Raw genomic sequence first — 207363 nt, 5'->3', positions numbered from 1 at the left:
TATATATAACTATAGAGCTCCACATGTGCCTGCAGTTGTTGGAGGAAGGACAACTGGGGGCTGGCTTTGACCAACATTTCCATTGAAGGGTTATAGTCCCTGACATGAATACCTTGGTTTACCCCTAGTAGTAAGGCACAGTGACTAACACAACACTAGAGCTCCATTCCAAATGACAGGAGAAAAATACATGTCCTACTGAATGTCATAATCCCAAAAGAGGTCAAAATAGTTAACAAACATGTAGGATCAAACATTGTGTCCTCATTTGGAAAGGACGTCCAAATGTAACCACCGTACATCAATTCAAAAACATATATACTTGAAAGACATACTGAACATTACAAACCCCAATTAAGAGAAAGAAATGCTACTGCTGTTTTAGTATCATGGATACAATCCTCAGAAAGTTGCCGGTGGTTGGTGAATTATGTCATTTATAATGATTGTACCAACCATGGGTAGCTCCTGTATGTTCCCTCCATCTTTACTGCATTGGAATTGATTAGCAATGATATTTGGGAAGGGAATAGGGTATATTTTGTGCTGTAGACGTGTGGGGGTGCATCCCTAAATGGATGCCGTTGGGGTGGTTCACTACAGCATCTGATATCCACAAGTGGGTTTACTGGTCTCCTTCAGTGACCAGTTTATTTGGTCCAGAAAAAGAAAAAAGAACTTGGATCACTGCTAAGATAAAAAAAAATGTTTTACCAGAGTCAACACCGCCCGAGGGTTGCATCTCTCCCCCACACACAAGTCTATAGCACAAAATTTCCCCTACGAATGTTATGGCTAATCAATTCCAATGCAGTAAGGATGGAGGACATAGAGGTGGTACCTGTTTTTGGTACCATCGTCAAATTACATAATTCACCAACCACCAGAACGTTTCTGATTGTTTCCGTGATTCTGATGTTAACCTCTTAAATGTAAAATACCCATTATTTGGGGGCCCTATTTCATTTTTCAATTCAGTCTGGTATGAGAACAGTAGCCCCTATTTGCAAAGGCAGGGTGTCTGCGGAAAGCGGAGTATCTTTGCTGTTGATCTGTGCCTTTAGAAGCTTTGGTGAGTTACTGCCATATGTGGACATAAGGGCAGGCCGAGCCGATGACCTCATTTCGAGATGTCTGCTACCTACATTCTGGTTAGCGTTGTGAAGCATAAACGAAATAAACATGGAATACGTTGATTCACACCGTAAACCAGGATACCACAGATCATGAGGATGTCTTATTTGTCTGCCTGTGACCTACAGTTATTGATCACCACCCCTGTTGATTTTACACAACGTTTTCACCAAACAGCAGACATCTTACAAGGTAAACTTCGATTTGGTCTGTGTTTGAGCTATAGCTAAATGGGGGTATGACATTAATCTCTAGGTTGGTAGGAACAAATCTAGCCTATTGCCAAATGTATCTGATGACATGACAACATCGAGTCACTATCTTTGTGCATGAAAAATATTATGAAAACACATTGGATATCCCCTGTATGTCCCCTGACACCCCGCAGATGTTTGAGAGAGGTTGGTGTTGTAGAAATTTAGTTTTTATAGTGAACATTAACTTTTGGGCACATCCAGTGTGCAAAAACAGTGCAATTACCACATTTGGACACTTTGGAGAGGTTGAAAGGACACTTGAATAACACCACCACAATGTTTGCATGAGGTTGATATGGTAGAAATTGTGTTTTATACTGAACAATTCGCATTAAGGGATTCCAAATATGTAAGAACACTGGAATTATCTAATTTACAGACAAATGCCACTTTGGAGAGGTTTAGGGACACTTGGAAACGTTCTGTGACCACACCTGGCACATCTGCCCATTTCTAGTTGTTAGGTCTATCAATCCCATTTTTTTTCTGATATTGTTCACATGTGGAAGCCATCATGTGTTTCCAGCTCTTGGCATCAATAATTCCCTTATAGCTTGTCAATGAAAGATTACTTTCAAAAATAAAATAGAAATTATTTTGTGTGTGCTTGATCTTGTGTATTCTGAACTATGTAACTCCTATCTTCTGATCATCTCCCAGATGTCATCTTTCCAAATATACCAAGTTTTGCATGTCAGAATTATGTAATTACACATGAATAGTAGTTACCTTTGAGTATGTCTATTTAGGCGAAAATCTAAATTTTGCCGTTACATCTAAGAGGATAAAAACAGCAGCACAATTTGATGTCTGCTGGCCAGTCCAGTTGTCAGCCAACCAGAAGTGATGAAGAAGAGGAAAAGGGTGAGGTGTGAGGTTATTGGTACATGCAGGTACTGTGCCCTAAAGAGGAGCCCAAATTATACAGAGGATGGAGTAGGTTAGCCTGATCCTCGATCTGTTTCACCAATGCCAACTCTAAATGATCATTAGCTGACCAGCTGAGTTGGCAAGACAGCATAAACAGATCTGGAACCAGGCTATGGGTGGGGGTAATGAGTTGAGAAAGATTTGTTGCATATTGTGCTGTAGTAACTGGCCAGTGCGTTAACCATGTGTCAGCTGGTTTAACCATCGCCCTCATCCTCCTTGTCCTTCTCTTCCTCGCTCGGTAAGTCCGGCAGTCGGAAACACTCCTCAAAGAAGTTGACCAGTGATTGGCTCAGGTGTTGCCGAGTGCCATCGCTATGCAGGAAGTGTCCCTCGTCTGGGTAGATCTACAGTACAGAAACAGAAAATAATGTAGGTGTAACAATATTTGACACCCTGCTCATTACGCCTTCATTGCAATGTCCTAAACGTGTCGTAAAGCTAAACTGTCAAGCTTACCTGTAAAGAGTAATTTGCCTTCTCGTTGATCAAATGATTGATGAATTTTGCAGAGTGCTGGAAATGGACTTTCTCTGTAGGAAGGTAGAGCAGGTAACAGGATGTGTAAGATGTTTATATTCAGTCACAGTACTTCAACAACATTCAGGCTCAATCAGTTAAAATGACTTTGACAGTAACTTAGCCGATGCCCAAATAGGAGTTGGAAAGGCAACAAAAACAGGTCTGGGACCAGGCTAACGTATTGATAGTGTTTAAAGTAATGACTGTACCATCAGCAGTTGGATGGATAATCATGTACTTCCTGTCCATGAGACGACCTGCCCGGTGTGCTAAACTTGCCATCTGAAGGAAAGAGAATGCCACCATGAAATACATAGCATCTTACACATTGACTGACTAGTGTAAATACAGTGTGTGAACTGTTGTCTTTACCGAGTATATTCGAGAGTCTGTCTTTGGTGATCCAAGGTACCTCTCTGAAAATGCTGAAGCTGGAGAATAAAGAAATAACACACATAATATCATGTTATAAGGCACTGTGCATAGAACAATTTATAGTTTGTTGGGATAAATTATTCGTGCAGTAAGAAATTGTGTTGCTAAAGAAAATCATCACGTTATACCGTATAACTCAAAATCTGTGATGGGCGAGACGGCGGCTCCACATTTAAGCAGGGAGTCATCAGAACTTAAAAGCATTGTGGCCAAATATCCTCCGTAAACCTATGGATAGATATGTTACAGTATCAAGTTTACTGAACCGACAGTACAGAAATACATTGATGACATATCAAGGCTAGAGACTCCAGATACACCACTCCAAAGGTAGTTTCTTCCCAATTTAAATTCAAACTGAATACACACTCAAACCTTCAATGGACAAAGGAGGACTGAGTGCCAAACTGAAACCTATTGAATTGTTTATGTTGTCCTCTCTGTGTTGTTGCTGGACCGTAGTGTAGTAATAGTGCGTCTCAAATGGCACACTATTCCTTTTACAGTGCATTACTTCTGGTTAAAAGTAGTCCACTACAATAGAGTGCCATTTGGCATGTACCCCCCTAGATATGAGAGGGTGAGCTTCTGCTCTACTTTCCAGATGGAGCGAAAGCCCTCGTCCACTCTGAATATATATGCCATTTAGTAGACGCTTTTATGCAAATTGAACCCACCACCCTGGCGTTACAAGCACCATGCTCTACCAACTGAGCTACTCTTTCTTCAGCTCAAATACAGTACAAGAATTGACAAGAAGGGAAGTAAAGGGAACCCAATTACGTTTTTTTCACGTAGTTTGAATAAGTAGCTAGCTTGCTTTCTTCAAGCATTGATTGTCCTTACCTTTCCATATACTCCAATTCGACTTTTGTCGATGTACATTTCTTTGGATATCAGTCTGGAATAAAGAAGAAAAAAACAATCAATGCTTTGGTTGGAAGGTCAAAAATAGGTATTACATTTCCAACAACCCAGTAACGAACGTCCTGAAACAAAAACATCATAATATTTTTTTCCCACTATAATTAAACTGTACCTGCATATATACTGAACAAAAAATATAAATGCAACATGCAACAATTTAATATGTTTTACTAAGTTACAGCCCACCCACTTGGGAGCCAGGCCCAGCCAATCAGATTGAGTTTTTCCCTACAAAAGTGCTTGATTACAGACAGAAATACTATTTTATTACAGACAGAAATAACCCCCCTCCCCTCAGACAATTCCGCAGGTGAAGAAGCCAGATGTGGAGATCCTGGGCTGGCGTGGTTCCATGTGGTCTGCGGTTGTGAGGCCAGTTGGACGTACTGCCAAATTCTCAAAAATGACATTGGAGGCTTATGGTAGAGAAATTAACATTAAATTATCTGGCAACAACTCTGGTGGACATTCCTTATGTCAGCATACCAATTGCACTCTCCCTCAACTTGAGACATCTGTGGTATTGTGTTGTGTGACAAAACGGCACATTTTAGAGTGGCCTTTTATTGTCCCCAGCACAAGGTGCATTTGTGTAATGATCATGCTATTTAATGAGCATCTTGATATGCCACACCTGTCAGGTGGCTGGATTATTGGCAAAGGAGAAATGCTCACTGACAGGGATGTAAACAAATTTGTGCACAGAATTTGAGAGAATAGATATTTCTGTGATCTTTTATTTCAGGTCATGAAACATGGGACCAACACTTTACATGTTGCGTTTACATTTTTGTTCAGTATAAATACTGTAAGACGTAACATGATATTAGCATATTATCATAAAGTAGGACCATTGACTTGAACTCTCAAGGAAGATTCTACTGTGTCCAGGTGTCTGTCTCTCACCTGAGGGCCTCCATCTGGTCCCTCTCCTCGATCATACCCAGTTTCCTCCTGATGTGGTGGAGGAGCTTGGTGCCCTGGAACCCGGACCCGTGGCCATCGAAGCGGATCACAATGGTGCTGTAACTGCTCACCAGCACCGTGGCCCAGTCCACATGGAACTGCTCTGTCACCATCTGTCCGCCAGGTGTTCCGTCCCTGAGGGAAACAGATGACAGGCTGAACCAATGACCCCATTATAGCTCTCTGTGACAGGGTCCAAAGTCATTAGTCCAATGTCAAAACGGAATGTGCTATAATTCTAATATAATCCCTACTGGGGTTGGTGTGATTCATAGATATTATGTTTATATCTAGAAAAACATGTGTGTGTGGGTAGTTATTGCCATACTTACACTAGTAGCAGTAGGGGGTAGTGAGCTGTGTCTATGAAACCAGCTGGCTTCAGGATCTGCATTGTCAGAGCTGCAAGAAACAAGACTGTGTATTTGAATGTGTTATGGATCCCCATTAGCTGTTGCCAAGGCAGCAGCTACTCTTCCTGGGGTCCAGCAAAATGAAGGCAGTTATACAATTTAAAAAACATTACAATACATTCACAGACTGTGTGCCCTCAGGCCCCTACTCCACCACAACCACATACTGTATATACAGTACAAAATCCATGTGTACGTTATCGTGTGTGTGTGTGCATGTGTCTGTGCCTATGTTTGTGTTGATTCACAGTCCCCACTGTTCCATAGGTTTTTTTTTATCTGTTTTTTAAATCTAATTTTACTGCTTGCATGAGTTACTTGATATGGAATAGATTTCCATGTAACCATGGCTCTATGTAGTACTGTGCGCCTTCCATAGTCTGTTCTGGGCTTGGGGACTGTGAAGAGACCTCTGGTGGCATGCCTTGTGGGGTATGCATCGGTGTCCGAGCTGTGTGCCAGTAGTTCAAACAGACACCTCGGTTCATTCAACATGTCAATCTCTCCTCCACTTTTAGCCAGGAGAGATTGACATGCATATTATTAATATTAGCTCCCTGTATACATCCAAGGGCCAGCCGTGCTGCCCTGTTCTGAACCAATTGCAATTTTCCAAAGTCCTTTTTTGTGGCACCTGACCACACGACTGAACAGTAGTCCAGGTGCGACAAAACTAGAGCCTGTAGGACCTGCCTTGTTGATAGTGCTGTCAAGAAGGTAGAGCAGCGCCTTATCATGTACAGTCTTCTCCCCGTCTTAGCTACTGTTGTATCAATATGTTTTGACCATGACAGTTTACAATCCAGGGTAACTCCAAGCAGTTTAGTCACCTCAACTTGCTCAATTTCCACATGATTTATTACAAGATTTAGTAGATGTTTAGGGTTTTTAGTGAATGATTTGTGCATGTTGTTCTTCTTAAAGGCCCAGTGCAGTCAAAAATGTGATTATCCTGTGTTTTATACAGTACCAGTCAAAATTTTGGACACACCTACTCATTCAAGGGTTTTTCTTTGTTTTTACTATTTTCTACATTGTTGAATAGTAGTGAAGACATCACAACTATGGATGAACACATATGGAATCATGTAGTAACCAAAAAACTGTTAAACATATCAAAATATATATGTGACTCATTTCAGGAAACTAGGCGTATGTCGCGGGTCACTACTTCACAGGAGATGAGTGGGCTGGACATGCTGAGTAAATAGTTCAGATTGGTCTGCCATATAGAAGGCTTCTGTCTATTTGAGCTGGTCAGTCTGTGTTGGTAATCCTGTCGAACGCGGCTTTTTAAAAATGTATTGTGTAGTGGAGCTGCATAAGTGTTGATAGCTAAAGAGATGGAGAAAACACCTGTCTCCTTAAAACTAAGAGCAACCATGGCATGGCATCCGTGACATGGAGACGTATCCATCATGCATGATGATGTAAGATAGTCTAGCTAGCAAAATTTTCAAATATTACACGTTTCTAATTTTGACAGAAAGAGGTTTGGTTTCAAGCTAATGTATACTGTTAGCTAGCTAGCTGAGGTTAGCTGGCTGGCTGGCTCGCTAGCTAACGTTACGTGTATGATGTTATTATTTGTATCAGAACCATTTGCTTAGCTAGTTAGAGCCTAATGTTAGCTTGCTAACATTGAACCTGGTTGGTTAGGTCACAGCAAATTCATGCAGGGTAGTAACGACAGGATTTGGCACTATGTTCATTGTTGTTTAACTAGCTAACGTTAGCTGGCTGGCTCGCTAGCAAACGTTACGTGATGTGTATGATCTTACTCATTGTTTACCTAGCTAGGTTCATGGTTTACCTACCTAGCTAGCTAGCTACATGTCTTAACAACAGACTCCACTATGCAAGTAACCATTTCGGGTGCATTCGTAAATTCAGTCTGAGTATGCCAGAGCGCAGAATAACTGATGAATTTACGAAGGCACAACACCCGTTGAATATGGCCGGTGTCAGTAAACGTCAGCAGGCTGTATTCATGTTATCCAGAAGGTAAACAAATAATCGGCCAGAGCGTCAAGTGTGCGCTCTGAATGCTCCAAGAGCAAAACGAGATGGGTGGGGATAAACTTAAGAGGGTGTGAACGATGCTAAATGGGTGTAGATAAAGAAAAGCTCTTCACTAGGTACCAAAACATTCAAAGGCCATTTTCTCAAAAGTGAGTTTATTACTTTCCCATTGTTCCTCAAAAATGTAGTGTATGATATACCATTTTGTAGCTCTGAGTCTTTACTTTTATCCAATGTAAAAAACACAATTTCTAATTTTGCTACATAAGAGCGATTTGAGCCGGTCGGTCACATATTATATTTGAGATTCTTCAAAGTAGCCACCATTTGCCTTGACGACAGCTTTGCACACTCTTGGCATTCTTTCAACCAGCTTCATGAGGTAGTCACCTGGAATGCATTTCAATTAACAATGGTGCCCTGTCAAAAGTTAATTTGTGTAATTGATTTCCTTCTTAATGCATTTGAGCCAATCAGTTGTGTTGTGACAAGGTATGGGTGGTATACAGAAGATAGCCCTATTTGGTAAAAGACCAAGTCCATATTAGGGCAAGAACAGCTCAAATAAGCAAATAGAAGTCCATCGACAGTCCATCATTACTTTAAGACATGAAGGTAAGTCAATATGGACAATTTCAAGAACAAATATTTTTTGTCACATGTGCCGAATACAACAGGTGTAGTAGACCTTACAGTGCAATGCTTACTTACAAGCCCTTAACCAACAATACAGTTTTAAGAAAAAAAAGTGTTAAAGTATTTACTAAAATAAACTGAAGTAAAAAATTAAATAAATAAATATGAAAAATAACAAATAATTAAGGAGCAACAATAAAATAACAGTAGCGAGGCTATATACAGGGTGCACCTCTACAGAGTCAATGTGCGAGGGTACCGGTTAGTCAATCTAATTGAGGTAATATGTACATAGGTAGAGATAAAATGACTATGCAGAGTAGCAGCAGCGTAAAAATAGGGGGTGGGGTGGGGACAATGCAAATAGCCCGGGAGCCATTTAATTAGCTGTTCAGGAGTCTTATGGCTTGGGGGTAGAAGCTGTTAAAAAGCCTTTTGGAACTAGACTTGGTGCTCCAGTACTGCTTGCCCAGAGTTACCTCTGCTGCAGAGGATAAGTTCATTAGAGTTACCAGCCTCAGAAATCGGCAATTAACTGCACCTCAGATTGCAGCCCAAATAAATAAGTAATAGACACATCTCAACATCAACTGTTCAGAGGAGAATGTGTGAGTCAGGCCTTCATAGTCGAATTGCTGCAAAGAAACCACTACTAAAGGACACCAATAAGAGAAGAGAATTTCTTGGGCCAAGAAACATGAGCAATGAACATTTAGACAGGTGGAAATCTGTCCTTTGATCTGATGAGTCCAAATTGGAGATTTTTGGTTCCAACCGCCGTGTCTTTGTGAGAAGCAGAGTAGGTGAACGGATGATCTCCGCATGTGTGGTTCCCACCGTGAAGCATGGAGGAGGAAGTGTGATAGTGTGGCGATGCTTTGCTGGTGACACTGTCAGTGATTTATTTAGAATTCAGCATGGCTACCACAGCATTCTGCAGCGATACGCAATCCCATTTTTCAACAGGACAATGACTCAACACACCTCCAGGCTGTGTAAGGGCTATTTGACCAAGAAGGAGAGTGATGGAGTGCTGCATCAGATGACCTGGCCTCCACAATCACCTGACCTCAAACCAATTGAGATGGTTTGGGATCAGTTGGACCACAGAGTGAAGGAAAAGCAGCCAACAAGTGCTCAGCATATGCGGGAACTCCTTCAAGACTGTTGGGAAAAGCATTCCAGATGACTACCTCATGAAGCTGGTTGAGAGAATGCCAAGAGTGTGCAAAGCTGTCATCAAGGCAAAAGGTGGCTACTTTGAAGAATCTAAAATATAATATATATTTTGATTTGTTTAATACTTTGGTTACTACATGAGTCCATATGTGTTATTTCATAGTTTTGATGTCTACGCTATTAATCTACAATGTAGAAAATAGTAAAAAAAATAAAGAAAAACCCTTGAATGAGTAGGTGTGTCTAAACTTTTGACTGGTAGTGTATATATTTCCACACTATGAGGTTGCGCGACAGGTGATATTCTGCCCAAACTCTGTATGCCATGGGCTCTCCAAATCTGTTCCTGTTCCTTAATTATTATTTTTTTTGACCATTTTAATTTAAAACAATCACAACTGTTACCCAGAAATGATTTAATATTACATTATCGTATCAAATCATAACCAATGCCATTGTAACAGCATTTATGAAGACAATAACCCATATAATGTCATCTGAAGCTGAAGCAGGCATTGGCTGGTAGTTTCCTATGAATAGGTGCACCATGGAGGGATACCTACTGTAATCGTCTATGGTGATGGTCTCGTACTCCACTTTGGGCATCTGCATGCTGTGGTACGTGTTATTCACTCCCTCGTTAGTCTCCAGGTCCAGGACCTCTGCAGTGACATGGAAGAAACAGTCTTATTGTTCACTTACAGTACTGTCTGAATGGCAGCTTCATGAAGCATCTAACACATTTCCCATTGAATGATGTGTGATATAAAAGACACTAGGCTGAATAAAAGGCCGCTCAGCTTCAGTGTTCTTTATGGTACAGGCCAGGGTCAGGCCTCATGACACTCACTCTGTTTGTCTTTGGTACTGTAGATGGCAGCACTGGGTACATCAGGGCCTGGATAGGGATACATGTGGAGAGGGAGAGAGAGAAAGGGGTGGAGGTTGTCAGTTATTATAGGATGAAGCATTTTAAGGTTCAGATGAATGGCCTCAAATGGAGAAGCAAACAAAACACTCAAACCCTTTTTTTCTGTAGCATTTCACTTCAAATCAGAGCTCATTCAAAAATGCCTCTTGTTTATTCCACGAAGGTACCTTTTGTGTCCATTTGCTATTTTAAGAAGAAATTGTGCCAGAATATTGTATTTAAAAGAATGTTAAATTAAATGTCCTTTAATAAAGACCCCATGGAGAATTTTTTTTAAATCAGATTTTTTTAATATGATTAAACTTGCTAAACTGCCAAAATGCAGCGCCTGTGCACCCTCTGTTACTTCTAAGAAGACTTTATCCCACTTAACCTCAATATTTCTCCAAGATGTCACCATCATTGTCATTTAAAGTAATTTCTGAAGATTCATATTAATTTAATGTGATTAGTGATTATTTTAATTATGTTCCTCATTTTAAGGTCAACCCTGTTCCATGAACTGAACTCTCGTTTAAATATGTTTTTTAAAAGAAACATTAAACATCTAATAGTCAAATCATAGTGTAAAAGCCGGTTAACTGGTTCTACTCTTTTTGGCCATTTTCTGGTGTTTTGTGGCGGAATACTGAGTGGGTTGAGCACAGATAGACAGGCTACAAATGTTTGAACAATTAATTTTTTTATGAAGCTTTAATTGCCACTCCCTGTTGCACATAACAAGCTTCCAATCCCCCTGTCTCAAGGGGATTTATGGCTGATTTAAGATGAAATCGTCAACCCTGATACAGTCAACCCGGATACTTTATTTTGCACTTAGGCACTTACTATTGTAATTTTTATTTAACCTGTTGAGATGGGAAAACTTGTTTTTATGAAGTTGAACATGTGCTCTTTATAACAGAATCTAAATTTCTCAAAAGGCACCGAATTGGTGGAATGAGCACTCTGTTTCTCTTACCATCTTTAGTAATGCACGTCTAGAAATAACACCTCTCAGCCAGCCATGTGTCATTACTGAGAAGCCACTGTCTGTCTGTAGCACCTTGGGGAGCAGTTGAATGAATACCCGGCTGTTATTATTACTCCAGACAGTCAGACCAGGGCTGGTCTCCTCTCACAAGAGCTAATTAATGAAAAATGGGTTGCTCTTTTTCCTCTCTGGAGCGGGCCCTCTAAACAAATCAGCTGTCATGACAACCGCACTGGTAGGAGAAATAAGGATGATGAACGTTCTCAGAGGAAATGAGAACACAGACTTAAACAAGGCCATGGGCCCTACTCTCATTCTATAGATAGACCCTGTCTGACACACAGGAATCAGGGCAGGAAATAGGGCTCTATGCCAACTACTGTAGTTTGATACACAGCAGGAACACTTTAGGATGCAGGCTGGCGATTCACATTTGGCAAGGGGCTTGAGTTGTCTGACTGGCAAATAGAAACACTGGTTAGTGCCGACTGCTGTCACAGTCAATACAACCTTTTGCCACAGCATTGACTAATTCAATTTAATATTTTGACTGAGCATGTTTAGTGTCAATGTAGATTTTTAAATCTACATTTGACACTAAACACCCACTAAAACCCTGTCAGCATAGTGAAAGACTTCAATGTATTTGTATATCACAAAAATATACTGATTCAGTTAAGTGCAACATATGCTGCTTAGTGTTCAGGATTCAAGGTCAGGAGCACTCACCTTTACAGTTGAGCAGGAAGTACTGCATGTTGTGGCTGAAGGAGCCGTCCACATAGCCACACTTGAACTCACACGACAGACAGCAGCGATTAAATGGGCCATTGGTGTCCGCACTGACATAGGATAGATACAGTAAACCAAGCTATTAGCATTATACGCTATTAGATTTTTTTTTAAAGACACCTAAATAGTGATCTCACACAGAATAACCATTAGAGAGCTAAATCCCAAAATGTAATTATACCTGTAGAGGTGTCGTCGTTTTGGATCATCCTCTGTGCTCAAAAAGTATCTGTAAAACATTGTCATGAAGATCAGTTTGGAGTTTAATGACCATTACCTGAACAAGACAAGGTAAGTCAAATATCCATGGTAACATTTGATCAACTATAAGCAATAGGAAATGATATGTTCATTTGGAAATCATAATGGTACTATTTGGTCATGTTGCTGTAATGTATGGGTCGGAGAGGCTTACATGAGCTGCCTGTCTTGGCTGTAGGCCAGTATCTGAGTGACGTCCCAGTCTCCTGATGTCAGGGACTGCAGAGTGTCTGTGCTGGTGTTTGGCTGGAATGGAACAATACATCACATTGCATGACAACTACAACTCTGGATAGAAGAGTTGGTTATATATAACAGCTCATACAGCTCATACAGACCAGGCTGGGCATACAGAGGTCGGGATTCAATCCAAGGTACATTATCGGGCAGCGCATTTTTTATTTTATTTATTTTTTATTTCACCTTTATTTAACCAGGTAGGCTAGTTGAGAACAAGTTCTCATTTGCAACTGCGACCTGGCCAAGATAAAGCATAGCAGTGTGAACAGACAACAACACAGTTACACATGGAGTAAACAATAAACAAGTCAATAACATGGTAGAAAAAAAGAGAATCTATATACAATGTGTGCAAAAGGCATGAGGAGGTAGGCAATAAATCGCATTGAACTTGACTTGCGCTGCGTTTACCATGAGTGCGTTCTCCGCAGACGTCGGGGGAAATGCTTTTAAAAGGTGCATTGTGGGCTGTCCAGTGCGCTGCTCTGTAATCCGGCTACAGTTTAAGAGAAGAGAACAAACTGAGGTGTTTTACCTGGGAGGTGGACATGGAGATATGGAAGAACTTTCCCCTTCCACCCTGAGGAATAGCTCTAGTGAAGAAGAACTTGTATCCGTCATGGGAGAAGAGTGGCTCTTCGTTCTGCAACAGGAAGAGAAAGAAGTAGGTGGGTGTGAGTGAGTGAGTGAGTATATTGAGACAGCTAAACTGTTAAACTGCACTTCTGTCCTTCCTACCCCCTCCTCCTGTAATGTATGTATTTCACTGGATAATTTTTTTTTATGTGTGTTGTGATACATGTTATGCTTTTAGTATTCTTATCACTTACCTGTCTGTGTAGCCAGCCCTCACTTTCATCCTCATGTTTCTGGAACAATAACATGGCGGTTACAAAATGAATACTGCATGCATGTCCACAGTGCTTTTTCTCAAGTTACATACTACAGTATTTTATTTGAATGGTGAGGACAGAAAGTAAAGACAACTTGGATTGTGACAGAGGAGGCAAGAAAGAAGTAGGGCTAATGTAAGAGAGGGTGGCGGTGTGTGTCTGTGTGTGTGTGTGCATGCGCATGTTTCACCTTGGTGCAGACTCCTGTGGTGGCCTCACACAGTGTCAGTATGGAGTTGTTCTGAGCTCTGTTCAGCCAGTTGACTGCCAGCTTGGTGCTGGTGGCCCACTTTACCATTGTGATGTAATATTCTCTTCTAAAAGAAAGAATGGAATGTGTTACAACATACTTACAACTGTTTTCTGCAGGATTACCTGAACGGTGACAAGTTTGCATCTCTGCTATCCCCTACAGGGTAGTAAATATGACCTTTAACCTTGTGTCACAGTGTCAGTCAGTCAGTGAGACCCTCACCCTATCCTGGGGTCGTCTGGCTTCTTCATCTCCACCGTGTGAAGGGGTCCGTTCAGACTCACCACAGACAGGTGTACTACAGGGTTGTCCTCCCCGGCCTGCAGGGGCAGAGACAGTTTATGCCAGAGATCATATCATTCTGTGGGTTATACAGTATCTATATTGACAACTTCTGTCTGCGTGAAGTTGACTGTCAGATCCATACAACTCTATAAGAGTTTATCCCTTTTCTGGATGTTCTGCACAACAACACTACGTACTCATTCAATACCCCTAACCCAGAAAGGTCAAGGCGGTGTAGAGCAGAAAGGACCGAGAATATTGAAGAGACTGTATCTAGGACCTACTGTACCTTAGGGTAGTGATACTCCAGCCCTGTTGGATACAGGGCGCCAGTGAAGATGGGTACCTCCATCTTGCGCACCAGGGTGTCGTTGATGGTGGCATAGGCCAGTCTGAGACCGTCTGGAGACCACCAATGGGCTATGTGGGTCTGCAGTATTTCCTCTGTAACAGCATACACGCCCATAAACAATTAACTACTGTATCACAAACAATGTCCATTTATCATTCAAGACAATCTGCCCTCTGTAATTATTGGGACAGTGAAGCATTTTCTCTTCTTTTGACTCTTTGAAATTAAACAATGACTATGAGGTTAAAGTGCAGACTGTCAGCTTTCATTTGAGGGTATTTTCATCCATAAAGGAAAGGGTGTTACCTAGTCAATTGTACAACTGAATGCCTTCAACTGAAATGTGCCTTCCAATAGAAATTAATGGTAAATAATGTATCATTTTGGCGTCACTTTTATTGTAAGTAATATGTTTCTAAACACTTCTACATGAATGTGGATGCTACCATGATCACAGATAATCCAGAATGACTCGTGGATTATACGTAATTATGGTAGCATCCGCATTCATCTGGAAGTGTTAAAAACATATAATATTCTTATTTACAATAAAAGTGACTCCAAAATGACACAATACATTATTTACCATTTATTTCTATTGGGCACAAAATAATCTGAAACACAACCAAAACAAACAGCAAATGCATCCAAGAAATGTGTAGAGTCGCAAGCTTGATATAGTCATTGTGTGCTATGAATATGGAACGAAATACTTAACGTTTTATTACTTGAATACACATAAGTGAATTTGTCACAATACTTTTGGTGCCCTAAAATGGGGGGACTATCCACGAAAAGTGTTGTAATTTCTAAACAGTTCACCCGATATGGATGAAAATACCCGAAGATGAAAGCTGAGTCTGCACTTTAACCTCACAGTGTTTAATTTCAAATCCAAACTTTTGGAGTATAGAGCCAAAAGATCAAAAAATGCTTCACTGTCCCAATAATTACGGAGGGCGCTGTATATGTAGTCAATGCTGTTCATCGACAACAGCTCTGAATTCAATATCATAGTGTCCTCTAAGCTCACCACAAAGCTCAGGGCTCTGGGACTGAACTCCTCCCTAAATAGCTGGGTCCTGGACTTCCTGACGGGTCGCTCCCAGGGGGTGAATGTAGGCAACATTATCTCATCCACACTGATCCTCAACACATGGGCCCCACAAGGGAGCGTTCTCAGTCCCCTCCTGTACTCCCATAGTCACTTTACCCCTACCTACATGTACAAATTACCTCGACTAACCTGTACCCCCTTACATTGACTCGGTACCGGTAACCCCTGTATTTAACCTCGTTATTGTTATTTTATCGTTACTTGAAACATTTTTTTTTTTTAACTTTAGGTCATTTACTAAATATTTTCTTAACTCTATTTCTTGAACAGTAAGTAATCAAAAGCGGGTTCGTAATTTTGACGAATTACTGCATTTTTACCGTAGAAAGTGGCCTAATCCAACCACATGTCAACAAAGTTATTTCCCCCTGGCCTGTCAGTGTATTCACGTGTGAAGATGGTGACAGAAGACCGTGTGAAACAATTTCAAGGGCTGAAAGAATCAAGGTGAGTGGCGTTTTACTCAAACTCAAAAAAATAATTAAATGGTAAATGGCCTGACTGAACTATCTTCATTAATCCATCATCTTTGGTAGAAAGTCAAGTTGTCACCAAGAACATTCCGCAATTTCCTGTTTCATTTAATACTCAAAGAGAGAGAGCGAGAGATGTATTCTGCTTAAAATCGTTCTAAAACGGAGCACATTACTTTTACTGCTTTATATGACATTAACGTGAAAAACAAACATTGCAAAATGTTTCGCAGAATTTCAGAACAAATGACGCAAAATCAAGAATTCTTGGCCGCAGAAATCACAAAAAATATTTGTCAAAATCCTGGAGGGACTGGTTAATAGTATAGCTAATAGTATGTTGTTTACTGATACACTGTACTGTACATGTCATCCTATCCCGAAGTAACTTCATTAGCTGTGTGTGCTGATAAAGGATATCTAATACATAACACTGTGCAAACAGATGCTAATGCATTAGATGTGCTGTGGCTTATATCTGATTTCTGGCACCCATTTACTGTACTGGAGGAGAGAGGTCCATTACTCATAGCTAAGTAGGACGTGTTGGAGTGTTCCAGACCGATACAGACAGATAGAACATCAGATTATGTTGTGGGTCAACATATGTCTTTATCATTCATCAGGTGTGAAGAGCGAATGAATGGACAAAGTAAAATATAATCCACCAATGCCCACCAGGTGGCAACATAGACCTCCCAGGAAGGCTTCCTATTAGAAAAATAGTACAAACAGGCAGCAACCATTCCCTGAGACAAACACAATAATGACTCAACTCCAAAGACCTTGGCTGTGGGTTCTCTGATTCAGTTGACAGAAAATGAGGATGGTCTACGAAGGATGATGAAGACCAGCATACAGAGATTGTGAGTGGGAGAGTGGTGATTGATGGGTATATTGGACATTGAACAACCATGTTGAGTCATCGATCCCCTCTCTATGAATGAGATACGGATTATGAAATAACTCATTGACTGCATTCAAGAACAGTGGTCAACACAATCTTCAGTACAGTATGACAGCAGACATCCAACAATTTCTATTGCTGCATAGAAGACTGCTGTATAAAAGACCATATGTATGATGGATCATACCAGGGTATGAATAGCAGGGTTGGGGTCAATTCTGAATTGCGTTGAGACTTGCTCTTTAATTCCAATAAAATTATTTCATTTGATTTGAATTTGAATTGGTCACACCCCATCGGAAGCATAATTTGAATATGGAATACGCAGTATGGGGGGGAACAGCGGCATTGTCCCCCCCGCTGTTGTTAGTTGTTATTGTTTTTGTTGCCGAGCTAAGGAGTAGCATGGTAAAAAAAGTTAATTACATTTTTTATAATTTTTTTAAATGGAATATCCGAAACATAAAATATACTTGCAGTGAAGCCGATCAACAACTACATCAGACCAGTCATCCAACAGACTCTCATTCAGAGTGACACACAGAAGTATCCAGGGTCAATGCCCTGCTCAAGGGCACGTTGACAGATCTCCCACCAGGCCAAAAGAACGTGAACCCGAACCCTCCAAGATCCCCCCACAGTTCCCCAATAGCTGTCCCTCAACCATTCGAGACCCCTCCCACAGTCGTCCCCCCAGAAGGGGGGCACCAACAACCAAGATAATTAACTAAAGAGAAAAAAGAGACAGAAGAAAACAGCAAACAACAATGCACATTTTTTTTAAAGACTAAAAAATGAAAACAAAGGACATCAAGGACTACTAAAATCATAACAGCAATGCCAACTGTATATGTTTGTGTGCATGTCTGGCACTATTACATGTACAGTTGAAGTCGGAAGTTAACATAGGTTGGAGTCATTAAAACTCGTTTTTCAACTACTCCACAAATTTCTTGTTAACAAACTATAGTTTTGGCAAGTCGGTTAGGACATCTACTTTGTGCGTGACACAAGTAATTTTTCCAACAATTGTTAACAGACAGATTATTTCACTTATTATTCACTGTATCACAATTCCAGTGGGTCAGAAGTTTACATACACTAAGTTGACTGTGCCTTTAAACAGCTTAGAAAATTCCATATAATGATACAGTCTCTTACTACATTCATTTATCTCCCTTGGAAATTGGTCATTGAGACCGAATTTGGTCCCTTTAAGCTCCCTTCCCCTGCTTTTGATCAGCTCCTTTTGTTGTTAGTGTTCAAATTTTGCGATGATCGGTCGGGGACCGAGTGTTCGTTGTTTGCAGCAACTTCTTTGTTGTTGTAATATTGCAAATGGACATGGCTGTTTCACCATTAAGGATTCCAAAGGATAATTGAATTCAATGAAATTCTATGATATTCAAATGGCTTATTTAATCTACGCATCACCATATAAATGTTTATTTTGACATGTATGGCTACCAATACCATGTAGCATAAGTTTGAAACATTTCATTTTTAAAACAGATTATCCTAAAACAATTTTAAATAATTACAGTGGTATTGAAATAGTCTAAGATCATGTTGTGGGTTGTCTATAATAATTATTAAATACATTTCCCAGATTGCATTAGATCAAACAGTACCGTATGGAAGGGAACAATCTAACATGTCATTACAAAGAAAAATTATGTTGGGCGTCTTTGGTTTATATTCATGCTAATGTTTGAAATGGTATATGTATTATTTGCATTACGTGGCATATCCTTAACATAAAATACTTGTCAAATGAATGAGATTGTCATGCTTCATGTCTCATTTGAATTGGTTTGAATTATATTCTACTTCCTTCAATTCAAATTTAATTCAAATGTTGTTTCCGGTGGGGTGTGGCCAATTCAAATTCAATAAAAATGTATGGTTTGAATGCAATTTCCTTTCAAAATTCTGAATTGACCCCAACCCTGACTTATTCATCAGGGTTGGGGTCAATTCAGAATCAATTCAGAATTTTGAAAGGAAATTGCATTCAAACCATACATTTTTATTGAATTTGAATTGGCCATATCTGAAAGATCTGTGCTCTGTGTGCTAACCCAATGAAGGTCTTCAAAGAGAATCAATGGGAGGAAATACTGCTGGAACTAAACTGTCAGGGCTTTGGTGAAGGAGTTCCGAGATCAGTGAGGAAAGTCACTTATATCAGTCTCAGTGTAGTCATGGGGACAGCAAGAGGACCATGACCCACAGCCCTCAGGGAGACACACAGACGGATGGACAGACTATCCTAACCCTAGCTCCAGCCACAACCCTAACCCTAGCTCCAGCCACAACCCTAACCCTAGCTCCAGCCACAACCCTAACCCTAGCTCCAGCCACAATGCTAACCCTAACTCCAGCCACAACCCTAACCATACAGTAGTTCAAGCCACAACCCTAACCCTAGCTCCAGCCACAATGCTAACCCTAACTCCAGCCACAACCCTAACCATACAGTAGTTCAAGCCACAACCCTAACCCTAGCTCCAGCCACAATGCTAACCCTAACTCCAGCCACAACCCTAACCATACAATAGTTCAAGCCACAACCCTAACCCTAGCTCCAGCCACAATGCTAACCCTAACTCCAGCCACAACCCTAACCATACAGTAGTTCAAGCCACAACCCTAACCCTAGCTCCAGCCACAATGCTAACCCTAACTCCAGCCACAACCCTAACCATACAGTAGTTCAAGCCACAACCCTAACCCTAGCTCCAGCCACAATGCTAACCCTAACTCCAGCCACAACCCTAACCATACAGTAGTTCAAGCCACAACCCTAACCCTAGCTCCCAGAGATGCAGTAACACCTGAGGCATCTCTCTGTGGTGGTTATTTCACACAACATGACTGAAGTGCTTATGTACTGCATGTAAAAATACAGCAATATGCATAACGGGCGTGATTCAGACTTAGGAAATGCACACCTTTCCTACGCACTTTTCAGTAGTTGGTATTCAAACTTAACTTATGCAGGTGCGTAATGAGCTTTGCAGGCGTGGTTCCCTTGCGCATGCTGAATAAATTGAATTCAACCGCTGGAACCCTCCCATTTGCTGGCCAACATATTTTGTCCTGGAGTTTTCATTCAATAGGTTTTACAGTACATTTATCTAAAGCAATCCCTTTACATTTATCTAAAGCCAACCTATCTAAAGCCAATTTGGTGTACCTTTAGATACAATTTTTCTCGACAGACTCACTAGAATATATGGAGAAAACGGTTCAGAATACTAGGGATCGATGAAAGAAAGGCATGTAGGTCTAAATACACACATATTCCTCTCCTTTTCAGTACCAATTGGTAGATAAAAAATATTATTGCATATTATTTAGGGTTAAGAAAGTATTTATGAATATATATTTTTAAACAGTTTTGGAGTGCCTTTACACACTAAACATATTGGTGAATCAAAAATACAGTGGTTTGATTCATCCTGAAAGTTGCCATATTCAATTGTTCCATCCATGAAATATTGGAAGGTGAGAAAAGTGTACAATAGGGGTTGAACATAAGTCCTATAAATCTCCCCTAATCAACCTCACTAATCATGGAACTGTGATGACAATGTACAGTCCAGCCGTTGTGAACCGTGCGGCAGGCTCCAGGTTTAAACTGCTACGTATGGTCTGTGCTCCATAAGGATTCAAATAGTCCCAAATTATTGCACAACTTGTAATACGTTAGCCTAATATGATCCACTATTGCTTGCGAACCTCAGGAACAACCACACAAACATGACAGAGGAAAGAAAGTTAAACTAACAATGTTTTAATATATTTTTTATGTTACTAGGTAAGTTGACTGAGAACACATTCTCATTTACAGCAACAACCTGGGGAATAGTTCTGGAGGGGGGATGAATGAGCCAATTGGAAGCTGGGGATGATTAGGTGGCCAGATTGGGAATTTAGCCAGGACACAACTACTCTTAAGATGAGTGCCATGGGATCTTTATTGACCACTGAGACTCAGGACACCCGTTTAACGTCCGATCCAAAAGACAACGGGGTTGCCTCCAACACCACTTCCAGCAGTATCTTTTCTCCCATCCAGGGACCAACCAGAGCCAACCCTGCTTAGCTTCAGAGGCATGCCAGCAGTGGGATGCAGGGTGGTATTCTGCTGGCTAATGGAATGATGCAAAATGTAAGGAAACTAACACTAAAGTGACAGTTATAAATGTATGTGGGTATTACTGATGGTGGCTCCCGATAGTGGCTAATATTTAACATGATACAAACTGTAAAATAAAAATGTGAAAATCCCGGGCATATAATTAAAACATTCTAAAGCCTATACATCAACTCGCCAGGTTCGGCCCTACAGAAGCCTATAAAGTCTCCAAATTTCATCTACGCAAATTATGAGGGCACACAATAAATATTCTGAATAACTGCACAGCTATTTATAGCCTACTTCACTGTAGGGGGCCGCAATACATGTCATGTTGATATGATTTTCAGTTTGCTTCCATGTCTGGTTAACATTAGTCAGAATACAAATAGAGCGAAAAGTGCATAAAAAGGGAATTACGTCCATTTACGCACTTAACTCGGGTCGGAATTCTCCATCAAAGGAAGTGTTGCTCGAATCCACTGCACACGTCGCCAGATCATCACCACTCAATAACACCCTTCCTATTGCATTACATAACCCCATAGACATTCAGACAACTTCTCGTTTCCTGTCACTACAGTGATAAATCAGCGCTGGGGGTGTTGTGAAGAGATCCACATCCTGCGCTGTCTAGTGCTGTTGGCTTTGTGTGGCACTCTCTGCTCTGCATGACAATCCTATCCTGTCTCACTACTATATCACCCTCACACCAAGCATTCTGCTCTGATAAGATAGGGAGATGGGCACACACACACACACACACACACACACACACACACACACACACACACACACCAGTCTGATGATGCTGCTCTGAGATCAGGTGCTGCAGTTCAGGAGTCATTCCATAAACCTCGTGCAGACAAATATTATGCAACTATGTGGCTGTCTATTCACACTATAAATAAAATGTATATCTAATATCGCTCTTAGGCCTACACAATGGATTATAGCATTAGGTAAGCTTAACTGTGGGTTTACAATCTAGGAATCTAATCAAATATGAAAGCCAATATGTTTTATGAGAGCTTAGTCAGTAACCACTAATTAGACAGTTGATGGCTAATCCTGCTTGATACTGTATACCAGTCTTGTGAAAGGTTTCCAGCTGCACACTATCAAAAACAGCTACTGTAGGCCTACATAGTGCCAGAGTGGCCGATGGGGATATGAGTGTGTTATAATGGGTTTATACTCCTCTCAAAAAATGGATTTGGTATCCAGAATGCCCTGTGGTTGAACTACAGCGACCACTAGAGAGCGAAGAGGTACCACTGTCACCTTGAGCCTAAGGCTGCTATTATAAAACTCAGTCAAAACACTATAAAAAATATCAATCCCATGTAGTAATCCAGTGATTTAAGGGGTGACATCAAAAGTAAAACCATCATCCAACAAAACAAAACAAAATGTAAATAAATAAATGGAGAAATGAATACCGTATTGAGCAGAACATTTTCCAAATGACCACATTACAAATGACCACATTACAAACGGCAGTACAGTAGTAGCGTAGATTGCAACCAGTTGCAGAGTGAGATTGCAGCGATGCAGACATGAATGAATGAACATTGCCTAAACACAGAGACAAGCATGGAGAGCTCTGGGGACAGGGAGTGTCACGTTCCTGACCTATTGTTCCTTTTTCTTTTATTTATTTAGTTGGTCAGGGCGTGAGGTGGGGTGGGTTGTCTTTGTGTGTTTTTGTATTGTCTAGGGTGTTGTATGGTTTAGGGGGTTAAGTAGAGTAGATGGTTTAGTGTTCAGTGTAGGTGTCTAGGAAAGTCTATGGTTGCCTGAGTTGGTTCTCAATTAGAGACAGCTGGTTATTGTTGTCTCTGATTGGGAGCCATATTTAAGGCAGCCATAGGCTTTAGCTGTTGTGGGTAATTGTCTATGTGTAGTGTTTGTGTCAGCACTATTTATATGTAAAGCTTCACGGTCGTCAGTTTGTTATTTTGTTAGTTTGTGTATAGTTGTTCGTTTCTTGTTTTTTCTCTCTTCTTTAAATAAAGAAGATGTATTTTGCACACGCTGCGCCTTGGTCCTCTCTCTCACCCAAAGACGATCGTGACAGAATTACCCACCAATCTAGGACCAAGCGGCGTGTCAAGCGGCAACAGGACCCACCTACACAGGATTCATGGACATGGGAGGAGATACTGGATGGTAAGGGACCTTGGGCACAACCAGGAGAATATCGCCTCCCTCGTGAAGAGCTGGAGGCAGCTAAAGCCGAGAGGAGGCGATATGAGGAGGCAGCACGGAAGCAAGGCTGGAAGCCCGTGAGTACAACCCAAAAATTTCTTTGGGGGGGCCTTAAAGGGAGTGTGGCGAAGTCAGGTAGGAGACCTGCGCCTACTCCCTGTACTTACCGTGGAGAGCGAGAGTACGGGCAGACACCGTGTTACGCAGTAGAGCGCATGGTGTCTCCTGTACGCGTGCATAGCCCGGTTCGGTACATTCCAGCTCCACGTATCGGCCGGGCTAGATTGAGCGTTGAGCCGGATGTCATGAAGCCGGCCCAACGCATCTGGCCACCAGTGCGTCTCCTCGGGCCGGCTTACATGGCACCAGCCTTACGCATGGTGTCCCCGGTTCGCCTACATAGCCCGGTGCGGGTTATTCCACCTCCCCGCACTGGTCGGGCGACGGGGAGCATACAACCAGGTAAGGTTGGACAGGCTCAGTGCTCAAGGGAGCCAGTACGCCTGCACGGTCCGGTATTTCCGGCGCCACCTCCCCGCTCCAGCCCAGTACCACCAGTGCCTACACCACGCACCAGGCTTCCTGTGCGTCTTCAGAGCCCTGTGCCTCCTCCACGCACTAGCTCTATGGTGCGTGTCTCCAGCCCTTTACCACCAGTGCCTACACCACGCACCAAGCCTCCTGTGTGTCCCCAGAGTCCTGTGCGTCCTGTTGCTGCTCCCCGCACTAGCCCTGAGATGCGTGTCCTCAGCCCGGTACCACCAGTTCCGGCACCACGCACCAGGCCTACAGTGCGTCTCAGCCGGCCAGAGTCTGCCGTCTGCCCAACGGCGCCTGAACTGCCCGTCTGCCCAACGGCGCCTGAACTGCCCGTCTGCCCAACGCCGTCTGAACTGTCCGTCTGCCAAGCGCCGCATGAACTGCCCGTCTGTACTGAGTATTCAAAGCCGCCCGTCTGTACTGAGCCTGCAAAGCCGCCCGTCTGCCATGAGCCTTCAGAGCCGTCCGCCAGACAGGAGCCGCTAGAGCCTTCCGCCAGACAGGAGCCGCTAGAGCCTTCCGCCAGACAGGAGCAGCCAGAGCCTTCCGCCAGACAGGAGCAGCCAAAGCCTTCCGCCAGACAGGATCAGCCAGAGCCTTCCGCCAGACAGGATCAGCCAGAGCCTTCCGCCAGACAGGATCAGCCAGAGCCTTCCGCCAGACCGGATCAGCCAGAGCCTTCCGCCAGACCGGATCAGCCAGAGCCTTCCGCCAGACAGGATCAGCCAGAGCCTTCCGCCAGACAGGATCAGCCAGAGCCTTCCGCCAGACAGGATCAGCCAGATCCGTCAGCCAGCCATGAGCAGCCAGATCCGTCAGCCAGCCATGAGCAGCCAGATCCGTCAGCCAGCCATGAGCAGCCAGATCCGTCAGCCAGACATGAGCAGCCAGATCCGTCAGCCAGACATGAGCAGCCAGATCCGTCAGCCAGACATGAGCAGCCAGATCCGTCAGCCAGACATGAGCAGCCAGATCCGTCAGCCAGCCATGAGCAGCCAGATCCGTCAGCCAGCCATGAGCAGCCAGATCCGTCAGCCAGCCATGAGCAGCCAGATCCGTCAGCCAGCCATGAGCAGCCAGATCCGTCAGCCAGCCATGAGCAGCCAGATCCGTCAGCCAGCCATAAGCCGTCCAGCCAGGATCCGCCAGAGCCGTCATCCAGCCAGGATCCGCCAGAGCCGTCATCCAGCCAGGATCCGCCAGAGCCAGCCAGCCAGGATCCGCCAGCCAGCCAGGATCCGCCAGAGCCAGCCAGCCAGGATCCGTCCCTCAGTCCGGAGCTGCCGTCCCTCAGTCCGGAGCTGCCGTCCCTCAGTCCGGAGCTGCCGTCCCTCAGTCCGGAGCTGCCGTCCCTCAGTCCGGAGCTGCCGTCCCTCAGTCCGGAGCTGCCCCTTATCCTGGTGCTGCCCCTTATCCTGGTGCTGCCCCTTATCCTGGTGCTGCCCCTTATCCTGGTGCTGCCCCTTATCCTGGTGCTGCCCCTTATCCTGGTGCTGCCCCTTAGTCCGGTGCTGCCCCTTAGTCCGGTGCTGCCCCTTAGTCCGGTGCTGCCCCTTAGTCCGGTGCTGCCCCTTAGTCCAGTGGGGTTAATGTGGAGGGTGGTCATTTGGAGGAGGCTACGAAAGCGGGTAGTGACTATGGTGGGGTGGGGACCACGACCAGTGCCAGAGCCGCCACCGTGGACAGACGCCCACCCAGACCCTCCCCTAGACTTTATGCTGGTGCGCCCGGAGTTCGCACCTTAAGGGGGGGGTTATGTCACGTTCCTGACCTATTGTTCCTTTTTCTTTTATTTATTTAGTTGGTCAGGGCGTGAGTTGGGGTGGGTTGTCTTTGTGTGTTTTTGTATTGTCTAGGGTGTTGTATGGTTTAGGGGGTTAAGTAGAGTAGATGGTTTAGTGTTCAGTGTAGGTGTCTAGGAAAGTCTATGGTTGCCTGAGTTGGTTCTCAATTAGAGACAGCTGGTTATTGTTGTCTCTGATTGGGAGCCATATTTAAGGCAGCCATAGGCTTTAGCTGTTGTGGGTAATTGTCTATGTGTAGTGTTTGTGTCAGCACTATTTATATGTATAGCTTCACGGTCGTCAGTTTGTTATTTTGTTAGTTTGTGTATAGTTGTTCGTTTCTTGTTTTTTCTCTCTTCTTTAAATAAAGAAGATGTATTTTGCACACGCTGCGCCTTGGTCCTCTCTCTCACCCAAAGACGATCGTGACAGGGAGACACAGAGTGAAATACAACCAGATGTTTCTCTTTATGGAATTACTTACAAACACTAGCCATAGATAGCCTTTGTCTCTGAGGAGAGGGGAAAACTAATCTTAAAAAACTACAATAAAACGGTCTATTTTTTGTTATGATTATATTGGCTTGCTTATTCTTTTAAAACATTGTACAGAATAGGTGGAGTTTCTTTGTGAGTCCATGCCTTATGTTTTGATACTGCTGCAATCCTGGGGTGTAACTAACAAGCGTTCTCTGTCCTGCTGGTATTTGTAGTTCTGTTAGAATAGCTCAGCTGTATGCAGTAGTGAGGGTGTATTGTAGTTCACCTACCCTCATACAGCCAGTCACTCAGGCCGTTGAAGATGACTCGCTCCTTCCCTGTGGACACCAGGCGAATGGTTCTGCTCTCCACTGTCGCTCTGTAGTAGATGTTGTTCTCAAAGATAAAGATCTGGGGAAAGAAAGGACATGATGCTGGGTATGGTACCTCCAAAATAACAGTTTTGTGCATTTCAGTGATTTTGCTTTTGCCTCTTGACGTGTTTCAAATGCAGTCTTCTCAGCTTGACACTGTGGCTGCCTTGTAATTACTAGATTGTACCTTTCCACACAATAACAACCACTTCGACTGACACTCCTCCTGGGTAATCTTCATCACAGTGTGACATTCACTCAGTCCTAAAAAGAACATTCATCCTCCAGCCTGTAGACATATCCACTTACACACACCATGCACAAAAGAGTCCCATAAGAGTCTAAGCCCTGTCTAAGCTGTGGGAGGGAGGGGCCATTCTACTAAGCTACAATATATGCAATTGTTTATAGAAGGTCATACCAAGGATCATTTCGCCATTTGATTTGGAATTTTAAGACCCCTTGAAGTATCAAAAGATACATATAAAAAACTATTTGATGACATTTTGGGTGGGGTGGGGGGGTGGGGGGGCTTACTGCTATTAGCCCATACAAACGCATTGAACAACAGATGGTCTTAAAAAGAAATCTTAAGGACATGTTCTGAAGTGTCTGTCCTATATCTAAGAGATAGAAGAAAGACAGGGAAACATTTTTGTAATAATTTTTTACATGTATTTAACGTCTTCTTTTTGGTACTAACAGTCTCCATATATACTGTACCGCCATTAAAAAAAATCAACTGATACAGGTGGACGTTGTGATGCCTGTGGGCTTCCTAGGGCAAAACAACCGACATGTATTGTACGGGAGAGTCTCATCTTTCCATAGAAGGGTAATAATAATAATTGTCTGTAGGCCAAACTGATTTTGTGAGAAGACTGATTTTCGGAATGTCTCATGGTCTGACAAACACTGTCTCTGTCACCTTTCACCGCAGATGCAGAAGTGTGACTTAGGCGGATGTGGTGGATTGAGACGCATCCAGTCACACAAGGGAATATAACGTTGCGGATCAAGTTTGGAATGATCATTTCATGTGTACAACATCTAAAGACCGTTTCTAAAAGGACTTGTTTGTGAGTTTATGGAGCCTTTGTTCATGTTTTTTCAGGGCCCCCGTAACAACGAGGATGAAGAAGGATGCACAACGAGGATGAGGAAGGATGCACAACGAGGATGAGGAAGGATGCACAACGAGGATGAGGAAGGATGCACAACGAGGATGAGGAAGGATACACAACGAGGATGAGGAAGGATGCACAACGAGGATGAGGAAGGATACACAACGAGGATGAGGAAGGATGCACAACGAGGATGAGGAAGGATGCACAACGAGGATGAGGAAGGATGCACAACGAGGATGAGGAAGGATGCACAACGAGGATGCTGTTTGGGGTAAGTTTCTTCCCAAAAAATGTAATCACAAAAAAGGTGTCTGTAACATGCCATCCATCAAAAATTGAGATTTGGTTGTAAAAAATAAAACTTCTCCTTTAAGAAGAGACTACTGCACAACGAGGATGAGGAAGGATGCACAACGAGGATGAGGAAGGATGCACAACGAGGATGCTGTTTGGGGTAAGTTTCTTCCCAAAAAATGTAATCACAAAAAAGGTGTCTAACATGTCATCCATCAAAAATTGAGATTTGGTTGTAAAAAATAAAACTTCTCCTTTAAGAAGAGACTACTGCTGGGTGGATGAGCGTGTGGCACCACCACCAATCCACCGTCAATCCACTCTCCTCTCCTGCAGCTTTACTATGCGTTGGTGGGAGAGGGAAACAATGTGTCTTTGAAGAACACAGTTCAGACTCAGACAGACTCTCCTCTATTTTTTTCCTTTGTCTTAAGTCACAGAGAGAGGAATGATTATTATCTTTCATATTCTTGGTATTTGTTTAAAATTCAACGGTTGATGTGGACGGGGAATTAAAAAGGGACATATTCAAGCTTGAAGGTGGAATGTATCTCTTGACTTATGACCCATTCAATCAGTCACCATTCATTATATCAATGAGGGATAAGATGAAAAGAAAAAGATTGGGAACAAAGGTAGAAACAAAAATAAAAAAAATATGAAAGTAGAGAATATAAAAAAAGATTTCAAAAGGTAAAGAGAGATGAAAGTAGAACCATCAAAAGAAACCTGCCTTCCTGTGTGTACAGTACGTGTGTGTGTTTGTTTGTTTGTGTGTGGACCCAGCTAGTTGTTTGCTCTGTCATGATAGAGTAATTGCCCATGGCTTAATGATCACAGTAGGGTGCTTCTCTGTCTCCTGGTTCCACAAATCACACACATGATGCTCCAGTACACACACACACACACACACACGCACACACACACACACACATGTTTTGATGTAATTCTGTATAATGGATGGTTCTGACCATTCTGACAGTTTTTATTATGCAAAATCATTACGTCACAAACGGGAGAAGAATAACTGGTGGGTCAATAACTGGTGGGTCAATAACTGGTGGGTCAATAACTGGTGGGTCAATAACTGGTGGGTGACTTCTGTGTCTCTTTGCTATTTTAAGTAGTAATTGTGCACCAATATTGACTTTTAAAAGCCTGTTATACTAAAGGAAGTGCCCTTGAATAAAGACCCCATGGAGAATTCAATAAATCAGATTCTTTTGTATGAATAAAGACTTGCTAAAGTGCTAAAATTCAGCATTTTGACATGTTCCCATGTGCACCCTCTGTGACTTCTAGGAAGATTTTAACCCACTTTGCCCCAATATTTCTCCAGGTTTTCCCCATCACTGTAAAGCCCTAGGTATTGTGTTTCTTTGACAGTCATTTCTGAAGATTAGACTTATTTCATGTGATTTGTGATTAATTTATGTCTGTCCCTCATTTTAAGGTCAACCCTGATACTTGAACCGAACCCTCGTTTTGATATGATGAAACAAATCCTTTTAAAATGTGTTTTTCAAATGAAACATTGATCATCTAATTGTCAAATCATAGAGTAAAAGCAGGTGAGCTGGTTATCATTTTTGGGGAAATGTTCTGGTGTTTTGTGGTCGAGCATAACACGTAAATCCTGTTATCACAGAAAGAAAGGCCACAAATGTTTTAAATAACAATTTACCAAAAATTGTGAAGCTTGCATTTACAGTAATTCCAATCTCTGTTGCACAAAACAAACTTCCATTCTCCCTGTCACACATGGGGATTTATGGCAGATTTAAGATTAAATTGTTACAGTCAACCCTGTTATGGTCAATCCTGTTATGGTCAATCCTGTAATGGTCAACCCTGTTACTTTATTTGGCACCTACACTAATAGGCACTTACTTACTGTATTACATTTTTTGGAATAACTTATTTTTTATGAAGTTGAAAATTGTGCTCTTTATGACAGAATGTTAAAATTAGGTGAAATTAAAATGTGGGACCAAGATACACTTTTCAAAAGGCACTGAATTGGTGGAATGGCCCTGGTATCATTGGCTCAAGCTGAGAGAAAAAACATCCGCTCAGACAGTTCACAGCTCTAGCTCTTCAATAAACCAAACACGCAGCTACTGTAGACATCAAAACAAAAAGAAACCAATCAGGTCATCTATAACCTTATGCAAATGTGACTGCTTTCTCCCTTGGCAGGCAAGATCTCATATTTTACTAGCTTGAAATGTTTATATTGTTCCCTTTTAAATTTGTCGGTAGACTAATTTAGGCAAATTATATGATAAGAGCTCTCAGGTAACAACCAACAGAGTTGCAGTAAAAGGTAAGTCAGTGGAGAAACACAAGGGAATACAGCCCGTTACTGTTGTTTTGTAAGTAGTCCTCCAATCTAAAGTACTCTTGTGAGGGGAATGAGAACCTGCAGTGTACTAACCAGGGAAAACAACAAGGAGATACACTTCTAGGTTTTTCGAAAAATATCTCCTTCGACTCAATAACAACAATGACTGTTTCTTGCTTTAACCATAGCGACGATTCTGACATCATCATCTCCAAAGTGGTGCTGTGTAGAAAGGGAACGCATAAAGGGGCGTATCACGGTGTCTGTCAACTCTCCCTTTGGCAGGTCTTAAAAAAGTTGGAATAACATTTGTTTCAAGTTCAAGGCTGGAGCATATCGGTAATGGAGGTATACGGGAGTGCATGTGTGTCTTTTTCAGTGAGACAGTGAGGGTGTAGACAGGTGAGTAGACAGGTGTGTGGGGTCTCTTACCAACTGTTGGCCCTTGGGTCCCCATCCAGCATACTGCAGGAGGGCGTTCCGTACCTCAGGAGGATTCAGACTCAACGTTTCCCTGTGGAGATACAACACATACTCTGTCACGGTCTGCGTGTCTTTGTTTGTTTCAGGGCGCGTGTCTCAGACTGTGCACAAAAATACATGGAATCTTCCAGTGAGCTATCTAGGTTGCTTCTGTAATGGTACTATCGATCATTCAGAGACACATTTAGCAAATGTTTGCTTAACTTTAAGACTGAGTACAAATATGGAACAAAAAGCAGACCAGACAGAGCTGGTACATAACAAGTGGCCTTTACCTTGGCTGATGTTAGGGATGGTGTTTTAAATGTATCCACCAGATGGCAGCACAAGAGCACAGATTTGACGTTGCTGATGCTAAGCACTTGTTAATGCCGCGTTCATGTGCTAGTCGAAACTAGGAAACTCTGACATTTCCGACTTGCTAACAGGTTGTAATTACACACATGCCGCGTTCAACCAGTAAGCAAGTCGGAAATTTCAAAGTTTGGTGAACGCAGCAGTAGAAGAAGCAGAGACAGAATAGGAAGCGAGACACCACACTTTTTTTTATGTTTCAATGAAAGTCAATGAACTAAGTAGGCCAGACCCAGCTGCTATTGCATTGGTGTCTATAGGAGACACAGCCAGTTAAGTAGACCGGAACAGACACATTGTTTTCAATGGTAAATGGCCTGATTGAACTATCTTCATTTATCCATCATCTTTGGTAGAAAGTCAAGCTGTCATCGAGAACATTCAGCAACTTCCTGTTTCATTTAATACTCAGACAAAAATAAGATGTGAGTCAGTCAGTCAGAGAAAGAGACAGTCAGTCAGTCAGAGAAAGAGACAGTCAGTCAGTCAGTCAGAGAAAGAGACAGTCAGTCAGTCAGAGAAAGAGTCAGTCAGTCAGAGAAAGAGTCAGTCAGTGAAAGAGTCAGTCAGTCAGTCAGAGAAAGAGTCAGTCAGTCAGTCAGAGAAAGAGTCAGTCAGAGAAAGAGACAGTCAGTCAGTCAGAGAAAGAGACAGTCAGTCAGAGAAAAAGACAGTCAGACAGAGAAAGAGACAGACAGACAGACAGAAAGAGACAGACAGACAGACAGACAGAGGGAAACAAACAGACAGAGACAGACAGATAGTAAGACAGAGAGAGACAGAGACAGGGAGACAGACGGAGAGTGAGAGCGAGAGAGGGAGAAAGACAGAGAGTGAGAGAGAGAGTGATAGACAGAGAGAGACAGACATATACAGACAGACAGAGAGACATACATATACAGACAGACAGAGGGACAGACCTAGACAGATAGAGAGACAGACATATACAGAAAGACAGAGAGACAGACATATACAGAAAGACAGAGAGACAGACATATACAGAAAGACAGAGAGAAAGACATATACAGACAGAGAGACATACATATACAGACAGAGAGACATACATATACAGACAGAGAGACATACATATACAGACAGACAGACAGACAGACAGACAGACAGACAGACAGACAGACAGACAGACAGACAGACAGACAGACAGACAGACAGACAGACAGACAGACAGACAGACAGACAGACAGACAGACAGACAGACAGACAGACAGACAGACAGACACATACAGACAGACAGACATATGGACATACATATACAGACAGACAGACATATACGGACAGACAGAGAGATATACATACACAGACAGAGAGATATACATACACAGACAGAGCGACAGACATATACAGACAGACAGAGAGACATACATACACAAACAGAGAGACAGACATTGACCGACAGAGACAGACATTGACCGACAGAGACAGACATTGACCGACAGAGACAGACATTGACCGACAGAGACAGACATTGACCGACAGACAGACAGACAGACAGACAGACAGACAGACAGACAGACAGACAGACAGACAGACAGACAGACAGACAGACAGACAGACAGACAGACAGACAGACAGACAGACAGACAGACAGACAGACAGACAGACAGACAGACAGACAGACAGAGTGCAGACTTACGGGGTGATGAGACTACAGATGATGTAGAATGCCATGTAGGAGTGCTGGTAGACCTGCAGAGACAAACACAGCTTCAGCTTCCAACCTCAGAAGACAGAAACACACAATAAACTCCACATCTGAAACAGAGACAAAAGGAAAAGGTGAAGTGTGGTCCTTTCTACTCACTGGGGCCACATTGTAGGCCAACAACACATGTTCCAGGTCTGGAGATATTTGGTACTTGGTGGCTTTATACATTTCCTGGATAAGAGAGAAGTGAGGACGTTTTGAGTCATGTTTATTACAAATGAGCGTCATACTGTACATACTGTTTTTAAATACCATATCTGTCACGCCCTGACCGTAGAGAGCTTTTTATGTCTCTATGTTGGTTTGGTCAGGGTGTGATTTGGGTGGGCATTCTATGTTCATTTTCTATGTTTTGTATTTCTTTGTGTTTGGCCGGGTGTGGTTCTCAATCAGAGGCAGCTGTCTATCGTTGTCTCTGATTGAGAATCATACTTAGGCAGCTTTTTCCCACCTGTGTTTTGTGGGTAGTTGTTTTCTGTTTAGTGTTTTGCACCTGACAGGACGGTTTCGGTTATTCACTTTGTTATTTTTGTTTAGTGTTCAGTTTAAATAAAAAGTCATGAACACTTACCACGCTGCGCTTTGGTCCGATTCCTCTTCATCTGACGACGACACCTGTTACAGAACTACCCACCACCAAAGGACCAAGCAGCGTGGTAAGGAGGAGTAGCGTGGCCAGGGGTATGAGACAACCTGGGAGGAGGTAGAGAGGTGGTCGGTCGACCCAGGGAGAGTGCCAGAGCCTGCTTGGGATTCTATGGAGCAGTGCGAAGAGGGATACCGGAGGATGGAGTCGGCGAGACGAACACGGCTGGCAAGAAAGCCCGAGAGGCAGCCCCCCAATTCTTTTGGGGGGGGGGGACACGGGGAGGGTGGCAGAGTCAGGTTGGAGACCTGAGCCAACTCCCCGTGCTTACCGTGGCGGGCGTCGTACTGGTCAGGCACCGTGTTATGCGGTGGAGTTCACGGTGTCTCCAGTACGCGTTCTTAGCCCGGTGCGCTACATCCCAGCTCCCCACATCTGCCGAGCTAGGGTGAGCATCCAGCCAGGACGGAGTGTGCCAGCCCTGCTCTCCAGACCTCCAGGACGTCTCTACGGCCCAGGATATCCTGCGCCGGCTCTGCGCACCGTGTCTCCAGTGCGTCTGCACAGCCCAGTGCGTCCTGCGCCCCGCACGTGCCGGGCCAAAGTCACCATCCAGCCAGGATGGGTTGTGCAGGCTCCTAGCTCGAGACCCCCAGTGCACCTCCACGGCCCAGTGTATCCGGTGCCTCTGCCTAGGACAGGGCCTCCTGTATGTCTCTCCAGCCTGGTGAGTCCTGTGCCTGCGCCTAGAACTAACTCTTCTGTATGTCTCCCCAGCCTGGTGAGCCCTGTGGCAGCTCAAGGTACCAGACTGCCCATACGTCTCCTCCCTCCAGTGATGATCCATGGCAGAAGCCTCCAATCATGATCCATGGCACGAAGCCTCCAGTGATGATCCAGGGCAAGAAACATCCAGTGATGATCCATGGCACGAAGCCTCCAGTGATGATCCATGGCAAGAAGCCTCCAGTGATGGCCTTACTGCTATTCCAGTTTCAACTGTTCTGCCTGCGGTTATGGAACCCCTACCTGTCCCAGACCTGTTGTTTTCAACTTTTAATGATCGGCTATGAAAAGCCAACTGACATTTATTCCTGATTATTATTTGACCATGCTTGTCACTTATGAACATTTTGAACATCTTGGCCATGTTCTGTTATAATCTCCACCCGGCACAGCCAGAAGAGGACTGGCCACCCCTCATAGCCTGGTTCCGCTCTAGGTTTCTTCCTAGGTTTTGGCCTTTCTAGGGAGTTTTTCCTAGCCACCGTGCTTCTACACCTGCATTGCTTGCTGTTTGGGGTTTTAGGCTGGGTTTCTGTACAGCACTTCGAGATATTAGCTGATGTACGAAGGGCTATATAAAATAAACTTGATTTGATGATCCATGGCAAGAAGCCTCCAGTGATGATCTATGGCACGAAGCCTCCAGTGATGATCCACGGCAAGAAGCCTCCAGTGATGATCCATGGCAAGAAGCCTCCAGTGATGATCCACGGCAAGAAGCCTCCAGTGATGATCCGTGGCACGAAGCCTTCAGTGGTGAGACATGGCACGAAGCCTCCAACGAAGGCCTCCAGCGACGGTCTCCAGTCCGGAGCCTCCAGCGACGGTCTCCAGTCCGGAGCCTCCAGCAACGACGGTCTCCAGTCCGGAGCCTCCAGCAACTTTGGGGGGGGGGGGGGGGGGGGGGGGGGGTACTGTCACGCCCTGACCTTAGATCTTTTTATGTCTCTATTTTGGTTTGGTCAGGGTGTGATTTGGGTGGGCATTCTATGTTCATTTTTCTATGTTTTGTATTTCTTTGTTTTGGCCGGGTGTGGTTCTCAATCAGGGACAGCTGTCTATCGTTGTCTCTGATTGGGAACCATACTTAGGTAGCCTTTTCCCACCTGTGTTTTGTGGGTAGTTATTTTCTGTTTTTTGTTTCTGCACCTGACAGGACTGTTCGTTGTCGTTTTGCTCTTTGTTATTTTGTTCAAGTGTTTTTTGAGAATAAATCATGAGCACTTACCACGCTGCGCTTTGGTCCACTTCTTCATGCAACGATGACCGTTACAATATCACCTTCTCATACAGTTTTGGGAATAAATATAACCTAATACTCACAAACTTCCTGTTCTCCACCAAAACGACCCTCTCCTGTGTTTCAACGTTGAGTTTGACCACATCCCCTTCCTGTGTTCGATACAGCAGTACATTGTCTGGAAATAATAAACAGCACAGAAGAGAGAGAATTACATATTGGAATATGCAGCTGGCTGTTTCAAACAGTACAAATAGTGATGGATCAGGGATTCTAACCTCCTGCCTCTGAGGAGCCAGCCTTCCACACTGGACTGGGGGTAGATTGTTTTCAGGAGGCACAGAGGGCTCTGAGGAGCCAGCCTTCCACACTGGACTGGGGGTAGATTGTTTTCAGGAGGCACAGAGGGCCAATTGGAGCTGGCCCTGCTGGCAATCGTGTTACCTCTGCAGCATAATATACAGTAGTTGTAGGGTGTGATGGTGGTAGACCATTTTCCCACTATTGTTACGACCCAAACCGTATTGTGCTGGCTCAGAAATGTTTTCCTATGGTGGAGGCATAACTACGCCAGCACAGTAGACCTTGGCTCCGCTTTGCTGAGTACTATGAAAAGGATAGTGTTGTCCTCTAGACCCGAGCCACTTCCTCAGTGACACTGTGTCCTGTTCGGATAAACCCCCCTCCCAAGAGAAGAGAAGACGAGAGAAAAGGCCTCCGTGCTGCTATCTCCAATGTTTTTACCCTTCAAATAAAGGATGATTGAATAGCCATCTCATCTTCCTTGCTTACTATTCGCCACAACAATAACACAATGGTGCTGATGCTAGTGATACTGGCAGGATTTCATATGGCTGGACATAATGGCTTTTTTTTATGGTGGTGGTGTGTTTTTCCAATAAATAAACTCTTTCCGTATTCTGTTCTGAAAATGTTTTTCTGCTCCAAAGTCCAAATATTTGTTCAGTCATGACAGTTCATCTCTCAAAACACAATAATGGATGCATTAGGTATAATGGAAAGTGTACAGTATGAGTATCCTGCCAGTCCACACTCCAGAAGGCCTGACAAGTCAGCTGACTTCTTTAAAGTAGTGCATAACAACTTTAACAAAAGCGATTCATTAAATTGCTGTAATTAATCAATCAATTAAAAGTAATGAGAGCAGAGAACATTCCAATGTGGTGTTCGACAAAGGACAAGCTTTGAGGTGTGCGTGTGTGTGTGTGTGCGTGCGTGTGGACTTGTTTAACCAGAAGTCCCCACAAGAATATAAAAATAAAAAAAATTGACCATCTGGGAACATTTTGTTAGTCGCCACAAGGTCAACTGCTATTTCTAGGGGGTTTAGGGTTAAGGTTAGAATGAGTGTTAGGGTTATAATTAGGTTTAGGGTTAGGAGCTACGGTTAGTTTAAGGGTTAGGGTTAGGGTAAGGGTAAGGGTTAGGATTAGGGTCAGGGTTAGGGTAAGGGTCAGGGTCAGGGTTAGGGTAAGGGTAAGGGTTAGGGTCAGGGTCAGGGTTAGGGTAAGGGTCAGGGTCAGGGTTAGGGTAAGGGTAAGGGTAAGGGTTAGGGTAAGGTTTAGGGTCAGAGTAAGGGTCAGGGTAAGGGTCAGGGTTAGGGTCAGGGTTAGGGTAAGGGTTAGGGTCAGGGTCAGGGTCAGGGTTAGGGTAAGGGTCAGGGTTAGGGTAAGGTTTAGGAAAAATAAGATTTTGAATGGGACTGAACTATGTCCCCTCACAAGGTTAGTTGTACAATACTGTGTGTGTGCTTCTGCTGGTGAGGTTAATTATCATGATCCATCTGCTGAGGGAAATGCCCTCATTTCCCTACATATTATTTGGCTGTCTGCAAGGGAAAACACTGGACATCAGCATGTTGCCAACGTCATAACGGGGTGACTGGGCCAAAATATTCTGCCATGATTTAAATTATTAATTCAGTTTCACTGTAAAGTCCATGGAGAACAAGAGCACCTCCTCCCAGCTGCCCACTGCACTGAGGCTAGGTAACACGGTCACCACCGATAAATCCATGATAATCGAAAATTTCAATAAGCATTTCTCTACGGCTGTCCATGCTTTCCTCCTTGCTACCCCAATCCCGGCCAACTGCTCCGCACCCCCCGCAGCTACTTGCCCAAGCCTCCCCAGCTTCTCCTTCACCCAAATCCAGATAGCAGATGTTCTGAAAGAGCTGCAAAACCTGGACCCGTACAATCAGCTGGGCTAGACAATCTGGACCCTCTCTTTCTAAAATTATCCATTGTTGCAACCCCTATTTACCAGTCTGTTCAACCTCTCTTTTGTATCGTCCGAGATCCCCAAAGATTGGAAAGCTGCCGCGGTCATCCCCCTCTTCAAAGGGGGTGACACTCTAGACCCAAACTGTTACAGACCTATATCCATCCTGCCCTGCCTTTCTAAAGTCTTCAAAAGCCAAATTAATAAACAGATCACTGACCATTTTGAATCCCACCTTACCTTCTCCGCTGTGCAATCCGGTTTCCAAGCTGGTCACGGGTGCACCTCAGCCACGCTCAAGGTACTAAACGATATCATAACCGCCATCGATAAAAGACAGTACTGTGCAGCCGTCGTCATCGACCTGGCCAGGGCTTTCGACTTTGTCAATCACCGTATTCTTATCGGCAGACTCAATAGCCTTGGTTTCTCAAATGAGTGCCTCGCCTGGTTCACCAACTATTTCACAGACAGAGTTCAGTATGTCAAATCGGAGGGCCTGTTGTCCGGACCTCTGGCAGTCTCTATTGGGGTCCCACAGGGTTCAATTCTCGGGCCGATTCTTTTCTCTGTATATATCAACGATGTCGCTCTTGCTGCGGGTGATTCCCTGATCCACCTCTACGCAGACGACACCATTCTGTATACATCTGGCCCTTCTTTGGACATTGTGTTAACTAACCTCCAAACGAGCTTCAACGCCGTACAACACTCCTTCCATGGCCTCCAACTGCTCTTAAACGCTAGTAAAACCAAATGCAGGCTTTTCAACCATTCGCTGCCCGCACCCGCCCGCCTGACTAGCATCACTACTCTGGACGGTTCTGACTTAGAATATGTGGACAACTACAAATACCTAGGTGACTGGCTAGACTGTAAACTCTCCTTCCAGACTCACATTAAACATCTCCAATCCAAAATCAAATCTAGAATCGGCTTTCTATTTCGCAACAAACAACATCACTCACACCGCCAAACTTACCCTAGTAAAGCTGACTATCCTACCGATCATCGAATTTTGGCGATGTCATCTCAGTTGCTAACCTTAATTTGCTACCTGACAACTTTACTGTTTTTACTTTTTAATTACCATTTATATTTTTTGTTTTTCCCTCACTCAACTTTTTTTTCATTCAACTTTTTCACTCCGGACGCTTTATCTGGACATGGTTCGTCAGGACTTCCACCAGCCGAAACTAAGTAGTAACATTAACATGATGCCTTCTAATTGCAGTCGCTGTACTCATAATATACAGGAGAACGATTGCCTTACGGCGAAGATAGCTGTGCTGCAACCCAGCTTCAGACGTAATCATTAGGCAAGGGTAATTTCAGTGTAGGAAAGGATGAAACAGCGTCTGTGCCACCAGTAAGTACAGATAGTAGTATAAATCCCCTCGCACGGTCCCCGCAGCCGGACAACTTTCTCATGGCTTCTGGAGGGAAATGCTGTAGGAATGCTCAACCGGTGTCGCTCATTCAGCCGACAGAAACTTTCAACCGGTTCTCCCCATTAAGCAGCGAGTCGTAGTCAGAGGCCGAGCCTTCTCTGGTCTCTACTCCTCCCGTTACGGGGTCTGAGACGCCGAAGCCTCCCACCATTAGCTCTGATAAATTGAAAACCTTAGTCATTGGCGACTCCATTACCCTCAGTATTAGACTTAAAACGAAGCATCCAGCGATCATATACTGTTTACCAGGGGGCAGTGCTACCAACGTTAAGGCTTATCTGAAGATAGCGCTGGCTAAAGATAAAACTGGCGAGTGTAGAGAGTATAGGGATATTGTTATCCACATCGGCACCAGCTGCATACTGGACTCTATTACAACTAAACTACTGAAAGAGCTGCTTCCTGTGCTTGGCCCTCCTATGTTGAACATAATAAACGTCTCTCTATCCACCGGATGTGTACCAAACTCACTAAAAGTGGCAGTAATAAAGCCTCTCTTGAAAAAGCCAAACTGTGACCCAGAAAATATAAGAAACTATCGGCCTGTATCGAATCTCCCATTCCTCTCAAAGAAAATTTGAAAAAGCTGTTGCGCAGCAACTCACTGCCTTCCTGAAGACAAACAATGTATACGAAATGCTTCAGTCTGGTTTTAGACCCCATCATAGCACTGAGACTGCACTTGTGAAGGTGGTAAATGACCTTTTAATGGCATCAGACCGAGGCTTTGCATCTGTCCTCGTGCTCCTAGACCTTAGTGCTGCTTTTGATACCATCGATCAACACATTCTTCTGGAGAGATTGGAAACACAAATTGGTCTACACGGACAAGTTGGGGCCTGGTTTAGATTTTATCTGTCGGAAAGATATCAGTTTGACTCTGTGGATAGTTTGTCCTCTGACAAATCAACTGTACATTTCGGTGTTCCTCAAGGTTCCGTTTTAGGACCACTATTGTTTTCACTATATATTTTACCTCTTGGGGATGTCATTCGAAAGCATAATGTTAACTTTCACTGCTATGCGGATGACACACAGCTGTACATTTCAATGAAACATGGTGAAGCCCCAAAATTGCCCTCGCTGGAAGCCTGTGTTTCAGACATAAGGAAGTGGATAGCTGCAAACTTTCTACTTTTAAACTCGGACAAAACATAGATGCTTGTTCTAGGTCCCAAGAAACAAAGAGATCTTCTGTTGAATCTGACAATTAATCTTGATGGTTGTACAGTCGTCTCAAATAAAACTGTGAAGGACCTCGGCGTTACTCTGGACCCTGATCTCTCTTTTGACAAACATATCAAGACTGTTTCAATGACAGCATTTTTCCACCTACGTAACATTGTCAAAAATCTGACATTTTCTGTCCAAAAATGATGCAGAAAAATGTATCCATGCTTGTGTTACTTGGGTTACTGGGTCAGACTACTGCAATGCTCTACTTTCCGGCTACCCGGATAAAGCACAAAATAAACTTCAGTTAGTGCTAAATACGGCTGCTAGAATCCTGACTAGAACCAACAAATTTGATCATATTACTCCAGTGCTAGCCTCCGTACACTGGCTTCCTGTTAAGGCAAGGGCTAATTTCAAGGTTTTACTGCTAACCTACAAAACATTACATGGGCTTGCTCCTACCTATCTTTCCGATTTGGTCCTGCCGTACATACCTACACGTACGCTACGGTCACAAGCCGAAGGCCTCCTAATTGTCCCTAGAATTTCTAAGCAAACAGCTGGAGGCAGGGCTTTCTCCTATAGAGCTCCATTTTTATGGAATGGTCTGCCTACCCATGTGAGAGATGCAGACTCGGTCTCAACCTTTAAGTCTTTATTGAAGATTCATCTCTTCAGTAGGTCCTATGATTGAGTGTAGTCTGGCCCAAGAGTGTGAAGGTGAACGGAAAGGCACTGGAGCAACAAACCGCCCTTGCTGTCTCTGCCTGGTCGGTTCCCCTCTCTCCACTGGGATTCTCTGACTCAAACCCTATTACGGGGGCTGAGTCACTGGCTTACTGGTGCTCTTCCATGCCGTACCTAGGAGGGGTGCGCCACTTGAGTGAGTCACTGACGGGGTCTTCCTACCTGAGTTGAAGCCCCCCTTGGGTTGTGCCGTGGCGGAGATCTTTGTGGGCTATACTCGGCCTTGTCTCAGGATGGTAAGTTGGTGGTTGAAGATATCCCTCTAGTGATGTGGGGGCTGTGCTTTGGCAAAGTGGGTGGAGTTATATCCTGCCTGTTTGGCCCTGTCCGGGGGTATCATCGGATGGGGCCACAGTGTCTCCTGACCCCTCCTGTCTCAGCCTCCAGTATTTATGCTGCAATAGTTTATGTGTCGGGGAGCTAGGGTTAGTCTGTTATATCTGGAGTATTTCTCCTGTCTTATCTGGTGTCCTGTGTGAATTTAAGTATGCTCTTTCTAATTATCTCTTTCTTTCTTTCTCTCTTTCTCTCCGAGGACCTGAGCCCTAGGACTACCTGGCATGATGACTCCTTGCTGTCCCCAGTCCACCTGGCCGTGCTGCTGCTCCAGTTTCAACTGTTCTGCCTGCGGCTATGGAACCCTGACCGGTTCACCGGACGTGCTACCTGTCCCAGACCTGCTGTTTTCAACTCTCTAGAGACAGCAGGAGCGGTAGAGGTGCTGACCTGTTGCACCCTCAACAACTACTGGGATTATTATTATTTGACCCTGCTGGTCACTTATGAACATTTGAACATCTTGGCCATGTTCTGTTTTAATCTCCACCCGGCACAGCCAGAAGAGGACTGGCCACCCCTCATAGCCTGGTTCCTCTCTAAGTTTCTACCTAGGTTTTTGCCTTTCTAGGGAGTTTTTCCGAGCCACCGTGCTTCTACAACTGCATTGCTTGCTGTTTGGGGTTTTAGGCTGGGTTTCTGTACAGCACTTTGAGATATCAGCTGATCTAAGAAGGGCTATATAAATACATTTGATTTGATTTGATCTACAAAATAGCTTCCAATACTCTACTCAGCAAATTGGATGCAGTCTATCACAGTGCCATTCGTTTTGTTACCAAAGCCCCTTATATCACCCAGCACTGCGACCTGTATGCTCTATTCGGCTGGCCCTCGCTACATATTCGTCGCCAGACCCACTGGCTCCAGGTCATCTATAAATCTATGCTAGGTAAAGCTCTGCCTTATCTCAGCTCACTGGTCACAATATCAACACACACCCGTAGCACGCGCTCCAGCAGGTATATCTCACTGGTCATCCCCAAAGCAAACACCTACTTTGGCCTCTTTTCCTTCCAGTTCTCTGCTGCCAGTGACTGGAACGAATTGCAAAAATCGCTGAAGCTGGAGACTTATATTTCCCTCACTAACTTTAAACATCAGCTATCTGAGCAGCTAACCGATCGCTGCAGCTGTACATAGTCCATCTGTAAATAGCCCACCCAATCTAACTACCTCATCCCCATATTGTTTTTATTTACTTTTGCACACCAGTGTCTCTACTTGCACATCATCATCTGCTCATCTATCACTCCAGTGTTAATCTGCTAAATTGTAATTACTTCGCTACTATGGCTTGTTTATTGCCTTACCTCCTCACGCAATTTGCACACACTGTATATAGACTCTCTTTTTTTCTATTGTGTTATTGACTGTACGCTTGTTTATTCCATGTGTAACTCTGTGTTGTTGTTTGTGTCGCACTGCTTTGCTTTATCTTGACCAGGTCACAGTTGTAAATGAGAACTTGTTCTCAACTAGCTTACCTGGTTAAATAAAGGTGAAATAAAAAATAAATTAAAAATTAAAAAATTAAATTATCTTCCGAGATATCCAGATTGAGTAATTATGTTGATATATGTTGCTGTGAAAATGTTCATTTCCAGTGAAGAAGACACGCTATGTTACTGCTGTGTAAGTAGCTAAGTTGTTTATATATCAGTTTGTAAAAGTATGTCGAAAAAAACTGGTTCTTCTTTTGTGCTTTCTGGAGACAATGAAAAAACTAAAATAATTTGAATCTCTAACACTAGAGGGCGATCAGTAGCTTTATTCAATTTTCGTGTGTTTTGCACTTTAACTGGTCAAAGGTAAAACGGCCATATCAGACCAGCCCTACATCTGTTTAATTTGGGCCATACCTGTCCTGTACGTGCTCTGCATACATTATAGCCACAGTACTGTATGGTGCATGACGGCATAAACTGGAAACTTATTATGAAGGATTTACCACAAAATGACATACAGAATCAATGTCTATGGGATTTACTCACCGTGGAGAGACCATGGTGGAGACAGGCACATTCCACAGTTCCATTGGAGTAATTACATGGCTCTGTCTCTCTGTATAACCCTTAATTAAATGTGCTTTCTGAAAGCAAAGTACAACTTTACAAACTTTTCATCCTTATTATTTTCTTTCCACTATTTCTTTCCATTATTTTCTTTCCACTCAAAACCGTAAAAACACTAAAAACATATAGGCAGTGTACTAGAATAAACTTTTTGATACTACTAATGCTTTTCACACTATAACCATATTTGCATAAATCACAATGCATTTCAAAGGCCATAGACCTGAATGGGAAAACTTTGCCACATAACTAGTCTTCAACCGTTTAAGCTGGATACTCCATTGAAACTTTAAAACATGCAGACTGGTCTGGAATGGTGTACTTGTATAGAGCTTTTTTATATCATTTATACTTTTTGAACTATAACCATTTTAAATGTACATAAAAGCTCCATAGGTTTGAATGGGAAGTATTTGAATTCACCACTTATCTTGAACCATTAAAGCTACCAACACCAAAATTACTTTAAAATGCGCAGACTGGCACTGGTACACTATTGTTGCTTGAATTCTTTTTGTTAACCTACATATACTTTTCACACTAACACCATATTTGCATAAATCCAACTGTATTTCAGGTGCCATAGACTTGAACGGAACAAATTCCGGTCGCTACAAGTCTTCAATCGTTTTAGCTACAAAATGGCCTTCAAACTTCCAAACGTGCAGACTGGTTGGTGGGTGTTGAGCAATGTTCGTTCAAATTTATTCGTCAGTAAGCAAATTTCAGGTCTGCTGATCGCAAACTTGAACATTGTGAAAATTCTGTGAAACTTCTGTTTACACTGAGGCTGTACCTGCTTTAAGTTACAGTTTTGAAAGTGGCCAAGTAGGCTACTGTGGCTATTTGATCATAATGTAGGCCTTCCAGACTGGCCTATCATAAAAAACAATGGAGAAAATTCCTCCCACAACATGTTAACATGGAAATAGCTGTTCTATCATTCAGCCTACAGTAGCAGCAAATGTGTGGCCTACATTCCATGAGACTTTTGAAAAAAAACACGCAGGGCTTGATATTAACCTGTTTATCCACTTGTTAATCAGACAAGGAGGTGACTGAAAATGTGTTGTTTGATGCAAGAAACCACTTTACAAAATAAAATGCATTATTGTTCCCATACTATTATTACAGAAAATAAGATAAATTATGCTACCCTCTGCTTACGGTCTACTTAGTTTATTCAAGACCGTCTCAAAATACAACACTGCCTTTTTAAGACAGAAAAAAGCTATTTTCAACTCACTAACTAGCAAAGAACATGATCAAATGTGCTTAGGTGGCTACATGCAGCTTTCGATTTGATCTCAAAACAAGTGGTTCTACTCACAACCACTCATACTGTAAACACAGTCCAGTTCAAAGTGAATGGCACAGATCCATATATGGTAATGGCTATTTGCATGTAGGCTTACTGCAGCTCTGATTGGTTATGGCGCACCAGTCTGTTTAGACATCGGGCCTGAGTCATGCCTGTCAATGCAATAGAATCCTACTCCAATGCACTCTGCCTACAAGAAAATCCCTTGCACAGTTAGCTTTGCCTACTAAGTCTTGCATAATTGTTTTGTTTCGATATGTTGCATTGAAAGTGGCATTGACTCGATCACAATTCCCACAGTTGAGAGAAACGTTGATAGTGTTAACTAAAGGGGAAAACTCTAGAAAGTTGAGTGAAGTTCAATCTCGTGCTTCTCTGCATGGGCTGATATTTCTTCTTCGTGGCAGTCCGAGGGGAGCTGGGCAACCGCGCACAAACGCAGGTTAGAGGGTACATTGGTTCTGAGTGAGGTTCAGTTTCTTGTGGCGGATGAGAGGGCAGGGTGTAACTATAGCAACTCACCGCTGAGCCATGTAGCATCGGGGTCATGCACATGAAGGTCTCCTCCGAAGATGTCCTCGATGGTGACTTTCTTTTTGTTGGCAAGGCTATCATCTGCAACTACCAGTGGAATATATCAAGAAAACAAAACAATGGAAGAAGACATAATTAATAAGTTACAGCAATATGATAATGTTAAGGTTCAATTCTCATTCACATGACTTACCTGTAACTAAAAAAGGGATCTGGCCATCTTTGTTATCTGGTTGCTGTCAGTCAGTCAGTACTCTGACATAGTAATACGTTTACAGTCTTCCTTTGTGACTGGAGCAGCCTTCAGCTGCAAGGAAGTGCATTTTCCATTTCCAAAAAACGTTTATATTTTACTTCTCCTGCAACAAGTTGCCTGAGGGGTCATAAAAACAGACCAGGAAACGTCTGGCAGAGTCTGACTATTACGTGCATTTTCTGTCTCTGGAGATTGTAGGACTTCCAGCAGCAGTTCCCAACTCACAGACACAGCAATTACGGAGAGGTTACAAAGGAGAAATAGACACTTGGCCCAGGGTAACTCTCTATTGATCCACCAGCATCGATTCACTGCAGCCTGGACAGTTTTTCAAGCAGCCATAACTCCCTCTACCCCCAGCTACACAATCCCTTCTGCAGTTGACAGCAAAACTGCAGACCAGACAAGGTAGACAACAGAGGTAAAAGGTTGAGTTATATAGAGATGGTGGTGTGTGTGTGTGTGTGCCTTTCAACCCCATAGGCCCACGGTCTGGGAGCTATACCGTCAGTGCCTTTGCAAGTCTATACATTTACACATTCTCTTCATCTTTGGTAAATGACCATGGAGAGGGATTCATTCCCAACATGTGGAAAATAGCAGCTCTGATGCACTGCCAATTATACAAATGACTAGAGCTATTACTGCATAATAATTTCCATTAAACGACACTGAATGGCGTTATACATTAAATCCCCATTACCTTGCGAGAGGATGACCTCACCTCGTCTCTCTGAAAAACCAATATGCAATCTCCAAGCTGACACATTACCATCACCTTCTCTACTCCTGGCTGTCTATGAAGGAATGGGCTTATGAAATGACCCACTGGGCTGTCTGCTAGTAAGGCCAATTGTAATCCCTCTCAATCTAAGTAGAAGTTTTCATTTGGCGGCCTGACTCCGGTATGAGTATGTCTTGATTTAAAGGGGCAATCTGAAGTTGCTACATCTATTTTGGGACTTATAAATTCATGATATGTACCCGTTGATTCCTGAAGAATAGAACTGATAAATGTCTCGTGAGCTTAGTTCAACTGTCGTACCCCACCAGAACCCAAAATATAAGCTTGTTTAATTACAATGTTTTTAAACTAAGTAAATGTAAACAAACACTGCATAGCCTGAAAACATGGTCAAAACTATCATGTTGATATCATGGATGGTCAGTCCTTGCATAGCTCTGTCTATGAATTTGAGAGTGGATACATTTCTCCAGACCCATCCTGCAGCTTTTTAGCGAAACAGTGTCTGGGAGACGGAATTGTACAACATTTGTTTGGGAAGTGATGCTGTGTTCCGCATTTGATAGTGTGGTGTAATCTAGCTGATTGTAATGGGTGTTTCTAAGTGTGTTTCTATTATAATATAGCTGAATGTGTTTGTGTTATTACAGATTTAAAATCTTAATTTGATCACCCTGTTGCAGGAAAACGTTCCTGTAATGCAGAAAATGATTAACTTGCACTGTATTTTAGGTTTAAAAAGACTTCTGAAGTTTGTCATTTCCACTTTGAAATATCAGACTTTTATTATGAAAAATGTGTCAGCCCCTACAAAATGTCCATTATTTATAATCCACATAATAATTCACATTTCCCGTTGCTGCAGTATTATTTTCCTACTGTAGCAAACTAGCTCAAATTAAGATCCTACATCTGTAGGAATATGGTGTGGTGTTTGGAGTGTTCAGTAGCTGAGTATAAAAGTGTATGCAGCTTTATGTGTTACGTACTTGGGGTGAGCACGATGACAGAGGTGACGATCAGAGACAAGATGATGCAGATGACCAGCAGGGCGATGACTATCCCCTTCCAGTTCCTCTGTGGAGGGGCACTGCCCACCAGCTCCTGCAACACAAACACACACACATTAAAGTTAATAGGGGTCAATTGGGAGAAAAGGAGGGGAGGCTTGTGTTACTACTGCAGTACTCCTGTGATAGGCTCTCAGCCACACAGCTGTTGAAAGAAACTAGTGGGAATCTAAGTGACAGAATAAACTCTGAAGGTGGAAATGACAGGAAAAAACAAGAATATGCTGAAGACAGTTCCTTATGTTAGCATGTACTGCATTGGGAGATCCAGAGAACCTGAGCACATCCCCAAAGTAGGCTTCTGCGACACCTTTACCTTAATACGCCTTTCCTCTCCTACAGGCAAAGCCAAACAGATGCTAGATGGTCTATATATGAAACCCTATTACTCTAAACACGTACAGTCAAATCCAAGTGACATACAAAACCTAACTATACCCCTATGGTGGTGCAGTGGCTGTATCGGTTAACCAATAAGACTGCCAATCGAATGTAGGCTGAGGCAGATCATTCATTCATTCACACCATCTCATTTGCTCATATAAAAAGCCCAGCATGATATTACACATCCTATTCATTGATAGTTGTGGTAAAGCAAAATGGAGATTGGTTCATGAGACAAGTGTGAGTGTCCTATAGGTGAGTCAGACTATCTGTTGGATTGCTACTATATCTATTGGTATCCAAGGCTGATTCTAGCCTAGTTCCAGTTCTGAAATAGCTTTTACCAATTCCTCTGACTATCAAGGCATGACAACAGAGTTGGCTAAAGCACAGATATCACAGAGATCTGGAAATAGGCTAGACGTATTGATGCAGAGAGCCAGTACTCTTGAACCCTGTACAGCGTCTCATCGTTAAGGTCTGTGTCGCTCTGCTCTCCACTGCGCTCTGAGCAGTGGCTGGAGCATAGCGTGTCACTGTGGGCAGATAGAGATCAGGCTTAATTAGGAACATTGCAATCAACAGATCTGGATCAATATGGATCAGTGTTGCTCTGCATCTTTCTGTATGAGGCCATGGTGGTGGTAGTGACTCATGCATGTGTGTGTGTGTGTGTGTGTGTGTGTGTGTGTGTGTGTGTGTGTGTGTGTGTGTGTGTGTGTGTGTGTGTGTGTGTGTGTGTGTGTGTGTGTGTGTTAGGGTTGTCACGGTAGAAGCATCGAGAGACTACGATACCAGATTTACCTTGGCAGAAAAAAAGAACACGAAGCAGACCAAACACTATGGATCGTAAAATATTGTGTGCTATAGCTTGCAAAATATACAAATGTGATTCTGAGTGACACCATAAGGAAGTTTCTTCCAACATTAGGACTGTTTTCATCAAGAAATAAAAAGGCAATTCTGCCATTTGTCAACGTCATATTCAGCATCTCCACCAAACCAGTGTCTACATAAACTGAGCGAAAAAAGAAACGTCCCTTTTTCAGGACGTAAAAACCCAAATAACTCCACAGATCTTCATTGTAAAGGGTTTAACCTTTCACGAGTATCAACCCCGTATCCGGGATCACCCCCCACCCCCCCCACACTGATTAGCATCGCTAGCATAGCTTCACAAGTAAATAGTAGCATCTAAATATCATTAAATCACAAGTCCAAGACACCAGATGAAAGATACAGATCTTGTGAATAAACCCATCATTTCTGTTTTTTAAAATGTTTTACAGGGAAGACACAATATGTAAATCTATTAGCTAACCACGTTAGCAAAATACACCATCTTTCTTTGTCCACCATTTTCTCTCTCCACCACTAGCTATCACCAATTCGGCTAAACTAAGATATTGATAGCAACAAACCAAGAAAAAAACTCATCAGATGACAGTCTGATAACATATTTATGGTATAGGATAGGTGTTGTTAGAAAAAAGTGCATATTTCAGGTAGAAATCACAGTTTACAATTGCACCGACCATCACAAATCGACTAGAATTACTAGATAGAGCAACGTGTATGACCAATTTACTCATCATAAAACATTTCATAAAAATAGACAAAGCATAGCAATGGAAAGACACAGTTCTTGTGATTTCAGACCATATTTCAGATTTTCTAAGCGTTTTTCAGCGAAAACACAATAAATCGATAAGTTAGCATACCACATGTACAAACGTTAGTAGAGCATGAATTCAAGGCAAAGGGAGCTATAACGTTATCATCGCCAAAATATATTAATTTTTTCACTAACCTTCTCAGAATTCTTCCGATGACACTCCTGTAACATCATTTTACAACATACATATACAGTTTGTTCGAAAAGGTGCATATTTAGCCATACAAAACCGTGGTTACACAATAAAAATACTAGGAAATCAAGCCTCAATATGTCTGACGTCATCTATCAGAGTGATCTAGTTTAATTGAAAGCTAATCATATACTTGACTAAAAAATACAGGGTTGACAGGAATCGAAAGACAAATTAGTTCTTAATGCAACCGCTGACTTACATTTTTAAAATTATCCTTACTTTTCAATACAGGGTTCGCCAAGTGACGCGATAACAAACAAAATGGCGAAATATGCGTTTAAAATATTTCGACAGAACAACGATTTATCATATTAAATATTGCTTACTTTGAGCTGTTCTTCCATCAGATTCTTGGGCAATGTATTCTTTCTTGGGTTTAATCTTCTTTTGGTCGAAAGATGTCCTTTGTCCGTCTAAATGCCCGCTAACGTTCGACCGGGACCCCGAAATGTGCCCGGTGCTTCACATAGAAATGCATCAAAATCGCACTAAACGGATATAAATTGCTATAAAACGGTTTAAATTAACTACCTTATGATGTTTCTAAGTCCTATATCGAATTAAATTACAGACGGATACATTTTACGTTGATAACCGAGCCTTTGAAAATGGCATCCGGAGGTGTCTTCCTGCGTAAAGGCGAGCGTCGAAAGGGGGGCTACCCTCACTCCTTGGTCCTTTATAACCTCTGAGAGCTACGCAGAAGGCCCATTCCACTTCTCATTGGTTACTGACATCCAGGGGAAGGCGGGTGCAGTTCGTGTCGTTCCATAGGATATACACAGACTTTTAAAACTGATCTGAAATCAGAGCTTCGCTCTCAGACCTTTCACTGTCTGTCATGGATTTCGCTGTAGAAAGAGTTCTGGGTCACCCACAGACATCATTCCAACTTTGTATGAAACTAGAAAGTGTTTTCTATCCAATAGAATTAATAATATGCATATTGTACGAGCAAGAATTGAGTACTAGGCAGTTTAATTTGGAGACGACAAAATGCTAATTCGGAACAGCACCCCCTGTAGTCGCAAGAAGTTTTTAAACACTGTTTCATATGCTTGTTCAATGAACCATAAACAATTAATGAACCTGCACCTGTGGAACGGTCGTTAAGACACTAACAGCTTACAGATGGTAGGCAATTAAGGTCACAGTTATGAAAACTTAGAACACTAAAGAGGCCTTTCTACTGACTCTGAAAAACACCAAAAGAAACATACCCAGGATCCCTGCTCATCTGCATGAACGTGCCTTAGGCATGCTGCAAGGAGGCATGAGGACTGCAGATGTGGCCAGGGCAATAAATTGCAATGTCCGTACTGTGAGACGCCTAAGACAGCGCTACAGGGAGACAGGATGGACAGCTGATCGTCCTCGCAGTAGCAGACCACGTATAACAACACCTGCACAGGATCAGTACATCCGAACATCACACCTGTGGGACAGGTACAGGATGGCAACAACAACTGCCCGAGTTACACCAGGAACGCACAATCCCTCCATCAGTGCTCAGACTGTCCGCAATAGGCTGAGAGAGGCTGCACTGAGGGCTTGTAGGCCTGTTGTAAGGCAGGTCCTCACCAGACATCACCGGCAACAAAGTCGCCTATGGGCACAAACCCACCGTCGCTGGACCAGACAGGACTGGCAAAAAGTGCTCTTCACTGAGGAGTCGCGGTTTTGTCTCACCAGGGGTGATGGTCAGATTCGCGTTTATTTTCGAAAGAATGAGCATTACACCGAGGCCTGTACTCTGGAGCAGGATCGATTTGGAGGTGGAGGGTCCGTCATTGTCTGGGACGGTGTGTCACAGCATCATTGGACTGAGCTTGTTGTCATTGCAGGCAATCTCAACACTGTGCGTTACAGGGAAGACATCCTCCTCCCTCATGTGGTACCCTTCCTGCAGGCTCATCCTGACATGACCCTCCAGCATGACAATGCCACCAGCCATACTGCTAGTTCTGTGCGTGAGAGGACGTTTCTTTTTTTGCTGAGTTTATGTGAGAACAGCACGTTTCTATGATCTGTGGTTAAAAATGATAAGAAGCAAGGTCCTAAAAAAATGCTTCTCTGTGACATCACAGGGTAGGATTAAAACTGTGATCAGTGTTGGGGAGTAGTGAACTACATGTAGTTCATCTAGTGATTTAATTACATTTTGCAGTAGCTTGGTGGTAGTTGAACTACATTCACATCTTGGTAGTGTTTTCAGTAGTTAGCTACACTACATGGTAAATAAAAGTAATTAACTACTGGAACTACACACTACTTTCTTTGCAAAAATAAAATCAAATATGGATGAAGTAGGCAAGAATTTCCTTTCTTTTTCGGCATCAGACTTGCCTAATTCTCACTTGAAACACTTTTTGTGTGCCTAATTCTTACTTTCTGTGGGCTAAATCACTTCTGTCAACATCTGACTACAGACTGATCTGTTCTTGCAATTTGTCATCTATGACATTTCAGATTAAGATATGATATTTTTTAATGAAGTACACATGTAGTGAAAAATTGTTCTAAGTAACTTTAGGTAAGTAAACAATATTTTTCTTCAGGGTAGCTTTATTGTATCTTAACTTCTTCCAGTGTGAAGTAATTGATAGCTTGGTAAACTATTTTCAGAGTAGCTTCCCCCAACACTGACATTGATTTTCAAACTCTGCAACAAGTTTCTCGCCCTATGGAGGGTATTTTCTTGCTCCCCCGCGTCACTGTGAATGTCATACAATTTGAAAATCACAGTTAAAACATTTTTTTGAACTTTTAATGATGTCATCGGGTAGAACTTTTTAACTTAATATTTCTTTTCTACAAAACGTAGAAATGCGCTATCTCACATATGTTGAAAATGGTATTGTGCTGGAGATAATGAAAATGAGGTTGAAAAGTGGTGGAGTTGCCCTTTAAATCTGCTCCATGTTTTGTTTCCATGCCACGATACTTCTGCGTATCGCGATACTGGTATTGTGGCAACCCTAGTGTGTATGTGTGTTTGCATGTGTGCAACAGCAGCAGTTTCTTATATTATTGTTGCTGCGGAGGCATCTCCCACATATTAAACTGATAGTGAGATAAGGCTGGAGACTGAAATAGAGGAAATTAATCTGCCTGTGTTATCACCTCCTAATGGAAATGCTCCAACTGTGGATTCATCAGGAAATCACTGTCTGCTGCCCTCTGACCTCCGCAAGGAATAAACAAATGAATAGTATGGTCTGCAGATCAAATGTACAGATCAAGGCCCATAGATATCTACAGTACACTGCAAAGGTTCAGGTGAGAATTTATTACAACCAGTCAATCGTCCATTTTGAACACTCAAAGACTTTTGAACACTTTGAAGACAACCTTTGAGAGCCTGGCATCAAGGTTACAGGTGAAGCCAGGTGGACACTACACCACTTTCAAAATCCTAACATCGCTGAGCCTCTCACATTAAACGACTGTCTTTACTGTAGTTTTTTGTCTTGCCAACGTGTGGTGCGCTGTCGCGCACACTAAACGACGTGACACACACTACAAAATTCTTTACTTGGTCGCAAAAACAATTATGTGATTAGATTGTTAACGCAGCTAGAATAAGCTGTGACTCACAGCAGCCTCAAACGTTTTCAGTCAGACATTCACACCTGTCATACAGAGTTCAAATAACATTTTGAATTGAAAAACATTGCTTGGGAACTTCTGAGCTGTAATGATTTGACACTTGCAAATTTGTATACAAATGCATACTAGTACTAGTCATCGCTCCTTCTCGAGAGTCTACACATTCTGGGTGAAGCGAAACAACATCATCATCATTTCACTGTCTTCTTCTCTGGTGAGCTCTCATTGGTTTTTGCTGATCACCGTTCTCAAAACGTGACGTTGCACACTACGAGAGCATTGCATATTTCGTGCCGATCAAATCAAACATGTTTGAAAATATCGGGAAGTCTGGGACTGCTCAAATACGGGATCGGTAGCCCTCAGAGTGCGTCTCTGACTCGCTCACATTAAACAAGCGTCGGTGACGGCCGCTTGCCCCGAGTAGGCAATGACATGGGGATTTTGTGTTCAATATCAAAAACTTGTCTGGGACAAGTTTTTATGTGTAGTGTACACCAGGCTTTAGAGGTGACTGGTAGCCTAGCGTTAAGAGCGTTGGGCCAGTTACTGAAAGGTTGCTAGTTCGAGTCCCTGAGCCAACTTAGTGAACAATCTGTCGATGTGCCCTTGAGCAAGGCACTTAACCATAATTTTTCCTGTAAATCGCTCAGGATAAAAGCATCTGCTAAATGACTCAAATTTAAAATGGTATGGCTCAGTGATAATAGAACCTACAGCAGAAGTAACATCCCACTGGGCACACACTGGTTGAATCAACATTGTATCCACGTCATTTCAATGAAATTACATTAACCAACGTTAAATTGACCTCTGTGGCCGAAGGGATATCCAATTACATTCTATTCTAACCGAGGAGCTGGGAAAGTCTTTGCTCAGCAGAACCATACTAGCCATCTTGATGCCAGTGTGAATATTCAATCTCTCCAGTCTGTAGGCCTTTTCGCCCTTTTGCCTCCTCTCTAGTCTCCTGCTCCCTTCTCCTCCTCTCCAGTCTACTCCTTCACTTTACCTCATCAATATGCTCACAGCAGGGCTGTTCAACATGAGTCCAAGGCGGGCCAGTATGAGCCCTGGAGAAGTAAACAAAATTGGGAATATTTCAGAAACATCCTACACCTTACTTCCTGATGGAAATATGCAGGTGTCTTTATACATGCTGCCAACACTAAATCCCCTTTTAACAAGACAGACTCTTTATCTTCTATATATTTTTCTTCTATTTGTTTGTCTGTATTTCTCAGTTCTTGTAGCAACCTGTGTGTCAGCCAACAGGTCCTCAGTTCACCGTTTCACCAACACCTGCCAGCTGCTGTTGTCATCTGAAACACCTACCTGGTTACTGCTAGCTACTGTCATTACCATCCATATCTCATCCTCTAGCAACAATAGAACAAACACTGCTGTGACAATATGTGAATTTAGGCACACTGCCTCCACACAAAACGTACCAGGTTGTTTGTGTATGTAGCCTGCAGACACATAGTGTCATGTTTTGTCTTTTGATTATCATGTCTTGTCCCTGTGCTTCCCTTCCATTTGTCTCCCTCTGCTGGTCTTAGTAGGTTCTTTCCCTCTCTCTTCCCCTCCCTCTCTTCCTCTCTCGCTCTCTCTCTATCGTTCCGTTCCTGCTCCCAGCTGTTCCTCATTCTCCTAACTACCTCATTTAATCTTTCACACCTGTCCCCTATTTTGCCCTCTGATTAGAGTTCCTATTTCTCCCTCTGTTTTCCGCTTCTGTCCTTGTCGGATCTTTGTTTGATGTTTGCTGTTCCGTGTCCTGGTTCCGCCCTGTCGTGTTTTTGCCTTCATCAGATGCTGCGTGTGAGCAGGTGTCATCTAAGATATATCCAGGAGTACCGTTTTGTTTTAGTTTGGAATAAAGACTCTGTTTTTGTTAAGTCGCTTTTGGGTCCTCATTCATCTGCATAACAGAAAGATCCGACCAGTATGGACCCAGCGACTACGGATTCTCGCAACACTGCCATCGAGATCCAGGGAGCAATGCTCGGCAGACACGAGCAGGAATTGTCTGCTGCTCGTCATGCCGTTGAGACCCTGGCCGCTCAGGTTTCCAACCTCTCAGGACAGTTTCAGAGTCTTCGTCTCGTGCCACCTGTTACTTCCTGGTCTTCCGAGTCTTCGGAACCTAGGGTTAATAACCCACCATGTTACTCTGGGCAACCCACTGAGTGCCGCTCCTTTCTGACCCAGTGTGATATTGTGTTTTCTCTCCAGCCCAACACATACTCACGAGAGAGCTCGGATCGCCTACGTCATATCACTCCTTACTGGTCGGGCTCGGGAGTGGGGCACAGCTATCTGGGAGGCAAGGGCTGAGTGTACTAACGATTATCAGAGCTTTAAAGAGGAGATGATACGGGTTTTTGATCGTTCAGTTTTTGGGAAGGAGGCTTCCAGGGTCCTGGCTTCCCTATGTCAAGGTGATCGATCCATAACGGATTACTCTATAGAGTTTCGCACTCTTGCTGCATCCAGTGACTGGAACGAGCCGGCGTTGCTCGCTCGTTTTCTGGAGGGACTTCACGCTGAGGTTAAGGATGAGATTCTCTCCCGGGAGGTTCCTTCCAGCGTGGACTCTTTGATTGCACTCGCCATCCGCATAGAACGACGGGTAGATCTTCGTCACCGAGCTCGTGGAAGAGAGCTCGCGTTAACGGTGTTTCCCCTCTCCGCATCTCAACCATCTTCTCCCATCAGCTCAGAGACTGAGCCCATGCAGCTGGGAGGTATTCGCATCTCGACTAAGGAGAGGGAACGGAGAATCACCAACCGCCTTTGTCTCTATTGCGGTTCTGCTGGACATTTTGTCATGTCATGTCCAGTAAAAGGCCAGAGCTCATCAGTAAGCGGAGGGCTACTGGTGAGCGCTACTACTCAGGTCTCTCCATCAAGATCCTGTACTACCTTGTCGGTCCATCTACGCTGGACCGGTTCGGCTGCTTCCTGCAGTGCCTTGATAGACTCTGGGGCTGAGGGTTGTTTTATGGACGAAGCATGGGCTCGGAAACATGACATTCCTCTCAGACAGTTAGGGAAGCCCACGCCCATGTTCGCCTTAGATGGTAGTCTTCTCCCCAGTATCAGATGTGAGACACTACCTTTAACCCTCACAGTATCTGGTAACCACAGTGAGACCATTTCCTTTTTGATTTTTCGTTCACCTTTTACACCTGTTGTTTTGGGTCATCCCTGGCTAGTATGTCATAATCCTTCTATTAATTGGTCTAGTAATTCTATCCTATCCTGGAACGTTTCTTGTCATGTGAAGTGTTTAATGTCTGCTATCCCTCCTGTGTCTTCTGTCCCCTCTACTCAGGAGGAACCTGGTGACTTGACAGGAGTGCCGGAGGAATATCATGATCTGCGCACGGTCTTCAGTCGGTCCAGAGCCAGCTCCCTTCCTCCTCACCGGTCGTATGATTGTTGTATTGATCTCCTTCCGGGGACCACTCCCCCTCGGGGTAGACTTTACTCTCTGTCGGCTCCCGAACGTAAGGCTCTCGAGGATTATCTGTCTGTTTCTCTCAACGCCGGTACCGTGGTGCCTTCTTCCTCTCCCGCCGGAGCGGGGTTTTTCTTTGTTAAGAAGAAGGACGGTACTCTGCGCCCCTGTGTGGATTATCGAGGGCTGAATGACATAACGGTTAAGAATCGTTATCCGCTTCCCCTTATGTCGTCAGCCTTCGAGATGCTGCAGGGAGCCAGGTTCTTTACTAAGTTGGACCTTCGTAACGCTTACCATCTCGTACGCATCAGAGAGGGGGACGAGTGGAAAACGGCGTTTAACACTCCGTTAGGGCATTTTGAATACCGGGTTCTGCCGTTCGGTCTCTCTAATGCTCCAGCGGTCTTTCAGGCATTAGTCAATGATGTACTGAGAGACATGCTGAACATCTTTGTTTTCGTTTACCTTGACGATATCCTGATTTTTTTCACCGTCACTCGAGATTCATGTTCAGCACGTTCGACGTGTACTCCAGCGCCTTTTAGAGAATTGTCTCTACGTGAAGGCTGAGAAGTGCGCCTTTCATGTCTCCTCTGTCACTTTTCTTGGTTCTGTTATTTCCGCTGAAGGCATTCAGATGGATCCCGCTAAGGTCCAGGCTGTCAGCGATTGGCCCGTCCCTAAGTCACGTGTCGAGTTGCAGCGCTTTCTCGGTTTCGCTAATTTCTATCGGCGTTTCATTCGTAATTTCGGTCAAGTGGCTGCCCCTCTCACAGCTCTGACTTCTGTCAAGACTTGCTTTAAGTGGTCCGGTTCCGCCCAGGGAGCTTTTGATCTCCTCAAGAAGCGTTTTACATCCGCTCCTATCCTTGTTACTCCTGACGTCACTAAACAATTTATTGTCGAGGTTGACGCTTCAGAGGTGGGCGTGGGAGCCATTCTGTCCCAGCGCTTCCAGTCTGACGATAAGGTTCATCCTTGCGCTTACTTTTCTCATCGCCTGTCGCCATCGGAACGCAACTATGATGTGGGTAACCGCGAACTGCTCGCTATCCGCTTAGCCATAGGCGAATGGCGACAGTGGTTGGAGGGGGCGACCGTTCCTTTTGTCGTTTGGACTGACCATAAGAACCTTGAGTACATCCGTTCTGCCAAACGACTTAATGCACGTCAAGCTCGTTGGGCGTTGTTTTTCGCTCGTTTCGAGTTCGTGATTTCCTATCGCCCGGGGAATAAGAACACCAAGCCTGATGCCTTATCCCGTCTCTTTAGTTCTTCTGTGGTTTCTACCGACCCCGAGGGGATTCTCCCTGAAGGGCGTGTTGTCGGGTTGACTGTCTGGGGAATTGAGAGACAGGTAAAGCAAGCGCTCACTCACACTGCGTCGCCGCGCGCTTGTCCTAGTAACCTTCTGTTTGTTCCTGTCCCTACTCGTCTGGCTGTTCTTCAGTGGGCTCATTCTGCCAAGTTAGCTGGCCACCCCGGTGTTCGGGGTACGCTTGCTTCTATTCGCCAGCGGTTTTGGTGGCCTACTCAGGAGCGGGACACGCGCCGTTTCGTGGCTGCTTGTTCGGACTGCGCGCAGACTAAGTCAGGTAACTCTCCTCCTGCCGGTCGTCTCAGACCGCTTCCCATTCCTTCTCGACCATGGTCTCACATCGCCTTAGACTTTATTACCGGTCTGCCTTCGTCTGCGGGGAAGACTGTGATTCTTACGGTTATCGATAGGTTCTCTAAGGCGGCACATTTCATTTCCCTCGCTAAGCTTCCTTCCGCTAAGGAGACGGCACAAATCATCATTGAGAATGTGTTCAGAATTCATGGCCTCCCGTTAGACGCCGTTTCAGACAGAGGTCCGCAATTCACGTCACAGTTTTGGAGGGAGTTCTGTCGTTTGATCGGTGCTTCCGTCAGTCTCTCTTCCGGGTTTCATCCCCAGTCTAACGGTCAAGCAGAAAGGGCCAATCAGTCGATTGGTCGCATTTTACGCAGCCTTTCGTTTCGAAACCCTGCGTCTTGGGCAGAACAGCTCCCCTGGGCTGAGTACGCTCACAACTCGCTTCCTTCGTCTGCTACAGGGCTATCTCCGTTTCAGAGTAGTCTTGGTTACCAGCCTCCTCTGTTCTCGTCCCAGCTCGCCGAGTCCAGCGTTCCCTCCGCTCAGGCTTTTGTCCAACGTTGTGAGCGCACTTGGAGGAGGGTCAGGTCTGCACTTTGCCGTTACAGGGCGCAGACTGTGAGAGCCGCCAATAAACGTAGGATTAAGAGTCCTAGGTATTGTCGCGGTCAGAGAGTGTGGCTTTCCACTCGTAACCTTCCCCTTACGACAGCTTCTCGCAAGTTGACTCCGCGGTTCATTGGTCCGTTCCGTGTCTCTCAGGTCGTCAATCCTGTCGCTGTGCGACTGCTTCTTCCGCGACATCTTCGTCGCGTCCACCCTGTCTTCCATGTCTCTTGTGTCAAGCCTTTTCTTCGCGCTCCCGTTCGTCTTCCCTCCCCCCCTCCCGTCCTTGTCGAGGGCGCACCTATTTACAAGGTACGGAAGATCATGGACATGCGTTCTCGGGGACGTGGTCACCAGTACTTAGTGGATTGGGAGGGTTACGGTCCTGAGGAGAGGAGTTGGGTTCCATCTCGGGACGTGCTGGACCGTTCGTTGATTAATGATTTCCTCCGTTGCCGCCAGGGTTCCTCCTCGAGTGCGCCAGGAGGCGCTCGGTGAGTGGGGGGGTACTGTCATGTTTTGTCTTTTGATTATCATGTCTTGTCCCTGTGCTTCCCTTCCATTTGTCTCCCTCTGCTGGTCTTAGTAGGTTCTTTCCCTCTCTCTTCCCCTCCCTCTCTTCCTCTCTCGCTCTCTCTCTATCGTTCCGTTCCTGCTCCCAGCTGTTCCTCATTCTCCTAACTACCTCATTTAATCTTTCACACCTGTCCCCTATTTTGCCCTCTGATTAGAGTTCCTATTTCTCCCTCTGTTTTCCGCTTCTGTCCTTGTCGGATCTTTGTTTGATGTTTGCTGTTCCGTGTCCTGGTTCCGCCCTGTCGTGTTTTTGCCTTCATCAGATGCTGCGTGTGAGCAGGTGTCATCTAAGATATATCCAGGAGTACCGTTTTGTTTTAGTTTGGAATAAAGACTCTGTTTTTGTTAAGTCGCTTTTGGGTCCTCATTCATCTGCATAACACATAGTACCTGTCCTGAATACAAATTATGTGTTGCGTGTTCATACTCCTTTAATGCACTGAAAGAGTCGAACTAATGGCAAAAAAAACACTTTGCCATGTATAAAACATGTAGTCGAATCTGCATAAATTCATTAAATGAGGTTGTACAATATTCTTATGGTGTTCTTCAGCAACTCAACAAAGGGACGAATTTGAGCTAACAAATACTAACTCTACTGAAGTTAATAAAAACGATGTAGGCCTACCAAAACCTCCATTGGCACCAATAACCATCTCACTACAGGAAAACAGACAGACAGAGGCTCCTACAGATGTTCTTTCTGTCCTATCTGCCAACAAGCCATATGCTCCAGCTCTACATTACAAAAACTGTACAAACTCAAACTTTGGCTTTCACCCCAAGAGGTAGACTCACCAAAAGACGGGGTTGAGCCCACAAAGAGTCAAGAATACTTCCTTTGAATGCAAGAGAAAGTGCAGAACTCTTGAGTGAGCTTATTTGGGCATGGCATGGGAATTCTCATGCATTAGGCAGTACTCATGTATTAGCCAGCACGCTTTGGGTTTGACAACAATAAGAGGCTCCATCAATAAATGAGGACCAGAGCCATTTTCACCCCTGCTGTTTTTAGCAGACATACACCACACCAAAACAAAGCGCGCCAGCGTAGTCCATCACTCTCTCTCTGTTTCTCTCTCTCTCAATCAAAAAGAGTGGAAAATCACAAGAGGGAAAACAACAGATCTTCTTTCCATCACTTTGCCATCTTCATTCTATTTTCAGGTGTGTGTGCTAAAGTATAAGATTGTGTATCCACCTCACTCTGATCTCCATCTCTTGCCTAATTCAGACAGAATTGACGGTATGTTTCAGGTTCATATTGTCACGCGTACAAGAACAGTGTAATGCCTTTCTTGCAAGCGCTTTACCAACAATGCAGTAATCAATATCCGTAGCACTATAAGATAAAATAAAGTAGAGCAAAAACACACGAGAAATAGAAAAAAGAAGAACAAGAGAAAGTAAGCTAGCAACAGTTGAAGTCGAAATTTTACATACATTTAGGTTGGAGTCATTAAAACTTGTTTTTCAAACACTCCACAAATTTCTTGTTAACAAACTATAGTTTTGGCCAGTCGGTTAGGACATCTACTTTGTGCATGACACAAGTCATTTTCCCAACAATTGTTTACAGACAGATTATTTCACTTATAATTCACTGTATCACAATTCCAGTGGGTCAGAAGTTTACATACACTAAGTTGACTGTGCCTTTAAACAGCTTGGAAAATTCCAGAAAATGATGTCATGGCTTTAGAAGCTTCTGATAGTCTAATTGACATAATTTGAGTCAATTGGAGGTGTACCTGTGGATGTATTTCAAGGCCTACCTTCAAACTCAGAGCCTCTTTGCTTGACATCATGGGAAAATCAAAAGAAATCAGCCAAGACCTCGGAAAAAATGTGTAGACCTCCACATGTCTGGTTCATCCGTGGGTGCAATTTCCAAACGCCTGAAGGTACCACGTTCATATGTACAAACAATAGTACGCAAGTATAAACACCATGGGACCACGCAGCCGTCATACTGCTCAGGAAGGAAACACGTTCTGTCTCCTAGAGATGAACTTACTTTCGTGCGAAAAGTGCAAATCAATCCCAGAACAACAGCAAAGGACCTTGTGAAGATGCTGGAGGAAACAGGTACAAAAGTATCTATATCCACAGAAAAACAAGTCCTATATCGACATAACCTGAAAGGCCACTTAGCAAAGAAGAAGCCAATGCTCCAAAACCGGCATAAAAAAGCCAGACTACGGTTTGTAACTGCACATGGGGACAAAGATCGTACTTTTTGGAGAAATGTCCTCTGGTCTGATGAAACAAAAATAGAACTATTTGGCCATAATGACCATCGTTATGTTCGGAGGAAAAAGGGGGAGGCCTGCAAGCCGAAGAACATCATCCCAACCGTAGTCTGGGCACAGGGGTGGCAACATCATGTTGTGGGGGAGCTTTTCTTCAGGAGGGACTGGTGCACTTCACAAAATTGATGGCATCATGAGAAAGGAAAATTGTGTGGATATATTGAAGCAACATCTCAAGACATCAGTCAGGAAGTTAATTTGCTTGGTCACAAATGAGTCTTCCAAATGGACAATGACTCCAAGCATACTTCCAAAGTTGTGGACAACAAAGTCAAGGTATTGGAGTGGCCATCACAAAGCCCTGACCTCAATCCTATAGAAAATGTGTGGGCATAACTGAAAAAGCGTGTGCGAGCAAAGAGGCCTATAAACCTGACTCAGTTACACCAGCTCTGTCAGGAGGAATGGGCCAAAATTCAACCAACTTATTGTGGGAAGCTTGTGGAAGACCACCCAAAACGTTTGACCCAAGTTAAACAATTTAATGGCAAAGCTACCAAATACTAATTGAGTGTATGTAAACTTCTGACCCACTGGGAATGTGATGAAAGAAATAAAAGCTTAAATAAATTATTGTCTCTGCTATTATTCTGATATTTCACATTCTTAAAAGTGGTGATCCTAAATGACCTAAGACATGACATTTCTACTAGGATTAATTGTCAGGAATTGTGAAAAACTGAGTTTAAATGTATTTGGCTAAGGTGTATGTAAACTTCCGACTTCAACTGTATATACAGGGGCAGTTCCAGGGTCAGTGCCAATACCATATTTACAATGTGCAGGGATACTGGAGTGGTAGAGGTAGACATGTATAGGGGTAAGGTGACTAGGCATCAGGATATATGATAAATGGAGCAGCAGCAGCATATATGATGATTGTATGTGAGTGTGTGCGCGTGTGCGTGTGTGTATGTATGATGATTGTATGTGAGTGTGTGTGTGTATGTAGAGTCAGTATGAATGTGTGTGCGTTTTGTGTATGTGAGCCAATTTAAGTGTGTGTGTGTGTGTGTGGGAATGTGTGCGTGTGTGTGTAGAGTCCTGTGACTGTGCATTTAAGTAAAATAAAAGGGTCAGATGCAAATAGTCCATGCAGCCATTTCGTTAGCTATTTAGCAGTCTTAAAGCTTAGGAATAGAAACTGTTCAGGAGCCTGTTGGTGTCAGACTTGTTACTCCGGTACCACTTGCCATGCAAAAGCAGAGAGAACAGTCTATGGCTTGGATGGCTGGGGTATTTAACAATGTTTCGGGCCTTCCTTTCACACCGCCTGATATAGAGGTCCTGGATGGCAAGGAAACTCGGCCCCAGTGATATACTGAGATGTCCGCACCATCATATGTAGCGCCATGTGATCGAGGGTGGTGCAGTTGCCATTTCAAGCAGTGATGCAGCCAGTCAATATGCTCTCAATGGTGGAGCTGTATAACTTTTTCCTCCCTGTAGACTGTCTCATCGTCATGGGTGATCAGACCTACCACCGTCGTGTCGTCAGCAAACTTGATAATGGTGTTGTAGTCGTGCATGGCCACGCAGTTGTGGGTGAACAGGGAGTACAGGAGGGGACTAAGCACACACCCCTGTGGGCCCCCGTGTTGAGGGTAAACATGGCGGAGGTGATGTTGCCTACCCTCACCACCTGGGGTCGGCCGGTCAGGAAGTCCAGGATCCAGTTGCAGAGGGAGGTGTTCAGTCCCAGGGTCCCTAACTTGGTGACAAGCTTGGAGGGGACTGTGGTGTTGAACGCTGAGCTGTAGTCAATGAACAGCATTCTCACATAGGTATTTCTCTTATCTAGATGGGTGAGGGCAGTGCGGAGCGCAATTAAGATTGCGTTGTCTATGGATCTGTTGGGGCGGTATGCAAATTGGAGTGGGTCTAGGGTGTCTGGGATGATGGAATTGATGTGTGCCTTAAACAGCCTTTCAAAGCACTTCATGGTTTCAGATGTTAGTGCTACAGGGCGGTAGTCATTGTGGCATGAAGCCTTAGAGTTCTTGGGAACAGGAATGATGGTGGTCAGCTTGAGACGTGGGGATACTGACTGGGACAAGGAGAGGTTGAAAATGACCATGAATATGCCTGTCAACTGTTCTGCGTATGCTCTGAGAACATGCCCTGGAATACAGTCCGGTCCTGCCGCCTTGCAAGTGTTGACCTGATTAAAAATCTTACTCATGTGAGGGAAATGTTATGTTTATGTATTAAATAAATGCTACACAGTATCAAATCAATGCTACTTTCTAATAACTAATTAGAAAGGTTCATGCAGGTGACTGACTGATCGTGTATGGAGAAATCCTCATTATCATTGTTCCTCAACTTGGCAGTAAGCCCAGAATATTGCTATGGGAACAACCGAGGTATCTCAGTTTCAAGGTCTCAACTTGGAGAGAGAGAGAACCTCGTGAGATATTGGTCAGTCATGTGCGAGCCACCGGTAGTGATTAATTAATTATGCTAAATCATGCAAATATAACTTGTCTGTGTATAGCCGTATATAAGACAACTGCTGGGACTGCCCAGGCTTGATTGACAGGTGTACTATGGCGCATTGAGTTGGTTGGAACCTCTCCAGCGCTGACAAATAAAGGATGAGTTATTTAAGATTGACTTTGAGTGTCCCTTTGTAAGAATTTCCACGACACACATCGGCCTCGGAGAGCATGAACCCCTCTGTGTCCTCTTGCATGGCTTAGTGTTGTTTTCATCTAAGTGTGCATAAAATGCATTGAGTTTGTCTGGTAGAGAGGCACCTTCCTTTGTAATCTGTAATGGACTGTAGCCCCTGCCACATGCGGCAGGCGTCGAAGCCTTTGTATTTTCAAAAGAGTAGAATAGCATATATTGAGTTGAATTGTGTTACTTGTCTGTGCAGTTTATAGGCTACATGGCTATGCCATGCACATGAAATCAATAATTTGTTATTTTGACACGTACATTCCCCTGCCCTGATCACAGTCAACACATAGTTAGAATATAATGGAATATTAAAGAATAAAATATTAATCATATTTTTCCAACACAACTTGAGTGTCGTGAGAAGACGTTGAACCGCTGTCATATAGCAAAAAAGTAGTGCTTGAATGTGCTTTAGAAACCTTAGAATCTGCTCTTTCCGATCATGTAAATAACTTAGAAATCTGACCTGGATGAACCTCTGTAGGATGATTTGAAAAAAATCGCTTTTCTTAATCCACGTTTCATAATTCTTTCCTCCACTCTCTCCGCTTTGTTCGATAGCATGTACATTGATAGCTTGCTAGCGAACTTCCTCGCCAACTGAAGTTTTAATAGTAGCAGCAGACAGTTATCTAAACAGGACTAATCATAGTAAAATATGCTCAACATAAACATCCAAGAAGATACTGCAGCCTATAGCTTATGCAACTGCAGGAGAACAGGACTAGTGGTTTGCATAGTTGCGCACGGGCTCATCTGGAAAAGAGAGGTTATGTGTAGCTGAAGAAGCTCATTCATATTAACCCATCATTTGTTGGCTAAATATTAGGCCTAATACTGCAGTAAATGAATCATCCCCAGCCAATGTGATCACACCATCACATGCTTTCTCTCCTTTTGATCTTCCCACCAGTTATTGTGGTTGAAGACAGACTACTAGCAGTTTGAAGTTGAAGTTAGAAACGTATGCATATTAACCCATTATTTATTAGCTAAATATAAGGGCCTTTAAATATTTACCTGTTGAAGTAAGAAAAAAAATGAAATGGCAGATCTGTGTGTGTTCCCCCAGGCTAAATGCTAAAGCATTTCAGTGACAATAGACAAGAACAGCTCAAGAACAGGACTACATACACTTAAATGAAGATAATAAATGCATTTATTTAAAGCTTTGTGATTGACAAAGACAATTTTGATGTTGGACAACAATAGAATGTTCATGATTTAATGCGTGCCAAAGCCGGTAAGATGAAAGGCGAAGTTTAATACTGAGGCGTTAGCGGGACTTTTAAACATAATACCGCATTTATGACTATCTCGGTTCGCGAATAAAAGCACAGGTGTTGTTACCGGAAATACCTTTCAGATATAAAGGCGGTAAAAAGTTGATGGCATGGTAAAATTGACGGCTGTGTATGAATGGGATATTTCGCTCTCCATCTCGATGTCTCCATATCTCTCTCGCTGTCTCCTTGCTTTCTCCGCTCTCTTTGCTGAAGTGTGAAATGGATCTTTCCTCATCTCTGAGCACCCGGTTTCCACAGTAACCAAGAGAGTCCTGGGCTGTTTTAAAAACGTAAAAGACACACCCTCTTCCACGGCCATCGTTGCCATCGGTCCAAACAATTAGCCAAGCAAGGGAAGTTGGCAACGTAAGCCCCTCAGCCCTTGTTTGTGATTGAGTGTGCAAGTGTACAATTCTGTTCACTCCAGGGCCTGAAACATCCCATAATTCAATTTGCGATGATTGTCCATCCGCCAAGAAAAGTCAGCCAAAACTTAGAACCAATATCAATAAGGAAAAGTCAACATACAAGTGTAAGTAAAAACGAATGTAAATAAGTTAGAAATTGTTCTGCTAACGCACATGATGGCACAAATACATATCATAAAAGTAATTATGTTTTTCTTTGGTTAGCTTTTGGAAAGGTTAGCTAGCGCATGCAACTTCCCCTGACATCACACTTATACATTGTCATTTTTGATTTACCTGATATTGTCGGATGGCTAGTATTCAATGTCTGCGGATGCGTTGTCTTCTTGCCAAGATATGAAATGCAATCATAATTGACTGTAGCGTTTATAAAGCACACACAACAGCTACTGGTGGTTCCATGATGACTGAAAACACAACCGTGGGACGAATTAGTGACGAATTTCCGGGCAAGGACGGTCCATTTAAAATGAATTCATTCTTCCCTTGCCCTGCAAGTGTCAACTCATCATACGTCATCAGAAGTGTTCACTTAATTTGAGGGCTGAGGGGAGAGGGTTTTTCTTTTACGTGTTTGGAATGCAGCCCTGGAAGTCTGAAGAGCAGAAAAAGAGTGGGGGTGCCATTACTGACAGGTGGATAGGGAGCAGATACATATGGGGTTCATGAAAATGATTGGAGAGTGGAGAGTCAAGGGTCTGAAATACAGGAATACACACTTGAACAAGTGACGAGAAATACAGTACACACTTGAACAGGTGAACAGAAATACAGGAGTGCACACTTGAACAAGTGACCATGCAGTCCAAGACAGATTCGCCTGGTATCATTCAAATGTCACATAGCCATAGCCTGATAGGGGTCAAGAGGGGTCAAGCCCTGCCTTGTGAGTGGCTGGGCACTGACTGACTGGGGTTAACTTCTCCCCTGAAACACCATCATCAAGAAATCATGGGCATTAACTAGTGAGATTAAGAATGCATGCCAGCCCAGCAGGGCATATAGTAGGGATTGAACTAGGGCACCTGTCTGAGACTAGTGTGCCACCGCCCGCCGCTCTATTCGGAAACTTGGACCCTTCTGTCCTCCTGCAGTCAATCGAGGTCTGAATAGGACCAAGTCTATTGTCCGAGGATAATGGGCACCAACTGCTCTTTGAATCAGATACCTGCTGTGGACATTATGATAAAGGGGTCAACTGTGATGGGAGGGTATAACATTTATGTTGAAAGATGGGTAGGCCTACAAATCAACGTGTACCCACTCCATTCAATATAGAGTACTGTACTCTGCCATGGCATAACACATTTGATAGCTTAAGAAAAGTACCGGCACACATCGTGTACACTTCAGAAGAGAAAATGTCCTAAAGTTCACTGAAGGGGGTTCACTGAAGTGACTCATACCATTGTATTTCACTGTGTTGAAATACAATGGTAAAATACTTAGGACAAAAACAAGTGCTTTGTGTTGTCCTCCTTTAGACTCCAGCCAAAACCTATTCAATTATTTATACCTCAGCCTTTTATTCCTTTCTTTGATTTTTCTTTTGGAATTCATTATTTAATATCTATCTTCACCTAGAGACTGTTCTGTTCTGCTACAGTGATTGCTGTGGTAACCTCCTCCTACATTGGAATGGGAAATTAGTGAGATTCAGAAAAATTCTTTGTCACACCCTGATTGGTTTCACCTGTCTTTGTGCTTGTCTCCACCCCCCTCCAGGTGTCGCCCATCTTTCCCATTATCCCCTGAGCATTTATACCTGTTGTAAAAATATGTCGAAGATAAATACACATTGCAGAGGACGAGAGGACTAGAATTAACGATCAATGGAAATAGTGTTTTTTCTGTAATAGGGAATTATTTATCAATGGGTCAGAGACATGGGAGGAATTTGTCTATACAGTGAGCCTGAAATAGGACACTTGTTATTTGGCCATTGGCCCAGTTGAACAGCAAGGACTTCTAATTGGTCAACCACAGGCTAGGCCTGGGTTATAAAACTACACTCTGTCCCTTTGTTCTGTGGAGAGAACCACAGGAGAGAATCTACGAGGACAGGGGAGAATGACCGTCTACCTCACCGTATGATTTGTCCTCTTCAAATAAACCTATTTCGTCCCCCTGATTTGCTTTGGGGTCTGTGTTATTAAAGAAAAACATCAACTGCTAACACGATGTTCTTTGTTTGTCTGTTGCCAGTTAGTCTTGTCTTGTCAGCTCTTACCAGGGTGCTTTCCCGTTTTCCTGTGTTTGTTTGTTTCCTAGTTTTCCCGGTTCTGACCATTCTGCCTGTCCTGATCCCAAGCCTGCCTGCCGTCCTGTACCTGCTTGACTCTGATGTGATTACGAACCTCTGCCTGTCCTCGATCTGCCCTTTGCCCCGTGCTATAATACATTATTGAGAACTGTACTATCCGCCTTCTGTGTCTGCATCTGGGTCATATCCTGAGACGTGATATTCTTGTAGACTGTATGAATCCATCACTGACAACGCTGCACAGAAAAGTAATCAGAACACAACATAAAATATTACAGCGCAACTTTGGTTTTAGAAGTGGGGAGGACATAAACTGGCGGGGGATCTGGGGGTCCTCCCACAGAATTTTCTGGGCATCTACAACTAATTTCCTGCATTTCTACACAATTTATTGAATTTGGCTGCTGACATGATTATGGATCATCCTGAATGAATCGTTAATAATGATTAGTGAGAAATTATAGACGTACAAATATCATACTCCCCCAAAAATGCTAACCACCCCTGTTACTGTAATGGCAATCCACCATTTCTTTTGGGCTCAAAATAATCTGAAACACAACCAAAGCAAAATGCAAATGCACCCAACAAACTTGTAGAGTCACACGCTTGATGTAGTCATTGCGTGCTATGAATGTGGGACCAAATACTTCACTTTGTACTACTTTAATACACATACAAGTGAACTTGTCCGAATACTTTTGTTCCCCTAAAATGGGGGGACTATGTACAAAAAGTGTTTTCATTTCTAAACGGTTCACCCGTTATGGATGAAAATACCCATCGAATGAAAGCTGACAGTCTGCAGTTGAACTTCATAGTCATTGTTTGATTCCAAATAAAAAAAGAAAATAATGCTTCACTGTCCCAATAATTACAGAGGGCACATATCATAGGCCTAATAGTACTCTTTTTACTTGCACATAATATAGCTGGATTGCCCCGTCCTGCCCCTAGGGGTCCACCGCAGGGGCGCAGGGCAATTTTATTAAGAAAGGCATTGATGTTTACGGTTAGGTACATTATTGCAACGATTGTGCTTTTTCGTGAATGCGCTTTTGTTAAATCACCACCCATTTGGCAAAGTTGAAGTAGGCTGTGATTCGATGATAAATTAACAGGCACCACATTGATTATATGCAACGCAGGACAAGCTAGTTAACCTAGTAATATCATCAACCATGTGTAGTTAACTAGTGATTATGTGAAGATTGATTGTTTTTTTATAAGGTAAGTTTAATGCTAGCTAGCAACTTACCTTGGCACCTTGCAGCCACAAGGTCCTTTTGATGCTGCACTCACCTAACGGGTGGTCAGCCTGCCACACAGTCTCCTCGTGGATTGCAATGTAATCGGCCATAATCGGCGTCCAAAAAGGCTGATTACCGATTGTTATGAAAACTTGAAATTGGCCCTAATTAATCGGCCATGCCAATTAATCAGTCGACCTCCACTGTGCACCATGACAGTGAAGTCTGTAAAGCTGTTTATGTCAGTTACACTACTAGCTCAGCACTGGGAATAAATATATGTTTTCAGTTAAGTCAAACAGCAGTTACCTTGCCAGCTACATCAGTCAAATATACAGTAGCTCGTTTTTTATCTGCTTGCTTTTACAACTCGAAGGAAAAGTACAACACACACAGACAACAGTTGTCTCTGTTCGCACGCTCTGTGGAGTCCATCCGCACGGTCCTAAATCCAGCCGACTGAAACCACCAAACAGCCTACCCGACCGCTCTGAGGCGTCCGCATGGTCCTAAAGCACACTTATGCCGCTTTAAGTATCACAGTGCAATGATAAAACTGCGGGGGACAAAAATGCAATTTCAGAATGTGGGGGGGGGGGGGGGGGGGTTAGGTCCCCCGTCCCCAGTGAAAAATAATATGAATAAGTCCTTTGCTTCCTGTGTATGTGTGTGTGTGGTGTGGTGTGGTGTGGTGTGGTGTGGTGTGGTGTGGTGTGGTGTGGTGTGGTGTGGTGTGGTGTGGTGTGGGGTGGTGTGGTGTGGTGTGGTGTGGTGTGGTGTGGTGTGGTGTGTGTGTGAGAGAGAGAGAGAGAGAGAGAGAGAGAGAGAGAGAGAGAGAGAGAGAGAGAGAGAGAGAGAGAGAGAGAGAGAGAGAGAGAGAGAGAGAGAGAGAGAGAGAGCGCGTGCGTGCGTGTGTGCCTGCACTTCCTCTTCAGTTACAGACAGTAAAGTTCTATTTGATCTTGAGAAAAAAGGAACAGTGTGTGTACCGTCTATAAGACTGACTGCAGGAGGTCTTTCAGCTTGTGTTACTGACAGAAAAGTGAACCCGCACCCTCACTGCAGCAAACTGTATGTCTATATCTCCACAGATGTACCATCAAGGGCCATGCACTGACTGCAAACACAAACATCTAGATACCTCTCATTTTTGACTTCTCAACAACAGAAAAGCACTTCCCAAACACACAGAAACATAGCTTTAATCCTGAGTCATTTCGGAAAGGCATTATTTTCAAAGGAATGCAAGCAGCAGAACCTGTCAAGGCGACAAGACGAAAGATAATTGGTTTATGCATTTTCAACTGTTTGAATGAATTTCCAATTGAAACTTGATCCCAGAGAAAGCACCTGACGAAAAACAAATCTCTTAATATGTTTGCTCAGAGGTGACTATGTAATACGCAGGTGGTCTGTTTGGGCATAATTGAAAGTTGATTGATTTCCAGGATGACCTTTCTAAAGCTAATTGCTCAGTTTGGGGCACAACAAACATAGATGGAGAGGAATCTAGTATGCTCTCTATGGAATGTATAATAACTAGATATGCCTGGTTTATGAGTATGAGATATGCCTTACGGATATGACTGAGACTGCCATGGTGGCCAGAGTGCATCAATACAGCATGACTCATATTCAAAGATCAATAAATAAGTGCTCTGGGTAATTCATCTGTGCAAACGTAGGAAGCAACACACTTCTCAATGAGCGTGGGGGGGATGAAGACATTATAAGGCATCACCTTGAACTAATTGAGAGGAGGTAACAATGAACAAGGTTGGAGACACTTATTATAGTCTTATAAAAGTACAGCTTTAGAAAGAGAAATCTTACAGTTTAAAAGTGAGGCGGCAGATTGCATCAGAATGGCGTCTCGACTTGGATTAAAAGGTATTTTCATCATCTAAACCAAATAGTCATATCATATGTAATAATTTACACATAGGGAATTGTAAAGAACAAAGAGATGACTATGACATTGGGAATTTTGTTAGGATCTTGGCTATGCATCAATGTGTTGTCTGGTCCTTTTGGAGCAGACCTACATTTGTGTGGGACCAAACATGGAAAAATATTCTATGCACATTTCAATGTGAGTGTAAATCGAAGGTGAATAATGATCTTTGAGAAAAGAGAGACTAGTCTTCAAAGAGTTTACTGAAAACCTTAAGGGTAGGCAGCGTTACATTGTCTTCAGGGGTAACTTTGCCTCAGTAATTACATTCACTATTCTTTTTCAAACGAAAGCCCCTGTGAAACCTGTATCAGACAAGACTACATTCTTCCCAACATCAAAACAGACTGACTGATAGATGGCATGAAGTTGATACTCAAAAGCTTAGGAGTGTATGAGACAGAACCTTGAGGGTTCAATTAGTGAACAGTAAAGCTGAGTGGTTCTGCGGCCGTTTTTATATCAATATCAAATCATTTCTGGGTAACAATGAAGTACCTTACTGTGATTATTTTAAATTAAAATGGTCAAAATGAAACAAAAATAGCTTCTTAGCAAAGATCAATTTCTCAAGAAAGATTTGTGCTAGGACTGTCTGGGAGTGGTCTGAGTGGGGAGGGGAAATGAGCTGTTATTGGTAGAAAGGTTTGGAACTCTCCTTATTGGTCTATTAACTAATTTACCGCATTGTGGTCACCGTGGAAGGCCAAAACTCCATCCCACCAAAACATGCTGACATTTCAGGCTCTTTCAAACAGCTCTTACACTAAAAGAGCATTATCATAATTGTAACAATTTCACAGTATTATTCTAACCTTATAATGTGAAAATATATATAAAACAATGGAAATTCACATTTTTGACTGCATTGGGCCTTTAAGGGTAATATAATCAGGCACTAAAAGGACACCCTATTATAATCATATTTTGTCCATGTGAGTGAATGTATTGCATCCATTCCCAAATACTGAGGAATTAAATCTATTCTTACAGGACAACATAGTGTATATTATATATTGAGAAGGTTATCCTTGACCAGCCACCTGTACAGACCAACAGACAAGCAAACAAGCAGAGCAACTGAAGGCACCGAGACAGGCAGCTTTCCCATTTTGGCTAGAGGGAGAAGTTAACCAGCGTCACCATAGAAACAAGGCTAAAAGTCTGGCATAGACCAGGACGATGTCCATTAATAAGAATGAATTCTGCGGCACAACACAACAATTACCAATGTTTCCATCCAAAAACAAGAGAGGGTGTTGTTTGAATTCCAGGGTAATGTAACCACCCTGCCAAGACGAAGTAGCACAGTTTCAGAGGAGAGTAAGTGGGAGGTATAAAGACGTTCTATGCAATATGTTCTATGCCTCTAGTGTATAAGATGAGAAAAGCAAATGTGTGTGTGGCCAAAAGAAAGGGCTTAGACAAGTTGACCTTACTTCTTGGTGTCCAGAATTGCTCATTCTCTGATATGATTTCAGAAACCAAATGCGCCTAGCACCAGTGTTATCTAGCTAGGTACTATTTAGTATTCATGGGAATATTGCCGGTTAGCTGTGAAGCACCGATAGCTGATAAGAGTGCAGGCTAGCCAGTGGACCATGAAGCATTGAGATGTGTCTCTCGTCTAACACCCTTACCTCAGCCACTGCCTCCAAGAATCTGCTCTTATTCAGTTTACTTTTAAATTATTCAAACTTACAGTACTGTCCATAGCCAACAAAGAGTTTTTAGAAGTTGTGAGAGATACCAAAAAAAGCAGCAATGTTATTTATATAGCTGAGCAAAGATACAGGCTGTACAAAAGGCTATGAAGAAGGCCAGTGTCTGTCCTTGTTGATATGTAAGTACATCTTTTCATATCTTTCACATGTTTATGTCTGAAGACGCACTCTGTGACGATAATGTCATCTTTCATGTTTATTCTAATTAGTAGTTTATACTGTGAGCTAGCTCCCGTTTTCAGTGTCATACAATTTCGGACATTTAGCCTTGTATTTGCATCAGATTATGTCCCCTCGTACTTTGTTTATATGCCCTGTAATTATATAGATGTATGCTATATTGTTTATGCGGTTATTACATTGGATTTCGCTGTTTAGAAGTATTCAAGTTCATTGTACAGTTGAAGCCCTGTACTGAAGATTGCGGTGCTATGCTTTGCAGTATACTGTAAGTGCAGCGGCACCCCTTTGATCTCTAATTAGTGTAGTCACGTTGTATGGTGCTGTATTGTCTTTTATAAAACGGGTTGTTTGCATTCTGGATGCTGATAGGAACGTTCCATCTGTACTGTATTGGCTATCACAGACACACCTATGCCTACTAACAGTTCCATCTGTACTGTATTGGCTATCACAGACACACCTATGCCTACTAACAGTTCCATCTGTACTGTATTGGCTATCACAGACACACCTATGCCTACTAACAGTTCCATCTGAAAATGATCATTCTTCAACCATTCTCCATAAGAATATCATGTTTATGTTGCTGTCCGAATCATCTCTTGTATTTATCTAAACTTGCACATTATTTCCCCTTGCTTCTAGCCTAGCATTTAGTTTGGTACTGTCTGCCTGTCCGATATTTCAATTTAGAATTTTGTACCATGCATAAAGTGAATGGCGCCCCGACGAGACAACTTTTTCTTAGCCAGTCAAAACAACGCATCAACGTCACTATCATGGAATATCCAAGTAAATGCCAATAGAAAAAAAGGTCAAACCCGCGAAAATGCAGCTAGTGTCCTGTCATTCCAGGGTCAATGTTTGACGTGACTGAGTTAGCTGAAGTTGGTTGGCTAGCTAGCTAAGAACGTTATCCAGCCTGGAAGAATGAAATTGTATGAATTGACGTAACAAAATAAAATTTGAATGAATTACATATTTTCATTGTTATTTGAATATGTTGGTAACAGTTTTATAGAAGCAATAAGGCACGCGAGGCAGTGTTGTATCATGAATACAGTCACCGGTATATGGGTTGACGGAACAACGCCATTTACTCGTGACTGTATTCATGATACAACACTGCCTCGCGTGCCTTATTGCTTAAGTATAGCATTAAGCCATTATAGCCATGTTATTATTACATGCATATTGCTTCTAGTATAGTGAATTAGATATTGTATTATGTATATATCTGTCATTCACGATTGTATTTTTCTTTGTCTCTTTACTTGCAGACCACGCACACACTCTTAGTTATCACAAGCTGTCAATCAAAGCCTTAAAGTGCCCTGGCACATGTACTACATACAATGTGCTGTGATGTTCCGTGCCTGTACTGTGAATCTTCAGAGTCATTAAACCACCTCGACCGCAATCCTCTGTCTTGTCTGTTCTCTTACCAGCACACGGGAGCTGTCCACCAAAGTCCTCAGTTACACAGACGAATGGAGAAACATTAGTGATTACATTATTCTATGATATTCAGAAGTCCAACCATTCTTCAGTTCTCAATTGCATTCTCAATTGAGTATTCCAATTGAGAATGCAAACAGCCAATACCATGCCAGCCTGGAGAATTCATTAGAACAGGAGAAGTTTGACCTTTCTCCTGGGTCTTGATTACTGGAATGTTCAGCAAGTGTTGGGTACAACCTCTGAAGAGATAGATACATCCAGAGACTCCCCACACTGACTCACCTTTGAATGATCCAGCAAAAATCGAAAGACTATTAGCAAGACGATCCTTTGACTTCCAATTTTGCATACCGGCAGCCACAGGGAAACCAAGTGAATTGTGTTAAACAATTCAGATATTTATCTTCCAACAACATCTGAGAAACAGAAACTCACCAGAATATTGAGAAGTGAATACAACACTATCTATAGAGGATATTGGAAATTAAAGAACTGTAGATGAATCTCCAGACAGACAGACACTTCATCCTTTCATCCCTTCATCAATCAAACAGTCATATTGAAATGTGATTATGTTCATGTGATGTTCTGTTGAACTACTCAGTACACAAACACAATTTCATGTTAATCCCACCCAGGAACAAATTATCAGTGCAGACACTACAGAAATATCCATTCAAAACTATACAGAGGTCTGGGCTAAAATCAGAATCACTGCAGTTGTTAAGGTCACACACACACACGCACGTGGCAAGCGCACACACATGCACAAACACACAGAATTATTGCCATTGGTCCTGAAGCACTGTTACTCTGGTATCATGTTGTCTAAAAGCAACACATCGATGATGGTTCTTTATTAGCCTTGACAAGTCCAAGTATATAATATACAGAATTCTCACTCATACATTTCTCTGTATTGACTACTCATACATTTCTCTGTATTGACTACTCATACATTTCTCTGTATTGACTACTCATACATTTCTCTGTATTGACTACTCGTATATTTCTCTGTACTGACTACTCACATATTTCTCTGTATTGACTACTCATATATTTCTCTGTATTGACTACTCGTATATTTCTCTGTATTGACTACTCATACATTTCTCTGTATTGACTACTCGTATATTTCTCTGTACTGACTACTCATACATTTCTCTGTATTAACTACTCATATATTTCTCTGTATTGACTACTCGTATATTTCTCTGTACTGACTACTCATACATTTCTCTGTATTGACTACTCATACATTTCTCTGTATTGACTACTCGTATATTTCTCTGTACTGACTACTCATATATTTCTCTGTATTGACTACTCATATATTTCTCTGTATTGACTACTCATACATTTCTCTGTATTGACTACTCATATATTTCTCTGTATTGACTACTCATCTATTTCCATTTCCTCATATTTTTCTACATTAAAATACGAACGAATATTAAAACAGAAGTTTAGCTTGACTATGATTTACACCAACTTCCAACAAAACCCTTAAAGTTAGGCATGTATGGTCTACAATGTTCCATCCGTGCTAATACGTGAACATAGACATCAGTGAGCAGCAATATATTAACATCAGGTTGGGTAGGATTGTGTTTCTTTATTGTCATTTTTTAAAACATAAATTATGAAAGCTTCAAAAACGATACCCATAGGATTTTATAAAACTCAATACGCAGCGGCAGCCTACTGTGAGAAAAAACAGAGTAAAGCTTTAAAATATTCTGATGTCTGCATGAGAAATCTATTAGGCTATAAACTGTCAGTGAGCAGCGAAAAGGATCGGACCCAAGCCCTCACTGCCAGAGCAAACATCTGTAGCCTATCCTGACCGTGTCTTGAATAAACGGTGCAGTTTCTTTTCTTAAAACGTATTTGAAATAGTATATTAGCAAATTAGTCTATGATTTATGAATAACCCATACGCTAGAATAAAAGCCATACCTGCTCTTCTTGCTTTTGAGTCACTTTCACCGGCGCATTTGGCTCCTTGGGAGAAGTCATGATAACTAACTACAGCAGTGAGATCACAGCTGTCAAGCCCAAACAGACAGGTGCAGAGTGCTGCGAACCGTGCCGCGCTTTCAATTTCAATGGAGAGAGAGAGAGAGAGAGAGAGAGAGAGAGAGAGAGAGAGAGAGAGAGAGAGAGAGAGAGAGAGCTCAAAAACACACCAATTCTCAGAGATGTGACACAGATGACACCCTTTCTTGTCTTTACAGCAATGCAGGAGAAAATTAGTAGAATTCAGTAAACCAATCATCACTGCACCTGACTGCAAACAATAGAATAGCTTCAGTGAGGAGAGATTGACATTTGGTGAGCGGTCGAGCAATTCAGCTTTGCCTCCTTCCTCTTGTGTATCATTATCATCATCATCAGCATCACACCTGTTCTCTGATCACTTCTGGACCAGTGATGCTGCTACTGAATGTGACTGATGAAACTTAGAGGGTAAATAAAACATGTATTTCCAATATCCCCCTGCAGTAATTATATGGGAGATTGATGATGAGGGTAAAAGCGAAATGGTTAGAAGAAAAAAATAAAGATTTCTTAGGTCTTGTTTTGCTGATCTTTTGTCTTACTTTATATGAATAATTCAATATTTTTAATTGAACTTAAGAGTCATCTACACTGTGCAACTAAGGTGTTCTCTGAATGATGCAACTATGCAAATAGGGTTGGAAAGGAAAGCGAAAATTACAAACACAAAAAATACAGGATTCATAAACACCATCATTGCACTTCCTTAAAATCTTTCTAATTTTGTCTCTCTCTTACAATCTTTAATTTATTTTCTGTAACACAATTAAGCCCAACTAATGAGACAATCCTTAATTTTTTATCACATTGACATTGTTAATTAATGTTGGCTCTGTTCCTTATCCACTCCTCCTCTCCTCCACTCCTCCTCTCCTCCTCTCCTCCTCTCCTCCCTCCTAACTCTTCGCAAGTCTTAGGCTAATGAATGTTGAACCACGTTTTGCCCTCTATACTGTCCTGTGGTCCCTGTGCTGCCATTGTGTGCAGGGCCAGTGTCTGTTGCTTCGTGTTGTTTTCCCCATAGTACTCATGGAAGCACACAGTTCTGTCATTCAACCACAGAGACTAATTTTAGAAGTCTGCCAGCCCAGCCCTCACCTCCTCCCCAATGAGCTGTGAGGACTGAGGAGCCTTCCGCTCTGAGACCTAATGTGTCACAACCTATTCAGCTCACTTTGAGCAGCCAGCACCCCAGCCCTATCGCCAGCACTGAATCACGGGTCTGCATTGTTGGTGAAGTTGGTTAAAGTTTTAAGAATGAGAATATGAGGCCTGAAATGACCTTGGTTATTAGCCTTTTATTATTATGCTTTGCAGGTTGTTCTTTATCCATTTAAAGTGGTTCCAGTTGTTCATGCAATCATTTAGATCCACAGATTATGAGCCACTGGTGCTACAGAATTGAGTGAGAATTTCAAGAAGTTTAAAAGATTGGACTTTTCCTAACTTTATAAACTACTAATCATGTAGTCCGGTGGTCTGGTAAATAATATTGTGTACTGATTTAATTGATAAACAGCTAATCTATTTGCAGGTTGAGGGAACACATATCCTCACCTCTTGAGAGAGATACCGAAGGTAAGGAGAGCTGAAACCTGAACTACAAAGCGATAACAACAAACATTTATACAGGTCATTTAGTCTAATTAATATGGCCTCCAGTGGGGTTACTGCTGCATTCTGATTAGCCTAGATTAATGTTTGTGATGCTGACCATTGACAAAAGGCATTTTTGATAATGATTCAGTGATCTGGTGGTCCCTCTGTTGATGCCCCCATTCAGAGGTCAGAGAGTAATCGACAGTGACCGGTCTAACAAATGGGGCTTAGTTTTGGGAAACGTTATTACTTCTCCTCGTTATTTATGAGCTATGCAGACAACAGCAATGGGTCTTGAATGGATTACACCTCTCAAACCAATCTATAAACATGTGTTTACTCTTCAAGACCTTAGAGAACAAGCTGAATCATCGTAATGATGTTTGTACTAATTACTAAGCAGAGTAGGCACCTCCTCCCGTCTCCTAAAGATAAATATGGTCTTATAAAGCATACATGGAAATCTAATTTAACGAGTATCATTTATTTATATATATTCCATTTATCAGATTTACATATGGGTGGCACCGGAAATCTAACCCTGGTGATGCAAACTGTCAATCAAAGCCTTAAAGTGCCCTAGCCAATGTACTACATACAATGTGCTGTGCTGTGCTGTTCTGTGCCTGTACTGTGAATCTTCAGAGTCATGAAACCACCTCGACCATAATCCTCTGTCTTGTCATCTGTGCCCTTACCAGCACTAGGGAGCGAACACAGAGTAAAACCTAACATAAAGAATATACGGTCCAACTGAGCTATACAGGACCTCATTTATGAAGCACTCACAATAAATACACATAATTAATATCACCATTCTACAGAGCATTCTTCAAATCAAATCAAACTTTATTTGTCACATGCGCCAAATACAACAAGTGTAGACTTTACCATGAAAAGCTTACTTACAAGCCCTTAACCAACAGTGCAGTTCTTCCACAGTAAGTTGAGTCTGAATACAAAGTGTGTGGCGACGCAGCCCCTTGAGAAACACTGTTGTATAGTAGTACTCCCACATGCAGTATAAATAGTTTCTGTTCCTTCCCATCAGACACTCTGTTTGTACTAGGCTGCCTGCATCTCACTCACTCTGTGGAACGTCTCTGAAAACTCCATAGAGATATCTCTAAAGGGAGATCCCGGTAGTACATCCTGCATGCCTACTTATTTCTATTAAACTGATGCTCTTCTCACGGTCATGGAAAGCATACTCCCTGTTAATGTAGATTCAGAGCCAATCTCAGCAGAGTGACTGCCCTCTTGCACCAGTCAAATGTGGGGAAATGGTAAACTCGCCCCTCTAGAGAGTAGAGTAAGCCTGACTCAGTGATGGGAGCTTGAAATAGAAACAAACCAATATTAGTGAGGAACTTGTGTAGGCTGTGTGTGTGTGTGTAGGTGATAACTCCATGTATAAACATATTTCCTAGTTCCATAAACATAGTTCGCTCCTAATATTGATTCAAGGAGATGTCATATTTTCAAAATATTGTTGTATTGTGTTTTTTATTTTATTTTACCTTTATTTAACTAGTCAAGTCAGTTAAGAACAAATTCTTATTTACAATGGCCTCCCGGGGAACAGTGAGTTAACTGCCTCGTTCAGGAGCAGAACAACAGATTTTTACCTTGTCACCTCAGGGATTCGATCCTGACCTAAAGCTCTAACCACTAGGCTACCTACTGCCCCATATTAACGTATTCCCTTTTCCAAACTTGCACTGCCTGAATCAAATCAGTCTTTTTGCAAAGAGAAAACATCAATATGCCTCATAAAATTTGGCTATTGGAATCATAACTAAATAATATTTCATCAGGGAGTGTGTGTTTGTTCAAAACGTATTTTTAATTTTAATTTAATTTTATTTAAAAAAAATTGATCCCCTTTTCTCCCCAATTTTTGTGGTATCCAATCGCTAGTAATTACTATCTTGTCTCATCGCTACAACTCCCGTACGGGCTCGGGAGAGACGAAGGTCGAAAGCCATGCGTCCTCCGAAGCACAACCCAACCAAGCCGCACTGCTTCTTTAACACAGCGCGCCTCCAACCCGGAAGCCAGCCGCACCAATGTGTCGGAGGAAACACCGTGTACCTGGCCCCCTTGGTTAGCGCGCACTGCGCCCGGCCCGCCACAGGAGTCGCTGGAGCGCGATTAGACAAGGATATCCCTACCGGCCAAACCCTCCCTAACCCGGACGACGCTAGGCCAATTGTGCGTCGCCCCACGGACCTCCCGGTCGCGGCCGGCTGCGCAAAACGTATTTTAATAACCACATAATAAACCTTTATTTATGGACAATATTGTCATGGAAACTAAGTACACATGTGTAGTGAAAAAGGTAACCTTGAGCTACTCCGGAACTAGTCTAGTCAATATCTGCGTTTTCATAAAGCATACGGTAAAAGCAGAACGATAGGATTGTTAACCCTGGCAGCACAGCCAGCCAGGTGAGACAACGGTGAGAACTGGGAAACTTCAGATAACGCTGAAATGTGTGGATATTTTAACTGACGGGGCCATACTTCAGTGACACCAAAGGTAAGATGGACAGGAGAGGTATCTCAACATTTCAGCCCCACCATGAACAATCAGTGATGGACAGCAGTTTTCAGAACCAAAAAATTGTAAACTGTGGACAGCTCCCATTGACAGATTTCAGCACCACATGAGATGGACAGCTTAATTGACAGATTTCAGCACCACATGAGATGGACAGCAAGCGCACCGCTTCACTGGCAGCAGTGGAAGATTTCAGCAGATAAGTGCAAGGTATGCTGTGGAACTTGCTCCTTCTATAGCTCCTCAAATCAATCAAACATAGCTTGTCATAACCAAACAGCTATACTCATAATCTGTTTGACATCTGTAGCATACACTATGCAGCATACACTATTTCAAACAGGTTGTTGCTTAACAAATGTACAAAATGGTAAATAGATAAAAATGAATAAATCTCATAATTAGGGAAGAATTCAGAATACTGCAGTGACACAATGCAAGGTGTGTATAAGACTTAAAACTTCTCTCTCTTCACCCTGTTTTCTGTTACTTACATTAATACATGCCCTCTAGTCATTCACTGAGGCACCGAAACACTGCTAAAAGATAAAGCAAATGGATCCTGAATATTCAGTTTCCCAATCATTACCTACAATTTATTTGGAACCACATTGCTTTACGGACAGAGGGATGTGGTTGCATTTGGACCATAAACACTGTGCATTAAAAACAAAACACTGCTGATACAGTGGAGTGGGCTAGACAACAACAGACAGGCCGAGCCAAACGACAGCAGAGCCTCAGACACAGTGACGGGTGGAGGGATTGATTATCACAGCCTAGGTAGGTGCCTGGCAACATCTATCTTCATCCTCCAGCAGCCAGGGGGGAGCAACAACAGAACAGACATTCACATTTAATTGGAGAAATCTAACAATGATGGGTCAGGGGAGGCCAGGGGAGACTTTTCTAGCCGTTTGAAAATGAAAATACCATTAGGCATCTAAGCATGCATACACAATGGCTGTCTGGAGCTACATTTTGGTTGATTTATTCCTATTATGTTTCCTCTTCGTCCAAGAACACAATTATAGCAGTGGTCCTAACACTAGAACCTTCATATTGTGTTGACCAGCATGTCAGTCCATGATCAGTCAATCCACAGTGCTACCCCAGCATGTCAGTCCATGATCAGTCAATCCACAGTGCTGCCCCAGCATGTCAGTCCATGATCAGTCAATCCACAGTGCTGCCCCAGCATGTCAGCCCATGATCAGTCAATCCACAGTGCTGCCCCATCATGTATGCTAGCTCCGTCCTGTGATCACCAAGGGAAGCCACACACTTGCATGTTGGTCAGCAGCCATTAACAAACGTATGATCATTTAATGATCCAATCTACATAGTGGAGATACATTACCACTTATTCATGACACAGGCAGTTCAGCTATTGATGCAGAAACTGAGACATACTACGGTAATATCCCATAAAGAGCAGGATTACATTAAGAGTCCCTGGTTGAAAGTGTTTCCACTTCACATTTACAATAGACATGCATTCACCTCATGCATGACCTGCATTCAAATGATATGATCTGACTAAAGTGGGCGATCTAAACATGTAAGGATGGGAATTGGATGGTCATTACTGATTAGTAATGTGTCTGGAAGTTCCTGTCGGTCACGTGAACTAATGGAGATGGTGGTTACTTCTAGAGAATAAAGCCACGTAGCTCCTGTACGGTGCCTCTGGTCTTAACTTTCCTAGAGTTGATAGGGATAAAACTGTCTAGACTGATGTTACATAAAGAGCCATGTCACCGTGGTAACTGATGACCAGCTGTACAGGGTCATTAAAGAGACAGACAGAGCAGGGAGTGTGCGGGGGAGAGGAGATAAAGGCCATGCCAGCGGTGTGATAGCTGGTCATTATCATCATCTGCGCTCCTCACTCCACTGACATCACAGTCCAAAGGGTATCTGTACCCCCGCACACTGACCTGTACCCCCCGCACACTGACCTGTACCCCCGCACATTGACTCGGTACCGGTACCCCCTGTATATAGCCTCGTTATTATTACTTTATTGTGTTACTTTTTATTTTATATTTTTTACTTTAGTTTATTTAGTAAATATTTTCTTAACTCTATTTCTTGAACTGCATTGTTGGTTAAGGGCTTGTAAGTAAGCATTTCACGGTCAGTTCTACACCTGTTGTATTCGGTGGATGTGACAAATAACATATACAGTGGGGCAAAAAAGTATTTAATCAGCCACCAATTGTGCAAGTTCTCCCACTTAAAAAGATGAGAGAGGCCTTTTCATCATAGGTACACTTCAACTATGACAGACAAAATGAAGAGAAAAAATCCAGAAAATCACATTGTAGGATTTTTAATGAATTATGGTGGAAAATAAGTATTTGGTCAATAACAAAAGTTTATCTCAATACTTTGTCATTGCCAACAAAGGGTATATAACAGAGGTCAAACGTTTTCTGTAAGTCTTCACAAGGTTTTCACACACTGTTGCTGGTATTTTGGCCCATTCCTCCATGCAGATCTCCTCTAGAGCAGTGATGTTTTGGGGCTGTTGCTGGGCAACACGGACTTTCAACTCCCTCCAAAGATTTTCTATGGGGTTGAGATCTGGAGACTGGCTAGGCCACTCCAGGACCTTGAAATGCTTCTTACGAAGCCACTCCTTCGTTGCCCGGGCGGTGTGTTTGGGATCATTGTCATGCTGAAAGACCCAGCCACGTTTCATCTTCAATGCCCTTGCTGATGGAAGGAGGTTTTCACTCAAAATCTCACGATACATGGCCCCATTCATTCTTTCCTTTACACGGATCAGTCGTCCTGGTCCCTTTGCAGAAAAACAGCCCCAAAGCATCATGTTTCCACCCCCATGCTTCACAGTAGGTATGGTGTTCTTTGGATGCAACTCAGCATTCAATGTCCTCCAAACACGACGAGTTGAGTTTTTACCAAAACGTTCTATTTTGGTTTCATCTGACCATATGACATTCTCCCAAACTTCTTCTGGATCATCCAAATGCTCTCTATCAAACTTCAGACGGGCCTGGACATGTACTGGCTTAAGCAGGGGGACACGTCTGGCACTGCAGGATTTGAGTCCCTGGCGGCGTAGTGTGTTACTGATGGTAGGCTTTGTTACTTTGGTCCCAGCTCTCTGTAGGTCATTCACTAGGTCCCCCCGTGTGGTTCTGGGATTTTTGATCACCGTTCTTGTGATCATTTTGACCCCACGGGGTGAGATCTTGCGTGGAGCCCCAGATCGAGGGAGATTATCAGTGGTCTTGTATGTCTTCCATTTCCTAATAATTGCTCCCACAGTTGATTTCTTCAAACCAAGCTGCTTACCTATTGCAGATTCAGTCTTCCCAGCCTGGTACAGGTCTACAATTTTGTTTCTGGTGTCCTTTGACAGCTCTTTGGTCTTGGCCATAGTGGAGTTTGGAGTGTGACTGTTTGAGGTTGTGGAAAGGTGTCTTTTATACTGATAACAAGTTCAAACAGGTGCCGAGTGGAGTGGAGGACAGAGGAGCCTCTTAAAGAAGAAGTTACAGGTCTGTGAGAGCCAGAAATCTTGCTTGTTTGTAGGTGACCAAATACTTATTTTCCACCATAATTTGCAAATAAATTCATTAAAAATCCTACAATGTGATTTTCTGGAATTTGTTTTCTCATTTTGTCTGTCATAGTTGAAGTGTACCTATGATGAAATTTACAGGCCTCTCTCATCTTTTTAAGTGGGAGAACTTGCACAATTGGTGGCTGACTAAATACTTTTTTGCCCCACTGTATATATATATTTTTTTTAATAAACACTCCAAACAGCCTACCCGACTGCTCTGAGGCGTCTGCATGGTCCTAAAGCACACCATTGACTCGTTTTGTATCATATTCCAATGATAAAACTGTGGGGGACAAAAATGCAATATCAGAATGTGGGGCGGACATGTCCCGTCCCCGTCCCCAGTGAAAGTTGCGCCCCTGCATTCAGTAGTAACATTACCTCTTCTCTACAGACCTAACGAAAACACCCCCAAACACACACACAAACATGACGCAAATAATGTTTCACAGAACAAAGACAATCCCACTTGTGAACATCAATGAGACACACAGCATCGTGGCAAAGCCACATCTCTCAGGAGCTTGGACATATACATATGAAATGTTCAGTCATATCACAATATCAAAGCAACAGAGATGACAAAACCCTGGGATGTTGCACTGGAAATACCAACAGATCAGTATCAGCACAGAGCTATATTAACATGAGGTGATCAAAATTACAGAGGATACAGTCTCCATACATGAGTCCTCACCGCACCTTGTTGGCCTGAGTTTGGCCAGCCTATTTTGGCCAATCGCCTGCTGACTTTCATATCTGCACAGGACTGGTAGTGTATGTCGAGGAGCAGCCAATAGTTTTACAGTTTGGTCAGGTACAGTCGAATCACAAATGAGGCAATATGAGGTCCATGCACTCTGGCAAAATATGGAGCAGCTCTTAGCACCAAGAGACCTTCATTGGAATAGTAATACAATATTAATCAGGCGAAAGCAGTAGACTAAGCAGTGTAAATGTATTAGGATATGCATGAGAGGATTTCCAATGGTTGAAAAAAACTAAATGGTATTACAAAGGATGAGAAGGTCTAATTCACTTGGAGTCATAATAAACATAAAGCTTTACTACCTACTTTGAGCTGGGGTGTCATCATTACTCTCTAATCATTACTCCAAATATTCTGGTTTGCAACAAAAACCAGAGTTGTTATTGGACAGATTCAGGTAGGTCCCTCTCTGTTTGCTGAATCTGTCCAATTGAAACACTAGGAATGTTTTGCAACTGTTTGGAGTAATGATTATACCCCTGCTGACTATGCATGTTAAGGTATTATTGAAGAGAAGCACATTACAGAAACGTGATTGTTAACCACAACTTATACCCATGGACAAGGTCCATTATGATACACTGTACATTACTACCCACTTAATGGATCCTTCGCTGTAAGTGTCCTTTGGGGAATTTCAAAACTGTAAAACTATATTTGTGAGAAGGCTGGGGGCTCTGAAATGTCCCCACTCTGTCTCTTCTAGCTTATATGGCAGGGCATTTTTCAAATAAAAACAAGTTTTTCTAATGGTAAACATCAGGTAAGAATTGTTCTTAGTACTGTTTTTCTTTTCAAGCAAAGAATATTATTTGGACAACATAACGACTCCTTTTATGCTAGCTTCTCTATACAATACCTTTGTGCCCACCTAGCTTTGAATTTCAGGAATAAGGCCATCTGTGTTGCTACAACAGTAAATACCCAGCCCCTATTATCTCGGCTGGGGAAGCATTGTTTTTAATTACTGTGTTTTTGGAATGTAATTAACTTGTTTCTGGAATGTGCAGCAGAATTGTTTACATTCCATTTATTTTATGTGCAATAAAATATAGAGAAGTGTACCAAAGCTCATTTGTTGGAGAACCATATCTCTTCAAAGTGAGAATGAACAAACACCTGAAAGGTTTGACTGAGGGAAGAGGATAGATCACGCTGACAAATGTCTCAACTATCTGAGACAGTTAATAGCAAGTCATAACACCCATACTTCAACCAATATACTAACAATCTTGGTAATACATCAAGCTAACACAAAATCAGGCCAACATTATGTTCCCAAATCCAACCAAATCCATCTACAAAGCCCTAAATATCAGAGAAATAAAAATCTAGGAACATCAAAGTTGTCAAAGCTATAAATTCACACCAAGAACAAATGTACAAGTAGAGGCCAAACTCACCTTCCACACTCTTTCCACTCTGGATAACTTGCGAGTTTTCATTCCAAGTGTTAGGAAGGGCTGTTAGCATGAGCCAGAGACTGAGCAGAGTGATATGGACTGGCTGAGTGAAGCTGAGTCAAGATCTGTCCATAGTGGAGACACACCTTAGCCCATCATGGTGAGAGCCTTCATACACTCAGCGATTCAGCATAAAATCCCCAAGCCTCACATTAAAAAACTGAGTGTGTGTGTGTGTGTGTGTGTGTGTGTGTGTGTGTGTGTGTGTGTGTGTGTGTGTGTGTGTGTGTGTGTGTGTGTGTGTGCGTGTGTGTGTGTGTGTGTGTGTGTGTGTGTGCATAAGCGTGTGTGTGTGTGCTAGAGAGTATGTTTGTATTCAGTCCAGCTTAGCTCAGCAAGACACCGAGACACAGCCCTCATTTCTCAAGTGTAGACAAGCGTCATCGTAAGGACCCCCTGTTGAGCTAGCCAACAGCGGCTAGAATGTGACACCCGTCCTATCAAACTAAAGCAGGTCAGGTCAGTATACAGAGGGACTCTACAGTATAAGATAGAACTAGCTGTCTGACGGCTATGAATGGCCTCACACACACACACACACACACACACACACACACACACACACACACACACACACACACACACACACACACACACACACACACACACACACACACACACACACACACACACACACACACACACACACACACACACACACACACAATGCTGAAACACAACACTATGGGAGTCTATGGGACATAGCCAGCCAGCCAGCCCAGCAGCCATGCAGGCTCTCAGCTCAGCATCATCTCTTTCACAACAATCAGCACTAAGTCACTTACCAGGGCCATTATCTCACTCTCCCCATTCAGCCAAGATCAGCATAACACTCCACACCACACCACACAGCAACAGCCCAACCACTTTACAGCTGCTCTATACCCTCTGTGGGCTGGGATGTTTATCCTTTCTGCTTACGTGTCTCTCTCCTTCTCATCTACCAGGGGGAATTCACCAGAACTCCGGGGTCGGCCGTCTCGCACTCACCGTTTATGAATGCAATTAAATAATGGTCCGTACTGAGCTAGGTTTAGCTAGGCTCAGTGGTGGCTGTTTGTGTCTGAATGGGTTTAATAGAAATGCATTGGTACTGTATTGTCAGAATAGTTGTACATCCTGTACAAGGTAGAATAGGACGACTAGTCTTTCTCAATCACCACGGGTTACCAACACAACACTGTGATTGCTATCAGTGCGAATAAAAATGTAACTTTCCCATTGTAAGAGTCTGACATGTTCTGATATGTTACTTTATTCTTTATGAGTGTATTTAGCATTTAGTGAAGTAAGGATTCATCCAGACATGATATAACTGTTCACTTCAAATTAGAGTAGTGAAACGGCTCTACTCAATAAAGAGTTGTTTCACACTGAGACTCGACAGTCCTCTGGTCCAAGCACCGCTCCACTACCCACACACTAACTTGCCAGTTGTTCACAACCAATGTTCCCTCTAATTTTTTGGGGCACTTAGCAAATTTCAGGTCTGCTGAGCGCAAACTGAAACATTGTTAAAATTCTGTGCAACTTCCAGGGAATGTTTACTGTGAACACTAAGGCTGTACCTGCTTTAAGTTATAGTTTCAGACAGTGGGCAAGTGGGCTACTGTGGCTATTTGATCATAATGTAGGACTACCAGAGTGGCCTACCATCAAAAACAATGGAGGAAATGCATTGCATAACATTATAACATGGAAATAGCTGTTCTATCATTCAGCCTACAGTAGCAGCCAATGTGTGGTGTTCAATGTACGCCTACATTAAATGCGACTTTTGAAAAAAACATACCATGCTTGACATTAACCTGTTTATCCACTTGTCCTTCAAACAAGGAGGTGACTGAACATTGTGTTGTTTGATGCAAGAATCCACTTTACAAAATACATTCATTATTTCCATACCATTACTACAGAGAATCAAAGTATGCTACCAAATCAAATCAAAAAAGAATTGTCACATACACATGGTTAGCAGATGTTAAACAATGTCACATTTATATGTTTACATACCCTACATTACTCATCTCATATGTATATACTGTACTCTATACCATCCACTGCATCTTGCCATCTTGATGTAATGTATCACTAGCCACTTTAAACAATGCCACTTTATGTTTATGTACCCTACATTACTCATATCATATGTATATACTGTACTCTATACCATCCACTGCATCTTGCCATCTTTATGTAATACATGTATCACTAGCCACTTTAAACAATGCCACTTTTATATGTTTACATACCCTACATTACTCATCTCATATGTATATACTGTACTCTATACCATCCACTGCATCTTGCCTATGCCGTTCTATACCATCACTCATTCATATATTTTTTTATGTACATATTCTTATTCATTCCTTTACACTTGTGTGTATAAGGTAGTTGTTGTGAAATTGTTAGGTTAGATTACTCGTTGGATATTACTGCATTGTCGGAACTAGAAGCACAAGCATTTCGCTACACTCACATTAAAGTGGCTAGTGATACATTACATCAAGATGGCAAGATGCAGTAGATGGTATAGAGTACAGTATATACATATGAGATGAGTAATGTAGGGTATGTAAACATTATATGAAGTGGCATTGTTTAAAGTGGCTAGTGATACATTTATTACATAGTACATTTTTCCATTATTAAAGTGGCTGGAGTTGAGTCAGTATGTTGGCAGCAGCCACTCAATGTTAGTGATGGCTATTTAACAGTCTGATGGCCTTGAGATAGAAGCTGTTTTTCAGTCTCTCGGTCCCTGCTTTGATGCACCTGTACTGACCTCGCCTTCTGGATGATAGCGGGGTGAACAGGCAGTGGCTCGGGTGGTTGTTGTCCTTGATTATCTTTTTGGCCTTCCTGTGACATCGGGTGGTGTAGGTGTCCTGGAGGGCAGGTAGTTTGCCCCCGGTGATGCGTTGTGCAGACCTCACTACCCTCTGGAGAGCCTTACGGTTATGGGCAGAGCAGTTGCCGTACCAAGCGGTGATACAGCCCAACAGGATGCTCTCGATTGTGCATCTGTAAAAGTTTGTGAGTGTTTTTGGTGACAAGCCGAATTTCTTCAGCCTCCTGAGGTTGAAAAAGCGCTGCTGCGCCTTCTTCACAACGCTGTCTGTGTGGGTGGATCATTTCCGTTTGTCCGTGATGTCTACGCCGAGGAACTTAAAACGTTCTACCCTCTCCACTACTGTCCCGTTAATGTGGATAGGGGGGTGTTCCCTCTGCTGTTTCCTGAAGTCCACGATCATCTCCTTTGTTTTGATGACGTTGAGTGTGAGGTTATTTTCCTGACACCACACTCTGAGGGCCCTCACCTCCTCCCTGTAGGCCATCTCGTCGTTGTTGGTAATCAAGCCTACCACTGTAGTGTCGTCTGCAAACTTGATGATTGAGTTGGAGGCGTGCATGGCCACGCAGTCGTGGGTGAACAGGGAGTACAGGAGAGGGCTGAGAACGCACCCTTGTGGGGCCCCAGTGTTGAGGATCAGCGGGATGGAGATGTTGTTACCTACCCTCACCACCTGGGGGCGGCCCGTCAGGAAGTCCAGGACCCAGTTACACAGGGCGGGGTCGAGACCCAGGGTCTCGAGCTTGATGACGAGTTTGGAGGATACTATGGTGTTAAATGCTGAGCTGTAGTCGATGAACAGCATTCCCACATAGGTATTCCTCTTGTCCAGATGGGTTAGGGCAGTGTGCAGTGTGATTGCGATTGTGTCGTCTGTGGACCTGTTGGGCGGTAGGCAAATTGGAGTGGGTCTAGGGTGTCAGGTAGGGTGGAGGGGATATGGGCCTTGACTAGTCTCTCAAAGCACTTCATGATGACGGAAGTGAGTGCTACGGGGCGGTAGTCATTTAGCTCAGTTACCTTAGCTTTCTTGGGAACAGGAACAATGGTGGCCCTCTTGAAGCATGTGGGGACACCAGACTGGGATAAGGATTGATTGAATATGTCCGTAAACACACCAGCCAGCTGGTCTGCGCATGCTCTGAGGACGCAGCTGGGGATGCCGTCTGGGCCTGCAGCCTTGCGAGGGTTGACACGTTTAAATGTTTTGCTCACGTCGGCTGCAGTGAAGGAGAGCCCGCAGGTTTTGGTAGCGGGCCGTGCCAGTGGCACTGTAGTGTCCTCAAAGCGAGCAAAGAAGTTGTTTCGTCTGTCTGGGAGCAAGACATCCTGGTCCGCGACGGGGTTGGTTTTCCTTTTATAGTCCGTGATTGACTGTAGACCCTGCAACATACCTCTCGTGTCTGAGCAGTTGAATTGCGACTCCACTTTGTCTCTATACTGACGCTTAGCTTGTTTGATTGCCTTGCGGAGGGAATAGCTACACTGTTTGTATTCGGTCATGTTTCCGGTCAACTTGACCTGATTAAAAGCAGTGGTTCGCGCTTTCAGTTTTGCGTGAATGCTGCCATCAATCCACGGCTTCTGGTTTGGGAATGTTTTAATAGACGCTGTGGGTACAACATCGCCGATGCACTTGCTAATAAACCCGCTCACCGAATCAGCGTATACATCAATGTTGTTGTTCGCCGCAATGCGGAACATATCCCAGTCTACGTGATCGAAGCGATCTTGAAGCGTGGAATCCGATTGGTCGGCCCAGTGTTGAACAGACCTGAACGCGGGAGCTTCCTGTTTTAGTTTCTGTCTATAGACAGGGAGCAACAAAATGGAGTCGTGGTCAGCTTTTCCGAAAGGAGGGCGGGGGAGGGCCTTATATGCGTTGCGGAAGAAAGAATAACAATGATCTAGGGTTTTGCCAACCCTGGTTGCACAATTGATATGCTGATAGAATTTAGGGAGCCTTGTTTTCAGATTAGCCTTGTTAAAATCCCCAGCTACAATAAATGCAGCCTCAGGATATGTGGTTTCCAGTTTACATAGAGTCAAATGAAGATCGTTCAGGGCCATCGATGTGTCTGCTTGGGGGGGATATATATGCGGCTGTGATTATAATCGAAGAGAATTCTCTAGGTAGATAATGCGGTCGGCATTTGATTGTGAGGAATTCTAAGTCAGGTGAACAGAAGGACTTGAGTTCCTGTATGTTGTTATGATCACACCACGTCTCGTTAATCATAAGGCATACACCTCCGCCCTTCTTCTTACCAGAAAGATGCTTGTTTCTGTCGGCGCGATGCGTGAGGAAACCAGCTGGCTGTACCGACTCCGATTGTTGTCAAGAGACTGGACATTGGCGAGTAGTATGCTCGGGAGCGGTGCGCGATGTGGCCGTCTACGGAGCCTGACCAGAAGACCGCTCCGTCTGCCCCTTCTACGGCGTCGTTGTTTTGGGTCGCCGGCTGGGTCGCCGATCCATTGTCCTGGGTGGTGGGCAAAACAGAGGATCCGCTTCGGGAAAGTCGTATTCCTGGTCGTAATGTTGGTGAGTTGGTGTTGCTCTTATATCCAATAGTTCCTCCCGACTGTATGTAATAAAACCTAAGATTACCTGGGGTAACAATGTAAGAAATAACACATAAAAAAACAACATACTGCATAGTTTCGTAGGAACGCGAAGCGAGGCGGCCATCTCTGTCAGCGCCTCTGCCTATTGGCTACTTAGCTTACTCAAGCCTGCCTCAAAATGCAACACCAACACTTTAAGACATAAAAAAAAGCTCTTTACCGGACTCGCGTTTCAAAGATGCCTAGAAATGTAGACGTTTTGTGCTATTGATGGACGCAATTAGCTATAACTGGGCTAATAACTTACTAAATAGCCAAGAATATGAACAAATGTGCACACGTGAATACATGCAGCTTGTGCTTTGATCTCAAAACAAGGGATATAGTCCCGACCATTCATATTGTAAATACAGTCCAGTTCAAAGTGAATGGCACAAATCAATATATGGCAATGGACTATTTGCATATAGGCCTACTGCAGCTCTGATTGGTTATGGTGCACAGGTCTGTGGAGTCCGGGCCTGAGTTGTGCCTGTCAATGCAATAGAATCCTACCCTGATGCGCTCTGACTACAACAAAATGTCTTGCATAGTTTGTTTTGTTTCGGTATGCTGTATTGAAAGTGGCTAATATTGCATTGATTTGATCACAATTCCCACAGTAAAGGGAAACATTGATAGTGTTAATGGGGAAAAGTCTAGAAAGTTGAGTGGAGTTTAATCTCGTGCGTCTCTCCGCTGCCTGATATTTCTTCTGGAGCTGCACACCTGTGCACCCGAGCAAATCAAATCAAAGTGTATTTGTCACGTGCGCCAAATACAACAGGTGTAGACCTTACAGTGAAATGCTTACTTACAGAGAGTAACCAATAGTGCAAAAAAGGTATTAGATGAACAATAGGTAAGTAAAGAAATAAAAACAACAGTAAAAAGACAGTGAAAAAACAGTAGCGAGGCTATATACAGTAGTGAGGCTATAAAAGTAGCGAGGCTACATACAGACACTGGTTAGTCAGGCTGATTGAGGTAGTATGTACATGTAGATATGTTAAAGTGACTATGCATATATGATGAACAGAGAGTAGCAGTAGCGTAAAAAGGGGTTGGCGGGTGGTGGGTGGCGGGTGGCGGGACACAATGCAGATAGCCCGGTTAGCCAATGTGCGGGAGCACTGGTTGGTCGGCCCAATTAAGGTAGTATGTACATATGTACATGAAAATATAGTTAAAGTGACTATGCATATACTATAAACAGAGAGTAGCAGCAGCGTAAAAGAGGGGTGGGGGGGGGGAACACAATGCAAATAGTCCGGGTAGCCATTTGATTACCTGTTCAGGAGTCTTATTATTTGGCTTGAGTGTAAAAACTGTTGAGAAGCCTTTTGGTTCTAGACTTGGCACTCTGGTACCACTTGCCATGCGGTAGTAGAGAGAACAGTCTATGACTGGGGTGGATGGGGTCATTGACCATTTTTATGGCCTTCCTCTGACACCGCCTGGTATAGAGGTCCTGGATGGCAGGCAGCTTAGCACCAGTGATGTACTGGGCCGTACACACTACCCTCTGTAGTGCCTTGTATTCGGAGGCCGAGCAATTGCCGTACCAGGCAGTGATTCAACCAGTCAGGATGCTCTCGATGTTGCAGCTGTAGAACTTTTTGAGGATCTCAGGACCCATGCCAAATCTTTATAGTTTCCTGAGGGGTAATAGGCTTTGTCGTGCCCTCTTCACGACTGTCTTGGTGTGTTTGGACCATTCTAGTTTGTTGTTGATGTGGACACCAAGGAACTTGAAGCTCTCAACCTGCTCCACTACAGCCCTGTCGATGAGAATGGGGGCGTGCTCGGTCCTCCTTTTCCTGTAGTCCACAATCATCTCCTTAGTCTTGGTTACGTTGAGGGATAGGTTGTTATTCTGGCACCACCCGACCAGGTCTCTGACCTCCTCCCTATAGGCTGTCTCGTCGTTGTCGGTGATCAGGCCTACCACTGTTGTGTCGTCTGCAAACTTAATGATGGTGTTGGAGTCGTGCCTTGGTTACAAGCCAGTTCGACACATCATTGGAACCAAACAGGTAAAAAAAAATGTAATCTGGTCCCATGCTATCAACACAGACTTATTTTGTATGGAAATTGACCATAATGCCATTCAGTATGAGTGCAAGCTTGGGAGATTCAGATGGACACATCCGGCAATAGGGTTACTGCATTCCCATGATTTGACAACCAATCTGGAGCGCAGGATGAAAATCAATCATTTCAGATCTGTTTCCTGTCTCAGTGGGCCTCACTCTGCGGATTCCAGAATGGGAAATCACAGTTCTTAGTTCCGAGTTCCATCTCTCCCCACCAACTCTCCCCTAACACGAGGCATTCATTATCTACTCTATATCTCTCTCACCCCTTTCAATGTGCAGGGAAAAGCAATCTGCTCTGCTGTCCTACGAGTTGTGGGGTCTATGACTACATGAAGCTCTGCTGCTGCCTGGGAGGGGGAACAGGGGCTGAAGAGAAAACAGAGCAACCACAAGGAGTTGAAGTCGGAAGTTTACATACACTTAGGTTGGAGTCATTAAAACTCGTTTTTCAACCACTCCACACATTTCTTGTTAACAAACTATAGTTTTGTCAAGTTGGTTAGGATATCTACTTTGTGCATGACACAAGTCATTTTTCCAACAATTGTTTACAGAGATTATTTCACTTACAATTCACTGTATCACAATTCCAGTGGGTCAGAAGTTTACATACACTAAGTTGACTGTGCCTTTAAACAGCTTGGAAAATTCCAGAAAATGATGTCATGGCTTTAGAAGCTTCTGATAGGCTAATTGACATAATTTAAGTCAATTGGAGGTGTACCTGTGGATGTACTTCAAGGCCTACCTTCAAACTCAGTGTCTCTTTGCTTGACATCATGGCAAAATCAAAAGAAATCAGCCAAGACATCAGAATAAAAATTGTAGATCTCCACAAGTCTGGTTCATCCTTGGGAGCAATTTCCAAATGCCTGAAGGTACCACGTTCATCTGTACAAACAATAGTACGCAAGTATAAACACCATGCAGCCATCATACCGCTCAGGAAGGAGACACGTTCTGTCTCCTAGAGATGAACGTATTTTGGTGCGAAAAGTGCAAATCAATCCCAGAACAACAGCAAAGGACCTTGTGAAGATGCTGGAGGAAACAAGTACAAAAGTATCTATATCCACAGTAAAACGAGTCCTATATCGACATAACCTAAAAGGCTGCTCAGCAAGGAAGAAGCCACTGCTCCAAAACCACCATAAAAAAGCCAGACTACGGTTTGCAACTGCACATGGGGACAAAGATCATACATTTTGGAGGAATATCCTCTGGTCTGATGAAACAAAAATAGAATTGTTTGGCCATAATGACCATCTTTATGTTTGGAGGAAAAAGGGGGACGCTTGCAAGCCGAAGAACACCATCCCAACCCTGAAGCACGGAGGTGGCAGCATCATGTTGTGGAGGTGCTTTGCTGCAGGAGGGACTGATGCACTTCACAAACTAGATGGCATCATGAGGCAGGAAAATTACGTGTATATATTGAAGCAACATCTCAAGACATCAGTCAGGAAGTTAAAGCTTGGTCGCAAATGGGTCTTCCAAATGAACAATGATCCCAAGCATACTTCCAAAGTTGTGGCAAAATGGCTTAAGGACAACAAAGTCAAGGTATTGGAGTGGCCATCACAAAGCCCTGACCTCAATCCTATAGAAAATTAGTGGGCAGAACTGAAAAAGCGTGTGCGAGCAAGGAGGCCTACAAACCTGACTCGGTTACACGAGCTCTGTCAGGAGGAATGTGCCTAAATTCACCCAATTTATTGTGGGAAGCTTGTGGAAGGCTACCTGAAACATTTGACCAAAGTTAAACAATTTAAAGGCAATGCTACCAAAAACGAATTGAGTGTATGTAAACTTCTGACCCACTGGGAATGTGATAAAATAAATTAAAGCTGAAATAAATCATTCTCTCTACTATTATTCTGACATTTCACATTCTTAAAATAAAGTGGTGATCCTAACTGACCTAAGACAGGGACTTTTTACTAGGATTAAATGTCAGTAATTGTGAAAAACAGAGTTTAAATGTACTTGGCTAAGGTGTATGTAAACTTCTGACTTTAACTGTACATGTAGGCTACATGCAGCTAAATGGCCCACATACAAAAGAGCCCTGACAAAACATGCTTATGTATGGTTACGCATAGAAAGAGCTCACTCTCCAGCACCATGAGTGAGAGAGACAGAAAAAGGAGAAAGAATCATTGAGCCACCTGTTTCAACCCTTCTGGAGAAAAACAAATTTTATTTGTCACATACACATGGTTAGCAGATGTTAATGCGAGTGTAGCGAAATGCTTGTGCTTCTAGTTCCGACAATGCAGTAATAACCAACAAGTAATCTAACCTAACAATTCCACAACTACTACCTTATACACACAAGTGTAAAGGGATAAAGAATATGTACATAAAGATATATGAATGAGTGATGGTACAGAACGGCATAGGCAAGATGCAGTAGATGGTATAGAGTACAGTATATACATATGAGATGAGTAATGTAGGGTATGTAAACATAAAGTGGCATAGTTTAAAGTGGCTAGTGACACATGTATTACATAAAGATGGCAAGATGCAGTAGATGATATAGAGTACAGTATATACATATACATATGAGATGAGTAATGTAGGGTATGTAAACATTATATTAAGTGGCATTGTTTAAAGTGGCTAGTGGTACATTTTTACATAATTTCCATCAATTCCCATCATTAAAGTGGCTGGAGTTGAGTCAGTATGTTGGCAGCAGCCACTAAATGTTAGTGGTGGCTGTTTAACAGTCTGATGGCCTTGAGATAGAAGCTGTTTTTCAGTCTCTCGGTCCCTGCTTTGATGCACCTGTACTGACCTCGCCTTCTGGATGATAGCGGGGTGAACAGGCAGTGGCTTGGGTGGTTGTTGTCCTTGATGATCTTTATGGCCTTCCTGTGACATCGGGTGGTGTAGGTGTCCTGGAGGGCAGGTAGTTTGCCCCCGGTGATGCGTTGTGCAGACCTCACTACCCTCTGGAGAGCCTTACGGTTGTGGGCGGAGCAGTTGCCGTACCAGGCGGTGATACAGCCCGACAGGATGCTCTCGATTGTGCATCTGTAGAAGTTTGTGAGTGCTTTTGGTGACAAGCCGAATTTCTTCAGCCTCCTGAGGTTGAAGAGGCGCTGCTGCGCCTTCTTCACAACGCTGTCTGTGTGGGTGGACCAATTCAGTTTGTCCGTGATGTGTACACCGAGGAACTTAAAACTTTCCACCTTCTCCACTACTGTCCCGTCGATGTGGATAGGGGGGTGCTCCCTCTGCTGTTTCCTGAAGTCCACAATCATCTCCTTTGTTTTGTTGACGTTGAGTGTGAGGTTATTTTCCTGACACCACACTCCGAGGGCCCTCACCTCCTCCCTGTAGGCCGTCTTGTCGTTGTTGGTAATCAAGCCTACCACTGTAGTGTCGTCCGCAAACTTGATGATTGAGTTGGAGGCGTGCATGGCCACGCAGTCGTGGGTGAACAGGGAGTACAGGAGAGGGCTCAGAACGCACCCTTGTGGGGCCCCAGTGTTGAGGATCAGCGGGGTGGAGATGTTGTTACCTACCCTCACCACCTGGGGGGCGGCCCGTCAGGAAGTCCAGGACCCAGTTGCACAGGGCGGGGTCGAGACCCAGGGTCTCGAGCTTGATGATGAGTTTGGAGTGTACTATGGTGTTAAATGCTGAGCTGTAGTCGATGAACAGCATTCTCACATAGGTATTCCTCTTGTCCAGATGGGTTAGGGCAGTGTGCAGTGTGGTTGCGATTGCGTCGTCTGTGGACCTATTGGGTCGGTAAGCAAATTGGAGTGGGTCTAGGGTGTCCGGTAGGGTGGAGGTGATATGGTCCTTGACTAGTCTCTCAAAGCACTTCATGATGACGGAAGTGACTGCTACGGGGCGGTAGTCGTTTAGCTCAGTTACCTTAGCTTTCTTGGGAACAGGAACAATGGTGGCCCTCTTGAAGCATGTGGGAACAGCAGACTGGGATAAGGATTGATTGAATATGTCCGTAAACACACCAGCCAGCTGGTCTGCGCATGCTCTGAGGACGCGGCTGGGAATGCCGTCTGGGCCTGCAGCCTTGCGAGGGTTAACACGTTTAAATGTTTTACTCACCTCGGCTGCAGTGAAGGAGAGCCCGCAGGTTTTGGTAGCGGGCCGTGTCAGTGGCACTGTATTGTCCTCAAAGCGAGCAAAAAAGTTATTTAGCCTGTCTGGGAGCAAGACATCCTGGTCCGCGACGGGGCTGGTTTTCTTTTTGTAATCCGTGATTGACTGTAGACCCTGCCACATACCTCTTGTGTCTGAGCTGTTGAATTGCGACTCTACTTTGTCTCTATACTGGGACTTAGCTTGTTTGATTGCCTTGCGGAGAGAATAGCTACACTGTTTGTATTCGGTCATGTTTCCAGTCACCTTGCCCTGGTTAAAAGCAGTGGTTCGTGCTTTCAGTTTCACGCGAATGCTGCCGTCAATCCACGGTTTCTGGTTTGGGAATGTTTTAATCGTTGCTGTGGGTACGACATCGTCAATACACTTTCTAATGAACTCGCTCACCGAATCAGCGTATTCGTCAATATTGTTGTTGGACGCAATGCGGAACATATTCCAATCCACGTGATCGAAGCAGTCTTGAAGTGTGGAATCAGATTGGTCGGACCAGCGTTGAACAGACCTGAGCGAGGGAGCTTGTTGTTTTAGTTTCTGTTTGTAGGCTGGAAGCAACAAAATGGAGTCGTGGTCAGCTTTTCCGAAAGGAGGGCGGGGGAGGGCCTTATATGCGTCGCGGAAGTTAGTATAACAATGATCCAAGGTTTTACCAGCCCTGGTAGCACAATCGATATGCTGATAGAATTTAGGGAGTTTTGTTTTCAGATTAGCCTTGTTAAAATCCCCAGCTACGATGAATGCAGCCTCAGGGTGTGTGGTTTCCAGTTTACATAGAGTCAGATAAAGTTCGTTCAGGGCCATCGATGTGTCTGCTTGGGGGGGAATATATACGGCTGTGATTATAATCGAAGAGAATTCCCTTGGTAGATAATGCAGTCGACATTTGATTGTGAGGAATTCTAGATCAGGTGAACAGAATGACTTGAGTTCCTGTATGTTGTTATGATCACACCACGTCTCGTTAATCATAAGGCATACACCCCCGCCCCTCTTCTTACCAGAAAGATGTTTGTTTCTGTCGGCGCGATGCGTGAAGAAACCAGCTGGCTGCACCGACTCCGTTAGCGTCTCTTGAGTGAGCCATGTTTCCGTGAAGCAGAGAACGTTACAATCTCTGATGTCTCTCTGGAATGTTACCCTTGCTCGGATTTCATCAACCTTATTGTCAAGAGACTGGACATTGGCGAGTAGTATGCTAGAGAGTGGAGCGCGATGTGCCCGTCTCCGAAGCCTGACCAGGAGACCGCTACGTTTGCCCCTTTTACGGCGTCGCATAGGGTCGCCGGCTGGGATCAGATCCATTGTATTGGGTGGAAGGCAAAACACTGGATCCGTTTCGGGAAAGTCATATTCCTGGTTGTAACGATGGTGAGTTGACGTTGCTCTTATATTCAGTAGTTCCTCCCGACTGTATGTAATGAAACCTAAGATTACCTGGGGTACCAATGTAAGGAATAACACATAAAAAAACAAAATACTGCATATTTTCCAAGGAACGCGAAGCGAGGCGGCCATCTCGGTCTATCCATGCGTTCTGAGTTTTACCAACAGATGGAGACAGAGTCAAATCTGTCTTATTTTGTTCAGGTATGCAGCACAACCATTTCCCCCTTATATGGCAGTATTGATGCTACAGTAGTTCCAGTTTGTCCTCCCTGTAAGGCTTTAATGCAGACACAAAACTGTGGGGATGCAACCTGAAAGTCTACTTCATGACCCAGCAAGGTACAGAGGAGACAGAGAAGAGCAGTAGTTGTGTTTGTACATATATATATATAGAGAGAGAGAGAGAGAGAGAGAGAGAGAGAGAGAGAGAGAGAGAGAGAGAGAGAGAGAGAGAGAGAGAGAGAGAGAGAGAGAGAGAGAGAGAGAGAGAGAGAGAGAGAGAGAGAGAGAGAGAGAGAGAGAGAGAGAGAGAGAGAGAGAGAGAGAGAGAACTTCATTTCGCCCAGTAGACTCAGAAATATTAGTATTTTATCCGACAGTGAGTAACATGCAGTGCCACTGTTTCTAAACACAGTTACTTACGAGAGAAACAAAGTGAAATGCAGTTAAATGAGTAAATCTGGCCTGAGAATGTGTGTAGTGTGTTGGATTATATGCCATTGTATTTTAAATACAGTGCACAAAATATAATCAGGAACTGTATTTCCTACATGAGCATTGAAAATGAGATTTTGATTAGATTTATTAGGATCAATGGCGAAAGCTACTCTTAATGGGGTCCGACAAATAACAAAAACGATATTACAGACAAAAGAATTTACAATTCACATACACTACCTGTCACACCCTGATCTGTTTCACCTGTCCTCGTTATTGTCTCCACCCCCTCCAGGTGTCGCTTGTTTTCCCCAGTGTATTTATCCCTGTGTTTCCTGTCTCTCTGTGCCAGTTCATCTTGTTTTCCCCAGTGTATTTATCGCTGTGTTTCCTGTCTCTCTGTGCCAGTTCGTCTTGTATGTTCCAAGTCAACCAGCGGTGTTCCCGTTCTCCTGCTTTTTGCAATTCTCCTTTTTCTAGTCCTCCCAGTTTTGACCCTTGTCTGTTTCTGGACTTTGTACCTGCCTGCCAGACCATTCTGCCTGCCTTGACCACGAGCCTGTCTGCCGCTCTGTACCTCCTGGACTCTGATCTGGTTTTGACCTTTTGCCTGTCCACAACCATTCTCTTGCCTACTCCTTTTGGATGAATAAACATTGTAAGACTCCAACCATCTGCCTCCTTTGTCTGCATCTGGGTCTGGAATGGGCTCTGGAACAGATGCCTCACAAGTCCTCAACTGGCAGCTTCATTAAATAGAAACCGCAAAACACCAGTCTCAACGTCAACAGTGAAGAGGCAACTCCGGGATGCTGGCCTTCTAGGCAGAGTTCCTCTGTCCAGTGTCTGTGTTCTTTTGTCCATCTTAATCTTTTCTTTTTACTGGCCAGTCTGAGATATGGCTTTTTTGCAACGCTGCCTAGAAGGCCAGCATCCTGGAGTCGCCTCTTCACTGTTGACGTTGAAACTGGTGTTTTGCAGGTACTATTTAATGAACCTGCCAGTTGAGGACTTGTGAGGTGTCTGTTTCTCAAACTAAACACTAATTTACTTGTCCTCTTGCTCAGTTGTGTACCGGGGCCTCTCACTCCTCTTTCTATTCTGGTTAGGGCCAGTTTGTGCTGTTCTGTGAAGGGGGTAGAACACAGCGTTGAACGAGATCTTCAGTTTCTTGGCAATTTCTCGCATGGAATAGCCTTCATTTCATTAATTTCTCAGAACAGGAATAGCCTGACTTTCTAGCCAGTTTTGAGCCTGTAATCAAACCCACAAATACTGATGCTCCAGACACTCCAACTAGTCTAAAGAAAGACAGTTTTTTTGCTTCTTTAATCAGTTTTCAGCTGTGCTAACATAATTGCAAAATGGTTTTCTAATGATCAATTAGCCTTTTAAAATTATAAACTTGGATTAGCTAACACAACGTGCTATTGGAACACAGGAGTGATGGTTGCTGATAATGGGCCTCTGTACACCGATGTATATATTCCATTAAAAAATCTGCCGTTTCCAGCTACAATAAACATTTACAACATTAACAAAATCTACACTGTATTTCTGATACATTTTTTTGTTATTTTAATGGACAAAAAATTTGCTTTTCTTTCAAAAACAAGGACATTTCTAAGTGACCCCAAACTTTTGAACGGTAGTGTACACTTAAAAAAATGGTTTAATCGATGCAGTAGGTGACCTGTTGCTTCTATGTGGCAGTATTCCTTTAGCATCTCTGCCCTCTGTGTGTGTAGTCCCAGAGCTGTGGCACTATCATGGCAGGGTCGATAAGAGAACTTGCCAGTGTGACACAAGAGATTACTGCTGCCTGCCTGGTCTCATCCCAGATAAAAAACAGGCTTACTCCCAAATAGCACCCTTTTGACTAGGACCCATAGGGATCTGGTCAAAAGTAGTGTACTATATAGGGAATAGGGTGCCATTAGGAACAAATCCGCTGGCTGGACTCTGGATTCTAATACTGCTTGCTGAGACTGACTACTACTGTTTAACTAACTAGCTCTCCTGTCTGTCTCCCTAAGTGTGTCTCAAATGTCACCCGACTCCCTACATAGTGCATTACTTTCGACCAGATCCCCAGGGGCCCAAGCCAAAATTACTACAGAGGGAATAAAGTGCCCCTTTGAGACCCATATATATTGGAAGGGAGAAGCAGTAAGTAATATTCTGGCCCCTGCTGTATAAAAAGTGTACCTCCCACATTTAAATAATTTGCGGTACATTGAACTTGGCAGTTGGCAAATTTGTGTCTGATCTTTATTTATACACGTAAAATAACTGTGAATATGTCTCAGAGAACTCATTAGAGAACAAATAGATTCTAGAATGTCACCATTTCCTCCCTACTGGTCCTCTAATTAAATGTTAAATAATTCTCTCTCTCTCTCTCTCTCTCTCTCTCTCTCTCACACACACACACACACACACACACACACACACACACACACACACACACACACACACACACACACACACACAATCATCATATATGCTGCTGCTGCTCCATTTATCATACAGTCGTATGAAAAAGTTTGGGCACCCCTGACAATTTCCATGATTTCCATTTATAAATAATTGGGTGTTTGGATCAGCAATTTCATTTTGATCTATCAAATAACTGATGGACACAGTAATATTTCAGTAGTGAAATTAGGTTTATTGGATTAACAGAAAATGTGCAATATGCATCAAAACAAAATTAGACAGGTGCATAAATTTGGGCACCCCAATAGAAAAAATCACATCAATATTTGTTAGAGCCTCCTTTTGCTAAAATAACAGCCTCTAGATGCTTCCCATAGCCTCTAATGAGTGTCTGGATTCTGGATGAAGGTATTTCGGAACATTCCTCCTTACAAAACATCTCCAGTTCAGTTAGGTTTGATGGTTGCCGAGCATGGACAGCCCGCTTCAAATCATCCCACAGATTCTCAATGATATTCAGGTCTGGGGACTGGGATGGCCATTCCAGAACATTGTACTTGTTCCTCTGCATAAATGCCCGGGTAGATTTTGAGCAGTGTTTTGGGTCGTTGTCTTGTTGAAACATCCAGCGCCAGCGTAACTTCAACTTTGTGACTGATTCTTCAACATTATTCCCAAGAATCTGCTGATATTGAGTGGAATCCATGCGACCCTCAACTTTAACAAGATTCCCAGTACCGGCACTGGCCACACAGCCCCACAGCATGATGGAACCCCCACCAAATTTTACTGTGGGTAGCAAGTGTTTTTCTTGGAACGCTGTGTTCTTTTGCCGCCATGCATAACGTCCCTTGTTATGACCAAATAACTCAATCTTTGTTTCATCAGTCCACAGCACCTTATTCCAAAATGAAGCTGGCTTGTCTAAATGTGCGTTTGCATACCTCAAGCGACTCTGTTTGTGGCGTGTGCAGAAAAAGCTTCTTCTGCATCACTCTCCCAAACAGCTTCTCCTTGTGCAAAGTGCGCTGAATTGTTGAACGATGCACAGTGACACCATCTGCAGCAAGATGATGTTGTAGGTCTTTGGAGGTGGTCTGTGGGCTGTTTTTGACCGTTCTCACCATCCTTCGCCTTTGCCTCTCCGATATTTTACTTGGCCTGCCACTTCTGGCCTTAACAAGAACTGTGCCTGTGGTCTTCCATTTCCTCACTATGTTCCTCACAGTGGACACTGACAGCTTAAATCTCTGCGATAGGTTTTTGTAGCCTTCCTCTAAACCATAATGTTGAACAATCTTTGTTTTCAGGTCATTTGAGAGTTGTTTTGAGGCCCCGATGTTGCCACTCTTCAGAGGAGAGTCAAAGAGAACAACAACTTGCAATTGGCCACCTTAAATACCTTTTCTCATGATTGGATGCACTTGTCTATGAAGTTCAAGGCTTAATGAGCTCACGAAACCAATTGTGTGTTCCAATTAATCAGTGCTAAGTAGTTACAGGTATTCAAATCAACAGAATGACAAGGGTGCCCACATTTTTGCATATCCTATTTTTCACATCTGATTTAATTTCATACAACTTAATATTGCTACACTAAACATCTTTGTCTGGACAATACCCCAGTACTCAGCTTTTATTAGAAAATGAATGGCATGCCACTGTGATCATTTTCTGTGACGACAGAGTAAATTATTATGCAGCCTCAGAGGGGTGCCCAAACTTTTTCATACGACTGTATATCCTGATGCCTAGTCACCTTACCCCTATACATGTCTACCTCTACCACTCCAGTATCCCTGCACATTGTAAATATGGTATTGGAACTGACCCTGGAACTGCCCCTGTATATACAGTTGAAGTCGGAAGTTTACATACACCTTAGCCAAATACATTTAAACTCAGTTTTTCACAATTCCTGAAATTTAATCCTAGTAAAAAGTCCCTGTCTTAGGTCAGTAAGGGAAGTCCCCCCCCAATTGTACAAAATAACATGGCAACTTATTGGCACCGAGCGGACCATATACACGATGGGATTGTGTGGGATTTCATATTACATCCGGCGCTGTTTCGTCCAAAGTTGATGACAAATGCCATATTGTAAATGAGCTGTGTAACACCCCAAAAATCCTATAGTGGGCGAGTGTGTTCCATCTTAATTTTTCATAGGCTTACTGTAACGCAAGTCAAGACCCAAGAGTCATATTTTGAAATTTTGAAATATTGAAAGTTTTGGCAAAAACTTATCACCCCCTTAAAAAAGTGCTTTCTGGACCGTTTTTCGAAATTCTTTCGATTTTTATGTCAATTACACATGTGTAAGAACTGTATGAAAATACTTTTGTCAAATTTTATTAACATAATTTTTTTTACATTTTTATTTGGACTTAAGGAATATGTTTTGTGCATTTGGAATGTGATTTCTTAGGAAGTCAAAAGTCAAAAGTCAAAAATGTCAAAAATTTGGAAAAAACGTATCACCCCCTTTAAAAAAGTGCTTTCTGGACCGTTTTTCGAAATTCTTTCGATTTTTATGTCAATTACACATGTGTAAGAACTGTATGAAAATACTTTTGTCAAATTTTATTAACATAATTTTTTGGACATTTTTATTTGGACTTAAGGAATATGTTTTGTGCATTTGGAATGTGATTTCATAGGAAGTCAAAAGTCAAAAGTCAAAAATGTCAAATATTTGGAAAAAATGTATCACCCCCTTTAAAAAAGTGCTTTCTGAACCGTTTTTTGAAATTCTTTCGATTTTTATGTCAATTACACATGTATAAGAACTGTATGAAAATACTTTAGTCACATTTTACTGTCATCATTTTTTATAAATGTTTACTTGTACTTAAGGAATATGTTTTATGCATTTGGAATGTGATTTCATAGGAAGTCAAAAGTCAAAAGTCAAAAGTTACAAGTCAAAAATGTTAAAAATGTGGAAAAAACGTATATTCCATTTAAAAAAGTGCTTTCTGGACCGTTTTTTGAAATTCTTTCGATTTTTACGTCAATTACACATATATAAGAACTGTATGAAAATACTTTAGTCACATTTTACTATCATAATTTTTTATAAATGTTTACTTGTACTTAAGGAATATGTTTTGTGCATTTGCAATCTGATTTAATACGAAGTCAAAAATGTGAATAAATTAGAAAAAACGTATCACCCCCCAAACCTCCATAAATCACTCAGGCCAGCACCCATTGATTTTTGGCCGTAGAATAGTGCTCCCAGAGCGGGTATGGAGGTCTGGATGCCCCTAAACGCAATTTCAACCATCTTGAAACATGGCACCTGGTAACCCCAAAAAAATACCAGGTGCACGAACAGTTTGGACTTGTGTGTGTGTGTGTGAGCTTTTCTTTGACATCTGTTTAGAGAAATGACTGATTTACACTTCATGAGGGTTGCCTAATCACACACTTAAAGTTTTGGAAAGATCTGACTTTTTTAACCCTTTGAAACAGCACCTATGACCCCATTTTAAGGCACTTCCGGTTGGCACAGGAAGCTATAAGTAAACACCTATCCTGATCGGGGTATGCTTTTACAGAATCCTGAGTTTTAAGTCTATACGTTAAGAACTGACTGATTTACACAGGGTTGAATGCACTATATATCACAAACTGCTGGTTGGGTAAAACACTTTTAGGGTGATTTTATCACTTCCGGTTGCTCCAGGAAGCTTAGAATCAACACAGGTAGACCTCATAGTGGCTTGATGGATTGTCATTGAAGACAGGTTCATAAGACATTCATAACCCACATAGGGTTTATTTAAAGAATGCACGTTACATTTGCATATGATTCAACAGTGAAAAACACCACATCATATTGCAAACATAACACACTGTTGAATCATATTGCAAACACACACTGTTATATTTGCAATATGATGTGTTGAATCATATTGCAAACATAACACACACTGTTACGTTTGCAATATGATGTGTTGGATCATATTGCAAACATAACACACACTGTTACATTTGCAATATGATGTGTTGAATCATATTGCAAACATAACACACACTGTTATGTTTGCAATATGATGTGTTGAATCATATTGCAAACATAACACACACTGTTACATTTGCAATATGATGTGTTGAATCATATTGCAAATCTAACGTGCATTTGCAATATGATGTGATGTTGAATCATATTGCAAATGTAACGTACATTCTCTTAAATACTTTAGAAATGCAAAAGTCAACGGTCTGATGACCTCAGGATGGCCGGGCAGTGATAGTGGTTCCTCTCCATCGCTCGTTGTGTTAAATTTCATCATGTCGCTTTTTGTGATGGTACCCCCCCGTTGAAACATATTGCAAATGTACAAAAGTCAAGTAGCAAGTCGGTGTCCATCAGTCAATTAGATATATTCAGACACCAAACTGATACCATCTGACACCAAACTCACTTTTACCAACTCCTTTAGAAGCCAACTATCACATATTTCAGAGCAGGCCCAAAATTCACAGCGCCTTCCATTTAAACCATAATAAAACAAATAATACGTAGTTATGTTCTAGCTGCGGGTCCAATATTCACATTATGTTTAGCCCTATGTGAGGCGACCTGGAATCCCAAGTTTCGGCTCGATAGGTCATTCGGTGCCCGAGCAAAACCCTAATTGGTAATGAAAATCCACTTTTTTCCATGCCTTGCTACGGGGTGCTTGAATGAGCAATCAAACAGGCTCGTTGGGGTCTGTCTCTATGGACCGAGCCGGTTTCAATGCACCTAGTCTTGAGACTCTGGGACTTTTCTAAATGTCGTCCGTTTCGTTGAGCTGAAAATGAATTGAAAACATAGCAAATACACGAGGCTGTTTATCGGTCTGAGAACCTTCTAGAGCCACATAACTCACCGTGCACAATCAACCTGAGGTCTAGAACAGGTTTGTAAATTTTCAGAACTCTAGGTCTGACGGTTCTTTAAAAGTTGGAACAAAAGTAACTACCACAGGCACTGTCTGCCTCTTAGCCCCTCAGTGTGTCCCTCCATCATTTCTGTTTGGGTGTGTAAATTTTTCTTTGAAATCTGATGGGACTAATGACTGATTTACAGTTCAGGAGGGTAGCCTAATCACAATTATGAAGTTTTGGAAAGATTTGACATTTTTAACCCTTCAAAACAGCCCATTTGACACCAATTATGGCACTTCCGGTTGGCACAGGAAGCTGAAAGTAAAGACATATACTCACTGGAGTATGCTGTTACAGAATCCTGAGTTTTAAGTCTATATGTTAAAAATTGACTGATTTACATAGGGCTGAATGCACTATTTCTCTCAAATTGCAGGGTGCTTATTGCAAACACTTTTAGGGTGATTTTAACCACTTCCGGTTGCTCCAGGAAGCTTAGAATCGACACAGGTAGACCTCATGGTGGCCTAATGGACTGTCATCAAAGACAGGTTCATAAGACATTCATAACCCACATAGGCTTCAGGTTGAATTTAGGGGAGCAGTCAATGTATTCCTATGGGGCGAAATGTCATTGTAAACTGTTTGATGTAAACACCTTCTTTTAACTGTGAAGGGTTAATGCCACAAGGTCAAAGTTAGGCTTGCACAGATCGGGAGGACCTTAAGAACATTCCTGAGGTGAAATTGTGTTTCTAACCTTAACGGTTCTCTCTCTGTCTCCCAAAAGCAAATAAAATTGACATTGAGGTCAAAAGGTCATTTGTGTCCGTTCTCTTGTAACGGTCGCTGCTCTCAGACCGAGTGAGCTACGGTCAAGCGGGGCATCTCGTTGAACTCGGCACGGCCTAGGGATAATGGGAATGCCATTGCCGGCTTTGTGTGTCTTTAAGCACCGTACTTTTTCACTCCATCATTGCTTTGTGTGTGTGTTTTTGTGTGAGAGAGAGCTTTCCTTTGACATCTGCTTAGAGAAATGACTGATTTACAGTTCATGAGGCTTGTCTAATCACACAAATGAAGTTTTGAAAAGTTCTGACCTTTTTAACCCTTCGAAACAGCACCATGACACCATTTTAAGGCACTTCCGGTTGGCACAGGAAGCTATAGGTAAACACATATCTTGACTGGGGTATGCTGTTACAGAATCCTGAGTTTTAAGTCTATACGTTAAGAATTGACTGATCTACATAGGGTTGAATGCAGTGATTTTCAAAATTGCAAGTCATGTATATCTGGACACTTTTTAGGGTGATTTTAACCACTTCCGGTTGCTCCAGGTAGCTTAAAATCAACACAGGTAGACCTCATAGTAGCCTGATGGATTGTTATCAAAGACAGGTTCATAAGACATTCATAACCCACATAGGCTTCAGGTTGAATTTAGAGGAGCAGTCAATGTATTCCTATGGGGCGAAATGTCATTGTAAAATGTTTGATGTAAACGCCTTCTTTTAACTGTGAAGGGTTAATGCCACAAGGTCAAGGTTAGGCTTGCACAGATCGGGAGGACCTTAGGATTGTTCCTGAGGTGAGATTGTGCTTCTAACCTTAACGGTTCTCTCTCTGTCTCCCAAAAGCAAATGAAATTGACATTGAGGTCAAAAGGTCATTCGTGTCCGTTCTCTTGTAACGGTCGCTGCGCTCAGACCGAGCGAGCTACGGTCAAGCGGGGCATCCCGTTGAACTCGGCACGGCCTGGAGAATATGGCAATGTCATTTTAGTGGTGATTTCAGAATGCTATTTTGGTGCATTCATGGAAGGCGCTGTGAATTTTGGGCCTGCTCTGAAATATGTGATAGTTGGCTTCTAAAGGAGTTGTAAAAAGTGAGTTTGGAGTCAGATGGTATCAGTTTGGTGTCTGAAAATATCCAATTGACTGATGGACACTTGCTAGTTGACTTTTGTTGACACTTGCTAGTTGACTTGCTAGTCGACTTTTGTACATTTGCAATATGTTTCAACGGGGAGGTACCATGAGGAAAAAGCGACATGATGAAATTTCACGCAACGAGCGTTGGAGAGGAACCACTATCACTGCCCGGCCATCCTGAGGTCATCAGGACGTTGACTTTTGTATTTCTAAAGTATTTAAAGAATGCACGTTACATTTGCAATATGATTCAACATCACATCATATTGCAAATCTAACGTGCATTTGCAATATGATGTGATGTTGAATCATATTGCAAATGTAACGTACATTCTCTTAAATACTTTAGAAATGCAAAAGTCAACGGTCTGATGACCTCAGGATGGCCGGGCAGTGATAGTGGTTCCTCTCCATCGCTCGTTTCGTGAAATTTCATCATGTCGCTTTTTCCTCATGGTACCTCCCCGTTGAAACATATTGCAAATGTACAAAAGTCAACGAGCAAGTCAGTGTCCATCAGTCAAATAGATATTTTCAGACACCAAACTGATACCATCTGACTCCAAACTCACTTTTTCCAACTCCTTTAGAAGCCAACTATAACATATTTCAGAGCAGGCCCAAAATTCACAGCGCCTTCTATTTAAACCATAATAAAACAAATAATACGTAGTTATGTTCTAGCTGCGGGTCCAGTTCACACATTATGTTTAGCCCTATGTGAAGCGACCTCGAATCCCAAGTTTCGGCTCGATAGGTCATTCGGTGCCCGAGCAAAACCCTAATTGGTGCTGAAATGCCACTTTTTTCATTGCCTTGCTACGGGGTCCTTGAATGAGCAATCAAACAGGCTCGTTGGGGTCTGTCTCTATGGGCCGAGCCGGTTTCAACGCACCTAGTCTTGAGACTCTGGGACTTTTCTAAATGTCGTCCGTTTCGTTGAGGTCAAAATGAATTGAAAACATGGCAAATACACGAGGCTTTTTATCGATCCGAGAACCTTCTAGAGCCATATAATTCACCGTGCACAATCGACCTGAGGTCTAGAACAGGTTTGTAAATTTTCAGAACTCTAGGTCTGACGGTTCTTTAAAAGTTGGAACAAAAGTAACTACTGCAGGCACTGTCTGCCTCTTAGCCCCTCAGTGTGTCCCTCCATCATTTCTGTGTCGGTGTGTATTTTTTTTTTTTGAAATCTGATGGGATGAAGGACTGATTTACAGTTCATGAGGGTTGTCTATTCACATATATGAAGTTTTGGAAAGATTTGACATTTTTAACCCTTCGAAACAGCCCATTTGACACCAGTTATGGCACTTCCGGTTGTCACAGGAAGCTATAAATAAACACATATCATCACTGGAGTAGGCTGTTACAGAATCCTGAGTTTTAAGTCTGTATGTTAAAAATTGACTGATTTACATAGGGCTGAATGCACTATTTCTCTCAAACTGCAGGTTGGCTATGGCAAACACTTTTAGGGTGATTTAACCACTTCCGGTTGCTCCAGGAAGCTTAGAATCGACACAGGTAGACCTCATGGTGGCCTGATGGACTGACATCAAAGACAGGTTCATAAGACATTCATAACCCACATAGGCTTCAGGTTGAATTGAGAGGTGCAGTCAATGTATTCCTATGGGGCGACATGTCATTGTAAATTGTTAGATGTAAACACCAGCTTTTAACTGGTAAGGGTTAATGCCACAAGGTCAAGGTTAGGCTTGCACAGATCGGGAGGACCTTAAGAACATTCCTGAGGTGAAATTGTGCTTCTAACCTTAACGGTTCTCTCTCTGTCTCCCAAAAGCAAATCAAATTGACATTGAGGTCAAAAGGTCATTCGTGTCCGTTCTCTTGTAACGGTCGCTGCGCTCAGACCGAGTGAGCTACGGTCAAGCGGGGCATCTCGTTGAACTCGGCACGGCCTGGAGATAATAGTCATGCCATTGCAGGCTTTGTGTGTCTTTAAGCACCGTACTTTTTCACTCCATCCTTCCTTTTTGTGTGTGTGTGTTTGTGTGAGAGAGCTTTTCTTTGACATCTGTTGGGAAAAATGACTGATTACAGTTCATGAGGGTTGTCTAATCACACAAGTGAAGTTTTGAAAAGATCTGACCTTTATTACCCTTCAAACCTGACCCTATGCACCATTTTAAGGTACTTCCAGTTGACATAGGAAGCTGAAAGTGAACACATACCCTCCTTGGGATAGGCTCTTATATAATATTGAGCTTTAAGTCTTTATGTTAAGAACTGACTTATTTAAAGAGGGTTAAATGAGTGTGTGTTATTTCATAAAATCATATAAAATCACAGGATTCTCGCAGAGCTTCGAGACCCACTTTAAAAATGTTCGTGTGAACAAACTGCAACTGGATCTGTGAATTTTTTGAAAAAAAAATTCCTCTTCGTGAACATCACCAAATGGACAATGTACGATTTCTCTTAAATTACGATAGATAAACGGCTGGTTCTTTTTTTCCTGACACCGTATGCTTATGTACTTTGACATGAAGCGGTCAAATTAGCACCCTACTTGCGTTTTAACCCTTTAATCCCAGAAAAATGGCCATAACTCAAAAAGCGCAGAGGCCTCGACGCCATCTTGTTCGGGGCCAACTTCCCTTTACTCCAAACCTACGCTCGCCGAGTTTCGTCTTCGAAATATTTTCCGTTTAGGAGAAAAGGCCGCGCTCGTTTGCCCCGTGTTCGTGCGCCTGCAATATGATTTATTTGCCCCCTTGTGGGAATTTTCGAGAATGCGGAGTCCAAGTCAAAAATTTGTTATTTTTATAAAACGGTGACCGAACGTCCGAGACGTTTTTTGGGGTGACTTCCTGAAAGAGCTCTCCGCCGCCCTCGGCCCGACGCCGTCCGCGATTTTCTGCGACGAAGTCGGACGTCTAGTAAGGGACCGTACATTCGCAATGGGAGAATCTTCACCGATCATATGGCTCCCGTCTCACACTTCCCTTAAGGTATGTTAGGATCACCACTTTATTTTAAAAATGTGAAATATCAGAATAATAGTAGAGAGAATAATTTATTTCAGCATTTATTTCTTTCATCACATTCCCAGTGGGTCAGAAGTTTACATACACTCAATTAGTATTTGGTAGCATTGCCTTTAAATTGTTTAACTTGGGTCAAACGTTGTGGGTAGCCTTCCACAAGCTTCCCACAATAAGTTGGGTGAGACTTGTGGTCAATGTCATCCATCAGTTTTCTTAATACAGCTGTCAGTCTGTGAGTGTTTGGGCTCTGTGACTTTATAAAGCCTGTTCTGCTTTCCCCTACTGTGATATGCCATTGTGAATCTCGTTTTGGCTCTGGCAGGCTGTGTCAGGCTGGTCTGTCTCTCCCCCGCGGCAGTAGAAATGAGCAGCACACGAGCAGGCATTTTGGGTCTCATGAATATAAGCACATTATTTATAGGTGATTGATTGATGTTGTCAGTCTTTGCCTTACCCCTAACTGCATTGTTAGCCATGACTACCTCCTCCTTTTTGCATATCTATTGGCTTACGTGCTCCCATGCATATTGATCTCATGCCTCCTTCCTTACCCGTCTTGCCGGTCTGTCTAGCTGCCTTTCTCCAAGATATTGGCTGGAACATGAGAGCCTCTAGTGGCCAAGTCTATGTATTGCATGGAATGGAGAGGCAACCTTATTACCTGCCATGCCTTTGTATCGCTCATCCTGAAGAAATGATTTCATTAGGTTTAAGCATTTCACACCTTACCACTTTCAAAGTAAGAAAATAAAAACATCTATGGACAAAGCTTTGCATAGTACTGTACTGAAAAGTTTGAATCTGAAATGTTATTGAGAGTTTAACACATAAACGTTAGAACAAGAGGCACAGTAAACATTGGGAAAGACTTTGCATTGGTGCAAAGCAAACAATGTTTAGTACAAAACATCAGGCCCCTGTAGTTTCTTCCTGCATAGTTTCAGGCCCCTATGGTTTCATTCTTCTGACATCTTGATCATCAGCTAGCAAAACCTTTACAAATAATACTTACACTATACTACTCTAAAAGGGACACATCTTCCAGACAACTGAACTGTCAGCCATGTTGTCTAAACTTCCTGAAACTCTTCCTGAGATTTGAGTTCAAGAGGACAAGAAATGGGAACAGGCAGGAGAAGTAAATAAAGAGAGTTATATTTATCCAGAAACCTGCACTGTCTGACCGAGAGAGAGAGAGAGAGAGAATGAGAGCGAGAGAGAGAAAAAGAAAGGAGAAAAAGAGAGAAAGTTCTAAAGCGACAGAGGTTTAATAACACTGATGAAGTCTACAGCTCGGTGGAGTAAGTTTGCGCCTGTGGGAGATGCGGATGCCTGGGTGAATGTGTGCTTCAGGGGAAGTTACTGCACTGCCACAGGAAAGAGAAAAGAGGCAGAAAAGACCAGGGCTGACAAAATAACATATTCTATCAAACACTATGAATATTTCATCATATAACTATCTGACTGTAACTTCAGCTAACAGTCATCTGTGTTTGAGTCAATGAGAATATGAGGAGAGGAGAATAAGGTCATGCTAAGGACATGTTGTGTAGAAAGGCCTGCTAAATGTGCAATACAACAACAACAAAAAATTTATTGGTCACATATACATGGTTAGCAGATGTTAATGCGAGTGTAGCGAAATGCTTGTGCTTCTAGTTCCGACCGCGCAGTAATATCTAACAAGTAATCTAACAATTTCACAACAACTACCTAATACACACAAGTGTAAAGGAATGAATGAGCACATACCGAGGGGATCGACAGCATACAGTAAATATAAAGATTACTGAATATACCAGTGCAAACAGGCAATCCACCAAAAGAGAAAAGGTCTCAACACTCATCAACGACTATCAGTTACCAGCATGCTTTCCTCAAAAGGCAATTATTGGCCATGTTCTTATGCAAACACTGTGTAACAGCAGTCTGGTGAAGACCAGTCTGCTTAGTAGAGTGAGGACAGACGCATCCCAGCTAGCACATAACCCTCTGAGAACCATATGTTTCTTAGAGCTTGGTGAGATCGTGGTTGTCCTAAGGTTATTTAGCAAACAACCTTCCCACAACTTTCTGGGAATGGTGCAGGACAGTTGCTTGGCTTTGGAACATTCTTAGCACATTTATGGAACTTGACAAAAATACAATATTTATTTTCTTGGTATTTCATTACTTTAACAGAACGTTTCCTAAAAGTTCAAACATGGTTACATTTAATTCAAATGTTGGTAATGTTCTATGAAAGTTGTGCAACTGGTTTGACATTGGGAATGTCCTCAAAAACGTAATGAAACGTTAAGAAACAACATCCTTCTGTGGGAGTTTCAGTACTTCAGCATAACGTTTCGGTAACACTTTTTTTGACACCTAGCGGCATAACAAGTTATGAAACAGTCATAACCATGTCATAATGTCATATCCTGCCATAATATGGTAATAACACTGGCATTGACACATATTTAGACCTGGTGTGACATAGGCAAACTATTCCATTACACCCTAGCCTACTTGTAAACGTTGTGCTTATGTTATATAACATTTTCTAAAATGTACCATATTAAATTATCATTGACAGTGTCATAAAGTGTATTTTCTTAGTGCAAGTAAAGTGACATAGGATGGTCATAATGCTTCATGACAGTGCCATAGTGTATTTTCTACAAATACAATGGAAAACAAAAACGTCCATTTGTTTTTTCCAATGCCTAGAAGTTTCCTTTCGTTTAAAAGTTTGTTTCTGCAGCCTCCCTCAAGATCTTCACCTCCATCCCTGGATGCAGCAGATGCATTACTTCCTCTGAAAAATATAAGTATAGAACAGAAATAAGAATAAAGTATGCTACAATGCAGTGACACCGCTAAAGAAAGATGAAAATTAAAACTTCATACCAAATATATTATGGCAAACACTTTCACACATTCTCAAGTACATTAAAATCCAAATTTCTCAATGTTTTTATAACATAGCTAAAGCTAGCTCAACTATTTATGTAGCTACCTAGCTATCTGGTAGTTACCATCTAGTTAGTGTTTGTTTAGTTAACTTTAGCTAGAACGCGCCAATAGGATCTCCTTGCTTGTTCTGCACACTATGATTCATTTGCTCCCATTGGAAACGACAGACTGTGGTCTATCTTGGGTTAGATATACAAATCTTTACTAAATAATGCTTTTCACTCGATCAAAACACTTAAATTATCAAAATAACGAGAAAACTCATCACAGCTTAGATAAACATATTATCTCTAGATTTCAAAAACGAAAGAAAGATTGTAAATGTTACAAACCTGAAAACATAATGAATATTGGGCTTCTCTTCCTGCTTCTCTTCTTCCAACGTATGACGCACGTGCCTGCAGCTAACAGTTTGAATGTCTCCCCCTAGTGGTAGCGCTAAGTATACATGTATATAATGTTGTGAACAAACATACTTTGATTCCAGAATATGGACATTTATAGAATCTATCACAGGACATTTTTGAACCCCCACAATGAAATCGGGGAGGGAACTGTGGATCTGTCTCCGTACGTTAGTTTGTACGTTATTCACATGAGATATCTCTGACAACACTAGCCCGATTATAACGAAACTTGGGTGAATGATGTGTCTTGCCATAGATATTCCGGCATTTATAAAATTACACTGATTGGCCAGATATCGATATCTTTGAAAGGTTAAGCCCCTCACCCCGTTTAACCTAAAATCATGAAATTCGGTACATAGGTCCCTCTCCTCACAAGGAACAAATTTGCTTCAGGGACCCATAAGGTCCACAATGATGCATTTTATGTGATTTTGAATTTTGTGAAATACACTTACAGTGTGTCAGGGCATGTTCTAATGGCCTCAACTAACGGTTTGATGGCGAGGGCAAAGAGGTGGGGGCTAATAGGGCAACCTTTGTCTGTTCCCCCTATAGAGAGGGAAACAGGGGGAAGTAATCCCATTGGTAGCAATCCTAGCTTTAGGAGATTTGTAGAGTAATCTTATCAAGTTTACAAACACGGTGCCTAAACTGAACTTTTCCATAACGCGAAAGAGATATGGCCATTTGACCCTATCAAAGGCCTTTTTGGCATCGAGAGAGACTGCGACACTAGGTATTTTGTTTTTGTTAGCAAGGTGAATTATATCAAAAAACCTTCTGAGATTATTGGAGGACAATCTATTAATTATGAAGCAGTCTGATCTGGGTTGACCAGCAGGGGGAGGCATGCCTCCAGTCTCTAAGAAAGCATCTTGGTGACAAGTTTAGAATTTGTATTAAGGAGAGAGATTGGTCTATAGGAGGCGCACTTTGGCGGGTTTTTAACCTTTCTTGTGAATTACTGTAATCACAGTTTGAGAGAAAGACTCTGGAAAGCAGTTGTTCTCCCTGCTTTTTAAGTACCTCCATAAGATAGGGTACCAACTGCTCCTCAGGGCTGTTTTCTCAATTTCCGCCTGAATGACGTGCCCAAAGTAAACTGCCTGTTGCTCAGGCCCTGAATCCAGGATATGCATATAATTGGTACCATTGGAAAGAAAATACTTTGAAGTTTGTAGAAATGTTAAAATAATGTAGGAGAATTTAACACAATAGATATGGTAGGTGAAAATCCAAAGAAAAACCAACCAGAATTTTTTGGGAGAGAGAGACCATCCTCTTAGAAAGGCAAGTAAAAGGTCATATTGAAAATTAGCTCCCTGGATGCAATTCCTATGGCTTCCACAGGGAGTCAGCAGTATATGTTCAAGGTGTCAGGCTTGTAACTTCAGAAACGAATAAGAAATATCTGTTTTAGTACAGGGACACAGTCTTGGAAATTCGTGTTTGCGCACGCCATGAAGACAGGACGCACCTGCTAAAATCCTATTGAACATACGTAAGAAATATTATTACGTAAGAAATATTATTTCCGTAAGAAATATTATAGTTTGATTACATTTTAGGGTATCTGAGGAGTAAATAGAAACATATTTTGACTTGTTGAAACAAAGTTTAGGGGTAGATTTTCGGATTCCTTTCTCTGCACGTTGAACGAGTGGATTACTCAAATCGATGGCTCCAACTAAACTGACTTTTTGGGATATAAAGAAAGATTTTATCTAACAAAACGACACTACATGTTATAGCTGGGACCCTTTGGATGACAAATCACAGGAAGATTTTAAAAAGTACGTGAATATTTAATCGTTATTTGTGAATGTTTGAAACATGTGCCAGTGGAAAAATATTTTGATGTGGGGCATGGCATGTTTTCGCTGTAATAGCTACTGTAAATCGGACAGTGCAGTTAGATTAACAAGAATTTAAGCTTTCAGCCGATATAAGACACTTATATGTACAAACATTTTTTAAATCAATATTATTTATGATTATTTATTTGAATTGCACTAGTGGGACCCCTAGCCCTAAGAAGTTTTAAATTCATTATAGAACTCTGGGGGGAAGCCATCCTCCTTATTAGAAGGTAAAGATTTAATGGCTTCCAACAATTCAGGAACTGAATTGAATTGCTCTCTGTCTTCCTCTGACAGGCATGGGAGGTTGAGAGAGGAGAGAAAAGAGTCGATCTCTGATAGATCAACTCTTGATTCAGAAGTATAGAGGTCCTCGTAGTATTTCTTAAAAGTATCATTAATTTCAGTAGGGTTGAAAGATATCTCATTAGTAAGAGTTTCTATAGCATTAATTGTCCTCTTACTTTCCTCTGCTTTCAGTTGCCATGCCAATACTTTGTGTGCTTTCCCTCCAAGTTCGTAGTAATGCTATTTTGATTTAGTAATGGCCCTCTTAGCTTCATACGTGTTCAGAGTATTATAATTGCGTTTTATATTTACCATATGCCTGTATAGGTCTTTAGTCTGGCTTTTTGGTAGGTTTTCTCTGGCTCAAAGGTTTCAGATTCAAGGACATTCAGTTCAGCACTGTGTTTTTTCTTCAACCCTTAAGTATAGGCAATGATTTGTCCCCTCAGATAGGCTGTCAATGTTTTCCAAAGAATGAAACTGTCAAGAGCAGAGTTTTTTTTTGTCAAAGTAAAAATATTGATCTGCTCTTTGATGAATGCAAAAATTCAGGTTGCTTCAGAAATGCAGAATTTAGTCTCCATCTTTATGCTCCATTTACCTTGGTAGGAATGGAGATTGACAATAACAGAGGAGAATGGTCAGTAGGCAATTCTGGGGAGATAATTGGAATCTAATTAAGCAATAAGGCCCGAGGGGGTGTGGTAGATGGCCAATATACGACGGATAAGGGCTGTTCTTATGCATGATGCATTGCGGAGTGCCTGGACACAGCCCTTAGCCATCGTATATTGGTCATATATCACAAATCCCCAAGGTGCCTTATTGCTATTATAAACTGTTAACCTGTCTCGCCCCCCCCGTTCCGCTAGCGGAACTCCTCCCACATTCCACTGAAAAGCCAGAGCGCGAAATTCAAAAAAAACTTTTTTTTTTAATTTAACTTTCACACATTAACAAGTCCAATACAGCTAATGAAAGATACACATCTTGTGAATCCAGCCAACATGTCCGATTTTTTAAATGTTTTACAGGGAAAACACAATATATATTTATGTTAGCTCACCAACAAATAGAAAAAAGCACAGACATTTTTCACAGCACAGGTAGCATGCACAAAATCAACCAAACTAACCTAGAACAAACCAAAGAAACCAAGAAACAACTTAATCAGATGACAGTCTTATAACATGTTATACATTAAATCTATGTTTTGTTCGAAAAATGTGCATATTTCAGGTATAAATCATAGTTTACATTGCGGCTACAATCAGAAATTGCACCGAAAGCAGCCAGAATAATTACAGACACCAATGTGACATACCGAAATACTCATCATAAAACATTTCTGAAAAATACATGGTGTATAGCAAATGAAAGACAAAGATCTTGTGAATACAGCCAATATTTCCGATTTTTTAAGTGTTTTTCAGCGAAAACACAATATAGCATTATATTTGCTTACTACAATAGCCTACCACACTACCGCATTCATTCATCAAGGCACGTTAGCGATAGCAATAGGCACGTTAGCGTTAGCGAATAAACCAGCAAAAGATATTAAATTTCACTAACCTTCATAAACCTTCCTCAGATGACAGTCCTATAACATCAGGTTATACATACACTTATGTTTTGTTCGAAAATGTGCATATTTAGAGCTGAAATCCGTGGTTATACAACGTAGCATAACGTAGCATAACGTGCTAACGTAGCATATTTTTCCCAGAATGTGCGGATATTTCTATTAGACTCTCACCTATTCTGACCAAATAGCTATTCATAAACATTACAAAAAAATACATGTTGTATAGGAAACGATAGATCCATTAGTTCTTAATGCAATCGCAGTGTTAGAATTCTAAAAATATCTTCATTACGACATAAGACTTAGTTATGGTAAGGGAATAACCAAAACCTGAGCGCAAAGCTACTAGTACACAGTTCGACAGATATATGAAATAGCATCACAAAATGGTTCCTACCTTTGCTGATCTTCTATCAGAATGTTGTACAATGGGTCCTTTGTCCAGAACGTCGTTGTTTTGGATTCAGAACGTTCTTTTTCCCTCTTGAATTAGCAAGCACACTGGCCATGCGGCGCTAAGCTCTCCAACGTCAACAAAGTCAAACATCGCAACACGCCTAATGTCCCGAATAAATTTCAATAGTCTAATGAAACTATATTGAAAAAACATACTTTAGGATGATATTGTAACATGTATCAAATAAATTCAAAGCCGGAGATCGTATTCGCCCATAACGACAGGTTTCCAGTAGGCAATAACAGGTCCCTTCACGCGCCTTGCAGACAACAGAAAATGGGGGACACGTTGTTCCAAGATGGTTAATTCAACGTCAGACAGAGATAATCAACTCCTTTTTCCTCTCACTTCCTCTTGACATCCGGGTGAAGGTGTATGACGTGCACGTATAGTCATACGTATCACGCCCATTTATAGGCAGTCACTTGAACAGAACATAGATTTCAGACTTTCCACTTCCTGGTCACAAAGTGTGCTGCCAAATCAGTTCTGTTTTACCCACAGACAAAATTCAAACGGTTTTAGAAACTAGAGAGTGTTTTCTATCCAATAGTAATAATAATATGCATATTGTACGAGCAAGAATTGAGTACGAGGCCGTTTAAATTGGGCACGTTTTTCCCAAAAAGTGAAAACAGCACCCCCTGTCCTCAACAGGTTTTAATCAAAGTAATTAGAGCAGTAAAAATATGTGTTTTGTCATACCCGTGGTATACGGTCTGATATACCATTCAGGGCTCGAAACAGTTTATAACACTCTATGAAACAGTTGGGTTGATAGGAAAAAGTTATCTATGCGTGTGTGAGTGTTGTGTGGGTGTGAATAAAAAGAGTAGTCCCTATCCTGTGGGTGCATCTGTCTCCACACGTCTAGTAAATTGAGATCCTTCATGAATAACATGGTGAGCTTGACGGCTTTGGTAAGAGGGTAGGGTTTATCAGAGGACCTATCAAGAACTGTATCTAAACAAACATTTAAATCTCCTCCCACCAGTAGCCATCCTGGTGGTGCTTGAGCTACTGAAGGAAGACATTCTGAATAAACATATGGTCATCGAGGTTAGGAGCTTAAATATTCAATAGGCTCCAAGACTCCGAATGCATGCCCCTGCAACAAAACAAACCTGCCTGAGGGATCAGATATGGTGTTGCTGATACAAAATGGGATGTGTCTACTTATCAAAATTTCAGTTCCTTTTGCTTTAGAGATGAAAGAGGACACAAACACTTGTCCTGCCCATTCCCTCTTTAATGTCTTGTGTTCACTGACAGTAAGATGTGTTTCTTGCAAGAATGTCAGCCAAAATTTCTTAAGGTATGTATAGACTCTTTTCCTCTTAACCGGCCTGTTGAGACATTTTACGTTGAATGTGACATATTTTTGTGGGTTGGGCATTTTGTGGGCATGAGTTGAGTTTCAAATATATAACTGAATGGTAATCACTCATATGTAAATAATCAGGTAACGTTTCAACTTAAGCTTGAAATGACCTATGTGTCTTTTAGGAAGGAAATGGCATTTAATAACATAGAAAAAAAACATAAACCCCTCCCAACCTGATTGTCGGACTAAAACCACAATCCCATCAATCAAACATGAGAACACTTGTAGAGATACGTTGTTGCTCGCTTTCCATCTTACTCTTACTAGTTAAACTTTGGCATAAACTAAAACCAAAGACTACAAGCTCTCTACGTAGAAAACAAATGCTGTGAATAGACATTTATAGCTGAAAGATTTACTCTCAACAACAAGGGCTGCTTGAGTCTCTTTTCAGGAGAAGAGGAGAAACATAAATGAGGGAAAACGCAATGGGCCTAGGCCTGCAAACTTGCTTCGCCCAGTGGATATTGTCAAAACCTAAATATATACTCCTGTAAATATAATAGAACTCACCACGTGAAAAATAACTTTTTGTTGAAAATGTCTCAATCACCTGTACCGGCCGAATCGCGGGGTAAACAGATCCAAATTCCAAATTCAGCAGTTCAGTCACAGGACAGCACAAACCAAAAAAATGCAATAAGCTGCATCAAATCCCATGGATAGACCTTTGTGAATCAAATGCTCAGTTCTTTGAGAAAAGTGAACACTTCTCCGGGTGTGTCGAAGAGATGGCTTTGGCCATTGTACTGAACTTTCATCCGCGCAGGGTGAATGAGGTAGCCAGGTGATGTTCTCTTTGGGGCTTTGGTGGCTGGTTTGAACTGCTTGCGACGTCTGGCGAGATCTGCGCTCATATCCGGGATAAGGCTGACCCTCTTGCCATCGATGGTGATATCCCATTTAGCTCTTGCAAGTCACAGTATCTTCTCCCTGTCCTGGAAACAGAGGAACCTGATCAGGGCGGCCCGTGGGGGCTCATCTGGTGTGGGTTTTGGTGATAAGGTTCTGTGGGTGCATTCGATTTCCAGCTGCTTGGTGAAGTTGATTATGCCCAGGTCATCAGTGATCCACTTAGTGAAAAAACAGACGTGATCTCGGCCCTTTCGCTGTCCTCCTTCAATCCTACCACACGGATATTGCTACATTTAAAAAAAAATATTTAACCTTTATTTAACCAGGTGGGCTAGTTGAGAACAAGTTCTCATTTACAACTGTGACCTGGCCAAGATAAAGCAAAGCAGTTTGACACATACAACAACACAGAGTTACACATGGAATAAACAAACACACAATCAATAATACAGTAGAAAAAGTCTATATAATGTGTGTGCAAATGAGGTAAGATAAGGGAGGTAAGGCAATAAATAGGCCATGGTGGCAAAGTAATTACAATATAGCAATTAAACACTGGAGTGATAGATGTGCAAAAGATGAATGTGCAAGTAGAGATACTGGGGTACATCTGCTCTGGTTCCGGTCTACCTTGTTTTTGAGATAGGCATTGTCCTTCTGCAGCTGTTTGTTCACCTGCTCATGTCGGGTGACGGTATCTTCAACGGTGCTAATGCATGTCTCAGTCGTTCTCAAAAGAAGATCATTCAGGGAGGATTTCAGGCCGTCAATGGAAGAATGAAGTTCAGCTGATTTTCTTATTGCTTTGTGTAATGTGCATTGTCATGCTGAAACAGGAAAGGGCCTTCCCCAAACTGTTGCCACATAGTTGGAAGCATAGAATTGTCTAGAATGTCATTGTATGCTGTAGCGTTAAGATTTCCCTTCACTGGAACTAAGGGGCCTAGTTCTCTGCTGATGTTGCTTCCAGAGGCAGTTTGGAACTCGGTAGTGCGTGTTGGAAACGAGGACAGACGATTTTTACCCTCTACGCTCTTCAGCATTCGGCAGTCCCGTTATGTGAGCTTGTGTGGCCTACCACTTCATGGCTGAGCCGTTGTTGCTCCTAGACATTTTCACGTCCCAATAACAGCAGTTACAGTTGACCGGGGCAGCTCTAGCAGAGCAGAAATTTGACGAGCTGACTTGTTGGAAAATTGGCTTTCTATGACGGTGCCACATTTTGCATTTATTAGAGATCCCCATTATCTGTTGCCAAGGCAGCAGCTACTCTTCTTGGGGTCCAAACACATTAATGCACTAACATTACATATAAACAAAAGATAAAACAGTACATAATATTGTAAAACCCTGATCTGTTTCACCTGTTCCTGTGATTGTCTCCACCCCCTCCAGGTGTCGCTTATTTACCACAGTGTATGTATCCCTGTGTTTCCTGTCTCTCTGTGCCAGTTCGTCTTGTATGTTTAGTCAAGTCAACCAGCGTGTTTTTCCCGTACTCCTTTTTGCAATTCTCCTTTTTCTAGTCGTCCCGGTTGTGACCCTTGCCTGTTTCTGGACTCTGTACCCGCCTGCCAGACCATTCTGCCTGCCTTGGCCACGAGCCTGTCTGCCACTCTGTACCTCCTGGACTCTGATCTGGTTTTGACCTTTTTGCCTGTCCACGACCATTCTCTTGCCTACCACTTTGGATTATTAAATATTGTAAGACTCCAACCTTCTGCCTCCTATGTCTGCATCTGGGTCTTGCCTTGTGCCTTGATACATAACATTATTACACTACTACTCAGTTAAAAGACACAGCTCTTCAGTAAGGCCATTCTACTGCCAATGTTTGTCTGTTGAGATTGCATGGATTTGTGCTCAATTTTATACACCTGTCAGCAACGGGTGTGGCTGAAATAGCCAAATCCACAAATTTGAAGGGATGTCCACAAACTTTTGGATAAAAAGTGTAGACTGGATAAACAGTACCAGTCAAGTTTAGACACACCTACTCATTCTAGAGTTTTCTTTATTTATACTATTTTCTACGATGTAGAATAATAGTGACGGCATCAAAACTATTCAATAACACATATGGAATCATGTAATAACCAAAAAAGTGTTAAACAAGTCAAAATATACTTTATATTTGAGATTATTCAAAGTAGCCACCCTTTCCCTTGATGACAGCTTTTCACACTCTTGGCATTCTCTCAACCAGCTTCATGAAGTAGTCACCTGGAATTCATTTCAATTAACAGGTGTGGCTTCTTAAAAGTTCATTTGTGGAATTTCTTTCCTTCTTAATGCATCTGGGCCAATCAGTTGTGTTGTGACAAGGTAGGGGTGGTATACAGGAGATTGCCCTATTTGGTTAAAGACAGTCCATCATTACTTTAAGACATGAAGGTCAGTCAATACGGACAATTTCAAGAACTTTTAAAGTTTCTTCAAGTGCAGTCGCAAAAACCATCAAACACAATGATGAAACTGGCTCTCATGAGGACCGCTGTTACGAATCCCTTTGGCCCGACAGTCTAGGGGGGAATGGTAATGGGACCCGTAACACAACTCGTGCAAATTATAGTAGTGAAAACGTAACAGTGAGAACAAATAACACAGACAACTTAATTACCGTCAAACACTAAATGTTTATTTATAAACACACGGTAAGTGGGGGGGGGGGAAGCAGGAAAAGGGGCTGAGCGGGACACAAGGAATGAAAGAATAATAATTCAAAAACACCCCTAAGCTAGACTAGCCTACTTCACAAACAGCTAACTAACTAACCAAAAATAAAGGGGGTGGTCCGCCCAGTTCTAACTAGTGTCTTTAACAAGGTTTAACTACGGGTAGTGTAGCCCAAGGGCGACTTGTCTGGTTACCCCCTTTTCCCACCATTAAACAAACACTCAAACACCATAACCAAAACAATACTCACAGGTGGGGACAAAGTGACATGTAGCTGCAAAACACACAAGCAATCTACAGACAGAAGGCATGTTACAACGAGATTGAGCTCCTGAGAAAACAACTGACAGGGGTTTTAAACCAAGGGAAAGGGACTGTGATTGGGTAAGGGAAAAGGAGCAGGTGTCTTCCGATTAGCGACTGATTGATGACTGATTGGGGAATGATATTTGTCACCTGTGAGTAGGGGAGAAGGAGAGAAAAGAAATACACACAGGATACACACAGAACACTTGTATCCGTAACAACCGCCACAGGAAAGGAAGACCCAGAGTTACCTCTGCTGCAGAGGATAAGTTCATTAGAGTTAATTGCACCTCAGATTGCAGCCCAAATAAATGCTTCACAGAGTTCAAGTAACAGACACATCTCAACATTCAGAGGAGACTGCGTGAATCAGGCCTTCATAGTCGAATTGCTGCAAAGAAACCACCACTAAAGGACACCAATAAGAAGGACTGATTGGGCCAAGAAACACGAGCAATAGACATCAGACCGGTGGAAATCTGTCCTTTGGTCTGATGAGTCCAAATTTGGGATTTTTGGTTACAACCGCCGTGTCTGTGTGAGACGCAAAGTAGATAAACAGATGATCTCCACATGAGTGGTTCCCACCGTGAAGCATGGAGGAGGACGTGTGTGGGGGTGCTTTGCTGGTGACACTGTCTGAGATTTATTTTGACTTTAAGGCACAAGTAACCAGCATGACTACCACAGCATTCTGTAGCAATACCCCATTCCATCTGGTTTGCGCTTAGTGGGACTATAATTTGTTTTTCAACAGGACAATAACCCAAACACACTTCCAGGATGTGTAAGGGTTATTTGACCAAGGAGAGTGATGGAGTGCTGCATCAGATGACCTGGCCTCCACAATCACCCAATCTCAACCCAAATGAGATGGTTTGGAATGAGTTGGACCGCAGAGTGAAGGAAAAGCAGCCAACAAGTGCTCAGCATATGTGGGACCTCCTTCAAGACTGTTGGAAAAGCATTCCACATGAAGCTGGTTGAGAGATTGCCAAGAGCGTGCAAAGTTGTCATCAAGGCAAACGGTGGCTACTTTGAAGAATCACAAATGTGAAATATATTTTGATTTTTTAAAATTATTTTGTGGTTACTACATGAGTCCATATGTGCTATTTCATAGTTTTGATGGCTTCACTATTATTCTACAATGTAGAAAATAGTTTTTAAAAAAGTGTGTCCAAACTTTTGAAGTTGGACATTTACATACACTTAGGTTGGAGTCATTAAAACTTGTTTTTCAACCACTCCACACATTTCTTGTTAACAAACTATAGTTTTGGCAAGTCGGATAGGATATCTACTTTGTGCATGACACAAGTCATTTTCCAACAATTGTTTACAGACAGATTATTTTACTTATAATTCACTGTATCACAATTCCAGTGGGTCAGACGTTTACATACACTAAGTTGACTGTGCCTTTAAACAGCTTGGAAAATTCCAGAAAATGATGTCATGGCTTTAGAAGCTTCTGATAGGCTAATTGACATAATTTGAGTCAATTGGAGGTGTACCTGTGGATGTACAAATCAATCCCAGAACAACAGCAAAGGACCTTGTGAAGATGCTGGAGGAAACAGGTACAAAAGTATCTATATCCACAGTAAAACGAGTCCTATATCGACATAACCTGAAAGGCCGCTCTGCAAGGAAGAAGCCACTGCTCCAAAACCGCCATAAAAAAGCCAGACTACATTTTGCAACTGCACATGGGGACAAATATTGTACTTTTTGGAGAAATGTCCTCTGGTCTGATGAAACAAAAATAGAACTGTTTGGCCATAATGACCATCGTTATGTTTGGAGGAAAAAGGGGGAAGCTTGCAAGCCGAAGAACACCATCCCAACCGTGAAGCACAGGGGTGGCAGCATCATGTTGTGGGGTGCTTTGCTGCAGGAGGGACTGGTGCACTTCACAAAATAGATGGCATCATGAGAAAGGAAAATTATGTGGATATATTGAAGCAACATCTCAAGACATCCATCAGGAAGTTAAAGCTTGGTCGCAAATGGGTCTTCCAAATGGACAATGACCCCAAGCATACTTCCAAAGTTGTGGCAAAATGGCTTAAGGACAACAAAGTCAAGGTATTGGAGTGGCCATCACAAAGCCCTGACCTCAATCCTATAGAAAATTTGTGGGCAGAACTGAAAAAGCGTGTGCGAGCAAGGAGGCCTACAAACCTAACTCAGTTACACCAGCTCTGTCAGGAGGAATGGGCCAAAATTCACCCAACTTATTGTTGGAAGCTTGTGGAAGGTTACCTGAAACGTTTGACCCAAGTTAAACAATTTAAAGGCAATGCTACCAAATACTAATTGAGTATATGTACACTTCTGACCCACTGGGAATGTGATCAAATAAATAAAAGCTGAAATAAATCATTCTCTCTACTATTATTCTGACATTTCACATTCTTAAAATAAAGTGGTGATCATAACTGACCTAAAACAGGGAATTTTTACTCGGATTAAATGTCAGGAATTGTGAAAAACTGAGTTTAAATGTATTCGGCTAAGGTGTATGTAAACTTCCGACTTCAACTGTATATGGGATAAACACCGACATTCCGTACATTACCTTGGAAATAATGGACGATGTAGCAGGACCTTTAAAGAGTTCATTTTTCTAACGTAATGTACAGAACGGAGGCATTTATACCACTTTTGCCACAGTTGCCAGAGAAAACAATACTAAAGCACACATTTACCAGTAGAAATAAAGTGATATTTTAATTTTTAAAAGCAAATTCATACTTTCTCATAATTTGTTTGTTAGAGACACAACCCAGTCGCTCATTCGATTAGTTCAATATTTGGTGGTGACCCAGTCGTTCGTTCTTTATGTTCCCTTGCCATGCTCGCTGGTAACGTTCTTATCCCTCGCTTGCTAGCTAACCAGCTACAGTAGCGACGGCTAACACAGTCACAACCTCTGCAGCCAGAATAACAGCAAAGTAGCTGCTTTCCATTGACATTAATTTAGTAACATCCATAACAATGAGCTGATAATGCCTGATTTTGCGTGGCATAGCTAGAAAAGTTAGCCTTCTCATCAGGACAGTCCACACTGGTCATTACGAGATCGCATTTCATATCAAACACTAGCCTAGAAGCTAGCTAAATAGTTTGTTGCTAGCAAAGCTGCCAATATGACAACCGAATTCAAAAATAACAGTTGCTGAAAACAGCTGGTCAAACTAGATACATGTGGGAGGATTTGACAGCATAGCACCACTTGCCTCATGACTGCAACAGTAGGGACCAGAGAAATTCATGTTCATCACTCACCACGTTGGGTCATGAAATGCTCCAAAATAAACATGTCACTGCAAAAACAAATAAATGTTAGCATTTACAATATATCCTATTTTGGTTTGTGTGGTTGTTGGTTTAGCTTTCTGTAACTTTGTACGGTCTGCATGTGCAGGCCAGTGGAGGCTCCTCAGAGGAGGAAGAGGATAAGCTACACCTAGCTAGTGCTGCAGTGCATAAAAGGTGGTGAGTAGTTGACTCAAAGAGAAAGACAATAGTTGAACAGTTTTGGAACAAATTAATTTATTCCAAAATTATAGAGAAGACAGAGAGAGAGAGAGAGAGAGAGAGAGAGAGAGAGAGAGAGAGAGAGAGAGAGAGAGCTAGCATCAAATGCAGCTAGCTAGTCAAGACTACTCAAACACCTGGCTCAAACAGAGAAGAAGGGGAAGGACAAAGGCGGAGGTAGCGGTCCGCTACAAAGGTAGCGGTCCTGCTGCTGGGTTGTTGCCCTCCGACGGCCTCCTCCACGTCTCCTGATGTACTGGCCTGTCTCCTGGTAGCGCCTCCATGCTCTGGACACTACGCTGACAGACACAGCAAACCTTCTTGCCACAGCTCGCATTGATGTGCCATCCTGGATGAGCTGCACTACCTGAGCCACTTGTGTGGGTTGTAGACTCTGTCTCATGCTACCACTAGAGTGAAAGCACCGTCAGCATTCAAAAGTGACCAAAACATCAGCCAGGAAGCATAGGAACTGAGAAGTGGTCTGTGGTCACCACCTGCAGAACCACTCCTTTATTGGGGGTGTCTTGCTAATTGCCTATAATTTCCACCTGTTTGCACAACAGCATGTGACATTTATTGTCAATCAGTGTTGCTTCCTAAGTGGACAGTTTGATTTCACAGAAGTGTGATTGACTTGGAGTTACATTGTGTTGTTTAAGTGTTCCCTTTATTTTTTTTAGCAGTGTATATATAATATATAATATAATTAAGATTGGAGTGACATTATATACACATATATTGAGCATTATTTTTGTAGCTAGAATTTGATATAACAGTTTGAATTGAAAAGAACGTATTGATGCGTCTATTGTTGTATTGTATATCAGTTCATAAACCCGATGTCATGGTATTGGGACGTCAAAAATATGTTCCCAACTATCTTGAATTTTATGTGGCATAGTTATCAAACCTCACGACCTAAGTGAAACTGATACATTTTACGATTTATACTAGTCATTTTAAGCCATGCATGGTTTTGGATTGGAGGCAGACAACCCAATTCATTCCTTTCTATTTTGAGCAATTGTCTCTTCCATTTTTTGGCAGAGCTGTGATGAGTTGGTTATACTTTTATATTGAGCATACATCTCCATACACCTTTGTTAATTGCTTGTGTGACATCATTTTACAGTCCTTATTTACAATGTCTTTCATAAACATGATACCTTCCTTATACATTTTCTCCAAGAAAATGGGTCTTTCCCCTATCAGTACATTGCCATATCAGTACTAAGCAATATTATTTACTGTAATATTTTTTCTGCCTCTTTTGGAGTATGAAATTGGAATTGTAACCAACTGTATCGCTTCATTTAAAAAGGAGGATACTTTAAACAGGGATCCATTGTCAATCCACCGGAAATGATTGGTTTTAATCTGTATAATGGCAAAAAGACCCCTTTTGAACATTGGATATGTCTCTCTTAGTTGCCTGCTGGAAAACCAGTTTGGATTTAGATATAATTTTGGTATAACGGAGGCTTTAAGAGAGAGGCCTTAATATTTAATAGCAACCCTCCAAACTCATGTTTATTATATAAATATGCTCATATAACTTTATCTGGTTTGCCATTCCAAATAAATGGAGGGGAAAAAATCTTGCATGACTTGAAATAGGATTCTCCTGGAGTCGGTTTGGATGACCCATTTGCGACCAAGCTTTAACTTCCTGACTGATGTCTTGAGATGTTGCTTCAATATATACACCTAATTTTCCTTCCTCATCATGCCATCTATTTTGTGAAGTGCACCAGTCCCTCCTGCAGCAAAGCACCCCCACAACATTATGCTGCCACCCCAGTGCTTCACGGTTGGGATGGTGTTCTTCGGCTTGCAAGCTTCCCCCTTTTTCCTCCAAACATAACAATGGTCATTATGGCCAAACAGTTCTATTTTTGCTTCATCAGACAAGAGAACATTTCTCCAAAAAGTACGATCTTTGTCCCCATGTGCAGTTGCAAACCATAGTCTGGCTTTTTTATGGCGGTTTTGGAGCAGTGGCTTCTTCCTTGCTGAGTGGCCTTTCAGGTTATGTCGATATAGGACTTGTTTTACTGTGGATATAGATACTTTTGTACCTGTTTCCTCCAGCATCTTCACAAGGTCCTTTGCTGTTGTTCTGGGATTGATTTGCACTTGTCGCACCAAAGTACGTTCGTCTCTAGGAGACAGAACGCGTCTCCTTCCTGAGCGGTATGATGGCTGTGTGGTCCCATGGTGTTTATACTTGTCTACTATTGTTTGTACAGATGAACGTGATACCTTCAGGCATTTGGAAATTGCTCCCAAGGATGAACCAGACTTGTGGAGGTCTACCATTTTTATTCTGATGTCTTGTCTGATTTCTTTTGATTTTCCCATGATGTCAAGCAAAGAGGCTCTGAGTTTGAAGGTAGGCCTTGAAATACATCCACAGGTACACCTCCAATTGACTCAAATTATGTCAATTAGCCTATCAGAAACTTCTAAAGCCATGACATCATTTTCTGGAATTTTCCAAGCTGTTTAAAGGCACAGTCAACTTAGTGTATGTAAACTTCTGACCCACTGGAATGTTGATACAGTGAATTATAAGTAAAATAATCTGTCTGTAAACAATTGTTGGAAAAATTACTTGTGTCATGCACAAAGTAGATATCTTAACCGACTTGCCAAAACTATAGTTTGTTAACAAGATATTTGTGGAGTGGTTGAAAAACGAGTTTTAATGAATCCAACCTAAGTGTATGTAAACGTCCGACTTCAACTGTACAAGACAAAACCAGGTTAGCAGCCATAAGCATTTTTAATCCAGTCGCCTCGGTTGTACGATATATGAATATTTAATTTTTATCCACATACATGAATTAATTCCCACAATTGGGCACTTCCTACGAAGGATTGTTACTACTCTCGCATTATTCAGCCTGACCTGATCTTAATGACTGCTTGTTTGATTTGAAATGGGGCCTGTTTGAATAGACTAAAATGAACAGCTTTGTATCCGTAAAAAACAAAACATGGTATTCTACCTCCATCCTGGTGCCGCAGTGGATTAATTCCATGGATAGAAAACACAAGATCATAGCTTCAAATCTCACTGCTGCCATGACACAATAAAAAATAAATGTGTTTACATGATTAATGCCTAACGAAATTAATGTCCATATGTCCTATCTGTGCTTGGAGCTCAAAAAAGTTACCCCAAAATAAGCTAGCAGTGTTATTAAAAATCGTATTGTGAAAGTTTTAATGAAGCTATGAAAAAAAACTCAAAATTACCTAGAATTTCTGTTCTCAGAGCGTTAATAAAACCTCCCAGGAAAACTTTCAAGGAACCAGAGTAAAACATTTTAAAACCTCTCTCTCTCCCCGCAACCTAAAAAAGAAACATTCCCAGAACAGGCAAAATGTTCACTTCTATTCTTAGAACGTTTGAAAAAGGTTCAGATTTACCAGTCAGGAAACGTATAGCTTCATTCCCATAACCAAAGTGAAACCAAAAACATACGTTCCCACAACTTTCAAGGAGCCAAATGTGATAGCTGAGAGGTAGGCAGCGCTAGCTTTGTCCCGATAATGAAACATATTTCGGACAATGACATAGGTGTTGGCAAGACAGCACAGACAGATCTGGGATAAGGCAGCGCAACTGTGCTACAGTAGGGCCATGTATGTAGAGGGGCGTGGCAGCGTGGCGGGGGATGATAGATGGCACGGTGCGACAGACAGACCTCGGAGGGGCGGCGGCACGGCAGAGCAGAGGGGATGCAAGGCCTGTTGAGAGGCCCCTGGGGGCCAGTGACAGAAAGGGCATCCACATTAACAGACAGAGCACTTAGGAGAGGTGAAAAGGATCATATTCACATGCTGCCTCCAGATAATACATAATAGGCCCAGTTTTGGGCTTTCATCTAAACCTGTTTGTTTAGGAGAAGCAATCCAACTGCCATTGTAGGCAGGTGCATCATGTCAGTCGCCATGGTTGGCGCGAGTGGCATGTCGTTGGTAAGGGCATCATATGTATGCTGTGTCATCTCCAGATGGCAATCGAATGGCACCCTGGAAGCAAGAGTGAGTGAGGAGAGATTATGCCTCACCCTCTTCATCTTTGAAACCATGGCAACACAGAGCAGGAGGTCCTAGCTGAGGAGGCTGTGGTGTGGTGAGGAGAAGATGGCCTCGGTGGCCGCATAGACATAAAATGATATTAGCATAAAAGAGAATTAGTTATTCTATTTCTATGGGTGGCAGGCTGCTAAGTACACTCTCTGTTCTTTACAACAGGGAGAATGGGCATGGCCTGGATGGATGGATATACCAGAGACATACTGTATAGATGGCTCTGGGCTACACAAACCATCCACTATCTGACTCATTGTCTGCTATCAGACTAGCATCTACATGTAAGTGGCAGAGCGTCCCGAACAGCAGTAAAGCATGTGGAAAGCCTAATGATGCAGCCATATCCCGGGGCATAATAGCAGGATATTGTTAATTGCATTGCCACGGCTATTAATATGGACTATGGGAGGAAAGAGAATATTTGCTATCACTGTTCTTTTTTCCTCCATTTGACTGCTCTTAGTAAGCTCTGTGTCAGCTCTCCTTGACCCAGACACAAGCCACTCCGAGAAAAGCATTATTTGACAAATGCCATCCTTTTAAGAGAATCTCACTCCTATTTGTTTTTTCTTCCAAACTTTGTCCCCCCCAACACTGGAGTGATGCCTGGGATTTAGGCCAAGCTTTACTCAGGGCTAACTGCACAAATCTAGAGTGTGTGCTTATAGTAGCTACTATCCAGACCAAAATTGTCTGGACAGGCAGGAGTGGGTCCAGAGCAGAACAGACTAACAGGAGTTTATTCTATTCTCGGACTAACAGACAGATGGAGCTAGATGAGGCTGCCCGTGTCTACCAACCAGAGTAACAGTACCCATCTAAATGAAACATCTCCCACTTCAATCATGCCCTTTGAACTCCCATGCCAAATCAGTACCACACAAAGTGAGTACATGATAACAGAATAATGTACCTACTAGGAAAGGGGCTTCATGTTTGATCAGATTTCACTGGCTATTATTTTGATCAAATAAAATAATGTGTATGATATTGTTTGAAATTGAATCTTTATGAGTCATTCTTATGTAATGTTTTGGGAAAAACAGCAGAGTTGAGATGAGCTTTGTTTTGGGATAAATAACTTGCAATATTTATCTGAAATGTTGTGCACTGAGAAATAAGCAAAAAAACAACACTCATATGAGAGAGAGAGAGAGAGAGAGAGAGAGAGAGAGAGAGAGAGAGAGAGAGAGAGAGAGAGAGAGAGAGAGAGAGAGAGAGAGAGAGAGAGAGAGAGAGAGAGAGAGAGAGAGAGAGAGAGAGAGAGAGAGAGAGAGAGAGAGAGAGAGAGAGAGAGAGAGAGAGAGAGAGAATCGTCAGGGAGAATAACCTAACATGTTAGTCCCTGGAGACAATCTTTGTAGCCAACTACCCATGCTGTTTCACACCTAATCTTACCCAGCAGGCTCCCCAGAGGGAGAGTATGATACTTCTGTCTTTCTTCTCTGTTTCAGGACACACTTGAGTGGTTATCGTCATCGTCCAAGGGAGAGACGAACTCTTTTGATAATTGGTTGAAAATAAAACTGCTGTGCTATATAAAAACCCGGTTTTACATTTCAACATTATGTTCAGCTTTCAATTTAAATTTGAAGAGTACAAGGTGATAAACTTCCTAAGGCTGTTGCTGAATAGCAAAGCGGATCAGGTCACACTTTCAGGAAATTATTCCTTGAGTCTATTGTGATGAATTGCCCATTATAATTTAGCAGGGATGTAAATGTTTCAGTACACAATAGTAATTACAGACCTAATTGCCACATGTAATTTGTGAGCTTTAATGAATTCTGTAGAAAAGCGGCAGAAATGTGTCTCATTGAATGTTAGCTTTATTGTCAGTAAAAAAAGTGTATAAACATTCACACAGCAATTCACATAGCACACCACCCCCCAGTGCCCCACAGCAATGAAAAGCCAAGCTACTGATGTCCTAGCTAGCCTATAAAGGTAATTAAATTCAATGAAAATACAAGGAACTCAAATGTAAGTAAACATGTATGAATCAATCTCCCACTCAGTCATTAGATACCAAGTTCTCCTGCACAGTGTACACTCGTGTGTCACCTTTCTTTGTCAGGGGATGGAGGGACTTAACAATAGGATGTGCTTGAGTTCTCCTCTGTTGGCTGGCTGGGCACCCCGGGAAAGTCAATATGGCTACTGCTCACAAAGGGAGCCTGCTCCACAGGTCACTATCCTTTAAATGTCGCCCTATTTTAGGCTGCAGCAACCATGCGATGATTAATGACAGTCATTTTATTGTATTCCAGCCCCGACTGCCATTAGCAGTAGAGGGTAATGAGAAAGAGAAAGAAGTCTGGCTGATATCCCCTCAGGTGACTCTATAATACCATAGTACTGTGCCACATAATCCTGTTAACATATATAGGCTACATGGTGAGCATGCGATAACTAGCTGGCAAGTGTCTTCATTGACATTTTTAACCTCTCCCTGATCCAGTCTGTAATATCTACATGTTTCAAGCAAACCACCATATTCCCTGTGCCCAAGATTGCCAAGGTAACCTGTCTAAATAATTGCCACCCTGTAGCACTCACATCTGTAGCCGTGAAATCCTTTGAAAAGGCTAGTCATGGCTCACATCAACTCCAGCACCCCAGACCCCCGAGACTCACTCCAGTTCGCAAACCACCCCAACAGATCCACAGATGATGCAATCTCTATCACACTCCACAGTGCCCTTTCCCACCTGGACAAAAGTAACACCTACATTAGAATGCTGTTCATTGACTACAGCTTAGCGTTCAACATCATACTGTCCTCCAAGCTCATCACTAAGCTAAGGACCCTGGTACTGAACATCTCTCTCTGCAACAACGTGCATGATTCCAACACCATCATTAAGTTTGTCAACGATACGACAGTGGTAGGCCTGATCACCGACAACGATGAGACAGCCTACTGGGAGGCGGTCCGAGACCTGGCAGTGCGGTGCCAGGACAACAACCTCTCCCTCAATGTGGGCAAGGCAAAGGGGCTTATTGTGGACTACAGGAATCGGAGTGCCGAACAAGCCCCCATTAACATCGACAGGGCTGTAGTGGAGCAGGTCGAGCTTCAAGTTCCTCAGTGTCCACATCACTAAGGACCTATCATGGTCCAAACACACCAACATAGTCGAGAAGAGGGCACGACAATGCCTCTTCCCCCAGGAGGCTGGAAATATTTGGCATGGGCCCTCACATCCTCAAAAAGGTCTACAGCTGCACCATTGAGAGCATCTTCACCGCCTGTTATGGCAACTGCTTGGATTCCGACCGCAAGGCGCTACAGAGGGTAGTGTGTACGGCCCAGTATATCACTGGGGCTGAACTCACCTGCCATCCAGGACCTGAGAGGCTGTATCAGAGGAAGGCCAAAAAATTGTCAGAGACCACCCAATGCATAGACTATTCTCTCTGCTTCCGCACGGCAAGCGATACTGGAGCGCCAAGTCTGGGACCAAAAGGCTTCTGAACAGCTTCTACCCCCAAGTCATAAGACTGCTGAACAGTTAATAAAATGGCCACCCGGACTATTTACATTGACCCCTTTACTATTTATTAATAATAATAAAAAATTGCACTCTCACACACACACAACACACACACACATGCATATTAATTCCCACTGAGTTCAAGAAAACAAAATGTCACCCCAGAAACTGTGAAACTCCTCAACTCATGAGGCAAATGGTAATTTCATGCTCCACTACTGCTTGAGGGATTTCAGGACTGAAGGTGTGCTGAAGGTGATACAGGAAACATAGCCATCTGTTTTTGAAAGTATTGGAAATAACCCTAGAGAATAAAAAACGAATATACACCACCGTGTTAAATCATGAAATTGAAAGATACTAATATTGTAATGAGATATACAATACATGTGGCCATTGTGGTAGGAAATTGGGGAACATGACACACTATGACAGTGTCGTTGTGCTGTGTGGTGTAGTGCTTTGTTGAGCGCGACAGAACAGTATCAGTGACAGAGAAAGTGTCTGTCGATCCTCCCTTTATCGCCTGATTGTCATCACATCCTCACATTGACAGGCTCTATATAGCCTTGTTGCTGTCGCTATCTCTACCGAGAGAAAATATATGCGAGATTAACACTCAAAAGTCATCAATGTAAGGGAATTTCGTTTTTTTTTAAACCTAAATCCAATGACATGGTGACATTTCTTGTTGTTTTCACGTTGCATTTATGTTAGTTGACAACTCAACTAAATGTCAATCAAAACTAGACGCGTCTGTGCCGAGTGTTTTTTAAACAGCAATACAGAACATGAAGTGTTCAAAAACGACCGTGACGATGAAGAACTAAATATTTGTATTTATAATAGGAGGCCAGTTCTTCAAGGGATCCCGGGCCGCCTAAAGTGACTCTTCCAGCTAAATTGCTGCAGAGTCGGTGAAGCTCTAGCCAGTATTATGAAAGGAATTTAGGCTTTGGCCCAATGACAACAACAGTTTATTATCAATACAAATATTTAGTTAATCATCGTCACGGTCGTTTTTGAACACATTATCAAATACAATTTTATTTGTCACATCCGCCGAATACAACCTTACCGTGAAATGCTTACTTGCAAGCCCTTACCAACAATGCAGTTCAAGAAACAGAGTTATGAACATATTTACTAAATAAACGAAAGTAAAAATAAAATAAAATAAAAAGTAACACAATAACATAACAATAACAGGCTATATACAAGGGATACCGGTACCGAGTCAATGTGCGGGGGTACAGGTTATTCGAGGTAATTTGTACATGTTGGTAGGGGTAAAGTGACTATGCATAGATAATAAACAGCGAGTATCTCAGTGTTGCCTAAGATATAGACTTTACTTAAGCAATAATACATGAGAGGCCATGTGTTAAGACATTTTTATCATGGCTGTGATGTGGTTATATCCACGAGGCGATGCCGTTGTATAATGTTCACTGTCATTCCACAACTCGACACATTTTGAGCTTAGGGATTCGAGCAACACTGGTTTCAAAAGGACAAACTAAAACAAACCGTATGAGGGGGCGACAGGTAGCCTAGTGGTTAGATCGTTGGCCAATAACCGAAAGGTTGCTGGATCGAATCCCTGAGCTGACAAGGTAAAAATCTGTCATTCTACCCCTGAACAAGGCAGTTAACCCGCTGTTCCCCGGTAGTCCGTCATTGTAAACAAGAATGTGTTCCCAACTGACTTGCCTAGTTAAATACAACATTTTTAAAAATGAGCATAGGTGTACTAATGCCTTAACAAAAGCAGGGAATACCTCCATGTCCAATATCAGCACCATGGACAGGGCCATAGAAAGTAACAACCGCGTGAGCATCGCCGCAAAAATGCCACTGAAGACTAATTATGATTCAAATGTAAAACCAGACTACATCAGGCGTATACCTATGCCTAATTATCTTCAACATGGGCTACAGAACACACTCATCTGTTGGACCTCCACATTTAAACATTAAAGTCCTCGCAAAACGAGAACCCGTGAAAGCTTGCCGACTTCGATGAGATAATTAGATTGCAAAAGAGGGACAAATCCCTGGCGTTATTACACCGGGTTTTAATTTGCATCTAACCTACAAATCAAAAGTTGAATTTGAATTAATTTCAAGCTGTCAACCAACAGACCAGGGAGCTGTGAAGGTGTATTCAAATGCCGTCACATACAACTTTAACCAGTTACAGTGGGCAAGTATCACAACACAGAGAGCGACGGCCTATTCAGACACTACACAAGGCCAACCATCCAGATACAATAAGTATCTTCAAAAGAAACCACGCCTCGACTGAGGGAGCATCTGACGCTCTGAAATCTGCATTCATAGCCTGCTGATCTGAAAATCACGGTGGTAGCACACCCTGTTTCAGTTGCAAAACCATTTAGGCAAGAGTGGACCAAGAACATAATCGCAGCAGCATGATAGTGTACACTCAAATAATGGGGCGAAAAATATAAAGCAGACAGGGGCTATGCAATCAGTTGAAGTTGTCAACAATTAATCAGGTGGTGCTTTCAATTATGAAATCAATACACCAATAGTTTAAAGTAGAGGTTTAGAACAAGGTCTTACATGCTCGTCCTCGCTCGCATTTTTCTTTCGGTAGGGAACATGGGCTCTGCCGTCGGCGACGGGCTGATAGGTCTTCCCTGTGTTGTTCTCCTCATCCGCGACCTGTCCGCCGAGTAGGTGGCTGGCCTCAGGTGGGTGCGGGAAAGAGTTATTCGTATTAATCTTACCGGTGAATCTCTGATACAGCGAAGCCATAAGTCCAGTCCAGAACAAAACCACTACAGCATGTCAAAGCAAGAGACAGCTCTCGTCTTTGGGGACTTGCTAGTATGTGTAGGCTACTGCTTCTTTTCTGTGCGCTTCGGAGAGCCGATGGCGGGTGGCCAATATCTCCCTCTGGAATAAAGCAGAGATTGTTCAAAGACAACAGGTGAATAATCCCGATAAAATAACGTGTTAAAACTGAAAACCTTTTCCTGTTTTAATTAGAAAACAGATAGGCCTATAGGCTAAACAGCGAGTCCTCTGATCGATTAGCTGTTGGCTTTGTCCTAAAGGAGCGGTGAGCAAGGCTACATTAGGTGTCAATAGTTGGTGTCTGTATTCAGAGCACGTTGGTTCCCCTCTTCGGTTTGTTGATGCGTCCTCACAGCGACATAGCAGCCCGTCCCTATGGGTATCCTATCTGATTTTAAATACAGACTCAGAAATTGTACCCAATCAAAATAACTAAATAGGCTGATAGCCTCAACAGCTCTTTGGTGGTTAGACAGACCTGGTGTGTTTGTGTGAAGTGTGTGAAGCCTATGTGTGAAGGACGTAACCCGTGGCGCGTCCGTGGACGCGTTCTGCATGAGAAGTGAGGTAAGGCTGTGCACAACCTATCTCAAGAACACACTGCAGACTATAGCCTACTGCATATAATACACATTCATGGAGGGGTAGAGCAGATTTAATTTAATCCAATATTGCATTAAAGTTTTTTTTAAATTGTCCGGTCTCAAAAAAGTGCAAAAAACAAGCAGTAATGTAATTATTCTGGTCGTTATTCTGGTCGTTCCAGACCCTGTTAGTCCAGGACGGAGTTCGAGTGCCTCTCTGCGGCTCAACGAGAAAAGACACTTGCATTCAGAAGAATGATGACGACTTTTTTTTATGACAGTTATAGTTTACCGACACCCCTTACTACATTCAGTCTTTTCTTCAAGTCGTCTGAGCTTCTTTTCCATATCTGTATCTAGAAGACCTTGGCAGCCAACCTCTAACACAAATTCAACACATTCCTCTTGAATCGAGATACAAAAAGCAATTTGCGGGATTTCAGCTCCATGCATGGACAGCACCATAAACCACGTTTCCATCGACAGTATTTCTGCGAGTAAAGCCGTACAGTAGGATAGATATATATTGTATATAGACACTATATATACAAAAGTATGTGGACACCCCTTCAAATTAGTGGATTTGGCTATTCCAGCCACACCCTTTGCTGACAGGTGTATAAAATCATCTGTCCTCGGTTTCAACACTCACTACCGAGTTCCAAACTGCCTCTGGAAGCAACCTCAGCACAGGAACCTAGCGAACACCTTTGGGATGAATTGGAACGCCGACTGCGAGCCAGGCCTAATCGCCAATATCAGTGTCCGACCTCACAAATGCTCTTGTGTCTGAATGGAAGGAAGTCCCTGCAGCAACGTTCTAACATCTAGTGGAAAGTCTTCCCAGAAGAGTTGGAGAGGCTGTTATAGCAGCAAAGGGGGGGACCAACTCCATATTAATACCAATGATTTTGGAATGAGATGTTCGACGAGCAGGTGTCCACATACTTTTGGTCATGTAGTGTACATATCAGAGAAGGCTGGTGGGAGGAGCTAAAGGGGTACGGGCCCATTGTAATCGCTTAAGTGGAATGGAGCCAAACATGTGGTTTCCATATGTTTGATGTGTTCTATTCCATTCCAGCCATTACAATGAGACATCCTCCTATAGCTCCTCCCACCAGCCACTGATATATACATAAAACCATGACAGCTGTGAAGGAAACAGGATGTTTCAGTACAATTTTATAAATGCCAGCAGATCATTTGTTTGTTTGACATGGTGGGATCTTTCTGTGTTGGTAACATTAATTATGCGATAAATGGTGGTGGAAACAAATATTGGTATCACCTAATAACCATCATATCAAAGTAAACTTGGAGTCATGGCAACTCTGCTTCTAGCTCCTGAGCAACTTTGTAGTATTTTGTTTTTTTTTGTGTTATTTCTTACATTATTATCCCAGAATTTTTGGGGGTGTTTTTACATACAGCCGGAAATAACTTTTGGATATCAGAGCAGTGGTTACTCACCAGCATTATGACCAGGAATACGACTTTCAACATTTAAGTCTTTATTGAAGACTCATCTCTTCAGTAGGTCCTATGATTGAGTGTAATCTGGCCCAGGAGTGTGAAGGTGAACGGAAAGGCACTGGAGCAACGAACCGCCCTTGCTGTCTCTGCCTGGCCGGTTCTCCTCTCTCCACTGGAATTCTCTGCCTCTAACCCTATTACAGGGGCTGAGTCACTGGCTTACTGGTGCTCTTCCATGACGTCCCTAGGAGGGGTGCGTCACTTGAGTGGGTTGAGTCACTGACGTGGTCTTCCTGTCTGGGTTGGAGCCCCCCCCTTGGGTTGTGCCGTGGCGGAGATCTTTGTGGGCTATACTCGGCCTTGTCTCAAAATGGTAAGTTGGTGGTTGAAGATATCCCTCTAGTGGTGTGAGGGCTGTGCTTTGGCAAAGTGGGTAGTGCTATATCCTGCCTGTTTGGCCCTGCCCGGGGGTATCATCGGATGGGGCCACAGTGTCTCCTGACCCCTCCTGTCTCAGCCTCCAGTATTTATGCTGCAGTAGTTTATGTGTCGGGGGGCTAGGGTCAGTCTGTTATATCTGGAGTATTTCTCCTGTCTTATCCGGTGTCCTGTGTGAATTGAAGTATGCTCTCTCTAATTCTCTCTTTCTTTCTTTCTCTCTCTCGGGGGACCTGAGGGTTTTTCCTGGCCACCATGCTTCTCCACCTGCATTGCTTGCTGTTTGGGGTTTTAGGCTGGGTTTCTGTACAGCACTTTGATACATCAGCTGATGTAAGAAGGGCTATATGAATAAATTTTATTTGATTTTACTTTGTTTGTATTCCCCCCCCCCCCCCCGGCGGAGAAGAGGTATTCGGAGTGGACTTCTAGGAGGCGCGCACACCATCCACCGCTTCCGAGTATATTACTTGCCAATGTTCAGTCTCTGGATAATAAAGTAGATGAGCTTAGGGTGAGGATCTCCTTTCAGAGAGACCGAAGGGATTGTAACATACTCTGTTTCACGGGAAAATGTCTCTCTTGGGATACACTGTTCCCATCCAGACAGCCATCTGGTTCTCAGTACATTGCGCAGACAGGAATAAAGAACTCTTCGGGAATAAGAAAGGCGGGGGTATATGTTTCATGATTAACTACTCATCGTGTGAGTGTGATAACATACAGAAACTTAAGTCCTTTTGTTCACCTAACCTTGAATACCTCACAATCAAATGCCGACCAAGAGAATTCTCTTCGGTTATAATCACAGCCGTGTATATTCCCCACAAGCCAATACCACGACGGCCCACAATGAACTACACTGGACTTTATGCAAACTGGAAACCACATATCCTGACGTCGCATTTATTGCAGCTGGGGATTTGAACAAAGCAAATTTGATGAAAAGGCTACCGAAGTTCTACCAACACATTGACTGTAGTACTCACGCTGATTAAACATGGGACCACTGCTCCTCAACTTTCGAAATGTCAAAAGGCCCTCCGCCCTCCCTTCGGCAAATCTGATAATGACTCCATTTTGCTCCTCCCTTCCTTTAGGCAGAAACTCAAACAGGAAGTACCCGTGCTAAGGTCAATTCAACGCTGGTCTGACCAATTGGAATCCATGCTTCAATATTGTTTTGATCACGCAGACTGGGATATGTTTCTGTAACAAACAGTGTAGTTATTCCCTCCGTAAGGCAATAAAACGTCCAAAACGGCAGTGCAGAAACAAAGTGGAGTCTCAATTCAGCGGCTCAGACCCAAGACGTATGTGGCAGTGTCTACAGACAATCACGGTTTACAAAGGGAAAACCAGCCACATCGCAGACACCAACATCTTAGTTCCGGACAAGCTAAACGCCTTCTTCACCCGCTTTAAGGATAACACAGTGCCACCATCACGGCCCGCTACCAAGGACTGTGGGCTCTCCTCCTCTGTGGCCAACATGAGTAAGACGTTTAAGCATGTTAACCCTCGCAAGACTGCCTGCCCAGACGGCATCCCTAGCCGCATCCTGAGAGCATGCACAGACTAGCTGGCTGGAGTGTTTACGGCCTGATTACCAACAATGATGAGACAGCCTACAGGGAGGAGGTGAGGGCCCTGGGAGAGTAGTGCCAGGAAAATAACCTCTCACTCGACGTCAGCAAAACAAAGGAGCTGATCGTGGACTTCAAGAAACAGCAGAGGAAGCACGGCCCTATCCACATCGACAGGACCGCAATGGAGAAGGTGAAAAGCTTCTCAGGTGGAAAGTTCCTCGGTTTACACATCACTGACGATCTGAAATGGTCCACCCACACAGACAGTGTGGTGAAGAAGACGCAACAGTGCCTCTTCAACCTCAGGAGGCTTAAGAAATTTGGCTTGGCCCCTAAAGCCCTCACAAACTTTTACAGATGCACAATTGAGAGCATCCTGTCGAGCAGTATCACTGCCTGGTACGGCCCAATGCATCACCGGGGGCAAACTACCTGCCCTCCAGGACACCTGTAGCACCCGATATCACAGGAAGGACTACAAGATCATTAAGGACATCAACCACCCGAGCCACGGCCTGTTCACCCCACTATCATCCAGAAGGCGAGGTCAGTACAGCTGCATCAAAGCTGTGACAGAGAGACTGAAAAATAGCTTCCATCTCAAGGCCATCAGACTGTTAAATAGCCACCACTAGCCGGGCCTCCACCGGGTTACGCTACCCTGCCCTTAGAGGCTGCTGCACGATATATATAGACTTTGAATCACTGGCCACTTTAATAATAGAACACTAGTCTCTTTAATAATATTTAAATAATGTTTACATACTGCTTTTCTCATCTCATATGTATATGCTGTATTCTATTCTACTGTATTTTAGTCAATGCCACTCCAACATTGCTCAATCTAATTTTTATATATTTCTAAATTCCATTCTTTTACTTTTATATTTATGTTTATTGTTGTGAAATGTTTTTAAATACTACTACACTGTTAGATACTACTGTACTGTTGGAGCTAGGAACACAAGCATTTCGCTACACCCGCAATAACATCTGCTAAATATGTGTACTGTATGTGACCAATATAATTTGATTTCATTTGATTTTGATGATGCTTTCAAATAAATATCGAGGGTCTTAATCTGGTGACATGATAATCGATTCTAGGCTGCCATTTGACATTTTAAAATAATAGTATGTCCATAATAATCTCATGTATGCAGATAGCGCTGTTGGCTAGAGCGCACGTGCCAATACTAGAGTGGGCAGGCACACTTGCTATATAACGCAACATTTTTGTGAGAAAACAATAATTAGTTGAGTTGAAAATGACTTGTATTTTTTATTTGGTACATGGGAATTTAACCACAAAAGGTATTTTTATGTGCAGTATGTCATCATGGACAGCCTTTTATCCACAACAAGTCAATTGGATGGAAACACATCCTGGTGGGAAAATGTGCATATTGTTTTTTTTCTTCAGATTTTAGAATATTCGCATGAAAATCTGTCGCCAATTAGATTGAAACCTAACTACCGACAGTGCCATAAACCAGATTTCCATCCAACCTTTTTATGTTAATAAAGTACATGTTGGATAAAAATGTCACAACATGCCTGATGGAAACTGCATATTTGTTAGTAAACTTTCCAAATGTAGACAAAACAAAATATGCTAGACAGGGTGGGGTCTTTTTGTGTTTTTGTCAAATTAATTATGTGCGAAATGACGGTGGAAACACCTTTATGAGCAAATATTGATATACAGTGCCTTCGGAAAGTATTCAGAACCCTTGACTTTTAATTAATTTTGTTAATTTACAGCCTTATTCTAAAATGGATTAAATTGATTTTCCCCCTCATCAATCTACACACAATACCCCATAATAACAAAGCAAAAATAGGTTTTTAGAAAGGTTTGCAAATTTCTTACGAATAAAAAACGGAACTATCACATTTACATAAGTATTCAGACCCTTTCCTCAGTACTTTGTTGAAGCACCTTTGGCAGCAATTACAGCATTGAGTCTTATTGGGTATGACGCTACAAGCTTGACACACCTGTATCTGGGGAGTTTCTCCCATTCTTCTCTGCAGATCCTCTCAAGCTCTATCAGGTTGGATGAGGAGCGTTGCTGCACAGCTATTTTCAGGTCTCTCCAGAGATGTTCGATCGGGTTCAAATTCGGGCTCTGACTGGGCTACTCAAGGACATTCAGATACTTAAAAACTACATATATATATTTTTTACCCCTTTTCGTGATATCCAATTGGTAGTTACAGTCTTGTCCCATCGCTGCAACACCCGTGTGTACTCGGGAGAGGCAAAGGTCGAGAGCCATGTGTCCCCCGAAACACGCCAAGCCGCACTCCTTTTTGACACATTGCTCGCTTAACCATAAAGCCAGCCACAGGAAACACCGTACAGCTGACGACCGAAGCCAGCGTGCATGTGCCCGGCCACCACAAGGAGTCACTAGAACACGATGGGACAAGGACATCCCAGCCGGCCAAAGCCTCCCCTAACCCGGACAATGCTGGGCCAATTGTGTGCCTTCTCACGGGTCTCCCAGTCACGGCCTGGGAGCGAACCCGGATCTATAGTGACGCCTCTAACACTGATCAGTGCCTTAGACCGCTGCGCCACTCGGGAGGCCCGACATTCAGAGACTTGTCCCGAAGCCACTCCTGCGTTGTCTTGGCTATGTGCTTAGGGTCGTTGTCCTGTTGGAAGGTGAACCTTCTCCCCAGTCTGAGGTCCTGAGCACTCTGGAGCAGGTTTTCATCAAGGATCTCTCTGTACTTTGCTCCATTCATTTTTGCCTCGATCCTGAATAGTCTCCCAGTCCCTGCCGCTGAAAAACATCACCACAGCACGTTGCCACCGCCACCATGCTTCACCGTAGGGATGGTGCCAGGTTTCTTCCAGACTTGACGCTTATCATTTAGGCCAAAGAGTTAAATCTTGGTTTCATCAGACCAGAGAATCTTGTTTCTCATGGTCTGAGAGTCTTTAGGTGCCGTTTGGCAAACTCCAATTTCGAGTCTCATAGCAAAGGTTCTGAATACTTATGTAAATAAGGTATTTCTGTTTGGAATTTTTAATACATTTGCAAAAATTTCAAAAAAACAGTTTTCATTTTGTCCTTATGGGGTATTGTGTGTAGATTGCTGTGAATTTTCAAAATTGTATCAAATTTTAGAATAAGGCTGTAACGTAAAAAAATCTGGAAAAAGTCTGAATACTTTCCCAAGGCAATGTAATAACCATAATATGGAAGTACACTTGGAGTCACAGGATGATCTGTTGGCTGGTCCTCGCACTATGACTCAAGAAAGCATGCAGTTTATTAGGCTACAGATTAAATAAATTATGATGAACTTCACAGGATGGTGAAAGTGCAAGGTGATGAGCTTGATGTAAATATCTAAGGTCTTATGATCGATGCTTCACTGCCATTTGACACAGAAAAATAATCTTGCTCTTTTGTCCATAATAATCTCATCATGTAGTAGGCTATATCTGCACTGTATCAGGAGCTGTTGGCTAGAGCGCATATGCCTAGACCAGAGTGGGCACAATCTCTATATAACGCAAAAATCTTTTGTGACAAAACCATCAGAAGAATTGAAAATGCAATGGAAACCTATTTAAATTGTATTTTTTATTCTGTATATGGAAATTTAACCACAAAAGTGATTTTTATGTGCACTACGTCATCATGCACAGCATTTTATCTCAAAAAGTCAATTTGATGGATCTGGTGGGAAAATGCACATATTGTTTTTCTGCAGATTTTAGAATATTTACTTAAATCTGTGCCAATTGGATGGAAACCTAGCTATAGACACCAACTGCGAAAGTGTTCTGTGAGCTTACATTGCATCAATGGCTTTGAGTAATTATTGTGACTCAAAAGCACAGCTAGACCAGATAATCTTCACCATCATATACCTTTCCTCACCTGCCCCAATGGCCTTTTAGTAGTCAGCAGTGTAACCTGAGAAGATGGAGATTGAAATAATACTCAGGCATGTCTGTGCTGTTAAATGTGTGAAGTATTTGCATGTATGTGACAGTGGTCAGTTGGGACAGGCACTTGTGGAAAGTTGAGAGCCTCCACAGTCACTGTCTGAGTGTCACAGATTCAATTCCCAAATGAGAGTACCCTGGCTGTGACAGCTCAGACCTCCAAACTGATGTTATGGTGGATTTCTGAGAAATGGGTCATCTGCTGAACACACAAGTAACTTCAAAACTTCAAAGCAGCACCACTATGATGCTAAATAGACCATGCCGCCGACGCCATCAAGAGTTACTGTCCTTTGACAATAGGCTACAACAGAAATCAATTGCAGTGGATTAAAAACTATCCTACTGATTATTTTTGCATCTTGTTTGCGCAGAGAGACGAGTAATCACATGCTCCATCCTTATTACAAATTGTAGTTTAAAAATATTGTAGATTCCAACTGAACAATGAGGGGGTTACAATAAATGTTCCTTTTTCATTGAGTCATTTTCATATCATTCCCCACAGAGCTGCTGTAGGATCAGTGATTCATGGATTTCATAAAAATGCATCCCTCCCCCTTTACTACAAATGTATCTATATTAAATTGATTTCAATGCTTCAAAGAGTTTCCATTTCAAAATCAAGGGCCTAGAACATAAAGGTAATTGGATGGCAAGGGTCATTTTCAACCATAAATGTTTATAAATGTCATAGATAAAAATAAAATAAAAATACTTTGCTTGGTAAAAAATCAAAATGTGGCTACAATATTACTTACATTTTGATAGTCAAGGTTTCTACTCTCTAAAACTCACACACTAACAATGGGTTGAATTGAGATGGACCTTACTTTCAGTTGTTTTCACAGTGACAGATTGAACATACTGGTACTTGGAATTTAGCTCTTGAAACACACATCTCCTTTTCCAGGTCTTGTTTTGCCTGCCTGTCTTCATTTGTTACTCTCTTGTTCATAATGCTTTTACTAGGCCTGGTCATGTATACCCCGGGGCGATATGTCAAGTGAGCAGAACCTGTTTTCCAACCTTTCTGATGGATGTTCTGTAATCTCCCTCACCTTGTGTCAGGCCTTGTTCTGAACTGCCTGCCTGGCTGCTTCGGGCTTCCCAGAGGACTCATTGCCAGAGGGCTCAGCTCCTACCTCAGCTTCTACCTTACTCAGCTCTGGGGCCCCATTGTCATCTGTTCACATATAGCCATACTGACTGAATGTAGAGTTTTACCATCAGGGCCCCAGGAGGAACTCTGTTACTGGAGCTTGGGGGGCTCAGTCCCTAGATCATTTGACACACATACCTGAATTGACTGAGGGTTTACCATCTTCCTCTCTGATAAACATCGATGGATGGGTGTCAGGTCAGGGGGAAAGAAAACGAGTCAAATGAAATGGACAGGATGTCAGGAAACATATTTTCCCTTACAACTACATTAGTTACTGTAGGGTGCTCCTCATTTTACAAGATTATCTTGTGTTAGTAATAGACATTCTTCAGTTTACAACCTCTGCAGCTTGTTCCTTCCATAGCCCATTACCCATTCTTCAGTTTACAGCCTTACGGGCTGCAGTAAAAAATGACATACACATTAATTGGCAGGCAGAGTAAACGGATCAATCAATGCTGAGTCGATAGTAATATCTAATTTCTTCCCTCCGGTGGAGGATGTTGAAAGCCTTTACTCTTCTACACGCATGTAATAAGATGGCTTTAGTTAATGTCATGCTAATCAAAATGTGGGGCCATTTGCCCTGGCATTGGCAAGGGCACTAATAATTTCCCCTGATGCTGAGGAAGTCAATGAGTTTACTTATCACACACCCGGGGTCGTGATGGGACTACACTATCTCAGATAGGGTGAGGCGTGACTTCATGAAACAATACCTTCCCCCAAGACTTCTCCTAGCCTAGCAGCTATTACTGTTTGATTCATTCAAATCTCTATAAAGCCATATCCTAAATGACCATAGGTAATGCTATTGGATTGTAACAATGCCACACAACACAGTCTTACTTTCATTTCAAAATGTTTTTTTTCTTTCACGAAAATATACATTCCACTTGATTTTTACTACAGACAAAAAGAAACTACAACATCTTAGAACAGCAAAGACTTGCAAGTTGCAACAGGTTTGTAATGCATTTCCTCTTTTCCATCAACATTACAGCTATAAAGATGATTTAGTCGATTAGAGACCAGAACTGTCACTTGTTTGAAGGTTGGCAACATAATTATGTCTTCCTCACTGTGTATCAAAATACAATTATACCTCACTGAAGCTAAACTTAATAGGATTCTGGAAGTGGAATCCGTTCCTTATCATTCAATTATACTTCAACTCCCCATTACAACACTTGGCTCATTTCAGCCTGATGTAACGTTGGTGAATGCAATGACAATGTGTTGCAAGTTAAAGCACTTTATAATTGCTGTGGCATGTTGTATCAAGGCAAACTGCCCCACAGATCACAGATGCTGGTTCAGTTAGTTGAACTTGCAATGCTAATTCCATTCTTATTCATGTATTTAAAACCAACTGAAACCTAATACATGCAGTACATTTCAAGTGAGACTAATACATGCAGTACATTTCAAGTGAGACTAATACATGCAGTACATTTCAAGTGAGACTAATACATGCAGTACATTTCAAGTGAGACTAATACATGCAGTACATTTCAAGTGAGACTAATACATGCAGTACATTTCAAGTGAGACTAATACATGCAGTACTTTTCAAGTGAGACTAATCCATGTAGTATATTGCAAGTGAGACTGTCCACACCTGTGGATGTTTCTACAGTTCATGTCCATGCTAGCTTGTCAGTAAACATTAACCTGTTTTAAGTTCATACAGGATGTGCAAATCAATATTCATGCAGAAATGCATAGGCTATTGCTCTCTGAAAGGTTTGACACCAGTCCTGAAATATCTGCCATATAAACTTTACTTTTGCATGCCAAATAACTGTTAATATCCAGTACATTCCAGGAGAAGGGAAGCCACACTGACTCGCAGTCGAAATTGAAATGGCTGAGGAAATAGAGTTTTAATGCAGGATGATGTGGAGCGTACCACACACACTGAAATGCCTGCAGCTACTAGGTTTGACTGCACCAGATGATGATGATGAGGAAGATGATAAAAGACCACATGTAAACTTGTTAGACAGTTTGCTGCTACCAAACGAGAATAAGTACACAATGGTCACACCCTAACTCCAAGAAGTCCTACCACATGATAGAAAATAGCAAAGGTACTCTGAGAATTGAGGAACAAATTGAAGTGTACTCTTGTAACAGAGAATACAAGCGCACCCATGTCATATGCCGAGCTTCTCTCCTGTGAGTGACAGTCAGCACAGCACATCCCGTTCTGCACCTCACACTTCAGCTGTGGTTGTGCATTTGTTTACTGCTTGGTTTTGGTAGCGTGTATCTGCTTGCGGTACAGTCAGCCACACAAACCCCCTGTATAATTTACACCTCCATATGTCTCTGTATGTTCTGACAAAGCCTGAGAGGCTGGGAAGCAGCATGGATCAGCTCAACGTCACATACACAAATTTGTCAGACTCTCTGGTGTTAACTTTGCCATGGAGTGTGGTGGTTATGAACTGGTGTTGGTTAAGGAGTCATGCATGTCATTGTGTAATAGAAATTAGTTTATGGGGAAATGAAATAGGGATAGATTGGATGCTTCTCGCCATGTAATGTATTTAATGCTGTAACCCAGGGGTATTCAACCAAGGGTCTGCAGCCCGCTAGAGGATGTCAATCTCATTTCTCAACTCCTAATATTGAGCCAATAACACTCATTGGAGCCAATGACACTCACTGGAGTATCTGAATTAGGCTTTTAAAAAGCACCCGCGAATAGGTTGCCAGTGCGGCAAGTGCCACTGGCTGCTGGTAAGTTTTCTTGACTTGGACATTCATTTCTGTCAACACATGGCTAACCTTTAACCAGCTAAACAGCTGCTCTTAGCAAACATGTGTTTGGAATTACCTTTGTAGCTAATAGGCTATGTTAGAGTTTACACTTCCTCTTCCAATTATAACGTAGGAAGGTCAAAATAATGAAAAACTATCAACCAAATCTATTCAACTAAAAATGTTGATTATTTCTCCTTGCCATTATCATTCACCTGATAAGACAACACGTGTGGAGAAAAAAGTTTTTCCTAACGTATGATGTGGGTCCCTGGGTTGCCGGTTTGCCTGGGAGGGGGTCAAAAAGTTTGAAGACCCCTGGTGCAACCCAAAAGATACAACCTATATATAATCCATGGAAGAACATCCTAGATTATATTCCTATGGAAATGCCTATAACATTTAGTTACAGTACTATAAATGATTCTGCAACATGGGGGAAAAGTCAGATCAGGTGTTATTGGTCTAAGACACAAAAAAAGAAAATAAAAAATAAAAAAATACACATACACTGTTTAGGTGTACTGAAATGTGTTGTTTTACAGGGTCAGCCATAGTAGTACAGTTCCCCTGGACCAAATTGGGGTTAAGTGCCTTGCTCAAGGGCACATCGTCATGTTTCACCATGTCAAATAGGATATGTTGGTGATGTTCAACCTTATCCTCTGTTGAATACATACAGTGTCTTCAGAAAGTATTCACACACTTTGACTTTTTCCACATTTTGTCGTGTTACAAAGTTGGATTAAAATTCATTTAATTGTCATTTGTTGTCAACGATGTACAAAAAATAAACTGTAATGTCAAAGTAGAAGAAATAATGGGAAAAAAACACTAATATATCTTGATTAGATAAGTATTCAACCCCCTCAGTCAATACATGTTAGAATCGCATTTGGCAGTGATTACAGATGTGAGTCATTCTGAGTCGGTCTCTAAGAGTTTTGCACACCTGGATTGTACAATATTTGCATAAGTATTCAAGCTCTGTCAAGTTGGTTGTTGATCATTACTAGACAGCCATTTTCAAGTCTTGCCATAGATTTTCAATCCGATTTAAGTAAAAACTGTAACTAGGCCACTCAGTAACATTCAATGTTGTCTTGGTAAGCAACTCTAGTGTATATTTGGCCTTGCGTTTTAGGTTATTGCTGAAAGGTGAATTTTGTCTCCCAGTGTCTGCTGGAAAGCAGACTGAACCATGTTTTCCTCTAGGATTTGGCCTGTGCTTCTCTCTATTATGTTTATTTTTATCCTCAAAAACCCCCTAGTCATTGCCGATGACAAGGATGCGCATAACATTTGCCCCAAACATAACACTTTGTATTCAGGACAAAAAGTTAATTTCTTTGCAACAGTTGCAGTACTTTAGTGCCTTATTGCAAAGCTTGTCTTGGAATATTTATTGCTCGACTGAGGGACCTTAGATATAATTGTATGTGTGGAGTACAGAGATGGGGTAGTCATTTAGTCCATGCAACTTACATTATGTGACTTGTTAAGCACATTTTTACTCCTGAACATATTTAGGCTTGCTATAATACAAGGGTTGAATACTTATTGACTCAAGACATTTCAGCTATTCATTTTTAATTAATTTGTAAACATTTCTAAAAACATAATTCCACTTTGACATTATGGCATTATGGCATGTGTTGATGGGCTCCCGAGTGGCGCAGCGGTCTAAGGCACTGCATCTTAGCGCAAGAGGTGTCACTACAGTCCCTGAATCACATCCGGCCGTGATTGGGAATCGCATCGGCGGCGCACAATTGGCCCAATGTCGTCCGGGTTTGGCCGGGGTAGGCTGTCATTGTAAATAAAAATGTGTTCTTAACTGACTTGCCCAGTTAAGTAAAGGTATAATAAAAAAATCATTCAGTAACAAAAAATCTCAATTTAATCCACTTTAAATTCAGACTGTAACACAACAAAATGTGGAAAAAGTCAAGGGGTGTGAATACTTTCTGAAGGCACTATAGATTTCTGAAATCTGTGTGTCTAATCATAGTGCAGAATTCAATCAATTCATCCAGAGAGTTATCCCACAACTAATGTTTAACTGTATACACCAAGATAGATTTGACACATGCTCTACTGTAACTCTACTGTAGCTATCTAGTAAAAAATCCAAGAGCCCTCACATTTTCAAAAATACTGTATCTATTCTATTCACGTATGAGTCAAGATGTTGCTCTTTTGTTCCTTTCCTTAGTGCATGATTCACATACCAATGCTTAGCTCAGTCCACGCAACTTTTTATAATGTGAAACCAAAACATCACTGAGATTGTACTTGCTCTTATAAAGGCAAACAGAAATTATACATGAAATGAAACAGCAGTACATGTCCACCAAGAGCACCAGAAAGAGAGTCGTAAATACCCTCTGTCCCTTGCTGTCCTGTTGCTCTTATAGAAATGTGGCAGTCAGTCATTTCAGTCCCTGATAAGACAGACAGACATGTCCCAGACAGCACCACAGCATGCATACTAACAAGGCCATACTTACCTTTCTGGAGGAGCTAGTGGTGTCTATCTTCAGCTGGCCAGTGGCTATGAGAACAGACATGGTGACTGTGGAGCGTTGTGTCTTTCACTCTCACACAAAGTCTCACTCACACAGACACACACGACGTCTGGCTTCACAGTCCCAGTCGCACCTTCTCCTCTGAAGTTGGGGAGAAGGCAGGGGTGTTTTAGAAGTCCACTTCAGGAGGGGAGAGTGAGACCTGGGGTACTGCAGCCTGGCTAGAAAGACTCTCCCCTTGCAGGGGGAATCAGTCACACACACCTACTCTCACATACACTCCATCGTCTCTTCTACAAGGAGGGGTGGCTGGAATTCCTCCGCACAGACTGCTGCTCCAAACGCTTCTCATCTCTCTCCTCCTCTCTCTCCTCCTCTCTCACTTACTCACAGTCTCACCCACACACTCAAACGCTCCATCACTCCAGTCTGTCCCCTTATAAGCCACCCCTTACTCTAAGGACTTTCCCAGAAAAGTGGGGGAGGGGTTCAAAGAAATTTCGGAAATGGACACACATGTTCACAAGTTGATATGCATTACGCTGATTACCCATCAGTAAGACAAGTGCCTGCCATGCATTTGTGTGCATGAATGGGTATGTGGCTTTAGCAGTGTGAGAATGTGTGAGCCCTGTGTGGACATGCATGCACGCACATACTCTACGTGCAACAAGTTGCATGAGTGTGTACCAGTGGCGGTCAGTGCCAATTTTTTTTTTCATGACCATGGCCTTATTTCTTTACAGCATATTGGATGACTCTCATTCATATTCTATTCACCCAGTTCAATGTAACATTGATAGATTTAGGCTACTACATGATACTCACATCTTTCCTGTACCCATCATGAGGTTTCTACAGCCTAGCCTATGATGAAAGTTTACAACATAGGTGCACACAGGTCGAGAGACAAATTTGAGGTGTAATAACCCCTTGCACAGTCTTGCCTGCATCTAGCTGATATAGGGTGCAATCATTAGTCCAACAGTTGCAAACGAGAGTTTCTATTGGACAAATTCAGGTATGTTTATCCCCGTTTTGTTCCGTTTATGTCACGACTTCCAACGAAGGTGGCTCCTCTTCCTGTTCGGGCGGCGCTCGGCGGTCGTCGTCACCGGTTGTCACTCCCTGACTTTAGTTATATTTGTTTTCTTTATTATTTGGTTAGGTCAGGGTGTGACAAGGGTGGTTTGTTTAGTTTTTGTATTATCTATGGGGTTTTTGTATTGTCTAGGGGTATGTAGGTTTATGGTGGCCTGAATGGGTTCCCAATCAGAGACAGCTGTTTATCATTGTCTCTGATTGGGGAGCTTATTTAGGTTGCCATTTTCCATGTTGGTTTTGTGGGTAGTTGTCCATGTTTAGTTCACTGGATGCACTACGTTGGCGTCACGTGTCGTTTGGATATTTATTTGATTTGTTGGCGACATCGTTAAATAAAGAAGTATGTATGCTCAAAACGCTGCGCCTTGGTCCACTCCTTTAAACGGCCGTGACACCGGTCTACTAGCTGCCACCGAATCCCTTTTTCTGTTTTCTGTTGGTTATGTCTTTATTGGTTTCACCTGTTTCTTGTTTGGGGGTTATTGCAGGGCTATTTAAGCCTTTTATGCCCGCCTGCTTTTGTGCGGACTTGTTCTCTGTTTTGTCGTGGATGGTTATTGTTCGTGTATTTTGCCGGACTATTTGGTGTCCTGTTTTGGGTCGGTCTTTTTCGCCTGTTTATTTTGGCGTGACCATTTTCAACCGAATAAATACGGTTTTCCCCGAAACATCTGCTCTCTGCTCCTGATTCTACACCCACCACTCCTAGCTACGTGACAGTTTGCTTCCGTTTCAGAAACGTTTTTCAACAGAATCAGGGGAATGAATACACCAGAGTTCACTCTCATAACCGCAACGTTGTATTCCTTCTCTTCCCTTCGCTTGTGGACATCAATGCACAACACATCAGCTGTATGTGACCAGGCGAAAAAACCTTTCCAAGCCAAACCGCCACAAACAGCCTACATCGTTGTCACCATATTTCTCTCTTGCTTCTCTTTTATTTTGGAAGAAATGAATTTGTTCAAAACTGTTCAGCTATTGTCTTTCTTTCTCTTTGAGTTAACTACTCACCACATTTTATACACTGCAGTGCTAGCTAGCTGTAGTTTATGCTTTCAGTACTAGATTTATTATCTGATCCTTTGATTGTGTGGACAACATGTCAGTTCATGCTGCAAGGCTGGAGGACGTCCTCCGGAAGTTGTTATAATTACTGTGTAAGTCTATGGAAGGGGGTGAGAACCATGAGCCTCCTAGGTTTTGTATTGAAGTCAATGTACCTAGAGGAGGACGGAAGCTAGCTGTCCTCCGGCTGCACCATGGTGCTACTCTACAGAGTGTTGTTGAGGCTACTGTAGACCTTCTTTGCAAAATGGTGTTTTAATCAGTAATTTGGTGCCTTGTGATTATATTTAGTATTATTTTATAAAAAAATAGAACTTTTAAATGTTAAAACATTACAATTTTTATGAACTTCACTGAGGAGGATGGTCCCCACCTTCCTCCTCTGAAGAGTCTCCACTGGTGTGAACATTACCAAGAAATTGATCAAGTCAATCAACTCCCTGGTTAGGTTGTGATTAAGCACACGCAAAGTTTATGCTGCCTGACTTCTACATCATAGAATATGGCACCCCTGCTCTCCACTTCCCTGCCCTCCTCCCATCCTAAGAGGACAGAAGCGTGGCGTGATAAAACATTGCTAGTTTATGTATGAATCATATCATCCATGCAGTCAGAACTTGACTGAATCACTGCTAACAATGTTTTCTGCGCATTGCTGCACTTATATTGCATATAAGATCAAGTTGCTGAGTTGTTAACAGTCAGGGCACGTGAACATCAAATGTCTACAATGGGTGTGTGTTGTCATCGCAGCCAGCTTTCCAGTTACATGTGTGTCTTTAGACTTACGTCTTATGGAGTTTGGGTCCTAATCCAAACACACAACAACATTCATTCAAACCGTCATTTTAAAAAACTGACCAAATAGTCAGTCGAATTAAAAATGAAAAGTGAGAGAAGCTCAAGTTCTGATTTCATGGATGGGGTTTTTATTTTGTCCCTGGAAAGGCAGTAACTTGTTTGGGTTTTCACAGCCTCTCATAAATACTGATACATACTGTAATGTCAGCTAAAGTTCTTTTCCACTGTGATACATGATGTGTTTAAAGAGGCCGTTCTCCGCCAAAGAGAAGAAGGTTATCGCTCCTGTCCTGCCTATCAGGGCCAAACCGCCTGCTTTTCATTTACACACTGACAAGCTCCTACTGACAAGCTCCTGAGGACAAAATTATTGATAAGACAGTGAGGTGGTCAAAGGCTGATAATGAGAAGATGTGTGAGGCAATTCTCACAAAACTAAAGACAAGGATAGAATAATAGGAACTCAAGACAAGGATAGAAGAAAAATAACTCAAGACAAGGATAGAAGAAAAATAACTCAAGACAAGGATAGAAGAATCAGAACTCAAGACAAGGATAGAAGAATAAGAACTCAAGACAAGGATAGAAGAATCTTGCCATAGATTTTCAAGCTGATTTAAGTCAAAACTGTAACTAGGCCACCCAGGAACATTCCATGTCTTCTTGGTAAGCAATTCCAGTGTAGATTTGGCCTTGTGTTCTGGCTTATTGTCCTGCTGAAAGTTGAACTTGTATTCCAGTGTCTGTTGGAAAGCAGACAACCAGGTTTTCCTCTAGGATTTTGCCCGTGCTTAGCTCTATTCCATTTATTTTTATCCCCCCCAAAACTCCATAGTCCTTGCCAATGACAAGCATACCCATAACATGACGCAGCCACCACCATGCTTGAAAATATTAAGAATGGTACTCAGTGATTTGTTGTGTTGAATTTGCCCCAAACATAGCGCTTTGTATTCAGGATATAAAGTTCATTTCTTTGGCACATTTTTTTCAGTTTTATTTTAGCGCCTTATTGCAAACAGGATGCATGTTTTGGAGTATTTTTTATTCTGTACAGGCTTCCTTCTTTTCACTCTGTCATTTAGGTTAGTATTGCGCAGTAACTACAATGTTGTTGATCCATCCTCAGTTCTCACAGTCATTAAACTCTTTAACATAAGATGGCACTGACAGACATGGAAGGTCTGCTGTGTTATTTCTTACATTATTATCCGAGTATGTTTTTTTGTGTTATTACATACAGCCGGAAATAACTTTTGGATATCAGAACGACGGTAACTCACCAGCATTACGACCAGAAATACAACTTTCCTCTGTGTTATTTCTTACATTATTATCCCAGTATGTTTTTTTGTGTTATTACATACAGCCGGAAATAACTTTTGGATATCAGAACGACGGTAACTCACCAGCATTACGACCAGAAATACAACTTTCCCAAATTGGATCCTTTGTTCGTACCCCCCCAGGGCAATTGAACTTATCCCAGACCCTGCTCCAAGACACCGGAGAAGAGGTAGTCGGAATGGACTTCTAGTCCGACTCAGGAGGCGTTGTCACGTTCGTCATAGTGAGGAGACCAAGGTGCAGCGTGATGTGAATACATACTTCTTTTAATAAAGAAATAACACTGAACAAACTAAACAAAATAACAAAACGAACGTGAACGCTATATACAACGAGTGCAGACATGCAACTTCACATAGACAATAACCCACAAAACCAAAATGGAAAATGGCAACCTAAATAGGATCCAATCAGAGACAAGGATAAACATTGGTTCCTGATTGGGAACCAATTCAGGCCGCCATAGACCTACATTTACCTAGACAATACCAAAACCCCACAGATATACAAAAACCCCTAGACAAGACAAAAACACCCATACCACCTCGTCACACCCTGACCTAACCAAAATAATAAAGAAAACATAGATAACTAAGGTCAGGGCGTGACAGTACCCCCCCCCCCCCCCAAAAGGTGCGGACGGCCGCAAACCTAACCCTATATGGGAGGGTCTGGGTGGGCATCCGGTGGCGGCTCCGGTATTGGACGCCGCCCCCCTTCTTTACACTGATTCCGCTCTTGTAGCACAGACCCGTGGATCATCGTCGGAGGCTCTGGACTGAGGATCCTCGCCGCGTGGATTAACGCCGGATGTTCTGGACTGGGGACCGTTGCTGGAGACCCCGGACTGGGGACCTTCACTGGAGGCCCCGGACTGTGGATCGTCGCTGGAGGCCCCGGACTGTGGATCGTCGCTGGAGGCCCCGGACTGTGGATCGTCGCTGGAGGCCCCGGACTGTGGATCGTCGCTGGAGGCCCCGGACTGTGGATCGTCGCTGGAAGCTCCGGACTGTGGATCGTCGCTGGAGGCTCCGAACTGGGGATCGTCGCTGGAGGCTCCGGAATGGGGATCGTCGCTGGAGGCTCCGGACTGGGGATCGTCGCTGGAGGCTCCGGACTGAATGGCGATGCTGGAGGCTCCGGACTGAAGGGCGACGCTGGAGGCTCCGGACTGAAGGGCGTCGCTGGAGGCTCCGGACTGAAGGGCGACGCTGAAGGCTCCGTACTGGAGGGCGTCGCTGGAGGCCTCGGACTGGAGAACGTCTCTGGAGGCTCCGGACTGAAGGGCGTCGCTGGAGGCTCCGGACTGAAGGGCGACGCTGGAGGCTCCGGACTGAAGGGCGACGCTGGAGGCTCCGGACTGAAGGGCGTCGCTGGAGGCTCCGGACTGAAGGGCGACGCTGAAGGCTCCGTACTGGAGGGCGTCGCTGGAGGCTCCGGACTGGAGAACGTCTCTGGAGGCTTCGGACTGGAGGGCGTCGCTGGAGGCTCCGGACTGGAGAACGTCTCTGGAGGCTCCGGACTGGAGGGCGTCGCTGGAGGCTCCGGACTGGAGAACGTCTCTGGAGGCTTCGGACTGGAGGGTGTCGCTGGAGGCTCCGGACTGGAGAACATCTCTGGAGGCTCCGGACTGGAGGGCGTCGCTGGAGGCTCCGGTCTGGAGGGCGTCGCTTGAGGCTCCGTACTGGAGGGCGTCGCTGGAGGCTCCAGACTGGTGAATGTCTCTGGAGGCTCCGGGACTGGAGGGCGTTGCTGGAGGCTCCGGACTGACGGCCTTTGTTGGAGGCTTCGTGCCATGACTTCTCACTGGAGGCTTCGTGCCATGGATCATCATCACTGGAGGCTTCTTGCCATGGAAGCACCCATACCACCCTCGTCACACCCTGACGAGGGAATCATGTCTCTCTCGGAATCATGTCTCTCTCCGGATATACTGTCCCCATCCATACAGCCAGCTGGTTTTTCCACACATTGTGTGAAAAGGAGTAAAGAACTCTCCGGGAAAAAGAAAGGCAGAGGTGTATGTTTCATGATTAACTACTCGTGGTGTGATTGTGGGAACATACACTACCGGTAAAACGTTTTAGAACACCTACTCATTCAAGGGTTTTTCTTTATTTTTACTATTTTCTACATTGTAGAATAATAATGAAGACATCAAAACTATGAAATAACACAAAAGATAGCCCTATTTGGTAAAAAACCAACCAAGGCAAGAACAGCTCAAATAAGCAAAGAAAAACGACAGTCCATCATTACTTTAAGACATGAAGGTCAGTCAATATGGAAAATGTTAAGAACTTTGAACATTTCTTCAAGTGCAGTCGCAAAAACAAGCGCTATGATTAAACTGGCTCTCATCGAGGACCGCCACAGGAATGGAAGACCCAGAGTTACCTCTGCTGAGCATTAGGATTAAGGCCTGGCACCACAGGTTAAAATAAACATTTTGCATCTACTTATCAATTTTGATATATTTTTTTAATTTTGATCGACTAATATGAGTATTTTCAAAAAGTTAAAATATAAATTTCTAAGAGTTGACATACATAATCTTAGTCAATCGAAAATATGCTTAGAGTTTGGAAACAACTTCCTTTTTGATGATTGGTTTTGAGATCTGTACAAAGCGTTGTGAAAATGTACCACAATTGCACCAAAGCCATTAAAATTCAACTGTAAATCTGGCTGTTTCTGTGAGGGAGTGAGGACACCTTGTGGTCACACGGAGTATGTGTCCAAAATGACACCCTATTCTCTATGTAGTTCACTACTTTTGATCAGGGTCCGTAGGACTCTCAAACTCTCAAACATCCCTATTACAACAGTTCTTAGCCACGTAGTTCCGCTTGTCTCACCATTTCCCCCGCATAGCGAACACGTAAACAATTCAAACAAAAACAACAACATAGACTGACAGGTTAATTGTCAGTTACAGCCAGGGATGGGGCTTCTGGGGAGTTCAGCATGGTAAAAGTAATGACCATTATCAGAGCAGTACAAACTCCAGGACATCCTATTAACTCAATCCTACTGTCCCACCCCTCACTCCTCCTACTCATGCCTTTGTACGCTACACCAGTGACAGTGTTACCACTATGCCACTCTACCTCCTGGTAAAAGCGAGACCTAGATAAGCTTTCTCTGCAGGGAACTTGGGGATGATAGTCAAATCTGTCTTGATGGTCTTCATAATGCTCCTCCTCTGCCACCCATGTCACCTTCCTGTTCCCCTCAGACATTAATAGGTTTGGGTTTGTGGTGTTTGGGTCCAGGGTGAGCTGACAGGCATCTGTGAAAATGTTTAATACTCATATTGTCATATATAATAGTGCAGTCAAGTTTGAAAGTAGACTCTTTCAAACTTTCAGACTCTTTCTAACTCTTACGTAATGATTACATCATAACACATGCCTGATTTTACAAGTGGCCAGTCGAGGCATCTGTGTTGTATGTCACTTCATGGGTTTTAGTTCTGAACATGCAACTGATTATGATTAAAGGGACTTACATATTTTCGGCCCTGATTTCAGCCTGCACTCTCCACCATGATCTGCAGGCATGTTTTCAGAAAGCAAGATCCCCCATTATAGTCAATGGGAGTATGGTGATCTATCAATATTCGTGGATATAAAAAATCATTATGAAGACAATCATGGTACCAATAGGTGCTTCTATTTCACCAGATGTATGTCCTTGAACCGATTACTTTAAAATCACACACAGACGATAAGGATAATTTAGTTGCTAATGGAAGCCTGTATTACCCTGGTCGGACTTTAACTTAAGATACTCAGTGAGAGGGGGCAGCACTGAGCTAGCCTGCAACGTAACTTCCTAGATTAGCTCAAACTGCACATGCAATGTCTTAAAAACTCCTCCATATAGCAATATGGTGACACGCTAAAACCCTTCTTGATCTTCAAATGCGCCACTGAGACTTCACATAGGAAACAATGGGGTGATGTCATTGATGGCTTTGTTAATGTTTTTTAGCTCAGCTCAGCTATCCACATTGAGACCGTGTCTGTGCCTCGATCTAGGTTGGGCAAAACTAAACATGGCGGTGTTCGCTTTAGCAATCTCACTGGAATAAAGACCTCCTCCATTCCTGCCATTATTGAAAGAGATTGTGATATCTCACATCTCAAAATAGGGCTACTTAATGTTAGATCCCTCACTTCCAAGGCAGTTACAGTCAATGAACTAATCACTGATCATAATCTTGATGTGATTGGCCTGACTGAAACATGGCTTAAACCTGATTAATTTACTTTGTTAAATGAGGCCTCACCTCCTGGTTACACTAGTGACCATATCCCCCGCGCATCCCGCAAAAGCGGAGGTGTTGCTAACATTTACGATAGCAAATTTCAATTTACAAAAAAAAACGACGTTTTCGTCTTTTGAGCTTCTAGTCATGAAATCTATGCAGCCTACTCAATCACTTTTTATAGCTACTGTTTACAGGCCTCCTGGGCCATGTACAGCGTTCCTCACTGAGTTCCCTGAATTCCTATCGGACCTTGTACTCATGGCAGATAATATTCAAATTTTTGTTGACTTTAATATTCACATGGAAAAGTCCACAGACCCACTCCAAAAGGCTTTCAGAGCCATCATCGACTCCGTGGGTTTTGTCCAACATGTCTCCGGACCTACTCACTGCCACAGTCATACTCTGGACCTAGTTTTGTCCAATGGAATAAATGTTGTGGATCTTAATGTTTTCCTCATAATCCTGGAATATCAGACCACCATTTTATTACGTTTGCAATCGCAACACATAATCTGCTCAGACCCCAATGAAGGATTATCTAAAGCCATGCTATAAATTCTTAGACAACCCAAAGATTCCTTGATGCCCTTCCAGACTCCTTCCACCTACCCAAGGACGAGTACAAAAATCAGTTGACCACCAAACTGAGGAACTCAATTTAACCTTGCGCAATACCCTAGATGTAGTCTCACCCCTAAAAACAAAAAACATTTTTCATAAGAAACTAGCTCCCTGGTATACAGAAAATACCCGAGCTCTGAAGCAAGCTTCCAGAAAATTGGAACGGAAATGGCACTACACCATACTGGAAGTCTTCCGACTAGCATGGAAAGACAGTACCGTGCAGTATCGAAGAGCCCTCACTGCTGCTCGATCATCCTATTTTTCCAACTTAATTGAGGAAAATAAGAACAAGTCAAAATTTATTTTTGATACTGTCGCAAAGCTAACTCAAAGCAGCATTCCCCTAGAGAGGATGGCTTTCACTTCAGCAGTGATAAATTCATTAACTTCTTTGAGGAAAAGATCATGATCATTAGAAAGCAAATTACAGATTCCTCTTTAAATCTGCATATTCCTCCAAAGCTCAGTTGTCCTGAGCTTCTGTACAACTCTGCCAGGACCTAGGATCAAGGGAGACACTCAAGTTTTTAAAAAAACCTCTTAGTGCACGGATCCCATTAACGGAATCAAAATCGACAACATCCGGTGAAACTGGAGCGTGCCAAATTCAAATTACAAAATTGTAATATTAAAACATTCATGAACATATAAGGGTCCTACATCATTTAAAAGCTTAACTTCTTGTTAATCCAACCGTGTTGTCAGATTTCAAAAAGGCTTTACGGCGAAAGCATACCATGTGATTATCTAAGGACAGCGCCCCGCATACAAAAGCATTAAAAACATTTTCCAAAAGCATTAAAAACAAATCAGCAGAAGCATCACAAAAGTCAGAAATAGCGATAAAATAAATCACTTACCTTTGAAGATCTTCCTCTGTTTGCAATCCCAAGGGTCCCAGCTACACAACAAATGATAAAGTCCTTCTTTATATCCCAAAATAGTCAGTTTAGTTGCCTCGTTTGATTCAGTAATCCACCCGTTCCACTAGTTCAACATGCATACAAAGGAATCCCAAAAGTTACCAATAAACAAGTCAAACAATGTTTCTAATCAATCCTCAGGTATCCTAATATGTAAATAAACAATTACATTTAAGACGGAATCTAGTATGTTCAATACCGGAGATAAATAGCGAGATGCGCGCCCTCATCCACGTGCGCCACAAGACTACAGTCAAAATGAGAGCCACCTTGAAAAACTACCACTACTAATTCATTTTTCAAAAAACAAGCCTGAAACCCTTTCTAAAGACTGTTGACATCTAGTGGAAGCCATAGGAACTGCAATCTGGGAGCTATTTATTTGTATATCCCATAGACAAGTGTTGAAATGGACAGCGACCTCAAAAAAATAAATTCTGGATGGATTTCCTCGGGTTTTCACCTGCAATATCAGTTCTGTTATACTCACAGACATTATTTTAACAGTTTTAGAAACTTCCGAGTGTTTTCTATCCAATGCTACCAATTATATGCATATCCATATCCTTCTGGGCCTGAGTAAAAGGCCTTTGGGCACGTCATTTATCCGAACTTCCGAACACTCCCCCCTCTTGACACATTGGTGAAAATAATCATGGCCTCTAAACCTTCAAGCTGCATACTGGACCCTATTCCAACTCAACTACTGAAAGAGCTGCTTCCTGTGCTTGGCTCTCCTATGTTGAACATAATAAACAGTTCCCTATCCACCAGATGTGTACCAAACTCACTAAAAGTGGCAGTAATAAAGCCTCTCTTGAAAAAGCCAAACCTTGACCCAGAAAATATAAAAAACTATCAGCCTATATTGAATCTCCCATTCCTCTCACGCTTCAGTCTGGTTTTAGACCCCATCATAGCACTGAGACTGCACTTGTGAAGGTGGTAAATGACCTTTTAATGGCATCAGACCAAGGCTCTGCATCTGTCCTCGTGCTCCTAGACCTTAGTGCTGCTTTTGATACCATCGATCAACACATTCTTTTGGAGAGATTGGAAACCCAAATTGGTCTACACGGACAAATTCTGGCCTGGTTTAGATCTTATCTGTCGGAAAGATATCAGTTTGTCTCTGTGGATGGTTTGTCCTCTGACAAATCAACTGTACATTTCGGTGTTCCTCAAGGCTCCGTTTTAGGACCACTATTGTTTTCACTATATATTTTACCTCTTGGTGATGTCATTCGGAAACATAATGTTAACTTTCACTGCTATGCGAACGACACACAGTTGTACATTTCGATGAAACATGGTGAAGCCCCAAAATTGCCCTACCTGGAAGCCTGTGTTTCAGTCATAAGGAAGTGGATGGTGGCAAATGTTTTACTTTTAAACTCGGACAAAACAGAGATGCTAGTTCTAGGTCCCAAGAAACAAAGAGATATTCTGTTGAATTAACAATTAATTTTGATGGTTGTACAGTCGTCTCAAATAAAACTGTGAAGGACCTCGGCGTTACTCTGGACCCTGATCTCTCTTTTGATGAACATATCAAGACTGTTTCAAGGACAGCTTTTTCCCATCTACGTAACATTGTCAAAATCTGAAACTTTCTGTCCAAAAATGATGCAGAAAAATGTATCTATGCTTTTTTCACTTCTAGGTTAGACTACAGCAATGCTTTCCAGCTACCCGGATAAAGCACTAAATAAACTTCAGTTAGTGCTAAAAACGGCTGCTAGAATCTTGACAAGAACCAAAAAATTTGAACATATTACACCAGTGCTAGCCTCTCTACCCTGGCTTCCTGTTAAGGCAAGGGCTGATTTCAAGGTTTTATTGCTAACCTACAAAGCACTACATGGGCTTGCTCTTTACCTATCTTTCCGATTTGGTCCTGCCGTACATACCTACACGTACGCTACGGTCACAAGAAGCAGGCCTCCTTATTGTCCCTAGAATTTCTAAGCAAACAGCTGGAGGCAGGGCTTTCTCCCATAGTGCTCCATTTTTATGGAATGGTCTGCCTATCCATGTGAGAGATTTCAATCTTTAAGTCTTTATTGAAGACTCATCTCTTCAGTAGGTCCTATGATTGAGTGTAGTCTGGCCCAGGAGTGTGAAGGTAAACAGAAAGGCACTGGAGCAACGAACCGCCCTTGCTGTCTCTGCCTGGCCGGTTCCCCTCTCTCCACTGGGAGTCTCTGCCTCTAACCTTATTATGGGGGCTGAGTCACTGGCTTGCTGGTGCTCTTCCATGCCATCCCTTGGAGGGGTGCGTCACTTAAGTGGGTTGAGTCATTGACGTGATGTTCCTGTCTGGGTTGGCAACCCCCTTGGGTTGTGCCGTAGGGGAGATCTTCATGGGCTATACTCTGCCTTGTCTCAGGATGGTAAGTTGGTGGTTGGAGATATCCAGTGGGGACTGTGCTTTGGCAAACTGGGTGGGGTTATATCCTGCCTGTTTGGCCCTGTCCGGGGGTATCGTCGAACAGGGCCACAGTGTCTCCCGACCCCTCCTATCTCAGCCTCCAGTACTTATGCTGCAATAGTTTGTGTCGGGGGGCTAGGGTCAGTCTGTTATATCTGGAGTATTTATCCTGTCTTATCCAGTGTCCTGTGTGAATTTAAGTATGACCTCTCTAATTCTCTCTCTTTTTCTCTCTCTTTCATTCTTTCTTTCTCTCTTGGAGGACCTGAGCCCTAGGACCATGCCTCAGGACTACCTGGCCTGATGACTCCTTGCTGTCCCCAGTCCACCTGGTCGTGCTGCTGCTCCAGTTTCAACTCTTCTGCCTGCGGCTATGCAACCCTGACCTGTTCACCGGACGTGCTACCTGTCCCAGACCTGCTGTTTTCAACTCCCTAGAGACAGCAGGAGCTTTGGAGATACTCTGAATGATCGGCTATGAAAAGCCAACTGACATTTACTACCTCAGTGATTATTATCATTTGACCCTGCTGGGCATCTATGAACATTTGAACATCTTGGCCATGTTCTGTTATAATCTCCACCCGGCACAGCCAGAAGAGGACTGGCCACCCCTCATAGCCTGGTTCCTCTTTAGGTTTCTTCCTAGGTTCTGGCCTTTCTAGGGAGTTTTTCCTAGCCACCGCGCTTCTACACCTGCATTGCTTGCTGTTTGGGGTTTTAGGCTGGGTTTCTGTACAGCACTGATGTAAGAAGGGCTTTATAAATAAATTAGATTTTACAGCCTATGATTTACATCTATATGACATCTGTATTCTTATTACTTACGTTACCTTCTTCCGTTTATATTTGGGATTCATCATAGCAGCTGAAAGCAGTCCCTCTGCAGAGTCTCCTGGGTGACTGCAACAAAGCTCATCGAAATTGCTAAAAGGTCAAAATTACAGTTCTGATAAAGGTAACAGCTGCACAATGGCGTACGATACTCAACTCTTCTTGAATTAAAAAAACACATCAAATATTTACTTTAATATTGCACATAAACGATCGTATAATAAGAGACAGAAAATCAATGGAATCCAGACATTGTGGTGGGAATTCAGGTATTCAATGGAATGTCAAACATCACAGAATGTCAAATATATTCTTAGAAATTATGCCGACCTTTTTAAACCACGTATGTGTAACGATTCTCGTCTGGTGAAGGAGAAGAGGACCAAAATGCAGCGTGGTAAGTGTTCGTCATAATTTAATTCAAACTGAACAGTTGTCAGAGCCGTGTGTATAGGTGGCAGGGAAGTCAGGCGCAGGAGAGTTAAACTGAGTGTAAATGGAGACTTTTAATAAATATCCACTTAACAATGCTCCAAACACGAAAATGTACATACATAAAATAAACATGGGTACGAGGACCCGTCGCGCACCTATACACCAATAAACAACAGTTGACATAAAACAATCCCTGACAAAGACATGAGGGGAAACAGAGGGTTAAATACACAAGATGTAATGGATAATGGATGGGATTGAAAACAGGTGTGTGGGAAGACAAGACAAAAGCAATGGAAAATGAAAAATGGATCGATGATGGCTAGAAGACCGGTGACGTCGACCGCCGAACACCGCCCGAACAAGGAGAGGCAACGACTTCGGCAGAAGTCGTGACAGTACCCCCCCCCCCCCCTGACGCGCGGCTCCAGCAGCGCGTCGACACCGGCCTCGGGGACGACCCGGAGGGCGAGGTGCAGGGCGATCCGGATGGAGGCGGTGGAATTCTTTTAACATGGAAGGATCTAAAACGTCCTCCACCGGAACCCAGCATCTCTCCTCCGGCCCGTACCCCTCCCAGTCCACGAGGTACTGAAGGCCCCTCGCCCGACGTCTCGAATCCAAAATGGATCGAACAGAGTACGCCTGGACCCCCTCGATGTCAAGAGGAGGCGGAGGAACTTCACGCACTTCAGCCTCCTGGAGCGGGCCAGCCACCACCGGCCTGAGGAGAGACACATGGAACGAGGGGTTAATACGGTAATTAGTGGGCAGTTGTAACCTATAACATACCTCGTTCACTCTCCTCAGGACTTTAAACGGCCCCACAAACCGCGGACCCAGCTTCCGGCAGAGCAGGCGGAGGGGCAGGTTTCGGGTCGAGAGCCAGACCCTGTCCCCTGGTGCGAACACCGGGGCCTCACTGCGGCGACGGTCTGCGCCAATTTTCTGGCGCCTTATGGCGCGCTGAAGGTGGACGTGGGCTGCCTCCCAGGTTTCCTCAGCGCGCCGAAACCAATTGTCCACCGCAGGAGCCTCGGTCTGGCTCTGATGCCAAGGAGCCAGAACCGGCTGATACCCTAATACACATTGAAAAGGAGTGAGGTTAGTGGAGGAGTGACGTAGCGAGTTCTGGGCCATCTCTGCCCAGGGCACGAACTTCGCCCACTCCCCCGGCCGGTCCTGGCAATAGGACCGCAAAAACCTGCCCACATCCTGGTTAACTCTCTCCACCTGCCCATTACTCTCGGGGTGAAAACCTGAGGTAAGACTAACCGAGATCCCCAGACGTTCCATGAACGCCTTCCAGACCCTTGATGTGAACTGGGGACCCCGATCAGACACTATATCCTCAGGCACCCCATAGTGCCGGAAAACGTGTGTAAACAGGGCCTCTGCAGTTTGTAAGGCCGTTGGGAGACCGGGCAACGGGAGGAGACGACAGGACTTCGAAAACCGATCCACAACGACCAGGATCGTGGTGTAACCCTGTGAAGGTGGAAGATCAGTCAAAAAATCCACCGACAGGTGCGACCACGGCCGTTGAGGAACAGGTAAAGGTTGAAGCTTACCTCTGGGCAGGTGTCTAGGAGCCTTGCACTGGGCGCACACCGAGCAGGAGGAAACATAAATCCTCACGTCCTTGGCTAAAGTGGGCCACCAGTACCTCCCATCAAGACAGCGCATCGTCCGACCTATCCCAGGATGACCAGAGGAGGGTGACGTGTGAGCCCAATAGATCAATCGGTCGCGGACAGCAGACGGAACGTACAGACGACCAGCTGGACACTCAGGAGGAGAGGGCTCTGCACGTGACGCACGCTCAATGTCCGCGTCCAGCTCCCACACTACTGGCGCCACCAAACACGAAGCTGGGAGTATGGGAGTGGGATCCATGGACCGCTCCTCTGTGTCATACAGCCGAGACAATGCGTCTGCCTTGACGTTCTGGGAGCCTGGTCTGTAAGTAAGGGTAAACACAAAACGAGTGAAAAACATGGCCCACCTTGCCTGGCGAGGATTCAGTCTCTTCGCCTGCCGGATGTACTCCAGATTGCGGTGGTCAGTCCAGATGAGAAAAGGGTGTTTAGCCCCCTCAAGCCAATGCCTCCACGCCTTCAAGGCTTGTACAACAGCTCCCGGTCCCCCACATCATAGTTTCGCTCCGCCGAGCTGAGCTTCTTCGAAAAGAAAGCACAGGGGCGAAGCTTCAGTGGCACACCCGAACGCTGAGAGAGCACTGCTCCTATCCCAGCTTCGGATGCGTCCACCTCCACTATGAATGGCAAAGAGGGATCCGGATGAGCCAACACAGGCACCGAGGTAAACAGAGTCTTCAGGTGTCCAAAAGCCCTGTTCGCCTCAGCCGACCACTGCAAGCGCACCGGGCCCCCCTTTAGCAGTGAGGTAATGGGAGCAGCCACCTGACCAAAACCCCGGATAAATCTCCGGTAGTAATTGGCAAACCCTAAAAAACGCTGCACCTCCTTTACCGTGGTTGGAGTCGGCCAATTACGCACGGCTGTAATGCGGTCGCTCTCCATTTCCACTCCTGAAGTGGAAATCCGATGCCCTAGGAAGGAGATGGATTGTTGGAAGAACAAGCATTTCTCAGCCTTGACATATAGATCATGCTCCAACAGGCGACCAAGCACCCTGCGCACCAGGGACACATGCTCGGCGCGTGTAGCGGAGTATATCAGAATATCATCGATATACACCACTACACCCTGCCCATGCAGGTCCCTGAAGATCTCATCTACAAATGATTGGAAGACTGATGGAGCATTCATCAACCCATATGGCATGACAAGGTACTCATAATGACCTGAGGTGGTGCTAAATGCTGTCTTCCACTCATCACCCTTCCGAATACGCACCAGATTGTACGCACTTCTGAGATCCAATTTTGTGAAGAAGCTTGCCCCGTTCATTAACTCAATAACTGTATTTATCAGAGGTAACGGGTAACTATATTTCACCGTGATTTTATTGAGACATCGATAATCAATGCACGGGCGTAAACCGCCATCCTTCTTCTTTACAAAAAAGAAACTCGAAGAGGCTGGTGAAATGGATGGCTGAATGAACCCCTGACGCAGGGATTCAGAGATATATGTATCCATAGCCACCGTCTCCGCTTGCGACAGGGGATACACGTGACTCCTGGGATATGCAGCGTCTACCAGGAGATCTATCGCACAATCCCCCCGTCGATGGGGTGGTAATTGAGTCGCCTTCTTTTTACAGAAGGCGAGAGCCAAATCGGCATATTCAGGGGGAATGCGCACGGTGGAGACCTGGTCTGGACTTTCCACCGTAGTAGCACCAACGGAAACCCCTAAACACCTACCTGAGCACTCTCGCGACCACCCTGTGAGAGCCCTCTGTGGCCAAGAAACAGTGGGGTTATGACAAGTTAACCAGGGTAGGCCTAGCACCACAGAATACGCAGGAGAATCAATAAGGAAAAGACTAATCTTCTCCTTGTGACCCTCCTGCGTTATCATACACAAAGGTGCGGTGACCTCCCTGATAAACCCTGAACCTAATGGTCGACTATCTAAGGCATGAATAGGGAAAGGCATATCCACAGAAACAATAGGGATCCCTAAACTATGAGCTAAATCTTTATTAATGAAATTCCCAGCTGCGCCTGAATCTACTAGCGCCTTATACTGGGAATGCAGGGAAAAATCCGGAAAAGTGACAGAGACAAACATTAGTGCGACAGAGGGCTCTGGATGAGAATGGTGCCTACTCACCTGGGGTGATGCCAGAGTGCCCTGCCTGCCTTCTCTATTCCCAGAGGAACCAACCCGGCACCGACCAGCAGTGTGATCTCTGCGACCATAGATGGTGCTCGAGCGGGAACCCCCTCCGGTCTCCCTGCGCACCATCCCTCCCAATTCCATAGGTTCGGGAGAGAGGGTGCGGGAGGATGGAACAACCAGACCCCGATCTAGACGTCCACGAGTAGCCAGCATGTTGTCCAGCCTGATGGACATGTCCACCAGCTGATCGAAGTTGAGGGTGGTGTCTCTACAGGCCAGCTCCCGACGGACGTCCTCGCGTAGACTACAACGGTAATGGTCGATCAGGGCCCTGTCGCTCCATCCAGCGCCGGCAGCCAAGGTCCTAAACTCCAAGGCGAACTCCTGTGCACTCCTCGTCTCCTGCCTCAGATGATAGAGGAGCTCACCCGCCGCTCTGCCTTCGGATGGGTGGTCGAATACCTTCTGGAAATGGCAGATGAACTCCTCAAAATGGTCCAACGCCGCATACTCCTCTCTACGCACAGCGCTGGCCCACTCCAGGGCTTTCCCGGTGAGGCATGAGATGAGGGCGTAACTCTTCTCACGGTCAATTGGTACTGGAGAGACCGTGGCCAGATATAAGTTCAGTTTTAGGAGAAAGCCCTGGCAGCTGGCAGTATCTCCATTGTATCCCGTGGGTAGGGATAAATGGATTTTGTTATCTTCAGGAGGAGGAAAAGCGTTCGACGGAAATACCGGTTGTGGTGGTAGAGGCGCTGGAAAAACTCCCTGTCTCTCCAAGCGATCCATATTCTGGACAATGCGATCCATGGCAGCGCTCACACTGTCAATCTCCTCCGCTTGTTCCATGACGCGTTCCTCTAGCTCCATGAACGAAGTGTCTCCTCCTGCTGACTTCATAGCAAGGGTCAGGGATTCTGTCAGAGCCGTGTGTATAGGTGGCAGGGAAGTCAGGCGCAGGAGAGTTAAACTGAGTGTAAATGGAGACTTTTAATAAATGTCCACTTAACAATGCTCCAAACACGAAAATGTACATACATAAAATAAACATGGGTACGAGGACCCGTCGCGCACCTATACACCAATAAACAACAGTTGACATAAAACAATCCCTGACAAAGACATGAGGGGAAACAGAGGGTTAAATACACAAGAGGTAATGGATGGGATTGAAAACAGGTGTGTGGGAAGACAAGACAAAAGCAATGGAAAATGAAAAATGGATCGATGATGGCTAGAAGACCGGTGACGTCGACCGCCGAACACCGCCCGAACAAGGAGAGGCAACGACTTCGGCAGAAGTCGTGACAACAGTACACAAAAATAACAACGAGGAGAAAACAAAACAGTTCTGCAAGGTGAACAGACACTAAAACAGAAGATAAACACCCACAACCAAAATGGGGAAAACAGGCTACCTAAGTATGATTCTCAATCAGAGACAATGATCGACAGCTGCCTCTGATTGAGAACCATACCAGGCCAAACACAGAAATACAATAACATAGAAAAAAGAACATAGACTACCCACCCCAACTCACGCCCTGACCAACCTAACACAAATACATAAAAAAGGAACTAAGGTCAGAACGTGACAGTATGGCTCTTTTATATGTTTTATTATTATATTGGTTGAATGATAACATTTGGAAATAACAAGTAATCGTCATATACACTACCGTTCAAAAGTTTGGGGTCATGAGAAATGTCCTTGTTTTTGAAAGAAAAGCTATTTTGTTGTCCATTAAAATAACATCAAATTGATCAGAAATGCAGTGTAGACATTGTTAATGTTGTAAATGACTATTGTAGCTGGAAACGGCAGATTTTCTATGGATTATCTACATATGCGTACAGAGGCCCATTATCAGCAACCATCACTCCTGTGTTCCAATGGCACGTTGTGTTAGCTAATCCAAGTTTATCATTTTAAAAGGCTAATTGATCATTAGAAACCCCTTTCGCAATTATGTTAGCACAGCTGAAAACTGTTGTTTTGATTAAAGAAGCAATAAAACTGGCCTTCTTTAGACTAGTTGAGTATCTGGAGCATCAGCATTTGTGGATTCAATTACAGGCTCAAAATGGCCAGAAAGAAAATGGCTTTCATCTGAAACTCGTCAGTCTATTCTTGTTCTGAGAAATGAAGGCTATTCCATGCAAGAAATTGCCAAGAAACTGAAGATCTCGTACAACACTGTGTATTACTCCCTTCACAGAACAGCGCAAACTGTCTCTGAACAGAATAGAAAGAGGAGTGGGAGGCCCCGGAGCACAACTGAGCAAGAGGACAAGTACATTAGAGTGTCTAGTTTGAGAAACAGACGCCTCACAAGTCCTCAACTGGCAGGTTCATTAAATAGTACCTGCAAAACACCAGTCTCAACGTTAACACTCAACACTTATTTTCAAATATTTGTCAACATATAACATCACATTAATGTGTGGGACGTTCACTGTATGACAAGGAACAATAGCAGGACTATTTCACTCCAGCAGCTGGCATATTCTCTCCATTCACAATTCACCTGTGGGAACATGGCGGCACAACACCCAACAACAGAAAGAGTTGGCCACCTTTAGCCGAGAAATTGTTTGTGAGAAAATTACTTCTTCCCTCAACTTGCAATTAAAACCAATAAATGAATATCTTGCAATGGTCACTTCTAACGTTTGGAAACAGCGGCCAATATGACCGAGGGGCGACTCCATGACCTGGAAACAGCACGGACTAAGCTAGAAGGGGAAATCAATCTCCTAAAAAATAAAAAAGACATGCTGGTCAGAGAACTTGAAACTGGTGTGGAAACGGTCAACCCAACTTCCTTCATGAGCAATCTTTTCCATGAACTATTTGGGCAGGAGAAGCTGTGTCCCATGTCACTGATAAACATTGCGCACCGCACAGGTCCTCTCCGCAACGGATCTCGGTGTATGATCGTACGAATACACAGTTTTGAAGTCAAACAGCAAATTGTTTGCCTCGCAGCAGAATCGGGGGCTCTGACTTATGTGAAGAAGAGGATCAGCATCTACCCAGATGGGAGAACCGAACTGCTGAAACAGAGGACGATCTACAAAGAGATGAGATCCACCAAACAATCGACCAGTCGACTAAAATGTGGTCAGCCCTACTTCATCTCATTATATGCAGTTTATATTTTACTATATCTAGACAACGTATTGGCCCCAATGGTCCAAATGTGGAATCTGTACCCATTGAACATAATCGATAAATTCAGCTTCATCTGAGGTTATTAAATTAATCTAACCTTTTCCCATTTTAAATATTTGGGAGTAGATATATTTCCTTCCTCCCATGGCCAGAAACTTTAAGAGAATGCTCAAATCAATTCAATCTGACCTGAGTAGATGGAATAATATCCCAGTTGCTTTAACTGGCAGAATATCTATTGTCAAAATTAATATATGTGACCTGTTTCAAGAAAATAAGAGTATGTTGCACGTCATTACTTCATTGAGAGGCATTTGAATGTTTTTGTATTTTAATCAAAATATGTTTTTTGCCTTCTGGAACATGTGCACTTTCATGTGCATTAATAACAAATGTGTATGTCATTTGTAGATACGAATAAAATTGTTAAATACCGAGCCTGGTTGTGTTAGCCACAGAAAAATACAGGAACCTTCCCGCTAGCCATGATTGGCTGAAATAATGGATGGGCTGGACATGCCGAGAGATGAGTTTGGATTGGTCTGCCATGTAGCTCCACTATGCAAGTAACAATTTCATTGTACCGTTTACGCCTTCTGTATCCTGTGCATGTGACAAATAACAACATGACCTGCACCAAAGTCAGATTAGGATATAGGCCAAGTTCATTTTTACTACTACTTTTTGCTACTACTTTCAACACTTTTAGTCTTGAAATCTTTGGTTGTTTACTATACTATGAATCCTTAAAGACATGGTTGGGGTTAAGGCTTAAGAGGTTGTGAACGATGTTGAATGAGTGTAGAAAAAGACAATTTCTCCAGTAGTTGTACCAAAAAATTCATAGGCCATTTTATGAAAAGTGTGTTTTTTGAAAGTTGATCAACTTTCAAAGCAGAATTATTTCCTCATAATTTCCTCAAAATGTATATTTGGCTCAAATTGAAAAACAATGTAACCGGAATCAAAATGGCATGCCCATACTCCAATATTTCACAATAAGGCCTTTGAGGGAGGCCTTTTTCACTCCGCTCAATGGTCCAAATGTGGAATCTGTACCCTTACTGATAACATGGACAGTAATGGTTTTAAAGATACATACACATTACCAAGCAACTCTTTTTTTCTATATTTACAACTTAGGTCAGCTATGCAGGTTTAGACATTTTTGCAAATTTATGAAAACACTTTAACTTTACATAAGTATTTAGACCCTTTGCTATGAGACTCGAAATTGAGCTCAGGTGCATCCTGTTTCCATTGATCGTCATTGAGGTGTTTCTACATCTTGATTGGAGTCCACCTGTGGTAAATTCAATTGATTGGACATGATTTGGAAAGACACACACCTGTCTATGTAAGGTCCCACAGTTGACAGTGCATCCCAGATCAAAAACCAAGGCATGAGGTCGAAGGAATTGTCCATAGAGTTCCGAAACAGGATTGTGTCAAGACACAGATCTGGGGAAGGGTACCAAAACATTTCTGCAGCATTGAAGGTCCCCAAGAACACAGTGGCCTCCATCATTCTTAAATGGAAGAAGTTTGGAACTACCAAGACTCTTCCTAGAGCTGGTCACCAGGAAACTGAGCAATCGGGGGAGAAGGGCCTTGGTGAGGGAGGTGACCAAGAACCCAATGGTCACTATGACAGAGTTCCTCTGTGGAGATGGGAGAAACTTCCAGAAGGACAACCATCTCTGCAACACTCTACCAATCAGGCCTTTGTGGTAGAGTGGCCACTCCTCAGTAAAAGCCACTCCTCAGAAGCCACTCCTCAGTAAAAGGCACATGAAATTCCGCTTGGAGTTTGCCAAAAGGCACCTAAAGACTCCCAGACCATGATAAACCAGATCCTCTGGTCTGATGAAACCAAGATTGAACACTTTTGCCTGAATGTCAAGTGTCACGTCTGGAGGAAACCTGGCACCATCCCTACGGTGAAGCATGGTGGTGGCAGCATCATGCTGTGGGGATGTTTTTCAGCGGCAGGGACTGGGAGACTAGAGCACGCAAGACTTCAGATCGGGTTGAAGGTTCACCTTCCATCAGGACAACGACCCGTGGTAGTGGTGGAGTAGGGGCCTGAGGGCACACAGTGTGTTGTGAAATCTGTGAATGTATTGTAAAGTTTTTAAAATTGTATAAACTGCCTTAAGTTTGCTGAACCCCAGGAAGAGTAGCTGCTGCTTTGGGAGCAGCTAATGGGGATCCATAATAAATACAAATCTCAATCATGTTTTACATATTAATCACCTCTATAAAATACAGGCACACGCTATAGGACGCCAACTAGGGCTGAAGCTCATGTGAAATATGAATATACTAATTAATAAAACCGAGGAGAGAATAGAGAGAGAGGAGGATCTCTAGAGAGACATGGTGTGTGTGTATGCAGCATCTCAGACTAATCTCATACCATCACCCTCCCATGAGAAAGACCTGACCTTGACCTTGAGTCAGATCACTAGCTCTGTCTCTGACAATAGTCCACCCCAGAGGCCAGCCACACATCCTTAACCTTCACATGCATATTTCCCTGTGGATATGAAGGATTCATGCCTCTGTCTTCAGTATGCTCCTCAGACAAAGCCAGTCTCTCCTGAGAGCTGGGAAAGGGGCACTTTTGCTGTGATATTGATAGGAGATTGGGATATCATTTATAGCAACAATCATACTGAAAATAACTTATTGTCTTACATGATAATTAACATCTTGCTAACAACATTCTGTTTGTTACAAATCAAGCAGCATCACTATTTTTATATTTTTTTACCTTTATTTAACTAGGAAAGTCAGTTAAGAACAAATTCTTATTTCGGGCTCCCGAGTGGCGCAGCGGTCTAAGACACTGCATCTCAGTGCTAGAGGTATCACTACAGACCCTGGTTTGATTCCAGGCTGTATCACAACTGTCCGTGATTGGGAGTCCCATAGGGCGGCGCACAACTGGCCCAGCGTTGTTACGGTTTGGCCGGGGTAGGATGTTATTTTACAGGCAACAGAGTGTGAATGCCATAAGACAAGGATGGGCCAGGGAAGAGGTGATCATGACCAGAATACGGGAATGATCACCTTTTTGGTGGCCCCACTGGCTCAGACTGCAAAACCTGGACAGATTTCATAAACATGGTCCATGGCCAGAGAGGAAGTCATCCATGTAGCACCACCTATCCTTAGCGCAGCACTTGTGAATGACAAATGACGGCCATTGAATGTCATGGTCCTCTCTGAATTCTAAGGCGGCCCCTATGCTCTCCTGTGATTTCATTATTTTGAACAATGCTCTATTGGCTTCTGATCTGACAATGTGCAAAACCGTCTGTGTTGTGCGCATGCGTGTGAGCGTGTTTGAATTGCACAGTTTATAGGGGGTAGTATTTAGCCGTGGGTAAGCAGTATGATTTTCACAGTCACAGTGTTCAAAGTCATCCAAGTTCAGTAGATGAATACATAAACCTCTTTCAAAGGCTTTTTACCAGCTAGCTCTCAGAGCACAACATATTCTGTCTGCATACAAATTAATGTGAGCGAGTCTGTGGCTCCAAATTGCACTAATAAAAAAGGCAATAGAATCTCTCATTTACACCAACCAACTGTCAAAAAGCTTTGAGAAACGTTCACTAAAACATAACAAGGCCTTGAAGGTGACACTAACCGGATCAACTGTTTGGAAAGGGATGTGCTAATGTATTATTTGGTTAATTTATTTAGGACCTATTCATTGTTCTTGAATCACTTACAATATATACTGTTTACACACTTGATCAATGACACTATTTTACATAACTTAACACAGATCTCTATAATGCTGACTATTTGAAGCTGCGACTTAGACACACCAGTTTTCTACCAGGATAATAAAACCCCTGCCTCTCTCCCTGCTACTTTCCGATAGCAGCACTCTGGCAATGCAAATCATCAAAGTCTAGACTCGCGCCTCCAAAGTGTCAGGCAGAGCAAACACTATAAAACTGTATCAGACAGGGATCCACACCAAGGGAGGCTATGAAAAATGTCCTACTCCATTGACATGAATTTCAGTGATTCTATCGAGGCAGCGAGTCTCTGAATAGACTTAAATGATGCCGTCTGACCTTTCCAGCGGATGTAAATTCCCTCCAAAAGCGAAGGATCCGAGATTCATTTGGGGGTTGGTAAATGAAGTAGGCTCGCTCAGGGAGGGACACATCAGGCATAAAAATAGATGCTGACGATTCAGCAGGTCCTGTGTGTGAGAGTTACTGCCGGTCTGAGGTATGGGCCAATTGAAAGAGAAAGTACGGGAGACAAAGCTGCAGTAAACATAAAACACAAAAACAAGGGGACCTGCGAGTTTGTGTGTGCTTTGGGAGTTGATAAACATGTAAAGTGCCACAATTAATATGAGCATGAATTCATTCTGCTCCCTGAAGAGAGGTCAGAGAAGAGGTACAACTCCAACAAGCAACTGTTAAACAGTTAATCAGAGCTTAGCCTTCCATTAACAATCTTAATGGAAGTTCACGAAGCCTGCTGCAATTTTGGTCTTGCCAGCGTTTGTAAAATGTCAACAGTCAATGTCAACTGTCATGCTGAAATACAATGAACATTTTCCATGAACAATTTGATTGGGTCATAAAGTAACTACACACACTAAATGCCTATTCATCCATGGATCCATCCAACTTTAATAGTAGATTGTGTGAGGAAGAGGGTAGGGAAAATAGTAGAATGACTGAAATAGCAGTATTGACAAATGGCCTTGCTTTTTAGTACCAGTCTTCTATTACAAAGACAGATTTCAGATGGTTCCTCTTCACTCGACATGATTTACACACCTGTGTTGTAATCTCAGTCACTGTCATGTCTGCAATAACCCACATCAAAGAGAGAGAAAAGGGGTGGACAGATAGAGGAAGTGCGAGGAAGAGCACAAGAGAGAAAGAGACAGAGACAGAGAGACAGAGCGAGGGGAAGAGAGAAAGAGAGAGGGAAGGGAACGAGCGAGCGAGCGAGAGAGAGAGAACCAACAAACCAACCAACACTTGTCTTTTTGTCGCTGGATATAAGGCCAATCCATCCAATGACCTTTTTTTTACCTCTACCAATCCCTTACAGTATAAACTACCATTTGACTTGCAATACTAAAGCTGTATCCTTTCATTATACATCCCTGGAAATGAGCTCCATTTTCATTAAATGGTCAAAAAAAGAGCTGTCTTATAACAGCAGGGACTTAATGAACCTTATTGAAGAGAAATCTGCATTAGCTCCGAAATTACAAAGACTATTCTCAGAGGAGAAAGACTGGCTTGGGTATCCACAACCACACTTAATGATTTATTTTCTATGCAAATTGGTCTTGAGATAATGCTTCTATCTATGACTATGCAGAAAAGTACATTGGGTGTCTTTATAAAGTTTAGAAAGTGTTATGTTTCTCAACTAAATTTGCTACTCTGTGTATCATGTTTGCCATCCTAGAGAAAAATGGTTAACAAATTAAGGTAATCTACCTGTGCGTCTCAATGAACAGATCATCAAATGTGAGAAAGTAGTCTTAAGGCTTAAAATGTAAAAAGGGGAAACATCGAGCATGTAGTGAAAACACCTGTTAACAACCAGAAAAGCTGTCAGGTAGTTTCAAAAACCCGACCTTAGGCAACAGAAGTGACTAGGGTCTGGTTTCAATTGCAGACTTTTTTGGCAACTTCGATAAGGGGAAGAAAAAAAATGATGGGGTGAGTCCTCCTTAGACAGACAACTCTCCGAACAAATCACAAGGCCAGAATGTCATGATTCAAAACCAAAGTTTGCAGGCAAAACCTTTTACAGTGCTTTCAGTGAAGGAAGTTGATGCAAACTAGCCACTTGTGAAATGCACTCATTAAAAATAACCTCTGATCTTCATCTTGCTAGCTACTATTTTGTATTTTATTCACGCAGATAAGGTAGTGACCTAGTTCTTCTATGCCAAACTGACGTTCTATTACATACAGATGTGTTAAGCGGAAACATTTGAAAATTATGGGAGGCAACCCGGATGTCTTGGGAGACTAAGGTGTCAGGTAACGCCACAGAGGAAAGTATCATATCCCTCCAGCAGAGGGCAAACTCACTCTAGCCACTGGCATTATTGGCACCGATGCCGTACCATTGATGCAAACCCATTTTAATATCCATTGTCACCACGTCACTTTGACTCATACTGTTGGTTGTATTGATGCATAAGTTAATGAATTGAAATCATGAATGAACAGACACAGAACAGAAAGATTGCCATCATTATTGCCAGTGTAAGTGATTGATCAATCACAATACACATTTTCCAGACCAAGGTAATGACCAACATAAAGATAGCAGATGAAGTGATACTACTTTTCACAGTATTACTTCTTTCATTAGTTAAACTGACAAGGTCGCATGCATGCATGCTTCTGTCATAGCACTCTGTCAAAACAATCTCAAGACGTTTGTTGGAAGGTAATGCCCTCTAGAGGTAGTAACAAAAACTATTGTAGGTTGAATATTATTTTGCACATTGCACCTTGTACTGTGTAGAGACTGGGGACATTTGTCCAGACTGGAGAACATCTCACAATCTCTATTAGTGCTTTATTGATCTTTCTCCCCGGAAATGAACTGCCCAACAGTTTCCCGAATAACCATAGACAGTAGCATTATCTCTTGTGAAACAAGGCAAATCTTTCACACCTGTTAATCCTTGACTGTTTTAGGCAAGAGGACAGAATGTATGGTCCTCTGGGGATATCTTCAGAAAAGGACCTTAATTAACCCACAGTGTGCACTCGCTCACTACTTCCCACAAATTTCCCACAAACTTCCCACATAATACAAACCTGTATTATGGAAACTGCTATTACCTCTTCAAATCGTTTTAAGTGGTGGGAATATTTTTATGTTTCTCATAGATAGATAAATCTTTTGCCTAAAATTCATGTCCTAATCAATCTAAAATGTATTGTCTAGCTCAATACTTAATGATGATTTGGATATTGGGGATATAATATTTTATTACCTTTATTTAACTAGGCAAGTCAGCTAAAAATAAATTCTTATTTTCAATGATGGCCTAGGAACAGTAATTGCCTTGTTCAAGGGCAGAACTACAGATTTTTACCTTGTCAGCTTAGGGATTCGATCTTGCAACCTTTCAGTTAATAGTCCAATGCTCTAACCACTAGTCTACCTGCCACCCCCAATGTTGATATTGGAAAAAAGTTAGCAATTGGAGACAGTAGTCAGGTAAACAAAATCTTGGTCTTACCTTGTCCATATAATGCTTACAGCAGGGGTCGGCAACTAGCGACCCATGAGCCATAACCGGCCCTCAGGTGATTTGTTTTGGTCCCCCCCAAAGTTTCTAGTATTTTTTTATACTGTTTTTGTTTTAAAAAAAGACTGTGGAATCACCAGGAATTCAGATGTTTTTTTGTTTTTTTTGGAAATCTGTTCGAAAGTATTCCCACGAATGATAATAGATATTTGACTGTGTCTCAATGTAATCAAGGTATAAAATGATTGTTATTTTCAAATACAATCTTTTATTGGGCTAAGTCAATTTGCAGTGTACAAATTATTATATTTATCTTACGGCTCCCGACCATCCGCTCTGACAACGATCGTCAAAGATCGTCCCGCAGCTGAATCTAGTTGCTTACCCTTGGCGTACAGGTTAACTTCTTTATGATAGGGGGCAGCATTTTCACTTTTGGATGAATTGCGTGCCCATAGTGAACTGCCTCCTACTCTGTCCCAGATGCTAATATATGCATATTATTACTATTGGATATAAAACACTCTGAAGTTTCTAAAACTGTTTGAATGATGTCTGTGAGTATAACAGAACTCATATGGCAGGCAAAAACCTGAGAAAAAATCCAAACGGGAAGTGAGAATTCTGAGACTGGTCAATGTTCAACTCATCGCCGATTCAATTCCCTGTAAGATATGGATCTGTTTGCACTTCCTACGCCTTCCACTAGATGTCAACAGTCTGTAGAACGTAGAATGAAGCTTATGCTGTGTTGTGGGGCCGGATGGGAGGGGAATGAGTCAGTGGTCTGGCAGATTGCCAGTTCCTGGTCACGCGCTTTCCTCATGATATCGCCTTGCGTTCCATAACTTCTACCGACATGAAGGAATGCTCCGGTTGGAACGTTATTGGATATATATGATAAAAACATCCTGAAGATTGATTCTCTACTTAGTTTGACCAGTTTATTCGACCTGTTATATAACTTTTAGAAGTTTTCGTCCGAGTTCGCCTGCATTTGCGCGAGCGTTTGGACATGTGCACTAAACATGCTAGCAAAAGTAGCTACTTAGACATAAGTAATGGACATTATCGAACAAAACAACGATTTATTGTGGAACTAGGATTCCTGGGAGTGCATTCTGATGAAGATGATCAAAGGTAAGGGAATATTTAAGATGTAATTTTGTATTTCTGTTGACTCCAACATGGCGGAGAAATGTTGTTATGTTTGAGCGCCGTCTCAGATTATTGCATGGTGTGCTTTTTACGTAAAGTTCTTTTGAAATCTGACACAGCGGTTGCATTAAGAACAATTGTATCTTTAATTATATGTAAAACATGTATCTTTCATCAAAGTTTATGATGAGTATTTCTGTTATTTGACGTGGCTCTCTGCAATTTCTCTGGATATTTTGGAGGCATTTCTGAACATGGTGCCAATGTAAACTGAGATTTGTGGATATAAATATGCACATTATCGAACAAAACATAAATGTATTGTGTAACATGATGTCCTATGAGTGTCATCTGATGAAGATCATCAAAGGTTAGTGATTCATTTTATCTCTATTTCTGCTTTTTGTGACTACTATCTTTTGCTGGGAAAATGGCTGTGTTTTTCTGTGGCTATGTAGTGAGCTAACATAATCGTTTGGTGTGCTTTCGCCGTAAATCCTTTTTGAAATCAGACATGTTGGCTGGATTCACAACATGTGTAGCTTTAATTTGTTGTCTTTCATGTGTGATTTCATGAAAGATAGATTTTTATAGTAATATGTTTGAATTTGGCGCGCTACATTTTTTCTAGCTTTTGGCCAAGTGGGACGCTACCGTCCCACATATCCCAGAGAAGTTAAGGAAATCAAGATGTAATTTAATAATTTGGGTGAACTATCCCAACTGTACTCGATAAGCAAACAGCGTGACGGTCATTACAATGATGCCGTGACCCGGATCTGCACATGCAGTCAAAGCTGGGGTCGTTGTGGAGTGAGTTTGTGAGCAGATGGGTGAATGTGAGCAGATGGGGAAATGTGAAACTCACATCTCAGCAGCCTGAATGGTGGTCACATGTGTGCGAGGCTAAGGTTCGGACCTCGGTATGAACCAAAGCTTTACTCGCTCAGCAAGCAGCGTAACGTCCTTTACACCTAGAGCAAACAACCCGGGTATTTTATGAATGAGCAAGATTAGATAACCAGAGGAAAAGTTTGGTCATTTATTCCCTGGGCTCAAACCGGAAAACAGTGTTTGAAGTTCTGCAGTGAAAGTCTAAAGAGGACAATGCCATCCTCTGGGTAGCCTACTGGGCTTGACTTGACATCAAAGGACAGCCAGTCAGCCACTCAGGGACTTGTGCATGGTGTGTGCCAGTTGGCATCTCTTTAGCGCTGGGCTTGTATACAACACAAGGCTCTCTACTGTTGTTGTTGCAGTCACCACTCTTGTGGCACAATAAAGCAAAACAAACATCCCGGGCATGTTTGCTCACGTATCGATCTGGTAAGTGCACAATTTTAAATTGAGCTGAATGAAAAACAGTGAATGAAAACAACACCTGAACAGCATGTAACACGATGCTCATCGTCGCGAATCTCTGCTATTTTCCGACGTGGCCGAGCAGCCAGGCTGCCGCCGTGGAGATACTGTGCCCAATGGGGCAAGAACAGGATTTTAATTTAAAGCACCACAGCAACTCTTTATTAGGCGCACATAGTGGGGAAAGTAGCCTATTCCAACCTGGACTCAGGGGTAGACGTAACATAGTAAACGTAAATCTGTGACACTCAAATTAGTATTATAGGTATGGTATGTATTAATTTCTGGATGTCCATCATCTATTTTGTATGATATGTTCCAAATTGCGATTCGTACAATATGTTACGAATTTGAAAACGTATGATATGTTACGAATTCCAATTTGTTGTGGCTAACATTATCTAGGCTGACGCAGATCGCGCTGCAAGTCCTGCCTCTCCCATATCCTCATTGGTTTATAGAAGCAGGTACCCACGTGCCATCTCCTCATTGGTTATACCCACGTGGGTGACTGAAAGACGAAAAAGGTCGGTGGCGGTAATGCACGTAATTTATGAAATTTGCCAATCGCAATATAAAGTCAAGAGAAGAAAAAGCCTGGAAGGAGGAGAGATGACTAGAAACGATTCGGTTGACCATTTTGTGTGGATTAATTCGTGGAGTAGAGGACCTTGTGCATTTCAGGTAAAATATAACAACTCAATGTTTATATCCCAGGACAAATTAGCTAGCAACAGCAAGCTAGCTAAATAGGACAAATTAGCTAGCAAGTGCAAGCTAGCTAGCTAAATTTCCATAAATGTTTAATGCTTTTCGACCTGTCCCCAAACTAATATAATTGGTTCAGAGTTTGTTTTGATATTTTAACCTGCGTGTCGTGATCGCGTTTGGTGTGGGGGGACAAAATGCATGTATGCATGATGGCGCACGCGCACAGACGGTTTGGGTTCCGTGTTAGTATTAGGTTACGAAATCCTTTTTTTTTTTTTTTACTGTTATTAAAATGTTAAATAAAGACCCCACTGAACAATTCTGAACATGAATAATCATATTTGTCTCGTTTTTTTTTTTATAACATCAGGAAGTGAAATTTCATCACCCACTAAGTGCAGATTGGGTGGACACCCTACAAAATAGCTAAAAATAGTATTAAGTAGTTGCAAAGTTGCTAATGAGCAAAATGCTAACGCTGTCGTAATGTGAATCGAACAGTTATTCTGTTAGCTTATGAACTTTAGGAGAGTTGTAGCTAGTTGTCACGTTCTGACCTTAGTTCCTTTTTTATGTCTTTATTTTAGTTTGGTCAGAGCGTGAGTTGGGGTGGGCATTCTATGTTGTTTTTCTATGTTTTGTTCTGTTGTTAGATTTCTATGTGTTGGGCCTAGTATGGTTCTCAATCAGAGGCAGGTGTCAGTCATTGTCTCTGATTGGGAGCCATATTTAGGTAGCCTGTTTTTCATTGTGTGTTGTGGGTGATTGTTTCCTGTTGTAGTGTTTGTTTCACATTTCAGGACTGTTTTGGTTTTCGGTATTATTCACTTTGTTATTTTGTATTTTTCAGTGTTCAGTTTTAATAAATTAAAATGGACACTTACCACGCTGCGTATTGGTCCGATCCTTGCTACTCCTCAGACGAAGAGGACGAGAACCGTTACACTAGTACAGCCATGCAGTTTATAAAGAATTTGGTTGTCTTATTCGTCTACATAACAGTATTCTCATAACCCTTTTGCTGTGTTCTGGTCGAATTGGTCCGATTTACAAGTTTTCTCTCTGAAAAATGTAGTTCATTTAATCAGATTGTCATAAGGTTCCATGACTTTATCCACAAAGGGCATCTGAACACACAAAATATATTTTGATGATTTTCATAAAATTGTGTGTCTTTTATTTAACCTGTGGTGTTCCCGGTCAAAAATGACCGGTCATTAGAAATGAATGGGTGAGTCTACAATTAGTGTATAAAATTGAGTTCAGGCACATGCCCATCCATCAGATGGACACACTTCCTCTCCCAGACCCCCACATGCATGTGTGTTTGAGCACACACACACACCTCACTCTGCTTCTTGGCTTCCATGGCAACCCCCATGGGAACCTTTCCCCAAGGGAACCACACCTGTTGGCATTCTCACAAACAATCGCAACATTGTTTCAATAATATATAGAACTTTTCTTGCAGCTCTGGTAGTCTGTGATAAATAGCACAATATGTTTCATCTGAGTATTTGTTATAGTCAAAATAATCCACATGAGTCTTTTTTTACTCAAAAACGAGTTGTATGAGCTCAGGTCAATGAGGCCTTCAGGCCATAAAAAGCAAATAGAAGTTCAAAACTTGTAATGTTCACAAGAACTTAAGTTGATAAAAAGATCTAACACAACATTAGGTGATAATATATGTATTATTATGGATTTATAATCAGCTATAATGGGGCGGTCATTTTGGACAGGAACACAGAATTAATTAACATGAAACGAACACAACAGGAGGGTTAAAACAGAGTTCCTCGAGTTTCCCAGCCATAGCCTGCCAAGGCTAAATGCCGATGATCGAAATCAACACAGGTAGGCTGCAATTGTTTCAAATATGTAGCCCATTTGGCTGATAAACCTTAGCTTACATTTTACAATACATTAAAATAAATGTTAAACTACATAGTCTACTTAGCATAGGAAAGATCATAACAATTCTTCTAATTCCTTTTCTACAAATGACAGACGCAATTTATCTATTTATTTTACCAGCATTGCTCCGCGTAGACGCCAGAAAAAAATACTTGTTTTCTAATTTGACGCGCTATTATGCCGTTTCTCTCGTTCACTCCTGTGCATTCTAATTCCAGCGTGTACACGCTCGTTCACGCGCATAAAAACATGCTATTCGTTTGATTTGGGCTTTATGTAACCATACCAAACGTAACATATACTAATTTTGTGTCACATTTTTACTATGTTAAGTGTAGTCTTTCAGGCTACTCAGCACGACTATATCAATTGTATGTGCACAATTCATTTTAAACAATGTTCCTTGCGGTCTAAACAGCTTGTTTGTTTTAATCGAATACAAAACAGTGGCCCCTGATAACTGTACTATATAGGCTACTCTGTAGGATACCTTTGTATACGAAAAGGATAAGACCTTTCAGCTCTAAGTGCTATATTTCAGGCACTCATTTTAGCACAAATATTTTTTTTAATGAGGGCAACACCAAATTTGTAGGCTAGTTGAGCTACAAAAGTTGAATTATATTGCCAACCTTCTCTCTCTTGGTGGAGCCCCTTCGGTAGTTCCCTGCACCTGCCGAGGAGTTCATGGTCCATCGATTGGTAGTCTACCTGAAATGCAGCGATATATACAGAGCTATACAGCTGTTTCGTTCATAAACTACTTTCATCTCAACATGCCCACTCGAAAATGAAAACAGCGCGAGAAGAAAAGTGCGCATGAGGCAAACTAACCAGAAAGAATCGTTCCCTCGAATTTCCGTCTTCAGTCTGGTATCCTTTAGTGATATTAATCAAACGTGTAGTAGTAATTCGGCAACAACAAATAAAAAAGCTAAACTTTATAGACCACTTTCACATACGGCTCTTTCAATAGCTTTCATTTCAAGTCCATGCTGATCTTTGACGCGCGAACATCGAAGCCCGGGATTTCCAAAACCAAAGCGCACGCGTGTCCATGGGTGGTTTCTCGCAGTCTACTGAATCACATGCAAAGTCTGTTCTTCCAGAATGGTTTTCGCCAGGCTTAAAAAAGAGTTGGTTCGCCAGGGTAGTTAAAAGTTTGCTCCTATACGATACATAATGAAATGCAGTACAGTAGATACTGTCAAATTGTTTGTTTAGTGAAGTCGTAAGTCTACTCATGGAATCGTGCTTGAGGCAATACAAACTGCAAATGACTTATGGCTATCTAAATGCCACCTCTGTTTGCATATGTGTCTGTTTGGATACTTTATGCAGTCTGGATAATCTCGTTTGTACCCATTTTCGGTAGCCTCAACGGGTTCTTGTTGAGAGACCATTTACAGGACGGAGACAATTAGCGTGAGAGCAAGGGAGATTAAAGTGTCACTTTTCCTGTTATTAGTTTTCCATGGGCCTAATGAGGGGGGAAAAACAAGCACTTTTGCATCAAAGCACTCATTACAGAAGGAAAAGTGTGAAATAGAAGTGGCACAGCAGGGGGTTAAGTGGTGAGACTAGCTAACTTCTATACTGCTGCTTGTGCTAAACTGCACTGAATCTGTAGTGTTCGCTGTTAATAATTTAGTGGAAGAAATGTTGGAAACAAGGCCCAAAGACACACAGTTTGACCATGAAAATTCCCCAATGCTGTTGTGGTCGGAAAAATATTGAGGTCTCATGGAAAAGCTAGAGACCTTTGTGCAAGGACCAGGTAATAAGGAGGACATTGCAGAGCGAATCCATTCTGTGCCCCTTGATTCACCCCTGGATTGTAAAAATTAGGGAAGCTAAGGTGGTTTACATAAAACAAAGAAATTGTTGTGAACGGAAACTAGCCAAACTGTTGTATTACCAGTAGGCTATAGTTACTGTCTCTAGTAAAAAATAAAGAATGAAATGATCGAATTTATACTGAACAAAAATATAAATTCAACATTTAAAGTGTTGATCCCATGTTTCATGAGCTAAAATTAAAAAAAATCCAGAAATGTTCCATATGCACAAAAAGCCTATATCTCTCAAATGTTGTGCATGAATTTCTTTACATCCCTGTTAGTGAGCATTTCTCCTTTGCCAAGACAATCCATCCACCTGACAGGTGTGGCATATCAAGAAGCAGATTAAACAGCATGATCACTACACAGGTGCACCTTGTGCTGGGGACAATAAAGGCCACTCTAAAATGTGCATTTTTGTCACACAACACAATGCCACCGATGTCTCAAGTTTTGAGGGAGCGTGCAATTGGCATAGTGACTGCAGGAATGTCCACCAGGGCTGTTGACAGAGAATTGAATGTTAATTTCTCTACCATAAGCCATCTCCAATTTCGTTTTAGAGAATTTGGCAGTACGTCCAACTGGCCTCACAACTACAGACATTGTGTAACCATGCCAGCCCAGGACCTCCACATCCAGCTTATTCACCTGTGGGATCATCTGAGACCAGCCACCCAAACAGCTGATGAAACTAGGTTTACACAACCAAAGAATTTCTGCACAAACTGTCAGAAACTCTCTCAGGGAAGCTCATCTACATGCTTGTCATCCTCACCAGGGTTTTGACCTGACTGCAGTTTAGAGTCGTAACCAACTTCAGTTGGCCATTGGCACACTGGAGAAGTGTGCTCTTCACGTATGAATCCCAGTTGCAACTGTGCCGGACAGATGGCAGACAGCGAGTATGGTGACGTGTGGGCGAGCGGCAGTTTGCTGATGTCAACATTGTGAACATAGTGCCCATGGTGGTGAGGTTATGGTATGGGCAGGCATAAGCTACGGACAATGAACACAATTGCATTTTATCAATTGCCATTTGAATGCACAGAGATACCATGACGAGATCCTGAGACCCATTGTCGTGTCATTCATCCGCCGCCATGAGCAAATTTGGGATGCTCTGGATCGATGTGTACGATAGCGTGTTCCAGTTCCCGCCAATATCCAGTAACTTCGCACAGCCATTGAAGAGGAGTGGGACAACATTCCATAGACGACAATCAACAGCCTGATCAACTCTATGCAAAGGAGATGTCGCACTGCATGAAGCAAATGGTGGTCACACCAGATACTGACTGGTTTGCTGATCCACAGCCCTACCTTTTTTTATGGTATCTGAGACCAACAGGTGCATATTTTTATTCCCAATCATGTGAAACCTATAGATTAGGGCCTAATGAATGTATTTAAGTTGACTGATTTCCTTATATGAACTGTAAATCAGTGAAATCTTGAAATTGTTTCGTTTATATTTTTGTTCAGTGTATATGTAAATGTAATTCATCTTGTAAACTACAAGAGTATTGTTTCCATCGGAAGAAAGAGGACGAAAGAAGTTAATCAGAAAGTTCCAGGCTAGGTTGTGGAATAGTCACCCTACCAATCCACCAATTACAGATCAGCACCTTGGACAGCAACCAGCAAGGCTGACGCTGCAGACACTGTGGTGGTGATGATGGAGAATTGTCAGGAAACAGATTGACAGCTATAGGAGGTATAATGTCAGTGTAACCTGGGGTTACACTTTTGATCAGATAAGAGACTCCAGTTTTAGAAGCACCATAGCTAAGACATATAACCAGGCAAAGTTTTAGATTGGCAAGATGAAATAACAAGGCAAAGAGCTAACATAAGCAGGATATAGTTCTAGGTCCCAAGAAACAAAGATATCCTCTGTTGGATCTGACAATTAATCTTGATGGTTGTACAGTTGTCTCAAATAAAACTGTGAAGGCCCTCGGCATTACTCTGGACCCTAATCTCTCTTTTGACGAACATATCAAGAATATTTCAAGGACAGCTTTCTTCGTAACATTGCAAAAATCAGATATTTTTTGTCCAAAAATGATGCGGAAAAGCTAAGCCATGCTTTTGTCACTTCTAGATTAGACTACTGCAATGTTCTACTTTCTGGATACCTGGATAAAGCACTAAATAAACTTCAGTTAGTGCTAAATACGGCTGCTAGAATCTTGACTAGAACCAAAAAATGTGATCATATTACTCCAGTGCTAGCCTCTCTACACTGGCTTTCTGTTAAGGCTAGGGCTGATTTCAAGGTTTTACTGCTAACCTACAACGTATTAGATGGGCTTGCTCCTACCTATCTTTTCAATTTGGTCCTGCCGTACATACAGTTGAAGTCAGAAGTTTACATACACTTACGTTAGAGTCATCAAAACTCGTTTTTCAACTACTCCACAAATTTCTTGTTATCAAACTATAGTTTTGGCAAGTCGGTTAGGACATCTACTTTGTGCATGACACAAGTCATTTTTTGAACAATTGTTTACAGATAGATTATTTCACTTATAATTCACTTTATTACAATTCCAGTGGATCAGAAGTTTACATACACTAAGTTGACTGTGCCTTTAAACAGCTTGGAAAATTCCAGAAAATTATGTCATGGCTTTAGAAACTGATAGGCTAATTGATATCATTTCAGTCAATTGGAGGTGTATCTGTGGATGTATTTCAAGGCCTACCTTCAAACTCAGTGCCTCTTTGCTTGACATCATGGGAAAATCAAAAGAAATCAGCCAAGACCACCACAATTGTAGACCTCCACAAGTCTGGTTCATCCTTGGGAGCAATTTCCAAACGCCTGAAGGTACCACATTAATCTGTACAAACAATAGTACACAAGTATGAACACCATGCAGCCATCATACCGCTCAGGAAGGAGACACGTTCTGTCTCCTAGAGATGGACGTACTTTGGTGCAAAAAGTGCAAATCAATCCCAGAACAACAGCAAAGGACCTTGTGAAGATGCTGGAGGAAACAGGTACAAAAGTATCTATATCCACAGTAAAACGAGTCCTATATCAACATAACCTGAAATGTCGCTTGGCAAGGAAGAAGCCACTGCTCCAAAACTGAGAAATGTCCTCTGGTCTGATGAAACAAAAATAGAACTGTTTGGCCATAATGACCATCGTTATGTTTGGAGGAAAAAGCGGGATGCTTGCAAGCCAAAGAACACCATTCCAACCGTGAAGCACGGGGGTGGCAGCATCATGTTGTGGGGGTGCTTTGCTGCAGGAGGGACTGGTGCACTTCACAAAATAGATGGCTTCATGAGGAAAGAAAATTATGTGGATATATTGAAGCAACATATCAAGACATCAGTCAGGAAGTTAAAGCTTGGTCGCAAATGGGTCTTCCAAATGAACAATGACCCCAAGCATAGTTCCAAAGTTGTGATAAAATGGCTTAAGGACAACAAAGTCAAGGTATTGGAGTGGCCATCACAAAGCCCTGACCTCAATCCTATAGAAAATTTGTGGGCAGAACTGAAAAAGCGTGTGCGAGCAAGGAGGCCTACAAACCTGACTCAGTTACACCAGCTCTGTCAGGAGGAATGGGCCAAAATTTACCCAACTTATTGTGGGAAGCTTGTGGAAGGCTACCCACAACGTTTGACCCAAGTTAAACAATTTAAAGGCAATGCTACAAAATACTATGTTAATGTTAACTTCTGACCCACTGGGAATGTGATAAAAGAAATTAAAGCTGAAATAAATCATTCTCTCTACTATTATTCTGACATTTCACATTCTTAAAATAAAGTGGTGATCCTAACTGACCTAAGACCGGGTTTTTTACTAGGATTAAATGTCATGAATTGTGAAAAACAGAGTTTAAATGTATTTGGCTAAGGTGTATGTAAACCTCCGACTTCAACTGTACCTACACGTACGCTACGGTCACAAGACGCAGGCCTTATTGTCCCTAGAATTTCTAAGCAAACAGCTGGAGGCAGGGCTTTCTCCTATAGAGTTACATTTTTATGGAATGGTCTGCCTATCAAGAGATGCAGACTCGGTCTCGACCTTTAAGTCTTTATTGAAGACTCATCTCTTCAGTAGAGCCTATGATTGAGTGTAGTCTGGCCCAGGGGTGTGAAGGTGAACGGAAAGGCACTGGAGCGACGAACCGCCCGTGCTCTCTCTGCATGGCCGGTTCCCCTCTCTCCACCAGGATTCTCTGCCTTTAACCCTATTACGGGGGCTGAGTCACTGGCTTACTGGTGCTCTTCCATGCCGTCCCTAGGAGGGGTGCGTCACTTGAGTGGGTTGAGTCACTGACGTGATCTTCCTGTCTGGGTTGGCGCCCCCCTCTGGTTCGTGCCGTGGGGGAGATCTTCATGGGCTATACTCGGCCTTGTCTCAAGGTAGTAAGTTGGTGGTTTGAATATATCCCTCTAGTGGTGTGGGGGCTGTGTTTTGGCAAAGTAGGTGGGGTTATATCCTTCCTGGTTGGCCCTGTCCGGGGGTATCGTCGGACAGGGCCACAGTGACTCCCGACCCCTCCTGTCTCAGCCTCCAGTATTTAGCTGCAATAGTTTGTGTCGGGGGCTAGGATCAGTCTGTTATATCTGGAGTATTTCTCCTGTCTTATCCGGTGTCCTGTGTGAATTTAAGTATGCGCCCTCTAAATCTCTCTCTCGTTCTCTCTTTTCTCTCTTCTCTCAGAGGACCTGAGCCCTAGGACCATGCCTCAGGACTACCTGGCCTGATGACTCCTTGCTGTCCCCAGTCCACCTGCTGTCCCCAGTCCACCCCAGTCCACCTGCTGCTGCTCCAGTTTCAACTGGTCTGCCTGCGGCTATGGACCCCTGACCTGTTCACCGGACATGCTACCTTGTCCCGGACCTGCTGTTTTTGACTCTCTCTCTCTACCGTACCTGCTGCTGTCTCTAACTCTGAATGATCGGCTATGAAAAGTCAACTGACATTTACTCCTGAGGTGCTGACCTGTTGCACCCTCTACAACCAATGTGATTATAATTATTTGACCCTGCTGGTCATCTATGAACGTTTGAACATTTTGTCCATGTACTGTTATAATCTCCACCCGGCACAGCCAGAAGAGGACTGGCCACCCCTCAGAGCCTGGTTCCTCTCTAGGTTTCTTCCTTGGTTCCTGCCTTTCTAGGGAGTTTTTCCTAGCCATTGTGCTTCTACATCTGCATTTCTCTTTGTCCTGCTGTGTGAGTGTTACTTAAGGGATCTATCTTTATGTCTTCAAGTATGCACGTTCATTAGCGAAACACTTTGCCTGTTATGCTGTGAAGTTTTTGAGTGGGTTTGAATTGAAGCTCTGAGGAAAGCAAATTGAACCTTTACGCCTGTAAGCAGCTCTTGAAAAACAACTTGTGAAAATAATGTGGGAAATGTGTTAGTTTAGATAAGCTTTTACAAGCTTGTTTTAAAATAAGACAAAAGTGATTGACCATATAGTGTGAGCTATACACAAGAGAACAAGACAGGGATCAGTGTTCTTCTGATTCAGTTGGGTTTAACAGTCAGTTACTGAGTCATATCTTATTATACCACTGTTTCCATTATGGGGAACAGTGACAATTATAGTATTACTCCAGAGGGGTACTTCATGTGATATGAATGTGTCTCCTCCACTACTGATGCACTGCCTACTCTCCCTAGTACTGACATGTATAAAGTATTTCTGCACTCTGCCTTGGCATTGATTCACCAGTATTAAAAAGTACCAGTGTTTGAAAGTTCCTGTTGTCAATAAAGTTGTTCCTGTCAGAAAGAAAGCATACAAGAGTTCTACATCCTCAGAAGCATATTCTCAGATCGTGTTTCCACTCATGTGATCAGTATATTCTGGATAGAATGATTCTGACTTTGGGTTTCAAAATATATAGTATAGTTCATAGAAAGACATTGAAATTGCTATGGGGTTTTGATGAAACTGTTGATGGTTGAAATGTTCATGTCTTGCAATGGGGTATTTTCAGACCTAGATTCATCTGCACAAAATGACATTGTGTTGGAACTAAAACATTTTTTTAAAGTATGTTGTGTAAAAGTAAAAAGGTGTTTGGTAGAGAAATCCAATTCCATTCTCAGTGAGATCTCGGAGAGAATCATTTTCTTTATTAGAACATCAATAAAGCTGACCACAGTGGTTGCAGACTTTTAATCACTCAGGTGGCCACAACTAATCCAACAGACTTCTGGTTCTAAGAAATGTGTGCTATAGGGGCTATAGGGACTAGATTTAAAGGCACCAAGCACGAGAAGTAATGACCCAAATGACAAGGAAATCTAACTCTCCATCAGCTTCAGAGGTTGTGGTTTCCTCAAAACAATAACTCAAATGATAGTTTATTGGTCACGTGCACACGATACAGGGTGTAAACGGTACAGTGAAATGTTACTTGCAAGCTCTCAACAACGCAATACACCATTATAAAAAAATACACAAGCAATGAAAAGTATATTAAAATATGTTTGGAAATATGTACAGTATAATATACACTGAGTGTACAAAACATGAAGAACACCTTCCTAATATTGAGTTTCCATGACATAGACTGACCCGGTGAATCCAGATGAAAGCTATGATCCCTTATTGATGTCACTTGTTACATCCACTTCAATCAATGTAGATGAATGGGAGGAGAGGGTAAAAAAGGATGTTTAAGCCTCGAGACAACTGAGACATGGAGTGTGTATGTGTGTCATTCAGAGGGTGAATGGGCAAGACAAAATATTTAAGTGCCTTTGAAAGGGGTATGGGAGTAGGTGCAAGGCACACTGGTTTGAGTGTGTCAAGAACTGCAACGCTGCTGGGTTCTTCACTCTCAACAGCTTCCCGTGTGTATCAAGAATGGTCCACCACCCAAAGGACATCCAGCCAACTTGACACAACTGTGGGAATCATTGGAGTCAACATGGGCCAGCATACTTCTGGAACGCTTTCGACACCTTGTTAAGTCCATGCCCACGACAAATTGAGGATGTTCTGAGGGCACTCAGTGTATGTCCAAGGTCATGGAGCTCATGAAGTTCTGCCAGACCAGCTGCCATTGCCAAACACAAGACAAGGTTCACCAGCTGAAGAACATTCAGGACCCTGCCTGGAACATTCAGCCAACACAACATCCATATTCAGTTAGACTGATATTGTAGTATAATATAGAATGCCTAGTCTGCTCACAAGTACATTGTAGTATAGATATTGCTAGCTCTTGTACATGTTTATAATGGAATTTCATATGAAATGTTTTATATAATATTTTTTACAAGCGTACTGACAAGTGCCTCAATGATTACAGCTGCATCAGAAATTAATAAAGTGTTGACTTTATTGAAAATGTATTTGAAATGTATTTGGAAGTAACTAGCTACAATCTTGCTGCTGGTTTTAAGAAATGGCGCCGGAGGGGATCGTTGCCGTTTTACATGCTCCTAACCAACTGTCCTATTTTGTTATTTTTTTCACGTTGTTTGTAACTTTTTCTTTTACTTATTTTGTACATAATGTTGTTGCTACAGTCATTTGTGACCGGAAATAACTTCTGGACATCAGAACAGCGATTACTCACCTCAAACTGGACAAAGATTTTTTCTTTAACAAGTCCGACGCAAAGGATATACTGCTTTTCGGGAACAGTCTCAAATCCCCATCATTTGCGTGAAGAGAAAAAGGGGGCGGAGATCGGGCTGCCTTCTGAGAAGTTGTAGGCGAGTGAGTAAACCCCCTCTACCATCAGTTCTATTAGCCAACGTGCAATCATTGGATAACAAAATGGATGAGCTCCGATCAAGGATATCATACCAACAGGACATTAAAAACTGTAATATCTTATGTTTCACCGAGTCGTGGCTTAACAACGACATGGATAACATACAGCTAGTGGGGTTTTCGGTCCAACGGCAAGATAGAACAGCTGCCTCCGGTAAGACAATGGGTGGCAGTCTGTGTCTATCTGTAATTAACAGCTGGTGAACATAATCTAATATTAAGGAAGTCTTAAGGTTTTGCTCACCTGAGGTAGAGTATCTCATGATAAGCTGTAGACCACACTATTTACCAAGAGAGTTTTCAGCTAACTGTCTATTTACCACAACAAACCGATACTGGCACTAAGACGACACTCAATGAGCTGTATAGGGCCATAAGCAAACAGGAAAATGCTCATCCAGAGGCAACGCTTCTAGTGGCCAGAAACTTTAATGCAGGGAAACTTAAATCTGTTTTACCTCATTTCTACCAGCATGTTAAATGTGCAACCAGAGGGAAAAAAACTCTAGACCACTTTTACTCCACACACAGAGACAAGTACAAAGCTCTCCCTCGCCCTCCATTTGGCAAATCTTACCATAACTCTATCCTCCTGATTCCTGCTTACAAGGAAAAGCTAAAGCAGGAAACACCAGTGACTCGCTCAATAAGGAAGTGGTCAGAGGACGCAGATGCTAAGCTACAGGACTGTTGTGCAAGTAGAGCTGGAATATGTTCCAGGATTCTTCCGATGGCATTGAGGAGTGCACCACATCAGTGACTGGCTTCATCAATAAGTGCATCAATGACGTCCTCCCCACAGTGACCGTACGTACATACCCCAACCAGAAGCCATGGATTATAGGCAACATCCACACTGAGCTAAAGGGTAGAGCTGCCGCTTTCAAGCAGCGGGACTCTAACACGGACTCTTATAAGAAATCCCGCTATGCCCTCCGACGGACCATCAGACAGGCAAAGAGTCAATACAGGACTAAGATTGAAACGTACCACACCGGCTCCGACGATCGTTGGATGTGGCAGGGCTTGCAAACTATTACGGACTACAAAGGGAAGCACAGTCGCAAGCTACCCAGTGACACAAGCCTTCCAGAGGAGCTAAATAACTTCTATGCTCGCCTCAAGGCAAGCAACACTGAAGTATGCATGAGAGCATCAAATGTTCCAGATGACTGTGTGATCACGCTCTCTTTAGCTGATGTGAGTAAGACCTTTATACAGGTCAACATTCACAAGGCCGCAGGGCCAGATGGATAACCAGTGTACTCCGAGCATGCGCTGACCAACTAGCAAGTGTCTTCACTGACATTTTCAACCTGTCCCTGACCGAGTCTGTAATACCAACAAGTTTCAAGCAGACCACCATAGTCCCTGTTCCCAAGAACATCAAGCTAACCTGCCTAAATGACTACCGACCCATAGCTCTCACGTCTGTAGCAATGAAGTGCTTTGAAAGGCTGGTCATGGCTCACATCAACACCATTATCCCAGAAACCCTAGACCACCTCCAATTTGCATACCGCCCCAATATTTCCACAGATGATGCAATCTCTATTGCACTCTACAATGCCCTTTCACATCTGGACAAAAAGAACACCTACGTGAGAATGCTGTTCATTGACTACAGCACGGCACTCAACATCATAGTGCTCTGAAAGTTAATCACTAAGCTAAGGACCCTGGGACTAAACACCTCCCTCCGCAAATGGATCCTTGACTTCCTGACGGGCTGCCCCCAGGTGGTAAGGGTAGGTAACAACAGATCTGCCACGCTGATGCTCAACACAGGGGCCCCTCAGGGGTGTGTGCTCAGTCCCCTCCTGTACTCCCTGTTCACCCATGACTGCACGGACAAGCATGACTCCAACACCCTCATTAAGTTTGCCGACGATACAACAGTGGTAGGCCTGATCACTGACAATGATGAGACAGCCTATAGGGAGGAGGTCAGAGACCTGGCAGTGTGGTGCCAGGATAACAACCTCTCCCTCAATGTGATCAAAACAAAGGAGATGATTGTGGAAAAGGAGGACCGAGCACGCCCCCATTCTCATCGACGGGGCTGTAGTGGAGCAGGTTGAGGGCTTCAAGTTCCTTGGTGTCCACATCACCAACAAAGTATCATGGTCCAAACACACCAAGACAGTCATGAATAGGGCACGACAACACCTACTCCCCCTCAGGAGAATGAAAAGAGTTGGCATGGGTCCTCAAATCTTCAAAAAGTTCTACAGCTGCGCCATCGAGAGCACCACTGCCTGGTATGGCAATGCTCGGCCTCCAACCGCAAGGCACTACAGAGGGTAGTGCGTACGGCCCAGTATATCATTGGGGCCAAGCTTCCTGCCATCCAGGACCTCTATACGAGGCGGTGTCAGATGAAGGCCCAAAAAATTGCCAAGAACTCCAGCCACCCTAGTCATAGACTGTTCTCTCTGCTACTGCACGGCAAGCGGTACTGGAGTGCCAAGTCTAGGTCAAAAAGGCTTCTTAAAACTTCTTTGGGATCTGTGTACCTTCCACGGGACGGTTGAGCTAACGTAGGTTAATGCGATTAGCATTAACAAGAACATTTCCCAGGACATAGACATATCTGATATTGGCAGAAAGCTTAAATGCTTCTTAATCTAACTGCACTGTTCAATTTACAGTAGCTATTACAGTGAAATAATACCATGCTATTGTTTGAAGAGAGTGCATCCTTTTGAACATGAAAAGTTATTAATAAACATATTAGGCACATTTGGGCAGTCTTGATACAATATTTTTAACATAAATGCAATGGTTCATTGGATCAGTCTAATGTCCATTGCTCGTCTTTTTTTGCCCAAGCAAGTCTCTTCTTCATATTGATGTCCTTTGGTAGTGGTTTCTTTGCAGCAATTTGACCATGAAGGCCTGATTCACGCAGTCTCCTCTGAACAGTTGATGTTGAGATGAGTCTGTTACTTGAACTCCGTGAAGCATGTATTTGGGCTGCAATTGCTGAGGCTAGTAACTCCAATGAACTTATCTTCTGTAGCAGAGGTAATTCTGGGTCTTTGTTTCCTGTGGCGGTCCTCATGAGAGCCAGTTTCATCGTAGCCTTGAGGGGTTTGCAACTGCACTTGAAGAAACTTTGAATGTTCTTGACATTTTCTGGGTTGATTGACCTTCATGTCTTAAAGTAATGATGGCTGTCGTTTCTCTTTGCTTGTTTGAGCTGTTCTTGCCTTAATAAGGACTTGGGGGTGGGTTGCACCAACATGGATTAACTTTTAAACTGGGTTAAATCAAGGTTTATCTATTCATCTTGTTGCAACAAATTTTAAACCTAGTTTTAAATTAATCCTAGTTAAATTAAATCCTTCCTCTAATCTAAATGTAGTTTTCCCTTTAAACCTAGATTAATTTTAAGCATGTTGCTCAATGAATTGTTTTAGAAATATAAACTTGAAGATTCATTCTAAACTACCACTTGAGGTGGTTTAACTGATGGAATGGCAGCATATCTACTTTGGAGAGACCCAAATGAGTTCCTCAGAGAATAGTTAGAGACAGGTTGAATCCTGCTGAGTTTTATGATAATTAACTCATTATTGGTAGGCTATTTACGTGCCAAATTTGTACAACAATTGAATTGGGGTTTATGATATGCCCAGCCTTGGTACGGATGATGATGTTATGCAATATGCTGTAACGAGCCTGATAACGGTAACATTGTAGTGAAATAGTATTAGCTTTCATTTTAACGTGCATTATAGGCAATGATATTTACCAGTTATTTATGCTTACTAGATATTGGAGGGTCAAGTTGTCCGTCGTCATCATAGGGGTTATGGAGAGGGGCAAACTGCTGGGGAATCATCTCGTATATCTTCTGGGTGACAGGATCAATTCCCTTGGATGGAGGCCCCCCTCTGGCTCCGGTCTGAAATAGCCCCCGCCTCTCCTCTGCCGCATCCTTTTTGGCTTTTGCTTTTACATTTTTTCCAGCACGCTTTCATCCGATTTGGTTCCCTCTTCTCTTTAATCCGCGTCGATCCATTACATTTGTTACATAAAATGGCCCAGTGTCTTCCTTCTTTTTGACAGTTGTGTTGTCTGTCTTTTTATCCCCAGTACGTTACTAAATTCCTCTATCAGCTCCGACAAGAGTTTTTTTCAAAAGCGGAGAAATGTGAACCTATTTGACATGCATGATCAGGTGGCAAGACGACAATAAAAAATGGCTAAATAATGTTAAGTAATGACAACAATAAATAATATTGTATGCTAGCTAGCTTGGTTTATAAACTAGCTAGCTAGAGTAGCTAGCGAATTCGTTTTCTGTCTATTACTGGCAAGTAACAGATTTTATTTAAAATCAGCCATCCCATGAGAACCTTTCACGATGGAGTTGCAGTAGTTCTAACGTTACATTGTTATTATTTTATAACAGCAACTTTGTCGTCTCATTTGTCAAGTAGGCTAGCCACTTCGTTTCAACTCACAAAATACCTAATCATAAAATAATAAAAAAATACAATTTGAAATAATAATGAAAACAAAATAGTTTAAAACCGTTAGTCATAGATATACTGATCCAGATTTCAAAATAAGTGGTGCAACACATCTCTGATTAATTTGAACCTAGATTTACAAAGCCTAGAATAGCTCTAATCCTAGATTAATTTCAACCATGTTGGCGCAACCCACCCTTGGTCTTTTACCAAATAGGGCTATCTTCTGTATACCAACCCTAGCTTGTCACAACTCAACTCATGCAGAATATTACACATCTCACAGACACACGTTAGCTAGCTACAACACACAGGTATAGTTGTCATGAAGGCAAAGTCAATCCTTTACTCTACGTCATCATCATCAAAACATTTCTCCAGTTTTGCACCTAGACCTAATGAGATTCACTGAGGCTATCTATCAAGAATGGTCCACCACCCAAAGGACTGCTAGCCAACTTGATACAACTTTGGGAAGCGTGTACTCAACTCTGAGTACACGTCCTGGTAATCTGTCTGGCCCCGTGGCCTTGTGAATGTTGACCTGTTTAAAGGTCATGCTCACATCGGCTACGGAGAGTGTGATCACACAGTCATCTGGAACAGCTGGTGCTCTCATGCATGCTTCAGTGTTGCTTGCCTCGAAGCAAGCATAAAAGGCATTTAGCCCATCTGGTAGGCTCGTGTCACTGGGCAGCTCTCGGCTGGTTTTCCTTTGTAGTCCATAATAGTTTGCAAGCATTGCCACATCCGACAAGCATCAGAGCCAGTGTAGTAGGATTCAATCTTAGTCCTGTATTGACGCTTTGCCTGTTTGATGGTTCGTCTGAGGGCATAGCGGGATTTCTTATAAGCGTCCGGATTAGTGTCCTGCTTCTTGAAAGCGGCAGCTCTAGCCTTTAGCTCGGTGCGGATGTTGCCTGTAATCCAATTTTCAAATGTTTTGGAGCATACTACATACTGTACGTAGCTCAGAATTTGTATTATTTATTTTATACAGTATTTTTTGCTCATAATTATTAAGGGTGCCAATCATTTCAGTGATGACTGACTCATTGAAAGCCTATCTCAATAATTGATGAAGAAGCCCAAACTATCATATTGATACTCAGAGTATTTGAAGGGAGTGTGTCATTTCCGGTTGTTTTGTCCTTATACAAAGCAGAGACCAGGGGAGAGAATAGTAATTATATTAAAAGTACTGTATCTTCCTCAGTGGAGAACTAATGACACAAGCATATGCACACACACGCATGCACGTACACAGCCTGCATCATTTTACAGGGTCAGGTTTCATATAGAGTCTCCAACAGCACTACCTACTTCTGATTAAGGACAGGGCAGATCCACCACAGTAACTTTCTGCAGTATTATCTTCCTTCCATGTAGCCAGGCACACAGCTCAGGTTAACCACTCCTCTGAAGTCTCTGCAGTAATTAGAATTGAACCCACATGTCAACATGGACAGCTGAGAGGTGGGGTTTACATGGCAATGTGTACTACTTACTGCAGAGAGCATTACCCAAAACTCCTACTCTGCTCTGTATGGTCTGGGAATGTCATGGGCAGATTTGGTGAAAGAATATTAGCTACAATATATACAGTAAATCAATATTACATACAGCAGTGAAAATACACAAATCTTTTCTGCATATAACTTAACAGTAAAACTCAACGTCCAGGACATACTGATGTGGAAATCACGTGAGACTCTATCCTTGCGTTCTCTGTACCAGAGGGAGGTACGTCTTGGGGACAACTTGCATAATCTGATCATATAATCAATCATGCATTCTGGTCCTCTGTTTAAAAAAAGTTTGTTTGTGCTTGCGCACACACACACACAGCGCTCGTGAACACAAGTGTGTTATATCGTTGCTGTATTCGTTGCTGTATTAGAGGGATAAATCAGCCCATGGGGGGTTGATGCCGTTGCACAATGCCACAAGGAATATGTGTTGCTCCATTAGGGGGACCATTGATGCCATTCCACAATACCACAAGGAATATGTGTTGCTCCATTAGGGGGACTGTTGCTCCAGATTAAGCCACAATTCATGTTTTATTGTCATATTCTCTCTCAAAATGTTTAAATCGATTGAAGAATGGGTACAAGACATAAGCCCAGAGGTCGATTTAATGTGGACATTAGAACACCAAAGGTTTGTATAGTCCCTCAAATTGCTATATTTTGTTGCAATGAGTTAAAAGAGCAACAAAGATTTCTGACCCTTTCACACATTACATGTTGGGAATAAATGACAGGGCTTTGTGAAATGGTTAGATGTGTGTTGCACAGATACTAAAGCTCCACCACATACGTACATTATCAGTACCTAAAGCACTGTCCGTGATTTCAAATCAAATCAAATGTTATTTGTCAAATGTGCCGAATACAACATGTGTAGACCTTACCGTGAAATGGTTACTTACAAGCCCTTAACCAATAATGCACTTTTAAAAAATAGAGCGAAGAAAATATTGACTAAATAAACTAAAGTAAACAAATAAAAATAACACAATAAAATAACAATAATAAGGCTATATACAGGGGGTACCGGTACCGAGTCAATGTGCGGGAGTACAGGTTAGTCGAGTTAATTTGTACATGTCGGTACTGTGGTGGTAAAGTGACTATACATAGACAATAAACAGCAAGTAGCAGCAGTGTAAAAACAAAGGGGGGGTCATTGCAAATAGTCCGGGTGGCCATTTGATTAACTGTTCAGCAGTCTATGGCTTGGTGGTAAAAGCTGTTAAGGAGCATTTTGGACCTAGAATTGGTGCTCTGTTACCGTTTGCCGTGCAATAGCAGAGAGAACAGTCTATGACTTGGGTGACTGGAGTCTTTGAAAAAATTTTGAGCCTTCCTCTGACACCGCCTGGTATAGAGGTCCTGGATGGCAGGAAGCTTGGCCCTGGTGATGTACTGGGCCGATCGCACTACCCTCTGCGTTGTTGTGCCATCTTTAACTTTCTTGCTGTGTTCGGACCATGATAGTTTGCTGGTGATGTGAAAACCAAGGAACTTGAAACTCTCCACCCGCTCCAGTACAGCCCTCCTTTTCCTGTAGTCCACGATCATCTCCTTTGTCTTGCTCACGTTGAGGGAGAGGTTATGGTCCTGGCACCACATTGCCAGGTCTCTGATCTCCTCCCTATAGGCTGTCCTATCGTTGTCGGTGATCAGGCCTACCACCATTGTGTCGTCAGCAAACTTAATGATGGTGTTGGAGACATGCTTAGCCATGCAGTCATGGGTGAACAGGGAGTGCAAGAGGGGACTAAGCATGCACCCCTGAGGGGCCCCTGTGTTGAGGATCAGCGTGGCAGATGTGTGGTTGGTTACCCTCACCACCTGGGGGTGGCCCGTCAGGAAATCCAGGATCCAGTTGCAGAGGGAGGTGTTTAGTCCCAGGGTCCTTAGCTTAGTGATGAGCTTTGTGGGCACTATGGTGTTGAACGCTGAGCTGTAGTCAATGAACAGCATTCTCACATAGGTGTTCCTTTTGTCCAGGTGTGAAAGAGCAGTGTGGAGTGCGATTGAGATTGCGTCATCTGTGGATCTGTAGGGTCGGTACGCGAATTGGTGTGGGTCTCGGATTTCCATGATGATGGTGTTGATGTGAGCCATGACCAGCCTTTCATAGCACTTCATTGCTACAGACGTGAGTGCTACGGGGCCGTAGTCATTTAGGCAGGTTACCTTCACTTTCTTGGGCGCAGGGACTATGATGGTCTGCTTGAAACATGTAGGTATTACCAACTCGGTTAGGGAGAGGCTGAAAATGTCAATGAAGACACTTGCCAGTTGGTCCACGCATGCTCTGAGTACACGTCTTGGTAATTCGTCTGGCCCCGTGGCCTTGTGAATGTTGACCTGTTTAAAGGTCATGCTCACATCGGCTACAGAGAGTGTGATCACACAGTCATCTGGAACAGCTGGTGCTCTCATGCATGCTTCAGTGTTGCTTGCCTCGAAGCAAGCATAAAAGGCATTTAGCCCATCTGGTAGGCTCGTGTCACTGGGCAGCTCTCGGCTGGGTTTCCCTTTGTAGTCCGTAATAGTTTGCAAGCATTGCCACATCCGACGAGCATCAGAGCCAGTGTAGTAGGATTCAATCTTAGTCCTGTAATAACGCTTTACCTGTTTAATGGTTCGTCTGAGGGCATAGGGGGATTTCTTATAAGCGTCCAGATTAGTGTCCTGCTTCTTGAAAGCGGCAGCTCTAGCCTTTAGCTCGGTGCAGATGTTGCCTGTAATCCATTGCTTCTGGTTGGGATATGTACGTACGGTCACTGTGGGGAGGACGTCGTCAATGCACTTTTTGATGAAGCCGGTGACTGAGGTGGTATACTCCTCAATGCCATTGGATAAATTCCTGAACATATTCCAGTCTGTGCTAGCAAAACAGTCTTGTAGCACATTTATCTAGCTAAACTAGTTGGAATACGGGATGCGCTGCACTCTCTAAGATCAAATATGAGCTCTTGTAAGGAAACAACCCCACTGACAGCCTCAAAAGCCCCCTCAACTTTCATTCATCACCATGGCAGCACAGTAAGCCATGTGCTTTTACATGGTAGGGTTGGATTGAGAAAAGTGATTCACATACAGTACACACATACTTCTGCATAAACAGTATGCACACACAAATACACGTAAGTGGCCCCTTAAACTATTACTCATCATCAAAGCCCTTTGTCTCTTTGTGTTTTGTCCCTGACAGTTCATTTATCACTATGATAGGGAGACTCCTTGTATTTCATTGTACAGTTGGATACTACATTACAGTAACCATTGTTTGGTCTTTCAGTTTGGGACAATGGTGATTTATAAACAAAAGCTTCAGTATTTTGGATTCAGAGTAATTTACCCACTTAAGTTGGTATATTTATGTGAAAACAGCAATATGTGTATTTGCTGTATATACTGTTTTAAGTCGTAAGTAGAACAGAATTCTCCATGATGTCACAGTAATAATTAGCTTCTCTGCTGCATTTGAGAATGTTTTATCAATAGTTCATATTCAGCTGGAAAAGGGCTGAAAAGCAGTAAAGCTTCACCTGACTGTCCTAGTTGTCAGGTGCCCTGCATTGTGGCTTGTTTACTATTCTATTATATTCTGGGGTAGACAGCTGATGTCTGAGGTATGGAAATGGCCTTCAGTATCCTACTGTACCATTGAGGTTCTCAATTTTACAATTTCAAAGGCCCCTAGATCTGCAGACGAAAGGAGAACCGTCTTTTCATCTCTCTCTCTCTCGCTCTCTCGCTCTCTCTCTCACTCTCACTCTCACTCTCACTCACACTCTCTCAATCTGCGTCCTATCTTGTCAGTTGCACATGGGTTGTGTCAAAAGACACCCAACACTCTCTTTTGACACCTCTATCAATCCTCAAGACCTTCCGACGTCTATGGCATGCCAGGCTTGCGTCTAGTTCCTCACCTGCCTCATCAAACTTTGAAAAGATCCCCAAGGTGCAAGTAAACATTTGGGCAATTTCCTAATGGACCTGGAGGCCATTACTTATTTATCAGGTTCACACTCAGGTTCACACTCCTGGTTTTGGGATAGTTTTTGTCCAACCACTATTGGTTTACAGCCTCCACCCTCTCCTGCTGGATATCCCATGAATAAATACATGAGCACCTAAAGGTGTGTGTAAAAGGTGTT

At 42.7% G+C, this 207363-nt stretch overlaps 1 protein-coding gene across 1 annotated transcript; it reads right to left on the bottom strand.

Annotated features, from left to right (window-relative positions):
• Nucleotides 1-2518: 2518 nt before the first annotated feature.
• On the bottom strand, nucleotides 2519-154392 carry LOC120019823 (dipeptidyl aminopeptidase-like protein 6). The gene is made up of 26 exons (XM_038963236.1): nucleotides 154333-154392; nucleotides 47243-47357; nucleotides 45241-45339; nucleotides 35452-35546; nucleotides 32853-32927; nucleotides 32698-32737; nucleotides 30629-30732; nucleotides 26348-26468; nucleotides 14339-14493; nucleotides 13987-14084; nucleotides 13702-13825; nucleotides 13449-13487; nucleotides 13154-13261; nucleotides 12533-12624; nucleotides 12299-12346; nucleotides 12055-12167; nucleotides 10272-10319; nucleotides 9985-10083; nucleotides 5504-5573; nucleotides 5112-5306; nucleotides 4125-4179; nucleotides 3407-3506; nucleotides 3216-3274; nucleotides 3053-3125; nucleotides 2781-2854; nucleotides 2519-2668 (listed from the first exon to the last, which is right to left on the bottom strand). The coding sequence occupies exons 1-26, from the start codon at nucleotides 154390-154392 to the stop codon at nucleotides 2519-2521; spliced, it is 2409 nt and encodes an 802-aa protein (XP_038819164.1).
• Between the last annotated feature and the right edge of the window lie 52971 nt (nucleotides 154393-207363).

This window comes from Salvelinus namaycush, chromosome 25, assembly GCF_016432855.1.
Source record: "Salvelinus namaycush isolate Seneca chromosome 25, SaNama_1.0, whole genome shotgun sequence".
Taxonomy (NCBI): domain Eukaryota; kingdom Metazoa; phylum Chordata; class Actinopteri; order Salmoniformes; family Salmonidae; genus Salvelinus; species Salvelinus namaycush.
Note: the sequence above shows the minus strand (reverse complement) of the source record. Positions and strands in the feature narration are given on the sequence as shown.

Excerpts from the sequence above, each read along its gene's own strand:
- LOC120019823 (XM_038963236.1), bottom strand. The coding sequence starts at position 154,392 with ATGTCTGTTCTCATAGCCACTGGCCAGCTGAAGATAGACACCACTAGC. Across the intron at positions 45,340-47,242 it reads TGTCATCGTGCTCACCCCAA|TTGCAGATGATAGCCTTGCC; the intron begins GTACGTAACACA and ends TTCCACTGGTAG. Across the intron at positions 10,084-10,271 it reads CAGTACCAAAGACAAACAGA|AGGTCCTGGACCTGGAGACT; the intron begins GTGAGTGTCATG and ends ATGTCACTGCAG.